Raw genomic sequence first — 288,358 nt, 5'->3', positions numbered from 1 at the left:
GTTACACTAACTTCACCTTTCAGACTCCCTACTGTAAACCCTCCTGCTACGCTGTTACACTAACTTCACCTTTCAGACTCCCCTACTGTAAACCCTCCTGCTACGCTGTTACACTAACTTCACCTTTCAGACTCCCCTACTGTATACCCTCCTGCTACGCTGTTACATTAACTTCACCTTTCAGCCTACCTTACTGTAAACCTTCCTACTATGCTGTTACATTAACTTCACCTTTCAGCCTACCTTTACTGTAAACCCTCCTGCTACGCTGTTACACTAACTTCACCTTTCAGACTCCCCTACTGTAAACCCTCCTGCTACGCTGTTACACTAACTTCACCTTTCAGACTCCCCTACTGTAAACCCTCCTGCTACGCTGTTACACTAACTTCACCTTTCAGACTCCCCTACTGTAAACCCTCCTGCTACGCTGTTACACTAACTTCACCTTTCAGACTCCCCTACTGTAAACCCTCCTACTATGCTGTTACATTAACTTCACCTTTCAGACTCAGGACTCATTATTTGCCTGATTCCATTTAGTTTTTTTCCCCAAATTCTGTTTTCTTATTCCAGGTTTCAATTTTTCCCAATTTTTGTCCAGTTACTGGTGATATAATTCCGCCAGATACTTTAGGTATAGGCTACTTTGTATTCAAAAATGTAATTGAGAAGTTTTTGGGGAAAGTCTTTCCATCGACCATTACATTTGAATCATCACTAAACGCTACACAAAGTGGTAGACAAAGCACACACAGACAGTTTCTGCCGTTGCCTCTAAATTTGAAGGAAAATACAAATCACTATGTATGTTTTCATCCAATTGGTGATAGATTTTCATGCGAATATGCTAAAATCCGCATAAAAACATTATGTGCATGTTCCTACATGAGATTTTTCCTTGTTGCGGGTGTAATGAACACGAGGGAGACAGAGAGCTGGTTTCAAGCGCAGAGCGCAGCAGGTGTTTAATTAAAGGGACCATAGGAGGAGGCAGGTAGCTGGGTCCATACACAGGGGGCCCAAAAATGGCAACAGTACAGTCAGGGAAAATGCTAGTAACGTCGTCCGTGAGATCAGGCAATAGGTAAATAACAGGAAATCCAATAGGCTAAGGTACATGAATGGAATAGGCAAAAGGCGCTGTGGGTGAGGCAGGCAAAAACTATCAAACACAGGCAGCGAGAAGGATGGGGGAAAACCAGCGCTCCAAAAAAGTGTCTCAAAACAAACAATACCTCACAGTGATGAGGTGCAAGGAACTGAAGTAAATAGTGTGGGAGGATGACATACAGGTGTGTGAACAGGTGATTCGAATTCCGGTGATTGGGATCTGGAGAGTGAGCTGGAAAGTGGGCTGCATTCCGAGATCTAAGTGTTTGGGAGTTGGACTCAGATGTTACAACGGGTAAAAGGCTGTGCGTGAAGAAATAGTGCACATAAAAATACATTTTGTCCAGTTAAATTCTGATGTACCAAATAAAAAATACAAGTTAACTGGGTTTCCATCACATTTAACTCTGATGGTTTTCTCACAAAAATAATATATAGTATATAGCGAGTGTGCCCACTCTGATCTTGGCACGTTCGCTCTAGCTAACAGCTCACAGATACAGTGCTGGTATAGCCTACATGATGAGACTATTATAGACAGAACAGCAAGATTATTTTTATTTGTCAAACAGCAGCCAAGCATCGATCATCATGTCACCAGAATCAGACCCTCGATATTTATTGGAAGCTCATCTCCTTGCACTTTCACCACCCTGTGAAGTTCATCATAACTTATTTCATCTGTAGCTTAATAAACCGCATGGTTTCCTGAGGAGTCGTAGTGGGAGGACCACACACCACATCATCATGTGACTCCAAGTTTACTTCAATATGATGGTTATTATATTAATATTTGCCAATAAAAGCTTTCCACTGACATTTCTCACGTAATGAATTGTATCTACGCATAAAGATCCCACCTTGTCTAGCACATTTTGTTTTGTCGACATTTGGAAAGTTTACCGACGAGAGAAGAAGTGATGTATCAACAAGAATGAGCACAATTTCTATATTGACAGGGTGTTATTGGGCAGTTAATCAGTTCTGTTCTCTGAAGACAAAACTTTAAAGAGAAAACTAAAAGAATAAGACGATCTATAGTATATGGTGTGTGTCTGTGTGCTGCTCTGTGGACTGTATGTGTACGTATTAGTGTGTGTCTTGGTCAATCTGTGTCGGTGTGTCTGGGTCCATCTGTGTGTCTGGGTCCATCTGTGTCGGTGTGTCTGGGTCCATCTGTGTCGGTGTGTCTGGGTCCATCTGTGTCGGTGTGTCTAGGTCCATCTGTGTCAGTGTGTCTGGGTCCATCTGTGTGTCTGGGTCCATCTGTGTCGGTGTATCTGGGTCCATCTGTGTTGGTGTGTCTGGGTCCATCTGTGTCGGTGTGTCTGGGTCCATCTGTGTTGGTGTGTCTGGGTCCATCTGTGTCGGTGTGTCTGGGTCCATCTGTGTGTCTGCGTCCATCTGTGTCGGTGTGTCTGGGTCCATCTGTGTCGGTGTGTCTGGGTCCATCAGTGTCGGTGTGTCTGGGTCCATCTGTGTCAGTGTGTCTGGGTCCATCTGTGTGTCTGTGTCTGGGTCCATCTGTGTGTCTGGGTCCATCTATGTTGGTGTGTCTGGGTCCATCTGTGTCGGTGTGTCTGGGTCCATCAGTGTCGGTGTGTCTGGGTCCATCTGTGTGTCTGGGTCCATCTGTGTGTCTGGGTCCATCTATGTTGGTGTGTCTGGGTCCATCTGTGTCAGTGGGTCTGGGTCCATCTGTGTCGGTGTGTCTGGGTCCATCTGTGTGTCTGGGTCCATCTGTGTCGGTGTGTCTGGGTCCATCTGTGTCGGTGTGTCTGGGTCCATCTGTGTGTCTGGGTCCATCTGTGTCAGTGTGTCTGGGTTCATCTTTGTGTCTGGGTCCATCTGTGTCGGTGTATCTGGGTCCATCTGTGTTGGTGTGTCTGGGTCCATCTGTGTCGGTGTGTCTGGGTCCATCTGTGTCGGTGTGTCTGGGTCCATCTGTGTTGGTGTGTCTGGGTCCATCTGTGTCAGTGTGTCTGGGTCCATCTGTGTGTCTGGGTCCATCTGTGTGTCTGGGTCCATCTGTGTCAGTGTGTCTGGGTCCATCTGTGTCGGTGTGTCTGGGTCCATCAGTGTCGGTGTGTCTGGGTCCATCTGTGTCGGTGTGTCTGGGTCCATCTGTGTGTCTGGGTCCATCTGTGTGTCTGGGTCCATCTATGTTGGTGTGTCTGGGTCCATCTGTGTCAGTGTGTCTGGGTCCATCTGTGTCAGTGTGTCTGGGTCCATCTGTGTCGGTGTGTCTGGGTCCATCTGTGTGTCTGGGTCCATCTGTGTGTCTGGGTCCATCTGTGTCGGTGTGTCTGGGTCCATCTGTGTTGGTGTGTCTGGGTCCATCTGTGTCGGTGTGTCTGGGTCCATCAGTGTCGGTGTGTCTGGGCCAATCTGTGTCGGTGTGTCTGGGTCCATCTGTGTCGGTGTGTCTGGGTCCATCTGTGTTGGTGTGTCTGGGTCCATCTGTGTGTCTGGGTCCATCTGTGTGTCTGGGTCCATCTGTGTCAGTGTGTCTGGGTCCATCTGTGTGTCTGGGTCCATCTGTGTCGGTGTATCTGGGTCCATCTGTGTTGGCGTGTCTGGGTCCATCTGTGTCGGTGTGTCTGGGTCCATCTGTGTTGGTGTGTCTGGGTCCATCAGTGTCGGTGTGTCTGGGTCCATCTGTGTGTCTGGGTCCATCTGTGTTGGTGTGTCTGGGTCCATCTGTGTCGGTGTGTCTGGGTCCATCTGTGTCGGTGTGTCTGTGTCCATCTGTGTTGGTGTGTCTGGGTCCATCTGTGTCGGTGTGTCTGGGTCCATCTGTTTCGGTGTGTCTGGGTCCATCTGTGTTGGTGTGTCTGGGTCCATCTGTGTCGGTGTGTCTGGGTCCATCTGTGTGTCTGGGTCCATCTGTGTGTCTGGGTCCATCTGTGTCAGTGTGTCTGGGTCCATCTGTGTGTCTGGGTCCATCTGTGTCGGTGTATCTGGGTCCATCTGTGTTGGTGTGTCTGGGTCCATCTGTGTCGGTGTGTCTGGGTCCATCTGTGTTGGTGTGTCTGGGTCCATCAGTGTCGGTGTGTCTGGGTCCATCTGTGTGTCTGGGTCCATCTGTGTTGGTGTGTCTGGGTCCATCTGTGTCTGGGTGTGTCGGGGTCCATCTGTGTCGGTTTGTCTGGGTCCATCTGTGTTGGTGTGTCTGGGTCCATCTCTGGGTCCATCGGTGTGTCTGGGTCCATCTGTGTGTCTGGGTCCATCTGTGTGTCTGGGTCCATCTGTGTCAGTGTGTCTGGGTCCATCTGTGTCGGTGTGTCTGGGTCCATCAGTGTCAGTGTGTCTGGGTCCATCTGTGTCGGTGTGTCTGGGTCCATCTGTGTGTCTGGGTCCATCTATGTTGGTGTGTCTGGGTCCATCTGTGTCAGTGTGTTTGGGTCCATCTGTGTCGGTGTGTCTGGGTCCATCTGTGTGTCTGGGTCCATCTTTGTGTCTGGGTCCATCTATGTTGGTGTGTCAGGTTCCATCTGTGTCAGTGTGTCTGGGTCCATCTGTGTTGGTGTGTCTGGGTCCATCAGTGTCGTGTGTCTGTCTGTGTCTGTCCATCTGTGTGTCTGGGTCCATCTGTGTGTCTGGGTCCATCTATGTTGGTGTGTCTGGGTCCATCATCTGTGTCGGTGTGTCTGGGTCCATCTGTGTGTCTGGGTCCATCTGTGTGTCTGGGTCCATCTATGTTGGTGTGTCTGGGTCCATCTGTGTCGGTGTGTCTGGGTCCATCTGTGTCGGTGTGTCTGGGTCCATCTGTGTCGGTGTGTCTGGGTCCATCTGTGTCGGTGTGTCTGGGTCCATCTGTGTCGGTGTGTCTGGGTCCATCTGTGTTGGTGTCTGGGTCCATCTGTGTGGTGTGTCTGGGTCCATCTGGGTCCATCTGTGTGTCTGGGTCCATCAGTGGTGTGTCTGGGTCCATCTGTGTGTCTGGGTCCATCTGTGTTGGTGTGTCTGGGTCCATCTGTGACGGTGTGTCGGGGTCCATCTGTGTCGGTTTGTCTGGGTCCATCTGTGTTGGTGTGTCTGGGTCCATCTGTGTCGGTGTGTCTGGGTCCATCTGTGTGTCTGGGTCCATCTGTGTGTGTGTCTGGGTCCATCTGTCTGGGTCCATCTGTGTCCAGTGTGTCTGGGTCCATCTGTGTCTGGGGTGTGTCTGGGTCCATCAGTGTCAGTGTGTCTGGGTCCATCTGTGTCGGTGTGTCTGGGTCCATCTGTGTGTCTGGGTCCATCTATGTTGGTGTGTCTGGGTCCATCTGTGTCAGTGTGTTTGGGTCCATCTGTGTCGGTGTGTCTGGGTCCATCTGTGTGTCTGGGTCCATCTGTGTGTCTGGGTCCATCTATGTTGGTGTGTCAGGGTCCATCTGTGTCAGTGTGTCTGGGTCCATCTGTGTTGGTGTGTCTGGGTCCATCAGTGTCGGTGTGTCTGTGTCCATCTGTGTGTCTGGGTCCATCTGTGTGTCTGGGTCCATCTATGTTGGTGTGTCTGGGTCCATCTGTGTCGGTGTGTCTGGGTCCATCTGTGTGTCTGGGTCCATCTGTGTGTCTGGGTCCATCTATGTTGGTGTGTCTGGGTCCATCAGTGTCTGTCGGTGTGTCTGGGTCCATCTGTGTCGGTGTGTCTGGGTCCATCTGTGTCGGTGTGTCTGGGTCCATCTGTGTCGGTGTGTCTGGGTCCATCTGTGTCGGTGTGTCTGGGCCAATCTGTGTCGGTGTGTGTGAGTGTATCTGTGTCGGTGTGTCTTGGCCAATCTGTGTCGGTGTGTCTGGGCCAATCTGTGTCGGTGTGTGTGAGTGTATCTGTGTCGGTGTGTCTGAGTGTATCTGTGTTGGTGTGTGTATCTGTATCAGTGTGTCTGAGTGTATCTGTGTCAGTGTGTGTGAGTGTATCTGTGTTGGTGTGTGTGAGTGTATCTGTGTCGGTGTGTCTGTGTGTATGTGTCGGTGTGTGAGTGCTTATTACGTTCTATATATTACTTCAGCTTAGAGATGACGATCACGTCGCTGAAGAGGAAGAGTTGTCTCTCTCTCTGGTCTTCATTCCCTCTGTGATCTGAACACAGGCATTCAAGACCAGCTCTGCATTCTCACTGCTGAGACCAAGGACGAAGGGGCATCCAGGACCAGCTCTCCATTCTCACTGCTGAGACCAAGGATGAAGGGGCATCCAAGACCAGCTCTGCATTCTCACTGCTGAGACCAAGGTCGAAGGGGCATCCAAGACCAGCTCTGCATTCTCACTGCTGAGACCAAGGTCGAAGGGGCATCCAAGACCAGCTCTGCATTCTCACTGCTGAGACCAAGGACGAAGGGGCACAGACACAAAGCACTGAGTCTCCTCCTTAGGGTAGAGAGGGCAGAGAGAGTGGGGGGTCAAAACCATGGCGGAACCGTGCGTGCCTGTGTGTGTGATCAGCCTTCCATCCCACTTGTACCCATTCATCAATACACAGATCAGTCTTGGACATAACTGAGGGCCAGTTTTCAACTTTGCCTCATGAATATTTTGCCTCATGAACATTTTGCCTCATGAACACTTTGCCTCATGAACACTTTGCCTCATGAACACTTTGCCTCATGAACATTTTCCCTCATGAACACTTTGCCTCATGAACACTTTGCCTCATGAATATTTTCCCTCATGAACACTTTGCCCCATGAACATTTTGCCTCATGAACATTTTGCCTCGAGCATTTCAAATAATTTTGTTATTCTTTCTTCATAATATTTTCATGAAATGTCATAGTTTGGTTTGTAGGGGTGTTACAGTAAAACCTTCATTTCTGTCACATATACTCCCTCTCCGGCACTCGAGGTCACCAGGCTGCTCATTATTACACACACCTATCACCATCGTTATGCGCACCAGCCACTCATCAGACTCACCTGGGGTCCATCACCTGCCTGATGTCACTCCCTTTGGTTCTTTCCCCAGGCGTTATTGTTTCTGTTCTAGTGTTCATGTCTGTACACTACCTGTGTCTCTTGTTTTGTTTTATGTTCATTTATTTATTAAATAACCTCCCTGGACTTGCTTCCCGACTCCCAGCGAACATGTTACACTTTCAAAGTAGGAGGTTATAGTTTGTGGGGGGTGTTACAGTAAAGCCTTTATTTCAAAGTAGAAGGTCAGTCATTCCAACACTCAGGGCCTACGCTACCCTTGGATCAATGCTAGATAAGCTTTTCAGAACGGTTTTATTATTTGATCTTTTTATTAAAGTACAAAGACAGTATTAATTAATGCTTTATTTAGACAGATTGGGATATAGACGAAAAAGGAAGGCACATTCTCTCTCTCTCTCTCTCTCTCTCTCTCTCTCTCTCTCTCTCTCTCTCTCTCTCTCTCTCTCTCTCTCTCTCTCTCTCACACACACACCCTCACTAACACCCTCAGTTTCCCTCTGACCTTCAGGACTTTTTCTTGCCTCCCACAGTTGTGAATAAGAAAGAGGATGATACATGCAATTTTCATGTTTTTGTTATGTTTGTCATCTTTTTTAGAGACCTAACATATCTTCTAATTTGTTACATGTTTCCCTGTATAAACAAAAACATTCACTGTTCATTGTGTCATTCCCATGCTTTGAGTGTCTATGAAGAGAAACCTTTGGCTGTTTAAGCCCTGACTTGGTTATAGTGACATTCTTATAAACATGAAATAAATAACATTAGGGACATAGAATACAATGTGAAGTCTCATAAGTATGTGGAACTTATGTCATTTGACGATTTCCCTCTTTCAACGTGTGTGTTTTGGACTGCTATTCAAATTGATATCACAGAGGGACTCTCCCATGTTAGCTTATCGTCTCTGACCTACTTGGCCTTACCACTAAACACAGTGCCTACACGACTTAACTACAGTTCATAACATATTTCAACATTATCAGTAGAGTATATGCTTAAAGTAACTGTCCAGTGTTTCCAAATTTCAATGAAATATGACCTATGCATAATTACAATACGAGTGAAATAGTTTTCCTTACCAAATGTTATTTTATAGAAATGTTTTGGGTTTCAAATCAAATCAAATTTATTTATATAGCCCTTCGTACATCAGCTGATATCTCAAAGTGCTGTACAGAAACCCAGTCTAAAACCCCAAACGGCAAGCAATGCAGGTGTAGAAGCACGGTGGCTAAGAAAAACTCCCTAGAAAGGCCAAAACCTAGGAAGAAACCTAGAGAGGAACCAGGCTATGTGGGGTGGCCAGTCCTCTTCTGGCTGTGGAGATTATAACAGAACATGGCCAAGATGTTCAAATGTTCATAAATGACCAGCATGGTCCAATAATAATAAGGCAGAACAGTTGAAACTGGAGCAGCAGCACGGCCAGGTGGACTGGGGACAGCAAGGAGTCATCATGTCAGGTAGTCCTGAGGCATGGTCCTAGGGCTCAGGTCCTCCAGGAGAGAGAAAGAAAGAGAGAAAGAGAGAATTAGAGAGAGCACACTTAAATTCACACAGGACACCACCCACTTTGCCAAAGCACAGCCCCCACACCACTAGAGGGATATCTTCAACCACCAACTTACCATCCTGAGACAAGGCTGAGTATAGCCCACAAACATCTCCGCCATGGCACAACCCAAGGGGGGGGCGCCAGCCCAGACAGGATGATCACATCAGTGACTCAACCCACTCAGGTGACGCACCCCTCCCAGGGACGGTATGAGAGAGCCCAGTAAGCCAGGGACTCAGCCCCTGTAATAGGGTTAGAGGCAGAGAATCCCAGTGGAAAGAGGGGAACCGGCCAGGCAGAGACAGCAAGGGCGGTTCGTTGCTCCAGAGCCTTTCCGTTCACCTTCCCACTCCTGGGCCAGACTACACTCAATCATATGACCCACTGAAGAGATGAGTCTTCAGTAAAGACTTAAAGGTTGAGACCGAGTTTGCGTCTCTGACATGGGTAGGCAGACCGTTCCATAAAAATGGAGCTCTATAGGAGAAAGCCCTGCCTTCAGCTGTTTGCTTAGAAATTCTAGGGACAATTAGGAGGCCTGCGTCTTGTGACCGTAGCGTACATGTAGGTATGTACGGCAGGACCAAATCAGAGAGATAGGTAAGAGCAAGCCCATGTAATGCTTTGTAGGTTAGCAGTAAAACCTTGAAATCAGCCCTTGCTTTGACAGGAAGCCAGTGTAGGGAGGCTAGCACTGGAGTAATATGATAAAAATGTTGGGTTCTAGTCAGGATTCTAGCAGCCGTATTTAGCACTAACTTAAGTTTAATTAGTGCTTTATCCGGGTAGCCGGAAAGTAGAGCATTGCAGTAGTCTAACCTAGAAGTGACAAAAGCATGGATTAATTTTTCTGCATCATTTTTGGACAGAAAGTTTCTGATTTTTGCAATGTTACGTAGATGGAAAAAAGCTGTCCTTGAAATGGTCTTGATAAGTTCTTCAAAAGAGAGATCAGGGTCCAGAGTAACGCCGAGGTCCTTCACAGTTTTATTTGAGACGACTGTACAACCATTAAGATTAATTGTCAGATTCAACAGAAGATCTCTTTGTTTCTTGGGACCTAGAACAAGCATCTCTGTTTTGTCTGAGTTTAAAAATAGAAAGTTGAAATGGTGTGGGCATACCCCAATAACAGAAGGGTATGGGCCTTATTCCGGTCATTGAAAATATTAATGCGAATACACAACTGATTGGCCAGCTCATTCTCAGGAGGATGACATCGTCCTCTGAGGAAATATCAAGCATTTTTGAAAAGTTCTGTTTGTGATACAAGTTTGAGGTGGGCTTTTTGAAGTGCTTTTTCTTCAATTTATTCTTTGGCCAAAAAATATGAGTATAGGATGAACAAACAACATTATTTGGATATTAGTTAACTGAATATTAACTTTTAAAAAGGGTAATTTCAACTGGACAGTTACTTTAAAGATCAAATGACCATTTATAAAATGTTCTACTTCAAAGACACCCACCCGCTGTAGTGAAACTAGAACACTCCGCCCCCTCACTGTAGCTCAGGGTTCGCTTGCTTGTTGTGTGTTGAACTTGTGGGAGTGAGCGGTGTGACGTCTCTGATGGAACTTATATTGTGTGGTTGGAGTGGACTCCCCCACCTCTCTGTCTGTGACTGGGTGGTCTGGGTATCAACTACTGCATGGGCTGATCAAAGTCTGGAATAATGATCAGACCATAGACTTACATAGACAACTCTAGTGCCCAAAAGCCTATTTTAGCACGGGCAGCACCATTAAGGACTTTCATAATTTTAAAGTAGTAAACTGGGTGGGACTTCGTATTGGTTAAGGAATGATCACATAATTCCATCCAGGTCATAAGGAGGGATCAGCCAATTAATTAAATAAATACATTTATGTTTTTTGTCACATACACCGGATACTCGTGAGCAAACATTCCAGAACTGCAGGTGGCAGTAAATCGCCAAACTTGGCTTTATACCTGTTCAAACAACACACTACAGATGACATTGCAACATTTCAGTTTGTTTACCAACTCAGAAGAAGTAGAAGAAGAAAATTGACTACTTCCAAATGGAAATAGCCTTAATTAATGGTGCTGCCTGTACTCTCACAGACTCCATAATGGGACAGATGTAAAGATGGGTTGTCTATCTAAGTCTATGGATCAGCCACATCATTCAACAATATAGAAAATGCCATAATTTAATCCACTGGATGAAACCATATAAATCTTCAAGACACTATTCGTTAAATGATTTATAAAAGGGTTAATACGTATTTTATAAACTGATCATTTTTAGTTTAAAGATGTTCACAAAATCTGTAGTAAATACTTAAAATAGATTGGTTGAATTTGTTCTTGATACAGGATCACCTAAGACATACAGTATCATTCAATATGAGACACCATAGATGAGTTCTCACACAATAGTACTGCAATAATGTGAGCCTGATAAACCTTACAGGCTGCATTTACATAGGTAGCCCAATTCTGATCTTTCCCCCCAATTATTGTAGAAAGCTGATCTGATTGGTCAAAACACCTATAAGTGGAAAAAGATCAGAATTGGACTGCCTGTGTAAATGGAGCCATATTGACTTTTATCAGTAATCCCTTGAACCACATGCTGGGAAGCTAACATTATGTTCAAGGATTTGATATTGAGTGTTGCCGGATGGACAGTCAGTTATTATTGGGGTTATCTATTAGATTATCCCCCTCTGTCCTTTTGATATTTACTGTGGTTGATTAAAACGAATAAAATCAATCACGTAAATATCACGTTTACCATCTTCGCCATTTGTTTGTCTGTTTCCTTGTTTAAATGTCAATCACCCCTCCACTGTCTATGTGTCCTCAGAGTCACACTAATTTTGATGGGCTGATGAGGGAGTTTTGAGTGGGTTCAGAAAATGTTTGCCAGAGCTTGTGGAAAATTCCCCTACATGACATCTGTGTCCATAGTTACCATAGAGAGTGGGCATTGCAGCCCCCTTTACAGCTACTGAGGTGTCATTATGAGTCATAGTAACACCATTCAACATGTGTTCAGAGCAGGGGGGGCAGGGCAGGGCTGATCTCTGTTTATTTTTATGTCACGTACTGTATGTAGGCTGTGAAGTGATGTGAACAGTTGCAAATGAGCAATTATTAGGTAAATGACAGGTCCCTTTGAATTATGCTTAGTTCTTGTTTGCTTGTGAAGAAATCATTTGATGTTATTGAATATAGAATAAGCAATGAGTTTTTTCACACGTCAATGAGGTGATTTAGAAGCATATGTTTATGACATAGTTCTGAAAGTTTGCTTCTGAAGAAAAAGCAATATTGAATAAGCAACGTGTCTTTTCACAGGTGAATGAGGTTGACTTAGTTGCGTATGTTTATGATATAATCCTGAAATTTGAAAGTGATAAAACTGAAACAAAAGGTCAAAGAATTGTACCCCAAAAACAAGTAGTGTAAAGTACTTAAGTAAAAGTACTTTAAATACTTTTTTTTACTTTACTATTTATATTTTTGCCAACTTTTACTTCTACTTCACTACGTTCCTAAAGAAAAATATATACTTTTTACTCCATACATTTTCCCTGACACCCAAAAGTACTTGTTACATTTTGACAGGAAAATGGTCCAATTCACAGACTCACTAAACACAAATGCTTCGTTTGTGCACCTGGCTATCAGTCCATAAAAATAAAACATTTAAAATGGTGCCGCCTGGTTTGCGTAATATAAGGATTTTGAAATTGTTTATACTGTTGCTTTTGATGCTTAAGTACATTTTAGCAATTCCATTTACTTTGATACTTAAGTATATTTAAAACCAAATACTTTTAGACTTTTACTCAAGTAGTATTTTACTGGGTGACTTTCACTTTTACTTGAGTCCTTTTCTAATTTTCTATCTTTACTTTTACTCAAGTATGACAATTGAGTACTTTTTCCACCACTGCCAAAAAAAATATATTTCTCTCCATTGAAACCCCTTTCTATCAAATCGAAATCAAGCGTATTTTATAAAGCCCTTTTTTACATCAGCAGTTGTCACAAAGGGCTTTACAGAAACCCAGCCTAAAACCCCAAAAGAGCAAGCAATGCAGATGCAGACGTCAAGCACAGTGGCTAAGTAAAGCTGTCCAATTTCTATCCATTAAAACCTCACAAAGTGGCAACTGACTGTTAGTGTTGTACCAGTGGAGGCTGCTGAGGGGAGGACGGCTCATAATAAGGACGGCTCGTTTAATGGAAAGTGTCAATGGAATGGTATCAACCACGTGTTTGATGTGTTTGATACCATCCAATTGACTCCATTCCAGCCATTATTATGAGCAGTTCTCCCCTCAGCAGCCTCCACTGGTTGGTACGACAGTGAGAACAGAGTGGAGAGGAGCAGAGCAGACTCACCTGATGGAAGACCATGGCATGCTGCACAGAGCCTTCTCAAAAGCCAGGCACGGGGCAGAACGTCGCCTCTGAGCCAAACTGCCACGGTGCTGAAGAGAAACAGCAGGTTTGAACCTAAGGTTGAACCTAAGTGTATTGTCAAATAAAAGACATAAGCTGACGCACACAGAAAAACGTTTTATAGAGGTGCACACACACACACACACACACACACACACACACACACACACACACACACACACACACACACACACACACACACACTTCCCTACAAGTGAATCAAATAAACCCCTTCATGGTAAAAGGCATAGAAATAGAATAACTAGTAATTATTGGGACATATTTTTCAAAGATACAGTAAACTGCAAACTGAATTGTAGTTTTTCAATTGGATTTTTTAAATTGTATTTCAGAAATTCATTATACAGTGCATTCGGAACGTATTCAGACGTGACGCTTGGCATTCAGGCCAAAGAGTTCAATCATCATCCTGTGGGGATGTTTTTCAGAAAACCTGCTCCAGAGCACTCAGGACCTCAGATATCATTTTTGAACATGGGGTGAGCCATTCTTACTAATTCTGCTAGAAAACCAGTTTGGATTTAAGTACAACTTTTGTATGAAAGTGTGAAGTTCAATTCTTTCATATTAGTAATTTTAGCCCTCCAAATTCATATTCATTATATAAATAGGCCCAATAAGCCCACTGGCTTGCCATTCCAAATAAAGTGGATTTTTTTTGCTCATATAATTATAAAAACAAGTAGTTCGGTGTAGGCAGGGCCATAAGTAATTAGATACAATGGGATATGACTAAAGAATTAATCAGGGGGATTTTTTCACAGATAGGCCGGTAGCCAGATCTTATCTATTTTTGCTAACTTTTTTATTAAAATATACTGTAGTGAGATCGTTTCTTTCTTGGTTATGGATCTGAGTATTTTCCACTTCACTGTCAGACCATTTTATTGGTAAACTACACGGTAATGTAAAAGTAGTATTTTTTTGCAGTCCAATATGTAATATGGTACACTTATCATAGATTGGTTGTAATCTAGAGAGGTTAGATAAATGATCTAGATCTTCTATGAGGCTGTGCAGGGATCCAGATGATGGATTTAAAAGAACACATGAGTCATCAGCGTACAATGACACCTTTGTTTTTAAGCCACGGATTTCTAGTCCCTTCATATTATTGTTGGATCTGATTTTAACAGCTATCATTTCAATGGCCGTAATAAATAGATACGCCGATAGTGGGCAACCTTGTTTTACTCGTCTTGACAGTTTAAAACTTTCTGAGAAGTAGCCATTATTTATTATTTTACACCTTGGGTTTATATACATAACTTTAACCCCTTTTATAAGAGATTCTCAAAAATTAAAATAGTCCAGACATTTATATATAAATTCTAGCTGTACTTTCAAAATCAGCTATGAATACTAGGCCCGGTTTCCCAGATGGTTCAGTGTTATATTTCCATCACTTGTCTTATATTATCTCCAATGAACTGTCCATGGAAAAAACTGATTAGGGTTGAATAACATCTGACAATACATTCGTAATTCTATGCGCTATGCATGTTGCTAGAATTTTTGCATCACAACATTGAAGTGTAAGGGGCCTCCCTTGTTGTTTTTTAAATGCTGCCCTGCTCTGATTGCCGCTCCCCACAAACACACCTCACAGAAATGTGATATGATAATGTTTAAATATTTTTGCTTTACTCATCTCCTATGTATATACTCTATTCTATTCTACTGTATTTAGTCTATGCCACTCCTACATTGCTCAACCTAATATCTATATATTCCTTAATTCCATTATTTTACTTTTAGGTTGTGTGTATTGTGTGTATTGCTGTGAATTATTAGATATTACTGCACTGTTGGAGCTAGAAACACAAGCATTTTGCTACACCCGCAATAACATCTGCTAAACATGTGTATGTGACATATAACATTTGATTTGATTTGCAAAAGGGTCATGGGTCGACAGAGGAGAAAGAAGGGAAAATGCTGGATAGACACTCCCTACGAGAAGTTAAGGAGGTAAACTTCGAAACCCAAGGCAAGAAGAACAAAGCACACGTTTCCCTCTCACCCGCTTACACCTCGCCCTAAAGAGGTGCCCTCTGTTCCAGGAAGGCTACATCAGAGCAGCAGACTAGCTGGCACATGTACCTACTGACAGACACACACTGGCCCACATAGAGTTGTGACCCACCTTCGTCAGAGAACCAAATGACATTTTATTGGTCACATACACATGGTTAGCAGATGTTAATGTTAATGTGTTTGTAGTTCCAACAGTGCAGTAATATCTAACAAGTAATCTAACAATTCCCAACAACTACCTGATATACACAAATCTAACAAGTAATTTAACAATTACCCAACAACTACCTAAATCTGAAGGGGTGAATGAGAATATGTACATATAAGTATATGGATGAGCGATGGCCGAGCGGCATAGGCAAAGTGCAGTAGATGGTATAAAATACAGTATATACATCAAATTTATTTTATTTATATAGCCCTTCGTACATCAGCTGATATCTCAAAGTGCTGTACAGAAACCCAGCCTAAAACCCCAAACAGCAAGCAAATCAAATCAAATTTTATTTGTCACATACACATGGTTAGCAGATGTTAATGCGAGTGTAGCAAAATGCTTGTGCTTCTAGTTCCGACAATGCAGTAATAACCAACAAGTAATCTAACTAACAATTCCAAAACTACTGTCTTATACACAGTGTAAGGGGATAAAGAATATGTACATAAGGATATATGAATGAGTGATGGTACAGAGCAGCATAGGCAAGATACAGTAGATGGTATCAAGTACAGTATATACATATGAGATGAGTATGTAAACAAAGTGGCATAGTTAAAGTGGCTAGTGATACATGTATTACATAAGGATGCAGTCGATGATATAGAGTACAGTATATACGTATGCATATGAGATGAATAATGTAGGGTAAGTAACATTATATAAGGTAGCATTGTTTAAAGTGGCTAGTGATATATTTACATCATTTCCCATCAATTCCCATTATTAAAGTGGCTGGAGTTGAGTCAGTGTCAGTGTCAGTGTGTTGGCAGCAGCCACTCAATGTTAGTGGTGGCTGTTTAACAGTCTGATGGCCTTGAGATAGAAGCTGTTTTTCAGTCTATCGGTCCCAGCTTTGATGCACCTGTACTGACCTCGCCTTCTGGATGATAGCGGGGTGAACCGGCAGTGGCTCGGTTGGTTGATGTCCTTGATGATCTTTATGGCCTTCCTCTAACATCGGGTGGTGTAGGTGTCCTGGAGGGCAGGTAGTTTGCCCCCGGTGATGCGTTGTGCAGACCTCACTACCCTCTGGAGAGCCTTCCGGTTGTGGGGTGAGCAGTTGCCGTACCAGGCGGTGATACAGCCCGCCAGGATGCTCTCGATTGGGCATCTGTAGAAGTTTGTGAGTGCTTTTGGTGACAAGCCGAATTTCTTCGGCTTCAGCCTCCTGAGGTTGAAGAGGCGCTGCTGCGCCTTCCTCACGATGCTGTCTGTGTGAGTGGACCAATTCAGTTTGTCTGTGATGTGTATGCCGAGGAACTTAAAACTTGCTACCCTCTCCACTACTGTTCCATCGATGTGGATAGGGGGGTGTTCCCTCTGCTGTTTCCTGAAGTCCACAATCATCTCCTTAGTTTTGTTGACGTTGAGTGTGAGGTTATTTTCCTGACACCACACTCCGAGGGCCCTCACCTCCTCCCTGTAGGCCGTCTCGTCGTTGTTGGTAATCAAGCCTACCACTGTTGTGTCGTCCGCAAACTTGATGATTGAGTTGGAGGCGTGCGTGGCCACGCAGTCGTGGGTGAACAGGGAGTACAGGAGAGGGCTCAGAACGCACCCTTGTGGGGCCCCAGTGTTGAGGATCAGCGGGGTGGAGATGTTGTTGCCTACCCTCACCACCTGGGGGCGGCCCGTCAGGAAGTCCAGTACCCAGTTGCACAGGGCGGGGTCGAGACCCAGGGTCTCGAGCTTGATGACGAGCTTGGAGGGTACTATGGTGTTGAATGCCGAGCTGTAGTCGATGAACAGCATTCTCACATAGGTATGCAGGTGTAGAAGCACGGTGGCTAGGAAAAACTCCCTAGAAAGGCCAAAACCTAGGAAGAAACCTAGAGAGGAACCAGGCTATGTGGGGTGGCCAGTCCTCTTCTGGCTGTGCCAGGTGGAGATTATAATAGAACATGGCCAAGATGTTCAAATGTTCATAAATTACCAGCATGGTCCAATAACAATAAGGCAGAACAGTTGAAACTGGAGCAGCAGCACAGTCAGGTGGACTGGGGACAGCAAGGAGTCATCATGTCAGGTAGTCCCGGGGCATGGTCCTAGGGCTCAGGTCCTCCGAGAGAGAGAAAGAAAGAGAGAATTAGAGAGAGCATATGTGGGATGGCCACATGGCCACATATACATGTGATATGAGTAATGTAAGATATGTAAACAATATTAAAGTGGCATTATTTAAAGTGGCATTGTTTAAAGTGACTAGTGATCCATTTATTAAAGTGTCCAGTGATTGGGTCTCAATACAGTATATACAGTACTTGTGATATGAGTAATGTAAGATATGTAAACATTATTAAAGTGGTATTATTTAAAGTGGCATTGTTTAAAGTGACTAGTATTCCATTTATTACACTCACACACACGATCAGGCTCTATTAAATCAGATCTGCTTCCCCTCCCCCCATGTTCGTGGAGGTGCCCATGTTTGTGGACAACCATGACTTTTTCATGGTGGAGGAGCAGAACGACAGCGAGAACAACAGCACGTACAGTGCCGACCTGCAGAACGAGGGCTTCAACGACCACCGCCTGGAAGAGGAGCGCCTCTCCGAGGCTGAGAAGAACGAGCGTGTGCAGAGGCAGCTCATGGTAAGAGCAATTAGTTTGCAGCAAGACGTGGGAATTTGCAGGGATTGGTTGGTTGCTTAATGGGTTGAGTATCACTTGATTGATCACTTGATTGATTGTTTAATTCATTGATTCATTAAATCACTCAGTCTTGAATCATATATTACTGGTTGAAAATCAACCTACAGTTGAAGTCGGAAGTTTGCATGCACCTTAGACAAATACATTTAAACTCAGTTTTTCACAATTTCTGACATTTAATCCTAGTAAAAATTCCCTGTCTTATGTCAGTTAGGATCACCACTATATTTTAAGAATGTAAAATGTCAGAATAGAGAGAACTATTTATTTCAGCGTTCAGTTCTTTCATCACGGTCCCAGGCGGTCAGAAGTTTACATACACTCAATTAGTATTTGGTAGCATAGCCTTTAATTGTTAAATTTGGGTCAAACGTTTCATGTAGCCTTCCACAAGCTTCCCACAATAAGTTGGGTGAATTTTGGCCCATTCCTTCTGACAGAGCTGGTGTAACTGAGTCAGGTTTTAGGCCTCCTTGTTCGCCCACGCCTTTTCAGTTCTGCCAACACATTTTCTATAGGATTGAGGTCAGGGCTTTGTGATGGTCACTCCAATACCTTGACTTTGTTGTCCTTAAGCCATTTTGCCACAACTTTGGAAGTATGCTTGGGGTCATTGGTCGGAAATGGGTCTTCCAAATGGACAATCGTTAAAGTGTCCAGTGATTGGGTCTCAATGTAGGCAGCAGCCTCTCTGAGTTAGTGATTGCTGTTTAGCAGTCTGATGGCCTTTAGATAGAAGCTGTTTCTCAATCTCTCAGTCCCAGTTTTGATGCACCTGTTCTGACCTCGCCTTCTGGATAATAGCGGTGTGAACAGGCAGTGGCTCGGGTGGTTGTTGTCCTTGATGATATTTTGGCCTTCCTGTGATTTCCTGTAGATCCTGCCACATACTTCTTGTGTCTGAGCCGTTGAATTGCGCCTCCACTTTGTCCCTGTACCGGCATTTCTCTTGTTTGATTGCCTTGCGGAGGGAATAACTACACTGTTTATATTCAGCCATATCACCAGACCTGTTTCTATGGTTAAATGCGGTGGATCTAGCTTTCAGTTTTTCGTGAATGCCGCCATCCATCCACAGTTTCAGGTTAGGGTAGGTTTTAATAGCCACAGTGGGTACGACATCTCCAATACACTTATTTATAAATGCACTCACCGAGTCGGCGTATAGATCAATGTCGGTCTCTGAGGAAGACTGGAACATATTCCAGTCGGCGTGATCAAAACAATCTTGGAGCATGGCTTCCGATTGGTCAGACCAGCGTGGAATGGATCTCGTCACTGGTACAACATGTTTGAGTTTCTGCCTATATGCCGGGACGAGCAAGATGGAGTTGTGGTCGGATTTGCCAAAGAGAGAGCAGGGGAGGGCTTTTGTATGCATCACAGACGTTAGAGGAGCAGTTGTCGAGGGTATTAGCCCTACGTGTCGTGCAATCAATATGCTGATAAAATGTAGGTAACATTGATCTCAAATGTACTTTGTTCAAATCCCCAGCTTCAATAAATGCAGCCTCCGGTTATATAGTTTCCAGTTTACATAGAGTCCAGTGAAGTTCTTTGTGGGCCGAACCAGGACCCACATTCACAAATGGAAATGATGCTCACTTGAGTGTGGGTTACCGAATACTTCCAAGAAGACCTCTTCATCCAGCTCATTGATGAGTTCTAGGTCACTGCATAGTTCATTACGGCCCTTGGGGTCTGTCCCATCTGCACCTACAGTTGATGTCGGAAGTTTACATACACCTAAGCCACTATGTTTTTCACAATTACTGACATTTAATCCTAGTAAAAATTCCCTGTCTTAGGTCAGTTAGATCACCACTTTATTTTAAGAATGTCAAATGTCAGAATAATAGTAGAGATAATTATTTATTTCAGGTTTATTTCTTTCATCACATTCCCAGTTGGTCAGAAGTGTACATACACTCAATTAGTATTTGGTAGCATTAACTTGGGTCAAACGTTTCGGGTAGCCTTCCACAAGCTTACCACAATAAGTTGGGTGAATTTTGTCCGATTCCTCCTAACAGAGCTGGTGTAACTGAATTAGGTTTGTAGCCCTCCTTGCTCGCACACGCTTTTTCAGTTCTGCCCACAAATTTTATATGTGATTGAGGTCAGGCCATTGTGATGGCCACTCCAATACCTTGACTTTGTTGTCCTTAAGCCATTTTGCCACAACTTTGGAAGTATGCTTGGGGTCATTGTCCATTTGGAAGACCCATTTGCGACCAAGCTTTAACTTCCTGACTTATGTCTTGAAATGTTGCTTCAATATATCCACATAATTTCCCCTCCTCATGATGCCATCTATTTTGTGAAGTGCACCAGTGCCTCCTGCAGCAAAGCACCCCCACAACATGATGCTGCCACCGTGCTTCACAGTTGGGATGGTGTTCTTCGGCTTGCAAGCCTCCCCCTTTTTCCTCCAAACATAACAATGCTCATTATGGCAAACAGTTCTATTTTTGTTTCATCAGACCAGAGGACATTTCTCCAAAATGTACGATCTTCGTCCCCATGTGCTGTTGCAAACCGTATTCTGGCTTTTTTTATGGCGATTTTGGAGCAGTGGCTTCTTCCTTGCTGAGCAGCCTTTCAGGTGATGTCAATATTAGAGGTCGACCGATTATGAGTTTTCAACGCCGATACCGATTATTGTTGGACCCCAAAAAAAGCCGATACCGATTAATCGTCTGATTTTTTTTTATTTTTTTTACTTGTAATAATGACAATTACAACAATACTGAATTAACACTTATATTAACTTAATATAATACATCAATAAAATCAATTTAGCCTCAAGTAGATAATGAAACATGTTCAATTTGGTTTAAATAATGAAAAAACTAAGTTTTGGAGAAGAATATGTGCAATATGTGCTATGAAGAAAGCTAACATTTGAGTTCCTTGCTCAGAACATGAGAACATACGAAAGCTGGTGGTTCCCCTTTAACATGAGTCTTCAATATTCACAGGTAAGAAGTTTTAGGTTGTAGTTATTATAGGACTATTTCCCTCTATACCATTTGTATTTCATTAACCTTTGACCATTGGATGTTCTTATATGCACATTAGTATTGCCAGTGTAACAGTATAGCTTCCGTCCCTCTTCCCTACTCCTCCCTGGGCTCGAACCAGCAACACAATGACAACAGCCACCACATCGAAGCAGCGTTACCCATGCAGAGCAAGGGAAACAACCACAGGCTCAGAGCGAGTGACGTTTGAAACACTATTAGCATGCGCTAACTAGCCAGCCATCTCACTTCGGCCACACCAGCCTCATCTCGGGAGTTGATAGGTTTGAAGTCAAAAACAGTGCAATGCTTGACGCACAACGAAGAGCTGCTGGCAAAACGCACGAAGGTGAATGTTTATGCGCCTGCTTCTGCCTACCACCGCTCAGTCAGATACTTAGATACTTGTATGCTTGTATGCTCAGTCAGATTATATGCAACGCAGGACACCCTAGATAATATCTAGTAATATCATCAACCATGTGTAGTTAATTAGTGATTAAGGTTGATTGTTTTTTATAAGATAAGTTTAATGCTAGCTAGCAACCTACCTTGGCATACTGCATTCGCGTAACAGGCAGTCCCCCTGTGGAGTGCAACGAGAGAGAGGCAGGTCGTTATTGCGTTGGACTAGTTAACTGTAAGGTTGCAAGATGGGATCCCCGAGCTGACAAGGTGAAAATCTGTCTTTCTGCCCCTGAACGAGGCAGTTAACCCACCATTCCTAGGGCGTCATTGAAAATAAGAATGTGTTCTTAACTGACTTGCCTTGTTAAATAAAGACTAAATATTGGTGTGTGAAAAAAATAAACAATAATTGGCAAATCGGGGCCCAAAAATACCGATTTCCGATTGTTATGAAAACTTGAAATCGGCCCTAATTAATCGGCCATTCCGATTAATCGGTCGACCTCTAGTCGATATAGGGCTCGTTTTACTGTGGATATAGATACCTTTCTACCTGCTTCCTCCAATGTCTTCACAAGGTCCTTTGCTGTTGTCCTGGGATTGATTTGCACTTTTTGCACTAAAGTATGTTCATTTCTAGGAGACAGAATGCGTCTCCTTCCTGAGCGGTATGACGGCTGCATTGTCCCATGGTGTTTATACTTGCGTACTATTGTTTGTACAGATGAACGTGTTACCGTCAGGCGTTTGGAAATTGCTCCCAAGGATGGACCAGACTTTTGGAGGTCTACAAAAAAAATTCTGTGGTCTTGGCTAATTTCTTTTGATTTTCCCATGATGTCAAGCAAAGAGGCACTGAATTTTAAGGTAGGCCTTGAAATACATCCACAGGTACACCTCCAATTGACTCAAATGATATAAATTAGCTTATCAGAAGCTTCTAAAGCCATGACATCATTTTATGGACTATTCCAAGCTGTTGAAAGGCACACTCAGCTTAATGTATGTACACTTCTGACCCACTGGAATTCTGATACAATGAATTATAAGTGAAATAATCTGTCTGTACATAATCTGTCTGTCCAACAATTGTTGGAAAAATGACTTGTGTCATGCACAAAGTAGATGTCCTAACCAACTTTCCAAAACTATAGTTTGTTAACAAGAAATTTGTGGAGTAGTTGAAAAACTAGTTTTAATGACTCCAACCTAAGTGTATGTAAACTTACGAATTCAACTGTATATTGACTGGATCAAAGCTCAAAGTCGTGTTGTGATTCTGCCCACTCCTGATTGCTGCTGTTTGTTCAGTGCATCCTGTCTTCACAATATTTCAATTGGGAAGTTAATTAGGAACCAGTGGTTTGTGAATGAAGTTGATTGAAGGTAAAATATGATCTCCTTCCAGCTCTTACATGACCAATGTAAAGTGTTTGTCCGTATTAATTAATCTTAATGGTTGTACAGTCGTCTCAAATAAAACTGTGAAGGACCTCGGCGTTACTCTGGACCCTGATCTCTCTTTTGACTAACATATCAAGACTGTTTCAAGGACAGCTTCCATCTACGTAACATTGCAAAAATCAGAAACTTTCTGTCCAAAAATGATGCAGAAAAATGAATCCATGCTTTTGTTACTTCTAGGTTAGACTACTGCAATGCTCTACTTTCCGGCTACCCGGATAAAGCACTAAATAAACTTCAGCTAGTGCTAAATACGGCTGCTAGAATCCTGACTAGAACTAAAAAATTTGATCATTTTACTCCAGTGCTAGCCTCCCTACACTGGCTTCCTGTTAAGGCAAGGGCTGATTTCAAGGTTTTACTGCTAACCTACAAAGCATTACATGGGCTTGCTCCTACCTATCTCTCTGATTTGGTCCTGCCGTACATACCTACACGTACGCTACGGTCACAAGATGCAGGCCTCCTAATTGTCCCTAGAATTTCTAAGCAAACAGCTGGAGCAGGGCTTTCTCCTATAGAGCTGGATTTTTATGGAATGGTCTGCCTACCCATGTGAGAGATGCAGACTCGGTCTCAACCTTTAAGTCTTTACTGAAGACTCATCTCTTCAGTGTGTCATATGATTGAGTGTAGTCTGGTCCAGGGTGTGAAGGTGAATGGAAAGGCTCTGGAGCAACGAACCGCCCTTGCTGTCTTTGCCTGGCCGGTTTTCCTCTTTCCACTGGGATTCTCTGCCTCTAACGCTATTACAGGGGCTGAGTCACTGGCTTACTGGTGCTCTTTCATGCCGTCCCTAGGAGGGGTGCGTCACTTGAGTAGGTTGAGTCACTGATGTGATCTTCCTGTCTGGGTTGGCGCCCCCCCTTGGGTTGTGCCATGGCGGAGATCTTTGTGGGCTGTACTCGGCCTTGTCTCAGGATGGTAAGTTGGTGGTTGAAGATATGCCTCTAGTGGTGTGGGGGCTGTGCTTTGGCAAAGTGGGTGGGGTTATATCCTTCCTGTTTGGCCCTGATATCATCAGATGGGGCCACAGTGTCTCCTGACCCCTCCTGTGTCAGCCTCCAGTATTTATGCTGCAGTAGTTTGTGTCGGAAGCTAGGGTCAGTTTGTTATATCTGGAGTACTTCTCCTGTCTTATCCGGTGTCCTGTGTGAATTTAAGTATGCTCTCTCTAATTCTCTCTTTCTTTCTCTCTCTTGGAAGACCTGAGCCCTAGGACCACCTGGCATGATGACTCCTTGCTGTCCCCAGTCCACCTGGCCGTGCTGCTGCTCCAGTTTCAACTGTTCTGCCTGCGGCTATGGAATCCTGACCTGTTCACCGGACGTGCTACCTGTCCCAGACCTGCTGTTTTCAAATCTCTAGAGACAGCAGGAGTGATAGAGATACTCTTAATGATCGGCTATGAAAAGCCAACTGACAACTCCTGAGGTGCTGACTTGCTGCACCCTCGACAACTACTCTGATTATTATTATTTGACCATGCTGGTCATTTATGAACATTTGAACATCTTGGCCATGTTCTGTTATAATCTCCACCCGGCACAGCCAGAAGAGGACTGGCCACCCCTCATAGCCTGGTTCCTCTCTAGGTTTCTTCCTAGGTTTTGGTCTTTCTAGGGAGTTTTTCCTATCCACCGTGCTTCTACACCTGCATTGCTTGCTGTTTGGGATTTTAGGCTGGGTTTCTGTACAGCACTTTGAGATATCATCTGATGTACAAAGGGCTATATAAATAAACTTGATTTGATTTGATGAGTGAACTATAGTGTAGGATTCTTTCTGTTTTGTGATAGGAATGTGTCCAAACTCAGTCCAGGGTCATGTTCAGTGGGGAGAAAACGTTTAGAATTTTTTAAAATTAGAACATTGATTTGTTTTTTGTGTCCAAAACCCAGGTTTTTCTTGCCTAAAACATTGTAATGCCTCTGTAACCGGCGTGACATGTCTGGCTAATTAGCGGTGCATGCTAATGGAATTTCAAATCGGTGACGTCACTCGCTTCGCGACCTTGAAGTCGCTCTGCAAGGGCTGCAGCTTTTGTGGAGCAATAAGTAACGATGCTTCGAGGGTGTCTGTTGTCGATGTGTGCAGATGCAAAAGGATGCTGTATTTGCTCACATGATTAAGCACGTATTTAATGTAGCAAAAATTACATTAACTCATTTTTTACCAAATGAGCAGTTACTGCCTTTTTGCTTGGTAGGGCAGTATGGACAAATATTTTTTTTGAAATTAAAATATATTGTATTATTTTTTTACAAGCTATTTATGTATAAATGATCAAAGTTACCATAGATTGCCATAGATTACCTGTTAATTACCAAAATTACTGAAGATTCAGGTAACTTTGGAAAATTACCGGTAGCTTTGCAACCCTACAGCAATCACATGGCAACACCCCTGAAACCATTATGATTTGACCCTTGCCATGGCAATACCCTCAGTCTGCACAACTCAGAAATTGTACCATAAAGGCTTACTATAGTTGGTTAATACTCACAGGACATAGTCTTAAAGCCTCAGCTTCATCATAGCTTCCCCTTCTCATCAGTGCGATCCCAAGATCTTCCAGCGTTCGTGTTTTTGGAGCTTCCATGTCCATGTATCCCTGTCCGTCTCCCTGTATCCCTGTCCGTGTGTCTGTATCTGTGTCCGTGTCTGGTCTGTATGTGGAGCGGAGTGCAGGGGAACAGTGGAGGGACTTGCGGGAGCAGACCACAGGGGCTCTACAGTACACAGTAAGAGTGCAGGGGAACATTGGAGGGACTTGCGGGAGCAGACCACAGGGGCTCTACAGTACACAGTAGGAGTGCAGGAACAGAATGGGGCACCAGGTCCTTCTGACCGGCTTCTTCAGCTGGTGCTGATGAAGGTTTAGAACAACGGAGGCCCTCTGGACAAAATAGGAATTGGGGTTCTGCTTGATCTGGGCCCGCTGGCCCCACTGTCCCCCTCCTCCATCCCTCCATCCCTCCATCTCTCCATCTCTCCATCCCTCCGGCTCCACTCAGACAGGCTTCCTGCAGTAATGAGATCGCCAGGCATCCCACCAAAGCACTCTCCCCCTTTTCGAGTATAACGAGCAGGGCACAGCCATGACAACCAGGCCCAACAATACATCAGAAAAGAGGGGGCTCACACACACACATGAACAAATACATGCATGCACACGCACACCTCAACTCTCTCAGGTCTGGATGTGTTTGGAGTGTGACAGTGATTTAGAAGTATATGAAGAGGTATGAATAAAGTGTCCTCCCACCTGCACCCTCACATCATTCTCAAGCCCTCGCACCAACTATGGGGATATTGTTAGGTTTGTAAAACAAGAGGTAAATATCCTCACCTCTAACCTACATCTCATTATTCTCTGTTCCTGGACTTGTTGCACTCTGATTCCAAGACCTGGGGTATAATAAATTGCATACTCTTGACTTGATTGATTTCAATCTAATATGTCTGACTAGTCATTCATTACCTCAATAGTCAGTTTGAAGAGGATATTGGCTATTGTTTTGAGGAGTCTTGAGGTTGATTCCATGGAGATGGACTTGGGTTGCACAGACAATTTATTTCCAGCTAGGTAACCAAAGTAATTTTCCTTCCAGTGATCAATGGAAATAGGATATAGTGTTGAGAATATCAGAAGGTATTTAAAGGGTCAATCAGCTGTTAAAACGCTGAGGGATGGGGCTGGAGAAATGTAACCAATCTCAAATTTAAAAAGTTATCCTTTATAGATAAAACTATATTAAATATATTAACGTAAGCAAATCATTTATTAAAACACACTGTTTTGCAATAAAGGTATACAATAGCCTCAACAGCACTCTGTAGGGTAGCACCATGGTGTAGCCGCAGGACAGGTAGTTTCCGTTCTCCTCTGGGTACATTGACTTCAACACAGACCCAGGAGGCTCATGGTCCTCACCCCTTCCATAGACTTACATAGTAATTATGACAACTGTCCTCCAACCTATTAGAGCTCTTTCAGCATGAATTGACATGTTGTTCACCCAATCAAAGGATTAGAGAATGAATCTTGATTAATTTGACTCAAAGAGAGAGAAAAACAATAGTTGAATCATTTAGAACAAATTAATTTCTTTAAAAAAGAAGGGGAAGCAAGAGAAAGCGAGAGCTAGCTGTATTTCTTTGTATTTTTTCACTTTCACTTTGACTTTGTTAGTTAGCAAATGCAGCTAACTAGTTTAGCCTACTCAAACAGAGAGGGATGCTATGTTAGCTAGCTGGCTATTCAACACTGGAACTCTTCCAAATCAAGGTAAGCTTTAGGTTTTATTAATTTCGGCAACCAGGGCCCGCCAGTGTAACTGCTAAACTGCCTGCTGATTGTACACTATACTGCACGATTGTAGCGGTTTTACTAACTCGTTAGTTCTACTAGCTACAGTATGTTGACTATGATGATAGCTAATGTGGTGAAAACAATGTAGGCTGTGTGTAGTGGCTTTGGTTTGAAGGTTTGGCTTGTAAAGCTTTTTTCGCCAGGTCACAGACAGCTGATGTGTTGTGCAGTGAAGTCCACAAGCAAAGGAAAAAGGTGAGAGGAGGAGAGAGTGTAGATGCGAGAAGGAATTACGCAACAATCAAAGTAATCATGCTATTTTTATGTGGCTGCTATGAAAGTGAACAATGTGTGAGTGTGATCAGGGGTGTGTTCATTCCACCGATTTAGTTGAAAAACGGTTCTTAAACAGAAGCAAATGGAAAGAAACTGTGATAAACATCCCTGAATTTGTCCAATAGAAATTCTCATTTGCAGCTGTTGGACTAAAGATTACACCCTACATCAGCTAGATGTAGGCAAGAGTGTGTAAGGCGGTATTGAACGTGTCACTGTCTGTCATCTTGATTACTTCCATTTGTCTCTCGACCTGTACACACCTACATTGTAAACTTTCATTCATAGGCTAGGTTGTAGGATTCATAGGCTATCATGTAACCTCATGATGGGTATAGGGAAAATGTGAGTATCATATAGTAGCCTAAACCTATTGATGTTACATTGAGTTGGGCGAATGGAATATGAATGAGAGTCATCCAATATGCTGTAATAGAAATAAGGCCATGGTCATAAAAAAAGCACTAAACAGCGCTGACTGCCACTGGTTTTGAGGCTGTACAGTATTTGTTCACATTTACTTTGTTTACAAACATTGGAGTAAAACAAGCTTATATTTGGGTTCTGTGACGGGGTGTGACAGTTGAACTAAACTCATGAGGCATTTAAGTTATATTGTTCAAGAATCAATGGGTACATAAATGGATGTAGCAACTGCAGATTGCCCCTTTAAATGTGAATGTGGAGTCTACTCACTACACAAACAGGCCACCAATTGTGCAAGTTCTCCTACTTAAAAAGATGAGAGAGGCCTGCAATTTTCATCATAGGTACATTTCAACTATGACAGACAAAATGAGAAAAAAAAATCCAGAAAATCACATTGTAGGATTTTTAATTAATTAATTTGCAAATTATGGTGGAAAACAAGTATTTGGTCAATAACAAAAGTTTATCTCAATACTTTGTTATATACCCTTTGTTAGCAATGACAGAGGTCAAACGTTTTCTGTAAGTCTTCACAAGGTTTTCACACACTGTTGCTGGTATTTTGGCCCATTCCTCCATGCAGATCTCCTCTAGAGCAGTGATGTTTTGGGGCTGTTGCTGGGCAACACGGACTTTCAACTCCCCCCAAATATTTTCTATGGGGTTGAGATCTGGAGACTGGCTAGGCCACTCCAGGACCTTGAAATGTTTCTTACGAAACCACTCCTTCATTGCCCGGGCGGTGTGTTTGGGATCATTGTCATGCTGAATGACCCAGCCACGTTTCATCTTCAATGCCCTTGCTGATGGAAGGAGGTTTTCACTCAAAATCTCACAATACATGGCCCCATTCATTCTTTCCTTTACACGGATCAGTCATCCTGGTCCCTTTGCAGAAAAACAGCCCCAAAGCATGATGTTTCCACCCCCATGCTTCACAGTAGGTATGGTGTTCTTTGGATGCAACTCAGCATCCTTTGTCCTCCAAACACGACGAGTTGAGTTTTTCCAAAAAGTTTTATTTTGCTTTCATCTGACCATATGACATTCTCCCAATCTTCTTCTGGATCATCCAAATGCTCTCTAGCAAACTTCAGACGGGCCTGGACATGTACTGGCTTAAGCAGGGGGACACGTCTGGCACTGCAGGATTTGAGTCCCTGGCGGCATAGTGTGCTACTGATGGTAGGCTTTGTTACTTTGGTCCCAGCTCTCTGCAGGTCATTCACTAGGTCCCCCAGTGTGGTTCTGGGATTTTTGCTCACCGTTCTTGTGATAATTTTGACCCCACGGGGTGAGAACTTGCGTGGAGCCCCAGATCGAGGGAGATTATCAGTGGTCTTGTATGTCTTCCATTTCCTAATAATTGCTCCCACAGTTGATTTCTTCAAACCAAGCTGCTTACCTATTGCAGATTCAGTCTTCTCAGCCTGGTGCAGGTCTACAATTTTGTTTCTGGTGTCCTTTGAAAGCTCTTTGGTCTTGGCCATAGTGGAGTTTGGAGTGTGACTGTTTGAGGTTGTGGACAGGTGTCTTTTATACTGATAACAAGTTCAAACAGGTGCCATTAATACAGGTAACGAGTGGAGGACAGAGGAGCTTCTTAAAGAAGAAGTTACAGGTCTGTGAGAGACAGAAATCTTGCTTGTTTGTAGGTGACCAAATACTTATTTTCCACCATAATTTGCAAATAAATTCATTAAAAATCCTACAAGGTGATTTTCTGGATTTTTTTCCCTCATTTTGTCTGTCATAGTTGAAGTGTACCTATGATGAAAATTACAGGTCTCTCTCATCTTTTTAAGTGGGATAACTTGCACAATTGGTGGCTGACTAAAAACTTTTTTGCCCCACTGTATATATATATATATGTATTTGTATGTTGGGCATGTGACTTGCTTTTCGGACAATGATTTTTTTGTGTAAACAGCGTGAACCTTTTCTGGCCCAGGTCACTCAAATCAACAAGACAAGAATGCCCTGAGAAACTTCCTGTGGTTCAATTCTTCAACCCCCTGAGTCAATACATGTTAGAATCACCTTCGGTAGCTTTTAATGCCTCCTCTGTCCAAAATCAATGTGTTTAAAGCTGAAAAGTAACCCTACAGGTTCACTTCAATCTGTTTTAAGTGGCTACTGAGAAATGGTTTTTGATGCATTACAATTTCACAGTGAATGGGATGAAATGGGTGGGGGGATAATGTGCGTGTGTGTGTGTGTGTGCACACCAGTGTGTGGGACATATCCTCCAGAAAAATATCCATGAGTTGGTCACATATATCTGACTCATGTTAGAGCACGGTGTCGGAGAGAGCACTGCATGTTAGAACACTGCATGTTAGAGCACTGCATGTTAGAACATGGTGTCGGAGAGAGCACTGCATGTTAGAACACTGCATGTTAGAGCACTGCATGTTAGAACACGGTGTCGGAGAGAGCACTGCATGTTAGAACACTGCATGTTAGAGCACTGCATGTTAGAACACGGTGTCGGAGAGAGCACTGCATGTTAGAACACTGCATGTTAGAGCACTGCATGTTAGAACACGGTGTCGGAGAGGGCACTGCATGTTAGAACACTGCATGTTAGAGCACTGCATGTTAGAGCACGGTGTCGGAGAGGGCACTGCATGTTAGAGCACGGTGTCGGAGAGGCACTGCATGTTAGCACTGCATGTTAGAGCACGCATGTTAGAACACTGCATGTTGTCATGGAGAGGGCACTGCATGTTAGAGCACGGTGTCGGAGAGAGCACTGCATGTTAGAGCACGGTGTCGGAGAGAGCACTGCATGTTAGAGCACGGTGTCGGAGAGAGCACTGCATGTTAGAGCACTGCATGTTAGAGCACTGTGTCGGAGAGAGCGCTGCATGTTAGAGCACTGCATGTTAGAGCACTGCATGTTAGAGCACGGTGTCGGAGAGAGCGCTGCATGTTAGAGCACTGCATGTTAGAGCACTGTGTCGGAGAGAGCGCTGCATGTTAGAGCACTGCATGTTAGAGCACTGCATGTTAGAGCACGGTGTCGGAGAGAGCTCTGCATGTTAGAACACAGTGTTGGAGAGAGCATTGATTGAGGACGGTATAATCACAGATAGAGTATGTACTGTATGTCTCTTGCCTGTTCATTAAAATGCATGAGATGAGGCAGTCTCAGAGGGTTAGTAGAAGGGTTATTAAGACTGATTAAATGCAACTATTCTACCCATATCTAATCATTGTTTTAATTTTTTCCAGTGTCCATTAGTGGTCCAGTATCTCTAATGGAATCAGTCCCTCGTTTGGGCTGTATAATAAGAAGGGAAGAGAACATTTATGGTATTTAAACATTGAAGTCATATCAGAATACCTACAGAATACATATTAAGAGAGAAAATTGCCTTAACTAATTGCCTTTAATTATTATTTTTTAACTATGAATATTGTTGTGTTAGGGTGTAATTCAGTGTTTTCTTTTTTAGATATTCACAGCACATTAAATATATATATATATATATTGGTTGCACTGTACTTAAATCTGAAAGGTATAATTCATTATGGCATGTGATAATCATGTATAAGCATTTATAATGTCATAATAAGTAATTTAATGCAGAACACATTCTAACAGAGATAGACTGCAACTTATGGTATGATATCATTTCATTCATTACAAATTATAATAATCAGTGGACTGAGTGACAGATTTCCTAATGTATTCAGAAATATCATACATAGTAGCGGAACAAACCAGAATCCAATACAAATTCTGAAACATAAACATCCAAACAACAAACATCTGACACCTGGTGCTAAATTATGCAATGTATCCAAGGACATGACCGTCCATTATATGTTTTAAACAGGAAGCTGTAGGCTACATGGTAGGTTTACACTCAAATGACAACAACATTAACAGTAGAGTAATACAAACTTAGATTTCTGAGTTCTGATAGGACAATTCTACCAAGCTACTACTAAGCTCATAAAGCATTTAGAAATTATATTATTTAACAATCAATATGTGTATATTATCAATTGAAAATGGCCATTAACAGTAATTAACAGCAAATATTGAATATTGTACTGAAACATACAGCAAATCATGTGTAAAAGCCTATCTTAATACTGTTATGTAAGCCCTTGGACATCTAAGAACGTGTGACACAAACATACCTTACAAAGCTTTTCTATATATATTTAAATGTATGTCAACATCCAAACAAGATGCCTACAGTCAATGCTTTCAAACTAGGCTTTTTTTAACTGAAGTGATTGAAAAAGCAGTCAAGCATCACATTGTAAAAAAACCCTATGATAACTCAATAGATGATACGGATAGAACAAGGCAACACATTTGAAAGCACCGCTCGTCTGGATAATACGGTGAAATGATGGTAAAATCAATCAAATGAAGAGAAGATTGATTTTGACCCATAACCACAATGTGTGAAAATCATCCTTCCAATTGATCCTGTCAGTGCAATCATGTAGATAGGTACAACATGTAGATAGGTACAACATGTAGATAGGTACAACATGTACAATGTCTTCAGACAGTATTCAAAATGTGCCTTTTCCCACATTTTGTTCTGTTACAAAGTGGGATTAATATGGATTTAGTTTTAATTTTCTGTCAACGATCTACACAAAATACTCTGTAATGTTTTCAACCCCCTGAGTCAATACATGTTAGAATCACCTTCGGTAGCAATTACAGCTGCACGTCTTTCTGGATAAGTCTCTAAGAGCTTTGCAAACCTGGATTGTACAATATTTGCCCATTATTATTTAAAAAATGATTCATGCTCTGTCAAGTTGTTGGTTGATCATTGCTAGACACCCAGTTTCAGGTCTTGCCATAGATTAAATCAAGCAGATTTAAGTCAAAACTGTATATTAGACCACTCAATGTCATCTTAGTAAGTAACTCCAGTGTATAATTGGCTTTGCGTTTTAGGTTATTGTCCTGCTAAAAGGTGGATTTGTCTCCCGGTGTCTGTTGAAAGCAGACTGAACCAGGTTTTCCTCTGGGATTTTGCCTGTGCTTAGCTCTATTCCTTTTCTTTTTATCATAAAAACTATTTTAAAGTTACCATTGGCCTCATGGTGAAATCCCTGAGCGGTTTCCTTTCTCTCCGTCAACTGAGTTAGGAAGGACGCCATATCTCTTTGTCTACCAATAGGTGCCCTTCTTCGCAAGGCATTGGAAAACCTCCCTCTTCATTGTCGTCGATTCTGTGCTGGAAATGTACTGCTCAAATGAGGAACCTGACAGATCATTGCATGGAGTACAGAGATTAGGTAGTCGTTCAAAAACCATTAGTCCATGCAACTTATTATCTGACTTGTTTAGCACATTTTTACTTCTGAAATTATTTAGTCTTGCTATAACAAAATAATTATTTCAGCTTTAGATTTTTAAATAATTTGTAAAAAATGACTAAAAACACAATTCCACTTTGACATTATGCAGTATTCTGTGTAGACCAGTGACACAATATCGACATTTTAGCCACTTTAAATTCAGGCTGTAGCAACAAAATGTGGAAAAAGTCAAGGGGTGTGAATACTTTCTGAAGGCACTGTAGATCCATGTACTGTGTGCATCCAAGCACAAGTACAAATCTTATGGAATCTTAATCAGAAGATGAAGGTATTAACAGACAATTCAAATCCACGGGGAACATTAGTGTAAAAAAAAACAAAATACATGAGTTTTTTATGCATAATTTAGCCCAGTCATTTAAAAGCGTCATCATCTATACCAGTGATGTAGCCTAGTGGTAAAAGAAATAGGTGGGTAAGCTTTGATTACCAGTGGCAGTGAAAAATGTTAAGCTCCCTGTACTTTCAAAGCATTTTTCTCAAAAGGTGAGTAAACTGTCCACCCCCAAAAGTGTGTAAACTGCAATTATTTGTGTTTACCCTACACGACTGACTATACAAACAGTGCATGACCTCGTCCCCCAACTCATTTGCTACCCCATATAGACAGAGAAAGCAAGCCAGCTGGTGGACAAGATTAATACATAAACCATTGATTTCATGTTGTTTTCATTACAATTTAGGTATTCTTATAAATCCACTTAGGCCAGAAATGCTATTAAGAATTGGCGAATTTGAGTTTTTACAAGACAAAAATGTTTTTACTCCTTGTTCTCATCTTGTACTCTAGTCCAGTGCTGTCTGTGTGTTACCATAACATTATGCTGAGCACTTCCTATTGGCTGGGAGTCTTTGCTGGCCTCTTCCTAGTTCTGTGGCCTCAGCTCTTTGTCTCTGGTCTCACTGGCCCTCCTATGGTAGCACCCTGTCACTGCTTCTGCGGAAGGATCAACGTACTTCCCGTGTACTTCCTGTACTGCTCTCAGAAGTCTCACGGGGAATCCCAAACCAGCCCCTTCCCCCCTACCAACTCACTGGGAGAGCCCTCCAATGTAATGTGCTGCTGACAAAACTTTGAGGGTGACTTTAAGTGGCAAGGGGATCAAATAAACCCATCAACTTCAGGACACACTCGTGACTTAAATTATGTAATTCATGTTCCACATTTAAATAACAAAACAAGCATGAAATTCAAATCAACAAATTCCCCTTGTCATTTTACAATAACAGTCAAACATTTAATTTGGGAGATATTTAATTTGTTACATGTGTCAAATCTCGAAATCAGACACAAACAAAATGCACATGGCATATATAGTGAACAAACATATAAACGCAACATGTAACTTGCTTGCTCAGTTAAAGTGGCTAATAATCCCTTACACCTTCAATCCTTTTCACTCCCTTAGCTGTCAGACACTTGTGCATATTGTGGAGGCATGTGTGAACGTGCAAATGGAGGGCTGAGGGATGAGGGGAAGGGACTGATTTGTGATTCAGCCTCAGTCTCAGGAGCACCAACCCCGATTCACTTTTCAACTTATAGCAAACCTATTGCAGAGTCCACTCCCCTCTCTTTCTCATCATCCAATCAGTGTTCAGGTGGGGATGGGAAGGACCTATTAGAAAGGTGCCAGTGCTTGACTTGACTTAGGTGCAGGTACTCATTTTGGGTGCCAATACTGTTCATATTTAGGTTCAAGAACTCCACAATACTTTTGAGTTCATATTCTATAAGAGGAACAGGAGCTCAAGCAGTAGAACATTTGAGGTGCCGGTGCTCAGCTCCGGTGAGCTCCTGCCCAAGTCAAGCACGGGACAGGTCTATGGTCCACAGCCGAGGGGGTCACTCTGATCTTGGACACAGCAGGAGATCGCCCCAAAGTGTGCTCCCCGTGTCCTTGCTGCTATTCCTCCCCTAGGACTCCAACTCCAGACATCCCCAGCTCCTGGAGCTGGATCTGGATGGGATGTGGCCCCCCGGGGAGTCCCTCCTGGCCCATGGCAGAGCGGACCCCCACACGGTTCCTGGCTAACCGGGGACAGAAGGAGCGCAACAGGCAGCGCAGCTCCTGACGGAAGGCCTTGTTGAAGTAGAAGTAGATGAAGGGGTTGTAGATGTGGGAGCTCTTGGCGAACAGTGCGGGGAACACGAAGCCCCCAGGCGCCATGTACCGGTTGTCCTTGTGGAAGATGAAGAGGAAGGAGACAACGGCGTAGGGAGCCCAGGCCGTCACAAAGCCAAGGCTGATGCAGAAGAACATCTGAGGGGGACAACAGAGACATTATGTTGTGTCCAATATCTAGACCCAAATTCATACATTATTTGCTAAATTTAACTTTTTACCCCCAAATGGTAGTTACAGTCTTGTCCCATCGTTGCAACTCCCATACAAACTCGGGAGAGGCGAAGGTCGAGAGCCATGCGTCCTACGAAACACGACCCCGCCAAGCAGCACTGCTTCTTGACACACTGCTCACTTAACCCAGAAGCCAGCCGCACCAATGTGTTGGAGGAAACACTGTACAGCTGGCGACCAAAGTCAGTGTGCATGCTCCCGGCCTGCCACAAGGAGTTACTAGAGCGCGATGGGACAAGGACATCCCAGCCGGCCAAACCCTCCCCTAACCCAGACGATGCTGGGCCAATTGTGCGTCGCCTCATGGTTCTCCTGGTCACCCCCGGCTGCGACACAGCCTGGGATCGAACCCAGGTCTGTAGTGACGCCTCTAGCGCTGCGATGCAGTACCTTACACCGCTGCGCCACTTGGGAGGCCTAAATCCAACTATATCTCGTAAACTCTCATACAATAACTGGTATCATTGGGTAGATTCAAATCTACAGTATGTACTAAGGCCAATTCTTTCAACATTAGAGTTGGCTTCTGTATATGGAGCTAATTCAAGCCTACCTAATGACACCACTAGTACTGACTTCTTTACTGACCTTGGGCTGCATTGACACAGCTTGTATAACAGTGTAAATTTGCTGTCCCCTCAAAATAACTCAACACACAGCCATTAATGTCTAAACCGCTGGCAACAAAAGTGAGTACACCCCTAAGTGAAAATGTCCAAATTGGGCCCAATTAGCCATTTTCCCTCCCCGGTGTCATGTGACTCGTTAGTGTTACAAGGTGTGAATGGGGAGCAGGTGTGTTAAATTTGGTGTCATCGCTCTCACACTCCCTCATAATGACTGGTCACTGGAAGTTCAACATGGGACCTCAAGGCAAAGAACTCTCTGAGGATCTGAAAAAAAGAATTGTTGCTCTACATAAAGATGGCCTGGGCTATAAGAAGATTGCCAAGACCCTGAAACTGAGCTGCAGCACGGTGGTCAAGACCATACAGCGGTTTAACTGGACAGGTTCCACTCAGAACAGGCCTCGCCATGGTCGACCATAGAAGTTGAGTGCACGTGCTCAGCGTCATATCCAGAGGTTGTCTTTGGGAAATAGACGTATGAGTGCTGCCAGCATTGCTGCAGAGGTTGAAGGGGGGGATCAGCCTGTCAGTGCTCAGACCATACGCCGTACACTGCATCAAATTGGTCTGCATGGCTGTCGTCCCAGAAGGAAGCCTCTTCTAAAGATGATGCACAAGAAAGCCCGCAAACAGTTTGCTGAAGACAAGCAGACTAAGGACATGGATTACTGGAACCATGTCCTGTGGTCTGATGAGACCAAGATAAACCTATTTGGTTCTGATGGTGTCAAGCGTGTGTGGCGGCAACCAGGTGAGGAGTACAAAGACAAGTGTGTCTTGCCTACAGTCCAGCATGGTGGTGGGAGTGTCATGGTCTGGGGCTGCATGAGTGCTGCCGGCACTGGGGAGCTACAGTTCATTGAGGGAACCATGAATGCCAACATGTACTGTGACATACTGAAGCAGAGCATGATCCCCTCCCTTTGGAGACTGGGCCGCAGGGCAGTATTCCAACATAATAATGACCGCAAACACACCAGCTCCGTGATGCCGTCATGGAGGAGTGGAAGAGGACTCCAGTGGCAACCTGTGAATCTCTGGTGAACTCCATGCCCAAGATGGTTATTAAGTTAGTGCTGGAAAATGATGGTGGCCACACAAAATATTGACACTTTGGGTCCAATTTGGACATTTTCACTTAGGGGTGTACTCACTTTTGTTGCCAGCGGTTTAGACATTAATGGCTGTGTGTTGAGTTATTTTGAGGGGACAGCAAATTTACACTGTTATACAAGCTGTACACTCACTACTTTACATTGTAGCAAAGTGTCATTTCTTCAGTGTTGTCACATGAAAAGATATACTCAAATATTTACAGAAATGTGAGGGGTGTACTCACTTTTGTGATATACTGTAAATACATAACTCTACAATAAAGAATGCAGCCTACACACTTCCTTAAACCCTATAAGTAAAGTAATTTTGTGTGGAAGTCAAACATTTATTTTATGTCAGAAGCAGACACATTGCATATGCTTAGAATGACAAAATCGAGCCCTTTATAACTGTATTTCTATTTTGTGTTGTGTTTTCTTATAACGTGTCCTTTTTTTGTGATACTTTCAACTCATCCCGTGGTATAAGCACATTATTCACTGTTTTATACCACCTCAAATGAATGTCACTTTACTTAAGGTGTATGTGCACACTCTATAAGGAAATATTACATGGTTATGACGCACGTCATTCCATTCAATGTAATAATGTGACACAGAGGATAAATGACATAACACCCTGTTATAACAGCTGGTATGTAGACTCTTACATAGCATGGAATAACATATGACATAAGAGGTCATCCAGACTGTATAATGCCAGAGCATACGACAGGATGAACAGATCTGTTTAACGCTTTTTTGGTTACTACATGTGTTATTTCTAGTTTTAATGTCTTCACTATTATTCTACAATGTAGAAAATAGTACAAATAAAGAAAAACCCTGGAATGAGTAGATGTGTCCAAACTTTTGACTGGTTCTGTATGTGAAAAATGACCAAATATAAATATACTATGTTTACTGTGACAGAAGGTAAAAGTTCTATCTAGTGCTGCAGTAAGCTCTACATCCGCTCTCCCTGAGTGAAAGACGTATGCTCTGTGACAGACAGTCCTCCACTAAGTCAGAGAGGTTCAGGCACATTGCCGTGGTTCCTCTTTCAGCAGGACATAAAACCCTTCTCACCATGGAGAGACGTTTTTCGGTATGGCGCAGGTTGGTCCGGATCCCCCGGGCTGACAAGGCGTAGGTGAAATGATAGACTTGATAGAGGATCTGGATCTGGGACATCACGATGAGCAGGACGGGCACCAGCATGAAACAAGAGAAGGAACAGATGACGTAGAAGGCGTCTTTAAAGGAGGTGTGGTAGCTGTGCCAGGCGATGGTACAGGACAGGCCGTAGGGCTCGGGGACGTACTCACCCCAGCCGAACAAGGGGAAGGAGGACCAGACGGCGGCAATTAGCCACGAGGCACAGCACACCAGCCGGATGTTGGCACCATCCAGCCAGACTGCTGCAAGGAAAGAGACATCCCATCGCCTGGTTATATTCTTAAAGGGAGGGTGACATCTGGGATTGTCATTGTGTTTGGATGATTCAGTGATTAATCAGTGCTTGATGTGGGCCAGAACACACCAGTACTGAGTACCGCACCTCAAATGATCTACTGTTTGAATACCTGTCTTATAGAATATTGGCTTAAAAATATTGCAGTTATGGCACATAAATGTAAAGTCCATGGGCAAATAAGGCCATTTCTCTAAAAGAAATGCAATGTGGTCTCCATTGATCTGACACATAGAAGGTAATTAGAGAACATCAATCGATCTCACAGGCTCCCGACTGGGATGAGAAGACTGACTGATGACTAACCTGTCCCGTGGCATTATTCCCCTCATCTCCTGTCCTAATCCACACCTGATCCCAGTACTCAGGGCTGAGCACCCTACTCGTCTCTTACAATTAACACAGGAGAGCGGAAAGCCCTGCTACTAGTTAATTGGAGAGACAAAGAGAGAGAGGGAGAGAGAAAGATAGAGAGGTGTCTGTGAGAGAGTGAGAGAGAGAGAGAGGTGCGAGAGAGCGAGAGAGAGATAAAATAAAAATAAAAATGTAATCTTTATTTAACTAGGCAAGACAGCTAAAAACAAATTCTTATTACAATGATGGCCTACCACAGCAAAACCCGGACGACGCCGGGCCAATTGTGCGCCACCAGGCCAATTATGTGCCGCCAAATGGGACTTCCAATCACAGCTGGATGTAAACCACGGACTGCAGTGACGCTTCTTGCACTGAGATGCAGTGCCTTAGACTGCTGTACCACTCAGGAGCCACTGGGCATACAGACGGACGGATGGACAGACAGACACGCACACATACACGCACACATGCTTCTACACCTGCATTGCTTGCTGTTTGGGGTTTTAGGCTGGGTTTCTGTACAGCACTTTGAGATATCAGCTGATGTACGAAGGGCTATATAAATAAATTTGATTTGATTTGATTTGACATACACACACAAACACAAAGTGAGAGCGAGACAGGAGACGCTCAAATCCAAATCGATCCTTAGCCCCGTCTCATAGGCCCTTAATTTAGTTTTCCAAGGTATTGTAGTATTACAGCACCTCCACCTTACCCTGTGATAGGCTAGGTGGAATTGTGCCCATATTGTCTTTAATGTCTTTCAGATCATAGCAAGGGACAGAAAAGGGCAGCATGCGTTCTGTTATAGCCACCCTAGGGATGGTGAGTTGTTGTTGCTACAACAAGAGAGAGATCAAGCCTGTATAACTAACTATAAGTGTGTATGCAATACATTATAAATACAGCCTATAAATAGACCACAGAGAAAAAACTTACAGAGCGGTGATTTTCTGTTTACTGATAATATCATCATCATCATCAACAACAGTAGTGGTAGTAGTGGTAGTCTTTGCAGATTTTAAGTTTGTCGTTGTTGATGTCTGTAAGCAGGACGTTGCCCGCTTTGTATGATGATGTCATATTGTCATATATTATAATATGGTTACACTTTACTTGACATCCAGCGCCATAACACTTTATGACACGGTAATAACCATGTCATAATATGGCATAATAGCTGACATAACCTGGTTCAGTCTGCTTTCCACCAGACACTGGGAGATGAATTCACCTTTCAGCAGGACAATAACCTAAAACACAAGGCCAAATCTACACTGGAGTTGCTTACCAAGAAGACAGTGAATGTTCCTGAGTGGCGAGTTACAGTTTGACTTAAATCTACTTGAAAATCTATGGCAAGACCTGAAAATGGTTCTCTAGCAATGATCAACAACCAATTTGACAGAGCTTGAAGAATTGGTCAAATAATAATGGGCAAATGTTTCACAATCCGGGTGTAGAAAGCTCTTAGAGACTTACCCAGAAAGACTCACAGCTGTAATCACTGTCAAAGGTGACTGTAACATTGACTCAGGAGGTTGAATACAAATCAAGATATATTAGTGTTTTATTTTTCATATTTTTTGTTTAACAAATGTTAGATTTTTCTTTCCACTTTGACATTACAGAGTATTTTTTGTAGATCGTTGACAAAAAATGACAAATCCATTTTAATCTCACTTTGTAACAGAACATAATGTGGAAAAAGTGAAGTGGTTTGGATACTGTCTGAAGGTACTGTATATTAGTCCCTGGAGACTTCCTGGAAAGACCCCAATGGACACAAATAGGATTTATATTTTACATTTTATATAACATGTATTTAACGAGGCAAATCAGTTAAGAAAAATTATTATTTACAACAACCGCCTACCCCTGGCCAAACCCTAACCAGAACAACGCTGGGCCAATTATGCGCGCCCTATGGGACTCCCAATCACGGACGGTTGTGATACAGCCTGGAATCGAACCAGGGTCTGTAGTGACACTGAGATGCAGTGCCTTCGGGAGTAGGATGACACACACACACACACACACACACACGTGCACACACACACACACACACATATACACTACACATGCGCACACACACACAACACTTACAGATAACACAACACAGAACAACACAGACACTCTCTATTTGCTTCATGGTCCTGAGTGTGATTTTCATATCAAGATGATATCAGCTAATTCGATTCATGTTGTTGTTCACTTAATGTCACACTGAGTCAGTGGTTGTTTGTGTAGTGTGCAGCAGCTGGGAGCAGTTCTGTAAATTACTTAAGTAAAAATACTTTAAAGTACTACTTAAGTCATTTTTAGGGGTATCTGTACTTTGTTTGTGCATTGTGCAGCAGCTGGGAGCATTTGTGTAAATTACTTAATAGTACTTTGAAGTATTTTTACTTAAGTCATTTTGGGGGTATCTGTACTTTGTGTAGTGTGCAGCAGCTAGGTTGGGTAAGCTTGTAGGGAGTCTAGCATTCACTTAGACTGGTGAAATATTTCTAGAGTTCGCTGGTTCAAAAACCCCGACAGGACAAAGTGAAAATCTGCCGATGTGCCCTTGTGGAAGGAACTTCCCCCCCCCCCAGATAGACTAGGCTCTACTCACCATAGACCAGGCTGCCCCCCTCCAAATAGACTGGCTCTACTCACCATAGACCAAGCTGCCCCCCTCCCTCCAAATAGACTAGGCCCTACTCACCATAGACCAGGCTGCCCCCCAAAACAATAGACTAGGCTCTACTCACCATAGACCAGGCTGCCCCCCCTCCAAATAGACTGGGCTCTACTCACCATAGACCAAGCTGACCCCCCTCCAAATAGACTAGGCCCTACTCACCATAGACCAGGCTGCCGCCCAAAAATAGACTAGGCTCTACTCACCATATACCAGGCTGCCCCCCCCAGATAGACTAGGCTCTACTCACCATAGACCAAGCTGCCCCCCTCCAAATAGACTAGGCCCTACTCACCATAGACCAGGCTGCCCCCAAAATAGACTAGGCTCTACTCACCATAGACCAGGCTGCCCCCTCCAAATAGACTGGGATCTACTCACCATAGACCAAGCTGACCCCCCACCCAGATAGACTAGGCTCTACTCACCATAGACCAGGCTGCCCCCCAAATAGACTAGGCTCTACTCACCATAGACCAGGCTGCCCCCAAATAGACTAGGCTCTACTCACCATAGACCAGGCTGCCCCCCCTCCAAATAGACTAGGCTCTACTCACCATAGACCAGGCTGCCCCCTCCAAATAGACTAGGCTCTACTCACCATAGACCAGGCTGCCCCCCCTCCAAATAGACTAGGCTCTACTCACCATAGACCAGGTTATAGAATGTTTTCAGATAACGGATCACGCTGATGGCGGCGATGGTGAACATGCCGCACAGGCCGAATATGTAGCAGCCCAGACCGTAGTAGACGCACGTGACATGGTGCCCCAGCCAGGCATGATTAAACGATGACAGAATGGAAAGCGGGTAGAAACAGATGCAACATAGGAAATCCACCACGGCCAGGTTGACGCAGAGGAGCTCTGAACCCACCATCTTCTTCCTCCGTCGGTAGGAGATGACCAGCACCAGGCCGTTGCCGAGAACGGACAAAAGCACTAGTTGGAAGAGAGACAAGAAAGGGGAAACAAAGAATCTCTATAGAGATGGGAGAAGAGAGTGATGATTGATATGGTCTGTCGTTGGATTGTTTTTCATGAATGGTTTTTGTATTTTCTTGTGTATTTCCTATTGTGTCATTTGTTGTGTACATTCTGACATTCTGATACATTCTGACATTGTAATTTCTCATGGTAGTCTGAATATATACTGTAAGATCTGGTGCAATAACCACAGGTATCTTCGAAAATAAAGTTTCCTCAAGCAGTGATCAGAATGGATCCTGAATATAACCTGTCTGAAATATTAAACCAACACTTCCATGTATTACACCTGACATTATATAAGACCTACAGTATCATGTTCCTGTAAGACAGATACCAGTCACCGGATGACCGTTCTACTGTTAAGGTGTTTGGCTGGCAATCATAGCTAACCCTCTGTGGTGTGTTCACTCAATATGTAAACATCACAGAGGAGGTGTGAGAAATAATTCTGCTGGACACAGAGGGAATACACCACTAAGGAACCACTGAGCCACCACTGAGCCACGAGTCACCGTGGATAGAGAGTGATGGATTTCCTGAAATAGCAGCTGTTCCAGGCAATAAGGCATTCAGGTGACTCAAAATAATAACCTATGTCTGCAATAACGTGTCCGCAATACTGAAATGAAGTCGGCCCGTACAACAAACACATGAACTACTGAACTCTAAAAGAAGAAAACTTTGATAGTCTTATTGTAGAAACAGAAATCACAAACTGTCAAATATTCCAATAGAGGTACAAATAACACCCCCGACACCAGTGGAGGCTGCTGAGGGGAGGACAGCTCATAATAATGGCTGGAACAGAGCGAATGGAATGGCCTCAAACACATGGAAACCACGCTCCAGCCATTGCCATGAGACCGTCCTCCCCAAATAAGGTGCCACCAACCTCCTGTGGCTGACACAGAGACAAATGAAAGGATGATGAAAAGATGAAGAAAATCAGCCTAGCCTGGTCCCAGATGACTTTGTGCTATCATGTTAAGTCCACTTCTCATTGTCAAGACAAACATGTTTGCAATGACGAGTGACATGGAGTTCGCATGATAGCTCAAACAGACTTGGAGGAAAAAGAAAGACTGGCCCCACTCACATCAAAAATATAATTTTGACTAATTTGGATTTAAAAAACACTATGTAACAAAATAAATAAACATTTGGTCACAAAAAAATGCTATGCCCATTCCTGAGTGTATTTACAAACAAGCATCGTGTCTGTTTAATTTTACAGATGGACACAGAACCTCAGGTGAGAGGAAATACAATACACTTAGTGAACTGTAATATCGATGAGACCACATTTTACTAGGTATAGCCATCTATAACACTAGAGTTGACGCATGTTCTAAAAATACCATGAAATATTGATATTTCTATAAAGTGTCAATTGTAGTGATATAGAGTGCAAAGTATTCAGACCCTTGACTTATCCACATTTTGTTACGTTACAGCCTTATTCTAAAATATATAACATATTATAATTTTTCTCATCAATCTACACACAATATCCCATAATGACAAAGCAAAAACAGGTTTATAAATTTTTGCTAATTTATTCCAAATAGAAAACAGAAATAGCTCATTTACATAAATATTCAGACCCTTTGCTATGATACTCAAAATTGAGCTCAGGTGCATCCTGTTTCCATTGATCATCCTTGAGATGTTTCTACAACTTCATTGGAGTCCACCTGTGGTAAATTCAATTGATTGAACGTGATTTGGAAAGGCACACACCTGTCTATATAAGGTCCCACAGTTGAAAGTGCATGTCAGAGCAAAAACCGAGCCATGGAGTCGAACGAATTGTCCGTATAGCTCCGAGACAGTATTTTATTTGATTTATTTTGCCTTTATTTAACCAGGTAAACCAGTTGAGAACAAGTTCTCATTAACAACTGCGACCTGGCCAAGATAAAGCAAAGCAGTGTAGAAGAGTAGGGAGGTAAGGCAATAAATAGGCCGTAGTGGCAAAATAATGACAATTTCGCAAATAAACACTGGAGTGATAGATGTGCAGAAGATGAATGCGCAAGTAGAGATACTGGGGTGCAAAGGAGAATAAAAAAAATATATATAATAAATAACAATATGGGGATGAGGTAGTTGGATGGGCTATTTACAGATGGGCTATGTACAGGTGCAATGATCTGTAAGCTGCTCTGATAGCTGATGCTTAAAGTTAGTGAGGGAGATATGAGTCTCCAGCTTCAGTGATTTTTGCAATTCGTTCCAGTCATTGGCAGCTGAGAACTGGAAGGAAAGGCGGCCCATGCATGAATTGGCTTTGGGGCTGACCAGTGAAATATACCTGCTGGAGCGCGTGCTACGAGTGGGTGCTGCTAAGGTGACCAGTGAGCTGAGATAAGGCGGGGCTTTACCTAGCAAGGATTTAAAGATGACCTGGAGCCAGTGGGTTTGGCGACGAATATAAAGCGAGGGCCAGCCAACGAGAGCATACAGTTCGCAAGTGGTGGGTAGTATATGGGGCTTTGGTGATGAAACGGATGGCACTGTAATAGAATGCATCCAATTTGTTGAGTAGAGTGCTGGAGGCTATTTTGTAGATGACATCGCCGAAGTCAAGGATCGGTAGGACAGTCAGTTTTACAAGAGTATATTTGGCAGCATGAGTGAAGGATGCTTTGTTGCAAAATAGGAAGCCGATTCTAGATTTAATTTTGGATTGGAGATGCTTAATATGAGTCTGGAAGGAGAGTTTACAGTCTAACCAGACACCGAGGTATTTGTAGTTGTCCGCATAGTAGAGTAGAGCTCCATCATTCTTAAAGGAAGAAGTTTGGAACCACCAAGACTCTTCCCATAGCTGGCCACCCGGCCAAACTGAGCAATCAGGGGAGAAGGGCCTTGGTCAGGGAGGTGACCAAGAACCCGTTGGTCACTCTGACAGAGCTCCAGAGTTCCTCTGTGGAGATGGGAGAACCTTCCAGAAGGAATTTAGCAGATGTTATTGAGGGTGTAGCTAAATGCCTGTGTTCCTAGCTCCAATAGTGCAGTAGTATCTAACAATTCACAATACACACTAATCTAAAAGTGAAATAATTGAATTAAGAAATACATAAATAATCAGGATCGAGGGATGATGAACTGAGCAAAGTACAGAAAGATCTTTGATGAGATCCTGTTCCAGAGCACTCAGGACTTCAGACTGGGGCGAAGGTTTAGCTTCCAACAGGACAACGACCCTAAGCACACAGCCAAGACAACGCGGGATAGGGAGGGTTGTGCAGCAACCCTCCATATCCAACATGACAGAGCTTGAGAGGATCTGCAGAGAAGAATTGGAGAAACTCCCCAAATACAGGTGTGCCAAGTTGTAGCTTCATACCCAAGAAGACTTGAGGCTGTAATCACTGCCAAAGGTGCTTCAACAAAGTACTTAATAAAGGGTCTGAATAAATGTGATATTTCAGTTTTTTTTAAATACATTTGCACACAAAAAAAATCAACCTGTTTTTGTTTTGTCATTGTGGGGTATTGTGTGTAGATTGATAAGAGAAAAAAAAAACAATTTAATAGATTTTAGGGTAAGGCAGTAACGTAACAAAATGTTTAAAAAGTCAATGGGTCTGAATCCTTCCCGAATGCAGTATACTGTATGTAGGTGGCTATACATAGTACTGTGGATTACTTACATACCACAAATAAGCTACATTAGATATTTTAAAATGTGAATAAAGTCTGTGAAACAAACATTTCAAATGTTTTACACATAAATCTGTATGATTTACTGTTGTCCACACAGTCGTTAATATCATGTATTGCGCACGGTTCCTTCTAAAGTCGAATTTGTAGGAAGAGCCTGACCACGAAAATATATTTTTTTATAACATGTGCTATAAATCTCAATCAACTAGGCATCAACATCAGCGTGTCTATATTCTAGGATACATTTTTTCTAGATGATCAGATTTGAAAGTGATAATAACGAAGTCCAACTCACCGATTGACAGGATTGTAAATCCCACACCTATATCAGCACCAGGTGCGAGTTTGGAGGAGAAAATAGAGACAGTCCGGTTCCCACACACATCTGTGCGTTCTGACAAGTTCAGGGAGATCATTTTGGATACAAATTCAGGAAAAGGAAGATCACCTCACTTTTGAATCCGACTCAACATTTAAAAGCCAGCAAAAGCAAATATTCGTGGCATTGGATCACATGTTCGTGTCAGTCATCTCGTGTTTAGCATAAAGTGAAATGTCCTACACTCGCTCCATCAGTTATCATGTGTATTCTCTTCTAGTCGCTATCTCTGAAGAGACCAATAATGATGGGATTATTTGGTCAAACTCAGACAGATGTTTTCTCTGAAGCCTGTGGAGTTGCAGCCTGGTCTCATAAATGTAAAACCGGGACCATCATATTAGTGTGATATACTTAAGGCTGGGTGGATGGGTGGGCGTACAACACGAAAGGTTGCGTGTTTGAATCTCATCAGTGACAACTTTAGCATTTTAGCTAATTAGCATCTTTTCACTTACTTTTAGCTACTTTGTAACTACTTAGCATGTTAGCTATCCCTTACCCTAACCTATACCCTTTTAGCTAAAGCTTCCCCTAACCGTAACCAGTTAGCCACCTAGCTAACGTTAGCCACAACAAATTGCAATTCTTACATATATATTTTGCAAGATATCATACAAATTGTCATTCGTAACATATCATACGGAATGGATGATGGACATCTACAAATTAATACATATCATACTAAATGGAGGTCGTCGGATTTACATACAGAATAATACAAAATGCTCTGCAGGTTGCAGCAGACTGACCATATACCTTGGACTGCTCTATACGGTGCCTTTATTCTCTGTGTTGAATCATACAGCTATAGATACACTGTACCTTCTAGCTAAAGACAGACAGATTTTGGGTGTGTGACTCATTATTTTTATATTATATTTTATATATATATATATATATATATATATATATATATATATATATATATATATATATATAAAATATATTTCACCTTTATTTAACCAGGTAGGCTAGTTGAGAACAAGTTCTCATTGCGACCTGGCCAAGATAAAGCAAAGCATTTCGGCACATACAACAACACAGAGTTACACATGAAATAAACAAACATACAGTCAGTAATACAGTAGAAATGTCTATATACAGTGTGTGGAAATGAGGTAAGATAGGCAATAAATAGGCCATGGTGGCGAAGTAATTACAATATAGCAATTAAACACTGGAATGGTAGACCCATTACTCAGGTGCACAGCATGCACTTTATCCAATTATCTTGATATGAAGACTTGAAAACTTTTCCCGTGTATATAAATAATTGCTGTGTGCTTATCAATCATGTTCAGATTCAGACTCTACTTTATTTCACTTTTTGGCAAGAAATGTAATTGATAAACATCCTACCACAATAAATTAGCTCCTTTACCCCTTTTACACTTTATAATAAGCATTTTTGGGTGTAATAAAGGGTAAATCTGGAGTTGCGACATCAATTTTTGGACAGACAGCCCCTTCAGAAGGTATTCACACATTTAATTGTAATATTTTGTCAACGATCTAAACAAATTCTAATATTTGTAAAATAAAAATAAAAGAGCTTTCATTGTCTGTTTATATGTCCTGACTTGGTGTGCAAGGTGAATACTGTAAGAACGGCCCATGTTCTGAATCCTGTTGCTGTACATTTCAAAAGTGCTGAACAAATAGTTATATTGACTATGTCCGTCCTAGCTCTGCTCATTAATGTCTTAATTGAAATTACGGATCGCCTCATATCCGCTTGTCGTCCCTTTATGCCACAGTTTGTACATCTCAGTTGTCAGTAGAAAACATATTTGTTTAAGCAAGTCAGCCATATCAGCTACAGTTGAAGTCGGAAGTTTACATACACCTTAGCCAAATACATTTAAACTAAGTTTTTCCCAATTCCTGACATTTAATCCTAGTTAAAATTCCCTGTTTTAGGTCAGTTAGGATCACCACTTTATTTTAAGAATGTGAAATGTCAGAATAATAGTAGAGAGAATGTCAAGTTCGTCATAACGAGGAGACCAAGGCGCAGCGTGATATGAATACATTCTTCTTTATTTAAACGAAGAACACTAAACAAACTAACAAAATAACAAAACGAACGTGAAGCTATAACACGAGTGCTGACATGCAACTACACATAGACAATACAAAAACAAAACCAACCACCCGTGTCACACCCTGACCTAACCAAAATAATAAAGAAAACAAAGATAACTAAGGTCAGGGCGTGACAGAGAATGATTTATTTCAGCTTTTATTTCTTTCATCACATTCCCAGCGGGTCAAAAATGTACATACACTTAATTAGTATTTGGTAGCATTGCATTTAAATTGTTTAACTTGGGTCAAACGTTTTGGGTAGCCTTCCACAAGCTTCCCACAATAAATTGGGTGAATTTTGGCCCATTCCTCCTGACAGAGCTTGTGTAACTGAGTCTGGTTGGTAGGCCTCCTTGCTTGCACAAGCTTTTTTCAGTTCTGCCCACACATTTTCTATAGGATTGAGGTCAGGGCCTTGTGATGGCCACTCCAATACCTTGACTTTGTTGTCCTTAAGCCATTTTCCCACAATTTTGGAAGTATGCTTGGGGTCATTGTCCATTTGGAAGACCAAGCTTTAACTTCCTGACTGATGTCTTGAGATGTTGCTTCAATATATCCACATAATTCTTCTCCCTCATGATGCCATTGATTTTGTGAAGTGCATCAGTCCCTCCTGCAGCAAAGCACCCCCACAACATGATGCTTCCACCCCCATACTTCACGGTTGTGAGGATGTTCTTTGGCTTGCAAGCCTCCCCCTTTTTCCTTCAAACATAACAATGGTCATTATGGCAAACAGTTATATTTTAGTTTCATCAGACCAGAGGACATTTCTCCAAAAAGTACGATCTTTGTCCCCATGTGCAGTTGCAAACCGTAGTCTGGCTGTTTTATGGCAGTTTTGGAGCAGTGGCTTCTTCCTTGCTGAGTGGCCTTTCAAGTTATGTCGATATAGGACTCGTTTTACTGTGGATATAGATACTTTTGTGACCTGTTTCCTCCAGCATCTTCACAAGGTCCTTTGCTGTTGTTCTGAGATTGATTTGCACTTTTCGCACCAAAGTAGGTTCATTTCTAGGAGACAGAACACGTCTCCTTCCTGAGCGGTTTGACGGCTGTGTGGTCCTATGGTGTTTTACTTGCGTACTGTTGTTTGTACAGATGAACGCGGTACCTTCAGGCATTTGGAAATTGCTCCCAAGGATGAACCAGACTTGTGGAGGTCTGCAATATTTTTTGTGGAGGTCTTGGCTGATTTCTTTAGATTTTTCCATGATGTCAAGCAAAGAGGCACTGCGTTTGAAGGTAGGCCTTGAAATACATCCACAGGCTATCAGAATCTTCTAAAGGCATGAAATAATTTTCTGGAATTTTCCAAGCTGTTTAAAGGCACAGTCAACTTAGTGTATGTAAACTTCTGACCCACTGGTATTGTGATACAGTGAATTATGAGTGAAATAATATGTCTGTAAACAAATGTTGGAAAAATGACTTGTGTCATGCACAAAGTAGATGTCCTAACCGATGTGCCAAAACTGTAATTTTTGGTTGGAAAAGGACCTAAGTGTATGTAAACTTCCGACTTCAACTGTATGTTTTTTTAAAGTCAGTAAATGAGGTTGAATGAACTGTTTCACTACCAGACAAGGTGCTGCTGATAGCCAGGTGTAGCAGTGGTAAGGATTCACTCCATTTCTGGGAAAGTCTAAGAGCTTTCCACACCTGGATTGTGCAACATTTGCCCACTATTATTTTCAAAATTCTTCAAGCTCTGTCAAATTGGTTGTTGATCATTGCTAGAAAACCCTTTTCAGGTTTTACCATAGATTTTCAGCAGATTTAAGTCAAAACTGAAACTTGGCCACTTACTGTAGGAACATTCACTGTCTTCTTGGTAAGCAACTCCAGTGTATTGTCCTGCTGAAAGGTGAATTTATCACCCAGTGTCAGGTGGATAGCAGGCAGAACCAGGTTTTCCTCTAGGATTTTGAATGTGCGTAGCTCCATTTGTTTTTTTTTATCCTGAAAAACCCTCAAGTCCTTAATGATTAAAAGCACACCCATAACATGATGAAACCACCACTATGCTTGACAATATGGAGAGTGGTACTCAGTAATGTGTTTGCATTTGCTTTGTTTTCAGGAGGAAAAGTTCATTTCTTTACCACATTTTTGGCAGTGTTTACTTTAGTGCCTTGTTGAAAACAGGATGCATGTTTTGGAATATTTTATTCTGTACAGGCTTCCTTCTTTTCACTCTGTCAATAAGGTTAGTATTGTGGAGTAACTACAATGTTGTTGATCCATCCTCAGTTTTTTCCTATCACAGCCATTAAACTCTGTAAGTGTTTAAAAGTCGCCATTGCCCTCAGTGAAATCCTTCCTCTCCGGCAACTGAGTTAGGAAGGACGCTTGTATCTTTGTAGTGACTAGGTTTATTGATACATCATCCAGAGTGTAATTGTGCACTTTACCATGCGCAAAGGGATATTCAATGTCTGTTTTTTTGTTTTGTTTAACCCACCTACCAATGGAAAACCTCCTTGGTCTTTGTGGTTAAATCTGTTTAAAATTCACTGATCGACTGAGGGACCTTACAGATAATTGTATGTGTGGGCTACAAAAATGAGATAGTCATTATAAAATCATGTTAAAACTATTATGAGACTCACTTAGATAATTAATTTGATGATACAGCAGTAGCAATACAAGGATATAACATCTATAGAAAAGACAGGAATGCCATATCCCTGTAATGCTTAGAGAAGATCTTATGTCAAGTGTTATGGAAGTGTTGTGGTTGCAGGTTCACTTGGCACATCTTTATTTTAATTGAACCTTTATTTAACTAGGCAAGTCAGTTAAGAACAAATTCTTATTTACAACGACGGCCTAGGAACAGTGGGTTAACCGCCTTGTTCAGGGGCAGAACGACATATTTTTACATTGTCAGCTCGGGGATTCAATCAAGCAACCTTTCGGTTACTAGTCCAACCCTCTAACCACAAGGCTACCTGTCACCCCGAGATCGAAATACTTTTGCGTTGTTGCTATAGGCCACCAACTGCGAACAGTCAAATGCTTGATAATGTATGTGATGCTAACAGATAGGTCTACTTTTTTGGGGACCTGAATATTGACTGGTTTTCATCAAGCTGTCTGCTCAAGAGGAAGCTTCTTACTGTAACCAGTGCCTGTAATCTGGTTCAGGTTATTCATCAACATACCAGGGTGTTTACAAACACTACAGGAACAAGATCATCCACATGTATCGATCACATTTTGACTAATACTGTAGAACTTTGTTCTAAAGTTGTATCCGTACCCATTGAATGCAGTGATCACAATATAGTGGCTATATCCAGGAAAGATAAAGTTTTTAGGCCCAACAGCCTAAAATAGTGTATGGGCCCCAAATAGTGTATAAGAGATCATACAAAATATTTTGCTGTGACTCTTTTGTGGATGATGTTACAAATATTTGTTGGTCTGACGTGATTACAGTTTTTCTATACTCAAAAATCTAAAACACAAAACAGCTAATTTCCCCAAACATCTTGCAAAATGAAACACAGCAATGCAAATCATGTACTCCCTGCTCAAAATAGAACTCTGCATACTAATGAGACAGACACACACATCAAATGAATTGAACTTAGTGACAACCGAGATCACACTGATGACATATTCAAAACACTACTATCAGAACCTATTTCAGTGTAAAGACTAAGATTTTGTTGTTATATTGTATATTGTTTGTGTGTACTCAAACAAGAAAGGAACACAAATGGAAACATTTTAGTTGTATATTTTAACATGACCCAATACATTTCAGCTTTTCATTTTTTATTTCATTTTGAAAAACATAATTCCACTTAGACATTATGGGGTATTGTGTGTAGGCCAGTGACCAAAAAAAATCTAAATTTAATTAATTTCAATTCAAGCAGTAACAAAAAAATATGGACAAAATGAAGGGGTGTGAATACTTTTTGAAGGCACTGTATGTTATTGAGCTAACGTGCGCTAATGTGATTAGCATGACGTTGTAAGTAACAAGAACATTTCCCAGGACACAGACATGTCTTATTTGGGCAGAAAGCTTAGATTATTGTTAATCTAACTGTACTGTCCAATTTACAGTACCTATTACAGTGAAATAATACCATGCTATTGTTTGAGGAGAGTGCACAGTTATGTACTTAAATGTACCAATAAACCAATTAGGCACATTTCGGCAGACTTGATAGCACATTTTGAACAGTAATGCAATGGTTTATTAGATCAGTCTAAAATGTTGCACATACACTGCTGCCATGTAGTGGCCAAAATCTAAATTGCGCCAAGACTCCTAAGTCATATTATGGCCTTTCTCCTGCATTTCAAAGATGGAACCAAAAAATACATAGAAAACACATGTTTATTCTTTGTATTATTTTTTACCAGATCTAATGTGTTATATTCTCCCACATTAAAGTAACATTTCCACAAACTTCAAAGTATTTCCTTTCAAATGGTACCAAGTATATGCATATCCTTGCTTCAGGTCCTGAGCTACAGGCAGTTAGATTTAGGTGTGTCATTTTAGCTGAAAATGGAGAAAAAAAAAAGTGTTAAATCCTGAAGAGGTTTTGCCTCATGAGCTTAGTTCAAGTGTTGTCTCCCATCAGAACCCAAAATATAAGCTTATTCATCTCCAATGTTTGTAAATAAAACACAGTATAGCCTCAAAACATGGATAAAACTATAATTTTGATGGTCAGTCCTTGCATCCCATAGATCTGTCTATGAATTTGAGAGTAGTTACATTTCTCCAGCCGCAACCTGCTCTTTAATTACTTGTTACTTTTATTTCTTATTCTATTATATATATATATTTTAAAAATTCTTTTAAAAAACTGCATTGTTGGCTAGGGGCTCGTAAGTAAGCATTTCCCTGGAAGGTCTACACCTGTATTCGGCACATGTGACTAATAACATTTGATTTGATATTGATTTGAACCCTCTGCTTTTTACCAAAAAAAAGTGTTGGGAGAGTGCTTTGTTATTGTTTCAACTCTGGATTGCCCCTTTAAATTTTCACTCTAAAAACAAACAAAAAAATGAATTGTTATAGATTACATCCCAAACACTGAGGATACAGTTGCCATCAAGACATCCCAGATTTCAATTTGTAAGGCCATAAGGTATACATTTCATGAAATGCCCCTTTACACTTTTCTAATTTAGCAAAAAATAATGCCCTCAAGCTTCCAGCAAAGAGATACACAACTTCCTCACAGATTATGCCTGAGCTAAAAGGCTAAAATCTCTTGATTGGTGTTGAACTAAGGTTGCTATAGTATTTTAATAAGAGGGTATACTACATTTAAAAACAAATATTTGCTTGCTCGCCTCAACCTTTTCTAAATAAAACTTGAATGCCCCAATACATTTAAAAAGTATTTTCATTTTAAATGTGGCGGTTATGTAGAAGATCAGAGGGGAAAAATCCAAAGTTAATAGATTTTTAAAGGGAACTTTAAGGCAATCAAATGTTAAACCTGTGCTGGGTTTGAATACTTTGAAAAAAAAGAATGGCAAGATTCTATCAGATCCGCACATAGAGAATGATAGAGGCCTCTATTGGACAAAAGGCAATATTAGCATGGGCAGCGCCATTGAGGGCTTCCACCATTTTAATGTGGTCAACTGGGTGAGACTTCCAACTTCATTGGCTGATCCCTCCTGGTGACCCTTTTGGTGTCATGTCCAACCGGGTCATCAGGATGGATCAGCCAATCGTCAAGAAAATTGAGTACTTCAAAATGGCATAGCCTAAATGGTGCTGCCCATGCTGTCACAGAGGCTATAATGCAGTGGTTCCAAATTCCGGTCCTCGAGTACCCCCAACAGCACACATTTTTGTTGTAGCCCCAGACAAACGTGCCTGATTTAACTCATTGAGGGCCTGATGATTAGTTGACAAGTTCAATCAGGTGAGCTGTTCCAGAACTACAATAAAAATGTGTATCGTTGGGGATACTTGAGGCCCGGAGTTGTGAACCACTGCAGTAATGAAACAGATAAAGACTATTCCTCTATCTAGCTCTATGCACTGCCATTGGATGCAACGAAACCACCCGACTTTATAATCTGACAAATCCCGTTCAGCCGTGTTACAAGTTCAATCACTTGAATGTATACTTGTCTATTGTCTACGCATCAATTATAATGAAGCAATAAATCCCCCATCCAAATTAATATGAAAACATGCATTAGCCTACACTTTCGATCGCCGCTTTGAACTTTAACGCTGTAGGGATAATATGGAAATGCTATCTGGAATCCTTGGGACGTCCCTACCGCATTGAAGTTGAAATGTACAATGGTTAGGGTTAGGGTATGGATGTCCCAAGGATCCCGGTCCGGATAGCACGGACCAATAAGGACGGGCAGCCACTCACCTATTGGTCAGTTCATACCGGTTACACCTCCAAAACATCTGCTATGTGGATGTCTGCCAATGAGGGTCAATGCTTGATCTGATAGAAACAAGGCCTATATTTAACTTTTGATAGAGGTTTTCAAATAAGCGTACTACAATTCCCACAGAAGATTAATATTAAATTCTGGCGCCATCTGGTGACAACGTGTCGCTGCTACTCAATACGAAAGAAAGAGCCATAGTCCTGTGGTTTTAGAGTAGAAACATATGGTAGACTTTATTTTTATTTAAAACCTAGATAAGGTCAGTTATTACAAAACAGGTTCCCCACACAGTTGCATGTCACAGAGATTGGAATGGTACACTCTGACAGAAAAGGCATCAGAAAAGACTGGACCTACAATAGAGAACAGACACGTTAAAGCAAACACCCCTGACCCACATACGCACACTTCATCCAGCCACGTTTAAATCTGAAGAAACCAGACTATCGGCAATCTGCCACCATCTGGCTTCAAAAATCCACATCTCTGCCTTTAACAATACTCTGGAAAAAAAATATATGGCTCATTTCATTACCTTTTTCTACATCGGCATTATCTATTAATCAATTCTCTATTCAGACTGGAAAAATATGTTATACTTACTTAAATCTGTGCCCGTTTCATCGTTCGTTTCTCTAAACTAAACTCATTTCAAATACTTACTGTAAATAGGTTGTATGGCTGCAGTTCTTGAATGTGCTATAATAACGGCTATAACATTAAGCTTCATGTATTCAGATACATATACCAAACACCCGAAAACACAAGACCTCATGATAGTGACATTCACTCAGGTCTCCTATGTAGAGACTATTAACACAGTCCTCTCTCCATAGCCCCCCACCCACCCACCCTCCAAAGCTCACCCCCGAACCCCTCTTCCTTACAGTTTGCACCCCTATGTTGGCAGCAGTGATGAAAGCACATACAAAATAGACATCTTAAAATAGCCGTTTAGCTTCGAAGTGCAGCACAATCAGAAAGGTTATTTTCAAGTCATTTTCTCCCCCTCCTATATTTTCATACATTGAATATCACCCCCCCAAAAAAAACTTTTCTCAGTTAAGAAACTAAATGTGAAAGGATAAATTCTTTGATCAGACAAAAAAAGTTTACCAATATACTGTGGTCACACTAACATCCCAAAATAGTCTTAAGTTGAAATATACGTTTCCTGCCAAAGGAGAATTTCTGGCATTTGAAGTAGTTTTACTGTATATAGATTTAACATACTGATGAGGTTTATCTCTTTTTTTTTTTTGTGTGGCTAGTTTCTCAAGCCCCTCCTCCGCATCACCCCCAAGCCCCTCCTCCATCACCCCCAAGCCCCTCCTCCCAGTCACCCCCAAGCCCCTCCCTGACAGTTCTCAGACGGCCTGGAAACCGTTACAGAGTACAAAATGGAGTCCTGTGTCATTTGGCAGTCTTGACGCCCTTGACATTCTCTGCGGTATCCATGGCGACGACAGGGTCTTCATGGTCCGTTGCAATGACAGCGGTGCCCTTCTCCTGGTTTTCTTGGTGATTGTTGTTGTTGCTGTTGTTGTTCTGGAGCCCGTGGCTGTTGTTCTGCACCAGAGCCGCTGCGTCGCTCAACTTCAGCTCATCCAGCTTCTTCCACAGCTCTTCCCTCTCCTGCTCCTTCTTCTTCTCCCTGGAGAGACACAAGCACGTTACGGGTGCACGTTACACACACACGTCACGCACGGACACGCACGTCACGCACGGACACACGGACACACACGTCACGCACGGACAGACACAAGACGCTGTCAGACCCGACTGTCCTTGAAAAACGCTAGCTAACAGAACTTATGTAATCCAGTGTGTTGTACCATGCAGCTTTGTTTCCACGCTTCATAAATTATACCTGACTAGTTATTGTAATAGTTTGTGAACACTTTGTTCGGGCTGCAGAACAAGAATGAATATAAGAGCTGGAGGGAGCTCACTCACCGCTGTCTGTCTGATTTGTAAGAGGCTGTCAGCTCGTCAAATAGTGTGCTGTTCATCTCCATCAGGGTCTTCAGCACGTTGTAGACCAGAGCTACAATCGTCCTGGAAACACACAGGGGACAATAGCATCTGACTTAAATACATCCAGAGGATATTTACCGGCTCTCAGTCAATCCTACAGTAGCAATGTTGAGATTAAATAACTGGAAAAACATTCCTTTGGTATTTCAGTGACATGATGTTGGAGGAAACATGACAATGATATCTGGAGACACGACCATTTAGTCATACGTACATAGTTAGTTAGAGAGGGATAACATAAGACCCCAACCTCTACGCCAAATATAGGTAAGAGAGTTCAGTATTAAGCATGGCATTGCTTGTTAATGCTTTACCCTGAGGGGCAAAGAATTTGTTCTTAACTGACTTGCCATGTTAAATAAAAGGTCAAATAAAAAAATACAAATAAAAAATGAGTTGAGAACCGGAGAGTGGCATACGTACGGGTTCCAGTGTTCTTTGGAGATTCTGTACAGGCTACCAAACATGATAGGCAGAATCTTGTCGATGTTCTCCTCAATCAGGCTCAGGATGTACTCGTTGTTCCAGAAGTAGAGGGCTCTCTCCGCTACCTGTTGGGATCAACAAGAAATGAGCCGGGCTGGCAGTAAATGACAGGAACATGTTACGTATAGGGTAGCCATTTTCACAGCTCCACTACCAGATTGAAAACCCATTTAGAGAAGTGCTGGAAAACTCCTTGAGGAGGTCATTATGAAAAATGAAAGGGAAAAAAGTACATGTAGCAGTAAATGGAGGAGCAGAAATAGCCTTAATGTACTGTATGAGGAACCACCTGAAACAAACTCAGGAAAACGTCCCAGATCAGGGTTAGCTGGAGACGCACTTTTATTGATGCCATTTGCTCCACTAGGAGCTAAAAGTAAGTTGAAGGTCAAGGAAGTCAAGACTGTACCTGGAAGTGGGGGTTGGCCACACATCTGGAGATCTGCTTGAACAGGGGCTCTTGGATCTTCTTGAACTGGGTGGGCTCAATGACATCCAGAATCTCCTCCATTTCCCCCAGGTACATCACCTAGGACAAGTGGGAAACAACAGACACATGAGGAAGTCACATGTTCAAGAGAACCAGGTAAACTGTTCAGAACCACACTTATGGTATACAAGGTACAGCATCTGTTAGCGTGTTCGGTGCCATCTACCAGTCATGACAGACAGACATACCTCCTTCTGGCTACAGGTTTTGGGCCAAAACTTCAACAGCCCCCGAATCACCTGAGGATTGAACAGATGACACTAAGTTCCAAGGAAATACCATTAGTTTTTTTTGTCTTTAGTCAACAAACCTACAGTACTGTACATAGGTCGATAGTGCTGCAGCATTTTACATGCCATTTAGCTAGGTACCATATGAACTATTCATGATTTTGGACTCAAACTTGTTTGTCCCCTACATGAAAGGTGCACGGATTCCTAGCACACAACAACATTCCTACAGCTCCAAGGGAGAGCAGAACCTAGTGTCCCGACGGTAGAACAACGTGACGCATGTTAGTTGGTTAGAGTACCGGCTCTGTGAGGGTGGGGTCCTTCTCCAGGAATTGGACGACACAGTAGGCCAGCTAAAAGGAAACAGAACAGGTAGTGATATTATTACTTACTGTTAACAGAAACGTTCCCAATGTGGTATGTCCTGTACACAATACTATCAGAGCTTTCAAGTTCATTCTACGGCCACTAGATGGCACTGTTATCCAAGGCTTTTTTTCAGAGCGCAGTTCACTTCAGCTCATGAGAGTTATGCTTAACAAGGCATCTAGGTCATCTACTGTTCACAAAGCCTGACCTGACAGAACAAAATGGCTAGCTAGGCTAATTACCATATCATAATATTGTATGAACTTATACCTAGAATTCCTTTTAAAACCCACATTATGCCAGGTACATTTCTCAGATTTAGATAGCTGCTAAAAAGAGAAGAGTTGTTGTCTAGTGAGAGTGAGTATTTCAAATCAACCCCTTTAAAATGGGATATTTATTCATCTGGTATTAGGAATTTGGTAATCTCTCGTAGACAGACCACGTAAACATAAATGGTACCATAGATCTGTCGTGATATCCGCGTGAGATATCCAACAGTGTTAGTTCCGGTGCTTTGGACAAATCATGATTTAGCATATTTTTAATTTTGGAAGTGGAGGGGACATTCGGCACGTAGTTTTCAAAGAGAGGGTGGAGATGCTCATTCCAGTTCCAATCCTAGTTCTACCTCTCCTCTTAACACGTATGGATTCATAACTTAATTGAGCATCAGTTACACATTTGGTTACCTGTGCGTGGAACAGGGCCAGTCCTTTGGCAGTATGCATGGGGATGAGCACCTTCATCAGGAACTGCTTGTGTTCCGCCTTCAATGGCAGTGCAAAGCCATTGATGATGCTGCAGATAGACAAAAACAACACTTCAACACTTCAATCATTGCCTTGAGAAGCAAGCATTAGCAAACACACATGCATGACACACACACACACACAGAGTATGGATGATGCAGCCAACAGAACCCCCCCCCCATATCCAGAATAGCTGAGGACACAGAGAGCAGGGTAGGCGGTCTGAGAAGCAGAGATGACTATTCATAGCTAGAGCCAGAGAGACATTTCACTGCTGGAACAAAAGAACACTTTCTAGAAATAAAACTAAACAGGAAGAGCCACTTGCGTCCTTAAGCTCAAAAAGTGGAAAAGGCAGAGGTCAGTAGTGTGACTGGGTTTCCCAGAATTCTGTGGGGATGGGGAGCTAACAGCAGAACAGCCTGTAGCAACACTAAAGGGACCTACTGATGTAGTGGTGAGTATATTAGCTCAAATGGAGATATTCTGGCATACGAGTGTAAATGGTTGCATGTCCTAGTTCCTTGAGCTCGCTGTGCCACTGCTGCTAGAGTCAAAGGTGCTTGATAACAATATATGTTGATGCATGCTTGAACTCCCACCACACCACCTCCCCAGCGTCCCACCACCCCCCAGCGTCCCACCACACCACCACCCCCCAGCGTCCCACCACACCACCACCTCCCCAGCGTCCCACCACACCACCACCTCCCCAGCGTCCCACCACACCACCACCTCCCCAGCGTCCCACCACACCACCACCTCCCCAGCCCCACCACACCACCACCTCCCCAGCGTCCCACCACACCACCACCTCCCCAGCGTCCCACCACCTCCCCCAGCGTCCCACCACCTCCCCCAGCGTCCCACCACCTCCCCCCAGCGTCCCACCACCTCCCCCAGCATCCCACCACACCACCTCTGGACTCACCTCCCCAGTATCTCCAGGAGTTCGGCCACTCCGTTGAAGTGATCAGTCTCGTAGATGAACCTACCAGAACACAAACACACCATCACAATCAAACTACAAATGACTACACACTGAGTAGCGGAGCATTTGGCTCTGATAGGACACAACGGAGCAGAGAGAGAGGGATAGAGACAGTGCATGAGGATGGCCCCCTCTGCTAACATCGATGTTCAGAGTCGAATCATAGCATGTATAAAACCTGTGAAATGTGTTCAGCCACTGACACCAGTTGTACTGTGGCTCTGACGTAGGCTTGATCATGTCCCATCTACCTACCAGTTGTCCCCAAGCTGCTGCTGCCTGAAATAACCTGGTTAGGAAAGCCTGCCAGGGAAACGATCACAGCAGGACAGTTCCCCTTCTCAGCCAGGGCATAGAGGGAAAGCTGGACAGTTCCCCCTTCTCAGCCAGGGCATAGAGGGAAAGCTGGACAGTTCCCCTTCTCAGCCAGGGCATAGAGGGAAAGCTGGACAGTTCCCCTTCTCAGCCAGGGCATAGAGGGAAAGCTGGACAGTTCCCCTTCTCAGCCAGGGCATAGAGGGAAAGCTGGACAGTTCCCCTTCTCAGCCAGGGCATAGAGGGAAAGCTGGACAGTTCCCCTTCTCAGCCAGGGCATAGAGGGAAAGCTGGACAGTTCCCCTTCTCAGCCAGGGCATAGAGGGAAAGCTGGACAGTTCCCCTTCTCAGCCAGGGCATAGAGGGAAAGCTGGACAGTTCCCCTTCTCAGCCAGGGCATAGAGGGAAAGCTGGACAGTTCCCCTTCTCAGCCAGGGCATAGAGGGAAAGCTGGACAGTTCCACTTCTCAGCCAGGGCATAGAGGGAAAGCTGGACAGTTCCACTTCTCAGCCAGGGCATAGAGGGAAAGCTGGACAGTTCCCCTTCTCAGCCAGGGAATAGACGGAAAGCTGGACAGTTCCCCTTCTCAGCCAGGGAATAGACGGAAAGCTGGACAGTTCCCCTTCTCAGCCAGGGAATAGACAGAAAGCTGGACAGTTCCCCTTCTCAGCCAGGGAATAGACAGAAAGCTGGACAGTTCCCCTTCTCAGCCAGGGAATAGACAGAAAGCTGGACAGTTCCCCTTCTCAGCCAGGGAATAGAGGGAAAGCTGGACAGTTCCCCTTCTCAGCCAGGGAATAGACGGAAAGCTGGACAGTTCCCCTTCTCAGCCAGGGAATAGACAGAAAGCTGGACAGTTCCCCTTCTCAGCCAGGGCATAGACAAAGAAGAGGGGAAGTCAACTGACAGGAGTGGGCTCCCAGGAACACAGGGAAGGTTGCGGTTAATCATGATCTTGTCCAACGAGGAACGCTACTTTTCTATTCCAGTCGAAAACGTTTTGCTACGATAAGCCCTAATGAATACGACCATGGACTTTGTAGGTGCCGAGCTGCGGTGGGGGGGGGGTTGAACTCAGTTTGACGGATACCTGTGTGGTTCTGTGTGTCTTCGAAGGAGGCCCCGCTGTTTGCTCCTGTGAACAAGAGAGGGGCACTTCACTATTCACTCACCGCAAGAAGATGTTGTTGATCTGCTTCCTGATGAAAGCCCGCAACCCCAGGAACTTCCCGTAGATCCGATGCAGGACCGTCTTCAGGAAGTCCCTCTCCCGGGGGTCCTCGCTGTCAAACAGTTCCAGGAGCTGCCAAGGTCAAAGAAGAGGGGGGGGGAGCGAGAAGAGAGAGAGAGAGCAAGAGCGAGAAAGCAAAAAGTTATTTCCTTGCTTCCCAGTGTCATTTCAAAGCATTTCAAACCTAGAATCGAAAGTTTTGTTTCTGACTGGGCTGTGTGTCTCTCTATGGTAACAGTGGTGTTTCAACTCAATTCTATTTTACAGGCGCGGTGCAAAGGCACCTAAAGCAAAGCCATACCCAGGCCCACTTACCAAAATTGTCAATAGAGGAGTTACCTGACAACGTTACGAAAGGAAGGCGGATCCTTTTAAATATGCTATTGGACTATAAAGAGATTTTGCTAATTTATCTACATGTTCCAAATAATGATGATCCACGCTTCATTAGAAATACATATAATAATTTATCGAGCTTACAGGCAATACATGACTCAATTATTATAGTGGGAGATTATAATACGGTTTCAAGTACCTCAATGGACCGTAAAGTAAATCACACTACAAACTATCACCCTCACGCGCTTAAGGAAATTACAAATATTATGGATATATTGGAACTAGTGGACATGACATCTACATGGAGCAGGTTCAATCAAGCTAGTCGTCTTGATTGCCTTGTCATTTTCGCTGGCAACAAATGTTTAAATAGTGCTGATAGAGGACAGAATGAGGTCGGACCATCAAATAATTGGTAAACACATTACTCGAGAATATTGGAAATTTAATTAAAGTCTACCGGATGACAAATTGTTTTAACCAAGACAAAACCATTTACAACAATTTTTTTCCTACATAGGTACAACAGATTATTTCCATATTGTATGTCACATGTGCCTTTAGAGGCCATGCAATTCAATACTAATCTTGAAAACAAAAACTATTTATGTCAAAAGAGTTCATCTTAAAAAATGAACTAGAGAAACAAACAGTACAAATATATAGCAAAAAAGCCCCTTGATGGGAGAGCATAATATACAAGGACATTCTCAAAAGCTGCTAATGAGAACCTTGTACCTAGCCGGTGGGGATTCCGGTGGGGTGCCCCCACCCAGGCAGTGGCAGTGCTGGGAACACTAGCTGCAGTAACCCATGGGGAGGGGGTCACACTCGAACATTCAGAGAGGGGGCATATTATTGTGGCCATGTGGTGGCACAAAATCAAAGGTCTGACTGCACAGAGATGCTTGTGAATATGGTCACTACGGGGGAACATGTGTGGGTGTTTCAGGGGAAAGGGGTATATCTGACCTCCATCACCTAGGATGTGACAATGGTTAACCAAATCTCCCCATTTCTGGCTGTTTTTTAATCAATTTTGCAGGCCTTCTAATTCAGCTGCAACTGTATATGCGTTCGTAAATCAAGACCTTTCTCGAGTTGGGCTCTGGGATGGTGCAACTGTTGAGCATATGGTTGTTTGTGGGAGAAAGGGGTTGAGTGTGTGTGTGTATCCCACAACTGTTGTAAAGATGTGAGGGACAATATAGGATGAATCACAATAATTGTTGGCTAAAATAATAATTGCTTTGCCAAAATGTAACTTTTGTAATGACAATACTGGTAAGAGGTAACAATCCTTTGCATAAACTACCTACATTATTACAAATAAACTCTGCAGAAAAAGAAATGTCCCCTTTTCAGGACTCTGTCTTTCAAAGATATTGGGATTTTTACGAATTATCTTCACAGATATTCATTGTAAATGGTTTAAAACACTGTTTCCCATGCACCTGGGGAACAGTTGTTAAGACACTAACAGCAGACGGTAGGCAATTAAGGTCACAGTTATGAAAATTTAGGACACTAGAGAGACCTTTCTACTGACTCTGAAAAACACCAAAAGATGTCCAGGGTCCCTGCTCATCTGCGTGAACGTGCCTAACACAGAACCCAAACCGCCTGCGCCATAGTGCATAAAGGTATTTTGTCCCCCCCATACCAAATGCGATCACGACACGCAGGTTAAAACATCAAAACAAACTCTGAACCAATGACATTAATTTGGGGACCGGTAGAAAAGCATTAAACATTTATGGCAATTTAACTTGTAATTGCTAGTTCATTTGTCCCATTTAGCTAGCTTGCTGTTACTAGCTAATTTATCCTGTGATATAAACATTGAGTTGTTATTTTACCTGAAATGCACAAGGTCCTCTACTCCGACAATTAATCCACACATAAAACGGTCAACCAAATCGTTCCTAATCATCTCTCCTCCTTCCAGACCTTTTCTTCTCTTGACTTTATATTGCAATTGGCATCTTTCATAAATTAGGTGCTTACCGCCACTGACCTCATTCGTCTTTCAGTCACACACGTGGGTATAACCAATGAGGTGATGGCACGTGGGTACCTGCTTCTAACCAATGAGGAAATGGGAGAGGCAGGACTTGCAACATGATCTGCGTCAGAAATAACTGACTTCTATTTTAGCCCTTGGCATCGCAGACGCTCGTTGGCGCGCGCGAGCAGTGTGGGTGCAATAATTGAATAACATAGATTTCTAAATGCACGCGATGTGAGCAGTGTAGTCAGCCTGCAAGGAGGCATGAGGACTGCAGATGTGGCCAGAGCAATAAATTGCAATGTCGGTACTGTGAGACGCCTAAGACAGAGAGAGAGACAGGGCGGACAGGTGATCGTCCTCGCAGTGGCAGACCACGTGTAACAACACCTGCACAGGATCCGGACATCCCAACACCCCACCTGCGGGACTGGTACAGGATTGCAACAACTGCCCGAGTTACACCAGGAATGCACATTCCCTCCATCAGTGATCAGACTGTCCGCATTAGGCTGAGTTGAGGCTGAGGGCTTGTAGGCCTGTTGTAAGGCAGGTCCTCACCAGACATCACCTGCAACAATGTCACCTATGGGGACAAACCCACCGTCGCTGGATCAGACAGGACTGGCAAAAAGTGCTCTTCACTGACGAGTCGCGGTTTTGTCTCACCAGGGGTGATGGTCTGATTTGCGTTTATCATCGAAGGAATGAGCGTTACATCGAGGCCTGTACTCTGGAGCGGGATCGATTTGGAGGTGGAGGGTCTGTCATGGTCTGGGACGATGTGTCACAGCATCATCAGACTGAGCTTGTTGTCAATGCAAGAAATCTCAACACTGTGCGTTACAGGGAAGACATCCTCCTCCCTCATGCGGTACCCTTCCTGCAGGCTCATCCTGACATGACCCTCCAGCATGACAATGCCACCAGCCATACTGCTCGTTCTGTGCGTGATTTCCTGCAAGACAGGAATGTCAGTGTTCTGCCATTGCCAGCGAGTTTTATCGGTTGATCTGCTTATGCTCTGTGGGTGGCACTGTGCTCTTTTCGAAGGAGGGGTCCTGGTCTCTCGGGGGCCATGGGATCATGGGTGGTCTACCGGTCACTGAGATGACAACCCAACTCGGGATGAGGGGTTTAAGTAGGTGGAATAGTTGGGACCAATTGGAGGTTTACATAGTAGCAATGCAATTATCATGGTACAGCTATATAGACAATCATCATGGTACGTTTACAAACATATATTATGATAAATGGAATTGAAACTTGTCTCATTATGGTAATTAGTGAAATAAGTATAGCCAGTTATAATTGTAATGTCTTAGCAGATAATAAGAAAATACTATCAGTATTTACCTGGCTAAAAGAGAAGGAATATATAATCTGTTGGTTTACAGGAAACTCATTCAACAATTTTAGATGAAGTTTTGTGGAAAAAGGACAGGGGGCGAAATATATTTCTCCCATGGGCAAAGAAACTCAAAAGGGGTGACAATATTAATTAACAGTAATATTAATTAAATTGTGCAAATTGTCCAAACAGATCCTCAAGGTAAATGATTTGAAATGTTATTGGACCATGGCTTCTTAACCTATACGGTCCAAATAATGATGATCCACGCTTCTTTGAAAATATATATAACAATTCATCAACCCTACAAGCAACACAAGTCTATTATTATGGTGGGAGATTATAATACGGTTTTAAATACATCTATGGACCCATAAAGGACATCACACTATCACCCTCAGGTACTTAAGGAAATCATGAATGTCATGGATATATTGGAATTAGTGGATATATGGAGGCTTAAATACCCTGACCTAGTGAGATATACATGGCGGAAGCTTAATCAAGCTAGTCGTCTTGATTACTTTCTTATGTAATTCTCTATGGTGCCAAAAGTTTTACAAATATTACAAAATAAATAAATGTTGATAGGGGACAGAATGCTGTCGGATCATCACATAATTGGCATATACAGTGGGGCAAAAAATTATTTAGTCAGCCACTAATTGTGCAAATTCTCCCACTTAAAAAGATGAGAGGCCTGTAATTTTCATCATAGGTACACTTCAACTACGACAGACAAAATGAGAAAAATAAATCCAGAAAATCACATTGTAGGTAATGAATTTATTCATTTCATTATCAAATTATGATGGAAAATAAGTATTTGGTCAATAACAAAAGTTTCTCAATACTTTGTTATATACCCTTTGTTGGCAATGAGAGAGGTGAAGACTTACAGAAAACATCTGACAAGGTTTTCACACACTGTTGCTACTATTTTGGCCCATTCCTCCATGCAGATCTCCTCTAGAACAGTGATGTTTTGGGGCTGTTGCTGGACAACACAGACTTTCAACTCCCTCCAAAGATTTTCTATGGGGTTGAGATTTGGAGACTGGCTAGGCCACTCCAGGACCATGAAATGCTTCTTATGAAGCCACTCCTTCGTTGCCCGGGCGGTGTGTTTGGGATCATTGTCATGCTGAAAGACCCAGCCACGTTTCATCTTCAATGCCCTTGCTGATGGAAGGAGGTTTTCACTCAAAATATCACGATACATGGCCCCATTCATTCTTTCCTTTACACGGATCAGTCATCCTGGTCCCTTTGCAGAAAAACAGCCCCAAAGCATGATGTTGTCACCCCCATGCTTCACAGTAGGTATAGTGTTCTTTGGATGAAACTCAGCATTCTTTGTCCTCCAAACACAAAAAGTTGAGTTTTTACCAAAAAGTAATACTTTGGTTTCATCTGACCATATGACATTCTCCCAATCTTCTTCTGGATCATCCAAATGCTCTCTAGCAAACTTCAGACGGGCCTGGACATGTACTGGCTTAAGCAGGGGGACACGTCTGGCACTGCAGGATTTGAGTCCCTGGCGGCGTAGTGTGTTACTGATGGTAGGCTTTGTTACTTTGGTCCCAGCTCTCTGCAGGTCATTCACTATGCCCCCCCGTGTGGTTCTGGGATTTTTGCTCACTGTTCTTGTTATCATTTTGACCCCACGGGGTGAGATCTTGCGTGGAGCCCCAGATCGAGGGAGACTATCAGTGGTCTTCTATGTCTTCCATTTCCTAATAATTGCTCCCACAGTTGATTTCTTCAAACCAAGCTGCTTACCTATGGCAGATTCAGTCTTCCCAGCCTGGTGCAGGTCTACAATTTTGTTTCTGGTGTCCTTTGACAGCTCTTTGGTCTTGGCCATAGTGGAGTTTGGAGTGTGACTGTTTGAGGTTGTGGACAGGTGTATTTTATACTGATACCAAGTTCAAACAGGTGCCATTAATACAGGTAACGAGTGGAGGACAGAGGAGCCTCTTAAAGAAGAAGTTGCAGGTCTGTGAGAGCCAGAAATCTTGCTTGTTTGTAGGTGACCAAATACTTATTTGCAAATAAATTCATTAAAAAATCCTACAATGTGATTTTCTGGATTTATTTCTCTTCATTTTGTCTGTCATAGTTGAAGTGTACCTATGATGAAAATTACAGGCCTCATCTTTTTAAGTGGGAGAACTTGCACAATTGGTGGCTGACTAAATACTTTTGTGCCCCACTGTATATGGCGGATTGGAAAAGATGCAGACAATTACATTGATAGAAGCCACAATCAGTAATATTAAAACAACTGTAACGATGCATTTGAGAGACAATAAGAGCTCATTTATTTATATTTTCAATAAACATTAGAGACAATATATTTTACAACAATTTAAGCCAACCCCATCCGTTTCACCCCATAGTTGCCGCACCTGTCGGTTTCGTTGCTAAACAACCAACCAATGTATAGGAACAAATAGCAGCGTAAACATACAGAGGTCCCAGTCATACCTACAGAGGGTGGTATAAAAATTAAATAAACATGATTTAAAGACAGTTTCAACTAAAACTTACTATGTTTTTATCACCAAATGTGACAAATATAGTCAACTATATGCCTGTTACAACAAAGAATGACGTTTTGTCACATACACCAGATAGGTGCAGTGAAATGTGTTGTTTTACAGGGTCAGCCATAGTACAGTGCCACTGGTGATAGTTAGGGTTAAGTGCTTTGCTCAAGGACACAGAGCTTTGACCTTTTTTACCTCGTGTATTCAAACCAGCGACCTTTCGGGTTACTGCCCCAACGCGCTAACCGCTAGGCTACCTGCCACTACCTACTAGTCATCAGAGCCAAGAACAGACATAAATCAAATGATATCTTATTGCAGCTACCAACTGCTTTTATATATCTATATATGATGTAACCCTGTAGGTTCTGGTGCTGTATATACACACTGATCAAAAATATAAAACGCAACATGTAAAGTGCTGGTCCTTTCCTGAGCTGAAATAAAAAATAAAATCACAGAAATTTTCCAATCGCACAAAAAGCTTTTCTCTCAAATGTTGAGCACAAATTTGTTTACGTCCCTGTTAGTGAGCATTTCTCCTTTGGCAAGATAATCCATCCTCCTGACAGGTGCGGCACATCAAGAAGTATGATCATTACACAGGTGCACCTTGTGCTCAGGACAATAAAAGACCATTCTAAAATGTGCAGTTTTGTCACACAACAATGCCACAGATGTCTCAAGTTGAGGGAGTGTGCAATTGGCATGCTGACTGCAGGAATGTCCACAAGAGCGGTTGCCAGATAATTTAATGTTAATTTCTCTACCATAAGCTGCCTCCAATGTTGTTTTAGAAAATTTGGCAGTACATCCAACCGGCCTCACATCCGCAAACCACGTGTATGGCGTCGTGTGGGTGGGGAAATGGCTGTTTAAAGGAAATGAGCGGTTTAGTATCAGTCCTTTGTACTGTAATGTTAGCTACTGTTTAAAGGAGAGGAGCGATTTTGGTATCAGTGATCAGTACTGTAACGTTACTGTTTAAAGGAGAGGAGCGGTGTGGAACATGCCACTGAGCCCAGAGGAATAGCCTAACTAGTGCTGATGTCGGCCAGTTCCTAAAATGTGGGTTTCGTCATTTTATGAGGTTGCCAGGACCACAATGACAGGGTTGCCATTCCAGCAGAGTAGTGCCCCCGTTCCAGACCCGCCCTCCTCCCTCAGTCTGGCACCAAGGCAGCAGACTCCCGTTACAGTCTAGCCCTCCTTCCCCAGCCCGGCACCAAGGCAGCAGACTCCTTCGTTACAGTCCAGTCCTCCTCTAGCCTGGCACCAAGGCAGCAGCCTCCTCCATTACAGTCCAGCCCTCCTCCCCCAGTGTGGCACCGAGGCAGCAAACTCCTCTGTTGCAGACACACAGATGATACTAGGCTGCTTCCCAATACTCTTAATATCCTTTGACCTATTGTATGACCTTATGTCATCACTCCAAATGGAGGAAGCTAATTTACAGCTAACTGCTGTTTTCACCTTTATTCTTGCAATGCTACCTAGCCTGCATCCATCAAGTCCGCTCAAATCAGCGAGGACAAGGAAATAGGCCATAGATAAGGATGTTGCTTGGTAGTGTTGGAACGTGGCCCGGACAAGACTATGATTCAGCCATGCAGGGGGCCCGGGGCCAGGGTCAATATTCAATCACCATCAGTGATCATCAAGACCCGACCAGTGGGATTTCACCCAGAGGCTAATGCATTTTGTCCTGAACTTGACCTCTGCTGTGTCTGTTATGTTACAGTAGCACTGGGGTCTGGGAGCGGGGAGAATTGTTCTGTTCTACAGGGTCATCGAAGAAGAGCCTATGATGTCTCAGAGACAAAGCTCCCAGAGGGACACAGTACTGTACGTTCGTCATCAGTCAGTCGATACGTTTCACTGTATGAATGATGAAAATATCCTGAAAGTAGAGGGCTGTTACACTATTGGTGCTAACAAGCTAAGCCAACACAGTCTAACCACCTAGCTAACAAGACATTATAGATGTAGAACAGCTCTGACCAGGTTTGTGTTCTGTAGGGCTGGGTGGTATTCAAATGGTCATACCTTCATACCGTTCCTGTACCATACCGGGGTATACAATATTACCGGCAGTGTTCCTATACCATACCGGGGTATACGATATTACCGGCAGTGTTCCTGTACCATAAAGGGGTATACGATATTACCGGCAGTGTTCCTGTACCATAAAGGGGTAGACGATATTACCGGCAGTCCACACAAGGGATGTTTTTTGGACGCAGAAACAATTTAGGGAGCAGGAATCTTGATCCAGCAGGGGTTGATTGTCTCTGCTGTAACCAAGAAGTTTGATCTTGCAAGCTAGCAAGTTAGCAAACAAATTGCATAGCTGGAGCCCTGAGCTGGAGATAATCTTAAATCACATTATATACTGAACAAAAACGCAACATGTAAAGTGTTGATCCCATGTCTCATGAGCTGAAATATTTCAAAAAATGTTGTTCACAAATCTGTTTAAATCCCTGTTAGTGAGCATTTTTCCTTTGCCACTTGACAGGTGTGACATATCAAGAAGCTGATTAAAACAGCATGATAATTACACAGATGCACCTTGTGCTGTGGACAATAAAAGGCCACTCTAAAATGTTCAGTTTTGTCACACAACACAATCCCACAGATGTCTCAAGTTGAGGGAGCGTGCAATTGGCATGCTGACTGCAGGAATCTCCACCAGAGCTGTTGCCACTGTGACAGAGCTATTGTTACATCCAACCTCCAACAATTTCCATTTTCTCTGCAAAAGGGTCATTACTGATGAGTCACGGTTGAACTGAAATTACTATTTTTCAGAAGAAGCCAATAGGTTTCTAAAAGCTACACTCAAAGTAGTTATTTTCTCTGCAGGTCTAAGGCTACTTCCTGCTGCAGATAAAAGCAGCAAAACAAAGAGCGACCTTCTGCTAAACCTCAGAGAAAGTACCTCCAGTTTTATCGATAGGGAAGCAGAACAACAGGTCTCTATTTTTACAAAACACAGACACCCACTGAGACCGGGATGGAAGGAGAATGGTGCATAAACAAAATGGCCGATCCTCATCCTGTCTGTTTATGTGCAGCTCTCTGAGAGAAGCTAAAAGAAACAATGCATGTCAATGCCTTTCAGGTGTCAGGTGAGCTTGACACTACGTGACAGAAAAGCAATCGTCGCACCCCGTTGTGCGCTATGTGTACACACTATGCACGTGTGCATGCATTTGAGCTCTAGACAGACAGACTTTTAATACGGGCTTGTTGTAATGCGCGTAGTCTACACTTTAGTTGTGTGCAGTATGTTGATTGAGAAGTCAGAGAGGGAGGAAGGGAGGAAGTGGGTCTGAAGTAGCTACGTAAATAATTGGGGTGTATCCACGGGGAGGTTGTGACCTCCAGCACTTCCTCTCTGCCCCGGCTAAGCCTCAGTCTGTGCTCAAAGGTAAAAACAGCCCCCCTGGAGCGCTCTTCCTTTCGCTGCGTGCCAATGACGTGACGGCGCCATTTAATAATAATCCCACCTGGATGAGAATAGTTCAATCGGAGACGCGGGCTGCATCGGAAATAACACCCTATACCCTATATAGGTGCACTGCCTTCCACCAGAGCCCTATGAGATTCCCTATAGGGAACAGGGTGCCATTTGAGACCGTCACAGCCAGACCCCTCACAGAGAGCTCTGCCTGGACAGGCTAACCGTGCATTAGGAGGGGGAGAACATAGAGAGAACGTACGGAGGTCGAGAGACCTCTGTCACTAAGTATTGTTGTTTTGACAACACAGGGCTTAATGGATTCACAGCATATATCTAATGATTGGGATTAGACTTGTGCAAACAGCCTCTTTCTACAGTCAGTAGCCTAACCTGTATTATATACAGGAAGCAGAGGCAATACTGTTTAACACTACTTAAGGGTACAACATTTTGTGCTTGCGCAGACATACACAGTATACAGAGACAGATAAAGGTTCAAACAGAAAGTAAAATGCGAGGAACAAGGGAACAGAGAGAGTGTCACTAATTTGAATGCATGACTCACAATAGGTTTCAGCAAAGCATCTTTTCAAGTGACTAGAAGCCTTGTTCAACAGCAAAGGGTTTGTTCAGTTTCAGGATATGGGCGGGGCTGGTGAGAATAACTCCTCACTGCCTTCAGCAAGTCAGTCAGTCAACCAGCCAACCAGTCAAAACAGAATGTGTTGAGTGTTTCCCCTGCCATGTTGTCCCACCAGGCCCTCTCCCAGTCCCCCTGCCCTGACAAGCACATAGCTGACAGTGAAGACACGGTCATTCTGATCATACCACAGCAGCAGCCACTAACCACACAATGAGCTCTGCATGATGACTATCTGTGACACATCCAGAGACAAGAAACATAGGCTACATAAGATCTGGACTCAAAGGCTTCCTTGTTAAATATCAAAACACTTTGAAAGAGAGCTTTCTAATCAAATATCATGGTACAATTGTATGTATTCCATTCTTTAGTGGGCATTCAGTAACTGTGAGAAAAACCAGTGCCCGCCGCAATATGTACATCACCTGGAAACATTTAAAATTATGCTTTAATATCTTCAAACTGATTGAATATTTGGGAGAGTACGACACCTAAGGCTTTCATGTGGATGTTTTGAGAGGAGTTTTTTGTCCAGCATCAGCAGAGCGACAGGAAGCCGATCTATGGTGACAACACCTCCGTAACTCTGGTAATGACAGGGCTGTACTTCCTTCCCCTCTGCACGTACTACACAATTTCAAAGACTACTACATTCACAGAGTGCAATTTCCCTAATAAATAACTATGCATGCATAAAATATGTCTTGACAGTTCAACCTGATGAAATGAAATACATTAGGCTATAAATACACTAACGTTCCCATGTGAACTGATTGTACAGTCCCTCTCCCATGTCAAGGTCTGTCTCCAACAGTCATAGAGAAACAGGCGAGAGCACTGAGAATAAAACCACAGAAAAAAAACAGGGCCTGTCCTCTCTGTCCCCCCTTAGCCAGACCCCTTCACCAGCCTCTTTCTGACCACAGTCCCCTTTTCCCTTCCAACAGAGTAAACAATAGGGTGCTATTTAAAGCTTCCCCATGACACCCCTACACCACTCGCATCATGGAAACTCAGCCAGAGCACCTCGGATGCTGCAGCTCAGCCAACATTCCAGGCCATAGCGTTCGTCCCCGTTTATTCCCTCGCTCTAGGGAGAGGAGGACGGCTCGATAAATACGCACGGCACAGCCCCAGCAGGTTACCGCTGAAGAGCTCCAGCAAGGGTGAGACGGGGTCGTATTCATTAGGGCACATTAGGGCACGCAAAACGTTTTTTTTTTTTACAGAAATGTCAGGTTGTCTCTTCCAGTTTCAGTCTGTTTTCTACCTTTTGGTGCCGAATGAATACGACCCAAGGTGGGACGTTAAGATGGTGAAATACCATTGAGACATACTCGGGCAATCTGGGATCAGGGCATATGTGCCTGTGAGAAGCTAGGCTAAATACTGAGACTAACACTGAAGAAATGTACTCTTTGTAAAATGTTATGCTCCAAACTAACTTTCACAGGATGTAATGTTGAAAAAAAACAGGCTTTGATAACTGCCAGGAGAGATAATCAATCAAACATGTTCATTGTTTTCGGTCGGTCATACTCTGACCTTTCTGCTCTGGAGCGCAAAACGGAATTGCACATCAGTGCCGCTTCTGTTCAAAGCCAAATCAAAATGACCACTTTAACAAAACAGATTCATCTACCAAATTATTATTCAAACATGGTTGGTGTTTGATGTATTGTACTGGAGTCTTTTGAAGAGAAGATGTTAAGCAGGCAGTCTGAGGCTTGTAAGGCTGCCAGGTCTGTCTTCTTGACTTCACTTAGTTTGGCCTTGTTTCTGTGTGCACCCTTTTTGTTCCACAGAGAACCGACAGTGACATCAGTAAACAACAGAAAATGAAAGTCTCTACAATATTTGGTAATTAATACAATAGCTTTGAACAACACTGTCAAACCAGAGGTGTATGCAACTGAAAACGTTAAGAACAGAAAACGTTAAGAACAGAAAACAAGACTTTCTTATTGGACAAGTTCAATGTTTTGGCCCGTTTGCCTCCTAGTGAATACACACACCCCTGCTGATGGCAGGGGTGTCACGTGGCCATTTGACTGACAATGGTCTGAAATCTGAGGGGATAAGGGTCATTGACAGGTGACATCAGATTGCGAAGCTTACCTGCAGCACAAACTTCTGATCAATGTAGCGCTTGGCGATGCTGGGCTGAAAGTCTGGGTTCTCCAAGAATCGCAGGAGGAACTCGTAGACAAGCTGAGAAAAGTCAACAAACTAAATCTGAGCCAAATGAAATATACATATAGCGCATAATACCAGGTATAACACGTGTATAAAAAAAAAAAAAAAAAAAAAAAAAAAAAAAAAAAGTAGAGTTAAGATGAGGTCAAGTTGAAGTGACGTGGTTTTACCTGTATGTGTGGCCATGAGGCCTCGAGAGTAGGCTCGTCCTCCTCTGGGTCAAAATCAGGGTTCTCACTCGGCGGAAGAGTCCGGAATATGTTGGTGCAGATCTGTGAACAAGAGGGCATTTCATGAACACACTAAAACTGCAACAAAAAAAATGGACGCAAAAGCACATGGACAAACGGCAAACTTTTACCCACTGGACATAGTCAACTTCGACCTTAGGTTTGGAGAGCTACATGAAATTCAAAGATTAAACAGGTGGTCACAAGACATATTACAAGACAAGAGGTATTACAATACACTGTTTATTATTCATTAGGTTTCCACTCATACAATACATCATGAAAGAATAACCAGAATGATATTTCCTAAGGCATTTCATGTCCAATGCAGTTTGGCCCGCTGTAAACAATCAGACTGAAGTCTAAGAATACTAGGCTACATTAAAAAGTTACACACTGTGGATTTGCTGATGTCCTGAGGGAAAACTTTATAGCCAAAAGCCTAGCTGCTGTCGACTTCCTTAAAAGCCTCATGATAGTCCTAGCCTCCTTATCCCGGACTTATTTAAACAGTTTTCCAGTAATATGACCACATCAGGAGATTCAAAAGTGTCCTATATTTAGTCAGAGAAATTAAGATAAAGGCCTAGGCCTCCCGGGTGGCGCAGTGGTACAGGGCACTGCATTGCAGTGCTAGCTGTGCCAGCAGAGACACTGGGTTCGCGCCCAGGCTCTGTCGCAATCGGCCGCGACCGGGAAGTCCGTGGGGCGACGCACAATTGGCCTAACGTCGTCCGGGTTAGGGAGGGTTTGGCCAGGTGCACGGTGTTTCCTCCGGCACATTGGTGCGGCTGGCTTCCGGGGTGGATGCGCGCTGTGTTAAAGAAGTAGTGCGGCTTGGTTGGGTTGTGTTTCGGACGACGCATGGCTTTCGACCTTCGTCTCTCCCGAGCCCGTACGGGAGTTGTAGTGATGAGACAAGATAGTAACGATTAATAAGTGGATACCACGAAAAGGGGGTAAAAAAACAAACAAAAAACATAAAGGCCTAGCTAGCGCTTCTTAATAATCACAACTTCTGGTGAGAAAGTTCTCATTTGGAGACATTTGTAACTCATAATTCAATCAATGCATTTTAATGCCTGGGATGATGGGTGTTCTAATATGCTGAGTGAGGGATGACAAGTAGGCTGATATCTGCTGTGCGGGTGCTTTATCATGAACACAGCCACAGAACAATCCAAACATACAGGGAGGGTTGAAGGAGAGAAGAGGGAGATGCGGCACTCCTCAAAATCTTGGGACTGAAAGACAAGTTTCTGTTGAAAAACTAGAAACTACGGACAGGCCTAATCGAATGTACTCTAGGATGCATGGAAACAGTTTTATTGTATTGTTCAGTCCGCTCAAAAATGTCCAACATATAAAGAAGGCCTGACTAACACACTGACAGAAAGGTTTAAATTCAGCATTCAAAGTTAGGTACCACAAATAAAAGAGATTACTTAGTGCCTTCAGAAAGTATTCACATTTAAAATGGATTTAATTGACATGTGTCACTTGTCTACACACAATACCCCCATAATGTCAAAGTGTGATTATGTTTTAGAAATGTTTTCAAACTAATTAAAAATGAAAAGCTGAAATGTCTTCAGTCAATAAGTATTCAACCCTTTGTTATGACAAACCTAAATCAGTTCAGAAGTTAAAAAAAAAAGCTTAACAAGTTGAATGGACTCTTGATTTTTTTTGTATTTTATGTAGATTATTAACCCATTTTTTTTTTTTTTGTTACAATTAAATCCATTTGAATATCATTATGAAAGAACAAATTGTGCAAAAAAACAGTTGTGAATAGTTTCTGACGGCACTGTAGGAAGAGTAAAACCATTGTATGATCTAACGACTGTTCGCAGAGGTAACCTAATCCCTACAATCCGGAGTAGTGTGTGTGTGTGTGTGTGTGTGTGTATATATCAAACGCATGTATATGTGTCTGTGTGTTGAGAGAATTTGCGAGGCCTGTGGGCTGTTTACATAGAAATGTAGCACTCGTCACTCATTTCTAACAGTGCATGGAGATGTAGCCTAGCTAAAGCACAATTTAGAATTATATTCCGCACAACAATGAAAAAAACAAAAAATGTGTTACATTCTGAAAACGCAAGTGTATGGACCATGACATAACATTGTACTGTGTATGGACCATGACATAACATTGTACTGTGTATGGACCATGACATAACATTGTACTGTGTATGGACCATGACATAACATTGTACTGTGTATGGACCATGACATAACATTGTACTGTGTATGGACCATGACATAACATTGTACTGTGTATGGACCATGACATAAGTAAGCTTTTAATATTTTAATAGACTCGCTGCAATTATCCAAAACGTCTCATCAACCCTCCAAACCACTGGTATTCTATCTGCCGGTCTGTGGGGAGGGTGCATGTGGCGGGAGTCTCAGTCAGTGGCATTTGGAACGTGTTCCCAGCACACGCTCAGCTCACAGCGTGCTGTGGTCCTACTCGTGTCCAGTGTTTGAGCTGAAAGGGGATTCAGTTGCCAGAACCAAATTCTGACCCAAGAAATGCTCCTGCATAGGCACCGATCACCTAGAGACTAATGACAATTTTAAAAATAGGGGCACCTGAGTCCTGAAATGTTTACTTTGCTCGGGCACGCACCCTTTTTGACAAGGAGAAAATAGAATGCAAAGGAGGGAAATGAGGAAGTAGGCGCACATTTATGTTGACAATGTTTGTTTTGCTGACGTTTTCACACTAGCTTGTTTGCTAAAGTTCGAACCACAGTTTAATTATTTGTTACAATTAAAAATGTAAAATAATGAAATTAAATTAATCCTATTCATAATGAATTAATCAGATGCGTGGCGAGGGTGTCAGTTGGTATTTCATCAACAATGTTGAGTAGGCTACAAGCATATTACGGCTATAATATCGTTCAGACTACAAATGATTGGTGCATGTGATTATAATGACACAGGGTAAAGAAAACAAAGTATTCACATAGCACTGTCTTGAACTGACCCGCATTTTCCTGCATTCTAGAACACTGAGTGGAGCCGTGTATTTATTGTCTGTTTGTTTAATTAGAAGGTGAACTCTATTAAAACATTAAAAAAACATTTTTTTGGAGGGTCTGTGTTTTGAAAATGCAGACTTTTGAAAACTAACGTGACCCCGGGAGAGCAAATCATATTCATGCTGTGCTGCATAAACACAACTGGCAGTAATTTACAGAGGGGGCGTAGGACAACTTCCTTTTACTTGATTATGACTAAGCATGTTTCAATACATCTACCGTGGCGAAGGGTAGAGAATAATATAATCAAAACGGAGGGGGGCAAAGATAAATCCATTAAGGATTCTGCATCAGCCACATCTCCCCATTACAATTCTGTGCTGGAGACTCGGTTTGGAGGCAGGTCATCACCACCACGATCACTGCAGCAGAGGTTTATTTTTAGCCTTGGAGGAATTGGAGAGTGACACACACGACGACGGAGAGGCTGGCAAGAGTGCTACCATTCTGCACAGTGTGTGTGTGTGTGTGTGTGTGTGTGTGTGACAACACCCAATTACCTATTGTCAGTTTGACAAGCCACACAGCTCTAAAGGGGTGACAAAGGAGTAAAACATTCTTCAGCTGACAGTAATGCAACTTTTGAGATGCCGAAGAGCTTGCTGCTACTTACTATACCATTTCCTTAGAGTTTAATTGACTATAAAAATTGGCCTTCCGCAGAGGTGGCTGGATAACACTGAACATACTGAGCACACTGAACCATACATTGAATGAAATATCCTTATTTGGATGGCACTGGCAGCAGCCATTGAACAATGTGCAACGCTAAACACATAAGTGCTGTTATACCATTTCATTTTCATGACAGGCAGAGCCCACTTCTGCGACAGGCTCCGAGAGTGCACGGTACCCACACTACAAAGATGGCGCCATATGTAATTAGCTGGAGCTAACTAACAACTTGGGTCGCTTTGATCTCCTTGGTGTAAAGAACGCTTTAGAGTGTTCCTTTCACTGGCCGAGGTTTCTAAAGCAACGGGGTGCTGTTGGACACCGTCTTGCATCTCACTGCCTTGGTGGAGGAGGTGGGTGGATGTTAGAGAGAGACAGTGTGCGTGTGTGTGTTGGAAACAGATATTTTTATTCAGGAAAATAGACAGAGACCATCAGGAGAAGAAGAGAAAAAGAGACATTGGGAAGAGGGAGGGAGGAGGGGAATGGGGGAGACTAATGATCCAGACTATAGACAGAGTCCCACTGGTGTTCAAATAAGCAGCCAGTCACACATCCCTGCCACTCACACACAGATAGTGTGTTGAACAAAAGCATGGGGGAGTAGATGGAAAATTGTTGGAAGTATGTACTGGAATTACTTTTGAATTGTTTAGCTACTTCGGGAATAACTATGTATGTGCTTCGCCTTTCCTTGACCCAAGTTCATGTCTCATTTAGAATGAAAGCTGCTCAATCTGATGACACTGTAGTGCTGTGCCTAAGAGAGTCGTCTTGAAGACAGGCCTTGAAGTGGTATTCAGGGTGGTATTGAATTTCCTGTCCGTCACTTCAAGGAACCTACTCTACCTCAATAACACCTCTCTGGGTGTTAAGCTGGCCAGATCTCATTAGGTGTGGGGCCGCTCTGCCATGGATACGGGATAAGACGCCAGACAACCCACTACAGCCGGTGACAAAGCCTTTTATCTGCAGCTACGACGCTCCAGTCACCTCTAAGGTGTTCAAGGAGGACCGGACCTTAACCGACAGCCTCAATTAGGGACACCCAACAACAAACTGAGTAAACTAACAGACGGAAAGAAAGAAAAACACACATTGGAAAATAACCTTCCATTGAACAATCAAATTCTGCTTCGGTTTGTAAAGTGGAGAGTGGGGGACACAGGTCCGAGGCTAGTAAAACTAGGACAAATTGTTCAACTCGTTTTCTAAACTATATGGTTCTCCCTTAACTGATGTAATCTGTGTATGATGTGATTTCATGTGTTAGATGAGAGTAGCTAACACCGCTTCATATCACTGCTTTGGGTGCATTCTCTTCACCACCCTGTGTTGAACATACCCAGCTGATCCCAAACAAGCCAGTGAAAGAAATGGGAGTTTTTTTCCCTGGGCTCACTCAGAGGCATATTTCTATAGCCTTGGTATAACGCAACTGATTGGCTGCTGGTGGTGTCACATGGGCCACATTCCAGGGAGGGCTGCCAGGCGGGAAATAAAGTAACAGTGTGATACTCATCCCGCCCTGACGCCAAATACCTCAAGACAACTGCCCGGGCTGATAACAACCACTGCGACACACACACACACACACACACACACACAAATACTAGCATTATTAGCTCTGTTTCCTAGCACTATTAGCTCTGTTCTGTAGCACTATTAGCTCTGTTCTGTAGCACTATTAGCTCTGTTCTGTAGCACTATTAGCTCATTCTTGCTGTGCTGCTGCAGCAGCATTAAGCCATTCTTGCCGTAATGTTATAATGCTGTATAATAATGTATTTACTGTAACATCAGCCCCTTTTCAATTTCCAGAAGAAATACCTGCATATTTTTTTCCCTTCATATATGATTGTGTTAGTCTGAAAATAGGGTGTCATACCATGAATGTACTTTGACTACCCCCTGCATGGACATGACTATTATTATTTCACAGCACACATATCAAACATGCACAGTGGGAGATTGGGAACACAAGGAAAGAAATGCAGGAGAGGGAACTGGAGAGTGTATGGTAGAGAGAGCAAATAAGAGAGAAAGAGAAGCGGGGTGTGTCTCTAGCCAGGGTTGGGGTCGATAACTAAGTGAAATGCACTAATGGCACCAGAAGGCTTTAAGCTCTGTGTGGGGTCATTGAGGGACTGTGTGTGTGACACAGCAACGCCCCACTCAGTGGTATCTGCGGGGGACCAGGCTAAATCTGTACTGTGTGTGTGTGGTGTGTATTTGAGAGAGTGAAATAAAGTAAAGGGTGCTGTACAAAAGTGTAAAAGGGCGCAGGAAAAGGATGGAGAAGGTGTGGATAGAGATGAATCATCCAGTTATAGATGTAGTTTAATGGACCTATTATACCGTAAATGCCAGAGTTCACGGAATTCAATGTAAATCAGAGCTCTGAAAGTATCTCAGCGTAAGCCCTTGGTCCTCCCATCCTCATCGCTGACAAAAGAAGGCGGCAAAGTCATAGGCCTACACAATATGAAGTCAATCAAACATTCTTCACCTTGAACTGAGACAGCTGTGCAGCTGTAAAGATTGTCTTTCATATTACACTTCTCGTGTGTCAAACAGAGTGGGCAACTAGAGGCTAAACCCTTCATCTATCAGCACCCAGGGGTAGATGCTTTTTTCAGCGAGAGCCATGGTTACATTTATGATCTACCCGTTTGTACTCTCCATTGCCTCAATGATCAAAGCGGTCGCTGTGGCGCAGGCATAATGGACTGCACTTCAACACCCACCACTTCATTATCATGGGATGCAGAGAATGGAGAATCCCGAGGACGCCCTTGCCCATCTGTCCACCATGGTTCCTCCTCTCGCTCAGGGCAGCCCTCGGCCTCCAGATAAATAGCACTGATAGATGTGGTGCTGTTGGTGAGATCAACTTTAATGACTAACCCTAACATGCCCAGTTGTGAGGCTACTCTACAGGTAGAGAGCAATCAACACTCAAGACAGGCAAGTCAACAACCTATCCAGCAGTATAATCAAGCAGCGGTCCCTGGATGTGTATGTTTATCGATTTGCTACATCAAGATCTATAGGTCCTCCTAGGAAGGATGCCTACACGATTACCTATGACATACAAGTAACTTGCCGCGATAGCTAAGGATGTGCTGATGATAACCTATCCCCGTGTGTAATCAGCGGTTTCCCTGGCAGCGCCGCAGAGTGAGTCCGTATCCGTGGCACTGTAAACGCTGTGTGAGTGAGTCACTGAGGCTGGCCAGGCTTCTTTGTGTTCAAGAGTGACTACCTATTACAGAAAAAGAAAGAGCTACTCAACCACACTCCACAGTTTAACAGGATGCTTCCTGTTACATACACATTACCTGTGAAAGAGGTGGTTTAAGCACAACTGAACGCTACACTTGGCCAACTCTCACTGATTCCGTCATACGCATGTCATCGAAATAATCAAACTACATGTGAAAGCTCTACCAGGGCGGTTAAAGGAAGTGTAGCACTTACTTCTCAATGCATATAATAGTAACTTAGAATACCAAGAAAACTTTCCCAAATTACAAACTCTTAAATCAATTGTTATAATACAAAGTTGTTCAAAAAGTTGGGTGAGGTTTTTTGCCAAATCAGCTCTAACTTTGGAAAAAATCCCACGATGAATGACAAAAGTTTAAAAAAAAGTGGGATATGAGAATGAAGCGGGTAAATTGGGCATCTACTGAGGGACACATTTTAGAACTTCCATGGCTATCAACAATGGAATTAGGGCTTCAGCAAGAAGTTCCTTCTCAAAGTGGATGCTGTCCCTACCATTACTGTGGCTTCTAAAGCATGTCAAACAGCCAGCAGCACCAGCAGAGACCGAGCATTATCATGGGCTTAAGAGAGCATGGAACTCAATCGGGTAGGTGAAAGAGCTAGGTTGGTATCTCTATGCTAACAGTAGCTAGCTATAACGAATTTAGCGCACATCTTCATCTAAATGACGCTGATAAAACGAACCAAATGTAAACATGTCTACCAGCTGTTGGTAGCTAACTGCTGATGCTGTCATACTATAGATAGGCTTGTACTATGGGAAAGAGTAGTTTTGTCCACGAAGGAGTTCACCGTTACTGTATAGGGCAAGTTTTTAAGGTGTTTGTGGGGGCTACTGCCGAGTGTGAGCTAAACTGAAATGCTTGATATGGCTAGCTATCCTCTTCCTCTGTTTATGAATGAATTTGTGGCTACTTCTTTCTAGCTAGCAAAATAAGTGAGCTTGATTTTGTTTGTGTACTGCCATTTGTCGATAACATGGATACGTTTATCACTGGTATGGGTTGGTAAATATCCTAAACCTAGCCAGCTAGACGACAAGCTAAAACCGGGGAGAGCGTTTTCTCAGTAAGCTGAGAATAAGTAGACATGCTAATGTATAATGTGGCTGCCTGGAGCAATGGTACATGCCAAATGTCAGGTAATGCAGGGCTGATCATCCTAGATAGAAATCCCATAAAATGACATCTGGATAAACAATTACTCTGTCTGACACACCCTTAAAATGTGATATATGCCTCAGGACTACCTGGCCTGATGACTCCTGACTGTCCCCAGTCCACCTGGGCATGCTGCTGCTCCAGTTTCAACTGTTCTGCCTGCGGCTTTGGAACCCTGACCTGTTCACCAGACGTGCTACCTTGTCCCGGACCTGCTGTTAAACGACTCTCTCGCTCTACCACACCTACTGTCTCGACATCTGAATGCTTGGCTATGAAAAGACAACTGACATTTACTCTTGAGGTACTGACCTGTTGCACCCTTGACAACCACTGTGATTATTATTTGACCCTACTGGTCATCTTGAAGAACAATCTAGCCTTAATGGCCATATACTCTTATAATCTCCACCTGGTACAGCCAGAAGAGGACTGGCCACCCATCAGAGCTTGGTTCCTCTCTAGGTTCCTGCCTTTCAAGGGTGTTTTTCTTAGCCACAGTGCTTCTACATCTGCATTGCTTACCGTTTGGGGGTTTTAGGCTGGGTTTCTGTATAGCACTTCGTGACATCTTCTGATGTAAAAAGGGCTTTATAAATACATTTGATTGATATATCAAGATCAATTGCAGTACCGTAGAGCCCTTACTGCTGCTCGATCATCCTATTTTTCTAACTTAATTGAGGAAAATAAGAACAATCCGAAATTCCTTTTTGATACTGTCGCAAAGCTAACTAAAAAGCAGCATTCCCCAAGAGAGGATGACTTTCACTTTAGCAGTGATACATTCATGAACTTCTTTGAGGAAAAGATTATGATTATTAGAAAGCAAATTACGGACTCCTCTTTAAATCTGCGTATTTCTTCAAAGCTCAGTTGTCCTGAGTCTGCACAACTCTCCCAGGATCTAGTATCAAGAGAGACGCTCAAGTGTTTTAGTACTATATCTCTTGACACAATGATGAAAATAATCATGGCCTCTAAACCTTCAAGCTGCATACTGGACCCTATTCCAACTAAACTACTGAAAGAGCTGCTTCCTGTGCTTGGCCCTCCTATGTTGAACATAATAAACGGCTCTCTATCCACCGGATGTGTACCAAACTCACTAAAAATGGCAGTAATAAAGCCTCTCTTGAAAAAGCCAAACCTTGACCCAGAAAATATAAAAAACTATAGGCCTATATCGAATCTTCCATTCCTCTCAAAAATTTTAGAAAAGGCTGTTGCGCAGCAACTTACTGCCTTCCTGAAGACAAACGAATACGAACGTATACGAAATGCTTCAGTCTGGTTTTAGACCCCATCATAGCACTAGACGGCACTTGTGAAGGTGGTAAATGACATTTTAATGGCATCAGACCGAGGCTCTGCATATTTCCTCGTGCTCCTAGACCTTAGTGCTGCTTTTGATACCATCGATCACCACATTCTTTTGGAGAGATTGGAAACCCAAATTGGTCTACACGGACAAGTTCTGGCCTGGTTTAGATCTTATCTGTCGGAAAGATATCAGTTTGTCTCTGTGAATGGTTTGTCCTCTGACAAATCAACTGTAAATTTCGGTGTTCCTCAAGGTTCTGTTTTGGGACCACTATTGTTTTCACTATATATTTTACCTCTTGGGGATGTTATTCGAAAACATAATGTTAACTTTCACTGCTATGCGGATGACACACAGCTGTACATTTCAATGAAACATGGTGAAGCCCCAAAATTGCCCTTGCTAGAAGCATGTGTTTCAGACATAAGGAAGTGGATGGCTGCAAACTTTCTACTTTTAAACTCGGACAAAACAGAGATGCTTGTTCTAGGTCCCAAGAAACAAAGAGATCTTCTGTTGAATCTGACAATTAATCTTAATGGTTGTACAGTCGTCTCAAATAAAACTGTGAAGGACCTCGGCGTTACTCTGGACCCTGATCTCTCTTTTGAAGAACATATCAAGACCATTTCAAGGACAGCTTTTTTCCATCTACGTAACATTGCAAAAATCAGAAACTTTCTGTCCAAAAATGATGCAGAAAAATTAATCCATGCTTTTGTCACTTCTAGGTTAGACTACTGCAATGCTCTACTTTCCGGCTACCCGGATAAAGCACTAAATAAACTTCAGTTAGTACTAAATACGGCTGCTCGAATTCTGACTAGAACCAAAAAATTTGATCATATTACTCCAGTGCTAGCCTCTCTACACTGGCTTCCTGTCAAAGCAAGGGCTGATTTCAAGGTTTTACTGCTAACCTACAAAGCATTACATGGGCTTGCTCCTACCTCTCTCTCTGATTTGGTCCTGCCGTACATACCTACACGTACGCTACGGTCACAAGACGCAGGCCTCCTAATTGTCCCTAGAATTTCTAAGCAAACAGCTGGAGGCAGGGCTTTCTCCTATAGAGCTCCATTTTTATGGAACGGTCTGCCTACCCATGTCAGAGACGCAAACTCGGTCTCAACCTTTAAGTCTTTACTGAAGACTCATCTCTTCAGTGGGTCATATGATTGAGTGTAGTCTGGCCCAGGAGTGGGAAGGTGAACGGAAAGGCTCTGGAGCAACGAACCGCCCTTGCTGTCTCTGCCTGGCCGGTTCCCCTCTTCCCACTGGGATTCTCTGCCTCTAACCCTATTGCAGGGGCTGAGTCACTGGCTTACTGGGGCTCTCTCTTGCCGTCCCTGGAAGGGGTGCGTCACCTGAGTGGGTTGATTCACTGTTGTGGTCATCCTGTCTGGGATGGCGCCCCCCCTTGGGTTGTGCCATGGCGGAGTTCTTTGTGGGCTATACTCAGCCTTGTCTCAGGATGGTAAGTTGGTGGTTGAAGATATCCCTCTAGTGGTGTGGGGGCTGTGCTTTGGCAAAGTGGGTGGGGTTATATCCTTCCTGTTTGGCCCTGTCTGGGGGTGTCCTCGGATGGGGCCACAGTGTCTCCTGACCCCTCCTGTCTCAGCCTCCAGTATTTATGCTGCAGTAGTTAATGTGTCGGGGGGCTAGGGTCAGTTTGTTATATCTGGAGTACCTCTCCTGTCCTATTCGGTGTCCTGTGTGAATCTAAGTGTGCGTTCTCTAATTCTCTCTCTCGGAGGAGGAGGACCTGAGCCCTAGGACCATGCCCCAGGACTACCTGACATGATGACTCCTTGCTGTCCCCAGTCCACCTGGCCGTGCTGCTGCTCCAGTTTCAACTGTTCTGCCTTATTATTATACGACCATGCTGGTCATTTATGAACATTTGAACATCTTGGCCATGTTCTGTTATAATCTCCACCCGGCACAGCCAGAAGAGGACTGGCCACCCCACATAGCCTGGTTCCTCTCTAGGTTTCTTCCTAGGTTTTGGCCTTTCTAGGGAGTTTTTCCTAGCCACCGTGCTTCTACACCTGCATTGCTTGCTGTTTGGGGTTTTAGGCTGGGTTTCTGTACAGCACTTTGAGATATCAGCTGATGTACGAAGGGCTATATAAATAAATTTGATTTGATTTGATCAATTAATAAATGCAATAAATATACTGCGTAAGAGAGGAAAGCAGTGGATGCCAGAGACAGTAGTTCAAGGTGGCATGGAGAAGAGACAGCTAGTTGTTTCCTGAATCCTGATGATCTAGTGCTGAACTGAAGGAGTGCTGGAAACTGACTGGGGGCGTTTGGGTCGTCCTTCCCTGTCTGGTCTGGCACCATGGCTAGCGGTGAGGGTTGAGACAAGGGCAAAAGGATGAGCGAGGTGATTAAGAGGTCTGGGTAATCTTTGGGTCTGACTGGAGCTGAAGGTGTGTGAGGGCTTTGGGAGCACTGCCTCTCTCTCAGGTTGCTCAGAGAATAGCGACTGTGTACAGTGCGCAACAAGGTTATATCCTAGCCCTTTCATTTCACATCTCGAAGAATGACAGCTGTTCCTATTCAAGATCTAAACTAAACAAAAAATGAAAACGCAACATGCAACAATTTCTAAGATTTTACTGAGTTACAGATCGTAAGGGAATCAGTCGATTGAAAAAAAGTAATTAAGCCCTATCCTATGGTTTACACATGACTGGGAATACAGATGTATATGTTGGTCACAGATACCTTAAAAAAAGGATAGGGGCGTGGATCAGAAAACTAGTCAGTATCTGTTGTGACCATTTGCCTCGTGCAGCGCAACACATCATCGCATAGAGATGATCAGGCTGTTGATTGTGGCCTGTGGAATGTTGTCTCACTCCTCAATGGCTGTGTGGTTCAATGGCTGTGTGAAGTTGCTGGATATTGGCGGGAACTGGAACACACTGTCGTACACGTCAATCCAGAGCATCCCAAATATGCTCAATGGGTGACATGTCTGGTGAGTATGCCATGGAAGAAATGGGACATTTTCATCTTTCAGGAATTGTGTGCAGATCCTCGCGACATGGGGCTGTGCATTATCATGCTGAAACATTAGGTGATGGCGGCGGATGAATAGCACGACAATGGGCCTCAGGATCTTGCCACGGTATACACGTTCCTTCAGATTGCTATTGATAAAATAAAATTGTGTTTGTTGTCCGTAGCTTATGCCTGCCCATACCATAACCCTCCGCCACCATGGGGCACTCTGTTCACATCAGCAAACTGCTCGCCCACAGAGTCTGCTATCTGCCTGGTAGTTGAAACTGGGATTAATCTGTGAAGAGCACACTTCTCCAGTGTGCCAGTGGCCATCGAAGGTGAGCATTTTCCACTGAAGTTGGTGACAACAGTCAAACTGCAATCAGGTCAAGACCCCGGTAAGGCTGACGAGCTTCCATAAGACGTACGGCCAAATTCTCTGAAATGACGTTGAAGGCAGGTTATGGTAGAGAAATGAACATTCAATTCTCTGGCAACTGCTCTGGTGGACAATCCTGCAGTCAGCTGGCCAATTGCACACTCCCTCAAAACTTGAGACATTGTGTTGTGTGACAAAACTGCACATTTTAGAGTGGCCTTTAATTGTGCCCAGCACAAGGGGCACCTGTGTATTGATCATTCTGTTTAATCTGCTTCTTGATATGCCACAGTTGTCATGTGGATGGATTATCAGTACGACCAAGAATATGTTTTTCGCGACGCAGATCCTGTGTTCTGCCTTACAACCAGGACAACGGAGTGGATTACATGCAGCGACCCAAAAAAACGACTCAGAAAAAGAGGGAAACGAAGCGGTCTTCTGGTCAGACTCCGGAGACGGGCACACCGTGCACCACTCCCTAGCATGCTTCTCGCCAATGTCCAGTCTCTTGACAACAAGGTTGATGAAATCCGAGCAAGGGTAGCATTCCAGAGGGACATCAGAGACTGTAACGTTCTATGCTTCACGGAAACATGGCTAACTGGAGAGACGCTATCCGAAGCGGTGCAGCCAGCGGGTTTCTCCACGCATCGCGCCGACAGAAACAAACATCTTTCTAGTAAGAAGAGGGGCGGGGGCGTATGCCTCATGGCCAACGTGACATGGTGTGATGAAAGAAACATACAGGAACTCAAATCCTTCTGTTCACCTGATTTAGAATTCCTCACAATCAAATGTAGACCGCATTATCTACCAAGAGAATTCTCTTCGATTATAATCACAGCCGTATATATCCCCCAAGCAGACACATCGATGGCTCTGAACGAACTTTATTTAACTCTCTGCAAACTGGAAACGATTTATCCGGAGGCTGCATTCATTGTAGCTGGGGATTTTAACAAGGCTAATCTGAAAACAAGACTCCCTAAATTTTATCAGCATATCGATTGCGCAACCAGGGGTGGAAAGACCCTGGATCATTGTTACTCTAACTTCCGCGACGCATATAAGGCCCTGCCCCGCCCCCCTTTCGGAAAAGCTGACCACAACTCCATTTTGTTGATCCCTGCCTACAGACAGAAACTAAAACAAGAGGCTCCCACGCTGAGGTCTGTCCAACGCTGGTCCGACCAAGCTGACTCCACACTCCAAGACTGCTTCCATCACGTGGACTGGGAGATGTTTCGTATTGCGTCAGACAACAACATTGAGGAATACGCTGATTCGGTGTGCGAGTTCATTAGAACGTGCGTTGAAGATGTCGTTCCCATAGCAACGATTAAAACATTCCCTAACCAGAAACCGTGGATTGATGGCAGCATTCGTGTGAAACTGAAAGCGCGAACCACTGCTTTGAATCAGGGCAAGGTGTCTGGTAACATGACTGAATACAAACAGTGCAGCTATTCCCTCCGCAAGGCTATCAAACAAGCTAAGCGCCAGTACAGAGACAAAGTAGAATCTCAATTCAACGGCTCAGACACAAGAGGCATGTGGCAGGGTCTCCAGTCAATCACGGACTACAGGAAGAAACCCAGCCCAGTCACGGACCAGGATGTCTTGCTCCCAGGCAGACTAAATAACTTTTTTGCCCGCTTTGAGGACAATACAGTGCCACTGACAAGGCCTGCAACGAAAACATGCGGTCTCTCCTTCACTGCAGCCGAAGTGAGTAAGACATTTAAACGTGTTAACCCTCGCAAGGCTGCAGGCCCAGACGGCATCCCCAGCCGCACCCTCAGAGCATGCGCAGACCAGCTGGCCGGTGTGTTTACGGACATATTCAATCAATCCCTATACCAGTCTGCTGTTCCCACATGCTTCAAGAGGGCCACCATTGTTCCTGTTCCCAAGAAAGCTAGGTAACTGAGCTAAACGACTACCGCCCCGTAGCACTCACATCCGTCATCATGAAGTGCTTTGAGAGACTAGTCAAGGACCATATCACCTCCACCCTACCTGACACCCTAGACCCACTCCAATTTGCTTACCGCCCAAATAGGTCCACAGACGATGCAATCTCAACCACACTGCACACTGCCCTAACCCATCTGGACAAGAGGAATACCTATGTGAGAATGCTGTTCATCGACTACAGCTCGGCATTCAACACCATAGTACCCTCCAAGCTCGTCATCAAGCTCGAGACCCTGGGTCTCGACCCCGCCCTGTGCAACTGGGTACTGGACTTCCTGACGGGCCGCCCCCAGGTGGTGAGGGTAGGCAACAACATCTCCTCCCCGCTGATCCTCAACACTGGGGCCCCACAAGGGTGCGTTCTGAGCCCTCTCCTGTACTCCCTGTTCACCCACGACTGCGTGGACACGCACGCCTCCAACTCAATCATCAAGTTTGCGGACGACACAACAGTGGTAGGCTTGATTACCAACAACGACGAGACGGCCTACAGGGAGGAGGTGAGGGCTGTCGGAGTGTGGTGTCAGGAAAATAACCTCACACTCAATGTCAACAAAACTAAGGAGATGATTGTGGACTTCAGGAAACAGCAGAGGGAACACCCCCCAATACACATCGATGGAACAGTAGTGGAGGGTAGCAAGTTTTAAGTTCCTCGGCATACACATCACAGACAAACTGAATTGGTCCACTCACACAGACAGCATCGTGAGGAAGGCGCAGCAGCGCCTCTTCAACCTCAGGAGGCTGAAGAAATTCGGCTTGTCACCAAAAGCACTCACAAACTTCTACAGATGCACAATCGAGAGCATCCTGGCGGGCGGTATCACCGCCTGGTATGGCAACTGCACCGCCCTCAACCGTAAGGCTCTCCAGAGGGTAGTGAGGTCTGCACAACGCATCATACCGGGGGCAAACTACCTGCCCTCCAGGACACCTACACCACCCGATGCTACAGGAAGGCCATAAAGATCATCAAGGACATCAACCACCCGAGCCACTGCCTGTTCACCCCGCTGTCATCCAGAAGGCGAGGTCAGTACAGGTGCATCAAAGCTGGGACCGAGAGACTGAAAAACAGCTTCTATCTCAAGGCCATCAGACTGTTAAACAGCCACCACTAACATTGAGTGGCTACTGCCAACACACTGTCAATGACACTGACTCAACTCCAGCCACTTTAATAATGGGAATTGATGGGAAATGATGTAAATATATCACTAGCCACTTTAAACAATGCTACCTTATAATGTTACTTACCCTACATTATTCATCTCATATGCATACGTAGATACTGTACTCTATATCATCGACTGCATCCTTATGTAATACATGTATCACTAGCCACTTTAACTATGCCACTTGGTTTACATACTCATCTCATATGTATATACTGTACTCGATATCACCTACTGTATCTTGCCTATGCTGCTCTGTACCATCACTCATTCATATATCCTTATGTACATATTTTTTATCCCCTTATACACAGTGTAAGACAGTAGTTTTTTGGAATTGTTAGTTAGATTACTTGTTCGTTATTACTGCATTGTCGGAACTAGAAGCACAAGCATTTCGCTACACTCGCATTAACATCTGCTAACCATGTGTATGTGACAAATAAAATTTGATTTGATTTATCTTGGTGAAGGAGAAATGCTCACTAATAGTGATGTAAACAAATTTGTGCACAACATTGTATAGAAATAAGCTTTTTGTGAGCATGGAAAGTTGTTTTGATAACCAAGCCATGAGCAAAATCAGTCCTTTTTCTAAATGTATATTTGTTTATTATTTTGTATTTGACCCACTTTTTATCCCCAATTTCAGTCTTGTCTCATCGCTGCAACTCCCCAAGAGAGAAGAAAAGGTGGAGTCATTTGTCCTCCAAAACATGACCTGTCTAACTGCGCTCCTTAGCACCCGCCAGTTTTTTAATTTATTTTTTTATTTCACCTTTATTTAACCAGGTAGGTTAGTTGAGAACAAGTTCTCATTTGCAACTGCGACCTGGCCAAGATAAAGCATAGCAGTGTAAACAGACAACAGAGTTACACATGGAGTAAACAATTAACAAGTCAATAACACAGTAGAAAAAAAAGGGAGTCTATATACATTGTGTGCAAAAGGCATGAGGAGGTAGGCGCAATAATTACAGTTTTGCAGATTAACACTGGAGTGATAAATGATCAGATGGTCATGTACAGGTAGAGATATTGGTGTGCAAAAGAGCAGAAAAGTAAATAAATAAAAACAGTATGGGGATGAGGTAGGTAAAAATGGGTGGGCTATTTACCGATAGACTAAGTACAGCTGCAGCGATCGGTTAGCTGCTCAGATAGCAGATGTTTGAAGTTAGTGAGGGAGATAAGTCTCCAACTTCAGCGATTTTTGCAATTCGTTCCAGTCACAGGCAGCAGAGAACTGGAACGAAAGGCGGCCAAATGAGGTGTTGGCTTTAGGGATGATCAGTGAGATACACCTGCTGGAGCGCGTGCTACGGGTGGGTGTTGCCATCGTGACCAGTGAACTGAGATAAGGCAGAGCTTTACCTAGCATGGACTTGTAGATGACCTGGAGCCAGTGGGTCTGGCGACGAATATGTAGCGAGGGCCAGCCGACTAGAGCATACAGGTCGCAGCGGTGGGTGGTATAAGGTGCTTTAGTGACAAAACGGATGGCACTGTGATAAACTGCATCCAGTTTGCTGAGTAGAGTGTTGGAAGCAATTTTGTAGATGACATCGCCGAAGTCGAGGATCGGTAGGATAGTCAGTTTTACTAGGGTAAGTTTGGCGGCGTGAGTGAAGGAGGCTTTGTTGCGGAATAGAAAGCCGACTCTTGATTTGATTTTCGATTGGAGATGTTTGATATGAGTCTGGAAGGAGAGTTTACAGTCTAGCCAGACACCTAGGTACTTATAGATGTCCACATATTCAGGTCGGAACCATCCAGGGTGGTGATGCTAGTCAGGCGTGCGTGTGCAGGCAGCGAACGGTTGAAAAGCATGCATTTGGTTTTACTGCCGTTTAAGAGCAGTTGGAGGCCACGGAAGGAGTGTTGTATGGCATTGAAGCTCGTTTGGAGGTTAGATAGCACAGTGTCCAAGGACGGGCCGGAAGTATATAGAATGGTGTCGTCTGCGTAGAGGTGGATCAGGGAATCGCCCGCAGCAAGAGCAACATCATTGATATATACAGAGAAAAGAGTCCGAGAATTGAACCCTGTGGCACCCCCATAGAGACTGCCAGAGGACCGGACAGCATGCCCTCCGATTTGACACACTGAACTCTGTCTGCAAAGTAATTGGTGAACCAGGCAATGCAGTCATCAGAAAAACCGAGGTTACTGAGTCTGCCGATAAGAATATGGTGATTGACAGAGTCGAAAGCCTTGGCAAGGTCGATGAAGACGGCTGCACAGTACTGTCTTTTATCGATGGCGGTTATGATATCGTTTAGTACCTTGAGCGTGGCTGAGGTGCACCCGTGACCGGCTCGGAAACCAGATTGCATAGCAGAGAAGGTACGGTGGGATTCGAGATGGTCAGTGACCGGTTTGTTGACTTGGCTTTCGAAGACCTTAGATAGGCAGGGCAGGATGGATATAGGTCTGTAGCAGTTTGGGTCCAGGGTGTCTCCCCCTTTGAAGAGGGGGATGACTGCGGCAGCTTTCCAATCCTTGGGGGATCTCAGACGATATGAAAGAGAGGTTGAACACGCTGGTAATAGGGGTTGCGACAATGGCGGCGGATAGTTTCAGAAATAGAGGGTCCAGATTGTCAAGCCCAGCTGATTTGTACGGGTCCAGGTTTTGCAGCTCTTTCAGAACATCTGCCATCTGGATTTGGGTAAAGGAGAACCTGGAGAGGCTTTGGCGAGTAGCTGCGGCGGGGGCGGAGCTGTTGGCCGAGGTTGGAGTAGCCAGGCGGAAGGCATGGCCAGCCGTTGAGAAATGCTTGTTGAAGTTTTCGATAATCATGGATTTATCGGTGGTGACCGTGTTACCTAGCCTCAGTGCAGTGGGCAGCTGGGAGGAGGTGCTCTTGTTCTCCATGGACTTCACAGTGTCCCAGAACTTTTTGGAGTTGGAGCTACAGGATGCAAATTTCTGCCTGAAGAAGCTGGCCTTAGCTTTCCTGACTGACTGCGTGTATTGGTTCCTGACTTCCCTGAACAGTTGCATATCGCGGGGACTATTCGATGCTATTGCAGTCCGCCACAGGATGTTTTTGTGCTGGTCGGGGGCAGTCAGGTCTGGAGTGACCAAGGGCTATATCTGTTCTTAGTTCTGCATTTTTTGAACAGAGCATGCTTATCTAAAATGGTGAGGAAGTTACTTTTAAAGAATGACCAGGCATCCTCAACTGACAGGATGAGGTCAATGTCCTTCCAGGATACCCGGGTCAGGTCGATTAGAAAGGCCTGCTCACAGAAGTGTTTTAGGGAGCGTTTGACAGTGATGAGGGTGGTCGTTTGACTGCGGCTCCGTAGCGGATACAGGCAATGAGGCAGTGATCGCTGAGATCCTGGTTGAAGACAGCGGAGGTGTATTTGGAGGGCCAGTTGGTCAGGATGACGTCTATGAGGGTGCCCTTGTTTACAGATTTAAGGTTGTACCTGGTGGGTTCCTTGATGATTTGTGTGAGATTGAGGGCATCTAGCTTAGATTGTAGGACTGCCGGGGTGTTAAGCATATCCCAGTTTAGGTCACCTAACAGAACAAACTCTGAAGCTAGATGGGGGGCGATCAATTCACAAATGGTGTCCAGGGCACAGCTGGGAGCTGAGGGGGTCGGTAGCAGGCGGCAACAGTGAGAGACTTATTTCTGGAGAGAGTAATTTTCAAAATTAGTAGTTCGAACTGTTTGGGTATGGACCTGGAAAGTATGACATTACTTTGCAGGCTATCTCTGCAGTAGACTGCAACTCCTCCCCCTTTGGCAGTTCTATCTTGACGGAAAATGTTATAGTTCGGTATGGAAATCTCCGAATTTTTGGTGGCCTTCCTGAGCCAGGATTCAGACACGGCAAGGCCATCAGGGTTAGCAGAGTGTGCTAAAGCAGTGAGTAAAACAAACTTAGGGAGGAGGCTTCTGATGTTGACATGCATGAAAGCAAGGCTTTTTCGATCACAGAAGTCAACAAATGAGGGTGCCTGGGGACATGCAGGGCCTGGGTTTACCTCCACATCACCCGCGGAACAGAGGAGTAGTAGTATGAGGGTGCGGCTAAAGGCTATCAAAACTGGTCGCCTAGAGCGTTGGGGACAAAGAATAAAAGGAGCAGATTTCTGGGCATGGTAGAATATATTCAGGGCATAATGCGCAGACAGGGGTATGGTGGGGTGCGGGTACAGCGGAGGTAAGCCCAGGCACTGGGTGATGATGAGAGAGGTTGTATCTCTGGACATGCTGGTTGTAATGGGTGAGGTCACCGCATGTGTGGGAGGTGGGACAAAGGAGGTATCAGGGGTATGAAGAGTGGAACTAGGGGCTCCATTGTAAACTAAAACAATGATAACTAACCTGAACAACAGTATACAAGGCATATTGACATTTGAGAGACATACAGCAAGGCATACAGTAATCACAGGTGTTGAATTGGGAGAGCTAGCTAAAACAGTAGCTAAAACAGTAGGTGAGACAACAACAGCTAATCAGCTAGCACAACAACAGCAGGTAAAATGGCGTTGACTAGGCAGGGAGGGTCGGATTAACTACACACAGAGCCTGAGTTTAACCCGGAAGCCAGCCGCGGAGGAGGAAACACTGTTCAACTGGCGACTGGGGTCAGCGTGCAGGCACCCGGCCCACCACAGGGAGTCGCTATGGGTGCGTTGAGCCAAGTAAAGCCCCCCCCGGCCAAACCCTCTCATAACCCGGATGACACTGGGCCAATTATGCGCCGTCCTATGGGACTCCCTTCCACGGACGGTTGTGGGAATGAACCCGGGTCTGTAGCAACACCTCACAGCAATGCAGTGCCTTAGACCTCTGCGCCACTCGTGAGGCCCCAGTACTTTTTCTTCTTTGTTCAAACCCTGATTACAATTTAAGTTCATGTTTTAAAATGACCACTTTCGCTCCTTTGTAGAAGCATTCTATCCAGGATAAAGATTCAAATCAAAATGTATTGTTGCATACACATGTTTAGCAGAGGTTATTGCGGGTGTAGTGGAATGCTTGTGTTCCTAGCTCCAACAGTGTAGTAATATCTAACAATACACAACAGGCAAATCTAAAAAGTAAAATAATGGAAATAAGAAATGTAGAAATATTAGGACAAACCATGTCGGAGTCCGGAGTAGAAAATTTCCCAATGTTGCTTGATGAAACTTCTATGTTAGGGACAGGGTGCTTAATTGTTTCACCGTGACAAAACAAAATAGTTTTCTAGTATACCATTTTCACACTATTGTACTAACACAAACTGTTCTGTGCTGGTCTGGATATTTTCTTCACATTGTCCATTTCAGCAACTATGGAGGATGCGTAAATAGGCTAGCACCGTACAGCTATTCTCAGCTCGGTTTTACTCAGTAGCGTGAAAAGGCTGTTAGTGTAAGGTGCCCACTCACCATATTTGAGATCTCCGGATAGGCTGCCTCTACCAGGACGCCCCTGTTGGTGGAGACGTAGTCCACCAGCTCGTTGAGCGTGGCCCGCTTGATCTCCTTGCTCTTCAGGTCGGTGACAGAGTCCATGAAGTCAAACAGCATGCAGCACTGCTGGAGCTTCTGGGTGAACAGCTCCTGCTGCTCTGTGGAGGGTGCATCTGGAACCAGAGATGACATGGAAACAACTTTTAGTCTACATTGTCATTTAGCCTTAAGACTCCTAAATGGGGCGACTGTACAACCATTGCACGGTATCGATGTCAACTAAAGCTTGCCTGGTTTGTAGCCTAAACAATATTACCCACAAACTGCAGGTAACTGTTGCCAAGGCAGCCCAACTGAATGTAACTTAGGAAAAGACCCGTCACGACAAGAAAAGTACAAAACTTAATGAAAATTCATGGGCAGATTGGATGTCAATACTGACTGAAACAGAGCCAAACTATACAGTATACAGAGGCCTCAATTCACATCCTCAGTGCAAGGCCAAAACAGACATTTGCTGAATGACAAGTTTACAGGTACTTGGCTTATGTGTATAGACACAGAACAGAACACTGATACAATGGGTGCAGTTGAGAGTAATCCTAATGGAACATTTTAGTAGGTTTTTAGTAAACACTCCATACAACGCATACTGTACCTCGAATCGTAATAGGCCAAATGCTTACACAGCCTGTGAAAACAGATGTGAGGACTATAATTTACATTAAACACAGGCAAGGATCCAAATACGATTTTAAAAATCATAATTTCAAATCTAATTTTATTTGTCACATGCGCTGAATACAACAGGTGTAGGTAGACATTACAGTGAAATGCTTACTTTACAAGCCCTTAACCTTGGCAGTTGGAGGTAGTCAGTGTTGTTCCAATCAACGGGCATTTGACATAAAACTCAATAGAGCCAGCCCAGTCACTCTAGCTTTTATCATAAAGCCATTTATGGATTAGACGGTGAGTGTAAAAAGGGTTATTAGAACTGTCAAACCTGATCCCTGCCAGGCTACAAACAGCACTTATTGCAGCCACCCAGAAACGACGTGACAGAACAGTATAGTACAGCACAGTGTTGGGCTAGCCTAGCCTAGCAGTAGGGTTATGGCTCTTAACTGATACGGGTATCAGGATGAAGAAGCCTTGAAAAATAATGATAGGCATAGTACCAGAGACACTTTTCAGGAGATGGGAAACTCGTATTAATGCCCATTGTGTACATTGCCCATACGTCGTCAATGAGCCATGCGGAGGATTCCCGGCGATTCTGGGACAAGGACAGCTCTCCTTCAAGGAGTGGAACGAAGTCAATTGTGCACTAGCTCAAAAACCCAACATTAGCATGCATTTAGTGAACAAGAAGTACAAAATTAGAAATATTTTCTGAGGTGAGATAATTAACTTGTTCTCTGTAATATTGTAGAGCTTTGGAATAGTGACACTTAAATTTGTGAAGGGATTGCATGATGATTAGTTTAGCAACTGTGTAACGCAGCATGTGAACGCGATTGGTCGACAGTGTGTTATACATTTAGCATTCATTGCCAAATGGGATTCCTATCTCATTCTTTCCTTAATATCTCTGGTAGTACCATCTCCGACTAACTGACCACCATTCAAAAATCAGGGCTACCTAAAGCTCCAACTCTCTCCTGGACACATACAGTATTTCGACTCAGGGAAGAATGTGTGGTTGTTCTATGCTGTAATACAGTAATGAATAGTGACTAGAGCCCAAGTTAATCTTGTTTTTTGTCCGATACAGATTTCTTTGGGGACAAAACTTGCAGATACCGATATATCTGTGATATACTGTTTTACAGCGGGGAAATTAAAGTGTAATTTTTCCAGTGAATTTTCAGAATTTGCCATTCAAGAGAGAAATTGTTCAATAACTATGCTTCAAATGTTGATTTAATACATTGTGACAATGACATCATGAGAATGTCCGCAAGTGTTCAGATAAGCATGAGATATGTTTTTTCATCCTATTTATTACACATTGGTTGAATTATCATGCCATACCGATATAGCGGTAAAAAGGCCAATATCGGCCTATAATAAAATCGGTGAATCGATATATTGGTCGGACTCTAATAGAGAGTGCCATGTTGACAACATCCTAACTCACTTAGAGGCCTCAGTTAGTGACGGGTTTGCTGAACCACATAATGTGCAGTATGTTTGGTCAGAGAGCACTCAAACGTTGTTGTGGATGATGGGCTCGAGAACAGAGCGAGAGGAAGAGAGGCATTGCTGAACAGGATATGCTTGTCATAATGGAAACTGCCTTTCGTCTGGAAGGTCTTTCCTTTTCCCAACCATTAAGCAACATTTTTTATTTTTTCCCTTTCTTTCAGATGGCCACTAAGCTACTGTATCATTACATTTTCCTTACATGTAGAAATGTTATTGTATCAAAACTGACAAAGTAAAATCCCTTCACTGTGGCAACTGACCACGGGATATTTTATGACCTATAATTCCCTATCACGTGAGCTCAAAGAACACTCAAACTCAAATCAAAAAGTTTATTGGTCGCATACAGTTTTGCAGATGTTATCGCAGGTGCAGTGAAATGCTATCTCTAGTAGATCATGCCCTCCTGAATTACTGGCACCCGAGGTAAATATGAACAAAAAAGATGCCAAGACAACAGGTCTGAGTCGTCTCCTACACATGTTTGATGAGGTGGAAGAAGACCAGGGATTTGAGACCATTCCTCCATACATCAACACTCCAGAACCTTCAGTCCTTGGTCCTCTCACTTTTGGACTCTCCTATTCAGCTCACCGCATAGGTTTTCAAATGGTGTTTCGGTCAGGGGACTGGGACGGCCATTGCGAAACGTCTATGGTCAGCGAACCATTTGTGTAGATTTGGAGGTATGCTTTGGATCGTTGTCCTGCAGGAAGATCCAACAAAGACCCAGTTTTAGCCTACTGGCAGAGGCCGACAGGTTTTGACCTAAAATCTCCTGGTACTTGGGAGTCCATGATGCCATGTATCCTAACAAGGGTCCCAGGGCCTTTGGATGTATAACAGGCTCACAACATCACAGATCCACCACCATACTTCATTCTCAGTGGGAATTAGGATCTTTCCTGCATGACCATGCTTCTTTTTTTTTACACCAAACCCAACTCGTGTTTGTTTAAAAAAAGACATTTTAGTCTCATCAGACCATAGAACCTGGTTCCAATCAAAGTTCCAATGACATTTAGCAAACTCCAGGCGCTCATGTTTGTGGTTTGGTGATAGCAGAAGCTTTCTTCTGGCAACCCTTTCAAATAACTTGGTCATGGCACCTAATTGTAGTTTTGGAGACTTGGTGACCCCAAGATGTAACCTACTTCTGCAATTCTCCTACTGTGATCCTTGGAGATTTTTTTTGCCACTTAAACCATCCTTCTCGCTGTCCGTGGGGGCAAAAATACACTTACGTCCTCTTCCAGGCAGGTTCATTACAGGTCCAGTTTTACATTTCTTAATTACTGCCCTAATAGTGGAGATGGGTATTTTCAGGCGTGTAGCTACCTTTTTAACAGCCATTGCCTGATTTGTGAAGGTCAGCAACCTTTTGTCTCATTTCATTTGTATGTTCTCTATCCTTTCCCATGTTGAAGGATGACAAAGAGAGTTTAGCCTGTGTGTACCACCTCATATTTATACCCCAGTGAAACAGGAAGTCATGGAGTTCCCAAAGACTCAGATGAACTTTAAAATTAACAAATCATAAAATCGGAATATACATCAATTTGATTTTGTTCATAAGAACAAAGGTTAGATTCATATGATATGTTGAGTAAGATCAAGCTGACAAACAATGATTACAGTTTTTCACAGCCTTTTTTGTATTTACCTGGGGTGCCAATAATTCAGGAGGACACTGTAGAAACAAGTGGGTTGGCATTTGACTTTTACCAGCACAGGTTAGGCAACAAAGTCAATAAAGCAATCTCAGGCACTAATGAAGCAAAAAATAATACATCTAGGCCTATAGCTGCTCTCTTATGACAAAAACAGGAGAGTGTTTTAGCTCAAACAAGCAGTGTTTACCTGTTTACTGTTCTATTGTCATTTTAATAAAGGCATTTTTTTTTTTTAAATGCCAGATGTTTCACGAGGCCTGAAAACTAAGAAAGGCACATAACTAGGGTCCTGAGTTTTGTGCAGTCAAGTGACATGCCTGGATTTGGACTTGTATGCAGAAAGTAAGCAGCATAGTTGGTAAATTTCCGCAACAACTAAGAGTGTTGAAGTGTGAGGCTCAACTTCTCCGCTGTTTTGGCTACCACACTGCACAGATATAGTGGGACTGCGTGAGAGCAAAGTTCTTGCATCTCAATATCTGCTCGTGGCAACGTCATTTCACTGAGTCTACCTTTAAAGCTTTTTCGTCAAACTGTCTCCTTTTGTTTTTATGTCAGATGGTCCAGCACCATCCTCAGACAATTGCTTTCATTTTTGATGTAATTCTTATTTCTGGATAAGGCTCAAAACACAGGATAAAATCTTGCTATGTCACATGATTGCACAAAACACAGGTCCTTAGCCATAACATGTACCTGTGTGAAAGGCCTTGCCAACTCCACTATGCCAACGGCTCATTAAACATTAACTATGCTGGCTGCGGTGATGCACAAGATCTACAGGGCAATTTCCTTTAATTTCTGATGCTCACACGGGAGACATGACATCTTTAATCCTCCTGTTCACAGGGGAAAGTCTTGCTTTCTTGACTTTGACACTTCCTGAGCTTTCACTAAAATCACAGAAAAAAACAAAGGCTGGGCTATTTACGTATTTAAGACAGCCTATGTCGCAACGTTCTCCAGATTAACACTATTTTTCTTCCAAATTGAACAAGCATTAGGTCAGGGATCAGTGGTTCCGTTTTATAGTCCCGTACCCCTTCAAACACTCAACCTCCAGCTGTGTACCCCCTTTAGGCACCAGGGTCAGCGCACTCTCAAATGTTGTTTTTTGCCATCATTGTAAACCTGCCACAGGCACACACACTATACAATACATTTATTAAACATAAGAATGGAGTGTGAGTTTGTCACTTCCCACGAGTCGGGTTGTGACAAAGAGCTCTTATAAGACCAGGGCTCAAATATTAATTCAATAATTTTGCTCTATATTCAGCCAACACAACTTTATTTGATCATCGAAAATTGGGAATAACTCGCTTGAAAGGATGCTCATAACTCTGCAATTTTCCATACACAGTCTGTACCTGTATTTAGTGTTCATGCTAGTGAGGGCCGAGAATCCACTCTCACATAGGTACGTGGTTGCAAAGGGCACCAATGTCTTAACAGCGCAATTTGCCAAGGCAAGAAACTCTGCGTGCAGCCCTATCCAGAAATCTGTCAGTGGCTTCTGATTAAATTAAATTCACACAGAACTGCTTGTTGCAATTTCGATGAGGCTCTCTTGTTCAGTGGACTGGAGGCAGGGCATGAAAGGGATAACGAATCCAGTTATTTATCATCCGTTTCAGGGAAAGTTGCGCACCCAACTCACTCAGGTGCTTCGCTATATCACATTTGACATGGTCCGTACGCTTGAGTTCATTTGCACACCAAAAAAAAAAATCATACAATGCTGGAAAGACCTGTGTGTTGTCCTTGTTAATGCAGACAGAACTTCTTAACTTCTTTAGGACTGGGGGGCAGTATTGAGTAGCTTGGATAAAAAGGTGCCCAGAGTAAACTGCCTGCTACTCAGGCCTAAAAGCTAGAATATGCGTATAGTAAGTAGATTTCGATAGAAAACACTGACGTTTCTAAAACTATTTGAATGATGTCTGAGTATAACAGAACTCATGGCATGCAAAAACCTGAGAAAAAAATCCAACCCAGAAGTGGGAAATCTGAGGTTTGTCATTTTTCAAGTCATTGCCTATCGAATATACAGTGTCTATGGGGTCATATTGCACTTCCTAATGCTTCCACTAGATGTCAACTGTCTTTAGAACCTTGTTTGAAGCTTCTACTATGAAGGAGGAGGGAATGAGAGCTGTTTCAACCAGGTGTCTGGCAGAGTGCCATGAGCTCAGTCTCTCGCGCTCCCGTGAGAGTTAGCGGCGTTCCATTGCATTTCTGAAGACAAAGGAACTCTCCGGTTGGAACATTATTGAAGATTTTTGTTAACATCCTAAAGATTGATTCTATACATCGTTTGACATGTTTCTACGAACTGTAACGGAACCTTTTGACTTTGTCTGGACCTAGTGCTCGCGCCTCATGAATTTGGATTACTGGGCTAAACGCACAAACAAAAAGCAGGTATTTGGACATAAATTATGGACTTTATCGATCAAAACAAACATTTATTGTGGAACTGGGATTCCTGGGAGTGCATTCTGATGAAGATCAAAAGGTAAGTGAATATTTATAATGCTATTTCTGACTTCTGTTGACTCCACAACATGGCAGATATCTGTATGGCTTGTTTCTGTGTCTGAGCGCTGTACTCAGATTATTGCATGGTGTGCTTTTTCTGTGAAGTTTAAAAAAAATCTGACACAGCGGTTGCATTATGGAGAAGTGGATCTAAAATTCCATGCATAACACTTGTGTCTTTTAGCAATGTTTATTATGAGTATTTCTGTAAATTGATGTGGCTCTCTGCAAAAATCACCAGATGTTTTGGAACAACTGAACATAACGCGCCAATGTAAACTGAGATTTTTGGATATAAATATGAACTTTATCGAACAAAACATACATGTATTGTGTAACATGAAGTCCTATGAGTGTCATCTGATGAAGATCAAAGGTTAGTGATTAATTTTCTCTCTATTTCTGCTTTTTGTTACTCTCTCTCTTTGGCTGGAAAATGGCTGTGTTTTTCTGCGATGAGGTGCTGACCTAACAATTTGGCCCCAATTTTGTCCCGCACATTGAATATAGTTGCAGAGAGTCCCTGTAATACTAGATTCAGATCATTCAGGCGAAGAAAAAAAACATCACCCAGATAGGCCAGTCGTGTGAGAAACTTGTCGTCATGCAAGCGGTCAGACAAGTGAAAATCATGGTCAATAAAGAAAACTTTAAGCTCGTCTCCCAATTTAAAAAAAAAACGTGTCAATACTTTGCCCCTTGATAATCAGCGCACTTCTGTATGTTGTAAAAGCGTTACATGGTCACTACCTATATCATTGCATAGCGCAGAAAATACGAGAGTTCAGGGGCCTTGCTTTAACAAAGTTAGCCATTTTCACTGTCGTGTCCAAAACGTCTTTCAAACTGTCAGGCATTCCCTTGGCAGCAAGAGCCTCTCGGTGGATGCTGCAGTGTACCCAAGTGGCGTCGGGAGCAACTGCTTGCACCCATGTCACCACTCCACTATGTCTCCCTGTCATGGCTTTCGCGCCATCAGTACAAATACCAACACATCTTGACCACCAAAGTCCATTTGATGTCACAAAGCTGTCCAGTACTTTAAAATATCCTCTCCTGTTGTCCTGGTTTCCAGAAGAGGATGTCTTCCTTGATTGACCCCCCCATAAACGCAACGGACATATACCAGGAGCTGTGCCAGGCCCGCCACATCGGTTTACTCATCCAGCTGTAAAGCATAGAATTCACTGGCTTGTATCCAAAGCAGTAATTGTTTCAAAACGTTTCCTGCCATGTCACTGATGTGTTGTGAAATGCATTGTCTGTACAGTTTTTTTGGGCCTTTTCCCCCAGCATTGTCCCAGCCGTATCCGCGGCAGCAGGAAGAATTAAGTCCTCCACAATAGTATGGGCCTGCCTGTCCTAGCTATTCCGTAGCTCACCATATAAGATGCTTCTAGCCACTTCTTATTAATAATATATATATATATATTGCTTTTATACATGTCTTACTACTCGAAAGTAGTCTTAATTCTCGCTCAAAAAACCTCTGTGGCTTATTTTCCAAATTGGCATGTTTGGTTTCTAAATGTCTGCGCAAGAGTGAAGGTTTCAACGCGTTGTGAGATAGTGTGTTATATATACAAAAGTACTGTGTCTGAGGAAAGGCACTACTCCCAATATAAGTGAACCCCAAATCAATGTAGTTCTCATCATATTTGTGCCTCTGATGGTCCAACGTCCCTGTCTGTTGTTCGGCGTTTTCCCGGGTAAGGGGGCAGTAGCTCTTCGGCTCCATCAGATTCACAACCGTCAGTGTCCATGCTAGCTGGGCTAACAACAAATGTAGAATTACTGATGCTAGCATTGGATGTGCTCGTTGAAGCAGAACAACTTGCGTAGTGCAGGTGTTGTACTGCTGTGCTGGTGGTAGTAGTAGTACTATCAGTAGAGCTGGTATGTGTCTCCATGGATGCGGGCCTTACTTTAAAACCATTTATCAATTTTCAAGCAAACTGAATGAGCAGCAGCTATGTTTGGCTACATACGGACCGTTAGTGGAATTCCCACGAGAGAATAATGGTTAATGTGATTGGATGTTAATTATTTGACTAGGCTACCTGTATCTGAAATCATGTTGTTATTTCGCTGAACACTGGATTGTTTAATTTAATTTTTGGCAGTGAAAACGAGGCTACTAAGGAGAGAGAAAAATAAAAAAATCCTTACCCAAATGTATAGCCCCGTTGGAAAATATAAAAATGGACATAAAAAAATATTTAAAAAGTGAATCCCTTTTCTTGGGGCGTACCCCCGATGGCATTGTGTACTCCAGTTTGGGAATAACTGATCAACTAGATTCAGCCACAGGAAGATTTTTTTGTTGAATGGATGGTCGGGGAGCTGGAACTGAATTACAAATAATTTGCAGACCGTAAATTGACCGGAAGAAGCCCAAACAGAAAGAATGAACAAACGAGTGTTGACACTTACGTTAATCTTTCTGGTTATAACCTTTTTCGGAGAGACAGATCTTCCAAAAAGGTAGTGGAGTGGCAATCTTTACCAAGGAACACCTTCAGTGCTCGGTTGTCTCCACCAAGTCTGTGGATTTGCTGGTTTTAAGCATTACACTTTCAAATAGCTCTTTGACTGTTGCTGGGTGTTATCGTCCACCATCAGCACCAGCTTGTACCCTACCTGCCCAAAACTCTCTCCTGGACCCTTAAACTAAATCTGAATTTGTCCTGCTAGGTGACCTAAACTGGGACATGCTAAACCACCTGACCAAGTCCTAAAACAATAAATCCCTCTCAGATCATTATCAATCCCACAAGGTAGGACTCCAAACATGCAGAAAAGGCTACTCGCCTAATCCTCACAAATAATCCTGATAGGTCATTACAGAAAACTGATGCCTTAGTGATCACCGTTTTACGGAGTGTGTTCGTATGGGCTGCTCAGTTAAATGTCCTGATGTCACAGACGCTTGCTGGAAAACTTTAATGAGCAAGCCTTCCTTCATGACCTGGCCTCTGTAAATTGGTATAGAATCAGCTTGATACCCTCTTGTACCTTAAAAAACATATTTTCAGTGGTATTGTTAACAAACACACCCCCATAAAGAACATTTGAATTTAAAAAACAGGTTCAGCCTCTGGTTCAACTGTGATCTGGCAGAGTTACTCCACCTCAAGTAGTAAGCATTTCACTATAAGGTCTACAGCGGTTACATTCGGTGCATGTGAAAAATAAAAATGTATTTGATTTGATCAAGAACACCATTTGGCGAAAGGCTCACCACACAAATACTCAGGCTGACTGGCTGTCGTTTAGGCAAATGAGAAATACGTGTGCACTCAGGCTATCCGGAAGGCCAAAGTTAGTTACATTCATTTAAGGAGCAGTTCCCTCTCTGTAGGTCTAACCCCAAGAGAAAACGGTTAAAGAACTGGAGAATAAACCCTCCTCCTCACGGCTACTCATGTCCCTTAATGTTGATGATGCGGTTGTTACTGACCATGAGCACATGGCTGAGCTCTTTAAAAATAACCACTTCATTAAGTCAGGATTCCTATTTGACTCAGCAATGCCTTGTTGGGAAATGTTGGATGGGCAACATCTCCCAGCCCTTCTAATGCAACTAACCCCAATGCTCCTCCCTTTCCCCCCCCTGCCCCGCTACACAGTTTCTCCCTGCAGGTGGTCACAGTCTGAGGTGCTTAAGGAGCTCCTTAAATTTGACCCTCAAAAAACATCTGGGTTAGATCCTTTCTTCTTTAAGGTTGCAACCCCTATCATCGCAGAGCCTCTCTCCTCTCTGGGGAGGTTTCCATTACTTGGAAGACAGCCACGGTGCATCCTTTATTTAAAAGGGGGAGATCAAGCTGATCCTAACTGTTATAGGCCTATTTCTAATTTGCCCTGTTTATAAAAAGTGTTGGAAAAACTTGTCAATAATCAACTGACTGAGTTTCTTTATGTCTGTCTATGGTATTCTCTCTGGTATGCAATCTGGTTTCCGAATAGGTAATGGATGTGTCACTGCAACCTTAAAAAGGTCCTAAATTATGTCACCATTGCCCTTGATTCTAAGCAATGTGCTGCTATTTTTTTTGACTTGACTAAAGCTTTTGATACAGTAGACCATTCCATTCTTGTGGGTAGTGTATTGTGTCTCTGAGGGGTCTTTGGCCTGGTTTTCTAACTACCTCTCTCAAAGAGAGCAGTGTATAAAGTCAGAACATCTGCTGTCTCAGTCACTGCCTGTCACCAAGGGAGGACCCCAAGGCTCGATCGTAGGCCCCACGCTAGTCTCAATTTACATCAACAACATATTTCAGGCAGTAGGAAGCTCTCATCCATTTATACGGACAAGCGTTTCGCTACACTCGCAATAACATCTGCTAAACACGTGTATGTGATCAATTCATTTTTATTTGAGATGATAGTCACACTCAGCTGGCCACTCCCCAGATTCTGTGTTTAACGCTCTCCAGCAAGGCTTTCTTAGTGTTCAACAAGCTTTCTCTGCCCTTAACCTTGATCTGAACACCTCAAAAATAAAGTTAGTGTGGTTCGGTAAGAAGAACTCCCCTCTCCCCACCGGTGTGATCACTACCGCTAAGGGTTTAGCGCTTGAGGTAGTCACCTCATACAATTACTTGGGATTATGGCTAGACGGTACACTGTCCTTCTCTCAGCACATATCCAAGCTGCAGGCTAAAGCTAAATCTAGCCTTTGTTTCCTCTATCATAATCGCTCCTCTTTCACCCCAGGTGCCAAAAGAACCCCAATTCAGATGACCATGACCAGATGACCATGCTAGATTACGGAGATATTATTTATAGATTGCCAGGTAAGGGTGCTCTCGAGCGGCTAGATGTTCTTTATCATTCGGCCATCAAATTTGCCACCAATGCTCCTTATAGGAGCACACATCACTGCACTCTATAAACTGGTCATCTCCGTATACCCGATGCAAGATCCAGTTTATAAAACCTTCTAAGGCCTTACTCCCCCTATCTGAGATACCTACTGCAGCCCTTACCCTCCACATACAAAACCCGCTCTGTCAGTCACAATTCTGCTAAAGATCCCCAAAGCACACACATCCCTGGGTCATTCCTTTTTTCAGTTTGCTGCAGTTAGCGACTGGAACGAGCTGCAAATATCCATCCATCTCTACAATCAAAGACTCAATCATGGACACTTACTGACACTTGTGGCTGCTTCGCATGATGTGTTGTTGTCTCCACCTTTTTGCCCTTTGTGGTGTTGTCTGCGCCCAACAATGTTTGTACCATGTTGTGCTGCTGCCATGTTGTTTTAGGTCTCTCTTTATGTAGTGTTGTCTCGTCGTGATGTTTTTTTTTTGTCATATATATATATATATATATATTTTTTTTTTTATCCCGTCCCCGCAGGAGGCCTTTTGCCTCTTCGTAGGTCGTCATTGTAAATAAGAATTTGTTCTTAAAGGACTTGCCTAGTTTAAGGTTAAATAAATAAAATACAAATGTTTGAATAAAACAATTTCAAACCATACTTACATTTGAATATGCTCACACCTCTCTTTTTTGGTGGGAACACACAGGAACAGATTTCTTAAATGAAAATCACTTGGAGCTGATTTCCTGGTGTTTTTACAGTCCTATGTCTAACAAAAAAAAAAAAAAAAAACTTTTTTTTTGCTCATAAAACTTGTGGGGCCAAATGAGACCACCCGCAGCCTGCCAGGTGGGGAACCCTGCATTAGGGTCTAAAAGCAACCTTCTATGAAGCCAGGCGAATTCCAGCATGTGTTATTTCATAATTAGCGTGGCCTTACTGTAAGGGCCTAGATGGATTCCCATGTACGTTACAAAGCTCTGTCTGTACTGTACACAGCAAACTAGGCAAAGCGTTTCACACATCCCCATTAGCTCATCCTGGGGTCCAGCAAATAAAGAAGTGGGATTGGTTCACACAACAGATTTCACAACACACTAAGTGTGTGCCCTCAGTTCCTTACTCTACTACCACATATCTACAACACAAAATCCATGTGTACATGTGTGTATAGTGCGTATGTTATCGTGCGTTTGTATGTATGTGTGTTTGTGTGGCTTCACAGTCCACGTTGTTCCATAAGGTGATTTTTAAAAATATCTTGCATGAGTTACATGACGTGGAATAGAGTTCCATGTAGTCATGGCTCTATGTAGTACTGTGCACCTCCCATAGTCTGTTCTGGACTTGGGGACTGTGAAGAGACCTCTGGTGGCATGTCTTGTGGGGTATGCATGGGTGTCGGAGCTGTGTGCCTGTAGGGCCTGCCTTGTTGATAGTGCTGTTAAGAAGGCAGAGCTTTATTATGGACAGACTTCTATCCATTTTAGCTACTGTCGTATCAATATGTTTTAACCATGACAGTTTATAAATCCAGGGTTACTCCAAGCAGTTTAGACACCGCAACTTGCTCAATTTCCACATTATTCATTACAAGATTTAGCTGAGGTTAAGTGAATGATTTGTCCCAAATACAATGCTTTTAGTTTTTGAAATATTTAGGAATAACTTATTCCTTGCCACCCATTCTGAAACTAACTGCAGCTCTTTGAACACTTAGTCATTTTAGTCATTGTAGTAGCTGATGTGTATAGTGTTGAGTAACGTGTGTGCAGTGTGTATATTTGTGCGTACATGAACACACACAAACTTAATTTACATACTGTACAGACATATAGTCCTAAACAAACTAACATGAAAACTTGAACACATATTCCATAAACTGTTGGAGGGATAGAGCTGGTACAAGCAAGGAGGGGAGGTTTACCATGACACCGTAGAGAGAGCAAGATGGGGGAGTGGGGGCAGTCTTTCATTGAGAGGTGACACATTTCTGAATTATGTCATGACATGGAGGGAATGTACAGGTGGTAGCACCAGAACATTCCACAGGAATTTCCACCGCGGTTTCGAACCTAGTGAAACTGTGCCCGTGGAAGGACTGACAGGGGCGTGACGCATCAGAACTCCAACAGGGTCCGGTCGTTTGGCTGTTGCAGTGGAAAGCATCATTAGCAGACATTTGTTCCAGCTGGAGATTGTTATTTACAGAGTTAATATTTTCTAAATGACTTACTTTTTAACTCTGCATTGTTGGGAAAGGGCTTGTATTTAAACATTTCACAGTATGCTTGTGACAAATAACATTTGATTAAATTTGGATCAAAAGCCTTGGGAGACTAAAGTTAGCAGTAAGCATGCATTTGGCTAACTATATGGACTCCGGAAATGGGGAATCTGGAAATATCGCGCTATGAGAGAAGCTCAGGTAAGGTTAGGCACACCTGGCTTTAGGGCTATTACACACTTCATGCATTTCAGTTTGTCGTGGCTTGCTGAAGGGCTTCAGGTCTTGTGACAAAGCAGAAAGAGCAGTTCTCCAATACCCCATAATGTTGTGCTTGTGAGAGAATTGGGTTCTATACTCTGGGAAGTCCTCTGTCTGAAGCCAAACTGGAGCAGGCAGGCAAAGGCTGAGTGGATTGTACCATAATGCATCAGGCGTCATTGTGTTCTGGGTTAGCGAGTCTTACGTAACAGACATTTTTTCGTCCTCTTTTTTTCCTGCATACCGTGGATCCTTATCCGCTGCTGCTCGCTCAGACACACAGCTTACATTCCTCCTCTGTGAGCAACAGAAAGAGTCTACAGCAGGCTGTAGCGTAGGGCCTGTCTGAGACTGGAATTCTTTGCTTAGGGCAGGGGAGCTCTGGGTTCCAGCCTTTATGGGATGTGTGAGGTAAGTGCTGTTGCCTGGTGGTTTCCATCCTTACCTTGTAAACAACATCTGATTTAGCTCTGTAAGAGTTAGATGAAGGAGTGCATTTCCTGTCTAATGTGCTGGGGTAAGGCACGCAGTTATATTCAAAACCACAGCCCCCCTGAGCACCTCTGGCATTGTGTGATTTAGGTGCACTTAGAGAAAGAGTGGAAAAGTTCACTACTCCTTGTGCATCTCTAGGCGTGTCTTACTTCTAGTCGCACCGTCCTACCTTGACATGGCCAACAGAGAGACTACCAAGTTAAACATTGTTTTTATTCTTCTCTCTCTTTTGACCAGATACATTAGTTACAGTACTCTAGTTATCATCATAACTAGGCTTACTGTGCCATAGCAAATCAATCCTGGTATAGTAGGGGTGTGACAGTCATTGAATTTTGGATTACTAATTGGCCAGCCAAATGATAAAGGTGAAATAAAACAATGACACTAACATACATACATACATACATACATACAACTACTGTGTAGGTGAGTAGAGTTGAGCAGTTGGATATTCTGCTCCAAGCTCATGTAGCATACCTGGTGTCCCACATCCTTTCCAAACGCTCTGCTAAAAACCGCTCCTCGCTCACAAAAAAAAACTACAGCTCTAAATTCCCTCCATTCATTAAAACCACAATTTAACCAACACCCATCTATTTTTGTGACTACCTGGACATACCATTTGGTTTTGAAGTATTGAAACAAAACCATATGATTTGAATGAAAGTATTTGAATAAACATGAAAAGGTGAACACACCATTTCAAATAGGTTACATTTCATATTAAATACAGCATATAAACTCTAAATAGATCATGAGCCAAACAGGGAGACTAAGGAACAAAAATGTATTATTTAGGCTATATTATTTCAAAGCTATAGCATACACAAATATTGTGAAGCACCAGGACACCTACACCACCCGATGTCACAGGAAGGCCATAAAGATCATCAAGGACAACAACCACCCGAGCCACTGCCTGTTCACCCCGCTATCATCCAGAAGGCGAGGTCAGTACAAGTGCATCAAAGCTGGGACCGAGAGACTGAAAAACAGCTTCTATCTCAAAGCCATCAGACTGTTAAACAGCCACCACTAACATTAAGTGGCTGCTGCCAACACACTGACTCAACTCCAGCCACTTTAATAATGGGAATTGATGTAAAATATATCACTAGCCACTTTAAACAATGCTACTTAATATAAATGTTTACATACCCTACATTATTCATCTCATATGTATACGTATATACTGTACTCTATATCATCTACAGCATCTTTATGTAATACATGTATCACTAGCCACTTTAACTATGCCACTTTGTTTACATACTCATATGTATATACTGTACTTGATACCATCTACTGCATCTTGCCTATGCCGCTCTGTACCATCACTCATTCATATATCTTTATGTACATATTCTTTATCCCTTTACACTTGTGTGTATAAGGTAGTAGTTTTGAAATGGTTAGATTACTCGTTGGTTATTACCGCATTGTCGAAACTAGAAGCACAAGCATTTCGCTACACTCGCATTAACATCTGCTAACCATGTGTATGTGACAAATACATTTGATTTGATTTGCAGCCTTCTGTAACACAAAAAGCTGGTAGGGACATAACGCACTTAGCGTTTAAACATTTTGTTGTATTAAATCATTATAGTCTATAAATTGCGCATATAGACTTACTTAGAATTAAATACAAATTAAACCAAAAATGACTTATTAGTGCCTTTGAATTCATTTTTTAGAAACATGAGTTTGGCCAGTCTGTGGTGCAATGCTCCCTGGAGAGCAAGCCATCTGCAGAGAATATCCTCTCCACACTTGCAGAGCCACTGGGGATGCTAAACACCCTTTTGGCCACTCTTGCCAGGCTGGGCAGAGATGTGTTTTGATTTTTCTATAGGTCAAAACAGAAAGCGCCTTGAACGTGATAATATGCCAGACCCATTGGGACAAAAATAAATTATGGCCTATTGTATTGATAATAGAACAATAATGAACGAAAGGTTTAAGAGATCAGATTTTTTGTTTATAAATACTTTGCTACAATGACAGTTATCTACCCACCTCGGTCCTTTCTTTTAGCATGTGCACAGAGTAAAAGTACACCATCATGCTCTCGGAATAAATGTATTTTCAGATTCCATGATGATTCTTTAGTTGTGGACACCACATCACCGCAGTCCTCTTGCATTTTATCCTCATCTTTCTAAGTCACCTTGATTTTGCACCTGTGTTTTATCAGTTTCTTAATGAAAATATTTAGCGAACTCCATGACAGTAGCTAAAGGGGCAATAGCTCCTGAAGTGAGCTCTACTGGAGCAGGCGAGAAGACCAACACTCCAGCCTTTGGAAAATCTCACTCCGTGCTCCAGTCAAATTGGGCACGCTCGGTTCCATACTCTGGTAACATTAAGAATACTTTCCTTGTTTTGAGTTGCACATCCCCTTTTGCCCTCAGAACAGCGTCGTGCTTTCCCCCAACGCAGATAAGCCTAAACCACGCCCCGTTACTCAGAGGGACGTTCTACTACGCTCCCATTGGCTAGCTAGCGTCGTCTCACTCACAGGCGATCAGTGCAGAGACAGTGGCCTTCCAAGGATGGATGGAAAGTGTAATTTAACAATTAGCTGCCTACCGTAATGCAGGCCTATTATTATCATGTTTGGTAACATTTGCCCATGTATTTATTTTCAATGAGTTGTAAAAATGTCTCTGAATTCCCTCAATTGAAGGTCAGCTAAGTTTACCTAGGCTACTTAAAGTTACTAGCTCAGTATTTGAAGTTATATTATCATTAGTAGTCTATTATCAGGTAAAAGCATATGCTTATTATTCATAATTTCTCAAATAGTTATTAGCTAATCATTCAGTCGAATATACTATGCTACAGCCATTGAATCTGTCTTTGAGCGTTAAGGGACATTAATGGCTAGTTCTGTCCACTACATTATGTTATTATATTTTTCAAAATTGAAATACAAGAGCAAATGTTATTAAATCAGTGACTGGAATTTACGCTTGAAGTTTGCCAAGACACCTAAAGACTCTCAGACCATGAGAAACAAGATTCTCTGGTCTGACGAAACCAAGATTGAACTCTTTAGCCTGAATGCCAAGAGTCACGTCTGGAGGAAACCTGGCACCATCCATACGGTGAAGCATGGTGGTGGCAGCATCATGCTGTGGGGATTTTTTTTAGTGGCAGGGACTAGGAGACTAGGGAAAGACAAACAGAGCAAAATAGAGATCATTGATGAAAACCTGCTCCAGAGCGCTCAGGACCTCAGGCTCCTCAGCCAGAGTCTGGACTTGAACCCGATCGAACATCTCTGGAGAGACCTAAAAATAGCTGTGCAGTGACACATCCCATCCAACCTGACAGAGCTTGAGAGGATCTGCAGAGAAGAATGGGAGAAACTCCCCAAAATACAGGTGTGCAAGCTTGTCACGTCAAACCCAAGAAGACTCAAGGCTGTAATCGCTGCCAAAGGTGCTTCAACAAAGTACTGAGTAAAGGGTCTGAATACTTATGTAAATGTTATTTTTTATAAATACGCAAACATTTTTTTTAAAACAAATAACTTTTTGCATTGTCATTATGGGGTATTGTGTGTAGATTGAGGAGGAAAAAAAAACAATTGAATCCATTTTAGAATAAGGCTGTAATGTAAGAAAATGTGGAAAACGTCAAGGGGTCTGCATACTTTGAATGCACTGTATATTTATACTCTGGACTCCAACATTGCTCATCCTAATATTTCTTAATTCCATTATTTTACTTTTTAGATTGTGTGCATTGTTAGATATTACTACACTGTTGGAGCTTGGAACGCATGTATTTCGCCACACCCACAATTACATCTGCTAAACATGTGTAAGCGACCAATACAGTTTGATTTGACAGTAGTGTACATGTTCTCTGTAAGCAATCTAAAAGGAGGAGACCCAGATTGCCTCCAAATAGAAACCTCCCTCCCTGATCGCAATGGAGGAAATCATCTCTAACCTTCTGGGAGCAGCAGAGTTGGCTGAGACTGGAAGATACATCCTGACATGGAGATAAGTCTCCCCATCCGCAGCTATTTTTGACATCTCTCTCTCTCAACAAAAAAAAGATGCTTTGTTGCACACATTCCTAGGAGGGCTTTAGAAGAGAGAAAGGAAATATTTTCACCAGGAGAAACATGATTAAACTAGGCCTATGGCCATAGAGCTGGGGATTAGAATGCTGGTGAAGACGACGGGGCAGAGGTTTGGGGAGATTTAAAGATAAAGCCCTACCATCTTCCTCTTACAGCAAATGGACCACCATGGGTTTTTCTTCAAGAGAAATTGTCTACAAGAACAAAGGATATCCTTAATCGCATGTGGGAAAAAGTGAAATCCTCCTTATAAGGTGGAATGAGATTAGCCATTAGCAATTGTAATGTCACGATGTTGGCAGTTACCCTGCAATACCGGTTTTCTAGCCTATATGCACAACAGATGTACACACATAATAGATGAACAGGTTCACTCCAATTAACTGGTGTTCCCACTGTGACTGATTGGTGAGCACTACATGCAAAAAGCCTTTGTTTTGTAACAGACCTTTTGCATAGCTGATGGCATGGAGAAATCGTATTGGCAAATTGATCTTGCTCTGTCTATTGTATTTGTGTGTCGTTTCATAACCAAACACAGACACAGAATGTACTCAGACCTGTTGACAGAGGAAGACAAAGTGAGGTGTATGTTTGAGAGAAAACATACATAAGGTAGAGGAGGAGAGAATGGAGAGAGAACGACTGCCTGCTTACATACAGTAAAGTATGGGAGAGTCTGTTTGTTTACCTCTGGAGCGAGAGGCACGTTAAAGACTGTTTTCAGTGATCCAGGTCTGGGAGACAGCCAGCACCTGAGGCTGGAGGAGCCCCAGGATTACAGGCCTTAAGCTCTTTAGTATCTCTCAGTAATGGCAACATGACCTGGACTCACTGTGACAAAAGGAGTCAATCCCCATCTACAGCTTCCATTGCAATCTAGCTAATGGCCTGTTTCTCATTTAGGACCCATGGGTCCTACTCATCCTACACATGATAAGTAGGACCCAAAAAGACAGAAAAACATCCTTGCAGTTGAATGACAGCGCACAAACCGGAGGCTTTTTAAGGGAATGGAATGACAAAGGACAAACACATTACCTACATGTAGCCTACAGAGGACTGTTGCTTTAAAATGGTAGACCTATGGCTGTTGCGGTGACTATCGCCACACCATCATGACAGCAATCAAATTCCACGTGACCGTTGAGTCACAGTAATCTCATTTTATGCGCTCTGGACATGCATTGGTAGTACCCAACCTGCTAATGGCCTAGTACTCAGTGCTCTATTGTCTCTCTAACCACTCTGACATCAATGCAAATTAAATAGCAAAATCACAAGCACTTATTAAAACAGTATCATGCTTTTTAAAACTCACCATTAGGCCAGAAAAAAGTACCTTACTGTGATAATCAATTTGAAGAAAAAAGTTCAACAGGAAGTTGAAACGGAGTGGAAAACATTGTCATGGTGGATTTTGTTTCAAAATGGACAGTGCTTTTGGAAAGTATTCAGACCCCTTGGCTTTTACCACATTGTTACTTTACAGCCTTATTGTAAAATGTATCAAAACATTTCCACCCCCCCTCAACAACAGAATGCAACTGAAGTCAAATTCAAGTCTCATAGTCTCAAAGGGTCTGAATACTTGTGTAAATAAAAAGGTTTTTATTTGCAAAAATGTATAAAAACCTGTTTTCACTGTCATTATGGGGTAGTGTATAGACTGCTGAGGATTTTAGATTTTTTTTCAGATACATTTTTAGAATAAAGCTGTAACGTAAGAAAGTTGGGAAAAGTCAAGGGGTCAGAGTACTTTCCGAAGGCACTGTGGAAGGTGCTGATTAATTCAAAGCATTTCAGATGTTGCATGTAGAACACTCATACGCATATTAGAAATTGTGCACATGCATATGTTCCATGAGCCCACCCACGCCCTAAAAAAAAACAACTAAAATGACTGCCTATACAATAGACCTACATAGTCTACCGGATATTATGAACGGCATATATATATATATTTTTACAGATTTAAGATGTCTTGGTACATAATTGGTCTAGCATATACTCCAGAATTAAACACATTCTAGTTATCGCCTTTGAGTGTGGACTGTATTATTATGCATACGGGATGGAATGGTTACCTTATGATACGCTCCAAACGTTCTATCCAAGAGTCTAGGAGAGAACGTAAAGGCCTAGGCGATGCGGTTGGTTCATTGATTGTGCATGGCGGCTTACAGTGTTAGCCTACAATTATCGTCAATTTGCATTTGAATAGCCTAGTAATAGGGAATTTTTAAAATATTTTTTATAATTACTAAGCTGATATTACCTTTAGCTACAGAATATCTCACCACCATGCATTTCCATGTCCTCCTCTTTCCTTAATTTCTTTCTTGAGCACGCAGAGATAGGGGCTATCAACAGTTGAAATATGTTTTGTTGTGAAAACATGTTACTATCAATGTTCCCAAAAAGATTTCACTTGGTTTACCAAAATAAACACTGGGTAGCTGCAGGAAGAGGGTTGGAGAGCCCATGGCATACATAGTTTGGGCAGAATATCACCTATTATCAAATAGGTCCTATATGCTAGATTTAGAGTTGTTTCAAATTATCACATATGCTCAACATTGCCATTTTCAAAGTTCAATTATATTATTCTTACAAAATCATAACGTAATGACAGGAGATAAAAGCATATATTTTAGTCTGCTAAATGACTAGCTTCCAGCCTATGGTATGGTGCATAGCCAGATAACATACAGTAGGCCAACTCGTATGCGCTTCTTCTGAAATAAATTCTCCATATCATGTTTCTTTAGACCTACCTAAAATAATAATGCATTTATTGTGATGATGTATATTAAATCGATTAGAATTCTTTAAAATGTAGCTGTTCTAAAAGGCATGCATCAGCGGCTTGTATGCGGAGGCCTAGAGATGCTAAACATGTTTGTTAATTAACAGTCAATAACCAGCTGACAAATCTTCATGACCACCACAGACTTAGCCTAGGCCTATACGCACAAAATTGTCTAGGCTCACACTTCTTACAGGAGATGCAGCAGGCCTGATGCCCTTTTTATGTTCTCTTCTATTGAGAAACACTGACACTAGAGCACAGCAGCATATCACAGGAGCAACAGCAAACCTGCTCCGCATTACCGTCACCTAGCAACCAGATACTGCACTGGCCTTGCTGAGGGTGCAATGTAAGGCGTCTATTTCTAGTGACTGTCACAAAACTGTAGATGGTTATTTAAGGACCTGCTGAAAGCTTTATGGGCCTCTTTTATAGTGCTATCTGCTTTCGCAGTCTCTATGTGCATGAGGGTGGCTCTGAGTCATTTGGAGTGAAATGCTGGCCTCTCCACAGCAGAACAAAACCTGGGGTACAACAGCAAATAAGAGGATCCACGAACTGACACCGGAGTAAAACATGTTGTGGAAATTGTGGTGTTGTAATATCAGTGCTGACTACAGATCGATTCTTACATGCGGACCAGACTGTGCGTGCGCCATCGCACGCATGTCGATTTTGTCCACCCACACCAGACGCGATCAGGACACGCATGAGGAAATATCAAAATGAACTCGGAATCAACTATATTAATTTGGGGACAGGTGGAAAAGCATTAAACATTTATGGCAATAGCTAGCTAGCTAGCTTACTGTTGCTAGCTAATTTGTGCTGGGATATAAACATTGGGTTGTTATTTTACTTGAAATGCATACACAAGGTCCTCTACTCCGACAATTAATCCACAGATAAAAGGGTAAACTGAGTTTGTTTCTAGTAATCGCTCCTCCTTCAGGCTTCTTCATTTGATTTGATATGGTGGTTGGCCACCAACTTTAAGGTGTATTACCACCAACAACTGGAATGTAGTGTGGACCTCAGTTAATCTTGCAATCACCCATGTGGGTATATGCTCTTAAAAACCAATGAGGAGATGGGAGAGGCGGGACTTTCAGCGTGTCAAGCGTCACAGATAGAACCAAGTTCTATTTTTGCACCTGGCTACGCAGACGCTCGCGAGCAGTGTGGGTGCAATGATTGAATAACATGTATGTATACGGACTCGGGAGAGGCAAAGGTCAAGAGCCATGCGTCCTCCGAAACACAACCCTGCCAAGCCACACTGCTTCTTGACACACTGCTCGCTTAACCCGGAAGCAGGCCACAATGTGTCAGAGGAAACATGTACAACTGGCGACCATGTCAGCGTGCATGCGCCCGGCCCGCCACAGGAGTCACTAGAGCGCAATGGGACAAGGACATCCCGGCCAGCCAAACCCTCCCCTAACCTGGACAACGCTGGGCCAATTGACGATCCCGGGGTGTGTCGCAGCCGGCTGTGACCGGGAGACCCATGAGGCGACACACCCCGGGATCGAACCCGGATCTGTAGTGTCTTAGACCGCTGCGACACTCGGGAGGCCCAAATGCAACATTTCAACACGAGAAGACAGCGTTAGCACCCACAAGTTGACAGGAAAAAAGAACAACTACCAAGCTCAAGAGACATCTCAAAGCGCATCATTCCAGTATATACGCTCAGGTAATAACGGACTGGAAAATGCTAGCTAGTTAGCTTGCTGCAACGTCAGACCACTACTTATGACAGAACTTTGATAACAATATAGCTACAGTATGTCAAGGGGCAAGGCTTCAGACTGCGACCATTTAGTTGTATTTTGCAACCTTTTGACTTTTTTGTGGGAGTTACATTTTCTATTGGTTGCATCAGTGTGAGCTGAATATTCACTACATGGCCACTTCACTAAAACGTGTCAGTTTTTTTGGGGGCGACTAAAACCATGATGTGGTCAAACAGTAAAGTGCATCATCCTTATGATTCCTGTAATGAAAGTGTCTGCCTAGGCCTGTCTCACTAGGGCCTGCTGCTATGATGAGCGAGCCACTTGATGTGCATTTTGGGAGTCAAAAAAGGCTTCCGATTGTATAGCATTTCAAAATCCAAATTGTGGGAAATGCATGGGTTTGAATGCAACTACAGTTGTTCGCAGTTTTTGTTGGTATAATTTGTATGTCTCATCTAATATTGAGCTCAATAGCAACTATTTCACAACCGAGATAGTAGATATGGCTTTAAGAGACAGCGTTTGCAAAATGCCCAATTTTGCATTGGCCATTGCAAGTGCATAGGGATTGTAAAGACATTAAATTTACTGGTAGATGAATGCATATTTAGCATGACCGATCTAGCTAATGTGTTTTGAGTTTACTTCCTCATATGGCGAGTTAGTCACATAATAAATTTGCCTGTAACATTACTGCACATAAAGACGTAGGCAAAGTCATCTCTATTGAACAAAATTCAGCTGTATTTTAAACAGTAAAATATAACAATACACTATTGTCAACCCACAATTAATGACAATCACTGGATTAGGTTGCACGTCAAAATATCTAGAATCATGCATTCCTGCTTGGACATGTCAGATGAAACAATGCATTTCTTGAATAGCCTACCATCTTAATATAATATTCCAGTCTAAAGAAAGCACTGTGAATTACTTTATAAAAGGCAGATACAATTATTTCCTATTGCGTGATGCCACAGAAGAAAATTGGTCCGTCAAGCCCCCATCTGGTGATGTTATGCAACATTACCTCAACACATGAGCCCCACAATGGTGTGTTCTGTCCCCTCCTGTACTAAATGTACAGTGCCTTCAGAAAGTATTCACACTTCTTGACTTTTTCCACTTTTTGTTGTGTTACAAAGTGGGATTTAAATTTCTGTCAATGATCTACAAAATACTCTTTAATGTCGAAGTGGAAGACAAATTCTAACATATGTAAAAAAAAAAAAAAATGTATGAAAAGTAAAATACTAATATATCTTGATTATATAAGTATTCAACCCCCTGAATCAATGTTATAATCCCCTTTCTGGGTACATTTCCACATCTGGATTGTGCAACATTTACCCATTATTCTTTTCAAAATTCTTCAAGCTCTGTCAAATTGGTTGTTGAACATTGCTAGACAACCATTTTTAGGTCTTGCCATAGTTTTGACTTAAATCTGCTTGAAAATCTAACTCAGCCACTCAGGAACATTCATCGTCTTCTTAGTAAGGAACTCCAGTGTAGATTTGGCCTTGTGTTTTCAGGTTATTGTCCTGCTGAAATGTGAATGAATATCCCAGTGTCTGGTGAAAAGCAAACAACCAGGTTTTCCTCTAGGATTTTCCATTTATTTTTATTCTGAAAAACCAGTTCTTAATATGTTTTATATATTATTTTACCTTTATTTAACTAGGCAAGTCAGATAAGAACTAATTTTTCTTTTCAATGACGGCCTAGGAAAAGTGGGTTAACTGCCTTGTTCAGGGGCAGAGCGTCAGCTAGGGGATTTGATATTGCAACCTTTCAGTTACTAGTCCAACGCTCTAACCTTGAAAATTTGGAAAGTGGTACTGTAATGTATTGGATTTGTCCCAAACATAACACATTGAATGTAGGTCAAAAAGTGAATTGTTTTGCCATGCTTTTTTGCAGTATTAGTTTAGTGCTTTGTTTCAAACAGGATGCACGTTTTAGAATAGTTTTTATTCTGTACAGGCTTCATTTTTTCCCGCTGTCAATTAGCTTAGTATTGTGAGGTAACTACAATGTTGTTGATCCATCCTCAGTTTTCACCTATCACAGCTATTAAACTCTAAATGTTTTCAAGTCGCCATTGGCCTCATTGAAATCCCTGAGCGGTTTCCTTCCTCTCCAGCAACTGAGTTAGGAAGGACCCCTGTATTTTATTTAACTTGGCAAGTCAGTTAAGAACAAATTCTTATTTACAATGACGGCATACCCCAGCCAAACCCTAACCCGGGTGACGCTGGGACAATTGGGAGTCCCATAGGGCAGCGCACAATCACGGCCGGCTTTGATACAGCCTGGATTCGAACCAGGGTCTGTAGTGACGCCTCTAGCACTCAGATGCAGTGCCTTAGACTGCTGCGGCACTTTATTGATACACCATCCAAAGTGTAATTAATACATTCACAATTATCAAAGGGATATTCAATGTCTGCTTTGTTGTTTTACCCATCAACTAATAGGTGCCCTTCTTTACGAAGCATTGGAAAACCTCCCTAGTCTATGTGGTTGAATTTGTGTTTGAAATTCACTGCTCATATGAGGGACCTTACAGATAAATGTATGTGGCGGGTACAGAGATGATGTACTCATTAAAAAAATCATGTTAAACACTATTATTGCACACAGAGTGAGTCTAACTTATGTGACTTGTTAAGCAAATTGACTCAACTTATTGAGGCTTGCCATAACAAAAAAGGGTTGAATACTTAGAGTCAAGACATTACTGCTTTTCATTTTTTAAATAAACAATTTCCAAAAACAATTTGTAATTAGTGCTGCAGGATGCAAATTTCTGTTTGAAAAAGTTAGCCTTTGCTTTCCTAACTGACTGTGTATATTGGTTCCTGACTTCCCTGAACTGTTTCATATCGCGGGGACGATTCGATGCTAGCGCAGTACGCCACAGGATCTTTTTGTGCTGGTCAAGGGCAGTCAAGTCTGGAGTGAATCAAAAGGTATATCGGTTCTTAGATTTTTTTATTTATTAAAAGGGGCATGCTTATTTAAGATGGTGAGGAAAGCACTTTTAAAGAACAACCAGGCTTCCTCTACTGACGGGATGAGGTCAATATCCTTGACCTTGTGAAACAGGTACAAAATAATCTATATCCACAGTAAAGCAAGTCCTATATCGACATAACCTGAAAGGCCACTCTGCAAGGAAGAAGCCACTGCTCTAAAACCTGACATAAAACCAGACTACAGTTTGCAACTGCACATGGGGACAAAGATCATACTTTTTGGAGAAATGCACTTCAAAATAGATGGCATCATGAGGCAGGAAAATTATGTGGATATAGTGAAAATACATCAAGACATCAGTCAGGAAGTTAAAGCTTGGTCGCAAATGGGTCCAAGCATACTTCCAAAGTTGTGGAAAAATGGCTTAAGGAAAACAAAGTCAAGGTATTGGAGTGGCCATCACAAAGCCCTGACCTCAATCCTATTGAAAATGTGTGTGCAGAACTGAAAAGTGTGTGCGAGCAAGGAGGCCTACAAACCTGACTCAGTTACACCAGCTCTGTTAGGAGGAATGGGCCAAAATCACCAAACTTATTGTGGGAAGCTTGTGGAAGACTACCCGAAACGTTTGACCCAAGTTAAACAATTTAAAGGCAATGCTACCAAATACAAAAATTGTGTGGAATGTGATGAAATAATTAAAAGCCTAAATAAATAATTCTCTATTATTCTGACATTTCACATTTTTAAAATAAAGTGGTGATCCTAACTGACCTACGATGGAATTTTTACTACGTCAGGAATTGTGAAAAACGGAGTTTAAATGTATTTGGCTAAGATGTATGTAAACTTCCGACTGTACGTCCATGATAGGTTCAAATTTGGTTCAGTCCAGTCCGTCTGTGGACGTTAACATCAAGGCCAGGGTGGACTGACCATATTTCAAAGTCGATGGACATGCAGTGTCCGTTGGTGCTCAGTGGGTGATTTCATGGTAGGTTTCAGTCAGAGCTGGAAGGTGACATCAGCTCTTGATATATAAAAAATACTTTGGGGGTATTATTACCATAATCCTCTTTGATTTAGAAGATACTGTTAGGCCTACACCAGCACTGTTATCAGGCTGTATTAGCGAGCTACGTTTGCTAACTAGCATTAGCAGCTAACACAATTTAGCTGAATTTCTATTAAAAAAAGACCAACTCAAATAGTGTAGTTCTAGAACGCTTGTGGATTTATATTAAGATCAAAGTGGAAACATCGTTGTCATCAACATTTTTGCATGTGCTGCATTGACCAGGCAAACTGAATGCGTCTCGTGGTCAAGCAACAACAAAATGTGCTCCTTGAGGAACAGGGGGCGTGGCTAGGTCTGTGTGGAAAGCAGCATGGAGAGAGCGGTGTGGAATGACTCAAGTTGTGGTGTAAACTATAAAAATGGACATTATACATGGCATATTTTTTAAAACTTGCAATCGGAGAAAAGTATGGGAGTTTTATCGGTCAAGACAAGAGCAAAGATATCTCATCTGAGTGAAGAAGCGAAACTGCAGCACAAAATGTCATTTACACTCATGATTTGGCTCGAACTGTGACCGATAAGAGAAATGACAATAAGCATTTTAGATCTGCCTTTACAAAACATAGAAGCAAGATAACTTTTCTGCATTGTATCGTTCCTATTCTCTGTGGAAAACACAGAATCCTGCGTTATTGCAACCGCTGACGTGCACACGAGAAAACATGGGAACACTCAAGAGTAGAGGTCGATCGATTGTGATTTTAACGCCGATACCGATTATTGGAGGACCAAAAAAAAGCCGATAACGATTAAAATCGAACATTTAAAAAATATGACATTTACAACCATACTAAATGAACACTTATTTTAACTTAATATAATACAAATAAAAATCAATTTAGTCTAAAATAAATATGAAACATGTTCAATTTGGTTTAAATAATGCAAAAACAGTGCTGGAGAAGAAAGTGAAAGTGCAATGTGTGCCATGTAAAAAGGCTAACTTTTAAGTTCCTTGCTCAGAACATATGAAAGCTGGTGGTTCCTTTTAACATGAGTCTTCAATATTCCCAGGTAAGAAGTTTTCGGTTGTAGTTATTATAGGACTATTTCCCTCTATACCATTTGTATTTCATATACCTTTGAGTATTGGATGTTCTTATTAGGCACTATAGTACGGCCAGCCTAATCTCGGGAGTGGATAGGCTTGAAGTCATAAAACAGCACTGTGAAGCAAGCATTGCAAAGAGCTGCTGGCAAACACAGTAAAGTGCTGTTTGAATGAATGCTTAAAGGCCTGCTGCTGCCTAACACCTCTCAGTCAGACTGCTCTATCAAATCAGACTTAATTATAATACACACAGAAAATAGGAGCCGTAGGTCATTAATATGGTCAAATCCGGAAATGATAATTTAGAAAACAAAACGTTTATTCTTTCAGTGAAATACGGAACCATTCTGTATTTTATCGAACGGGTGGCATCCATAACTCGAAATATTGCTGTTACATTGCACAACCTTCAATGTTATGTCATAATTATGTACAATTCTGGCAAATGAATTACGGTCTTTGTTAGGAAGAAATGGTCTTCACAGTTTGCAACGAGCCAGGCGGCCCAAACTGCTGCATATACCCTGAGTCTTGCACAGAACGCAAGATAAGTGACAATTTCCCAAGTTAATATTGCCTGCTAACATTAATTTATTTTAACTAAATATGCAGGTTTAAAAAAATATATATTTGTGTATTGATTTTAAGAAAGGCATTGATGTTTATGGTTAGGTACATTGGTGCAACGACAGTGTTTTTTCCACAAATGCGCTTGTAAAATCATCACCTGTTTGGCAAAGTAGGCTGTGAGTCGATGATATATTAACAGGCACCACATCGATTATATGCAACGGAGGACAAGCAAGATAAACTAGTAATATCATCAACCATGTGTAGTTAACTAGTGATTATGTTAAGATTAAACATATCTTATAAAAAACAGTCAATGTTAGCTAGCAACTAATCTTGGCTCCTTGCTGCACTTGCATAACAGGTGGTCAGCCTGCCACACAGTCTCCTCGTGGAGTGCAATGTAATCGGACATAGTCGGCATCCAAAAATGCAGATTACCGATTGTTATGACTTGAAAATCGGCCCCAATTAAAAATCGGTCGACCTCTACTTAAGAGTACAGAAATGAGAGCAGCTTGCCTTTTGCACTGTATCTACTGAACATCATTTGATAGCAGAACAGTTAAGAAACCAAATAACTAAACTACTAATATTGATATATGCACAAAGTCTAGGGATCTTATGCTTAGCTAACTGGTCTGCAACACGTTTTAAGACGTGCATCTGTGTAAGAAATCAGCGTATGAGGACCGTGTTGTGTGTACATGTACCCAGGAGACTGCAAACTCACAGAGCTCAGGACCAGCTCCATCTTGACCTCTAGGTCAGCCGGTCCCGTCAGATTATTCATATGTTCAAGGCGACAAAATAAACAACTACAAAAGGCATGCCCAACTAAAGAGGTTAACTAACACAAAGAAACTTGGGCTGAGAGGAATGTGGCCTCCTCTCTCTCCAGGACTGATGATCATCCTAATTGTCCACACCTGAGTAATTAAGTCTTCCTGGCTGAGCATATTACCTAACCCGGTTGATGCTGCCCCCTGGGGATGGAGTGTGGACTTGGTAGTGGTAGTGTATAATCACACTCCTAAGACCTTACCTATCTAACCTATTTCATAACATCCACCCAATTATGATTGTGATTATGCCAATGCTGTGACACAGTCCTATGATTATTATCAGACAGAGAGAGAAACAGTTATGAGACAGAAACACACATTGAGAGGCTGACGGTCATAGAATATAAATATGGCTATTATCATCATCATCATCATTATTGCATGACTTCAGGTCAAGTTGGAGACTACTCATCACATGAGATGCTATTCCAATCTTGTTGGTTGACAGGCAAAAACAACCAACAACAAAAAACACCTGCAGCCATGGGAGAAACCTGAATATCCTGTTATGGGTGAACCCAAGATTCAATTGAGACTGACAGCTAAGGTGTCAGGACAATTTCAGCAAGCACAACAAACGATCACATGACTTAGTTAAAAAAAAAAATTGGAACATGGGAAAACAACCAGTGGCTGATGGATGTCCATGATGCTACAAGGCAAACTGGCTTGATGTGAAAATTGGAATTGAAAAAGAAGGCCTCGGGGGACAGTGTTATGACAAAGGTGCCAATGCAAGGGGATGTCTCTTGTAGTTTGCTTGAGCGAGACTTCACTCAGGTAAATGAAAATGCCACGTTGCTAACCTAGCACCAAGGGGTAGTTTGCAGGTAAAAAAAAAAAAACAGACCTCGGTATCACACTTGAGCACACCATTTATTACCGTAGAAAAGGTCCAAAAAAATTTGACTAATTTTCAGCGCCAACAGTTTCCACAGTTCAAGAAACTCCTTTTACATTTGGCCTAAATTTTAACAAAAACCCGAGACATAATCTGTGGTGTAAAGTACTTCAGTAAAAATACTAGATATTTTGTTTGTTGGTATCTGTACTTTCCTTTTAAAATTTTGCCAACTTTTACTTCACTAAATTCCCAAAGAAAATAATGTACTTTTTACACCATATACAGTGGGGCAAAAAAGTATTTAGTCAGCCACCAATTGTGCAAGTTCTCCCACTTAAAAAGATGAGGCCTGTAATTTTCATCATAGGTACACTTCAACTATGACAGACAAAATGAGAAAAAAAAATCCAGAAAAATCACATTGTAGGATTTTTTATGAATTTGTTTGCAAATTATGGTGGAAAATAAGTATTTGGTCACCAACAAAACAAGCAAGATTTCTGGCTCTCACAGACCTGTAACTTCTTCTTTAAGAGGCTCCTCTGTCCTCCACTCATTACCTGTATTAATGGCACCTGTTTGAACTTGGTATCAGTATAAAAGACACCTGTCCACAACCTCAAACAGTCACACTCCAAACTCCACTATGGCCAAGACCAAAGAGCTGTCAAAGGACACCAGAAACAAAATTGTAGACCTGCACCAGGCTGGGAAGACTGAATCTGCAATAGGTAAGCAGCTTGGTTTGAAGAAATCAACTGTGGGAGCAATTATTAGGAAATGGAAGACATACAAGACCACTGATAATCTCCCTCGATCTGGGGCTCCACGCAAGATCTCACCCCGTGGGGTCAAAATGATCACAAGAACAGTGAGCAAAAATCCCAGAAGCACACGGGGGGACCTAGTGAATGACCTGCAGAGAGCTGGGACCAAAGTAACAAAGCCTACCATCAGTAACACACTACACCGCCAGGGACTCAAATCCTGCAGTGCCAGACGTGTCCCCCTGCTTAAGCCAGTACATGTCCAGGCCCGTCTGAAGTTTGCTAGAGAGCATTTGGATGATCCAGAAGATTGGGAGAATGTCATATGGTCAGATGAAACCAAAATATAACTATTTGGTAAAAACTCAACTTGTCGTGTTTGGAGGACAAAGAATGCCGAGTTGCATCCAAAGAACACCATACCTACTGTGAAGCATGGGGGTGGAAACATCATGCTTTGGGGCTGTTTTTATGCAAAGGGACCAGGACGACTGATCCGTGTAAAGGAAAGAATGAATGGGGCCATGTATCGTGAGATTTTGAGTGAAAACCTCCTTCCATCAGCAAGGGCATTGAAGATGAAACGTGGCTGGGTCTTTCAGCATGACAATGATCCCAAACACACCGCCCGGGCAACGAAGGAGTGGCTTCGTAAGAAGCATTTCAAGGTCCTGGAGTGGCCTAGCCAGTCTCCAGATCTCAACCCCATAGAAAAACTTTGGAGGGAGTTGAAAGTCCGTGTTGCCCAGCAACAGCCCCAAAACATCACTGCTCTAGAGGAGATCAGCATGGAGGAATGGGCCAAAATACCAGCAACAGTGTGTCTTGTGTAAGTCTTGTGAAGACTTACAGAAAACGTTTGACCTCTGTCATTGCCAACAAAGGGTATATAACAAAGTATTGAGATAAACTTTTGTTATTTTCCACCATAATTTGCAAATAAATTCATTAAAAATCCTACAATGTGATTTTCTCGATTTTTTTCCTTCTCATTTTGTCTGTCATAGTGGAAGTGTACCTATGATGAAAATTACAGGCCTCTCATCTTTTTAAGTGGGAGAACTTGCACAATTGGTGGCTGACTAAATACTTTTTTGCCCCACTGTATTTCCCCTGACACCCGAAAGTACTCGTTACATTGACAGGAAAATGGTCCAATTCACACACTTACCAAAGAACATCCTTGGTCATCTCTACTGCCTCTGATCTGGCGGACTCACTAAACACAAATGTTTGTAAATTATGTCTGAATGTTGGAGTGTGCCCCGGCTAGCCGTAAAAAACAAATAAATAAATATGTATATATATACACACCGTCTGGTTTGCTTAATATAAGGAATTTGAAATGGTTTATACTTTTACTTTTGATACTTAGGTATATTTAAAACCAAATACTTTTAGACTTTAACTCAAGTAGTATTTCACTGGGTGACTCACTTTTACTTGAGTCATTTTCTATTAAAAAAGGTATCTTTACTTTTACTCAAGTATGACAACTGAGTACTTTCCCCACCGCTGGACACAAGACACTGCTTCACTAGCGCTGGCTCCTGATAAGGCCTGTGCTTTATGATCATATTCCCAATCACACAAGGCACACATTCTATATTACAGAATGTAGGTTACACTGCTACGCCACATCAAGCTGAAAGAAACGCAAAAGAGAACAGGGTTTACACTTTAGGCCTGCTTGCAGACAATAGTGCAGCGACACTTGCCCTAACGATTTGCTCAGTCAACTGGCAGGTTATCAGAAACGTGTACTGTAAATTAAGCTATAAATTGTAGATTAGTGCCAACGGGACCTGTTGCCAGTTTCCATTCTAGATAGTCATGGTGCAGCTTTCACAGGACCTCGTTACTCCTCCCTATTGGCTTACATATTGATAGGTCAAGTCCTGAACTTTATTTAGTTATTCAGCCCTTTACGGAATATTCCCACCCTCTCACACTGTAAAAATAGACAGCAACCTCTGAGTGGAGGGGTCAGACGACCTTATGCTATGGAGAATAAATTAATTATGGGTATGACAGCACAGGGGGATTAGATCAAAAGAAACCGACATGTGGTTCTCATGTCACTGTCAAGCTTTGAAAAGAAGTGGCCTAGATCTGACTGGCCCAGTGCAAAATGGCAACGACATAGGGGTCCATTGCAAACAGAAAGTGCATGAACATGTGAAGCGAGTCATAAAATGAGGGAGTGACAGACAGCCTACAGCCTACTGTAGCCTAGTCTGTGGGCATTAATGCATGTCAATTGATACCGCACAATCCACTGCAGTTGCTAAACCGGTTGGGGGAAGACTGGTCAGTCAGGTCTGCTTCTCACACCAGTCGCAAAGGCTTCTTTAGGGTTCACTCCGAATGATGCCGGCTGAGCATGTGACAAAAACAGAAAAGAGCAGTCAAAGAGACGATTAAAGAGTGTGTTGCAACAAAAACAGGAGGCCTAGTGGGCCTGGTACCGACTACTCTTTGACAATGAACGTGTGTTAAACACAGCAAGAACAATTAGCAAAAAATCCCAAGGGATCGATAGGTTTATAACAAGGAAATAACACTATACTAGAATATTTGAATATGATTAAATGACAGTGTAGCTGATCACGTAATAGGCCTAATGAGACTGTGGGGTAAAAAAGGCTCAGCTGCAGGTGTGATCAGGCAATATTGAATCTACTCTGGAAATCTAAGTTTTAATGAAGACTGCTCCCTTCAGACACTCAATGTAATTGCTAAGCATGACTTATTCCGCACTAGAATGTACTGGAGAGTGAGTCAGTGCACACAAAGTGTCCACATACAACCAATGCACTCTCGGCAAGTTCCCCACAGTCTGATTTCTTATAACAAACACTCAACACACCATAAATAAAAACCCTGGCGACCATAAGGGCCTGGGCACTCAGCTAAGAGTAGACGGTCGCCAACGCACAAAGCCCGGGCTTTTACACGGTCCTGTGAAGTTCAAAATAAGTTTTTTTATTTTTATATATAGAATATACATACATATACACACACACACACACACACACACACACACACACACACACACACACACACACCTGGTAGGCATTGCAATCATTCTCATGAGGTTAATTTTAGCCTCAACAACTGTACCGAAAGTGTTAATCCCCACCTGTCGTCCAGGAATCCGCAGCGCAGGTGTCTATGCTGATATTTCTTACGCTTCGATCACACCGACAGCATCATTGCATTTTGATACACCATAATTATATTCATTTCCAATGAAACGCTGCGTTTGTCTTGCAGCATTACGTTGCAAAGGCATTTGCAGTGCATTCGGTGTGGTGCATAAATTGGATTTATCAAACATATGCATCAAACTATATGTGTAGATGGCTTGACAGAAATGGCAGCAGAAGGTACATGTTGAACTTTTGTTGTATACAAATCCAAATGATGCTGCATGCAATGACGCTGTCGGTGTGATCAAAGCGTTACAAGGAGCATGTGCTCCTAAAATAAATTTAGGCACACAACGAAAGTATTTGAGTTAGTGTTTTTATGACAAGAAATTACAAAGTTCTTGAACATGAGAACAATGATCAGCTGCCCTTTTAAGGGGTGGGCCGTTACCGTGGTAACGAGGCACTCCTGTCTGTCAGAGAAATTAGATTAACCGATATTTCTTCCCTAGCAGTTGAGCAAGGTCAAACTAACATTGAAAAACAACCAAGATTGTGAACAAAACGACGTAAATGGCCAAGAAACACAAGGAAAAAGTCACCCTTTAGTAGAGTATTGGGTAAATTCGACCAACATCTATGCTCAAAACATATCTTTCAGCACTTCACAGTGCGCTCAGCTCCGTTGCGGTGAGAGAAGGATACCACGCGCAACAGTGCCCGTGCTGAAAGATTCAATTTATTTTGAGTTCGTAGTTCTTTATGAGATTAGCTAACAGCTATGGGACAAAACGTCAGAAATACTTTGAAAATAGCTATGGCACCATTTTCTTTGGTATAAATCAACTCGCACGTGCTCATACTTGACTTTTACAGATCGTCCACATCTATTTTTAGGCGCATATGCCAGTAAAATGGTCGCACTGTAGAGCTCTGTACTGGGTTTCGAGAAAGACGTCTGTCAGCCAGACAAACCGAGGGGGCTGTGCTTACATGTCTGACCTCATGAAGAGGTATAACACTACACTGCATACTAAATCTTGTCCCACACATCTAAATCACCTAAGAAAAAATAAAAGACATATGTTTCACATTGTTCAGTCTGGCCTATATGTTGTAATAACATAATGTTACATTTTATTGTTGTTTTTACATCATGTTACATTTAGTACTGGTATAAGCTTTCTATTTGTAATGCTCTGGTATTACATAATCATCAACCAGGGGATTTGATCTTGTAACCCTGTAGTTACACACTGTTGCAGCCAAGACCCAAGGCTGCTTTTTGCTTTCCCACCCATAGAGGAAGTGCACTCTTGCAGAGTGCACTTCCTAATCTGCACACGTAAATGCCAGCTATAGCACTCAGGCTGTGATGGGCTAACAATAGGCTAAACTTGATGTAAGTGATCTCCAAAGTGTCTGGTTGTGGTTGACAGGGAGCATGTCCTCGTTTGTCTTCTTTTGAAAAACATGAACAAATGGCAAACAACTAGACTACACTCATATTTACCACTTGACAAGCATCCATTGCAAATGAGTCAGTTTGCATATGAATAAAAAGAGACCAACTCATCCATTGAGCCAAATCAAAACAGCTCGCCGAAACCTCTTGATATGTAAACAAAGTTTTGGTTTTTTCCCTAGCACTACACAGCTGATTCAAATAACCAACTCATCATCAAGCTTTCATTTTCTGAATAAACTGTATAGTGCTAGGGGGGAAAAACATGCACACAGGAGAGGTCCCAGGACAGAGTTTGGGAAACCCTGTTTTAGCACACACAGTGGAAACAAGTGAGTCATATGACAAAGCCTATCAATCTATTAGTCAGGAGTTATCAATGGCAACTTTGTGTATTTAACAAAGCAGGACACAGACTTAGCCATCGACCTAACTTATCAGTGTTTTAATTGCTCCAGAATGGCAAGGGTTTGATCAGAATCCAGCTTTAGAACGCCGCTGAAGTCTGACTTTAAATGAAGCCGGCTATCTTCAAGAAAATCAACAAAAAAAATTGGTCTAGCATGCTTTGAGAAATACATTGCGGGGCTTCTGGCTGCCATGGCAACAATGCAGGTCTCCCAGTGAGTCGTCATTTCAGTGTCTTATCACACAACATGGGGCTATAAACACTCCAGAATCTCTACTGCAGGATGAAAGATCAGAATATCTACAGCTGCAGTACTTCCCCAGCCTGCTATACTGTGATTCATACATTATAGCTGGCCAAACATTGTGTAGTAAAGCCATTTAGCTTCTGTACAACAGGTTCCACAGCCCCTCTCTCATTCCTGCACACAGGTACTTACCCAAACTGACCAATTACTTTATATTGGGAAGGGGCGCAAACATAGCATGAATCAAATAAAATGTTATATTAGTCACATGTCCCGAATACAGGTATTACAGTGAAATGCTTCTTACGAGCCCCTAACCAACAGTGCAGTTTAAGAAAAATACAGATAAGAATAAGAGATAAAAGTAACAAGTACTGCAAGAGCAGCAGTAAAAAAAATGTTTTATATATGGTACAGAGTCAATGTGCAGGGGCACCGGTTGGTTGAGGGAGTATGTACATTTTGGTCAAGTTAATTAAAATGACTATGCATAGATGACAACAGTGTGGCAGTGGTGTGGAGAGGGGAAGGGCAATGCGAGTAGTCCGGGTAGTTATTTAACTAGATGTTCTGGAGTCTTATGGCTTGGGGGTAGATCTTAGACCTAGATTTGGTGCTCCGGTACCACTTGCCATGCAGTAGCAGAGAACAGTCTATGACTAAGGTTGCTGGAGTCCTTGACCATTTTTAGGACTTTCCTCTGACACCGCATGGTATAGAGGTCCTGTATGGCAGGAAGCTTGGCCCCAGTGATGTACTGGGCCGTTCGCACTACCCTCTGTAGTGCCTTGCGGTCGAAGGCCAAGCAGTTGCCATATCAAGCAGTGGTGTAACCAGTCAGGATGTTCTCGATGGTGCAGCTGTAGAACCTTTTGAGGATCTGAGGACCCATGCCAAATATTTTCAGTCTCCTGAGGGGGAATAGGTTTTGTCGTGCCCGCTTCGCGACTGTCATGGTGTACTTGGGCAATGTTAGTTTGTTGATGTGGATACCAAGGAACTTGAAGCTGAAAAAACTCACATTTAGGCTATTGTCATGATGCATAGATTGTGGGTTAAACTGTAATAATGCCATTAAGTTATGATGGGTAGCCTATTAGAATGCATCAAGAAATATGAGCAATGCCAAGCTGTTTATTTTTTGGGAAATATGCCCATGTTGTGTGGGCTTATTGAGGACTATACCAGAGGAACACACTTTTTCACAACATTAATCAAATTGTTAATTATTTGTGTAAAATGACTTTTACACAAAGAGGTGATGTGAGGATGGAGGCATTAAATATGAAACCAAAGCTGTTGTTCCCCTATCAGTGTTGTGCAGACACAGCTAAGCCAATTATATCAAACCGGAGGTACTCAACCACATCGCTCCCTGTCAGGGATATGGATTTAACAGAAATCAAAACAGTTCAGGCCTTCACCTATCCATCTTAATACCCAGGGAACACTTAAACGTGAATGACATAGCAAATCGACCTGTAGCTGATTGGGAACAACAGGGGGAACCAGAGTGAGTCCTCTGGGGAGTAGGCAGGAAGCATTCCTGGGAACCACTGACGAAACCAGTCATGAATCAAATGAGTGAGGCGTAAACCTCTGTGTGGGGCCCACACCTGAGCAGAGTAAAACAACCATACACGGCGCTAACCACAAATAAGTTCTCCCAAATTAATTTGCCATAACAATCAGTGCTCAAATCAACACATCAGAGCCTAGACACAATACACAAGAGGTGAGCAACTAGTCCACTGTGCAACCCATTTCACTCAAGACAACATTAGGCTACCTCTCCGATTACTCTCACTGGCATACAGATGGGGATCAGAAGAACAGAGAGATTAGGTTAGCCAAAACAAGAGCGGTAGGATGAGGTCTCTGCTCCAGATAAATAGGGAAGGAGAGAGGGAGAGCGAGAGAGCTGGTGGGGTGAATCAGAATCCTGTCTGACGACACACGAGCATCCCTGTCATGGCGATCATAACCTCACCAAGAAGTCCAGTTAGCTCCCCTCATCACCCCCAACCACTGTGCCTAATTACTGTCATGTCACTCAAATAGACATGCATTCTTGCAGAGCTATTCATTCTGCAGGTCATTCTGTCAGAAATGCTGAAAACACGTCACACATTTCTTTGTACTTGCACTGCCCCAATGCCCAAACCCCACCTCTTTGTCCTTATGCAACATGGTGCACATCTGATTATCTCCCACTTTGTTCTTCCTGTACTCCCTCAGAGTTCATGTCGGGAGTTTGAGTCTCAAAAAGGTTCTCAATGCATACAAGCAGTAACACGTCACTGGCCTGGAATACTGCCCCCGACAAAACACTCCACCCACATACCAACCCCCTCCCCTACACAATCCTCCATTCAAGGGGTGCGAGTCACTCCAGCATTATCACCCAGAGCTGAACCAGTCGGCGACATCATTAATAAAATGCCACCCATTCAGACAAGAGTAGCCTAGGAGGTTATGGTCGACTACAACTATCTCGCAGAATCGAAAGGGCCATGAAACCACATACTAGCTAGTTAACCATGTTAGTACTAGCTACTAAACACTAATAAAATAGACTAATTGAGAACTTTACTGATCAACTTTATTTCTATCGGCATTAGTAGTCCATTTACATTCAAACAGAGGAGAAAGATAATCTGTTATCATGTGCTCCATACCCACTCCCCTCCCTCTCTGAGTTTAAAGATCAGGAGAGGAAGCCTGCTGCTGCAGGTGGGAAACCACCCCACCGAGGGAAGCCCGAAGCCCCCTAGGCACCAGTCCTTCTGGTCCTGCTGGTGTGGGGCCGCTTGTGACACACGGGGCGGCAGGGTAGCCTAGTGGTTAGAGCATTGGACAAGTAACCGGAAGGTTGCAAGTTCAAACCCCCGAGCTGACAAGGTACATACATATCTGTCGTTCTGCCCCTGAACAGGCAGTTAACCCACTGTTCCTAGGCAGTCATTGAAAATAAGAATTTGTTCCTAACTGACTTGCCTAGTTAAATAAAAAGGTCAAATAAAATCTGTAATATCATTCAATGACTTTATTCAGAGTAGTTTATAATGGCACATTAAGTTTCTAACCAAACAAAAGGTGAAAAGTCACAAATAAACAAGTCAAACATTCCCTCAATCCATAAGCAGCATTAGCCTAGTCAATGCCATGTAGGCCCAAGGTTCAGTGTCTGCACTTTTCCCCCTCGTCATTTCAACATGTTGGCAGGCTAACTTGTCTGAACTTGACTGCAGAAGTCAGTAAGAGGTTTTGCTTTAGCAAATTAAGTTTCAGCAGTCTTCCCTCATACCATGCAGTAGACGTGAGGATATTGTGCCTCTTGAGTTTCCAATATGGACTCTTAAGGTGAAAGGAGATACATTCTTTCATATTCCTGAATACATTGACATTTCTCTCCCAGAAAGGCTTCAGCGACACATAATTCTCTATTGGGTCGCAATAAATTACTCTGCATAAACATTAAAGATCAAATTGTCATGGTAACACAGATGCCTTGTAGCTGCATTTGGGGAGTGGAGGGATCAACTTCCTTTAATGAACTGTACAAATGGCCTGGTTTGGATTATCTAGTCAATTCTCCCATCAGGAATAATTCATGATGGTTGAATGAACAATTACTACCCAGGCTAGATCCTGATACTTGGGTGGCTACCCTGCTTTTTAAAAACGCACACACCACAATCACCTCATTTAGGCTACAGTGTGAGGCCTTCAGTCCCATCTTCACTGCCCCATCCAGGGCCCCAGATATAGCGGACTGTCTCGCTCTCTCACACACACACTAGGAGTTCATCAGATAATAACCAAGCTCTTGATCATGCAATGTGTGGATTGACTAAGAGAAGTTCAACACTGGCGCTCAATTCACACGCGTCATTGAGATACAGTATGTGTGGCCAGGAATGAATTTGGCATAATTGCTGAATGAAGAATAAAAAGAGGTATGCACTTAAGTGCCAAGCGGTTTTGGATTCTGAACTGCTCTCTCAATCCCAATAATACTGCTGAGCATGAAGCAATGTAATCCCTATCTATAGGTTTCACTGTGTCTGACAACGGTTTGGATTGAGGAATTTGACCTTGGAAATGTTCATTTTGAGGCAACTGTTATAGAATCCATCTTAAAATGTCCTATAAAACAAAAATTGCAGGGCATATGGCAGGGCATAGCAACAGAATCAGATTTAACAGTAACAATGCACTGGCAGCATACAATTCCCATTCCCTCCAGTGAAACTAACTTGCAATGTTGCACTATATGAGGTAAGGTGAACATTCAATGTCACTGTTCTATGTCAAGTCTCCATATTGAAGAACCTCTGAGTAAAACAAAGGCTACCTGTAACTTAGCAATCTGCCACTACATTCAAGGCCCAGGATAGAAGCTACACTGAACATAAATAAACACAACATATTTTTGTTCATATAAGGAAATCAGTCAATTGAAATAAATTCATTTGGCCTTAATCTTGGATTTAAGAGGACTGGGAATACAGATATGGATCTGTTGGTCAGACATCTTAAAAAAGCTAGGGGTGTGGATCAGAAAACCGGCCAGTATTGACAGCTCCTTCACAGAGTTGCCTGTGGAATGTTGTCTCAGTCTGCTTCAATAGCTGTGCGAAGTTGATGGATATTTGCGGGAACTGGAACACCCTGTTGTACATGTCGATCCAGAGCAACCCAAACATGCTCAATGCGTGACATGTCTGGTGAGTATGCAGGCCATGGAAGAACTGGGACATTTTCAACTTCCAGGAGTGGTGTACAGATCCTTGCGACATGGGGCCATGCATTATCATGCTGAAACATGAGGTGATGGCGGCAGATGAATGACAAACAATGGGCCTCAGGAACTTGTCACGGAATCTGTGCATTAAAATTGCCATCAATAAAATGCCATAGCTTATGCTGGCCCATACCATAACCCCACCGCCACCATGGGGCACTCTGTTCACAAAGTTGACATGAGCAAACCACTCGCTGACATGACGCCATACACGTTGTCTGCTATCGGCCCAGTACAGTTGAAACTGGGATTAATCTGTGAAGAGCACATTTCTACAGTGTGCCAGTGGCCATCGAAGGTGAGCCCACTGAAGTTGGTAACGAATTCGAACTGCAGTCAAGTCAAGACCCTGGTGAGGACGACGAGCACGCAGATGAGCTTCCCTGAGACGGTTTCTGACAGTTGTGCAAACCTAGTTTCATCAGCTGTCCGGGTGGCTAGTCTCAGACAATCCCGCAGGTGAAGAAGCCGGATGTGGAGGTCCTGGGCTGGCTTGGTTACACTTGGTTTGTGGTTGTGAGGCTGGTTGGATGTACTGCCAAATTCTAAGACAACACTGATGCCGGCTTATGGTAGAGAATTGAACAGCTCTGGTGGACATTACTGCAGTCAGCATGCCAATTGCACACTCCCTCAAAACTTGAGACATCTATGGCATTGTTGTGTGACAACAATAGAGCGGCCTTTTATTGTCCCCAGTTCAAGGTGATCATGCCGTTTAATCATCTTCTTGAGATGCCACACCTGTCAGGTGGATGGATTATCTTGGCAAAGGAGAGGCTCACTAAAAGTGATGTAAACAAATTTGTGCACAACTTTTTAGAGAAATACGCTTTTTGTACATATGGAACATTTTTGGGATATTTTTATTTCAGGTCATGAAACATGGAACCAACACTTTACACGTTGGTTTTACATGTTGCTTTTATATTTTTGTTCAGTATAGATCAGATAGGCTACATTACAGTTCTACTGGCTGCCAAGGTGTACAAAATCTCACTCTCCAGCTAGGATGAAATTCTCAGAAAGCAACATTTCATTCATATGCAGGCTTCTCCTTACCAAAACAAACAATATAAAGTTAATGTAGTAGGCCGATGTTTAGAGGGCTCTGTCATTCATATGCAGGCTTCTCCTTACCAAAACAAACAATATAAAGTTAATGTAGTAGGCCGATGTTTAGAGGGCTCTGTAGTTTTCATGGATTCAAAACATAAATTAATGCATGTGTCTGGCCTTGGCCCATATGTCTTGTACAGGATAATAACCAACAACTATCCAGATGCGTCGTGACTAGTAGGACTGTACAAAATATATAGCTGTCAAAACAACAACGGTGCTATTTCTGAGTGGAGAAATTGACAGGCAGTGACGGGGATTTCACTCCAGCTAAAACGTAGGCAGTGCATAATATGCACAAAAGTATCAGCAATTAGATCAATCTCTCATTCTCTCGATGTAGCCTACTTTGCCAGGATTGCACTTCAGTCCTCCCTGTGAGCATACATCACAGCTGGTGGCCAAAGAACAGAGGCTGAAAATGCAACTGTCATTAGCTACCCAAAGCTTCCGCGTTTCATTGACCAACTCATTTTTATCTCTGTACAGACCGTCTGACTGTACAGATTGGTAGAAAATAGTTAATGTCCGACTACGTTGATCACGTTTGCTAGAGTAAACGGGAAGTGTCAACACCGCCACCCTTTCACTTGAGACTATTTCAGGCAGCATTTTTTATTTTCTTACCTTTGAGCTGCGGCAATGGTGAAAGCTCGGTAAAAGTTTGAGTTCGGAACTGGGACGACCCTTGAGATTTCTTCTGTTTCTGGGCCTTCCTCATTGATTTTCGCGTGAACCCGTCCACTTTCTCAGACGCAGAGATAGCCGACATTTTGAAGCATCAACTGTATCGTAAAAGTATTTTTGGACATGTGCACCAACGATAGATTTAGGGTTTCCCACAAGTGGTCTATGTCTCCCAGTTCAGAAGCATCAAAATCTTCTGTAACTTGAAATGGCGTCGGCAGCAAACTTTGAAAAACACCTTCTGCTTGTTTGATCCACTGAAGCTTGCTAGTTAATCAGTTTCCATGTAAAGCCCGCATTTTCGTCCGGCTTGTTGAGTCCAGCGAGCTGTTTAGAAAACTAGCTAGCGTTAGCTAACGCTACGCGTATCAACAAGCCAGCCAACTCATGACAGATTTGAGAAAACGTATCTAGGTAAACGTTAGCTAATAGACTGACAGCAGAAACACTGCTTAACTAAATTGCTGGGTATATTTAAAAATGGTAATTTCTGCAATATAGCAACCTGTTGCTATAATTGTCATTTGTATAGCTAACCGGCTAACGTTAGCTACTTCAGAGGGAACACCTATGCTAACTAGCATAAGACTAGCTGTCAGTGCTAGCTTTTTAAATGACAGACAAAAAATGCTAATGCTAGCCAGCTGGCTGCTTGGCTAACGTTAGCTAGCTGCTTCGTTAAAACGTACCGTTACCTAGATAATATGAACATTTACAATTTAAAGCGAACTGTCATGATGAAAGTCATACTATTTTCCACGAGAAAAATAAATATTGTATTCCGTGTCTTCTAGCAGCAATTGGCTTTGTCAAAATGAAAAACAGTCTGGACGAATGAAGTCTGGCAACCTCGAACTACTCAGCAACGTTCGTATATCGGAAGAACCACGGCGCCAATGGAGTCATGTTCAGTACTTTCCCGTGTCCATTTAGTCGGAAATATCGAGTTGCACTGAACACACCGATAATCACTTTTTACTTGTGCTCGGACGTCAATAATAACTTTTTCGATTTAATAGATTACACAATTCCATGTAAAAAGCCGCCACACTGCAAACTCAGTGCAACCATTAACAGCTTTATGAGTACATCGTTGTCGGGTTGCATTTTGTGACAAAGTTTACGTCTTTGACAGACAACTGCAGTGTCCAACCAAAATGGTGAAACAGGCATGCTCATGCCTTTTTTTAAACCAATTGAAGACTGGGCTCTAAACCATGTGACAATATGCACAGAAAACAAATAATAGTAAATTGGCAACTGGAAACGTTTATAAATAGGCAGGATACTGTGTCCATATAAACAAAAAATGTCCTTATTGTCATTTCAGGCGAGTGCTTCTTTTGAGGCCAGGCAATTACATCACTTACTATATTTATCCATCAGAGGATACATTAACATCCAATTAATGTCACCTATATTTGCAGCAGAGATCCAACAGTGTGGTGTGAGGTTAAAAAGATTGTTTGACCCCACAATCATGTGATCCTCTGAATGTAAGCCCCCAGCACTAGTAGCATGCTAACCTTTGCACATGTGATCACATGCAGAGAGAAGAAAATGTTCTCATGATGGAGGCACTAGCTCAGACACCAGACATCCATGTTTCAGACAGACACAAAAGAATGTTGCAGGTTGATAGGACTACAATCTATCATGCATTCTTAGTCTCCTTTCAGTAAAAATGTGTCTATGTGAAGACAGGATTAACACAGTGCAAACACATGTCAAGTTACAACAACAGAAGTGGAAAGTATACTGGAAAAACAGGTTGGAGACCAGTGTCAGAAACCTTTGAACAGCATTGCATGGGCTGTGAACTGTTATAATGTAGTACTAACAACACTACTAACTCACCCAAAGTTAATGTACTTTTTTTAAATGTACTTTTATAAGTATTGTCATGTCTAGGGACTTGCTTGCTGCATTATCATCTAAATATTTTGTAGGGAAATCTGACAGACTTTACTAATGGTAATTTTAGTCTCATGGCCTTTGTGAATACTCATGACTTATAGTGTGATATGGTAGTGACACAGCTAATTATTCAGAATGGGGAACCAAGACTGGAATTCAAACTTGTGCAGACATGAATGGTGTAGGGTGAAATTGCCCCGAGACACATTTAATGGTTAAGGTTAGGATTGGTGGAGGGGAAGCGGATCATTGTATACAAAAGTTAATGTACAAAATAAAAACGTGAGAACAGGAATCTCTTGTAAGTTTGTCTTCTATGTTGAGTGGACAACTCATTGTAAGGATTCTCAAATGGGTGCAATATTGGGTATATTAAGGTTAAGAATCAACCCTCATATCTTTAAAAAGATTTCTCTATGTTGAACAGTGATCCAAATTAAAATACAAATATAGGAAATATATATTTTTTTACCAATATAAATATTGTCTCTGAATCAGCACGGAGAAAACCATTTCATTCCAAGCTGATCACTCCCAAGTCCTTCGCTGGAACTAGGAAGATATTTTCTTCATGGATTTCAGTGAGCGCATTGCCCAGGAGGGAGAGGACATTGCCTGGGAGAAGGAGGGAACAGCAGAAAGGTAAATGATAACAGGTTCCTGGTTATGCAGTAAGAGACATCAATGTTTTTTCTACATTTTGAACACCATGTGTTATCACATTATGAAAAACACGTCCAAGAGATGGCGCAAATCCTGTTAAGAACATCAATAGACTTCATACATTTCTGGTCAACTTGTAATTTTAGGATCTTGTGTATACTGGTGAGGTTGGTATCCTGCCATCTTGCCTCTTGGGGGTACTGGTGCTTCTGGGAGTGCTGCTGGGTTTTCCCACACCTTTCCTCAGCTTCTGGCTCATTGCTGACAACCAGTCTGCCCCTTTTGGAGAGCTCTTCTCCTTGTCAGCCTGTGTGGCTGGGACAGGCCTCTGGTCTTCCACCTGGAGGTCTGCTTTTCCCCAGGCCTCGCTCCTCTCTGTGGCCGCATGAGGTGGCTCCTGGCTAGGGCAGCACACTCCTGCTAGTCCCCGGCTCCTCTTGGCTGCGGGGTAGAGCCCTGTGATGCAGTCACACTCCCCTGAACCTTCACAGCCCCCTGCCGCCCCACTGTCACCATTCTCCAGCCGGCGCTTGGCCGTCCTCTCCGAGGAAAGGGTAGGGATGGGACAGGGGCTAAGCACCTTGCGGAGAGGAGGGGTGATCTGTTCCCCGGGAGTCCAGGCAAACCAGTTGCTGATGGAGGGCGTTTTCTGACGTATGAGGGTGGCCCTGGAGCCCTGGGCCTGAAGGGGGGAGGCGGCGGTGGTGCTTGAGGCGAGAGGCAGGTCTGCTCCTCTGGGGGCACAGGCAGCAGGCTGGGGGGAGGCCAGGGCCCCCAGATGCCTTGGCCAGGGACTCTTGGCTGGGGTGCACTCCGCCTGGTTCAAAGGCACTGAGAGAGAAACAGAGTTTTAGTTTCAATCAAGAGCTCAGCTTGTTCAAGAATCATTGGAGATAGTCATATTTGTTATGCTTGGAAATATACAGGCTATACAGACCAGTAAAAGCATTTGAGGATGTAACCATCCTCCATATCCATAATGGATATGGAATTTTAGATACTGCCATTTTAGTAATGATGAACCATGTACTATCCAATTCTTTAATTGACTGGAATGTAAAACATTTAATGGACCCCCTCTCTACTGATAGATAGCAGCAGTAGTGGTACTCACTTGGACTGGGCATGGTGGTGGCAGGTTTAGGACAAGCCCAGCCCACCAGATTGGCCTCTCCAACAGAAGACTTTGCTCCATCTGTACCCCGGTCCAGACGCCAGATCCGTATGGTGTTGTCATCAGAGCAGGAAGCAATCTGCCAAGACAGAACATGAGATTACACAGGGCCCCAACCTGCACTTCTCCTAGCCTGGTTAAACCAGACTGAATGCTGCACTCATCATTGTTTCAATGGTGAACACAGCTTTTAGTCTGGTCTACCCAGGTTACCAACCTGTACCTGCACCTCCAGACCACTTCAACTACCACAATTCTGTTTTATGGCAAAATAATAATATTTAGAATGAGCAGATCAAACAAAACATTTTCTTCAGGGACACAGAACAGATATAAAGGCAGCTTAAAGGGTATCTTTCCTGGCTGCTGTAGGATGAGTGTTCTCAAACTAATCTGAAACATTGACAAAATCTTAGATCTCACCTTTGTGAAATCTGTGGGGCACCATGCTATGGAGGTCACTTGCTGGCTGTGGCCCTGAAGCATCATGGGAGGGTGTTTTGGGTCGGAGATCTGAAATCGGAATATAAGTTGGTAAGACACTAATAAATGCATGGATAGAATAGTCAAAGCATGTTGATTTGTCAGCCATCGTCTATCAGTCTGCCTTTCAAAGGTTTTCACTGGATTGGTCTAATCAAAATGGCAGCTCACCTTCCAGATGTACGCATGATGGTCACTTGAGCCACTAGCCAGGAACTGGTTGTCGGGGCTAACAGTGGACTTCACGTAAAACGAGGAGTTGAGGTGACCACCGAAGACTGCCACTGCAATAGAAAGACATGAACATCAGGAATAACCTGCACAGAACTAGACATTGAAACCACCAGAACAACATTTCAGTTGTTCAGAGTACACAGTGCGAATACACAAAGTGGTCAACAAATAGGATCCTGAAGAGGCTCTCCATATATTACTTCTTGATTGGTCAAGAGACTGGTCACATGGTAGGCCAAAGCCCCCTGGGCCACATTCTTGGCTAATTCCTAAGGAATAGTGGTTGCAAACAATACCAGGGCCGTATTTGGTATTTATTAGGATTCCTTATTAGCTGTTGCAAAAGCAGCAGCTGGGGTCTGCACAAAACATGAAATAATACAGAACATTAATAGACAAGAACATCAAGGACAGAACTAAATATCAATACATACACACAAACAATCAGTTCATTAAGCACCAAAGGGGAATTGAGTAAAACAGGGAGGGACTACCTGGACTTGTCCAATAAGAACAGCTAATTTTCTCTTTCCATTGCAACCTGAATTGTTTTCTGTTGCATGTCCCAATGAACACAACCCAGACTTTGATGACTCATTAACAACACAGAGTTATTTCTCATCTTTCAGTCAGACAGTCTCTTGTACACGGAGGTACCCACTCAGCCATTCAACAACCTCTGGGCTATTGTAAAGGTCGATTTATTATGATACGTGTCAGGCACATGAATGACAGTAGCCAAATTCATTATGTGGCTGTACAACAGTGGTCATGCTGTACAACAGGGGTCATGCTGTACAACAGGGGTCATGCTGTACAACAGTGGTCATGCTGTACAACAGGGGTCTCCAACAGGTCGATGGTCAGCAAACAATTCTGAAAGTACATGCAATTTTCAGGTGTTCCATCACAAACTGTCATAAATAAATCTCACAAATATCAGACACCATTAGCTCCCAGCTAATATCTAATCAACGCAACATTGACATTATCCCACACTTACTTTGTCAATATTGGTTTAAAAAGCCAAACACAATAATTAATTTCCAGTAGTATTGTCCCCGTCTGTCTATGTGGTGCGCTCGTTTGTCTTGCACTCCATGCGTAGCCAGCCAGTGGATGTGACAACCATCTTGTGGGTTGACAGAAATACTATCCCCAAAATCTTCTCAATTAAAATGTTAACTGAAAAGTAGGCTTACCTGGCAGAGGTATATCATTATCTATTCTTTTCTAACTTTGCCATGAAATGAGCAGTACAGAACCATCGCTAGACCAGCACATTAGACAGCACATTTGCTAAATGTGCAATTAAAACAGCCACATCCGGAATAAAAGGGGAATTACACACACCATTTTGAAAAGGTTGGCAACCCCATGCTGTACAACTAGCTATTTAAGAAAATTAATCTTCCCAAAGTATGGCCTTTTTGCCAAACTGACAGACAGCTTCCCATACATCAAATAGCCTCAACTGAACAGAAGTAGTGTGCAGTCCCATCTGGTGGTAAAAAGTGGTACTGGCAGATTGAAACAATGGCGTGCTGGAGCTGAATGTGAATGGGTGGTAACTAACTTGCTATAAAACAAAGTCATGGGCTGAATGCAGACATGCTTCTGATGGATGTAGCCATAGAAACAGAATGACATAGAATGAGCTTTTTATGGAGCATTTGTTTACCTGGAGTGGTTTTCAGCCCGCTGACATTGAACATGTAGATGTTGTTGTCAGTGCAGTTGGAGAACAGGTTGGAGCCAGTGGAGTCCAACACCAGCCCTGAGTAACCTGTCACACAAACAACATAGGCTAGGTTCTACACTGGGAAACCCCCAAAATTGTCTCAACCTAGGCCCTATTTGAATACTTGTAAAATGTTTCCTTCATTCCTTGAAGTAATCACTGATCTGATACTGTTGGCTAGGTGAAAGTAGGAGTTCCAGACACCAAAGAGCTTTTACCAATCCAGTGAGATCTGACAAATTATTAGCCTAATTCAACATAGGGAAGATGCAATTTTGAAGAATTCAAATTGGGCCATAGCCATGTTTGGGAAAACCCACCTAGCTTCCGTGTGCTAGTCCCTGGGTACGGGTACGCCTGGAGTGGGATGGGGTCATGGTGGTACGCTGTGTAGTTTTTCCGGAGGTCCCACATCTTGATTATCCTGTTTAGGAGGATAAATACGTCACAATTCATGTCAGAATCATTCTGCATGATGCAGGCGTCACATACATCCTTACGACAGTCAAAAAAAGCAAGGAAACAGGGTGGTACCATCTGAATTTGTCTAATACGAAATGCTTACTTTAGTTTCCCGTTGTAAAACATTATGTTACGGTGTGTCTCAATGAATATGGTCCTGTGTTATTAGATTATTCTTACCCATCAACAGCACCTGAGGAGATGAGTGTGTGTTCATCCTGGAACAGAACCACCGTGACACTCTGCTGGGAGTCCTACAAGAGAGATGGAGACAATCAGTTATCCCAGTCCCCTATTCAACATTAAAAACAAAGCTGACACCGAGTCAGTTAAGGGTATTAGGGTATTACCACTCACCACAGAGGGGTCCATGCCGCGTGTGCCGGGGCGTTTCTTCTTTGTCTTAGAGGGTGTGTTTCTGTCCATCTTATTGTGAGCTCCACTGATCTGCTTTACCTGCCTGTAGAAGCCATCTGAGGGAAAAACAAACTCCATTACTCACCGAATAATCTCTTTTGGACAGACTACATAACATAACTGGTATAGTAGCGTCTGCCAACAAACTGTAGGAAGCGATGACTAACAAGGTACTTTGATTTTTTGATTATTTTTTTTGTAACTGATCATTTGGACAGGTGTACGCCTCTTTTCAAATTTCGTAAAGGGGACATTTGGCCAACTTGCAGAGAGAGGGGAGTGGAGCTACCGGCCTGCTATCGCTCCACGTTATAGTATATTTTCTAACACGTGTCCCAGCGGAACTTAATCAAGCATCTGATGCAATAACCCAAGATTTTAGTTCGGGGTTTCAAGATTACTCACTGAAAAACTCAAACATTGTTTACACTAAAGAATATCGGAATCACTTTTATATCTGGCCTTACCTTTTTTGCTGCACCTTGTGTCCCAGACCATAATATTCCCATCTCGGCCCCCAGTACAGAACACAGCTGTGGGAGAAGAGAGAAGCCAGAGTGGACGGTTACCATGGTTACTCATGAAGAAGTGTCCGGACACAAAAAACTAAGTGTGTATTTGGCCTAAAAAGCATGGGGTCTCCTGGGGTAAAACAGAAACTCTGCAGCAGTCGTTTAAGAAGAGCTTTGTTTTCAGTAGCTGAGCTGTGAAGCTGGTCAGTGATGATGCCTACGACTAATCAAATAACAAATATTTGTGGCATGGCTGTACACATGTACAGTCTGAAAGACCATACACTCGATGGAGCAAGCAGTGTCTCTGCATTCAGGAAGAATGTCTACAATGTATCATGCGCTGCCACTCTGGGGCAATAAAGTTATATTGAATTGATTAGAAATGTACCTTTCTCCTGCTGTGTGAATGCAACAGACTTGAGGCTGCACTGGTGCCCCTTGAAGCTACCAAGGAGCTCCCCTGATGTCACATCCCACAGCTTGGCCATCTGATCACCTGACGCGGTCACCTGATGGTGAAAATACAAACATTATTTTATCATGTATCCTGCAAAATGTCTATTAAAAAAAATACTAGTCTGATCACTGTCTAAAACAACCAGGAAAAACTTCTACTCACCAAGCTAGCCTCCCCTGGCACCCAAGCAAGGTCACAGATAGCATTATCATGTGCCAACCATTCTGTGGAATAGAATACATTAAGTTTGTACCTCAACTGGCCTCTGATGATATTTCATGGTCCAACAACAAAACAAGCTAGACTGGTGATTCAGACAGCTGCGACAACTATTGGCTAGTCACACAACTAGTGATGTGCCTCACAACCTTCCTAGGAGGTCTGCATCATAAGGGAGCATCATGATCATACAATCTGTTGTCTGAGCCGAATAAACAAGGTACTAGAGTTACTCTGTTGGTGGTGTGATTCTGTCACTCAGGCATAACATACCTTTCAGCAGTGGACTCTGTCGGTTCTCTGTGTTGTACAGCCTCAGGACTCCCTCCTCACTGGCCACTGCAAGGACGCCCTGCAGCCCCGGGGCTGAAATCGACAGGAAAATAAGCAGTAAAAATAAATAAATAAAATAAATAAATAACGAAATCAGGACAGTGATTAATGGTTGTCGCCCCTCAAAGACTGAGTACAATATTTATTGTATTACCTGTAGCGAAGGCGACCCCCGAATTCCCGTATGTGATGTGTTCATCATGACGGGTACACTGGTAGCAGTCCAGCAGAGAGGACAAATTGTATTTTGGGTTGAGGTCTGTTGGGAAATAAACAAATAGCCACTCAGGAACATGCAGTGTAATACTGTATGGAAAGCCACCCTAAACCCCGTCCGGCCTGAGTAGGTCCTTGGCTTATGCACGTTAGTCATTAGTTATAGAGCTAGCTACCAGTACTTCCCACAACAACAATTAACAAGACACATCTATTAAATGAAAATATGCCATCGAGTATAAATAAGATAGTAACATGATCAGGATATTATTGTTTGTTTTAAATTGAACGAGTCAACAATCTACTGAGTAGATTGATCTAGCTATAGTCGACACACAATGGCCAGCCTAGTAGCCAACAACGCTGAAGTGGACGGCTAGCTTACTTAGGCTAACTAAAGTTATAGCTAGTTAACGTTAATAAGAGTCAAACCAGACGGAATACTGTCTGGATCACTATAAGTTGACATTGTTACCATTGCACCTCCGTCTACGGACTCCTCTGTCGACAATGGAGCGAAAAAGCATTTCTGAAGCTAGACGATTTTTCTAATATTTCGATTTTTTTAGATGGATTTCTGTGCGGTGGTCATCAGTTCGTGGCTCCCCATTCGCGCGACCTGAAGAAACATACACATATATATATATATATATATATTTTGTTGTTGTTAAGTAACATAAATATAACACGAATCCCCCGCGAAACCTACATCACACTCGCTGATTGGTTGGAAAGCTGACACTTCCTGTATTACGTCACTTTCTACCTTTGTGCGGAATGAAACATGCTAAATTGATACGGTTGAAGAGAATATAAAGTTATTTCACGTGAAATCTAAAATATAAGCAATGTCGCTTTTAACTGCACGTCCATTCTTGTCAGAGGCTGTTTATGGGGAACAATAATTTGATACAAATTCAGCTTTCATGGAGTTGGACAAAGGTGTGTACAGTTAACCAGTCATCAAGCAACTAGCTTACTAAACTAGCTACTACAATTAAAATGACAAGCTAGCTTGTTTGCTATTCGTCACAGTGATAAACAAACTAAAACTAGCTAGCTACATTCAGACACTCCCAGTCCGGGGAGGGGTGCTTAAGTGTGGATGCCCCAGTTCCGCTGGTGGGCAAGGTTATAGAGATGGCTGAGACTTGGTGATGGGTGATGCCCAGTAAGAGGGGTGTTGACCGGGTAGGGAGAGTAGGTCTGTAGTTCCAGGGAGTATACGCTCTCAGGCCCAGGGATAGAGCAGTCGGTCTGGAAGTAGAGGCCTGGAGTCAGAGGTCACCAGGTCAATGGGGCCTGCCTGGAGTACAGGAAGGCCCCAGGGAGAAGGCCCAAGTGAATAGGTGTGTGAGTGACACTGTCCTTCAGGGGAGCAGAGCAGGCAATTAATGTAAAATCTTGTGAGATGAAAATGGACAAACAAAAGGGTGTGCAACATAGAAGTGGACGTTCTGAACCTTGTTTGGGGTCAGTAGGTCACATGACCAAGGAGCTATTGAAATGAGAAAGTTTGAAAAATGTATGTAAAATTGCACGAGATTAAAATGGACAAACAAAAGGGTGTGCAATATATAAGGCTTGTCAGGGGATATTCTGACAATAGTTTGAGGGTTGTAGGTAGGTCACACAAGCTATTGAAATTCGAAACATTAAAAATGAATGTTAAAACGTGTGAGATTAAAATGGACAAACAAAAGGTTGTGCTACATATAAGGCTACTCAGTGGATTTTCTGAAAGTAGTTTGAGGGTTGTAGGTCATAAGACTAAGGAGCTATTGAAATTTGAATCTTTTAAAAATTCTCATAAAATCTCATGATATGCAAATGGACAAACAAAAGGGTGTGCAATGTGTTGGCCCACAGAGTGTACACTATGAACCATGTTTGAGGTGTATGGGTCACATGAACAAGACGCTATTGAATTTCAGAAATTTAAATAAATAATTTAAAATGGTGTGAGATGTAAAACCGACAAAATAAGTGTGTGCAATGTGTGTGTCTATGCCATCGGGTTAGCTACAACCAGTTTTCAACGTTTTAGGAGTAATGCTTAAAGAGCTATTGACATTTGAAAAATTACATTTGTCACTATGTTGACGGTCCGTAACTGCTGTTGGTGGACGTATGGAAAACTACAGACAAATATCCGTTGACTATCCAACCTGAATTTGACTTTACCTCGGCCCACAGCAACGACCCTGTGACCAGAGCAATCATGCTCAGGTATCATGGCATGCTGCTCTCTTTGTCTTTCCATTAGAGCTTGATTATTATGATGGTGGTTTAGTCCACATTCCACACAGTAGCTGTGTTTCAGATTTGCAAGATGGTCATCATTAGTCTCACAATTCAGACAATTGATTCTGAAATATTGCATTCAGTGCCTTCGGAAAGTATTCAGACCTCTTGACTGGGTGGGTATAATTTGTGGAATGTTCCAACAGAAATCTGTTCCAAAAACGTTGTAAATAACAAGGTTGCCAACAAACAATGCATACAAAGTAGCATGATCAATTCAATAGCTGCCGAATAGGCATCAACTCACCACGTAGCTAATTTGTAATGTTTGTCCATAGGCTACCAGAGTGAGGACAGACATTTTTAGAATAAACGTGGTCAGTAAAAAACTTAATTAAATAGCCTACTCCCTACCCAATATATTCTTCTGCCGCTATACAACTTTGTATGCGTTGTTTGTTGGCAACCTTGTTATTTACAAAGTTTTTGAAACAGCCCTGTTGAAACGTTCCATTGGACAAGTTCAGATAGTACCTCCTGGTTTCTGAGCGTTTTCTTCCATTTCGTGCCAACTGAACATGACCCCTTGTGATCTCCCGTTGGCCATTGCTATGTTTCACTACGCTCTTGTTCCTCCACAGCTCTGGTTTCAGGTCCCCGGTGGACCTGAAACTGACGCTAAACCCTATTCTGCAGCACATGCACCACATTGCCAGCCTGGCCTCTAGCAGCCTGGCCTCTAGCAGCCTGGCCTCCAGCAGCCTGGCCTCCAGCAGCCGGGAGCTGCTTCAGCAGCTGGTCACTTCCTACCCCTACACACCCATGGTCATTGTCACCCTGCACACCTTCACCCAGCTGGCCGCCTCCTCGCTCATCGACATCACCAAATGGGTAGCTGTAGCAACGGAGGGAAACTAAGGGGCGTGGCTGACGTGTAAACAGATATAACATTTTCAAATTGGTTAAAATTAGGTTTAGGGTTTGGTGAAGATTAGCGTTGAGGTCAGGCTCCGTTTCAGATTTTGGCTAGTCGGCCTGTCAATGAGATACTAGTAAGAAAAGTCCTCAGTCTCTCCCCTTGACAATAATGGATATTAGAAACTCATTGGTACGCAACACAGACAGTTTTTGGCAGCTGGATGCTATTTGGCATGACACCTATCACCGCAGCAGACAGAGTACATCTAATTCGAAACAGACCAACAGATGTCCAAGTACAGAATTTGAGTGACAACTGACCTGTTTATTATATGCACTTGAAGTCCCAAGACAGCATAGCTTAGCAAAAGTGGAGAACATGCTGTGGCACCCACCCAGGCTAGAAAATCTAAACTCCTTTCCTTAGATTAAGTTTCTGTGAGATCAGTAGGAGGCTTTGAATAATGTTTAATGTATAGTCTGTTCTCTCTGTCTATCTGAAGTTACAGCTGTTTCTCCAGTACATGAAGGAGGACCCTAGGAATGCAGTCAAGAGACTGGCCATCCAGGACTTGAAGCTCCTGGCTAAAAAGGCCACCTATCTCTGGAACAGAGAAAACACTCAGGTGGGGTCTTGTGTCCCACACATACCTGCAAATTCCCTTCTCCATAATCCAACAGCGAGTGGTGAATTATCTTTCATTGGTTATTATGAGGATAATCCATGTTTTCATAATACTGTGTTAATGTATTTTCCTTGAAATGCATTACCTTGCTTACATACTGTAGCTATTCTGAAACTGACTTTCATGTAAATCATGAAAAAGAAAATATTTACTACATATTCAACAACGTATTCAAAAAGCTTCACAGAGTAGGAGTTATTACCTAACAAAACTGATCCTTTACCAGCACACCTACTCGAAGACTCTTTGTGATTACCAGCCCTGCTGTTTTGGGGCTTTGTGACATTCAGTCAATTACTTAAATTGGGTTCAAAACTTTCCAAAACATTCCTTCTTTCTGTTCCTCAGGTGATGCTTTCACCCCTCCTCGGCTCATTGACCTTGTTAAGCTAGCGCAGGAATGCTGTTACCACAGCAACCTGGCCTTCTCTGCCCATGGAGTCACTGTGCCCGCCAACATCGTCATTTCCTATCCAGAGAAAGGTGTGTGTATAGGGTAGTAGGAGGAGATGTCCTCTCACTCATCTTTAATTAGCTACCTGACCATCACAGGTCTTCACACTTCACAGCCATCCAAAATAGGTTCTACATAAGAAAAACTTCCATTAGTGGACTAATTCATGTTAAAATGGGTTTGGTGCACTCCAAGGTCTTCACAGACCTTCACAGATACCAGTACAGTATTAGGGCTTGTCCGTAATAAAGTAACACTCGTCCATTTAATTAACTGCAGTGTTTTGTTCTTTGCCAAGAAAATGTTTTTTTTGTAATGGTTGTTTCTGCCTGGCCTGTGTTATTTAGGGATGAAAGTGGTATCTATATTAACGGTATTGTCTTGATATCCCTCCCCAGACATGATGCATCTGGAGCAGGACACCGTGATGGGGGTGGAGTCTCTGCTGGTGCTCTGCAGTCAGGGCGACCGCCCCAGAACTCAGGCCACGCTCAAGGTGGATAGCACCCTGGTCCAAGTGTCTATACAGTACTTGTACAGTGAGGGGAAAAGATGCTTGGCCTCCTTGGTAGTCGTGTAAAGTGCCATGTAAACTGTAGTTGATTAGCTATTAGTTTATCAATAGTTTACAATAAAATCTATAATAAACAGTTATAACACATTTGTTGTAATTGTGTACTTTTTACTCTCTCCCTCTCTCACTCCCCAGATGGCTCTCACCTCATTGGTCCAGCTGCTGAAGAGTCGCCCCCACCTCAGCCAATCGACTGTGGCGTTCCTGCTGTGCCAGCTGCACTCGGCCTGCGACCCCTCAAACGTGCTGATATGCCACGCCCGGGCGGCCATCGCCACCCAGCTGCCCGTGCTGGGATAGGGCATGCTGGGGGATCTGGTGGACTTCTACCGGGTGGCCATTCACTCTTTCACCGACAAGCTGCAGGTGCTCCTGCTGAGAGATACACAAAGCACTAATACTAACTGTTATTGCCCTAAGGGGACAAGTAAAAGTGTAGTATTGAAATTGAATTAGAAAAAAATGCTAATTGGGCAACTTCTGCACGTTTTGTTGTCTGAGTGAGGGAAATGTTGTAAATTAAGACGACTTGATATATTTTAATAGATGAGAATTTGAGGATTATAATATATACTGCTTTGATGTCATACAAGCAAGCCAAACACCCGTGAGTCCAAATATGCACTTCACATTTCCATATTATAAAACTCATGTAATATACAGTGTCAACATTTATGATCACTATGTTGATGGAGGGTTACAAGATGACATACTGTCATACCCTGGGTTGTTTTCAATAGAATGAGCCTATATTTGATGTACAGTTACAAGATGACATACTGTTATACCCTGGTTTGTTCTGAATAGAATGAGCCTATATTTGATGTACAGTTACAAGATGACATACTGTCATACTCTGGGTTGTTCTCAATAGAATGAGCCTATATGTGATGTACAGTTACAAGATGACATACTGTCATACCCTGGGTTGTTCTCAATAGAATGAGCCTATGTTTGTCTACTGTGAAGAAAATTAGTGGCGGCACACACACATGAACGTACTTATGACTCCTTTCTATGCGCACCGAAATTCCGGTCTGTTTCCCTGAATTGCATTTTTAAAGCCTAACTCTGTAAATTGTATTTTAGAAATTAGCTAGTTATGTTGGCAATATAAAAAGCTTTCAAATAATGCCTACCTGACCTAGATTGCGATTTTATAATGGACCGTTTTTGGATTCGTAAACAACGACAGTAATTGTGTGATGGCAGGGATGCAGGGTTGTGTTCCAAACAACTACAAGTGCGCTTGCTCTCTTTCCTCAACGACACAGCTAGGAGAGCTCAAAAAAGCACCTTATAGTTGAAGACTCTTCTTTGAGTCATAAAAGTGTATTGAAATTGAAAAATTTAATTTTAGGCAAATTCCCACGAGTGTAAAGGGTTAATAGGAAGCTAAGGAGTGAGCACTGATTTGTTCTCATATGTCATAATGGTCTCTGATAAATTCTGTGTGTGAAGTCTATTCAAGTTGTTTCCAAAGCTGTTCTCCAATCATCACCTACTAGATACTGACATCTGGCATGTGTCACCTTTCCCTGGCGACTGTGGTGTTTGTGGCTAGCCAGTCGTCCCTGTCGGCGGAGGTGAAGACGGTGATCAAGCAGCAGCTGGAGAACATGGCCATCGGTTGGCAGACCTCGCGCATGGTGAGTTTCTAGTCTGTGGGAAGTCAAGACTCATTAAATCTGGACATTTACAGGAATGTTAATTATTGTCCCTGTCAAATTAACCTAATATAGTGATGTTAAGGAGGCTCTTGTAGTCCTCTGTCGGTGAAGTAAGTAAAGTAAAGAGGAAAGACTAGACCTATACTGTATTTATAGATAAGATCTTTGTTGCCCTCATTTAGGGTGGAATCCTAAATGTGCATGCTTAACTTGACACTTGCATAAATTATGCATTGATGTCATTGGCAGACTTCCGTGAAAACTCAAGTTACAATGCGCAGATCTCAAGTTAGTATTCAAGCCTTAGTCACTGATGCTGATGCCTTAGATATCAGTGTAGCAGTATTTCCACCCTACTGTCCTGATGTGTCTGTTCTGACCTGTCTGGCCCTCTCTGTTCTCTGTAGGGTTGCCATGAGTTCTCCAGCAAGCTGTACCAGAGCCTGCAGACGCATGTGTCCTCGGAGCATTTCTACTTCTGGCTCAACGGTCTGAAGGAGTTCTCCCAGGCCGTGCTGTGTCTTAGCGGCCTGGAGGACAGAGACTACAGTGTAGCTATGGCGGCCATCGCCGAGGCCCTGCGCTCTTACCAGAAGGGCATCACCTCCCTGACGGTCAGTGACTAGCCACCTGCTTATAGTCAGTTTGCAGTCATTTGATGTGACGCGGTCATATCTCTGCTTAATGTTGCACTGTCTTTCCAGAGGTACTTCTTCCAGAACCTCCAGTCAACCAGTATTTTAAGGGAACTAACTAAAGCAATGGAAATACTTTTGGGTATACACTACTGTAGCTCAGTTCTTGCTTTAGGGGCCGTTTGATGCATTGGTATTTGGTACACTGTAAAATGTATATCATATATGGAATTACCTTTTAGAAGTGGTATTTTGCATCTAAATTATTTATTGAAATTGATCCAGACTTATTGTAAATTTTTTGCTTTTCCAGCTTTCTCTCTCCCCATCTCCTCGGACCCCAACCGAGCCAATCCCGGTGCAGAACAACCAACAGCTGCCTCTGAAGGTGGAGGGCGTGGTGCAGCATGGCTCTACCCCTGGATTGTTCGGCAAGATTCAGTCTGTCTGCCTCAACGTCAGCTCCGCTCTCCAGACCAAGACTGGTGGGCTGGAATACTAGGTGACTCTGCAGCTATCCCACCCCCTGCCCTAGTAATGATTATTGCAATGGTTATATACAGTATACCGTAATGGGCTGATGTTATAAGGTGTTGAAGCTGTACTCCTATACTGTTACAATGTCTCTAGCTACTATGGTTTTAGAACTTTTATCTTAATTTAAAGAAAAAATAGAAAAACTCCCAATGGTTCAGCTTCATTAATACAACAATGCCAACGTATGTAACCACCAGCATATTTAATTTCCTGTTAGATTCCACTGGTCAGCAAGACCAATGAAATTGAGCAGCGGGTGGAGCCCCACAACGACTACTTCAGCACCCAGTTCCTGCTCATCTTTTCTATCCTGGGCAGCCACACGGTCAACGTGGAGGCCTCAGTGGTGGACGAGATCTGCATGGAGTGGAAGACGGCCCAAAATCACTGTGTCGGTCAAGTCCCTGGAGGACCTTTACTCCCAGCAGCTCTGCCACCACCACCAACAGCAGCAGGCACAGCAGGCTAGGCCCAAGCCGGCCCCCCCAGAGGAGTAGTGTACATGCCCGCTTCCAGTGATACCCTCATAAAACCCCTCTAACCCATTGCCTTGTCCCGAAGGTCTTGGTTTGTTTCCTTCCCTTTCCTTCTCTGAAATGACTGGACTGAAGAAATAGAGGCAACGGTTTGGTGAACATTCACCTACTCATGGTTGCTTTCACTTATCCATTTATTTTAGGTTAGTGTTCACAGAATGGAGGAAGGGAGACAAAGCTATGGAACGTTATAGTTGAGCCCCCCCAGGAGGTTGCTTGTCTGGCAGAATTTCAGGTGACTGTTTACTAATATTCTATACATTTTCCAATTGTTAAAGACCACATTTTACTGAAGCTCCGCAATGTGAGTCTTTGTGCGAGTGTAGTTTAATTCTTGTCACGTGGGGGAAGTAGGACAGATGCCCATTATATTATACGGATTGGCTGCGGATCCGAGTTGTCTGGAAACCTTTTCCCAACAGCTAGAGCCAAAGCTTCTGCGCATGTGCGGGACTCTCTACATAACGCACAGTCTCTGCTCTGCTCGTTCGGCTGCCCAGAGAACAGGCTAATCAGGCGTATTTGTGGTGAATGGTGCTTATTTAATGAAGTTAGATCGAAGCTAAATCAATGTCTGCAAGATCACAATATTAATATTCTACATCACTTAATATATCTTTGTGCCTTTATTAGCTTTCAATAAAGGACTTGTAAAGTGGAAATATAAATGTTCAGCAAAGCTACTTACTCCATCTGTAGTTTAGTGAAGAGAATGCAGCATTTAGTCATTAAATTAAATTCTCCATGGGCAGGGCCGCCTCAGCATAAGGTGCCCTTGACTGCCAGTGAAAGTATTCTAAACCATTTCCACCTTCCATCCCTTTACTCGGCGCTGTTCTTCACAAGACCAGCAGGGGGCGGTCAGTGACTATTGCAGAATAATGGTCGATGGTGACAAAACAAAATCATTGAACGGTAATAATGATATTTGGAACAAGTATGGATGGACGACAGTCTCTTGATCAATTTGACTTGTATGCAGCCCCTTCTGTTATTGTTACATGTCCTTCAGAAATGTATGTTTTTTTCAGTTAGGTACAGTTCATTTTATTCCACAATAGCTTCAGTGATGGACTGATGTAGGCACTGATGCTATTTATTTGTAAAAAAAAAAATACTGTTCATCATCTCTGGCTCAAAATCATTTGGTGGTCGGTGGGGACAGTCGGCACTTGCTCAAATCCAAGTTTTTGGTCAGCGTCGTCGCCATAGGGAAGATCTCAGTTGCATACTCCTCACGTCCTCTCTCCCCTCGTCTCCTTCTCAAAACCCATTGGAGGAGAAAGTCAGAGGGCAGGGAGATAATCCCATAACACAGATTCTCGCAGCAGTATGTAGGAGGGAGAGTCCTAGATATGAGAAGTATGCAGGAGGGCATGAGACGAAGGAATATGAAGTTTCGGTGGAGAAAGTTGTGGGAGTGCCCATGGGGCTGGAGATCAGAGGTGTCCGGTGAGAGAAAGGCAGGTTGAGGTTGTTGTCAGAGTAACAGAAAGTGTTGTATGCTGAAGCAATGAAGAGGGAGGTAGATGGTTACAGGGTGAGGGATCCTGAGATGATTCCTGTGAGTAGGCAGAGAGTGATGGGAAGAAAATGTGCTTCAGTAAGGTAGGTTTCTTGGCATTCATAGCTATGGTTGTCAATTGCACGGCAGAAATGGTTTGAAAGTCACAGAAAATAGATGTTATGGTGGCAGCGACAAATACTTGGGATTGCGAGGTTTTACTGCAGTACAGTTGCAGAGGGTGTTGATTGGTAGTGTTCTGTCCTCCCAGACCTTAGGTCTGGAGAAGGATTAGAGGAGATAAATTGTGGAATGGGGTGTTTCTTTGTTATATAAATATTGTTTAATTTTAAAGGGCTAATAGTTGCCAATGGAATTTTTCCCTTTCTCAAATTGTATTGTACCTTAACACAAATAAATGTATATAGGCCGTGAATGGCCTCACACTCCAATACAGTAGGTGGCAGGGGGATGCAGTTTAAATTGGATGCGATCCGCCAACATAATTCCCGAAGAAGAAGAACGACAGAGATTCTCCTCTGGTGGCCGCTGCAGTGCATAAATAGCTAGATATAATCGAACGGATTTTACAAGCTAGAGGAGCAGACGGCAGAATCTATTCAACATCACCCGATGTACGAACTGAAACGCGGCCGCCTTTGCATTAAAACAATAAAGGCGTGTTATATGGCTCTTTCATCAAGGGATTGTTGCATTTGGATTAAAAGAGACGCAAGGGATGTAGCTGGAGCTGATGCATGGCTATCCTGCTTGCGATCTACTAACGTTAGTTAGCTAACTGATGTTGCATCGATGGAATTATTCGAGTGCCATTGATTGAGAACAACCCAGCAACGCTAAAGAAGACGTTACAGTACATGGATAGCGGCGAGCTATCCGTGGCCGGAGTCTGAACGGCACATAGACAGGATGATGTATTACTCAACGTTGAAGGATCTAACATGTTAACTAAATACATGTGACTTGGTATTCATCCATTTTAAGCCAGCTATCTCTAACGTTAGCTGGCTGGTTTTATCGTCCGGCATTTGGACGGCGTGATAGTAAGATTGGGTGAGTATGATGATAAGAACATGGATGTTTAGCTAACTAGCTGACAAACCTCTGACCGTGATTTGATTTACTAGCTAATGTTAACTAGTAAGACATGATTGGCACGGAATTTGTACAAAATGTACTTAAAACCAATTGAAATGACATATCATGTTGTGAGTCACGGCGGCGTTGGCTTATTAGTTAGCTAGCCAGGTAACATTAGCCGAAACACGGTTATCCATGCAGCGTTGTAAAAACCGTTTTACCTATAACTTGTTTAGTTACATAAACTACTGGTCTAACGTTACTAGCTGGCTAACTAGTTTTTGTGGATACGTTTGCTGCTTGCTTCAGTCAGAGCACCTGGGCAAAAATTAGCTAACGAACTGGTTGACTTTCTTTCCTGGGTAAAGATTCCAACACAAAGTTAGCTATCGTTAATGTAATTACTAATTACTTTATTGTTATTATTATTTATAATAGTATTTATATCTCAATAGCTAACTAGCTAGTTACGGAAACAACTGGACGCAGAAAACGGTGTTGTAGGTTCATTCATTCAATGCAAAGAACACTTTTGGCTGGTCTCCCAAGATTTGGACTAGTGATGTGATTTGAACCCGGCGGTATCCGCCCTGTGTCCTGCTCAATGATATTAACTATGTAACGTAGAATCATGTGTAGCTATAAAACCGATTGCTGGTACATGAATTCAGAGGATAGTGCGTACGGCCCAATACATCACTGGGGCCAAGCTTCCTGCCATACAGGACCTCTATACCAGGCGGTGTCAGAGGAAGGCCCTAAAAATTGTCATTCTCCAGCCACCCTAGTCATAGACTGTCCTCTCTGCTACCACACGGCAAGCAGTACCGGAGTGCCGAGTCTAGTTCCAAGAGGCTTCTAAACAGCTTCAAGCCATAAGACTACTGAACATCTAATCAAATAACTACCCGGACTATTTGCATTGACCCCCCCCTCCCCCTATACAGCCTCGCTGATGTATTTTTATTGTTTATCTTTAATCATTTATATATATATAAATAAATAAATCTTTTTTTTTTTTAAATCAGTTTATTTTATTGAATACTTATTTATTTTTCTTTACTGCATTGTTGTTTCAGGGCGTGTAAGTAAGCATTTCACTGTAAGGCCTACACCTGTTTAAAATGTGATTATGAGCCTAGCCTCTAGAAAGACTGCTTCCCTTTTCAGGTGTCTAAATGTTACTTGTACCTAGCTTGTGTGCTCTCCAATTAAGAACGACCAAACAATATTTGTAGCCAACTACATTTATTAGCTAGCTTACAGTGTGATAGTCTTAGCTAGCCATGTTTACTTGTCAATGTCAAGTTTTTACACACATTAGAAATGCACCAGTCTGAAATGTATTTACTAGCTAGCTTACTGGTTTTCTCCCTCTTTCTACAGGAGTGTGTATCAGTATGGCACAACTTCTAGAAGGCGCCCGCAAACTGGGCTGGGTACTCTTCAACGCCTTCCTTCGTTTCATCTTTGTGTTCATCAATAACTGTGTAGCAATCCCTTCGTATTGCCTCTACTGCATTCTTCTTCAACCTCTGAGAATAATGGACAGTCGCTATTTCTGGCACATTGAAGGAATAATGTTCAAATGGATGTTGGCAATGGTGTCACTGTGGGGCTGGGTTGCAGGCTATACAGGTAAGTTGCCACACAACATGCTTTTCCTTGGCTCAGAGTTGTTTGAAACTGGGGATAGCTATGAATGCAAGGGGTATGGTGGACACGCACTATTGGTAATTAGCCTACATGGTTCAGACTGGTGTGGTGGGATCATTGTAATCAAGTTATTGAAGGCAACAACCTTTTTCAATGATTACCTGATCCCCTTTCAGGATGGTTGTATCTCAAGTGCAAGACTAATATCTACTGTCGGTAGGAACTAGGAAGTTCATGTTGAACAGGTCATCCCCCTTGTATTTGTCATGTACACCTATTTGTAAATGTTTAACCTACAGTGACTTCAGAAAGTATTCATACCCTTTGACTTATTCCACTGAATTCAAAATGGATTCAATATATTTTTATATCAGCCATTTACACACACTACCCAAGAATGACAGTGAAAACATGTTTTTTTAAAAAACATTTTTGCCAATGTCCTGAAAAGTAAATAGATATCTCATTTAAACAAAGCAAAAAAAGAAACGTCCTCACTGTTAATTGTTTATTTTCAGCAAACTTAACATGTGTAAATATTTGTATGAACATAAGATTCAACAACCGAGACATAAACTGAACAAGTTCCACAGACATGTGACTAACAGAAATGAAATAATGTGTCCCTGAACAAAGGGAGGGTCAAAATCAAAAGTAACATTCCGTATCTGGTGTGGCCACCAGCTGCATTAAATAATGCAGTGCATCTCCTCCTCATGGACTGCACCAGATTTGCCCGTTCTTGCTGTGAGATGTTACCCCACTCTTCCACCAAGGCCCCTGCAAGTTCCCGGACATTTCTGGGGGGAATGGCCCTAGCCCCCACCCTCCGATCCAACAGGTCCCAGACGTGCTCAATGGGATTGAGATCCGGGCTCTTCGCTGGCCATGGCAGAACACTGACATCCCTGTCTTGCAGGAAATCACGAGCAGTATGGCTGGTGGTGTTGTCATGCAGGAGGGTCATGTCAGGATGAGCCTGCAGGAAGGAGCCTGCAGGAAGGGTACTACATGAGGGAGGGGGATGTCTTCCCTGTAACGCACAGCATTGAGATTGCCTGCAATGACGACAAGCTCAGTCCAATGATGTTGTGACACATTGCCCCAGACCATGACGGACCCTCCACCTCCAAATCGATCCCGCTCCAGGGTACAGGCCTTGGTGTAACGCTCATTCCTTCGATGATAAACGCGAATCAGACCATCACCCCTGGTGAGACAAAATCACAACCTGTCAGTAACGAGCACTTTTTGCCAGTCCTGTCTGATCCATCGACTGTGGGTTTGTGCCCATAGGCGACGTTGCGGGTGATGTCTGGTGAGGACCTGCCTTACAACAGGCCTACAAGCCCTCAGTCCAGCCTCTCTCGGACAGTCTGAGCACTAATGATGGATTGTGCGTTCCTGTTGTAACTTGGGAAGTTGTTGCCATCCTGTCCCGCATGCAGGTGTAATGTTCAGATGTACCGATCCTGTGCAGGTGTTTACACGTGGTCTGCCACTGCGAGGACGATCAGCTGTCCGTCCTGTAGCGCTGTCTTAAGCGTCTCACAGAACGGACACTGCAATTTATTGCCCTGGTCACATCTGCAGTCATCATGCCTCCTTGCAGCATGCCTAAGGCACGTTCACACAGATTAGCAGGGACCCTGGGCATCTTTCTTTTGGTGTTTTTCAGAGTCAGTAGAAAGGCCTCTTTTTAGTGTCCTAATTTTTCATAACTGTGACCTTAATTGCCTAAGCTGTAAGCTGTTAGTGTCTTAACGAACGTTCCACAGGTGCGTGTTCATTCATTGTTTTTTTTATATTTATATATATAATATATAATATATATATTTATATATTATTTATTTATTAACCTTTTATTTTACTAGGCAAGCCAGTTAAGAACAAATTCTTATTTTCAATGATGGCCTAGGAACAGTGGGTTAACTGCCTTGTTCAGGGGCAGAACGACAGATTTGTACCTTGTCAGCTCGGGGATTCGAACTTGCAACCTTCCGGTTACTAGTCCAACGCTCTAACCACTAGGCTACCCTGCCGGTTCATTGAACAAGCATGGGACACCGTGTTTAACCTCACTGTGTTTCGTAGAAACATGTCAAATTATGTTTATAATCAATCCTCAGGTTGTTTTTATCCTAAATTATCGATATTTCAACCGGACAATAACGTAGTCAATATAAAAGGTAAACAAAGGCGCGCTCTCGGTTGTGCGCATGAATAATCTCTGGGACACTGTAGGGTTCACTCATTCAGAGTGGTCTTACTCCCTCATTTTTCAGAATATTTTTCAGAATACAAGCCTGAAACAATTTCTAAAGTCTGACATCTAGTGGAAGCCATAGGAAGTGCAATTTGATTCCTAAGTCAATGAATACTGTAATGGCATTCACTAGAAAACTACAAACATAAAAAAATCCCACTTCCTGGATGGATTTTTTCTCAGGTTTTCGCCTGCCAAATCAGTTCTGTTATACTCAGGCATTATTTCAACAGTTTTGGAAACTTTAGTGTTTCCTATCCAAATCTACCAATTATATGCATATCCTAGCTTCTGGGCCTGAGTAGCAGGCAGTTTACTTTGGGCATGCTTTTCACCCGGAGGTGAAAATAGTGCCCCCTACCCTAGTGAAGTTAAACCCTTTACAATGCAGATCTGTGAAGTTATTTGGATTTTTACGAGTTATCTTTGAAAGACAGGGTCCTGAAAAAGGGACGTTTATTTTACTGCCGAGTTTACATAAGTATTCACACCCCTGAGTCAATTTTGTAGAAGCACTTCTTGCTGCGATAACAGCTTTGAGTCATCTTGGGTATGTCTGTATCAGCTTTGCACATCTGGATTTTCTCCCATTCCTCCGTGTGGGGATTTTCTCCCATTCCTCCTTGTGGAGATTTTCTCAAGCTCTGTTAAGTTAAAAGGGGAGTGGCAGTGAACCGCAGTCTTCAAATGTTTCTACTGATTTTCAATGGGATTCTAGTCTGGGCTTTGGCTGGGCCACTCAAGGACTTTAACATTCTCGTTCTAAACCCATATCAGTGTTGCTTAGGCTGTATGCTTGGGGTCATTGTCCTGTTGGAACGTAAATCTTCGTTCCAGTCTGAGGTTTGCACTCTGAATCAGGTTCTCATTAAGGATTTGCCCTTATTTGGCTCCATTAATTGTTCTCTCTATCATTACCTGTCTTCCAGTCCCTACAGCTGAAAAGCATCCCCATAGTATGATGCTGCCACCATAACGAGCTGTGCCTGTGTTTCTTCATACATAATGCTTTTGCATTCAGGCAAAAATAGTACATTTTCTCACACCACATAATATTTTCCCTTATGCTCTGTCTTTCACGTGCCTTTTTGTAAACTCCAAGTGTGCTGTCATGTGCCTTTTATCTCAGGAGGGGCTTCCATCTGGCCACTCTCCCATGAAGACCAAATTGGTGTAGTGCTGTGGAGACCTTTTTCCCATCTCAGCCAAGGAACGCTGTAGTTCTGTCAGAGTGGTCATTGGGTGCTTGGTCACCTCCCTGACCAAGGTCCTTCTTGACCGGTTGCTCAGTCTGTTCCATATTTTTTTCAATTTCCCAATGATGGAGACTACTGTACTCTTGAACTTTAAACACTAGAAATAGTTTTATGTCCTTCCCCCAGCTATATGCCTCTTCACAATTCTATCTCAGATCTACGGACAGAACCTTTGTATAGTTTCTGCTCTGACATGCACCGTCAACTGTGGGACCTTTTTATATAGACAGGTGTTTTTCTGAACAATTGAATTGGCCACAGGTGGACTTGAATCAGGTTGTAGTGACATCTTAAGGATGATCAAAGGAAATTGGATGCCTCTGAGCTAAAGTTGGAGTGTCATAGCAAAGGCATGTGAATACTTATGTAGTAGAGATTTCTATATTTAGGTTTCAATAAAATTGCAAACATTTCTAAGCATGTTTTCACTTTGTCATTATGGGATAGTGTGTGTATGTGTGTGGAAGAAGAGGCAATTTAATCCATTGTGTTTGGTCTGTAATGCAACAAAATGTGGAATAAGTCAAGGGGTATGCATACTTTTATGAAGGCAATTATTATACACAATTTTTGTTGCAGACTACACTGCTGCTTCCTGTCTTTATCACATGCTCAAATAGTATGGAAGTCTGTATAGTACAGCGTGTGTAATAACTTTGCTATATAGTGCATTCAGAAAGTATTCAGTCTACTTTTTCCAGTACTTTTTTTAACGTTACAGCCTTGTATAAAAAAAATTGATTACATTTTTGTTTTCCTCATCAATCTATGCACAAAACCCCATAATAACAATGGTCACTCTGGCAGAGCTCCAGAGTTCCTCTGTGGAGATGGGAGAACCTTCCAGAAGGGTTGCTCCATCTCTGGATGCACTCCACCAATCAGGCCTTTTATGGTAGAGTGGCCAGACGGAAGCCACTCCTCAGTAGAAGGCACATGACCGCCCACTTGGAGTTTGCCAGAAGGCACCTAAAGGACTTTGACCATGAGAATCAAGATTCTCTGGTCTGATGAAACCAAGATTGAACTATTTGGCCTGAATGCCAAGCATAACGTCTGGCAGAAACCTGGCACCATCCCTACGGTCAAGAGTGGTGGCAGCATCATGCTGTGGGGGATGTTTTTGAGTCAGAATTGAGGGTAAGATGAACGGAGGGAAGTACAGAGATCCTTGACGAAAACCTGCTCCAGAGAGCTCAGGACCTCAGACTGGGGCCAATATTCTCCTTCCAACAGGACAACTACTCTCAGCATACAGCAAAGACAACGCAGGGTTGGCTTCAGGAAATGTCTCAATGTCCTTGAGTGGCTCAACCAGAGCCTGAATTTGAACCCGATCAAACATCTTTGGAGAGACCTGAAAATAGGTGTGCAGCGCGCTCTCCATCCAACCTGACAGAGCTTTAGAGGATCTGTAGATAAGAATGGGAGAAACTCTCCAAATACAGGTGTGCCAAGCTTGTAGCGTCATACCCATGAAGACTCGAGGCTGTAATCGCTGCCAAAGGTGCTTCAACGAACTAAAGGGTCTGAATACTTATGTGATGTTTCAGTTTTTTTCAAACATTTCCAAACCTGTTTTTGCATCATTATTTTTGTGTGTAGATTGATGAACAAAACAATCTAATACATTTTAGAATAAGGCTGTAACGTAACAATGTGGGGGGGGGGGAGGAATCAATGGGGCTGAATACTTTCTGATGGCACTGTAGGTGTGTTTTTCCCCTCGGCACTCTTTACTAGAGGTCGACCGATTAATCGGAATGGCCGATTTAATTAGGGCCCATTTCAAGTTTTCATAACAATCGGTAATTTTGGACGCCGATTAAAAAAATATGTATAATTTGTATTTTTTTTACACCTTTTTATTTAATCTTTATTTAACTAGGCAAGTCAGTTAACACATTCTTATTTTCAATGATGGCCTAGGAACGGTGGGCTAGGTCACAAATCAGAAAAGCAATCAAATTAATCGTTTACCTTTGATCTTCGGATGTTTTCACTCACGAGACTCCCAGTTACACAACAAATGTTCCTTTTGTTCCATAAAGAATTTTTTTTACCCAAAATACCTCCGTTTGTTTGTTGCGTTATTTTCAGAAATCCACAGGAAAGAGCGGTCACAACAACGCAGACATATAATCCAAATAATATCCATAAAGTCCACAAACATGTCAAATGTTTTTTAATATCAATCCTCATGTTTTTAAAATATATATTCGATAATATATCAACCTAGTGTGTAGGTTTTTCAATAACAGCGGGAGAAACAATGGCTGCTTTACTCAGTTGCGCAAAACTCACTCTGAGCCCCCACCTATCCACTTACGCTCATTTTTCAAAATAAAAGCCGGAAACTGTCAAGACTGACACCTTAGGGAAGCCATAGAAAAAGGAATCTGGTTGATTTCCCTTTTAAATGGAGGATAGGCATGCATAGGAACAAATAGGTTTCAAAATAAGAGGCACTTCCTGATTGGATTTTCCTCAGGCTTTCGCCAGAAATATCAGTTCTGTTATACTCAGACAATATTTTTACAGTTTTGGAAACTTTAGTGTTTTCTATTCTAAACTGACAATTATATGCATATTCTAGTTCCTGGGGCTGAGAAATAGGCCATTTCAAATGGGTACGTTTCTTTAGCCAAAAACAAAAATACTGCCCCCTACACACAAAGGTTAACTGCCTCGTTCAGGGGCAGAACGACAGATTTTTTTACCTTGTCAGCTCAGGGATTCAATCTTGCAACCTTGCGGTTAACTAGTCCAACGCTCTAACCACCTGCCTCACGAGGAGCCCGCCTGTTACGCGAATGCAGTAAGAAGCCACGGTAAGTTGCTAGCTAGCATTAAACTTAATCAATCATAATCACTAGTTAGAACTACACATGGTTGATGATATTACTAGTTTATGTAGCGTGTCCTGCGTTGCATATAATCGATGCAGTGCGCTTTCGCGAAAAAGTACTGTTGCTACAACGTGTACCTAACCATAAACCCCAATGCCTTTTTTTAAATCAATACAAAGAAGTATATATTTTTAAACCTGCATATTTAACGAAAATGAAATCCAGGTTAGCAGGCAATATTAACCAGGCAAAATTGTCACTTCTCTTGTGTTCATTGTACGCAGAGTCGGTATATTCAACAATTTGGGCCGCCTGGCTCATTGCAAACTAATTTTCCAGAATTTTACGGAATTGACATTGAAGGTTGTGCATTGTAACAGGAATATTTAGACTTATGGATGCCACCCGTTAGATAAAATACGGAACGGTTCCTTATTTCACTGAAAGAATAAACGTCTTGTTTTCGAAATGATAGTTTCCGGATTCGACCATATTAATGACCTAAGGCTCGCATTTCTGTGTGTTATTATATTATAATTAAGTCTATGATTTGATAGAGCAGTCTGACTGAGCGATGGTAGGCACCCGCAGGCTCATAAGCATTCATTCAAACAGCACTTTTGGGTATTTTGCCAGCAGCTCTGCTGTTTGACTTCAAGCCTATCAACCCCCGAGATTAGGCTGGTGTAACCGATGTGAAATGGCTAGCTAGTTAGCGGGGTGCGCTCTAATAGCGTTTCAAACGTCACTCACTCATTCATATATCCTTATGTACATATTCTTTATCCCCTTACACTGTGTATAAGACAGTAGTTTTTTTGGAATTGTTAGTTAGATTACTTGTTCGTTATTACTGCATTGTCGGAACTAGAAGCACAAGCATTTCGCTACACTCGCATTAACATCTGCTAACCATGTGTATGTGAGAAATAAAATTTGATTTGACTTGGAGTGGTTGTTCCCCTTGCTCTGCATGGGTAACGCTGCTTCGAGGGTGGCTGTTGTCGTTCCTGGTTCGAGCCCAGGTAGGGGCGAGGAGAGGTACGGAAGCTATACTGTTACACTGGCAATACTAAAGTGCCTATAAGAACATCCAATAGTCAAAGGTTAATGAAATACAAATGGTATAGAGAGAAATATTCCTATAATAACTACAACTTAAAACTTCTTACCTGGGAATATTGAAGACATGTTAAAAGGAACCACCAGCTTTCATATGTTCTCATGTTCTGAGCAAGGAACTTAAACGTTAGCTTTTTTACATGGCACATATTGAACTTTTACTTTCTTCTCCAACACTTTTGTTTTTGCATTATTTAAAACAAATTGAACATGTTTTATTTATTTGAGGCTAAATTGATTTTATTGATGTATTATATTAAGTTAAAATAAGTGTTCATTCAGTATTGCTGTAATTGTCATTTACAAATAGTTTTTTTAAATCGGCCGATTTTAATCGGTATCGGCTTTTTTTGTCCTCCAATAATCGTATCGTGTTGAAATCATAATCGTTCGACCTCTACTCTTTACTCGTTCCCTCCTTTCAATTGGGTGTCTGGGAGCCACGTTGCTCTCTGAGAGCAAAATCTTTACAAAGAAATGAACATGGCCTGCTGATAAATAATACATAGGCGTCTGCTTCTAGAACACCTGGGCTTGTTTTTGCAACTTGTGTAATGGGACCTTGATGAGCATATTGCAGATGAGGTTACCCCTGTACCAAGGCAGGTAAGCTAAGAGCTTGCTGAACAGCTGGGATAGTACCTTGTCCTTGTTGGAGTCTGTGACTGGACTGCCTATGCACAACGGGGGTTTTCCTGACTTCTTCATGCCCCATCCTCCACATATGACAAATGTTTACACAAGGTCAGTAGTTACTTACAGGTCTGTTACTTTAAGGAACAGGTAAATGACTGCTAAAGCTGCCGTGAGTCGTAGGCTCTTGCGTGACTCATTGCTGCAGCCACTCAAGTCCTTGTCAACATAATTACTGTCACTTATCTACGCCTGGTTAAAGGAGAATTTTGGGAAAGTACTGTGTTTGGGAGAAAAGTGAGGGCGGTAGCAATTTTATATATAATTTTTAAATTATACGTTGTGGTGCAGTGTGTCTAAGATCTGGACCTGTATATTTTTACTACTCTCCCAACCACAAATTTTCAATAGCCTACAGTGCCTTCAAAGTTTTTCACACCCCTTGACTTTTTAAAAATTGTCTTACAGGCTGAAATTTAAAATGGATTAAATTGAGTTTGTCACTAATGTCAGTGGAATTTATTTTTACTAATTTAAAAATAACCAATGAAATGTCTTGAGTTAACTTGGAACTCCCTCTCCCGGATCCGGGAGAATTGTCACCAACTGACACTAATTAGCATAACGCAAAGGACAAAAAATATTACTAGAAAATATTCATGAAATCACAAGTGAAATATAGTGAAACACAGCTTAGCCTTTTGTTAATCACCCTGTCATCTCAGATTTTGAAATGATGCTTTACAGCCAAAGCAAGACAAGCATTTGTGTAAGTTTATCGATAGCCTAGCTTAGCATGATTCCTAGCTAGCAGCAGGCAACTTGGTCACAAATCAGAAAAGCAATCAAATTAAATCGTTTATCTTTGAGCTTTGGATGTTTTCACTCACGAGACTCCCAGCTAGACAGCAAATGTTGAATTTTGTCCCATAAAGGTTAATTATTATAGCCGAAATACCTCCATTTGTACTTCACATTTGATTGAGAAATCCACCGGAAACTGCAGTCACGACAACGCCGAAAAATATTCCAAATTAGATCTATAATATCGACAAACATGGCAAACGTTTTTTATAATCAATCCTCAAGGTGTTTTTCCCCACATACAACTTTATCTGTAAGGTCCCTCAATCGAGCAGTGAATTTCAAACACAGGTTCAACCACAAAGACCAGGGAGTTCTTCCAATGCCTTGCAAAGAAGGGCACCTAGGGGTAAAAATAAAAAGCAGACATTGAATATCCCTTTGGACATGGTGAAGTAATTAATTATACTTTGGATGGTGTCTCAATACATCCAGTCACTACAAAGATACAGTATTACTCACTAAAGTAATACTGCAAAAAACGTAAGTAATTTAACTTTTTGTCCAGAATATGAAGTGTTATGTTTGTGGCAAATCGATACAACTCATTACTGAGGACCACTCTCCATATTTTCAAGTATAGTGGTGGCTGCATCATGTTATGGGTGTGCTTGTAATCGTTAAAGCACCGGGGAGTTTTAAAGGATAAAAATTAAACCGATTTGAGCTAAGCACAGGCAAAATCCCAGACACTGTGAGATGAATTCACCTTAAAGCAGGATATTAACATAAAACAAAATGCCAAATCTACACTGGAGTTGCTTACCAAGAAATCGGGGAATGTTCCTGAGTAGCCGAGCTACAGTTTGGACTTAAATCTACTTGAATCCATGGCCAGACCTGAAAATGGTTGTCTAGCGATGATCAACAATCAATTTGACAGAGCTTGAAGAATTAAAAAAATTATAATAGGCAAATGTTCCACAATAACGTTGTCATTATGGGGTATTGTGTGTAGCTGGGTGGGGGGGAGAACTATTTAATAAATTTTAAATTCTGGTTGTGAAATAAGTCTGTATAAATACTTCCTGACGGCACTGTATATATCACACGGGTGGTATTCCCATCAGCCATCCAACCTGTCATCCTCCTCCCTCTTCTCTCCATTATGGTCGGCATTCTTAGACTGTTGAGAAAGTTTCAATGCTGACACTGAAAACCACAATACTGAGTTTGTATTTCAGCCCAACAGCACTGCCACTGAGGGCTGCGGAAATGTGGCAGGTTGCCTAGCAGTTATAGCGTTGAGCCAGTAACCAAAATGTTGACTGTTAGAATATCCAAACCGACAATGTAAAATATATATATAATAATCTGTGTCCTTGAGCAAGTCATTTAACCCTAATTGCTCCAGGCTAGCGACTGATCATGGCTGACCCTGGTCAGGGTCCCACCGTCCGAGGGTGTTTCGGTGGGGGACTTGGGATATGCAAAACAAAATAAAAAGTGATCACACTTGTACGTGTGAAACAGGATAAATATAAACACCCACCAAATTGTTACGTTTTTACACCCTTATTCTAAAATTGAATCAATTGTTTGTTTTCCTCATCAATCTACACCCAATACCCCATAATGACAAAGCAAAAACAATTCTTTAGATTTTTTGGTGCTAATTTATTTTAAAAATGATCACACTTAAACAAGTATTCAGACCCTTCACTCAGTACTTTGTTGAAGCACCGTTGGCTGCGATGACTACAGCTTCGAGTCTTATTGGGTATGGCGCTACAAGCTTGGCACACCTGTTTTTGTTGCATTTCTCCCATTTTCTTCTCTGCAAATCCTCTGAAGCTCTGTCAGGTTGGATGGGGAGCAATGCTGCACAGCTATTTTCTGGTCTCTCCAGATATGTTTGATCGGGTTCAAGTCTGGGCTCTGGCTGGGCTGCTCAAGGACATTTAGAGACTTCTCCCGAAGCCACTCCTGCATTGTCTTTGCTGTGTGCTTTGGGTCGTTGTCCTGTTGGATGTTGAACCTTCGCCCCAGTCTGAGGTCCTGAGTGCTCTGGAGCAGGTTTTCATCAAGGACCTCTCTGTACTTTTCTCTGTTCATCTTTCTCTTGATCCTTACTAGCCTCCCAGTCCCTACCGCTGAAGAACATCCCCACAGCATGATGCTGCCACCACCATGCTTCACAGTAGAGATGGTGCCAGGTTTCCTCCAGACGTGACGCTTGGCCTTCAGGCCAAAGAGTTCAATCTTGGTTTCATCAGAACAGGGAATCTAGTTTCCTATGGTCAGAGTCCTTTAGGTGCCTTTTGGCAAACTCCAAGTGGGCTGTCGTGTTCTTTTTTTACTGAGGAGTGGCATCCGTCTGGCCACTCTACCATAAAGGCCTGATTGGTGGAGTGCTGCAGAGATGGTTGTAGTTCTGGAAGGTTCATCTACACAGAGGAACTCTGGAGCTCTGTTAGTGACCATTAGGTTCTTGGTTTTCCTCCCTGACCAAGGCCCTTCTCCCCCGATTGCTCAGTTTGGCCGGGCAGCCAGTTCTAGGAAGAGCCTTGGTGGTTCCAAACTTCTTCCATTTAATATTGATAGAGGCCACTGTGTTCTCGGACTTCAATTCTGATACATCTCAAGGATGATCGTAGAAAGAGGATGCACCTGAGCTCAATTTCTAGTCTCATAGCAAAGGTTCTGAATACTTATGTACGTTACAGTACCAGTCAATTGTTCAGACACCTACTCATTCCAGGCTTTTTATATTTTCACTATTTTCTACATTGTAGAATAGTAGTGAAGACATCAAAACTATGAAATAACACATGGAGTCATGTAGTAACCAAAAAAATATAATTATATTTGAGATTGTTCAAAGTAGCCACCCTTTGTCTTGATTACACCTTTGCGCACACTTGGCATTCTCTCAACCAGCTTCATGAGGTAGCCACCTGGAATGCATTTCAATTAACAGGTGTGCCTTGTTAAGTACATTTGTGGATTTTCTTTCCTTAATGCATTTGCGCCAATCGGTTGTGTTGCGACAAAGGGGTGGCATACAGAAGATAGCTTATTTGATCTGTTACTGCCATAGTAAGGACTTGGTCTTTCACATAATAGGGCTAAGAGAAATGACAGACCATTACTTTAAGACATGAAGGTCAGTCAATCCGGAAAATGTTAAGCACTTTGAAAGTGCAGTCGCAAAAACCATCAAGCTCTATGATGAAACTGGCTCTCATGAGGACCGCCACAGGAAAGGAAGACCCAGAGTTACCTCTGCTGCAGAGGATAAGTTCATTAGAGTTAACTGCACCTCAGATTGTATCCCAAATAAAGAGTTCAAGTAACAGACACATCTCAACATCAACTGTTCAGGGGAGACTGTGTGAATCAGTCCTTCGTGGTCAAATTGCTGCAAAGAAACCACTACTAAACGACACTAATAAAAACAACGGACTTGCTTGGGCCAAGAAACACGAGCAATGGACATTAGACTGGTGGAAATCTGTCGTTTGGTCCGACGAGTCCAAATTTGTGATTTTTGGTTCCAACCACTTTGTCTTTGTGAGACGCAGAGTAGGTGAACAGATGATCTCTGCATGTGTGGTTCCCACCGTGAAGCATGGAGGAGGTGTGACGTGTGAGCGGTGCTTTGCTGGTGACACTGTTATTTATTTAGTTTTCAAGGCACACATAACCAGCATTGCTACCACAGCATTCTGCAGCGATATGCCATCCCACCTGGTTTGCACTTAGTCCCACTCAATGATGGGAAATGATGTAAATATATCACTAGCCACTTTAAACAATGCTACCTTATATAATGTTACTTACCCTACATTATTCATCTCATATGCATACGTAGATACTGTACTCTATATCATCGACTGCATCCTTATGTAATACATGTATCACTAGCCACTTTAACTATGCCACTTGGTTTACATACTCATCTCATATGTATATACTGTACTCGATATCATCTACTGTATCTTGCCTATGCTGCTCTGTACCATCACTCATTCATATATCCTTATGTACATATTCTTTATCCCCTTACACTGTGTATAAGACAGTTTTTTGGAATTGTTAGTTAGATTACTTGTTCGTTATTACTGCATTGTCGGAACTGGAAGCACAAGCATTTCGCTACACTCGCATTAACATCTGCTAACCATGTGTATGTGACAAATAAATTTGATTTGATTTGTTTTTCAATAGGATAGTGACCAAAAACACACCTCCAGGCTGTGTAAGGGCTATTTGACCAATAAGGAGACTGATGGAGTGCTGCATCAGATGGCCTGGCCTCCACAATCACCTGACCTCAACCCAATTGATATTGTTTGTGCTAAGTTGGACCGCAGATTGCTGGAAAAGCAGCCAACAAGTGCTCAGCATATGTGGGAACTCCAAGATTGTTGGAACATTTTTCAATGAGCTTGTTGAGGGAATGCCAAGAGTGTGCAAAGTGTTTTTTTTTTGGTACTTAAACTTAATATGAAAGAGTGCACTGTGCATTGTCATCAAGCAGTGATTTTTATCTGTGGAAACCCTAGTGGGAAAATGTGCATATTTTCTTTATGCGGGTTATAGAATATTCTAATGGTAAATCTGCCAATTGGCTGGAAACCTAGCTTCAGAAACCATTTGAAAAGCAGGAAATCTTTCAGATTGTCATCTTTTAAAGCCCAACCGTTAGATTAATTATGCCACATACAATGTCATTGTAATTAATCATTTTATGTAGGTCTTTGCTTAAATGTTGGACTTAATTATGAGGCTAAGTCCATCTGCATTCTCAGTGAAAGCTGATATTCCATTTTCTCCAATAAAAGTCTAAATGGGTTGGTTTCAAGCATTGGATCTGCAAGAGTTTGGAGCAGATTGGGAGTTTCATTTTGGGAGTAAAGACTTCCTGACTCACTGTGGAGGAGGGTTTGTTTTTATCTTCATGGGAGTCTCGGCGTTCCTAGGAAACCAAATAAACTCCAAAACCACAGTTTATGCTCTTCTCCTCCCTCACTCAATCAGCTAACCCTGTTAAAAACAAACTCCATTAATGGGAGAGATGAGGCAAGAGGAGGGTTTATTTGCTCAGCACTGACTGGGCGGAGATCCAGTAGCTATGTATGATAGCTCTAGGGCAGGTTTTCCCTGTCAAAGATGAGATCACTTCTTTTCTGAAAAGAGGTTTCAACTTGCTATTTTCATTAATGGACAGGCTAGCATGCTGTTCAAACAGTTGGAGATGGACAGAAGGGTGTGTTTATAACAATTCAACTGTTCTCCTTGTTAGCTAGCAAATACAGTGCAATGAATTTCAATTTTAAAAAATCTACACAATGCCACAGCATTTTTGCAAATGTATTTAAGATAAACACCTTATTTACATAAGTATTCAGACCCTAGGCTATTTGACTCAATTGAGCTCAGGTGCATCCTGTTTCCATTTATCATCCTTGATGTTTCTACAGCTTGATTGGAGTCCACCTGTGTTAAATTCAATTGATTGGTCATGATTTGGAAAGGCACACACCTGTCTATAAGGTCCCATAGTTGAGTGCGCATATCGGGGCCTCCCGGGTGGCGCAGTGGTTAAGGGCGCTGTACTGCAGCGCCAGCTGTGCCATCAGTCTCTGGGTTCGCGCCCAGGCTCTGTCGTAACCGGCCGCTACCGGGAGGTCCATATGCAGCATTGAAGATCCCCCAAGAACACAGTGGCCTCCATTCTAAAATGGAAGAAATTTGGACCCACCGAGAGCTGGCCAAACTGAGCAATCGGGGGAGAAGAGCCTTGGTCAGGGGGGTGACCAAGAACCTGGTGGTGACTCTGACAGAGCTGTAGAGTTCCTGGAGATGGGAGAACCTTCCAGAAGCACCACCATCTCTGGAGCACTCCACCAATCAGGCCTTTATGGCAGAGTGGCCAGACAGAAGCCACCCCTCAGTAAAAGGCACATGACAGCCTGCTTGGAGTTTGCCAAAAGGCACATAAAGGCTCTGACCATGAGAAACAAGATCCTCTGGTCTGATGTGACCAAGATTGAACTATTTGGCCTGAATGCCAAACAGTTGCAGCATCATGCTGTGGGGATGTTTTTCAGTGGCAGGGACTGAGAGACTAGTCAGGATAGAGGGAAAGATGAACAGAGTACAGAGGTCCTTGAAGTCCTGAGCACTCTGGAGCAGGTTATCTGACTGTGGCGAAGGTTCACCTTCCAACAGGACAGTGACTTGAACCTATCAAACATCTCCAGAGACCTGAAAATAGCTGTGTATGGGGAGCGTCACTGCAATCTGACAGTTTGAGAGGATCTGCAGAAAAGAATGGGATGAACTCCCCAAATACAGGTGTGCCAAGATTGTAGCGTCATAACCAAGAAGACTTGGGGCTGTATTCGCTGCCAAAGATGCTTCAACAAAGTACTGAGTAAATTGTCTGAATAGTTATGTAAATATGACATGTTTTTTTATAATACATATGTAGATTGATGAGGGGGGGAATGTTTTAACCCATTTTAGAATAAGGCTGTAACGTAACAATGTTGATAGAGTCAAGGTGACTAAATACTTTCTGAATGCACTGTAGATCCAAGTTGGCTAAACTTGAAATACAGTGCAGTGAAAATATTTGTCCCGCTCTAATTTTCTCTACTTTTACATATTTTTGATTCTTAATGTTCAGTTCTTTAACCAAAACCTAATATCAGATCAAGTGTACCTGAGTAAACAAAACAATTATACTGAATTAAAATATAAACGCAACATTTCTAACATTTTACTGCCTTACAGTTCGTATAAGGAAATCGGTCAATGTTAAATATATAAATTAGGCCCTAATCTATGGATTTCCCATGACTGGCAATACAGATATGCATCTGTTGCTTATCATAGTTAAGGTCGTGGATCAGAAAACCAGTCCGTATCTGTTGTGACCACCATTTCCCTCATGCAACAGAACGTCATCTCCTTTGCATAGAGCTGATCAGGCTGTTGATTGAGGCCTGTGGAGTGTTCCAACTCTTAAATGGCTATGCGAAGTTGCTGAATATTGGCTGGACCTGGAACACTCTGTTGTGCACTTTGATCCAGAGAATCCCAAACATACTCAATGGGTAACATGTCTGAGTATGCAGGACACTGACGAACAGATTTTTTAAAAATCTTCCAGAAATTGTGGACAGATCCATGCGACATGCATTATGTTGAAACATGAGTTGCTTGCGGCAGTGGCCCTCAGGATCTCGTCACGGTGTCTCTGCATCCAAACTGCCATAGATAAAATCCAATTGTGTTTGTTGTCCATAGCTTATGCCTGCCCATACCATAACCCCACCACCATGGGGCACTCTGTTCACAACGTTGACATCAGCAAACCGCTCGACCACACGATGCCATTCACGTGGTTGTGAAACCGGTGGACATACTGCCAAATTCTCTAAAATGATGGAGGCGGCTGATGGTAGAGAAACTAACATTAGATTCTCTGGCAACCGCTCTGGTTGACGTTCCTGCATTTTGCATGCCAATTGCACGCTCCCTCAACTTGAGACATTTGTGGCATGGTGTTCGTGGCCTTTTGTTGTCCCCAGCACAATGTGCACCTGTGTAATGATCATGCTGTTTAATCAGATTCTTTATCTGTCACAGTTGTTAGGTGGATGGATTATCTTGGCGAAGGAGAAATGCTCTATATTAGGATCTTCCTCGGGTCCACACAACATGAAACACATAATACAGAACATTAATAGACAACCGCTCAGGGACAGAACTACATCAATTTAAAAATGTTACACGTAGCCTACATATCAATACATACACACAAACTATGTAGGTCAAATAGGGGAGATGTGTTGTCGTGAGTTTTGTTTTATTAAACCAGGTTTGCTGTTCATTTGAGCAATATGAAATGGGAGTTCCATGCAATAAGGGCTCTATATAATACTGTACGGTTTCTTGAATTTGTTGTTTTGGAAGTGTGAAAAGACCCCTGGTGGCATGTCTGGTGCGGTAAGTGTGTGTCAGAGCTTTGCTTAAGTTGACTGCAAACCATTTGGAATTTTCTACACTTCTAAAAATAAGTGATGCAGTCGGTCTCTATTCATAGCCGAGAGAATTGCATGCATCGTATTTATATTAGCCCTTTGATTATTAAAAAAAAAGAGCAAGACGTGCCGATCTTTCCTGGTCCAGCTGCAACTTAACTAGGTCTGTCCTTGCAGCACTCGACCACACAACTGGGCAATAATCAATATTAGACTAAACTAGAGCATGCCGTACTTGCTTTTTGGAGTGTGCATCTCTTTATTACGGACAGACCTCTCCCCCTCTTTACAACCATTGAATTTATATGTTTTGACCATGACAGTTTATAATCTAAGGTAACACCAAGTAGTTTAGTCTCACCTTGTTTAACAGCCACAACATTCATTACCAGTTTTAGATGATCTGGACCTGTTTATTACTGGCCACCCATTCCAAAACAGACTGCATTCTTTAAGGGGTTCAGTGACTTAATTAGCTCTGTTGCTGATGCATATATGGTTGAATCATCACCATACATTGGGACACATGCTTTGTTTAATGTCAATAGCAAAAATAGAAAAGAGAATAGGGCCGAGAGAGCTGCTCTGCAGTACGCCACATTTAACATGTTTGACAAGAAGCTTCTATTCAAGAAACCCCTTTGAGTTCTATTGGATAGCTCTGAAGCCACAATATGGCAGAAGTTGAAAAGCCTTAACACGTTTTCGCACTGAAATTTAACAGTACAGCTCCCACAATCTTATTATTCTAAATTTACTTTAACCAATCATCATCATTTGTGTCACTGCAGTACATGTTAAGTGTCATTCTCTATAAGCATGCTAAAAGTCTAAGTTTTTATGTATAAATAGTATTGTATTTGGTCTAACACAATTTTTTCCAACAGTTTGCTAACCCTAACCCAAGCTGATGGGCCTGCTGTTAGAACCAGTAAAGGCCACTTTACCACTCTTTGGTAGCGGAATGACTTTGCCTTCCCTCCAGGCCTGAAGACAACTTTTCTCTAGGCTCAGATTATATGACAGATGCTAGTCGCTATTAAAAGTAATCTTGTTTAAAATTACATGTATTTTTTTACCTTAAAAAAAAGCAGGGTGGAAATACGACCTGTCATATGACTTCCTCTGCACCCTGTCACCCCACTAAGCACTCCCTGTCACACCACCCCACTAAGCACTCCCTATCACCCCACCCCACTAAGCACTCCCTGTCAGGTGCTCTAGTACAGTGGTTCCCAAACTGTGGCGTGCTCCCTTTTGGGGGGCTGGCTGGCTGACTCCAGCTTTCAACTTATTCTTGAAAGTTGTGATAGTAGAATGCACAGTTCTTGTGCCCATAGAAATACACATGGCGCGGGATCTTCCCCATTGCTGGAAGGATGGCCTGAGTGAGAAAGTTAGGGAACCCCTACCCCAGTAGGCCGAGGCGGGTACCCCAGGAGGCCGGCAGGAGGGGATTATGTTGCCACTGACAGCGCAGCCAATGACTGGCTGGTCCAGTGGAAAAAATATTAGTATTATCAGAACGGTGGCAGTGATCTTAGTTTTCTTTTTTTCCCTTTTTTTTCTTTTTTATTCCGCTAGCATAGAATGCTGGAAGATCGTATACTATGTGCCTTGAGACTGACTCATGATCAGAAATGTTGACTTTGGTCACATTGGTTGTTCCGTAGTATCGTGGAAGTTTCCCCATTGAACGTAGTGTGGCCATGCAGCTTTTTATTTTTGTATATTAATTTGACAAATCTGACCTGTTGTCAGCCATTATTTTTGTCGCAATAGATGAATTGTAATGTTGTGAACAAGCAAGCTCTAGTAGCCTGTATTAGGCTGAAATTAAAACCCATTTGTTTAGAAACATGGATTTTACATGAACTCTGCATGGGCATTCCTGGGCTGGTGACAATTGGCCGTATTTAATCTGTAGCAGGACGTGGTGATCCTGACCTGATTTTGGTCTCTAGTCCTATTTATTCAACCCAGGAATTGGTTGCATTGTCCTGTCCTGTAACTATGAACATTGACCCGCTCTACTTTGCACAAATTGCGTCTGATAGCCCCCATGTTAATTCATACAAATGTGTGGAAATCAACATGGCACGGGATGTTCCCCAATGCTAGAAGGGGGGGCCTGGGTGAGAAAGTTTGGGAGCCCCTGCCGTAGTAGACCGAGACAGGTGCCCAGGTAAGGGCCCGGTGATATGGCCTAAAACTCATCTGGATTTTTTTTTCAAACTGATCGGTGATTTACTTATATATATTATATATAATAGTGTTGGTTCTCTCTCTGTGTGTGTGCACACACAGAGAGAACCAGTCAGAAGTTGACACACCTACTCATTCAAGGGGTTTTCCTTATTTGTTACTATTTTCTGCATTGTAGAATAATAGTGAAGACATAAACTATGAAATGACACATGCAATCATTTAGTAACCAAAGTGAAGAATCTCAAATATAAAATATATTTTGATTTGTTTAAAAGTAGCCAACCTTTGTCTTGATTACAGCTTTGCACATTCTCTCAACCAGCTTCATGAGGTCGTCACCTGGAATGCATTTCAATTGACAGGTGTGCCTTCTTAAAAGTACATTTGTGGAATTTCTTTCCTTAATGTGTTTGAGCCAATCAGTTGTGTTGTGACAATAAAGGGGTGGCATACAGAAGATGGCCCTAGGGGCAGCAGGGTAGCCTAGTGGTTAGTGTTGGACTAGTAACCGAAAGGTTGCAAGTTCGAATCCCCGAGCTGGCAAGGTACAAATCTGTCGTTCTGCCCCTGAACAGGCAGTTAGCCCACTGTTCCTAGGCCGTCATGGAAAATAAGAATTTGTTCTTAACTTGCCTAGTAAAATAAAGGTAAAAAATTTGCTAAAAGACCCAAGTCCTTACTATGGCAAGAACAGATCAAATAAGCAAAGAGAAACAACAGTCCATTTAAGACCTGGTCAGTCAATATGAAATTTTGAAAGTTTATTCAAGTGCAGTTGCAAAAATTAAGCGCTATGATGAAACTGTCTCTCATGAGGACCGCCACAGGAAAGGAAGACCCAGAGTTACCGCCGCTGCAGAGGATAAGTTAATTAGAATTACTCTACATAATATTTCCGCCCAAATAAATGCTTCACGGAGTTCAAGCAACAGACACATCTCAACATCAACTCTTCAGAGGAGACTGTTTGTTTGAATCAGGCCTTCGTGGTCAAATTGCTGCGAAGAAACCACTACTAAAGGACACCAACAAGAAGAGACCTGCTTGGGCCTAGAAACACAAGCAATGGACATTAGACCGGTGGAAATCTGTCATTTTAGTCTGAGTTGAAATTTGTGATTTTTGCTTCCAACCGCCGTGTCTTTGTGAGACGCAAAGTTGGTGAACAGATCTCCTCTTGTGGTTCCCACCGTGAAACATGGAGGAGGTGGTGTGATGGTGTGGCTGTGCTTTGCTGGTGACACTCAGTGATTTATTTAGAATTCAAGGCACACATAACCAGCATGGTCTCACAGTATTCTGCTGCGATACGCCATCCCATCTGGCTTGCACTTAGTGGGACTATCATTTTGTTTTTAAACAGGACAATGACCCATCACACCTCCAGGCTGTGTAAGGGCTATTTGACCAAGAAGGAGAGTGATGGAGTGCTGCATCACATGACCTGGCCTCCACAATCACCCGACATCAACTGAATTGAGATGGTTTGGGTTGAGTTTTACTAGGCAAGTCAGTTAAGAATAAATTCTTATTTACAATGACGGCCTACACCGGCCAAATCCAGACGGCGCTGGGCCAATTTTGCACTCACCTATGGGACTCCCAATCACGTCCGGTTGTGATACAGCCTGGATTCATACCAGGGTGTCTGTAGTGATGCCTCTAGCACTGAGATGCAGTGCCTTAGACCGCTGCATCTACTTAGAAGCATTTCTCATGAAGCTGGTTGAGAGAATGTCAAGAGTGTGCAAAGCTGTCATCAAGGCAAAGGGTGGCTACTTTGAAAAATCTCATAACATATTTTGATTTAAAATTTTGGTAACTACATGATTCCATATGTTATTTCAAAGTGTTGATGTCTTCACTATTATTATGTAGGAAAACCCATGAATGAGTAGGTGTGTCCAAACTTTTGACTGTGTTTGTGTATATGTATATCATTTTAATGCTTTCTCTTAATAAACTTTGTTGTACAATTTAAGGTCAAATCCACTGCATTTAAAACAGTCAGCCATTATTTAATGTATTCAGAGCTTGTGTAATCATACAGAGGCTGAATATATTCCTTCCACAACCATACGACTGACTCACTTGTAATTTAATTATTATATCAAAATAGTTGTACCTGCTTTTATTTATTTATTTATTTATTTTTTGCTATAGTTTTGCTATAATCACTGATCAGGTCTGTTTTTATAAAAATTTACTTTTTTTTTTTACAAATGTGACCAGAACCATGCATAAATGCACATTTACTAATAATGTAGCAGGTATTCTAGAAAATGAACACCGGTCTCAAGCACAAGGCCACGTGCTAGTAGTACCCAGTCTCCAACCATTTTGTTCAGATGAGTTGCCAATTCCTTATGTAATTGTCTTTTTTTTTTACCTTTATTTTACTAGGCAAGTCAGTTAAGAACAAATTCTTATTTTCCATGACGGCCTAGGAACAGTGGGTTAACTGCCTGTTCAGGGGCAGAACGACAGATTTGTACCTTGTCAGCTCGGGGATTTGAACTTGCAACCTTCCGGTTACTAGTCCAACGCTCTAACCACTAGGCTACCCTGCCGCCTCTTATGCTTATTGCACATTTATAACAGGCTAGCTAGTATAACAATCTTTTATTTGACTAAAATGCTGCTAGCGATACAACGTGTGAGACAAACTATTTAAGTACATAGATGACATGTATTTTTTTTCCCTCTGCCTGTTTCCAGACAGATGCATGATAATGAGCCTTTCTAAATCAAAACAAATTTCACACATTATTTAGTATATGTAAAGACGAGATTAAATCGAGAATAGTCTGATGGGTGGCCTATTAGCCTATCACTTGTGAATTATACATTATCACTTGTGAATGACATGTGGAAGACCGCATACGGTCTGGTCAGCAAGTTGATTTTGTTCACCCACACCAGATACGATCAGAACACGCAGGTTAAAATATAAAAAACTCTGAACTAATTATATTAATTTGGGGACAGGTCAAAAAGCATAAAATGTTTATGGCAATTTAGCTAGCTAATTTGTCTTGGCATATAGACATTGGGTTGTGCACAAGGTTGCCCCTGTAGGCTGAGACAGGTGGGATTATGTTTCCACTAACAGCGCAGCCAATGACTGGCTGGTCCAGTGGAAAAGATTTCAAGATAACATTTGCTCTAAAGACTTAAAATGATCTTAGCTGAGGGCGTATGATCAGATTTCAGCCTCACAGAACGGTGGCATGCAGTGATTTATTGCTTCTTTTTTTTATATATCTTTTTTTTATCCCACTAGAATGGAATGCTGGAAGATCATATACTATGTGCCTTGAGACTGACTCATGATTAGAAATGTTGACCTGTTATTTGGTCACGTTGTTGTTCCGTAGTATTGTGAAAGTCTTCCCGTTCAACGTAATTTGGCCATGCTGCTTTTTATTTCTGTATATTCATTTGACAAATCTGTTATACAATATTTTATCCCAATAGATGAATTGTAATGTTGTGAACAAGCAAGCTCGAGTAGCCTGTATTAGGTTGAAATTGAAACCATTAGAAATGTGGATTTTACATTAATTGCCTTGGTATTCCTGGGCTGGTGACAATTGGCCGTATTTAATCTGTAGCAGGTTGTGGTGATCCTGACCTGATTTTGATCTCTAGTCCTATTTATTCATCCCAAGAATTGGCTGCATTGTCCTGTCCTGTAACTTTGAACATTGACCCGCTCTACTTTGCACAAATGATGTCTGATAGCCCCCATGTTAATTCATACAAACAATTGAAAAATGATCACCTTAGGGGTAAAGGCATCAAGCCATTACATTAATTTATTTTTAATGCGTGAGCGAAAGAGCATTTGTATTGAAGTCAAAGCAGTCATTTGATTTTCCAATATTTTCCGTCATGGGCTATTTCTATTTTTAAGTGATACTGACTGCATACTTCTAAATACCCTGACACAGGAAGGGAGTCACAGGAAATGGTATAATGATGCCTCTTCTGCCTTTTGTAGCCTCGCTGAGAGAAGATGAGCATGCGTACATGTTAATATACTGGAGAGGAGGGTTGAGTGTCTTGCAAAATCACCACTCTCCCTGAGCGAGCTAGAGGAAAGGGGGTGTGACGGGGACAGTGACCCCCCCGTTAACGGAATAAAAATATTCCTTTTACTCAACTATCATGCTGCCGGGCTGTTTCTCAGACAATTTCCCTAATGAATGATCCATGACAGCCATGTTGTAGATCTGTCTCTCAAATATCACCTATTCCTCTTACTCCACACAATGGAGGACATCAGCACTTTATTTTTATTTAACTAGGCAAGTCAGTTAAGAACTAATTCTTGCTTTTCCCTCCTATACTCATTGCCATTTTTTTTGTTTGCAAGATAAGTAGACTAGATAAACCTGACTGCTATTGAGCTGATATCGGGCTGATTTTGATATTGACAAAAGATGTTGAAGATGTCACACAGGATGGGTAATTAACACCCGCCAAATGCCGGTAGATTTTTGGCATTGGACAAAATGTCTATCTCACCAGCGACATTGGCGGGTGGTCACAGAGCATTTGTGATTGTTATATTTTTAAAAATATATATGTTTTATCCAAAACACATTTAGAAGTTGGGTCTGTTTAACCCGAAACGCTACTAAAGTGTGACTTAGTCCCTGTGTTTCTTGGCCAGTTACTTTGTTTTGTTCACACACTGTTTTTAAATATTAGTTTAAGTTTTCTGCAATTGTCTGCTGCTATTGAAGAGACATGGAGATTGTCGTATCTGACAGACATGTAGTGCCCCGTTAGCTGGTAACAGCCCACACCTTAAAGGGGTAGCAGAATTTTTTTTTCTTCTACTAATGACTCAAATATTTGGGGCTACATTTTGGGGCTACATTTGTGCTTGATTTAGTGTGGAACAATCCAAAAGTTTCATTAACTTTGAGTTATTTCTGATCATTCACACATTCATTGTGCTCCTAAAGTTCAACTTATGTACTCCCAGTAAAAACTTTCAGCATAGCGCCCTGAACTTTATTTATAACTAGCTTAAGCTGCTATCAATCAGCATTTTGTGGTAGGGCAGACGCTTTGCTGATTCTTGATGGTCATTTGTAGAACTGTTCATCTGCTTTACATCTATTGTATCTAAATTACATTAAGATACATTGTTTAAAATACCCCGGTCATGTAATTTGTATTGAATTGAGTTATATACCACATTATGGAGATAGCCGGCGCCGACAGAGATGGCCGCCTCGCTTCGCGTTCCTAGGAAACTATGCAGTGTTTTGTTTTTTTACATGTTATTTCTTACATTAGCACCCCAGGTCATCTTAGGTTTCATTACATACAGTCGAGAAGAACTACTGAATATAAGATCAGCGTCAACTCACCATCAGTACGACCAAGAATATGTTTTTCGCGACGCGGATCCTGTGTTCTGCCTTTCAAACAGGACAACGGAATGGTTCCCATGCAGCGACCCAAAAAAAACGACTCCGAAAAAGAGGGAAACGAGGCGGTCTTCTGGTCAGACTCCGGAGACGGGCACATCGTGCACCACTCCCTAGAATTCTTCTCGCCAATGTCCAGTCTCTTGACAACAAGGTTGATGAAATCCGAGCAAGGGTAGCATTCCAGAGGGACATCAGAGACTGTAACGTTCTTTGCTTCACGGAAACATGGCTCACTGGAGAGACGCTATCGGAGGCGGTGCAGCCAGCGGGTTTCTCCACGCATCGCGCCGACAGAAACAAACATCTTTCTCATAAGAAGAGGGGCGGGGGCGTATGCCTTATGGCTAACGAGACATGGTGTGATGAAAGAAACATACAGGAACTCAAATCCTTCTGTTCACCTGATTTTTAGAATTCCTCACGATCAAATGTAGACCGCATTATCTACCAAGAGAATTCTCTTCGATTATAATCACAGCCGTATATATCCCCCCCAAGCAGACACATCGATGGCTCTGAACAAACTTTATTTGACTCTTTGCAAACTGGAATCCATTTATCCGGAGGCTGCATTCATTGTAGCTGGGGATTTTAACAAGGCTAATCTGAAAACAAGACTCCCTAAATTTTATCAGCATATCGATTGCGCAACCAGGGGTGGAAAAACCTTGGATCATTGTTACTCTAACTTCCGCGACGCATATAAGGCGCTGCCCCGCCCTCCTTTCGGAAAAGCTGACCACGACTCCATTTTGTTGATCCCTGCCTACAGACAGAAACTAAAACAAGAGGCTCCCACGCTGAGGTCTGTCCAACGCTGGTCCGACCAAGCTGACTCCACACTCCAAGACTGCTTCCATCACGTGGACTGGGAGATGTTTTGTATTGCGTCAGATAACAATATTGACGAATACGCTGATTCGGTGTGAGAGTTCATTAGAACGTGCGTTGAAGATCTTGTTCCCATAGCAACGATTTTAAAACATTCCCTAACCAGAAACCGTGGATTGATGGCAGCATTTGCGTGAAACTGAAAGCGCGAACCACTGCTTTTAATCAGGGCAAGGTGACTGGTAACATGACCGAATACAAACAGTGCAGCTATTCCCTCCGCAAGGCTATCAAACAAGCTAAGCGTCAGTACAGAGTAGTACTACTTAGTAGTACAAAGTAGAATCTCAATTCAACGGCTCAGACACGAGGCATGTGGCAGGGTCTACAGTCAATCACGGACTACAAGAAGAAATCCAGCCCAGTCACGGACCAGGATGTCTTGCTCCCAGGCAGACTAAATAACTTTTTTGCCCGCTTTGAGGACAATGCAGTGCCACTGACACGGCCTGCAACGAAAACATGCGGACTCTCCTTCACTGCAGCCGAGGTGAGTAAGACATTTAAATGTGTTAACCCTCGCAAGGCTGCAGGCCCAGACGGCATCCCCAGCCGCACCCTCAGAGCATGCGCAGACCAGCTGGCCGGTGTGTTTACGGACATAATCAATCCCTATACCAGTCTGCTGTTCCCACATGCTTCAAGAGGGCCACCATTGTTCCTGTTCCCAAGAAAGCTAAGGTAACTGAGCTAAACGACTACCGCCCCGTAGCACTCACTTCCGTCATCATGAAGTGCTTTGAGAGACTAGTCAAGGACCATATCACCTCCACCCTACCTGACACCCTAGACCCACTCCAATTTGCTTACCGCCCAAATAGATCCACAGACGATGCAATCTCAACCACACTACACACTGCCCTAACCCATCTGGACAAGAGGAATACCTATGTGAGAATGCTGTTCATCGACTACAGCTCGGCATTCAACACCATAGTACCCTCCAAGCTCGAGACCCTGGGTCTCGACCCCGCCCTGTGCAACTGGGTACTGGACTTCCTGACGGGCCGCCCCCAGGTGGTGAGGGTAGGCAACAACATCTCCACCCCGCTGATCCTCAACACTGGGGCCCCACAAGGGTGCGTTCTGAGCCCTCTCCTGTACTCCCTGTTCACCCACGACTGCGTGGCCACGCACGCCTCCAACTCAATCATCAAGTTTGCGGACGACACAACAGTGGTAGGCTTGATTACCAACAACGACGAGACGGCCTACAGGGAGGAGGTGAGGGCCCTCGGAGTGTGGTGTCAGGAAAATAACCTCACACTCAACGTCAACAAAACTAAGGAGATGATTGTGGACTTCAGGAAACAGCAGAGGGAACACCCCCTATCCACATCGATGGAACAGTAGTGGAGAGGGTAGCAAGTTTTAAGTTCCTCTGCATACACATCACAGACAAACTGAATTGGTCCACTCACACAGACCGCATCGTGAAGAAGGCGCAGCAGCGCCTCTTCAACCTCAGGAGGCTGAAGAAATTCGGCTTGTCACCAAAAGCACTCACAAACTTCTACAGATGCACAATCGAGAGCATCCTGGCGGGCTGTATCACCGCCTGGTACGGCAACTGCTCCGCCCACAACCGTAAGGCTCTCCAGAGGGTAGTGAGGTCTGCACAACTCATCACCGGGGGCAAACTACCTGCCCTCCAGGACACCTACACCACCCGATGTTACAGGAAGGCCATAAAGATCATTAAGGACATCAACCACCCGAGCCACTGCCTGTTCACCCCGCTATCATCCAGAAGGCGAGGTCAGTACAGGTGCATCAAAGCTGGGGCAGAGAGACTGAAAAACAGCTTCTATCTCAAGGCCATCAGACTGTTAAACAGCCACCACTAACATTGAGTGGCTGCTGCTAACACACTGACACTGACTCAATTCCAGCCACTTTAATAATGGGAATTGATGGGAAATGATGTAAATATATCACTAGCCACTTTAAACAATGCTACCTTATATAATGTTACTTACCCTACATTATTCATCTCATATGCATACGTATATACTGTACTCTATATCGTCGACTGCATCCTTATGTAATACATTTATCACTAGCCACTTTAACTATGCCACTTTGTTTACGTACTCATCTCATATGTATATACTGTACTCGATACCATCTACTGTATCTTGCCTATGCTGCTCTGTACCATCACTCATTCATATATCCTTATGTACATATTCTTTATCCCCTTACACTGTGTATAAGACAGTAGTTTTGGAATTGTTAGTTAGATTACTTGTTGGTTATTACTGCATTGTCGGAACTAGAAGCACAAGCATTTCGCTACACTCGCATTAACATCTGCTAACCATGTGTATGTGACAAATAAAATTTGATTTGATACTTATTCTTACTCGTGATATATTTCTTGTTTTAGAAACATTACAAAGCATGCTCATCTGTTATTTGTAATTTCTAGGGTAATAATATTTAAGTGGCTGGTATATTATTATTTTTGTCTACCTGTAACAGTGGCTGTTGGACCAAGAAGTTAATTTCCCACCGTGATGTCACATGCTCAGTTATATGTACAATGGAACAGTTGTATGTGTATTTGAATATGAAAATGACAAACGGAAAGGCAAGCAGTAGCCTGACATGTAAATGAGCCTAACTACCAGCACAGAAGCCACAGTGACACTTTTACACTTACGTTTTTTCATTTGATAACTGAGATGTGTTGCTCCCTAAATTTTACCTTCTGTTTCTTTTTGTGGAGATAGGCCTAAAGTCATGTGAGAGACACTGTCTTAGCTCCATCATTTGGAGAACTTGGCAATGTCATTGGGCACTGTTCGACATTGTGAATCACTACCACTTGAGAGCCCGAAGTCTCTGGTGAATAACAATGGCTTCTAATCGGGCCTTTCTCTTTCCATCAGGCTCCTTTTCTGATGCATACTTGCCCCACTTCAGTGAATGGGTCCTGACCTTGCTGTGTTATGGGCACTCAAAGGGCTAATTCCCCCCAACAAAACCCTCTTGATTGAGACAATCAACGAGGAGTGAAACATCTCCACAGAAGCCGTGTTGAACGAGGCCTTTGTCTCGGCCGAGCACTTTGTATCATTGAAATTCACCAGGCTTGACAAAGTAGCAAGCCGAACATGTTTTCTTTGAATGGGCGTCCAAGCACTCCCACACTTTCAACTTGTCAATGTGTCAGATCATTCCCATTTCTCAGTCAGTCAGTTCATTTAAGATTACTGTAATTGTTTTTGCAATCCAAGTCAACATGGTATCTGAATGGGATGAGGCATGGACGAAGCATGTTCGCCTGAATTTGGCATGAATTGTGATCGATGGGCTAGCTTAGTTTTCTGTGTAACGACTACCAAGCAGCCCATATGCTGAGTAGAATTTGATGGTGGTGACAGAGTTGCTTCTATTTTGCTTGTCATTATTCCTACCATGAAACCAGCCTGCGACCAGGTCCTGTACACTTTGTTGAGTGTGCTGCCAAATGGACTCACAACTCTCATCCTTTCTTTCTTTTTGGTGATACTGTTATGGTTAGCCTAGGCTGTACATAATGCTATTTAAACAGTAGTAGGGTTGGATTTCATATGTCTGTGTATCTTATACCCGTTAGCTGTTGTCTTCATGTTAATATTGCAATTGGAAATCTGCCAAGAATCTATTGATTTGACACTTGATAAACCCCATTTCCTACAATTCGTCTCAGGAGTGAGCGATCACTTGTGCCCTTTTTCAACAGGGTAACTCAAGCATGTAATCGTAGGACTGTGCTAACTTGACCGTTAATAATGTTTTCAGTGGGTATTCATCATTATGATGAGAGAATGGAACACTCGATGAAAGGTTTCCTCAGGGCTGCTGCATATAGATCAGATATCATATCGCCTAGCAACGGCCTAAAGAGATCTTACCGTTGGCCAAACATTTTCTGTCTTGTCATCGTGAAGACTAAAAGGGACGATCTCAATGACTCTTACAGACTTCATGTTTATTATGCCATCAGTGTTTTATACTGTTTGATGGCAATGACTCCATGAAGGCAAATTTCCACATTGTGTGGGCAATCAAAAGTGTATATTTATGTTTTCTATTCACATTTGCTCTAAAATGCTAACCCAGCTACCAGTGAGTGGTTTATTATAATTTAAAATGTTTTTTTGGTCTTGCATGCCATATTCTGTTCTAGTCCACTTCTTGGGACTCATTTGGCCAGTAATCCCTTGAAAATGTAACTCTGCACGCTCCACCAACCTAGCCTTCCCACAGAACAGTACATTCTAGCTAGGCACCCCTGGGCTCGCTAGCATTAGCATTACACAGGCCCTCAGTCAGCAAGAGCCTCCCAGAACCATGGGGATTCACTCACAATCTTTCATTGATTTGTCCAACTCTGTGGCTTTAGTTCTTTAGCGATACCCTAAAAGTCTCCCCCAAGTCTCCAGAGGGGTCGCTCTACTGTTATTAATACTCACCCTTGTCCAATTGAGTTAAATAACAAATGAAGCTTGTTTGTTTATTATGTGGAAGGCCTATTGTTGTCACCCACCATGTTAGACTCCATTAAGCACGCTATCTCTTGAATAGTGTGCCAATGTAAATCAGCCTGGGTAGAATGGAGTCCAAGAAAGTTCTACTTTAATGAGCATCAACGCTAAAGACTGGCCCATGTCCATTTTGAAACCAAAGTGGTGTGGTGTTTTTAGGCATTGACTTAATGGTGAAACATTCTTTCCAAGATTGGTATAGAATTTGCTAAATGTCAAGAGTACCTCTTTAGTGTTCAGTTGCTTTCCAATGTCGTGTTATGGTTGTGTTCTTTCAGCGCAACATAGGGCTTATCACTCTCTGACACTGGGCCTTTCACAAGGAAAATCTATTTTTGGATAATGTGATGACACATAGTCTAATTTGAACTGGTCTTCTCAAGCTGGGAAAAGACAACTCTGATCCATTTTGTACTAAAATGTAGGCCTGGGCCTCCCGGGTGGCGCAGTGGTCTAGGGCACTGCATCGCAGAGCTAGGTGTGCCACCAGAGACTCTGGGTTCGCGCCCAGGCTCTGGCACAGCCGGCCGCGACCGAGAGGTCCGTGGGACGACGCACAATTGGCCTAGCGTCGTCTGGGTTCGGGGGGGCTTGGCCAGTAGGGATATCCTTGTCTTATCGTGCACCAGCGACTCCTGTGGCGGGCTGGGCGCAGTGCACGCTAACCAAGGTCGCCAGGTGCACAGTGTTTCCTCCAACACATTGGTGTGGCTGGCTTCCGGGTTGGATGCGCGCTGTGTTAAGAAGCAGTGCGGCTTGGTTGGGTTGTGTTTCGGAGGACACATGGCTTTCGACCTTTGTCTCTCCCGAGCCTGTACGGGAGTTGTAGCGATGAGAGTAATTACTAACAATTGGATACCACGAAATTGGGAAGAAAAAGGGGGGTAAAATAAAAAATGTAGGTCTACAAGTTGTGATTTGCTGTTAGATCTTTGATGGGATGTAGGCCTAGCTATGAATCCTGTGAAGTGCAGTCACTGTGATGTGTCCACTAACTTCATTTGTGTTGCGTCTTCTCCAGTGATGGAATGGGGCGACGATGTAAGGCCCCTTTCTGAAGAGGAAGCCATGGTCATCGTCAACCACCAAGCCACAGGGGACGTGTGCACCCTCATGATGTGCCTGCAGGACAAGGGCACGGTAATGGACACCTCCATAGTTGGCATTGAAATGTAGCCTCCTAGACCAGGGTATCCCAAACTTCAGTCCTCGTGCCCTCCCCCCCAACCACCACGGGGTGCTTTTGCCCAAGCACTACACAGCTGATTCAAATAATGAAAGCTTGATGATGAGTTGGTTATTTAAGTAAGCTGTGTAGTGCTAGGGCAAAATCTAAACGGGGCCCCAGGACTGAGTTTGGGGAAACCCTGTCCTAGACTACGAATAACTTCAAGTGAATTCAGGGATGAAACTAACAGATCTAGAAGTGACAGTTAAACTTGTCCTTAAATGTAAGAGGTAGGACTATTTTTCTATAGAAAATGTCTTGAATTGACTGGTACTGAATTGAACTCTTTCGACCCACTTAGGGACACTTGACTTGGATGTCTGGAATGTGGTTGGATGATTGTGTGTCTGGGGACCAACTTTCCCTTTAAAAAAATATATTTTAAAATCCTGCACTGAAAAATTTCAGGTCTACTGAGCGCAAAACTGGACATTGAAAATTCGGTGCAACTTCCAGCGCTTGTTTACTGTGAAAACTGAGGCTGTACCCACTTGTAATTTTCCATTTTAACAGTGGCCATAGAGGGCTACTGTGGCTATTTGATCATAATGTAGGCCTACCAAAATGGCCTACCATCAAAAACAATGGAGAAAATAAATCCCTTAACATTTTAACATGGAAATAGCTGTTGTATCATTCAGCCTACAGTAGCAGCCTGTGTGTGGTGTTCAATGTAGGCGTACATTCCAGGAGACTTTCGGTAGAAACATGTAGGGCTTGACATTAACCTGTTTAATCACTTGTCCTTCAGACTAAGGTGACTGAAAATGTTGATGCAAGAAACCACTTTACAAAATAAATGCATTATTATTCCCATAATATTATTACAGAGAATTAGACAAATGATGCTACCCTCTGCCTATTGACTACTTTGCATATTCAAGCTTGTCTCAGAATACAACACTGCCCCTTTAAGACAAAAAAAGCTCTTTGCCTGACTCGCTTTTCAAAGATGCCTAGGAATGTACAAGTTTTGTGCTCTTATAGGAAGCAATGACTCTCCTATTGCTGACTACAAATAATCTAAGTGGGCTAGTAACTCACTAACTAGCAAAACATATGAACAAAATGTGCATTCGTGGATACATGCAGCTCTCGCTTTGATCTCAAAACAAGCTCATCTACTCACGCTGTAATTCCAGTCCAGTTGAAAGTAAATGGCACAGATCAATGTATGGCAATGGTCTATTTGCATGTAGGCCTACTCCTGAGTAGTGCGTGTCAATGCAATAGAGTCCTACTCCGATGTGTTCTGCCTGCAGCAAATCTCTTGCATAGTTCGTTGCATTGAAAGTGGCTAATATTGTGTTGATTCAATCACAAGTGCCACAGAAAAGGGAAATGTTGATTGTGTTAACAGGGCAAACTCTAAAACAGTGAGGTAGGCTATATGATCACACTGGTAATAGATCATTTGTGTTACTTGAGGCACAGCTGAGTGAGCATACATTTGAAATAATTAGCTTTTTATTTTTATATTACTGGACTGATGGTGCCTGGCATCTGATGGTCAGTCTCAGCAGAAGGAGAGAGCAGCAGACTGAGGGTCTGCCTTTCATCCTCCCTCTGCTCTCCCTTTCCTCCACTGACAATGACCAAAAAGGGACACCTTCTTCCAGCTGATTGGGAAACTTGTGTCGTACTGACAGTATCAACTTTGCTGTAGCAATCTTTTATGCCTGCTACGTTACTGCAGACCAGTGGTAAGCCTTATAGTGCACTTGATTTGCTCTCTGGACCTGCCGGGAAGGCAGAGTTTGGACCTTCAGACAGATGAAATGGTTCAAACTGGCAACAGTTCACCTACCTGGCACTGAGGGCAGCTGAATTGGGTGCACCTACTGCCAACCGCCTGAGCTGAAATAAAAATATTTAAAAAACAAAAAGGAACACAAGTCTATCGTTGGGTTTTTACAGAAATGTTTGGAGATTGACCGGGTTGGTCATCACTGCTCTATAAAGTTAAGTGAAGTTCAATCTCGTGCTTCTCTCTGTGGGCTGATCACGGGGGAGCTGCACAGCGCACTCAGGGCTATGGTCTGGGTGTGATATCCTGCTTAATATACTGCTCAAGGTGGGCTGATTGTGTGTGGGTTGGAATATTCACTGAAGCAGTTCTATTCTCCAAGGGAGATAGCTATTCTGCTCCACAATATTATTGCATAATATTACTTATCAGTATCAGATGAATTATATTAATAATTAGCCATTGTAGCAGCAGGACTAACTGACTATCCAGTATCCACAGTGACACACCCTACCTGGAATGTGTTTGGCAAAGATAAGATGTCATTTGTGACTTGCGTATTTAACCAAATTGACATATTTAACCAAAGTTCTACTGTGTGAAAGTAAATAATTAAGGTAAAAGGACAGAAGCGATAATGACCAAAGACCTGAGCCTGGAGTTCAAATCCAGTGGTATTTCTTTGTTTGTCTTAGAAATGTCAAATTTGCTAATTGAAGTTGTTTAACCCATTTACACTCATGGGAATTGACCTAACTGGATAGGGCGAAATTGAAATGTTTCTTACAAAAGAAGTATAAAAAACATATGCATAACCATGGCAGCAATTGAAAGGGGCCATGTATTAGACCAAAGGTATGTACCCAACAGTTTACCTGATACAAGACTGAATCCAAGCATTACACTGTTGATTTAATGTGCATTTTACATTTACTGTACGTTTTGCTGCATTTGTTAAAGATAAAATATTAAAATACCCTGGACACATTCAGTAACATAAAACTATTCCTGGAAAATGTGGGGTAGGTGCAACATAAGACAAAAAAATGACAAGAGTTTGAGTGAGAGGACTAACTGGTGTCTCCAAGTGGCCACACCTCTCCAAAGTGTGCATAGTTCCTAAGCAATTTCAATGCAATTTTATGGCTCAATTTAGGGCTGGGCCTGTGCGATATTTAATTAATTAAATAAATTATTTTTTGGCGTGTGATCTTCAGAATGCCTGTATTGCACAAATCCATTTTATTAAATTTTTTTTACATTTTATTAGCATTTTATGTCCGCTTGCTCTCGTTGTGTTTTTGGTGTCGGATTCTTCTGCGATGTGTTCAATGACTGTAGACTGTGTGCATCTTAATATTTACACACACCAAGCCCCTCCCACTGCTACTCATAGCAGTAAGGAAGAGACTATTTCTTCACGCCTCTATTTGCATTTCAGTTTTGATCCAACAGAATTGTTCATATGGACACAAACGCATTGAGACATTATTTTACTGTAATAGAGAAGTTAACTTTTCTAACAATACATTTTTATCTCTCAACTCCTCACATTGAGAGCAGAACAGACACTACTAAAATTCGCATTGATTCTGGAAAATGTATGCTCAGTTTGTCACGGTACCGCTAGCAGCATGTTAGCCAAAAATACTATTATACTAGCTGTATTTTTATAAATGTGCAATAAGAATAAAACACAATTTTATATATGGAATTGGCAACTCATTCTGAGAAATAAGGTAGGTCACTTGATTTCAACACGTGGACAGGCTAGCATGCTGTTCAAACAGTTGGAGATGGACAGAAGGGTGTGTTCATAACAATTCAACTGTTCTACCTTGTTAGCTAGCAAATAGATCGCACTTGGCAAAACATAAAATACAAATATTAGCTGGCTACTCACTAGCATGTGGGCTTAAGATATTGTTTATGAGACCTTTTAGTTTTCTATAATGCCTTCTACAAGAAATTAGTTTGATTCAATGTGCATTATGCATCATTCTGTTAACTCACTTCACTCAAGCTTTGTTTACAAACTGTACGATTGCTCAAGCGGAATGTGGCAGAACTATACTGGTAACTAACCCCTTTTCACCTGTGTTACTGTTAGCTAGCAGGCTACCAACTAGCACGGCAGAAAAGGCACACTGTTGTGACTGGATGCCATAGTGTTTAATTTAATGTTATACTATTATCTGAAGAATGAACACACATCCGACAGCAGTGGCTACACTTTCATTTTGGATAACAGGCTGCACCAAAAAGTATGATCATGTCACGTGTGTGAAGTGAATATGTCGAGCGAAGTTTCTCAGTTGGGGAGAACATTTGATGGGTCTTGCCAGGATGCTAATCCTGAAGACAGCTGTTTTGCCATCATTGAAATGGATCTTGCAAGCGCTGACCATAATGTAAGTATCAGAGTTTTAGTCTGATGCTGTGGCTGTAACTGTGGCTGTTTTGACTTGTGAATGGTATATTTTTCTGTAACACACAAATGTTTTTTCTTCAACATTTCAACATTTCTTCAAGCCCTCTGAGAATTGCCAGCACACAGCTGACATGAAGGAATGTTGGCTGCAAAAGGAGCTGCGGTGTGTATGGTATTTGTAATTTACCTCTGAAAATCATATTCTGACATTCCATTATTTGTTTTTGTCTTACAGTTGATGTAGATTGGGGCTAATAATTTTCATCACCTTTTTGCCTTTGTCTTTCCACTATCATCAAGCTGTAATGATAGACATTTTAGAAAATTCAACATCTACTGACTGCACAGCTTCCCAGGCAACCACCACAGCAGGAATGCTGTGATACATAATCAGCTTTCACAAGGAAAAGAAGGGATATGCTGTGAAGAGACTCAACATATTGTACGGGATAGTTATTCATTTCAAGTCTATTGAACATTTCAGGCGCACACACACATTCTAAATGCAGACATTGAAAACTTTTACAAAAAAAGGGCAGGACCAAATATTTCAAATTGAGTACTTCAAAAACACATTGTGGAATGAGTAGATCTCTGCGTCACAAGTTGATAGCATCGTAACCTACAACAGTAAATAAAATAAAATTCACTACCCATTTAACAAACATTTCTGTTTTCAAAAACATTACAGGCTACGTAGACAGGCTCCTGGATGTCCTCTTCAATGAGGTCACCCTTGATCCAGCTCTGTATGTGGGGGAGCTGTGTGAGCTATCCATCCCAGGACCCCTGTATACCCAATGTGAGAGGCCTGACTAGGAGGCCATATCTGGATTTGTCTCGCGCTACAATCTTGAGTGTGACTGAAGCCTGCTTGATTGAAGCGTGGTATATGGGTCCCCCTCTCCTGCTCTCCTCCCCATCAATCTCTGTAGTTGGTTGCATTTCCTAAACCCTAAGTAATTAATTTTACATGATATGTCACATTTTTGTTTAAAAAAATAAATAAAAATCAAGCATTCGGATTGGAGATGAGTGTTAAATTGTGCAAATCAATGGGGTCCTGCACACTGTAGGGCGGCCGGGTGCCTATATTAGGCTTATGGCTTTAATCATTTATGTCAAATGTCTCGCCATTGTTTCTCACCTTTTATTTCTCATGGGTGTTCATGTTGATACATTTCTTGGCTATATTGGCCTATTTTAAATGATCAACCCATCTGCGGTGAATGGTTGCAGAGCTAGAGCGGTGTTTGTCAGACAGACCATGAGACATCCCGTAAATCGGTCTTCTCACAAACGTCTGTCGCATCAGAACCGACAAACCCCTCCTTTAATAACCCCTCTATGAAAAGATGAGACTCTCACGAACACAGAATAAATGTGAAAACATTTCTAACAACCTAAGTTAAAAACATACCCTATTTACATAACTATTCAGACCCTTTGCTATGAGACTCTGCATTGAGCTCAAGTGCATCCTGTTTCGATTGCTCGTCCTTCATGTTTCTACAACTTGATTGCAGTCCACCTGTGGTAAATTTTAATTGATTGGACATGATTTAAAAAGGCACAAATATGAGGTCCCTGTCTATATAAGGTCCCACACTTGACAGTGCATGTCAGAGCAAAAACCAAGCCATGAGGTCGAAGGAATTGTCCGTAGAGCTCCGAGACAGGATTGTGTCGAGGAACAGATCTGGGAAAGGGAACCAACAAATGTCTGCAGCATTGACAGTCACCAAGAACACAGTGGATTACCAAGACTCTTCCTAGAGCTGGTCGCCTGGTCAAACTGAGCAATCGGAGGAGAAAGGTCAGGGACGTGACCAAGAACCCAATGGTCACTCTCTGGCAAAGTTCCTGTGGAGATTGGAGAACCTTGCAGAATGACAGCCATTTCTGGAGCACTTCACCAATCAGGCCTTTATGGTAGAGTGGCCAGACGGAAGCAACTCCTCACTACAAGGCACATGACAGCCCACTTGGAGTTTGCCTAAAGGCACCTTAAGGACTCTCAGACCATGAGAAACAAGATTCTCTGGTCTGATGAAACCAAGATTGAAATATTTTTCCTGAATCCCAAGTGTCACATCTGGAATAAATCTGGCACCATCCCTACAGTGAAGCATGGTTGCTGATGTTTTTCAGCAGCAGGGACTGGGAGACTAGTCAGGATAGAGGGAAAGATGAATGGAGCAAGGTACAGAGATCCTTGATGAAAACCTGCTCCAGTGCACTCAGGACCTCAGACTGGGTTGAAGGTTCACCGTCCAACAGAACAACAACCCTAAGCACACAGTCAAGACAATGCAGGAGTGGCTTCGGGAATAATCTCAGTCCTTCAGTGGCCCAGCCAGAGCCCGGACTTGAACCCGATCGATCGAGCATCTCTGGAGAAACCTGAAAATAGCAGTGCAGCAACGCTCCACATCCAACCTGACAGAGCTTGAGAGGATCTGCAGAGAAGAATTTGAGAAACCCCACAATACAGGTGTGCCATGCTTGTAGAGTCATACCCAAGAAGCCTCGAGGCTCTAATCACTGCCAAAGGTGCTTCAACAAAGTACTGAGTAAAGGGTCTGAATGCTTATGTAAGTGTTATATTACTTTTTTTGAAAAAATGCATATAACCTGTTTTTGCTTTGTTATTATGGGGTATTGTGTGTAGATTGATGAGGGGAGAAAAAACTATTTCATAATTTTTAGAATAAGGCTGTAATGTAACTGTGGATAAAGTCAAGGGGTCTGAATACTTTCTGAATGCACTGTATATGGAGATAGTTTAGTCCCTAAAATAAAGGGTTAAATACTTGATCTTTCTTATCTCTCAGATTTAGGACAGACACAGTACGAACCTTTTGATATTTTTTTTGTTTGATCTGTTTATCCATGTTTGAAGCAAACGTTTCCATGGACTATTAGCTGTAAGCTCAAATTATGTGTTTCACCCCAAAAAAATGTTAATACCTTAAGGGGCCCTACAATATCTAAATATTCCATGATATGACCACAATTCCATATGTTCGCTTAGTAGGAACCCCCGCCATTAAATTGATTTCAAAATACTGACGACGGATCGGCTCAGAGATATTACAACATATGGCTGCTAATATTGAGGCGGCTTATTCTAACGCTTACCCTATAAAAATGTATTATCCCTGATTTGGCACATCATTAGGCTACACATCATGAAATACATTGAGACAAATTACAGACTAGCCTACACGTATCAAAATAGAGCTCATTTGATTGAACATTAAATATATTTCAATATGATTGAAATAGGCCTATAGCTTGCTGTTTTATTTTAATGCAGTCATTTTGTTTTTTTTATTTTAAGCATCTTTTTATACTTGTTTTTATCAATTACAAATACATTGGCAACTTTTGTATTTGTAGTCCACTGTTCTGACATCGCAGTCACAGCGAGCTGGATTAACCATGTGATTCTATGTTATGGCAGAGATCTATGTATTAAGTGATGAGGGAGGTCAAAAAAGCATCTAACGACGCACTTCGCAGTTCTACAAGTGGTCTGAAGCAGACGTTAGATTACGAGCGTTTTCAAAAGCAACGTTAAATGTGTAAAATGTGCAGAAATCACTCAGCCATTTCCTGGTTGCTAAAATCCTACTAGTTTGCATTGTGTAGAGATACAATGAATCATCAATAACCCAAAATATAGTATTTTAAGCTGTTTGAAGATGGTGTACAAAACTAAGGGTAAAAGATGCAAAAACAGAGCTTAAGCACATGAAGCATAGAAATATCGCACATAGAACAGATCTACCGCTTCTTGCTTTTGACGCATAACAGATCTATAACTCACATTTCTATGTAATTTTGGTCAGGTCTCCCAAAAAGTTACATATTGCAACTTTAATAACGATGGTTTTGGGAAACAGCTCCGAGATTTAACAAAGCTCCTACCAAGGTTCTAACGAGGAACTTACACTTAACCTCTTGAAACTAGGGTGCACTATTTTTATTTTTGGAAAAATAACGTTCCCAAAGTAAACCGCCTATTTCTCAGGACCAGATGCTAGAATATGCATATAATTGACAGCTTAGGATAGAAAACACTCTAAAGTTTCCAAAACTGTCAAAATATTGTCTGTGAGTATAACAGAACTGATATTGCAAGCGAAACCCTGAGGAAAATCCAATCAGGAAGTGCCACTTATTTTTAAACAGTTGTGTTCCTATGCACCCCCATTGGCCATTGAAAGGGATATCAACGAGATTCATTTTTCTACATATTCCCTAGGGTGTCTACAGCATTTTGATGTAGTTTTGTGCCTTTATGTTGAAGAATAAGCGTAAACGACTACATTGCGTAAGTGGCAGGCTGAGGGCTCTCGGAGTGATTCTTGCATAAAAGACAGAGGTAGTCATTTTTCCTCTCGCTCCTACTGAAAAGCCAATTGTCCCGGTTGATATATTATCGAATAGATATTTGAAAAACACCTTGAGGATTGATTATAAAAAAAATGTTTGCCATGTTTCTGTCGACATTATGGATGTAATTTGGATTTTTTTTCGCCGTTGTTGTGACCTCTATTTCCGGTGGATTTCTCAACATAACGTGACGAACAAACGGAGGTATTTTGGATATAAAATATTCATTATGGAACAAAAGGAACATTTGCTGTCTAACTGGGAGTCTCGTGAGTGAAAACATCCGAAGATCATCAAAGGTAAACAATTAATTTGATTTATTTTCTGATTTTCGTGACCAAGCTTCCTGCTGCTAGCTGGACATAATGCTATGCTAGGCTATCGATAAACTTACACAAACGCTTGTCTTGCTTTGGCTGTAAAGCACAATTTCTAAATCTGAGATGACAGGGTGATTAACAAAAGGCTAAGCTGTGTTTCACTATTTCACTTGTGATTTCATGAATATGAATATTTTCTGACCGTTGCGCTATGCTAATTCGTGTAGTTGATGATAATTCTCCCGGATCCGGGATGGGTAGTTCCAACCAATTAAGATGCTTTTGGGAAACCGGACCCAGGTCATCAACGACATGTTGCCCATTGCTTACCTTGTCACCTGGAAACGACCACAAAGGTGTTTCAAAGAGCTGTTAGTCAAGGCGAGTTCATCAATATACGCTCTCCGCCTGTTCTTTTATGCTTCCTGGTACTTAGATTCTGAGAAATTCTGAGCATTTTAATTACATAAAAATATTACGAATGATGGTTTGGTCATTCAAAGGCAATTTTTACTTGGGAAATAGGATGACTGTGTGGGACCTTTTAAGATGAATTGTCAACATCTAAATGTGATTTCTGTCATTCTGAGCACCATGGGTGGACGCCCTAATAAGGTTACGCAGCCAATGTATATGGGTCTGCTAAATTTCTCAACAAAATGTAGTCAAATATCTGGCACTACATTTTCCTAATGGAAACCGTGCACACACACACACACACGCACACACACACACACACACACACACACACACACACACACACACTGGGTCATCCGCACATTCACTCACACACACACATCTACATGTTGACTGCAACAGCTCTACTCGAAGTGCTGCTGGCTGATACTGTACTCTGGCTAGCCAGCAAGTATCTGATTCTCAGCCTCCCTCCAGTTTAACCTGAAATGATTGGCACGTCTTGTGATGGGATGCGAGAACCCAGTCCCTCAGCCAGTGGCTCTGTCCCAAACTCACTGACAGCGTCCCAAATAGCACCTTGTTCCCTATATAGTGCACTACTTCTGACCAGAGCCCTATGGGATTCCCTATGGGCCCAGGTCAAAAGTAGTGCGCTATAAAGGGAACCTTTATCTCAGACTGGCCAATACAAATAAAATATTAAGATGGGCAAAGGAACACAGACACAGAAACTCTGCCGAGAAGGCCAGCATCCTGGAGTCGCCTCTTCATTGGATGACGTTGAGACTGGTGTTTTGCGGGTACTATTTAATGAAGCTGCCAGTTGAGGACTTGTGAGGCGTCTGTTTCTCAGACTAGACACTCGTATGTACTTGTCTTCTTGCTCAGTTGTGCACTGGGGCCTCCCACTCTTTCTATTCTGGGGCCTCTCACTCATTTCTCAGAACAAGAATAGACTGACGAGTTTCAGAAGAAAGGTCTTTGTTTCTGGCCTTTTTGAGCCTGTAAACGAACCCACAAATGCTGATGCTCCAGATACTCAACTAGTCTAAAGAAGGCCAGTTTTATTGCTTTTTTTAATCAGCACCACAGTTTTCAGCTATGCTAACATTATTGCAAAAGGGTTTTCTAATGATAAATTAGCCTTTTAAAATGATTAACTTTGATTAGCTAACACAAGGTGCCATTGGAACGTGATGGTTGCTGATAATGGGCCTCTGTATGCCTATGTAGATATTCCATAAAAAATCTGTTTCCAGCTACAATTGTCGTTTACAACATTAACAATGTCTACACTGTGTTTCCAATCAATTTGTTATTTGAATGGACCATTTAAAAAATAAATAAAAAAAGATGTACATTTCCATTGATCATCCTTGATATTCCTACAACTTGATTAGAGTCCACCTGTGGTAAATTCAATTGATTGGACATGATTTGGAAAGGCGCACACCTGTCTATATAAGGTCCCATAGTTGACAGTGCATATGAGGTCGAAGGAATTCTCTGTAGAGCTCCGAGATTGTGTCGAGGCACAGACCTGGGGAAGGGTACCAAAAATATTTTGCAGCATTGAAGGTCCCCAAGAACACAGTGGGCTCCATCATTCTTAAATGGAAGAAGTTGGAATCACCAAGACTCTAGGAAGAGCTGACCGCCCTGCTAAACTGCGCAATCGGTGAAGGGCCTGGGTCAGGGAGGTGACCAAGAAACCGATGGTCACTTTGACAGAGCTTCTGTCGAGATAGGAGAACCTTTCAGAAGGACAACCATCTTTGCAGCACTCCACCAATCAGTCCTTTATGGTAGACTGGCCAGACGGAAGCCACTCCTCAGTAAAAGCACTTGATATCTCGCTTGGAGTTTGCCAAAAGGCACCTAAAGGAATCTGACTATGAGAAGCAAGGTTCTCTGATCTGATTGAACTCTTTGGCCTGAATGCCAAGCGTCTCACCTAGAGGTAACCAGGCACCGCTCATCACCTGGCCAATACCATTCCTATGGTGACGCGTGGTGGCAGCGGCATGCTGTGGGGATGTTTTTCAGCGGAAGGGACTGGGAGACTAGTCGGCATCGAGGGATAGATGAGTGGAGCAAAATACAGAGAGCTCCTTGATGAAAACCTGCTCCAGAGCGCAATAGGTCAACGACCCTAAGCACACAGCCAAGACAACGCAGGAGTAGCTTCGGGAATAATCTCAGTCCTTCAGTGGCCCAGCCAGAGCCCGGACTTGAACCCGATCGATCGAGCATCTCTGGAGAAACCTGAAAATAGCAGTGCAGCAACGCTCCCCATCCAACCTGACAGCGCTTGAGGGGATCTGCAGAGAAGAATGCAAGAAACTCCACAAAATACACGTGCCAAGCTTGTAGCGTTATACCCAAGAAGACACTAGGCTGTAATCGCTGGCAAAGGAGCTTCAACAAAGTACTGAGTAAAGGGTCTGAATGCTTATGTAAATGTGATTTTTGTGTTTAATACATTTATAAACATTTCTATAAACTTGTTTTTGCTTTGTCATTATGGGGTACTGTGTGTAGATTTGAGGTGGGGGGGGAAAGGGTATTGAATCCATTTTAGAATGAGGCTGTAATGTAACAATGTGGAAAAGGTGAAGGGGTCTGAATACTTCCGAATGCATTGTACATATCTTCCTCAATTATCTCATACCCCTGCACATCGACTCGGTACTGGTACCCCATGTATATAGCCAAGTTATCGTTACTCATTGTAAATGTATTATTACGTGTTTTACTTTACTTTTCTATTATTTCGCTATTTTCTTTCTCTCTGCATTGTTGGGAAAGACCCGTAAGTTAGCATTTCACTGTTAGTCTATACCTGTTGTTTACCAAGCATGCAATGAATAACATTTTATTTTACAAAGTTGTTTCACCCCAGGTTGAACCTCCCATCCTGGTGATCCAGTTGGTTTGTTCTTTTTGCCAATAACTCTGTGTTCATTCATTGCCAAGCCCAACATGACACTAATGCCCATACTTACTGTGCAGTATAGGACCTAGGCTAATAAACTAGCCCACATCTAATAAACTACATTTCTATCAGTACAACTTAAAGATCAATGCAATAGAGCTGCCTGAAAATGCCTGTGGTTTCTGCAGCCAGGCCAGGCAGACGTCATACTGTGTAACGTCACAGGGCTGCCTTACTGATACACCCCATCTGTGGTGGGTAGAGCCAGGGGGGACTGAGGAGGGGGCTGGTGCTCCTGTCCTGTCCTCTCTCCAGGATAGTACAGTTCTTTGTTGAGGACGACTGCCAACCTTACACGCAGCCCACTGCCATCATATGGATGAGCACTTGGTTTGAGGATTGAAGAGGGGGTGAATTGTGGCAGTGAATTGGGTTTTTCTGGAGGAGGTGGAGAGCGGGGCCTGTTTTAAGTTGTGGTGCACCAACATGACATGATCCACCTCATCACGTGCTTCCTCAGCCCAGTTATCCTCTTAGTGCTGAAAGAATTTAGTGACCAAAATGGCAGAATGGGCCAAAGCTGATCAGCAGGGTGCTAGGGTTACGTAGACTGTCTTCATACCTATGACTATATAGATTGGGTTTTTGTGTGTGTGCGCACAGACGCATCTCTGGCTACGTAGACTGTGTGTGTTTGTGTGTGTGTCCAGACCTATGGCTATAGAGTGTGTGTGTGACCACAGTCTGTTCCATTCTGTCCTTTAGGTGGTGAGGAAGATGATGTGGTTGATGGACCATGTGTTCAAGTACACTAACTTCGGCCTGGTGTCTCTAATCCATGGGGACTTCTTCATCAGACAGGTGAGACAGACAGACTCTCAGAGACCTCTATCCATCTGGCTGGCTTTTGCTCAGCTAACTGCTCTTGTGATCAGATATCGTTTTATGTGGTCTGGCTGATCTAGCGGAAGGTTAATGCCGTAGCGTCCGGCACACACATCTACAGTGTCTGCATAGGTTTGAATCTGGCCTTCTGCCCTCTGGCAACCTCTATCCATCTTTCCACACTGTCATCATCTCTATCTATTTAACAAAAAAAAAGGAGAAAATGCCTAAAAATGTGTTTTATATTTTCACCAATGTTTGTATTTGTCCTTTTACCTACCACACACACTTTACCTACTTTATGACCTACCACACACACTTGACCTACTTTATGACCTACCACACACACACTTTATTACCTACCACACACACTTTACCTACTTTATTATCTACCACACACACACACTTTATTAGCTACCACATACTTGACCTACTTACACACACACACACACACACTTTATGACCTACAACACACACATACACTTTATGACCTACCACACACACTTTATTACCTACCAGACACACACACTCATTACCCATGCACTCCAACTGAGCAGTATATCAGCGCAGAAGGAAGGAAACTGCTTCAGCCTCCTCTTCTAACAGGGAACAGCCAGGCAGGAAGCGGCTACAGCCTCCACCTCCTAACAGGGAACAGCCAGACAGGCCCAGTGGACAGTAGAGCAGTGTTATGGTACTGTACAGTAGCCTAGCCCCCTGTCCTGGAGTGACCCAGCCTGCAGCGTGGGAGCAGCTGGAAGACCAGGGAGCAGTGTTCTGCCTGGGGGACGAACCGACAGACGGAGAGAGAAGACAGAGAGGCAAACAGACTGATGGACGGGGACAGACGGACAGTGGCGATTGGGGGGGGGTGGATAGTTACATATATCGCAATATTATTTTGGATGATGTATCGATACTTTGACTCCTAAGTATTGAGTTGTATAAATAATCATAAAGTAAATGCGCTAAAACTCTGATATTTTCAACCTTTAGCTTCTCTATATTCTTTTTAAATAAAGCCAGCATGTTTTCAGCACTTATTTCCATGACTGACCAAAACTAATTATATCATGTTATCTCTTGTCTCTCTGCAGCAGACATAGTGAGCAATATGTTTGGAACATTAAATCGCAGTATTGAATCTCAATACATGTAGAAATGTGAGAATCGCTATATACGGCACCTAAGTATTGTGATCGTATCATGAGGTCCCTGGCACTTCCCAATCTTAACAGACTGGGAGAACAGACAGACCGACGGGCAGATGTGGACACAGACTGAGACAGACGGACAGGAGGACTGGTGCTGTAAAGAGGGAGAGAGCACTGATTCCGTTACAGTGCCAGTTGCATACTGGCCCAGCAGCTCCAATCTCCTCTGGCCTTCCTGTCACGTGGCTCGCATTCTTCCCTCCAAATACCTCACACACTGAACATCTGCACTGTTGGCACCACGCTCTTTACTTAGACTGGACTGACCGGACTGGCATGCATCGCACGCACACAAGCATTAAAATGACAAATTGCACAACATACATAACACAACAGTAGACAGTGTGATGCAGAGCCATATATTTACATCTTATGAAAATATATGGATCTGGTATGATGTATTACTACATACTATGCTCTTTACTTGGACTGCGCCACATGGCACTCACACTAGCATGAATGCTGACACACACAAATCACCTAACACACATAACATGGCAGCCAAAGTTCTAGAATGATGTTACTGCATATTGTACCAAGTATCGGGAGCTCTACTTGGACTCACTTACATTCTCGCATACAAATATGAAGGCAAATGCCTACACATGCAAACTAGAAAAGGTAATTGTCCTGAAGGAAAAATTGTGTGCTTGCTTCAGCTGTCCAAAAGTATTTTTAAGGTTGTGTATGAAGTTTTGGGGTTTAGATTATTACGGGTTGAGAAATTGAGTCGAACATGAAGGCACATGCCGACACTACAAATGCCATAGCGGTCATAACTTGACCAACATGTATCACTCTATTGTATAACATACCACATGTACTAATCACACAAATACAGAAACCCAATACTGACACATGAATCCAGCCTCAGTGTGTTGATGCCTGTTAAACTGCCTCTGAACCTGGCCTAACTGGCAATCAATCCAAAAACCCTGCTAGTGTTATCTCTACTGCTAATGGAACCACAGCTCATATGAACCTTGCTGTCCATTTATTTCAATGTAGCTTGGCTGAGTGTTACACTGATAGTGTAGTGTACCCTCTAAACTGGGTTGTGACTAGTTCGTTAGGCACCAAACAGAATAAAAGATTTGAAACACCCAGGGACTACCTGGACTTGTCCAATAAGATTTTAGTTTTATGCTGTAATACGTCTTGAAATGTTTTCCCTCTGTGTACAGTCATGGCCAAAAGTTTTGAATTATATACATTTTCACAAAGTTTGCTGCCTCAGTTTGTATGATGGCAATTTGCATATACTCCAGAATGTTATGAGTGATCAGATTAATTGCAATTAATTGCAATGTCCCTCTTTGCCATGCAAATGAACTGAATCCCCAAAATCCATTTCCACTGCATTTCAGTCCTGCCACAAAAGGACCAGCTGACATGTCAGTGATTCTTTTGTTAACACAGGTGTGAGTGTTGAGGACAAGGCTGGAGATCACTCTGTCAAATCAAATCAAATGTATTTATAAAGCCCTTCTTACATCAGCTGATGTCACAGAGTGCTGTAACAGAAACCCAGCCTAAAACCCCAAACCACAATCAATGCAGGCGTAGAAGCCCAGTGGGTAGAAAAAACTCCCTAGAAAGGCCAGAAGCTAGGAAGAAACGTAGAGAGGAGCCAGGCTATGAGGGGTGGCCAGTCCTCTTCTGGCTGGGCCGGGTGGAGATTATAATGGAACATGGCCAAGATGTTCAAATGTTCATAAATGACCAGCAGGGTCAAATAATAATAATCACAGTGGTGATAACTAAGTGATAACTAAGTGGCTGGGAGAACAAAACATCGATATTTTGGGTCCATGGCCAGGAAACTCCTCAGACCTTAATCCCATTGAGAACTTGTGGTCAATCCTCAAGAGGTGGATGGACAAACAAATTCTGACAAACTCCAAGCATTGATTAAGCAAGAATGGGCTGCCATCAGTCAGGATCTGGCCCAGAAGTTAATTGACAGCATGCCAGGGCGGATTGCAGAGGTCTTGAAAATGAAGGGTCAACACTGCAAATATTGACTCTGCATCAACTTAATGTAATTGTCAATAAAAGCCTTTGACACTTATGAAATGCTTGTAATTATACTTTAGTATTCCATAGTAACATCTGACCAAAATATCTAGACACTGAAGCAGCAAACTTTGTGGAAATTAATATTTGTGTCACTCTCAAAACCTTTGGCCACGACTGTACACTACCACAGTAATAAAGAATAAAACAAATTAAAGCGGAAGCTTTTTGCAAAATCATTTAGTGTGCGGACCCTTTACATTTTCTGCATATTTAAACTTTGTCCCTCGTGCAGACAGCCCTGATAGCGCCCTCATGACACCCCTGTTCTGTGTTTGTTTACCCCGCAGGGTAAAGCGTACCGGGACAAGCAGCTGATCTACCTAAAGGACCACCTGGACCGGTACTACCGCAGCCGCGACAGGAAGTGGATCGTGCTCTTCCCGGAGGGCGGCTTCCTGCGCAAGCGACGGGAAACCAGCCAGGCGTTTGCCAAGAAGAACTCACTACCGCCCCTGACGCACGTGACGCTGCCGCGACTAGGCGCCACCCAGGTGATCCTGAAGACCCTAGGACCGCAGCAGGAGAACGGCAGCCTGGGGAAGGAGGCTAGCACGATGCACCCCAGCCAGTCAGGTTGGTAACCAACACACACACACACACACACACACACACACACAAAGGGCAGGGAGGGGGAGCTAATGGATCACACACACCATGTACATACATAAACTCTTTTACTATTGTCACTTCTCTCACACACAAACACACATTGAGACACATGTTAACACAGTCAAGAAAGAAGCTCCCTACACACACACACGCGCTCTTCCGTTTCACCTTACCCTGCATCCAAATTCCTAGTCACCTGAGGTCTGAGAGGACTCTGACACCCCCCCTCTAATCCTGTCAGACCATCGAGGACGGGTACAGACAGAACCATCTGTTCACCTATTATAGTCATCTAGGATCAGGTCAGCCACCAGGGCTCACCAAGCAAAGGTCTCCTGTGTTTAAAGCAGGGTTTGTGTCAATTGAAATTACTAAGCGATTATAATTTTAATATAAACAGCTTCTCATTTTCAGTTTATTGAAAAGTCATTGAACATTGGTGCCCTTTTTTTCAATGATTTGAATTGCAAGTTCAGTTGACCTCCTGAATTAATTGACTTCCATTCAAATCGACCCTACCCTGGTTTAAAGGGTATTTTACCTGATTCCAGATAGTCACCGATTCCTGGAAAATATGTTGTCAAGACGCATCACCATCCGTTGAGACACACGTTAACACAGTCAAGAAAGAAGCTGCCTACACACACACACACTCTTCTTCTTGCTCTTTGACTCTCCCGGTCAGTTATCAACCATGCCTGTGCTTCCCAGAGTATAACACGCCCTAGTTCTATACTTTTCAAATGGGGGGGTGAGAAGGAGATTGTGGGTATTGAAGTAGTAATCAGACATGCGATTTTGGCATGAGACTCAACAATTTATCTTAAGCTTTTGATTCCATCCAAAAAAGTGGATTAATAAAAACGTGTTTTGAGTAGGCCTAGTTTTCAAGTAAAATAACTCTCTCAAAATACCTCCCTGGGGCAAATCTTGTCACACTGTCAGTAAACTACACATCCAACTCTCAAAACTAATTTATTTTACTGGTAGCCTCTTTGATAAATATTGACAGTTATTCTTTCAAACTACCATACTGTTCCTGTAAATATTGTCACTCTTCCTATTCATAGAATGTGTGGTGCAGATCTTGATCAAATGGGAGTTTTGTATTGAGCTTGCTGCCTGTTGACGGAATACTCGCATCAAATCATCACTTCTCTGTTGTAGTGCCCTCTGAGAATACTGTTTTAAATGGGAGGGCGTGGGCTGGATGGATGGGGGTGGCGAAACACAGACAGTGTCACACATGAAGGAGCCAGAAATTGCAACTGAGGTTCCTTGGACCCCCAGCGACAGTTATCGGTAGAGTAATTTCTCTTTCTGGGGACCAGGCCTAAATACACTGATTATGTGGGAGGATGTCTCCGCAATTAAGAAAATGCTCTGAAAATGACATGTTTATTTTACCCCCCCTCACCCAGGCTGCATACACCCATACACACAGGCGTGAGCACAAACACACATACACAGACAGGCGCACACAAACACGAGGCTTGGGCTGTATCCAGATTGTCATACCTTCATACCGACCTTGTGCCATACTGGGATATTCGGTAATACCGGCAGTGAACACAAGGGGCTGTTTTTAAACGCCACTGATACTCTGTAATCCGAAGGTTAGCGATGCTAACAAGTACATGTAAAATCCCATAGAGAACTCTAACTAAATGGAAGAAGCTAACCACTTAGCTAGATGGCTAACTAGCTACTAAATTAGCAAATCGAATGCACAACTGCAGAGCATTTAGCACATTTTAGACAGTTAACTTAATAGTTAGATGATATCTAGCTGAGAAACATTTTGTTGTGAATTCCATACTGTAATTAGATCACCTGGTGTATTCTGCACAATAGTGAGTGACTCACAAGGCTCTGGTTTCTCGTCTTTGTGTGCTTGTAAACAAACACCACGTGTTCTCTCTTCACTAAACACATATAAGAACACACACATACATTTAATAGTGCCAGACATGCACACAAACATAAAGTGGGCATTGCTGTTCTGATTTCAGTTGTCCTTGATGTCCTTTGTTTTATATTTGTTTTTTTTGCATTGTTTGCTGTTTTCTTGTCTTTTCCTTTTTTCTCTTGGTTGTTGGTGCATTGGGGGGTTCTTGGGGGTGGGGAATGGAATTAATTGTATTTATTTTTCTGGGGTAGGGGGACTGTGGGAGGGGTCTCGAATGGTTGAGGGACAGCTGTGGGGGCATCTTGGAGGGTTCAGGATTCACAAGATTGTGATCATGAAAAAGGAAACTATGACATATATTTCATATCACTATCATGCACACGCACCCTCACACATAAGGATGGCTCTGTTGCGGAGACTGATACATGTTTGATAGTGGTAGTAGACACCCTCACACATAAGGATGGCTCTGTTGCGGAGACTGATACATGTTTGATAGTGGTAGTAGACACCCTCACACATAAGGATGGCTCTGTTGCGGAGACTGATACATGTTTGATAGTGGTAGTAGACACCCTCACACATAAGGATGGCTCTGTTGCGGAGACTGATACATGTTTGATAGTGGTAGTAGACACCCTCACACATAAGGATGGCTCTGTTGCGGAGACTGATACATGTTTGATAGTGGTAGTAGACACCCTCACACATAAGGATGGCTCTGTTGCGGAGACTGATACATGTTTGATAGTGGTAGTAGACACCCTCACACATAAGGATGGCTCTGTTGCGGAGACTGATACATGTTTGATAGTGGTAGTAGACACCCTCACACATAAGGATGGCTCTGTTGCAGAAAGACTGGTACATGTTTGATAGTGGTAGTAGACACCCTCACACATAAGGATGGCTCTGTTGCAGAAAGACTGATACATGTTTGATAATGTCTTGATGCTGTATTGTTTGTCCTTCATGTTCTAATACTTTTATGTTACCCCTTCCTTGTGTTTTTTGTAATAAATAATTATAAAAAAGCAACAAAAAAACACCACGTGACTGGGGAGTGCCATAACCTTCATGATAGGTGAAATGAAGATAGCAATGTTCTTTATTGCACAAGTTGACTGCAGGTATTTAAGTACAGTAGCTACAAATATTAAAATACTTAAAAGGAAATAGTGTTAATGGTATTGATAAACCATCCCGTGGCTTTTTCCAAATACCCCGGTATACCACCCAAGCCTAACAAACACCACCACTGAAGCGCACGCACACACACACCACACACACACAAACAAGAATCCCCCGTCACACAAACAGGCATACGCACGCACATTGGAATTCCCTGGCTTAAGATCAAAACCCAAAATGCATTTCTAGTAATTGTAAAGTAGTTTTGGGGCCAGCAGTATTGAGTGCACGTGGCTAAGGAGTCTAGCCACCATGGGGGTTGCTAATGCAGCTAACACCAGTGGCCTGCAATAAGAGACTCAGCACTTACAGTTGAGCTATCAAATACATCCAGGTCTATTGCATGGAAGTACATGCTTCTTAGGTAAAACAAAAATTCCAATAAAGAATCACGTCATTTAATAGTTGGAAAAAGTGATGATTTTTATTTATTTACCTGCAAGTCAGTTAAGAACAAATTCTTATTTTCAATGCCGGCCTAGGAACAGTGGGTTAACTGCCTGTTCAGGGGCAGAACGACAGAGTTGTACCTTGTCAGCTCGGGGGTTTGAACTTGCGATCTTCCGGTTACTAGTCCAACGCTCTAACCACTAGGCTACCCTGCCGCCCCAATGATGATGATGGAGGATACTAAGGGCTTGATGATTAAAGCCTGATTTATACCCTATACAGTATATGCAACCAAGAACTACAATTAGCTACACAACGTGGCCATTCTGCATCGTTGCATTGTGCAGCCCCGCAACAACAGAGTAGATTGTGCTGATTTGTTAGTGCACCATAGTTTTAAAACTCTGCATAGTGCTAAAACAATGGCGTCGTTTCTGAATTCCGTCATCTTTATGTACCTTTGCCATTATAAACTTGACGCAAATACGCAGGATCGCCATTTTGTGTTGCGTCCGTACAATGTAAATTAGGAGGGGGTGTAGAATGTCCATCGGGTGCAGTAGGGGGTGGGGGAATGAGGTTAAAGAACAGAAATACAAATAATAATGTATACATATTTACAAAGGTATCAATGATAAATGTCCATTGGGGGTGGGGGCAGGATAAATGTCCATGGGGAACGCTCCCAGTTGGAGGTCTGTGCATGGCCCTGGTGCTGAATATGAACTTATACATAAACTTACTCATAAAAACAGCAGCTCTTTGTTGTATTCATTGAGACTCTCTCTCATAGTTTTAACACTGAGGGTACAAAACATTAGGAACACCTGCTCTTTCCATGACCGACTGATCAGGAGAGAGCTGTAATTCCTTATTGATGTCACTTGTTAAATCCACTTCAATTGGTGTAGATGAAGGGGAGGAGGGAGGTAAAATAATGATTGTAAACCTTGAGACAACTGAGTGTGAATGGGCAAGACAAAGATTTAAGTGCCTTTTGACCGGGTATGGTAGTAGGTGCCAGGCACACCGGTTTTATTTTGGCAAGAACTGCAACTCTCTGGGTTTTTTATGCTCAACATTTTCCTGTGCGTATCAAGAATGGTCCACCACCCAAAGGACATCAACATGGGCCAGCATCCCTGCGCAACGCGTTCGACCTCTTGCAGAGGCCATGACCTGTTCAGAGTGCAAAACGGTGGTGCAACTCAATATTAGGAAAGTGTTCCTAATATTTTGTATACTGTCAGTGGAGGCTCCTCAGAGGAGGAAGTTGAGGACCATTCTCCTTAGTGAATTTCATAAAAATCTAAATGGTGAAACATTAAAGTTATCCTTTTTAGATAAAACTATACTAAATACAGTGCTTTCGGTAAGTATGCGGATCCCTTGACTTTTTCCACATTTTGTTCGGTCTTATTCATTTTGTCTAATTTTTAAAATTGATTAAATTAATTTTTTCTTCATCAATCTACACACAGTGACAAAGCAAAAACAGGTTTTTAGACATTTTTCCTAATTTATAAAAAATTATATTCAGACCCTTTACTCAGTACTTTATTGAAGCATCTTTGGCAGCGATTACAGCCTCAAGTCTTGAGTATGACGCTACAAGCTTGGCACACCTGTTTTGGGGGAGTTTCTCCCATTCTTCTCTGCAGATCCTCTCAAGCTCTGTCAGGTTGGATGGGGAGCTTCTCTGCACAGCTATTTTCAGGTCTCTCCAGAGATGTTCGATCGGGTTCAAGTTCGGGGTCTGGCTGGGCCACTCAACGGCATTGAGACTTGTCCCGAAGCCACTCCTGCATTGTCTTGGCTGTGTGCTTAGGGTCGTTGTCCTGTTGGAAGGTGAATCTCAGGGCCCCGATCTGAGGCCCTGAGCACTCTGGAGCAGGTTATCAAGGATCTCTCTGTACTTTGCTCCGTTCATCTTTGCCTCGATCCTGACTAGCTTCCTAGTCCCTTAGTGGAGTGCTGCAGAGATGGTTGTCCTTCTGGATGGTTCACCCATCTCCACAGAGGAACTCTAGAGCTCTGTCAGAGCTCTGTTCTTGGTCACCTCCCTTCTCTACCGATTGCTCAGTTTGTCCGGGCAGCCAGCTCTAGGAAGAGTATTGGTGGTTCCAAACTTCTTCCATTTAAGAATGATGGAGGCCACTGTGTTCTTGGGGACCTTCAAATCAAATTTTATTGGTCACATACACACGGTTAGCAGATGTTATTGCGGGTGTAGCAAAATGCTTATGCTTCTAGATCCGACGGTCAAGCAGTATCTACCAGGTAATATCTAACAATTCCACAACAAAACCTAATACACACAATCTAGTAAAGGAATGGGATAAGTATAGCATATATGGATGAGCAGTGACAGAGCGGCTAAGATGCAATAGATAGTAAAAAATAGATAGTGAAGAATACAGTATATACATATGGGGTGAGATATGTAAACATTATTAAAGTGAATAGTGTTCCATTTATTAAAGTGGCCATTGATATCAAGTCTGTATGTAGGCAGAAGCCTCTCTGTGCTAGTGGTGGCTGTTTAACAGTCACAATAGAAGCTCTTTTTCAGTCTCTCGTCCCCAGCTTTGATGCACCTGTACTGACCTCACCTTCTGGATGGAAGTGGGGTGAACAGGCAGTGGCTCCGGTGGTTATTGTCCTTGATTATCTGTTTTTCCTTCCTGTGACATCGGGTGCTGTAGGTGTCCTGGAGGGCAGATAGTTTGCCCCCGGTGATGTGTTGTGCAGACTACACCACCCTCTGGAGAGCCCTGCAGTTGTGGGAGGTGTAGTTGCCATACCAGGCGGTGATACAGCCTGACAGGATACTCTCATTTGTGTATCTGTAAAAGTTAGTGAGGGTTTTTGGTGACAAGCCACATTTTGTTCAGCCTCCTGAGGTTGAAGAGGTGCTGTTGTGTCTTCACCACACTGTGTCCATGGACCATTTCATTTTGTCAGTGATATGTACACTGAGGAACTTAACTTTCCACCTTCTCTCCACTGCTGTCCCGTCTATGTGGATAAGGGGGTGCTCTCTGCTGTTTCCTCAGTCCACAATCATCTCTTTTGTTTTGCTGACATTGAGTGAGAGGTTATTTTCCTGACACCACACTCCGAGGGCCCTCACCAGCTCCCTGTAGGCCATCTCGTCATTGTTGGTAATCAAGCCGTAGTGTCGTCTGCAAACGTGATGAATGAGTTGGAGGCGTGCATGGCCACACAATCGTGGGTGAACAGGGAGTACAGGATGGGCTGAGGACGCACCCTTCTGGGTCCCCAGTGTTGAGGATCAGCAGAGTGGAGATGTTTCCTCCCTTCACCATCTGGGGGTCGACCCGTCAGGAAGTCCAGGACCCAGTTGCACAGGGTGGGTTCGAGACCCAGGGCTTAATGATGAGTTTGGAGGGTACTCTGGTGTTGAATGCTGAGCTGTAGTCAATGAGCAGCATTCTTACATAGGTATTCCAGATGGGATAGGGCAGTGTGATGGAGATTGCATCGTCTGTGGACCTATTAGGGCGGTAAGCAAATTGAAGTGGGTCTAAGGTGTAAGGTAGAGGTCAAATGATCCTTGACTAGTCTCTCACTTCATGATGACAGAAGTGAGTTCTACAGGGCGATCGTCATTTAGTTCAATTACCTTAGCTTTCTTGGGAACAGGAACAATGGTGGCCATCTTGAAGCATGTTGGGGCAGCAGACTGGGATAGGGATTGATTGAATATGTCCGTAAACACAACAGCCAGCTGGTCTGCACATGCTCTGAGGACGCGGCTAAGGATGGCATCTGGGCCGGCAGCCTTGCGATGGTTAACACGTTTTAAATGGTGCAATCACGTCGGCCATGGAGAAGGAGAGCCCACAGTCATTTGTAGTGGGCCGCGACAGTGTCACTGTATTGTCCTCAAAGCGTGCAAAGAAGTTGTTTCATTTGTCTGGAAGCAAGACGTCATTGTCTGCGACGGGGCTGTTTTTTTGATTTTGTAATCTGTTATTGTCTGTAGACCCAGCCACATTCGTCTCTTGTTTGAGCTGTTGAATTGTGACTCCACTTTCTCTATACTGACACTTTGCTTGTTTGATTGCCTTATGGAGGGAATAACTACACTGTTTGTATTCGGCCATGTTTCCAGTTGCCTTGCCATGATTATATGCGGTGGTACGTGCTTTCAGTTTTGCGTGAATGCTGCCATCAATCCACGGTTTCTGTTTAGGGAAGGTTTTAATAGTCCGTGGGTACAACATCTCCTATACACTTCCTTATAAACTCGCTCACCGAGTCAGGGTATACGTCAATGTTATTGTCGGAGGCTACCCGGAACATAGATCAGTCCAAGTGATCGAAGCAATCTTGAAGCGTGGAGTCCGATTTGGTCAGACCAGCGTTAGATAGACCTAACCACGGGCACTTCCTGTTTGTTTCTCCCTGTAGCAGGGGAGCTACAAGATGGAGTCATGGTCTGTTTTGCCAAAAGGAGGGCGGGGGAGGGCCTTGCATGCATCGCGGAAGTTAGAGTAGTAATGGTCGAGCATGTTACTCGCTCGTGTAGTGCAAACGATATGCTGATAGAATTTAGGTAGCCTTTTTGTCAAATTAGCTTTGTTAAAATTCCCATCCACAATAAATGCAGCCTCAGGATATATGGTTTCCAGCTTGCATAAAGTCCAGTGAAGTTCCTTAATGGCTGTCTTGGTATCCGCTTGAAGGGGGATATACACGACTGTGACGATAACCGAGGAGAGTTCCCTTTGTAGATAATACGGTCGGCATTTGATTGTGAGGAATTCTAGGTCAAGTGAACAAAAGGACTTGTTCTTGTATGTTGCAATTACACCATGAGTCGTTTATCATGAAACATACACCCCCGCCCTCCTCCTTACCGGAGAGATGTTTATCCCTGTTGGCGCGAAGATCCCGTTGGCTGTTCGGAGTCCGACAGTATGTCCCCAGCTAGCCATGTTTCCGTGAGACAGAGTATGTTACAATCCCGGATATCTCTTTGGAAAGCAACTATTGCCTTGATTTCGTTGGCTTTGTTAACTAGGGACTGGACATTAGTGAGTAATATTCTCGGAAGCGGTGGGTGGTGTGCACGCATCCGAAGCCTCACTAGAAGACCGCTCTCCTCCGGCGGCATTGTTTTGGGTCGGCCTCTAGAATCAGTTCAAATGCCCTGGGAAAGGTGCAGACAAAGGATCCGCTTTGGGAAAGTCGTATTCATGGTCGTTGTTCTGGTAAGTTGACATCTCACTGATATCCAATAGTTCTTCCCTGCTGTATATTATAACACTTAAGGTCTTCTGGGCTTACAATATAAGAAATTATATATTTTTAAACTAAATACTGCACAGTTTCCTAAGGACTAGAAGAGAAGCTGCCATCTCTATCGGCGCCATCTCTTCAATGCTGCAGAAACGTTTTGGTACCCTTCCCCAGCTCTATGCCTCGACACAAACCTGTCTCGGAGCTCTACGGACAATTCCTTCGACCTCATGGCTTGGTTTTTGCTCTTACATGCACAACAACCTTATATAGACAGGTGTGAGCCTTTCCAAATCATGTACAATCAATTTATTTTACCGCAGGTGGACTCAAATCAAGTTGTAAAAACATCTCAAGGATGATCAATGGAAACAGGATGCACCTTGAGCTCAATTTCGAGTTTCATAGCAAAGGAATACTTATGTAAATAAGGTTAACATTTTATCTTAAAACATGTTTTTGATGTGTCATTATGGGATACTGTGTGTGTTCCTGAGGAAATTGTTTTATTTAATCCATTTTAGAATAAGGCTGTAACGTAACAAAATGTGGAAAAAGTCAAGGGGCCTGAATACTTTCCAAAGCACTGTATATTCACATCACCAAATTATTGATTAATACACACTGTTTTGCAGTAAAGGTCTACAGTAGCTTCAGCAGCAACTCTTGAGGGTAAGCACTGTGGTGTAGCCGGAGGATAGCTAGCTTCTGTCTTGCTCTGGGTACATTGACTTCAATACAAAACCTAGGATGATCATAGTTTTCACCTCCTTTAATAGACTTACACACTAATTATGACAACTTCCAGAGGACATCCTCCAACCTGGGGCGGCAGGTAGCCTAGTGGTTAGAGCATTGGACTTATAACCGAAAGATCGAATCACCGAGCTGACAAGGTAAAAATCTGTCGTTCTGCCCCTGAACAAGGCAGTTAACCCACTGTTCCTAGGCCGTCATTGTACTGATAAAGGTAAAATAAAGGTAAACTAAAAAAAAAAAAAAACCTATCAGAGCTTTTTCAGCTTGACATGTTGTCCACACAATCAAAGGATCAGAGAATGAATCTAGTGCTGAAAGCATAAACTACAGCTAGCTAGCACTGCAGTGCATAAAATGTGGTGAGTAGTTTACACAAAAGGACAACAAATTAATTTCTTCCAAAAGGGAGAAGCGAGAGAGCTAGCTATATTTGGTTGTATTTTTAGTTTTTACTTTCACTTAGCCAGCAAATGCAGCTAGCTAGTTTAGCCTACTCAAACACCTGGCTCAACCAGAGAGGAATGCTATGTTAGCTAGCTGGCTATGGCTTTTCCAACACTGGAACTCTTCCAAGTCAAGGTATGCTTTTGGTTTTATTCATGTTTTGCACTGTGTTTGCTTGCACGCTTATAGTGCATGTGAGTGTTTATATTCACATTAGTGTAAAACAGTCTTTGGGCTCTTGAACTGCACTATATACACCACGTGTTATTATTACGTAGTGTGTGAGAGTTTGTAATAGTTTGTGTAGTATGTGTTTGTATATGCGTGTGAGTTTGTATTAGCGTCTGTATCCCTGGCTGATGAAAGGCACAGCGTTAACGCGCTCGCTCTCTCACCCTCCCTGATGGTGCCGAGAGCCTCACTCTGCTGACTCACACAGGCAGATATTGGGCCACTCGGAGGAAATGGGATTTGATGTTAATGTATCGCCCACACAGATCTCTGCTTCTTCCTTCTCCACCACCGCTGTGTATCAGCCACACAGCTCGCTGCCTTCTCCTCCTTCTCCACCACCGCTGTGTATCAGCCACACAGCTTGCTGCCTTCTCCACCACCTCGGCTGTGTATCAGCCACACAGCTCGCTGCCTTCTCCTCCTTCTCCACCACCGCTGTGTATCAGCCACACAGCTCGCTGCCTTCTCCACCACCTCGGCTGTGTATCAGCCACACAGCTCGCTGCCTTCTCCACCACCACTGTGTATCAGCCACACAGCTGTCTTCTCCTCCACCACTGTGTATCAGCCACACAGCTCTGTCTTCTCCTCCACCGCTGTGTATCAGCCACACAGCTCTGTCTTCTCCACCACCTCTGCTGTGTATCGGCCACACAGCTCGCTCCTCCTCTACCACCGCTGTGTATCGGCCCCTCTATGTCACCCGGGGTAAATAAAGACAGTCGCACAACAACAGAATATGTAAACCCAGAGCCAATGACTGCCGAGTTTCTCACTGGTGGCTTGGCCTGTTCAGCCTGTTCAGCCTATTCAAGCCACTCAACCGAAGCATGGTTGCCAATCTGATAACTGCTGTTAAACGGGCTGATGTGGAAATGCAGGGGAAACGTTGTAGTCTTAATGGCCGCTTGTACAAGGTACAGGGATGACAACGCATTTGGCAGTTAGTTGATTACTCGCTTGGTGCTTTGCCTTTTGGTTTTTGATAAGCTGTGTAGGGGATTTTCCCGTGCTCGGTGACTTATCACAGGTGTCCATTAACCCAGGAACCTCCTGATTGGTTAAGAGCATGGCCTGACTAGCCTCATTGTCAGGGAGACCTTTGTCCCTGTGTGCATCCCACTTCCTCTATTCGTGTACTACTCCCTATGGGCTCTGGTCTAATGTAGTGCAATCTATAGGGAATAGGTTGCCATTTGAGATGGACACCCTGTGTATGCTCCCTCTAACTGTTTACAGCATCCAGGCTACTGCAATGTGGTATCAAATGAATGTCTATGCTGTCATTACAGTATTGTTTGTCACTGCGTTACAGGGAGGTAGTGATAGCTTGGCACCACGCCTGTTTCGGATCTGGCGGCAAGCTCGGCTGCTCGGCTTTCACTGTGCCGAGAACCAGATCCCTGTTACCCTCATGGAGATTGGAACACTGTTGGCCTGATACAAAATGTTCAACATTGCCCAGGCAGGAATAGATGTTCTGTTGAACAGCATCAGAACTCTGCTTTCATTCTGTCTGTGTTCATCTTAGCAAAGTTTTGAGACAGCAGAGTTGTCCAAGTGCAGTTAAGTGATTTAGTCTGACAATTTCTGCAGGTCTTTCAATCTTTTTCTCCTTCCTCCATCTGATCTTTAAATTTGTAAAACACACACCCGCCCATGTACACACATTTGAACGGTAGTGTGTGTGTATATATATATATATATACGCATTCTCCAACACACGCACACGCACGCATTCTCCAACACACGCACACGCACGCATTCTCCAACACACGCACACGCACGCATTCTCCAACACACGCACGCACGCATTCTCCAACACACACGCACGCACGCATTCTCCAACACACACGCACGCACGCATTCTCCAACACACACGCACGCACGCATTCTCCAACACGCACGCACGCATTCTCCAACACACACGCACGCACGCATTCTCCAACACACGCACGCAGTCTCCGACAGTCACACGCGCGCACGCAGTCTCCGACAGTCACACGCGCGCACGCAGTCTCCGACAGTCACACGCGCGCACGCAGTCTCCGACAGTCACACGCGCGCACGCAGTCTCCGACAGTCACACGCGCGCACGCAGTCTCCGACAGTCACACACAAAGGCCAAACAGGCTACATCTGTATTTGTAGGCCATTGCAGCCTTATGTCACAGATCAGAGGCTCGGCTTGAGCGATGAGGTTTATCCTCAGATAATCACCTGGACCATGTCACTGCCCACCTCGCCTGCTAGCTCTGTCCGCCCTGTGATGCCATGGCTCTGTGTCTGAAAAGCTTACTTAATCCTCAAATCCTTGTCTCCTCGCTTCCTCAATTTCTCTAAGCTTATTGGAGGAGTAGATCTGAGGGAGGGACTATGGATCCTCCCCTCCAATGAGCTTTGATGAGGAACTAAGGAAACAAGGACGGAGGATCAAGGATGTGACGGCTAGTAAGGTTTTAAAACACGGCCTGTGTCTGGGCCAGACGTTCCTCTCCTTATGATTTCAACCCCCCTCAGCCTCTCTCGTCCCCTCTGTCACAGCCTAAGGATGCACAGCCCACTCTGACAGACATACACACAGACACACCCCTTAGTCACTTACTCTCTCTCCCTCCAATCTGTCATCCCTCTTTCTCTCTCTTCCCTTCTGCCCCTGTCTCCTCATCTCCCACCTCTCTCCCCTGTCCATATCATCCTCACTGTCTGCCTGTGATGCTCATTCATGTCCTAACTCTCTCTATCTCCGTCTGTGCAGGTAGTAAACCCAAAGGCCTACAGTGGGTGGTGGATGTGACCATAGCGTACCCCAAAGCCAGGCCCATGGACATCCAGACGTGGATCTTTGGCTACAGACCCCCCACGGTCACACATGTACACTACAGGTAATGACTGACCCCAACTATACTGACACCTCTTTATCTCTGTACCTCTCTCACCCTCTTAGTCTCTATCCAAGGCTGGCCTGCGTTGTGTTGGCTTTAGGGCTCGGCCAGGTTGTTGGCTTTAGGACTCGGCCAGGTTGTTGGCTTTAGGGCTCGGCCAGGTTGTTGGCTTTAGAGCTCGGCCAGGTTGTTGGCTTTAGGGCTCGGCCAGGTTGTTGGCTTTAGGACTCGGCCAGGTTGTTGGGCTTTAGGACTCGGCCAGGTTGTTGGGCTTTAGGCTCGGCCAGGTTGTTGGGCTTTAGGGCTCGGCCAGGTTGTTGGGCTTTAGGGCTCGGCCAGGTTGTTGGGCTTTAGGGCTCGGCCAGGTTGTTGGGCTTTAGGGCTCGGCCAGGCTGTTGGGCTTTAGGGCTCGGCAGCCAGGTTGTTGGGCTTTAGGGCTCGGCCAGGTTGTTGGGCTTTAGGGCTCGGCCAGGTTGTTGGCTTTAGGGCTCGGCCAGGTTGAGATCCATATCTTGGTCTGGCCCTCTTCATGATAGAAAATATAATAAGAACATGTTAAGGCTCTTGTTCAGATCTTGTAATTATGGACTCATTCTGGGGAAGATTGGCGATGGGAAGTATAGCGGTTGTTTTTCAGGCTCCTGACCAACTCTGCTATTTTGGGGTTTTGTGCGCTGATCTTCTGTTCTTTTGTACATAATGTTACCTCAATCGTTTCCTATGACCGTAAACAGATTCAGAACAGCGATCACTAACCTTGATTTGGATTAATATTTCTACTTAAATAAAACGGCGGCACAGGACATACTGCTCACCCCTGACCAGGCCCTAATCCCCCTACACTAGGATAATAAAGAGACGGCGATATAGAGGCCAATGTGCTGGTGCCCTGATGAAACTACGGCGGAGAGTAAATGATCCACCTCCACCATCTGTTTAATTAGCGAATTTACAATCACTTGAGAACAAACTGGACGAGCTCTGTTCGAGACTATTCTATCAATGAGACCTGAAGAACTGTAATATCCTATGTTTCTCTGAAACTTTAAGCCTATCAACTCCCAAGATTAGGCTGGCAATACTATAGTGCCTATAAGAACATCCAATTGTCAAAGGTATATGAAATACAAATGGTATAGAGAGAAATAATCCTACAATAACTACAACCTAAAACTTCTTACCTGGGAATATTGAAGACTCATGTTAAAAGGAACCACCAGCTTTCATATGTTCTCATGTTCTGGGCAAAGAACTTAAACGTTAGCTTTTTTACATGGCACATATTGCACTTTTACTTTCTTCTCCAACACTTTTGTTTTTGCATTATTTAAACCAAATTGAACATGATTCATTATTTATTTGAGAATAAATAGATTTTATTGATGTATTATATTAAGTTAAAATAAAAGTGTTCATTCAGTATTGTTGTAATCGTCATTATTACAAATATATATATATATATATATAAAAGTTGGCTTATTAAATCGGTATCAGCTTTTTTTGGTCCTCCAATAATCAGTATCGGTATCAGAGTTGAAAAATCATAATTGGTGGATCTCTAGGGCATACATATCCCAACCAAAGGCCATGGATTACAGGCAACATCTGCACTGAGCTAAAGGCTAAAGCTGCCGCTTTCAAGTAGCGGGACTCTAACCCGGACGCTTGTAAGAAATCACGCTACGCCCTCCAACGAACCATCAAACAGGCAATGCGTCAATACAGGACTAAGATCGTACTACACCGTACTACACCGGCTCCGACGCTCATTGGATGTGGCAGGGCTTGCAAACTATTACAGACTACAAAGGGAAGCACAGCCGCGAGCTGCCCAGTGGCACAAGCCTATCAGACAAGCTAAATGCTTTCTATGCTCGCTTTGAGGCAAGCAATACTGAACCATGCGTGAGAGCACCAGCTATTCCGGATGACTGTGATCACGCTCTCCGTAGCCGATGTAAGACATTTAAACAGGTTAATATATTCACTAGGCAGCAGGGCCAGACAGATTACCAGGACCCCTATTCAAAGTATGCACTGATCAGCTGGCTAGTGTTTACACTGACATTTTCAATCTCTCCCTGACCCAGTCTGTAATACCAACATTTTTCAAGCAGACCACCATTGTCCCTGTGCCCAAGAACGCCAAGGTAGCCTGTCTAAATGACTATCTCCCCATAGCACTCACATCTGTACCCATTAAATACTTTGAAAGTCATAACTCACATTATAACCATCATTACAGACATCCTGGACCCACTCCAACAAATCCACAGATGACGCATTTTCTATTGCACTCCACACTGCCCTTTCCCACCTGGACAAAAGAAAAACCTATGTGATGTGAGAATGCTGTTAATTTGACTACAGCTCAGCGTTCAACAACATATTGCCCTCCAAGCTCATCACTATGCTAACGACCCTGGGACTGAACACTTTCCTTTGCAACTGGATCCTGGACTTTCTGATGTGACACCTCCATGTGGAAAGGGTCGGCAACAACACATATGCACGGTGACCCTCAACACTGGGGCCCCTCAGGGTTATGTGCTTAGTCCCCTCCTGTACTCTCTGTTCACCCACGGCTACGTGGTTGCACACATCTCCAACACCATCAAGTTTGGCGACAACACAACGGTGGTAGGCCTGGTCACTGATGACGATGTGACGGCCTATATGGAGGAGGTCAGAGACCTGGCAGTGTGGCTTGTTGGAGCTTATTGTTGACTACAGGAAACGGAGGGCCGAGCACTCCCCCTTTCACGTCGACGGGGCTGTAGTGGAGCAGGTCGAGAGCTTCAAGTTCCTCTGTGTCTACATCACTAAGGATCTGTCATGGTCAAAACAGTCGACAATGCCTCTTTTTCCACAGAAGGCTGAAAATATTTGGTGTGGGCCCTCAGATCCTCAAAGTTCTACTGCAGCACCATTGAGAGCTGGCTGCATCACTGCTTCGTATGGCAACTGCTTAGCATCCGACCGCAAGGCACTACAGAGGGTAGTGCGTACGGCCCAGTACATCACTGGGGCCGAGCTCCTTGCCATCCAGGACCTTTATACCAGGCGGTGTCAGAAGAAGGCCCTAAAAATTGTCATAGACTCCAGCCACCCTAGTCATAGATTGTTCTCTGTACTACTGCACTCTGGAACCAACAGGACCATGAAAAGTTTCTACTCCCAAGCTATGACTGCTAAATAGTTAACAAAATAGCTACCCAGACTAACTAAACTAAGTCAAACTAAACTTTTTCAGGACCCCGTCTTTCAAAGATAATTCGTAAAAATCCAAATAACTTCACAGATCTCCATTGTTAACGGGTTTAAACACTGTTTCCCATGCCTGTTCAATGAACCATAAACAATTGATGAACATGCACCTGTGGAACGGTCGTTAAGACACTAGCAGCTTACAGACGGTAGGCAATGAAGGTCACAGTTATGAAACCTTAGGACACTAAAGAGGCCTTTCTACTGACTCTGAAAAACACCAAAAGAAAGACGCCCAGGGGCCCTGCTCATCTGCGTGAACGTGCCTTAGGCATGCTGCAAGGAGGCATGAGGACTGCAGATGTGGCCAGGGCAATAAATTGCAATGTCCGTACTCTGAGACGACTAAAACAGCACCTGTACTGTACTCTGGAGCGGGATCGATTTGGATGTAGAGGATCTGTCATGGTCTGGGGGGGTTTGTCACAGCATCATCGAACTGAGCTTGTTGTCATTGCAGGCAATCTCAACACTGTGCGTTACAGGAACGACATCTCACAGCAAGAACTGGCAAATATGGTGCAGTCCATGAGGAGAAGATGTCACATGTCTGTGGAACTTGTTCAGTTTGTCTCAGTTGTTGAATCTTGTTACGTTCATTCAAATATTTACACATGTTAAGTTTGCTGAAAATAAACGCAGTTGACAGTGAGAGGACGTTTCTTTTTTTGCTGAGTTTATTTAACTATCTGCAATGACCATTTTTGCACTAACTTTTTTGACTTACGCTGCTGCTACTGTTTACTGTGTCACTTTATTCAAAGTTTTATATGTACATATCTACCTCAATGACCTTGTACCCCTGCACTTTTACTCTGTACTGGTATCCCTTGTTTATAGCCAAGTTATTGTTACTCATTATGTATCTATTACTACTTTTATTATTATGAGTTTTACTTTTCTATTATTTCTCTTGTCTTTCTCTCTGCATTGTTGGGAATGACCCGTAAGTACGCTTTTCACTGTTAGTCCACACCTGTTGTTTACAAAGTATGGGACAAATAACATTTGATTTGATTAATTAGACAGAGGCTGGTTGCTGCAGCTTTCCCCCACACACACTCTCTGCCTCTGCTGTGTACAGTAAGATTTGTATGTCCTCAGCAGTTTCTATTAGGGATGTGACAAAAATATATATTTTTTCTTAATGTTTTATACTACCATTAAAGTGTGCACAATGCAGAATATGGTCCTATTACATATGATGGTCCTCATTCGCGAGCATTGTCTCCTGCAACTTGTCTTGTGCATTACGGTACAGCGTTGTCCAATCAAATCCAATTGTTGCGTGAGGAATGAGGATGATGATGACCTGTTAGTTTTGTGTTAACTGCACTGTGATGTGGATTTTGTTTTGTTACGTGAATATCCCAAATTCGTTTTAACATGTGTTAAACAATGTTCACACTCGTAGTTTCTATTCTTATCAATCAGCCATTCTGATTAAAGACGACTCCACAAGACTCTAAAGGCCTTTAAAAAGGATCCATCCAGTTATTTTTGTTACTTTCCCAAAATAGGTAAAACATACATTTTGAGGAAAATATGGAAAACCACTCCCCCTGCATGCTTGCTGAAACAAATGGACCACCCCCTACCCCATTTATGCCATTCATGAGGATACCTGCACCACCTACTTAAATGTGCTGTTGTCCAGTAAATCACCTGATAAATTAGGTGACAAGGTGCCTGGAGTGCCACTAATGGATCACTGCTAATTAGCAAAGTAGGGACGTTGTGACTCCATAGTAACCCCTATTCATGTGACATACTGTCCAGACGGAAGTATGGAGCCGCCCTAGCTGCAGTACGGAGGGGCAGCCCTAGCTGCAGTACGGAGGGGCAGCCCTAGCTGCGTTACGAAGGGGCAGCCCTAGCTGCGTTACGAAGGGGCAGCCCTAGCTGCGTTACGGAGGGGCAGCCCTAGCTGCGTTACGGAGGGGCAGCCCTAGCTGCGTTACGGAGGGGCAGCCCTAGCTGCGTTACGAAGGGGCAGCCCTAGCTGCGGGACGGAGGGGCAGCCCTAGCTGCGTGACGGAGGGGCAGCCCTAGCTGCGGGACGGAGGGGCAGCCCTAGCTGCGGGACGGAGGGGCAGCCCGAGCTGCGGGGACGGAGGGGCAGCCCGAGCTGCGGGACGGAGGGGCAGCCCGAGCTGCGGGACGGAGGGGCAGCCCTAGCTGCGGGACGGAGGGGCAGCCCTAGCTGCGGGACGGAGGGGCAGCCCTAGCTGCGGGACGGAGGGGCAGCCCTAGCTGCGGGACGGAGGGGCAGCCCTAGCTGCGGGACGGAGGGGCAGCCCGAGCTGCGGGACGGAGGGGCAGCCCGAGCTGCGGGACGGAGGGGCAGCCCGAGCTGCGGTACGGAGGAGCCGCCCTAACTTCTGTGCAGACAGAGAGGACTTTGAACCTACTTTACAGCCATTACACTGATAGTGCTGTACGCAACATAAAGCAGCTACTTAAAAGGTAGCGAAATAGCCTCAGTCAGAAGCCTACAGTTGGTGTGGCACTGTTAGGAATTCCCCCACTCCCATCGACAGGGCTCTGGTCAAAAGAAGTGCACTATATCGGAAATAGGGGGCCATTTGGGAACCACAACCCATTAAAGTGGCGCTAGCCTCATGTCAACCTGGAATTAAAGGGATAGCGCTGAAAAGGAGACTTCAAGATATGACACTAGGACTGCATAGATCACTCCCTGGTTAAGGCATTCAGGTAGGGTGAGGCCTAAAGCCAAGGCTGTTAAAAAAGCTGTTTCTGTCACTCTGTTGCCGCTCTACAGCTATTCATTAAAGGAGATCGCACACACACACACTCTCTCGCTCTCTCTCTCTCACACACACTCACTCCCAGCCAAGTTCAGTCCATTCCTCTGACAGCGTTCATCTCCTCAGGTTCCCTTAGCTCCTTTTCCCTTGATATTACTGCACTGATTAGAGTACAAACAAACGTGTTTGTGTGTGAGCGTGTGTTTGTGTTTGAGGGTGCATACACACACACACATTAATAAGGCAGGAGTGCACACTTGGCATGCACTTCGCTTTAGTTCTCTCCGATCTAGGCTCAGCTGTGTAGGTGACCCCAGCCTCCTCACACCGACGGCTTCTCATAAGGTGGATGGCTTACCATATACATTTCGTATGACTTTCACTTTGATTAGTCTTCTTTTCCGACGGCATCACAATGATCTCTATGATTTATATCAAGGGTTGACTTTGTACAGCCCTGTCATTCTAGAGGCATTCTCTTTCGCTCTCCTGCCCACTCCACCGTCCACTGCATCCAAGATTGTGTTTGTTCAAAAACACAGTCAGTTTGGTCCGAATTAACATGACCCAGTGCTCCAGCCAGTCCGGTACGGACCTCCCTCTGGTCTCTGAGGGCTATGATGCTGACATCCGGGTGATCTGTGTGAACTATGGCCACTCCAGCCCTCCACCAGCCCCCACTCTGGCTCCCAGAGGCCCCTTTCTCTGCTACTGCTGGGCCAGGCTCAGATTAAGGCTAAAGACTCATTAGGCCCAGTAATGAGAGAGGCAGGAGACAAGACGCTCTTTCCTAACCCACCTAGGGGACTTTCTGCTGGGCCGTGACTACAATCAACTTAATTCATAACCTCCACGGTTGCCTGGTCACCAGCTAGCTGGGCACCTCTTGTCCTTACATGTGCTTACACACACACACACACAAGCACTTGAAAGGAAGTTTGCAGCCATATCAATTTTGGGGATTTTGGTGGGGAAGTTGAATCGTTCCTGTTCTCTGCACTTTTTTAAAGTGCCTTTTTGTATTGAAAACCCTCTGTTATCTCTTCCTCTCTCTTGCCCTTCTTTTCAGCTCTATTCCTCTCTCCAGATCTCCTTTACAGCTCTATTCCTCTCTCCGGCTCTCCTTTACAGCTCTATTCCTCTCTCCGGCTCTCCTTTACAGCTCTATTCCTCTCTCCGGCTCTCCTTTACAGCTCTATTCCTCTCTCCGGCTCTCCTTTACAGCTCTATTCCTCTCTCCGGCTCTCCTTTACAGCTCTATTCCTCTCTCCGGCTCTCCTTTACAACTCTATTCCTCTCTCCGGCTCTCCTTTTACAACTCTCCTCTTCCAGCTCTCCTTTACAGCTCTATTCCTCTCTCCGGCTCTCCTTTACAGCTCTATTCCTCTCTCCGGCTCTCCTTTACAGCTCTATTCCTCTCTCCGGCTCTCCTTTACAGCTCTATTCCTCTCTCCGGCTCTCCTTTACAGCTCTATTCCTCTCTCCGGCTCTCCTTTACAGCTCTATTCCTCTCTCCACCTGTCTGTATAATGATGTGTGATGTGATGTGTATAATGAGGGCTGTGGGGATTATTAGTCTATTGGGAGTATGAATATGAAAAGTGACATTTTAGGGACTGGTTTCCTTGGAGGACTAGCATCGCCATGGCGACACTAGTAAAAAGTCGCAGGTGAAGCTGGCTGAACACTCCTGAGTAATTCCAGTGTATGGTTTCTATCAGGACTGTGTTCATTAGGCACAAACGGAAGAAAACAGACCAAAACGAGCAGGTACTACCTTTACTTGTCCAATAAGAAACGTTTGTTTTCCATTGTAAAATGTTTTGCTACGTTAGGCCCTAATGGACATGACCCAGTCGCATCAGACACCAAACCCCTATTGGAAGCAATCAATATGTTTACATGCACACTAATGATTAGATATTAAACTGATTATGGCAGTACCCAGAGTATTACATTATTCATGTAAACGCCTTACTCTGCTTGTCTTAGTCGGAATAAGGTCCAAATCAAAGTAAGCAATTACTCAATTGCTTACTTAAAAAGCCGGGTTTTCTGAGCAATCTTTTTAATTATTAGGACATGTAAACAGCTTAATGGGATTTCCAGCGGTGAATTTGATCTGCAGATTTACCAGCACCGGTAGCCTCTATCTTACGAGTTCAGAAAAACTCAAAGTAAGCATCTCGTGATTTTTTTTCACATGCCAACTTTATATGTCCAAATAAAAAATAATATGGTCACTGTGATAATGTTTTATTTTCTGCATTTATCAAAAGTCCCATCAGGTAGCCTGATTTCAGATGTCCAGGATTATTAGAGGAAAAAGTTGTCCTTGCAAAGCATGTCAAGGTTTCAAACAAACTATTATATTAATTGGACTATCCACAATAATCCTATTGTGTGCATGTAACCAATGTATCGCTCCACAGTTAGCAGTCAAATGTTTATGTGCAGGGTATGCCTGCAGGCTACCCCGGTATGCCTGCAGGCTACCCCGGTTGACTCTGTATGAAGTCTATACAGCCTCTATGGTAAAGGTGTTGTTGGAGAGCTAACTGAGTCTTTCTGGCCTGGGGCTGGTCTAGCAGCTACAATCACAGGCTGCAGTGCATATGCCATACGTGTTGGCATGGGATCTAATCCTCTGTCTACTTCTATCTTTCCTTCTCTCTTTCGTATCCGCCTATCCCAATAAACAAAAAAATATGGAATGGCGATTAGGATTCCACTCCATTAAAAAGGAACCCACAGTGATAAATAGTGTTGTTTCTCTCTCAGGTCAGGCTGTCTGGAACTATTCTGAACAAAAATATAAACGCAACATGTAAAGTGTTGGTCCCATGATTGTTGAGCTGAAATAGGAGTTCCCTGAACTGTACCAAATGCACAAAAAGCTTATTTCTCAAAAGAACATTGCACACTTTTGTTGACATCCCTGTTAGGGAGCATTTCTCCTTTGCCAAGATAATCCATCCACCTGACAGGTGTGGCATATCAAGAAGCTGATTAAACTGCATGGCCCAGCGTTGTCCGGGTTTGGCCGTGGTAGGCTGTCATTGTAAATAAGAATTTGTTCTTAACTGACTTGCCTAGTTAAATAAAGGTTGTTGGTTTTTTTTACATTTTAAAACAACAAAAAAATCATTACACAGGTGCACCTTTGCTGGGGACAATAAAAGGCCACTCCAAAATATGCAGTTTTGTCACACAACACAGTGCCGTAGATGTCTCTAGTTTTGAGGGAGTGTGTAATTGGCAAGCTGAATGCAGGAATGTCCACCAGAACTGTTGCCAGAGAATTGAATGTTTAATTTCTCTACCATGAGAATTTGTCAGTACATCCAACCAGCCTCACAACCGCAGACCACGTGTAACCACGCCAGCCCAGGACCTCCACATCCGGCTTCTGAGACCAGCCACCCGGACAACTGATGAAACTGAGGAGTATTTATGTTTGTTGTAAAGCCCTTTTGTGGGGGAAAACATTCTGATTGGCTGGACCTGGCTCCCCGGTCATGTGAAATCCCTATATTATGGCCTAATGAATTGTTTTAAATTGACTGATTTGAATGTTTTTTCCCAACTTAACAGGGCCCTGGTTTTGGCTGTGAGACGGGGGGGTGCACTAATGACCTAGACCAGAGCTACATTGATCCTTTCAAGCCTCCCTGTTACTGATTCACAATGTAATAATCCTATTCCGTACAGTCGATGTTACAAAAACTACACATACACCAGTTAGGTGCAGTGAAATGTGTTGTTTTACAGGGTCAGCTATAGTAGTACAGCGCCACTGGAGATAGTTAGGGTTAAGTGCCTTGCTCAAGGACACATCGACAGATTTTTCAACTTGTCGTCTCAGGTATTCGAACCAGTGACCTTTCAGTTACTGACCCAATGCTCTCACCGCTAGGCTACCTGCTGCTGTACTATTGTGGTAGATGGGCTGTGTAGCTGTGTATTCAAGGATTCATGTCGTGGGAGAGTCTGACTTTTGTATCTGAAAGCATGATGTCCAGGGAAGTCGGGGCCTCCCGGGTGGCGCAGTGGCTGTGTCACCAGAGACTCTGGGTTCACGCCCAGGCTCTGTCATAACCGGCCGCGACCGGGAGGTCCGCGTCGCCCGGGTTAGGGAGGGTTTGGCCGGTAGGGATATCCTTGTCTCATCGCGCACCAGCGACTCCTGTGGCGGGGCGGGCGCAGTGCAGGTGCATGGTGTTTCCTCCGACACATTGGTGCGGCTTGGATGCGCGCTGTGTTAAGAAGCAGTGCGGCTTGGTTGGGTTGTGTTTCATGTTCATGTGTTTCATGGCTTTCGACCTTCGTCTCTCTCGAGCCCGTACGGGAGTTGTAGCGATGAGACAAGATAGTAGCTACTAACAATTGGATACCACGAAATTGGGGAGAAAAAGGAGTAAAATTCCACAACAAAAAAAACTAATAAAAAAAAAAAAGAGACTAGACTTGGATCTGAAAGGATCAACAAGCCTAGAGCTGGGTGGAGCTACTACCATATTGTTTCGATCTATCCAATCCTCTCAGAAGTGCCGTGGTGTGATACAGGCCATTTCTGTACAGGCCCTGTGACAACGGAGCTGACTAATGAAAAAAAAACGGCACGGCACTGTACAACAGCCAGCAGTTTTTAGCCCTGATAAAGTGACTGAGTTTGTGGTTTCTCTCGTATGGGCAGGTGAGGTTTAGCCTGGTCGCAGATACGTTTGTGCTGACTTGCCAAGTTTGCAAGACCACACAAACAAGATCTGGGACCAGCTAGGTGAGGCAGCCCTGCAGCATTTCTCTGTTTGCTGGGACTGCTGTTTGTCTGTGTCTCTGTAGAGTCAGGGGCAAGGCAGGGCAGGAATGGATTCCCTGTCACCGTGATTAGCCTGTCTGTTAATGAAGTCTCCTGAAAGAGCTGAGGCTTGTACTGCTTACACACACACGAACGCTCACACACACTCTGATAAACTCATTAACAAACTTGGGTTGCAGCTCATTCTTACATCTCTCTACACACACACACACTGTGATAGACTCTTCTCTGGGATAGACTCAGCTCAGGGAGTGAGGAGACCGATCAATGCAGCCAGCCTTCGTTGAGAGAGAACTTAAATAATACTGTTCTCTCTGTCTGTCTGTGTCTGTCTATGTCTGTCAGAATGGAAAGGGTAACCACATACATTGCCAACACAAACATATAGGAACATATTAAATCAATTTAATTAAATGTAATAATTCTCTCCCCTTGATCCTCTCCCAGGGTGTACCCCATAAAGGAGGTTCCGGTAGAGACCAAGCCCCTGACAGATTGGCTGTACCAGAGGTTTGTGGAGAAGGAGGATCTACTGGCTCACTTCTACGAAACAGGTCGGTATTCACTGCTTTCTTTCTCCCTCTTTTTCTCCCTCCTCTCTTTCTCCCTTTCTTTCTGAGCTCTCTCTTTCTGGCCTCTCTCCCTCTATTTCAGAGAAGTGACTCCACATTGAGGCGTGATCACAATGTCGCTGACTGTATTCCTTCCCGTGTCCCCCCCCAACAGGAGCCTTCCCTCCACCGAAAGGCCAGAAGGAGGCCGTCTCCCGGGCGATGACCCTTGACCCCGTGCGGCTCTGTCTCATCCAATCCCTGGCCTTTGCCTCGGGCTACCTGTGGTACAGCGTCCTCCAGTACTTCTACTGCTGTTTGTTCTGAGTGTGCTGAAGAGGATGGAGTTTAAAAGTGGACCAGACCCTAATGGCACTGCTTCTGGATCAGTCGATGGCTCGCCCGCCCCGGCGCCATCTCTCCTCCCTATGATGGATGAATGTACATTTAGCAAAAACCGGGAGAAACTGAGAAAAAAAATGACCATGTTGGAGGCTATTTTCCCCCCTGGATACATGAATACCTACACACACAGACAGACGGACAGACATACACACACACAATTGACTGAAGCCCATACTTCTGAACATGAATCATTTACACAAACTTACTACTTGGATATAAACGCCCCAATCTAGTTGGTCTCTCCAATGGAGCCTCATTCTCAAATCAAGAATGGGGCTCAGGACTGAAACTGGGGGTGTTTTCAAGTGGACTCTCTTCCTGGTCTTTAGGTGTAGTTTTACAGTGTGCGAGTATGCATTGTGTCTGCCATTGTACCCACCCCCACCCTCGGGTGAACCAACCCCCAGTTGGACCTCGCTTCAGGCCTGCTGATTCTGCGGTTGACCCACCCTACAGAGAGGGGGGGCTGTGGTATGTACCATCAGAGACTACCATGCCAACCCCTCTCCTCTAGCCTTCATTGCACTAAAAGGATCCCTACTACCCCCCTCTTCTACTCCAGGAAATATTCCTGAATGGTAGCTGTTAATGTTTGTTTATTTTAAATTGCCCCTCCCCTTAACAACGGCCATTGCATTTGTTGTGGTCGTCGTCGCTCTTTATCTATGTTGAAGTCATGGAGACTTTACTCTGTCTGTCTTCGACAGTATTCTGAACTGACTGACTGCAGGGGAATCTTCTTGTTTACACTAGCAGCCCTCCGTCTGGGCCTAAGGGGACGCTGGCGACGATGTCAGGCTCTGGTTAGGACTGTTTCCACAACATGTGGTTGGGGGTACCTGGTTCTGGAACCAAGGGGGGGAAGGAGGACACAGCGGAGGAGGAACAGTGCCCATAAGCTGATGACAGAACACTGATGGCACATTGGGACAGCACTCTGATCCGATCCACCCTGAAAACAAACTCCCCTCACACCCTCTCCACCCCCTGTCCTCACTCGTACACACACAGAGCAGAGTGGATCTCTGTCCACATAGGAACGTCTCAGCGAGCCAAACTGAAAAAAGAGGACGAAGCTGAACTTACCCCCATTGGACTCCATACTGTAGTTTTACAAATATCTAAGTAATGGGGTGGGGAATGACATAATAAAGATATTATTTTTATAGATGTGGCTACCCTAATGCTCTGCATTCTAAATTTGAGATTTTGGCTTACACACTCATAGGTGTCGTTACTGTAAATTTACAGCATACCCCCCCTATATATATATATAATTGATGTCGCTCTGCTCCACAATAACGGAGTTTCGACAGCAAATCACTATTAGTGGTCAGATTTTATTTCAATTTTAAATGACTTGAACTGTTGTACTTACGTCATGGGTATGTTTATTCTTGTACATAACGAAGCTGAGGAAGAAATTCAATGTTGTGAGGGACTGCAACCGATGTTATCTCTCTCTTGGTCTGTACTATTTCTGATTTGTTTTTAATTTTGAAATATCATAAATGTTTAAAGAACAAGAAAAAAATGAGGAAGAGAAAGCTAACGGCTTTTGAGACAAGTCACTTCCCTGTTCCTTGACCTTTGGTTTGACCTCTGACCTGGATGTTATTCATTTGCGCTTCATGAATCCAGAGGGCTCGGCCAGGCTCTCATCTCCTGCACTGTCACACTGCTCATTGATACACATATGGCCCTGTTGGAATACTTCTGAAATGCATCCTTTCCTTTCTATCTTTCTTGACATAATCACAGCTCTGAAGTGGTTGGATTGGTGGAAGTAATGGGACAGGGTATAGGCCCCTCCCCCTAGGCACTGGATGATTCCCACTTGGAGATGTTAAAAGGACTTGATTGATGTGTGCAGTATATGGCAAATCTCCCACCTAGCCTATTAAAGATATTGCCAATTTACTGATCTCTTCCAGTCCTTTTAGATCTTAGGGGGGGTACCAAGAAGCTGTCTATTGGTAGGGTATTATGTTTTGATTTGAAACTAGACCATCCAGGAAGAAATCACTCTTCACATTGGAGGGGAATTCAGACACGGCCCAGCAATTATGCACCAATTCTCTCCCAAAAGTTGTTTTAATAATACCATGGGGTTTTTTTAATCAAAAAATCTATACACACCTAAGAGGTATTATGCTTTAGATGAACAGCTACAATCATGATGTCTAAGGAATGCAAACGGAATGCATTTTAGTCATGACTTACCTCTTAAACTGTGGATAATACTGTCCAGTAACAGGCTGTGTATGAAAGGCAGAAGGCTGGCTGGTTCGGGAGATCAGGAGTCAATTTGAGGATTGGGACGTACATTTTTAGCGGTCATCTTTGTGCCGGTCCCATGAGATTGCTTTTCAATGTGAGAGAGTGACACAAAATGAAGCTTCATCTTTTTTTTTTCTTTTTTTTTAACTGTCTCCAAAGAAAGGCAGGGGAAAATCATATTTTCTAGATATGGTTTTATTAAAGAAAAACAATGACAACGTTAAGAATTTTAAGAAACGACAGTAGAAACTCTGTAATTTTCCATTTTGTACTCCTCCCTTTCTTCCTAGCTACACAGCCATTTTACAACACAAAGAACTTGTGCTGGAATAAAAGTGATGGTCATAAAGATCCTGATAGCTTGTCTGTTTTTTCCTCTGCCTCATATTCTCTCTACCTCATATTCTCTCTGCCTCATTCTCTTTGCCTCATACTCAGTATTTGATGTTGGTTTTTGAAGTGTCTGACGCACCCCTTTTCAGATGGCACACTAACTTCTGTTGGAGTTTTATGTAAATAAATTGAAAAATATATTTATATACATTTTATTAGGAGCCATTATCTCACTAATATATTGAGAATGTGTAGAGAGGGTGAATTACAGTATGTCACTCTCATAGAATGTGTGATATACTTGTGAGCTATTGAGACCTGATTGAACTTAGACTGCGGTGCATGAGGCATTTTTAATGAAGGCCTACTCCTTAATTTGAAGAAGAAAAAAAACAATTGCAGCTCAGCCATGTCTCAAGGTGAGGAAAGAACTAAAAAATAACAACAGGAGAGCGTAACATTTGTGAATCAAACTCTTTCACAATGTATTTGTATTTTTTTCTATATCTTGGAGTGGTATGAGTAAGCAAACCCCTGTCTCCCACACTGAAACCCAGCACAATAAATAGTGATTTATGGTGCTCTGATTGCATCTGTCAGGTTTATTGTCAGGCTTATTTCCTCATTTTCTATTGATATAGGCACTGATAGTGATGCCGTTGCCGCAGGGCGGTCTCCAGGTAACTAAAGCCTGTCCTTGCTTTTGGTCTCTGCTCTTTGTTTAACTGTGGCATCTGTCATTTGGCCACAGGGACCCAACGGTTTACATTACAGATCCTCTTTCAGCTCTGAAACGGGTCGTCCTTAGGAAGAAAACCCTTCAAACCGAGGAGGCACAACTTAATTCGTTCATAGATTTTCATTTCCCATTCCAAAACGTTTTTGCTATGCTGTGCCATTCTGAACACAGCCCATATTAGAGGAAGTGAGTGAATGCCACCACCTTTCTTCCTGGTGTGTTTTCACATTATAGAACATTGCAGATAGTGTCAGCTTTATTAATTACAATTTTATGTCCAATTTTGCATGACAGAATATCGTGCCTGTTCTACAAAATGCATCTCTATCTGAAAATGTCACATTTCGCACCCTTCTGAACAGACACTTGCTCTATCTACACAGAGTATCTGTCACTGCAGACTTTTCTTTATCCTTCTAGGCTTATCATTTGGCACAGGACTGAATTACTAAGATTGTTGCATTTATTTGTTGCCAGGTAGGCATAAACCACTATGGGGCGAGGTCATGAATGAGAGGCCTTGTGGTCACTTGTTAAACTAAGCCGCCTGACTGGCAGATGTAGTAAAATGTTACATCATGTATAGGATGATAAGCGAGGAACTAGAGCAAGGGCGGCCTGGCTTGTCATCGCCATAGCAGCTGGAGTGATGGGGGAAGGGAGGAGGAGGGGGGCCGGGTCTCTGCGAGAGCCACATGGCTGCAGGCAGCCAATGGGTAGCCAGGGCCTAGGCACTGGGAAGTGAGCTGGAAAATGGGATTAAAGATGCACAGGAGAGACTAAGGACCCTGCTGACCTGCAAAACGACTAATCTGGGATTCACACCAGAGCGTCATCTCCATACCAAACGACTGAGGGAGGACCAAAGTCAGACCAGGGATCTCCTTTCTTCACAAAGTGTCAGAGCTGTGCATTTTCATGGCCAGCGTAAGCCAGAGACTACAGAATTAATATTAATAATCTACATTTACAACAACCCCATACATATTCTTCTCTGAAGGCCTAGTAATTTTCTGTTTTACACATGTGAAAGGTGTAGGATGAAGTTCCCGCTAGACCAGGGATGGGCAACTGGCAGCCGGCCACCCTTGTGTATATGTATATATATGATGTGGGTACGCAGAACCATGAGCCACTGTGGTCCCTCGTGATGAATAATGTTTTGTTTTTTTGTGGGATGCTGATCTAGGTTCAGTTTTGCATTTCCCCCACTGATGGTTAGGATTAGGGGAGAGGAAGCTTATCCTAGATCTGTCCCTTGAGGGAAACTTCACCCCGGAGCCAACGTGAACACATCAGTGTAGAAACAAACACGTACCGGGATGTTCTTGACTGCACACAGACTCCACCATGCCCAGCCGCAGGTAAGCTAGGCTATAGCATCGCTCCCAGAATGCCTGCAGTGACAGTTACACTAAATGCATCACAAGCATAGCTCCACAGGGTACCATGTCTTCATGCTCGGCTGCTCTGGTCTGGTTGATAAATGTTGTGGTTCGTGGCTGCTCCCCTTGAGTCAGCAAACACTAAAACTTGGCAAAGTGGCGGGGGGGGGGCAGGGTGATCTGCGGGGGAGACCAGGGTGATCTGCGGGGGAAGGCCAGGGTGATCTGTGCAGGGGGAGGCCAGGGTGATCTGCGGGGGGGAGGCCAGGGTGATCTGCGGGGGAAGGCCAGGATGATCTGCAGGGGGAGGCCAGGGTGATCTGCAGGGGGAGGCCAGGGTGATCTGCGGGGGAAGGCCAGGGTGACCTACGATGGAGGACAGTCTGAGGGGACGCAGGCAGATGAATGTCACAGTACAGCAACATGGCTGCAGCCACCAGCTCCTCCACCTTCCATGCCCAGTGACACCAAAGACCCACCAACTCCTCGGATAGGGGCATGTCCGGTACACACACACACACGCAGATACATAAACACACATACGCAGTACACAAGCATATACACAGTGACACACACGGTATATAAAAAGACCAAAGGATATAGACATGAAAACTGACTGACACCCCTGTTGTGATCGTGTGCCATTCAAACGTGTTCCACTGTCTCTCCCTCCTAGCTCTTGGCCCTCAGAGAGATGGGTAACACCTAGCGTGGCCCCCCAAGGGGCCCTAGTCGCCCCCGGCAGTCTTTGTTGTTTTGGTTGTCAGCCTCACATTAAGCACCCCAACTTTCCTGACTTGCTTACAGAAAGAGGGACGCTGGTACCATAACAGCCCCTCTGTAGGAAATGACCTTTGTGGTGACAGACAGACTCTTTTACATCGCACCGTGAGCCCTGCCATGTCCTCCTGACGTGTGTGTGTGTACGACACAGTGTGACGGCAGGAGAGAGAGACGAGTGACACGGGGGTAATTCAAAGATGCCTGTCACCACGGTATGCCCCTAGAGGGACTCTGCAGGTGGCCTTGTTAATTACATGACACCGCTGCTGAGGATTGATACTGTGTTTTGCTGGATCTTGATTCCCGATAGCCTCCCCTGTGTGCATGAGAGGGCACCATGGAAACAGCCCTAGTGGCAATGACCTTTTTGGGGCAATTAATAAGTGCACAGGTATAATTGGAATTAGATATTGTTGTCGCAAACTAGCCTGTCTACATGGGCCCCTGTCTTTCACAGAGTGCATCACAACAGGGAAGATGCTTGGTGATATGATGACAACGACGAGATCATTTCACACTAACAAGTTCAGGGTCATGCTCAATAGGCACTAAACAGAAGAAAGTGGACTGAAACGGAAGGAATACCTGCACGTGTCCAATGAGAAATGCTCATTTTTTGTTTTCTGTTGTAAAATGTTTTGCGATGGTGTTGCATGAATGAATATGACCCAGGTAAAGGGCTATTGATATCCCCGGATGGAGCGTGAGGTCTCTGTTTCGAGTTTCAACGTACCTCACAGTAATCAATACGCTCTGCAGATTTCATGGGTGCCTATCATCTAGCCTAGCTGGCCCACTCAACCTTAGAACAAACGCCAAACAACCGCCCTGTCAATGGAGGCAGTAAATCAATGAGTAGTGTTGTGTTGTAGGGTATCACTTTCTCTGTGATGAGGGTAGATCAGTTGATCACAAAATGTGGCACTTACTATGTGAGGTCAACTGCTAACAATGTCTAACACAGTGATTTATGATGCAGACTGATAATCATATTCATCATTGCTCTGGGACTGTGGGACAGACAGAGAACTCAGCCTGGCTGCCACATCTTCTCACAATGACAAGCTAAGCAGCAGAAAATGATTAAAGTCAATGAGGCATATGTAAAAAAAAACTAAAAAAACACCCAAGAGTGCTCAGGGCTGTCTGTATCTTGATATCCACTAGAATCTGAGCGGAATTGTAGAGTTCACGAAAATAATGTTTTTTTATTTACACTGGATATTCTATTCTCTTTTATTATATTTTGTTTTATTATATTCTAACTGGCATAGATGGACCTAATGTACTTTGATAAGTTATCAGATAGATGTGTGGAAGAACTAGACAATCACTCGAAGCTATTCTATTCTAACTTGCATGGACAGTGGCCACCTTCAGTTTTCAGTTTCATGGGGCAGGATAAAAGTAGAGTTAGCTTTTTCTGCCACCTTGTGGTGAGATACACACGTAGTGGCAGGTAGCCTCGCGTTTAAGTGCGTTGGGCCAGTAACTGAAAGGTCGCAAACTGAAAGGTCACTGATTCGAATCCACGAGCCGACTAGGCGAAAAAATCTGCCGATGTGCCCTTGAGCAAGACACTTACCCCGTAATTTCTCCTGTAAATCGCTCTGGGTAAGCGCGTCTCCTACATGACATGTGGGGTTCTGTGTACTTATTACATTACTACATTTTAATTTGGACAAATGCGGTGTGCAAATCTATTTCCCACGCAATCGTACTGTCTTTGATAGAACGTTTCCGTCACTGAGGTATCATCAGAACGGTTCCCGTCGGCAAAATAATTATTCCCCTTTAAACAACCGCGCCAAATCTCGCGGGTTTCAGATGCCTAGCAACCAGCAGCTTGTGTCTTCATTACAGCCAATCAGAGTATTCTATATGTAGTAGACGGACCAATCACATTGAAGAATTCAGGCACCAATTTGAAACCACCGCAAGGAATCCCTGCTTCCTTTTCGTCGCTTGTGTTATCAACATAAAACACGTTGTTTTGACGAGTAGTTAGCAAGCAATTTTATCAATACGTTATCGGAGAGATATAGTCAGCATTTACGTTTGCTAACGATATTTAAAAAAAGAAAACGTCCAGAATAGTCGTTATTGCTTTCGATAGATAGCTGCGTTAGCTACTTTGCATTGCAATCTGCATTTAGCTAACTAGTTATATACTAGTAACGTTAACGTTCGCTACGACAAAATGCCATCTCGTGTTGAAGATTATGAGGTGTTGTATACCATAGGGTCAGGGTCTTACGGAAAATGTCAGAAAATACGGAGGAAATCTGATGCCAAGGTAAGTGTTTCCGCCGTTTAGTAAGGCGTTGTTCGACCAACGTTAGCTAACTATGTTTGCGTTGCATACTCTCATTGCACCTGTCAAGGTAACCAGAGCCAGTGCGTAACGTTTGCCTCTGGGGGATGCTCTTGAGACGAGACAAAAGGTGTCCCCTAAGTGGACAGACATATTTTATTTTAGAAATGACCTCATTGGACATTAAGCGGGGAACAACACCAGGACTCCCCACATCAGCAATACTAAAGCATTTGCCATGTTTGCCTACAACTGTGAGGAACTGTGTGGTTTTATGATATGGCTCGTGTTTATATAGCTAACTGTACATATGAACCACACTGCTAACATTTAGCTAAACCAGGATTTGACGTAAAACAAACAGGTAGCTAGCAAGTACCCTACACTATGTATGTTTATCTTTAAAATGTTTTCCAACATCAACAAGCTTTGGCCAATCAATACATGTTTAGTTCTGTTGTCTGGGTTTCGTCATAGATTCTAGTTTGGAAGGAGTTGGACTACGGCACAATGGCTGAGAGCGAGAAGCAGATGCTGGTGTCCGAAGTCAATCTCCTGCGTGAACTGAAGCATCCAAACATTGTGAGATATTATGACCGTATCATTGACCGGACCAACACCACACTGTACATCGTTATGGAGCACTGTGAAGGCGGTGACCTCTCCAGCCTCATCACCAGATGCATCAAAGAAAGGTGTGTGTGTTTTGTGCTGACCTTGGTTCCCTTGTCCATCATGTGTCATGTATACACCTCTCTGATGGCCATCCCACTCTGACACTAGGTGGTGAACTGCGACAGTGCAACACCCTTTGTGAGTTTTGAATTTTTTATTTTATTTAACTAGGCAAGTTGGTTAAGAACAAATTCTTATTTACAATGACGGCCTATGAACAGTGGGTTAATTGCCTTGTTCAGGGGCAGAACGACAGATTCTTACCATGTCAGCTCGGAATTCGACCTAGCAACCTTTCAGTTACTGGCCCAACGCTCTAACCACTAGGCTACCTGCCACCCTGTAGGATGGTTATGGTTGAGTGGCCAGACAGAAGTCACTCTTCAGTAAAAGGCACATGACAGCCTGCTTGGAGTTTGCCAAAAGGCACCCAATGGACTCTCAGACAATGAGAAACAAGATTCTCTGGTCTGATGAAACCAAGATTAAACCCTTTGGCCTGGATGCCAAGTGTCATGTCTGGAGAGAACCTGGCACCATCCCTATGGTAGTGGCAGCATCATGATGTGGGGATGTTTTTCAGCGGCAGGGGATGGGAGGCTAGTCAGGATTGAGGGAAAGATGAACGGAGCGAAGTACAGAGATCCTTGATAACTTGCTCCAGAGCCTTGAACTGGTTCAAGGTTCACCTTCAACAGAACAACAACCATAAGCACACAGCCAAGACAATGCAAGAATGGCTTCGGGACAAGTCTCCTTACTGTCGTTGAGTGGCCCGGACTTGAACCCCGACAAAGAGCAGGGCAGCAACGCTCTCCATCCAACCTAACAGTGCTTGAAAGGATCTGCAGAGAAGAATGGGAGAAACTCCCCAAATTTCAGCGTGCCAAGCTTGTAGCATCATACCCAAGAAGACTCGTGGCTGTAATCGCTGCCAAAGGTACTTCAACAAAGACTGAGTAAAGGGTCGGAATACTTATGTAAATGTGTTCTTTCATTTATTTATACATTTGCAAAAATGTCAACCTGTTTGCGTTGTCATTATGGGGTATTGTGTAGATTGATGAGGGGGGATAAAAACAATTTAGTTTTAAAATAAGGCTGTAACATAACAATGTGGAAGTCGAGGTCTGAATTCTTTCCGAATGCACTGTATACACACACACATTCATGCTACATACACATCACAACTGCTGCTACCAGACACTTATTATATTGCCCAGTTTATACCCCCCCATACACGTGTGTATTTTGGACTATAAATTGCGTGTTCCTGTATTATACTTGTGCTAAAATGTTTATTCTATTGAGCCATTTACTTTATGTTTGCATTTTTATTATTTATTGTTGCATTGTTGAGAAGAAACCTGCAAGAAAGCATTTCGTTAGACATCGTCCATGTGTATCCCTTACATGTGACTAATGAAACTTGTATGTTGTGTTCCTGGTGTCCAGGCGTTACTTGGAGGAGGAATTCATCATGCGAGTCATGGCACAGCTCACTCTTGCCCTGAAGGACTGCCATCGCCGGAGCAATGGTGGGGCCACAGTGCTGCACAGAGATCTTAAGCCCGCCAATATCTTCCTGGATGTTAAGCAGAATGTCAAGCTTGGCGACTTTGGTCTCGCACGTATCCTGAACCATGACACCAGTTTCGCAAAGACTTTTGTCGGGACCCCATACTACATGTCTCCTGTGAGTCCGTAGCAAAGGCAATCATATAATTGTGAATCCTATACTCCAAGTCGCTATTCATGTCATGAACAAGTAGCCCTGTGAACAACGGCCACCGTGGGGGATAACTGCAGTTCGCCATCTGCGACCTTTCAACAGCCTAGATTTACTGTGGTCTTTGGGAGATGGGTTCTCAATCTCTTCCAATGTTTTGATTATTGCTTGAATATTCGGTGAGATTACATTTGATTGTGATCTTAGAATACCTATTTTTGATGCAGTAGTTCACTAGAACAGTGCTTCCCAACCCGGGTTACTAGGACGCCTTGGGGGCACTTGGCCTATTCACAAGGGGTTGAAGAGAAGATTCATGAGATCAGAGGCCTACTGATAAAATTCACATGAGGGGGTACTCCAGGGTTACTCCGGGCAGAGAGAAATTTATTTGATGGTATAGTATCTGAGAAAGGTTGGGAACCACTGAGCTAGAATACTAAAGGTCAATGATATAGGTTGTGGCAAAGTTAGCCAAAGGGAATTTTAACTGATTTGAAGTGTTTAAGTATTATGCAGTTGATTGTCTACAATGACACATTATATTACGCAGGACATTCATACGAGCCTTACAATCCAATTTAGAATCCAAAAGTAGTGTGAAATGCACTCCTAAGCAAAGTGTATATAGAGGCCTTTTTTGCTGGCGGTCTGTACTCCCTTGTGTTTTCCCCCACGGCGGGGAAATTGTCAATACCGACTCGAACTATGATTATGGTTTAAAAGTATCTTCTTTTTTTTTTCATTGTGATTTTAGAGAAATACTCAGCTTCTCTAATCAGTTTTTCAATGTGTGGACACTTTTTCATATTTTACAGGAACAAATAAATCGCATGTCCTACAATGAGAAATCAGATATCTGGTCCTTGGGGTGCTTGTTGTACGAACTCTGTGCCTTATCGTGAGTAACCTTGCCTGTCATCTCTATTCTTACTCAATATCCCCCAGTCAATGCATTAGATGAGATTAAAGTCTTGACGCATGCATTTCTTCCATGTAGGCCTCCTTTCACAGCTTATAACCAAAAAGAGCTGGCAGAGAAGATCCGAGAGGGAAAGTTTAGGAGAATCCCCTACCGGTATTCAGAGGAGCTGAATACACTCCTGTCCAGAATGCTCCATTTAAAGGTTTGGAACATGTTTCACAGCACTGATCTCCATATGAAATTCAGGGCATCTTGTGAGCAACTCCTCACTGCTGCACTTCTGTTGAGATGATTGTTTGTCTGAATCACCAAGCATGTAATTTTGCTCGATATACAATTTCAACGTCAAGAGATTTGAATCCCTCACTCCCTTGTACTCAAACTGCCAGTTTGCTTTGTCGATTTGACTGTTGTGCCTTGTTGCCAGGACTACCTGAGGCCCTCCGTTGAGTCCATTCTCCAGAGCAGCCTGTTGGCGGACCTGGTCGCCGATGAACTTAGGCGGGCACAGGCAAGACACCGGAGGAGGTCGGCTGATCCAGAGAAACCAAAGCCTGCAGAGTCTTCAACCACCCCTACTATTGCGGCGCTGAGGCTGAAGGAGCAGGTGCTGCGGCACAGGGAGAAGGCCCTGAAGGAGCGAGAGGAGAGGCTGGAGCGTGAGTGTCATTTGCCCTTATCAGGGTCGGGCTCAATTCTGGTTTTAGCTCAGCCAATTCAGGAAGTGAATGTCCATTTCAATTAATGTCCTGAATTGACAATGTATTCAACCCCTAACCCTGGACCCTATAATGTCCTAGTCACAGTGAGAACCTGTGGTGTTGGAACGTGCATGTTTTTTGGGGTCAGTCTTGTTGAAATGATTGGTTGTAAAGGAGGTCAATGTGTCACTGGCTATGCTACCGAGTATACACAGACTGACTTGTTTGTAACCTGAGGTATGTTTAATTTAAATCTGGTGAATGTGTTCCTCCTACAGAGCGGGAGCAGGAGCTTTGTGTTCGCGAGAGACTATCAAATGAGAAGCTTGCCAGGTAAAACGGTGCTCTCTTGGATCACTTAATTTACCTGAAATGCAGCAAACTGCTGTTTGTCAGACTAAATCCTAAGGCTTTAATCCTCCTCCAAGCTGTGCTAATGCTACTTTTGCTTCCTGCTTTGGTGTTATAATCTCATCGCTTGCTATAAAACTGCAAGCGGGTATAATCCATTTTGACTCCCAACAATGTTTGCTTTTGGTTTTAGAGCGGAGAGTTTGTTGAAGAGCTACAACTTGGTGAAACAGCAGAAGGCCCTACCACTGCTCTATTCCAATGAAATGGGTATGGGAGTCAAGCGAAGGCCTCTGGACCACCTGAACATTGAGAAGAACTGAGCATTGCATTGTGTTCACTTCTGTAATTGGGGAAATTTGAGCATTTTAGTGTATTTATTCATTTTAACCTTGTGAATGTGTATATATATTTTTTAGTGCAATAAAACCTGCAACAAACATAGGGTGGGAACCAGGAGGTAAATGAGGGATACTTGTTTTGCTTTGTAATTGAAGTTCAATATAATATACAGTAGCCATGGGGTAACCATGTTTTTAAATTAAATACAAGGGGGAAGCATATTTGATTGTCAAGTTGTGAATTTTAACATTTCTGGGTAGTCTGAAAAATCCCAGAGGACCCTCCTTTGTAGAATGCTTTATCTGAGCTGTTTTTTGTAGAGTTCAATAAAATTGTATAACTCTTTGCCGTCTTGGCCCCTTAGATGAGGGAGAGGAGAACGTTTCACCTGGAAAGAAGGTCCATTTTGCCGGAGAAAGCAAAGAGAACCAGAGGCCAGATCAGAAGCAGAGTGTGAAGAGCCAGGAGCTGGGGCTGAAGAAGAGGCTACAGGCAGCCAACATGCGGGCCCAGGCCCTGGGGGAGGTGGAGAGGCTCTATCAGCTCAAGAGCTGGCAGATCCTAGGCATCCGCTAGCCCACAGTCTGCTGCTTAGGGCCTGACTATCAGTGTCATGTGGATGGATGAATATATGGTTGTCAGAGGTGTGACCCAGAAGTATCAGGTCTCTGCTTTAGTTTTCCTGACTAACATTAGTTTCAGAGCTATTGAAACCTAGTGGTCCATTGGGAAATTATGTAGCTTTTAATTTATTTGTATCATGGTGATTGGTTTATACTATGGTGAAATGACCAAAATATTGTGTGCCAGATATATTTTTTTGTGGTGTTTTGTGTTTTTTTCAACCTTGACATTTAAAATATGTTATTGATGCACAGAATTGCACTCAAGTTCTGATTTGTGAATAAGTGATTTATAACTACTATGTACATACTGTATGGTGGCATTAAAATATATTTTAAGGGCAATGTTAGTACATTATCTGAAGATGTATAAATAGGTGTACACTCCTGCATACACTTCTGTTCTGGAAATATGTCAATGTTTTGCAAATATGATATTGGGATGGGTTGGCAAAGAACAGGCACTGTTGACCTTCAACAAATGTCTGTTGCAGACAGGTCCACTTTCTGAATAACTGTCAACTGATTGACCTTTGTCCTTAATACTTTATTCTACCTTTGCCCTTGAATGGTCTCCTATTCATTTCAAAGGGGCATCATGTACTTTATTTTGGTTGCATGATGAAGTTCAGTTCTTGGTAAATGTGTTTCTAAACTTCATTTACATGTTTTTGTTTTCTAAACATAAGCAGTTTGCATAGAAGTTTGGCCATGAAAATGATGTGGGAACATAAGTAGAGTATCCTCTTGTGAACATTAAAGGCAGACTTAATCAGTGATTACTGTTGCAGAATGTAGACCTACATTATCTCTTCTAAATGAAAGGTTTCTGTTGCATGTGTTGAGCTCCATTCACACCAAGTAAAGAGTTTATCTGGTGATTGACTAGCTTCACTTGAAACAATGTAAAGGGAAACACTTGCAGCCTGTTGATGTACTGTACATTTAAAGGTTTGTAGTTATTAGTATCTCCCACATGATGTAGATGTCCTTTTCTCTTCAAAGCACCTCCAACAAAGCGAATCATGTGAATGTGATGGCCCAGCCTTAGATGCATTCAAAGTTCAGTTTATTTAAGTAGGACATTTTAACCCTCGAAGATGTTTGAACAGAGGGTGAAAAAAATACACCATTTTTATTTATAATGATAGTCTAGTAGGCCAAGTCTTTTCAGTTTGTAATAGTGCTTGACATGCAGTCTAACCTAATGTATTTTGGATTTATACTTTTTTGTTACCACACAGAAATAAGACAAGGGGTCCGTGTGAAGATGCTACACACTATCCTAAAAATATGAGTCAGAATTTTGGATGAGTTCGCGGCGCATTCCAAACGATGACGTTGAAACGTTTGCATTACGTAACGGGCTCCGCCCACGTGAAACGGTTGTAAAAATTGACCAACCAAATTGTACTTTATCTCTAACAACCAATAGCAAAATACCAGGGCTTTCCTCTAGTTATGTGTGGAAAGTGGAAACTTAAGCAGCTCGGGTGCAAAGTTCCATGCTGCGTTCACATAATGTCGGAAATTCAGAATCTCCGATTTAAAATTAACATAAGTTATTTGCCAGGAGCTTCTTATTGTTTGATTCTGATACTTCCCAAGTGGTTAAACTCGGTATAATTTTTCTACAACGAGCAAGCAAGTCGAACATTTCTGAGTTTCCGACAAGATAGGAACGTGGCATTACTTTCTGTTGAACTGTCAACTGATTGACCTTTGTCCTTGCTTTATTGTTCCTTTACCCTTGAATTGTCTCCTGTTTTTCATCTCAAATTGGCATCATGTACATTATTTTGGTTGCATGAAGTTCAACTCTTGGTATGTATGTTTCTAAACTTAATTTACATTTTTACATAATAAGTTTGCATTTAAATTTGGTCATGTAAATTATGTGGGAACATAACATGTAGTGAATGGCCTCTTGTAAACATTTAATGCCGATGTAATCAGAGTGATTACTGTCGCAGAATGTATATCTACATTATCTATTTTTCTACATGGAAGGTTTCTGTTGCATGCATTGATCTCCATGCACACCTCGTAAAGAGTTTATCTGGTGATTGACTGGCTTGTTTCACTTCAAACAATGGAATGGGAAACTAAATGTACAGCCCGGTGATGTACGTAGGCTATTGTGTATCTAAAGGGTTGTAGTTATCAGTATCTCCCACATGAGGTCGTCGTTTATCCTTATATTTTCTCTTCATGTTGGAAAGGTTGAAAGATGTTTCGATAGTGGCTTTGGAGAAATCTGCAGGTAAAGCGCTTCCACCAACGTGAATCCTGTGAATGTGAGGGCCCAGTCCTAGATGCATTCAAAGTTGTTTATTCTATTGAAGTATTGCCAGGACATTTAACCTCTCAAAAGTGTTTTAACAGATTGCGAAATAATACGTCGATTTTTATTTAAACCTATAGTCTAGTAGGACTAGTCATCTTTTCAGTTGGGTGTTTGAAACGTAGTCTAACCTAATGTATTTCGGATGGATAACATTTTGTTAACCACAGAAATAAGACAAGGGGCCGTGTGCCGATGCTACACACCATCCTAAAAAATGATGAGTCAGAATGTTGGAGGAGTCCGCAACGTCTAAATGTTTGCATTACTCAACGTGGCTACATAGCAACGACGGGCTCCGTCCACGTGAAATGGTTGTATAAATTGACCAACCAAATTCTACTTTATCCCTAACAACCAATAGCAAAAGACCAGGGCGTGCCCCTCCGACGCCTTATTCCGTGTGGAAACTTTACCGGCTCGGGTGCAAAGTTTCAGCCGTCTGCAAATCGGAGTCTACGGTCAACGTTTCTGGAATATGCCCTTGTCTTTGAATGTTCCCAATTGTCTGCTTTTGAGGAACCAACATCGGTCTTAGCTGTATCTGGAATTGGAGTCGGTGGTAATCGTACGACAATGACGAATTGTTAGCGACCGTATAAATATTTACAAGACGTGGTGGAATCGCATCATATGCCTATCGATTGGCTCGCATGTTGTAGCTAACGTTACAGCTAGTATACCGTAACATCGTACGTGCATATCGTAAGCTAGCTAGCTAGCTATAGCTATCTCAGTTAGCGTTAACAAGTGATCAGCGGAGAGAAATGGCTTGTGAACCTAATCGTGTGCGGCTAATATGCATGCTTTCATTGACTTTTGGCTTTTTTATCGTGGAGGTTGTCGTCAGTCGGATCACTGCATCTTTAGCAATGCTTTCGGACTCCTTTCATATGCTATCGGATGTCATAGCGCTGCTTGTGGCTCTGGTGGCCGTGCGCTTCGCTCAGAAAACACAGTCGACAAATAAAAACACATTCGGATGGATCCGGGCTGAGGTGATGGGGGCTCTGGTCAACGCAGTGTTCCTCACAGCTCTCTGTTTTACCATAATATTGGAGGCCGTCGAGCGATTCACCAACCCACATGAAATCGAGAAACCCCATGTAGTTATCGGTGTGGGGGCCGCAGGGCTCCTGGTCAACCTCCTCGGGCTGTGCTTGTTCCACGGACACGCAGGTGGTGGACACGGGCACTCCCACGGAGGAGGAGGCCATTCTCATGGAAATAAGAAAAACAAGCGGGGTAAACTATGCAAGTCAGAAAGACCGAATGGATCATCAGGAGAGGAGACCAACAACCTGGTAGGAAGCCACAACAGCCCCCCTAATGGCGTCAACACCGAGAGACGTAGACATGGTGAGTTATGTTAATCATTTGTCAATTACAGTAGCTAGCTATGCTGTAACCACTGTACTTGGCTAGCTATGTGGTTTTATCGATTTAAAATAAGATATTTTATTGGGGAGTGGGGGCAGACGGAGCACACACTCACACAATCTCACACAGACAGGGAATTTATTAAAATAACTGAAACTTCTGGGATTTTGCTGACTAAATAACGTAGATGTAGCAATCATTAGTCCATCTAACCTATCTCTGTGGTGTTCTTGTTAAGGATGGAATTGCCCGAGACTCAATTAAATATATGCAAAACAAAAACCATTATTTTTTTATTTTTTTAGTATTTTTTTGAGAACCACGGATAATCGGTGGGGTCGATATGAACCTTTTGTAGTCTGTTCGTACTTCTCGATCATTGCAAAAATGCTGCTATGCAAGCTGCCAATCACTGCCTGAGCCAGGAGTACTGCACAATGACGAGGAATGTCCAGCAGAGAAAATCAGCAGCGTGCTAGCTCGTTCTCCAACAGATAGGTGAAGTATTGAGAGATATGGATGAGTTGACAGTGTCCTAAATCGAACTCCTGTTGCAAATATTAGTTTAGTTAATTTACCAATAATAGGGCTCATGTGGAGTTGTTTAGAGATGCGTCCTGGAGTCTAAAATTAAATCCAGATCATGGAAATTGACAAAAAATAATAGTTTCATAATCATCCCTGATCCCAAAACATGACATTACGTGGACCTATTTTCATTTAATATATGTCCTTTTATATTCTCAAACTAAAGGCAGTGCCTATATGATGTCCTTCCATACAGGTGTGGCATGCTGGAGTGATGCTTCTATGCAAATATTGTTGATCAGTAAGCTAATATAAGTCCCAAATGGAAGTTTGAATATGCATTCAACTGTATTGTAAGTAGGCGTATGCCATCTTAATTTACCCAGTTAGTCAAGAGATTTACCATTAAAATAAAATGTATCTTATCTAGTAGAATCGTAGAAACATTGTCAAATGTATTGTTTGATTTTAGAATGAGATATTCTGTCATCAAAATGTAATGATATTGCAAATTCAGATTCAACTTTGTTTGCAGAAAGAATGGGGTGTCAGCTATGACATAACACCTTAGGTAAAAAAAATAAGTGGATTTACATCCGGTAACAGAATTGCAGTAACGGAATATTATCATGGGTCCCTGAACTGTACTACACAGAAATGCATAATTGTTTATATGAATGTCATTGTCATCATGGTGACGTATCATAAATGGGTACACAAATGTATAAACATGCAATATCCTCCGTTTTTATATTTAGGTATTATTCTACACACGGGCTATTATTTTATAGAGCTCCGTCATCAAACAAGATCCAATTTGGTTGGACCGGACCAAATCTGAGCCAACCATAGACACCTATGTTTCACAAGAGTTGACATTAAAGCTCCGCACATAACAGTAGAGTATAGTACAGTAAATTATTGTGTACTCTACTGAACTTTACTCTACTTTTCTTTACTGTACTACACTCTTTGATGTATTGAATGTACTGTACCAATCATGGATGGCCATGTTTGGACCAAATGAAGGTCAGTCCAGACGTCTATGGGCGTTGAAATTAAGGCCAGGGCGGACTGCCCAAATTTCATCTGAACATAAGCCTAACAGTATGCCAGAGGAAAGGAGAACAGTACAGTCGACCCAATTGTGGTTTGTGACTACTTTGATTTCCCATTGTAGCCAATACAATTTCAGGAAGTCTGTTACTGATTTGGTAACACATTAGTTTTAATCACTTCATAATTGAACTAATTGATAGGTCTACCTTGTTACTTCTGTGAAATGTCATTATCCTCCCTCTATGAGTGAGAGAAATTAGAAAATATCTTGAAGATATGCAGGTTTTTGGCAATGGAATTTCAAGGCACAAGGTCAGGTTTCTTAAACTTACAAAAGGCTGAAAATTGTCCTAAACTAAATGTGTTTATTAGTTGGTAGGGGTGTTTACTTCAACATTTGTTTTTGTTGTGTTTCTAATACCCTTTTTATCAAAGCCTATTCATACTTTTTAGGATGGAAAATGATTGTCAAAAAAAATGTGCGTGTATATACAGTACCAGTAAAAAGTTTGGACACCTACTTTTTCAAGGGTTTTTCTTTATTTTAACTATTTTCTACATTGCAGTATAATAGTGAAGACAAACTATGCAATAACACATGGAATCATGTAGTAACCAGGAGTGTTAAACAAGTCAAAACATATATTTTAGATTCTTCAAAGTAGCCATGCTTTGCCTTGATGACAACTTTGCACACTCTTGGCATTCTCTCAACCAGCATCATGAGGAATGGTTTTCCAACAGTCTTGAAGGAGTTCCCACATATGCTGAGCACTTGTTGGCTGCTTTTCCTTCACTCTGCGGTCCAACGCATCCCAAACCATCTCAATTGGGTTGAGGTTGGGTGATTGTGGAGGCCAGGCCATTTGATGCAGCACTCTATCACTGTCCTTTTTAGTCAAATAGCCCGCCCTTACACAGCCTGGAGGTGTGTTTTGGGTCATTGTCCTGTTGAAAAACAAATGATAGTCCCACTAAGCTCAAACCAGATGGTGTATCACTGCAGAATGCTGTGGTAGCCATGCTGGTTGAGTGTGCCTTGAATTCTAAATAAATCAGTGTCACCATCACACCACCTACATGCTTCACGGTGGGAGCCACCCATGTGGAGCTCATCTGTTCACCTACTCTGCGTCTAACAAAGACAGAGGTTGAAACCAAGAATCTACAATTTGGACTCATCAGACAAAAGACCGATTTCCACTGGTCTAATGTCCATTGCTCGTGTTTCTTGGCCCAAGCAAGTCTCTTATTATTGGTGTCCTTTAGTAGTGGTTTCTTTTCAGCAATTCGGCCATGAAGGCCTGATTTTCAAGCAGTCTCCTCTGAACAGTTAATGTTGATGTGTCTGTTACTTGGAACTCTGTGAAGCATTTATTTGGGCTGCAATCTTAGGTGCAGTTAACGCTAATGAAAATATCCTCTGCAGCAGAGCTAACTTTGGGTCTTCCTTTCCTGTGGCGGTCCTCATGAGAGCCAGTTTCATCATAGCGCTTGATTTTTGCAACTGCACTTGGTTAAACTTTAAAAGTTCTTGAAATGTTCCGGACTGACCTTCCTGTCTTAAAGTAATGATGGACTGTTTCTCTTTGCTTATTTGCGCTGTTCTTGCCATAATATGGACTTGGTCTTTTACCAAATAGGGCTGTCTTCTGTATAACACCCCTACCTTGTCACAACACAACTGATTGGCTCAAATGCATTAAGAAGATACAAGTTCATATGTGGAATTTCTTTCCAAAGTACACCTGTTAATTGAAATGCATTCCAGGTGACTACCTCATGAAGCTGGTTGAGAGAATGCCAAGAGTGTGCAACACTGTCATCAAGGCAAAGGGTGGCTACTTAGATTTGTTTTAACACTTTTTTTTTTTCTTACTACATGATTCCATATGTGTTATTTCATAGTTTTGATGTTTTCACTATTATTCTACAATGCAAAGAATACTAAAAATAAAGAAAAACCCTTGAATGAGTAAGAGTGTCCAAACTTTTGACTGGTACTGTACATATGTGTGTCGTAATTTCTCAAAAATAAACTCTTAGCTTTCATTTGACACCCAATTTGACATGCTTATATGGACTTCACATGTTGGTCCTCATGGGTCCTTTTTACATGGAAATGACCTTAAAACCTGTTGATATTTCTGCCTTTGAGGAGGGACATTCAACACAACTGCCCTGTTGATCAAGATACCAGTCTCACATGGTCTTGGCTGTGTTTCTTCTGTAGTATTGTAGATGGATCAATATCCACTACAATCTCAAAGGTGTAACTGCGCTGATGTGTGTCTCCTGGCTTGGGCATCATCAGTATCATCTGTTGCCCTGTAAGCTGTAGGAGCCTTTTTACCAGACCAGTCAAAGCTGTATTGGCAGCGTCATGATGAAATCCAGCCAGTCGCTTTAAGTTTTGAACAGGAACCGGGACAGGGCTGTTATCTTCATAAACTTCAGCGACTGGTATCAGCAGTGACTTGATACAGAACAACATGGTCCATGGCTGTGTCCATTCTGCACACCCATTTTGAAGTACCTTTAGCAGAGTTAATGAGAGCGCAAGACAGACCTTGTAACCCATTCATTATTTTCATCACTTTAGGAAACCATGTTTTATGTCGTTATCAGGCAATAACTGGATAATTATGACCTCTGAGGTTCTGCCTCTGAGCTTGTCAGTGAAAGACCTAATGGTTCCTTAACCTGTGCCCCCTTCACCCTCACTGTAACATAAGTTTGTTTTGAGTTGATCTTTGTTATCGGAAGAATCTAGCCCCCACTCAGCCTGCAGATGTCTTGCATCAGGGCTGTCTAACTCATTCCACGGAGGGCCGAGTGTCTGCAGCTTTTTGTTTTTTTCCTTTCAAGTAAGACCTATACAACCAGCTGAGGGGAGTTCCTTTCTAATTAGTGACCTTAATTCATCAATCAAGTACAAGAGATGGAAACACTCGCAGACACTTGGCCCTCCGTGGAATGAGTATGACGTGTTTTACATGGTGGCGGACAAGTCATGACATGTTACAAAACCAAACTGGTGGGAGTTCCACCATCCTGATTTGGTTACTCCAATTGCATTGGGTAAGTTTCATGAATATTTGAACTGTTACACATTCAAATCGTGACCTTTTTATGAAGACACGTAATCTCTATTGTCACTACTGGTGCTGCTACACCCATAACAGGAAGTTGGCTCCACAAAACCCATGTGTTTATAAGCCATTTTTCTTTCTGTTTATAATTGTGTTAAATCACTGTCACATGCCTTCAGGGATTCATGTCCCCTATTGTTTTATCATATAAACAGGATATCATGATTTAGACTTGGTGATCCTCCAGTTTCAGGTAAAACACTGTTTGACCATCTTCTTGCTGATACTAAGGTTTGGGAACTGAGTGCTGCCCTATGCCTTGCTTCCTGTTGGTACAGAAAAGGGTAGAATCAGGAGACTGTCATTTGCCCCCTACCCTAGGCCTGTCAGGCTCTGCCAGTTTCAATAAATTGAGCCCATCTCTCTTCTCCGTGCACTGGTCGCTGCCACCCAGCCATACATCATCGAAGGCATTGACCGACACCCGGACTATAAGCCCGATGATTTTCCCCTACGTCGCTGTGTGCCAAGCCAGAGGCTATTAGTCTAGCACTAGTTCTGGTACCATTGGCCATTATGTAACTGTATGAGCTTTAGCGTAGTGCTAGGCCGTCTCACTTGTCTGCAGACAATTTGAAGCTCCTCGAGGTGTTAAGCAGGGGAGTCTGTTGGGATTGGTTAATTTACTGGCTTCCACCACCACACTGGTTGTAGTTCATGTCTAGAACTGGTTGGTTAATTTACTGGCTTCCACCACCACACTGGTTGTAGTTCATGTCTAGAACTGGTTGGTTAATTTACTGGCTTCCACCACCACACTGGTTGTAGTTCATGTCTAGAACTGGTTGGTTAATTTACTGGCTTCCACCAATACACTGGTTGTAGTTCATGTCTAGAACTGGAGGCCTGCCTCGGGTGATGTATTATGGCCTATTTTCTTTCCCACGTCAAAGTAAATGGGTTTCCTGTCTAACACGACTTAGCTTCCTATGATGGTGTTTATCACCTGGGGCAGCCGTAACTTACGGTACCTCAACCATGTCCTCCAAAAACCCAGACGCAGTCATCAATCATTATGCTCTGTTTGGGTCAGTAGTTGGACCAGTCAGCTGATAAATTGCAGCTGGACACGTGAGTCATTCACGATTTATGTATTAATCATTCCTCGTCTTTGAAAAAAAACAACCTCAATTTTCTTTTCTCCATCCCTTGGAAGAGTCCCCACCATTTTCTCTGACATTCCTCCTTCTGTCCTCGAATGTGGGCTCTGTAAAAATGCATCCTTTCTACCTATCGGAATTGCCTGTCATTGGGGATAGGTGAAAGCAGAGTGACCACTATCTAATCACTTATAGGTTGATGCTTATTTCAAGGTAGCTAAGAAAGAAGGAAGGAAGGATGAATTTGTGACAGGGCTGTGCTTTTGCCTCCCTTGTACTTCTTTAACCCCTCGTCTCTGTCTTCTTCCTTCAGAGATTGTTTGTAACGACAGTGAGATGCAGATGAACGGCAGCGCTCCCTACGAGGAGCTGGACTACAGCCACGACGAGGCCTCGCTCAACATGCGCGGCGTCTTCCTACACGTGCTGGGCGACGCCCTGGGCTCTGTCATCGTGGTGGTCAACGCCCTCATCTTCACCTTCGTATGGCGGCCGTGCCCGCCCGGCGAGACCTGCTTCAACCCATGCATCGACAGCCACTCCACCGACGGCAACAGTTCTAGCTTTCAACGGACCGTGGTGGGACCGTGCTGGGTGCTGTACCTGGACCCCACGCTGTGCATCATCATGGTGGGTATCCTGCTCTACACCACCTACCCACTGCTCAAGGAGTCTGCACTGATCCTCCTGCAGACGGTGCCCAAGCAGATCGACATGCATCGCCTCAACGAGCGGCTGCTCTTGCTGGACGGCGTGCTGGCCATCCACGAACTGCACATCTGGCAACTGGCGGGCTCACGCATCATCGCCACGGCGCACATAAAGTGTCACGACCCCACATCCTACATGGACGTGGCCAAGCGCATCAAGGACTTCTTCCATGACGAGGGCATCCACGCCACCACCATCCAGCCTGAGTTTGTTACCATCAACTCCGAGTCAAGTGCCTCCCTCTGCGAGCTCTCCTGCCGGACACAGTGCGCACCTAAGCTGTGTTGTGGCGCTGCTGATAAGCTGGGCGTGGCTGGTGCTGGTCCGGTAGGCTCGGAGAAGATCCTGAGTGGTGAGGGGAATGCGCTGGCGGCCTCGGCCATAGATGTAATCAACGAGACCCCACAGGGAGCAGCAGTCCTGGAGCAGGCGGCCACTGCAGTTGTCCAGGTGGTTCCTCAGCCGGAGCCCGAGGTCGTCATCACCCGAGAGGTGGAGTCTTCTCTGTGAGAGAGACCAGACCAGACAGTCAGAGGAGTTTTTCTTTTCTTTTCAAGTGCGGGCTAAACTTGCCGACGGGTTGTCGTTTGTACAGCGCTCTCGGTTTCTGGAGACGGGTTGAAAAATGGCTCCGCCGCGGTCTGGTTTGATGACACCCTCTGTTCTGAGCCCTTAACCCTCCCACTGCCTACCCCACCTCCACAACCTACCCCTAGCCACCTTTACCTCCTGACCCCCCTCACCCCTGACCCACTCTCTGAGTGTCACAGAGAGCAGCACATTGATGATACTTGTGACTTCACCTCTCACCCAGGCTGGGGTTCAGCCTGGTCTGGCCTGCTGCATGTGTGGCCTACCCCTCATTAGCACCATGTTGTGATGTGTGTGTGTGTGGTCCTGTCCCTCCATGGTGTCTCTGTGCCAAAGCTTCTCAATGCAGGGCAGAAGGGACAAGGGGAGACTCCAACAAGGACAAAGAGCAAATACTACATATGCAAGGCAACGCACACCTGTCTACTCCGCAGGTTTTTAAAATCGATCTCTGAACCTTTCATTTTATGTATTATTACATTTCTGTTGGATAGGCTTTGAACGTCTCTATTTTATTAGCCTTGGGCGCCCAATGGAAAATGATTATATTACAACAAAAATATTTATGTATTTAAGTTTAGTAATGATCTATTTCTCTCTGTCAATGCTTTCATAATATTTAGTTTGGATGATGGATTACATTTTTTGTAATTGTTCTGCCACTTGAATATTTGACCAACCATCTATGCTGTAGACTTTTTTTTGTTGAAATCGTGCATTTTACTTTTAATTAAGACTTTTCTGGCCTTGACTCTGTTTTAATGGCTGTTGTGAGTTGAATGCAGATGCTGTGTTTAAAAAATTAAACTCACACCTCGCCTTTTATTTCAAACTGATTTTAAATGGCACTGAGTACAGTTGGAATAAGTACTGTAGGTTAGCCTAGCTTGTATTGGCAAACTTCGACAAACATCAAATCGGCCTTGCAAGCCTGTGCGTCTATCACTGAAATAAATGTGTACTACAAAATGTCAACAACTATATTGTTTTAAATCTATGCTGGAGGACATTCAGATGGGTTGTTGAAATTCATACTAATATTCCTCATGAATATGTTGAGGAAGGGACCTAGTCAAAATCCATGCTGAAGGTTTTTAGTTTCTAGTCCTTCTGCTGTGACGTTGCATGACCAAACTGAAGTGTTCTTTGAATCACAGAGCTTCAAAACAAGCTAACAGTGCTGCAAGACAGTAGCCTACTTCCTCGTTTTCTCAGATAGCAAGAATAACTTTTATCAAAATGTCACTTGGGCCTAAGCTTCTCCTTTCTTTGTAGTGAATGAGTTTGTTAGGCTTCATGTGCCGATTTGACAGTAATCTTAGTGGCCTTTTTTAATAGAAGGAAATCTGATCATTCCTCATCCAGTATCATTTATTATCAACATCACAAAGATATCGTTTTATATGATGATTCAAGGATGCATTTCAGATATCCACTCAAAGTGAATGTGTATGCAGTATAGAAGCATTGTATTGGGAAATGCATTTTGACACGTTCCTTTGTTTTGAAAATGTCTGGTTACTATTATTCGGTGTCTGAGACTCGATCTCTCTGTGCAAATTGAGTTGTCGTTTTTTGGATTTTAGATATGTGTTTTTGATATATTACAGTACCTGTCAATGTGTCATTGTGAAAATTAAACATGCTTGTTTGGTACAGTTAAGTTGTTTTGTGTCTGTCTATTTACATACTGTTTCTTTGGACATTAGGTCTACACTTAAGTCACACACTCAGTTAATATCTGCAATGATACTGATCCATCAGACTGGTCTAGAAGTAAGACCATTAAAGCCACTTGAAGGCCTTAGAAAATACATGTAACCATACTGCTTCTTAGCCATTTCAAATGCAGTCTTCCACAATAAATCTACATTGAAAGTGAATCTACAGTACGTTTGAAAGGGAATCTATAGTGGGAACAAATGTAATTCGTGACTGAGAATTAGCGTCCATCTCCAGGCAGGGCAGTATGCCATATTAGCCCCTGGCCTAGCTCTGTAGCCCAGTGAACAGCCCTGAGGCAGGTGGCCTTATGTAAGTAGCCCTGGGGAGCATTCCACAAAGCCAAACTGCTCTAGTAGTCTATACAGCATTCCAGTGTCCTGCTGCCTCTCTGCCTACATTTACCTGGCCTTTACCAGGCCAGACTGAACACTGCACTCACTGTTTCACTTTATTTACATTTGAGTCCCAGGCTGCTACCCATAGTGATTGGGAAATGTGACCAAATGGTTCAGGGAGGTGGGGGTCGGCCTCTATTGTCTGGGTTTAAAGTTTTTTTTTTTCCTCTGTAACACCATTTAGAATGGGATTTTGTATGTATTGAAATAGTCTCTAGAAAGAATAAAGCTGATCAGGTGGCAATTTGACAGAAGCCATTGTCAGAACATTAACTTGAATTGGGATGCATGTTCTATAGACAGAATTATAGCAATAGAATGTTCCCTCTGGCCATCAACCATAGCTGAAAGCTTAACATTTTAGTATATATTTTTTTCCTTTTAACTATGCAAGTCAGTTAAGAACAAATTCTTCTTTACAAGGATGGCCAAACCCAGACGATGCTGGGCCAATGGTGCGCTATGGGACTCCCAATCACGACCGGCTGTGATACAGCCTGGAATCGAACAAGGGCCTGTAGTGACGTCTCTAGCACTGAGATGTGCCTTAGACTGCTGCACCACTCGGGAACCCTAGTGCTGATGACTTGCTGGTTTAATCTGTCCAGACACCTTTCTGAGGATGTTTCCCTGATCTGATTTTTAATAGATATAGTTTTCTGTTGACTACCTATTAGTTTAGCTTTTGTTGCGTACATTGATGATGTAGCCTGCGCTAACAAATGTGCTGGCTAGGAGGAATCATTTTAGCTTCAGCTAGACCTTTATAACCTGTGAGCTTTGGTCCACCTGCTCTAGCCTTTTTTAGAGAGCATTCAATTCAGCCCTGTGTCCCCCCCTCAACCATCCCCAAACCCCCTTTTCAAACAACCCTCACCCCACCCACCAATCACACAACCTGGCTGGACTCCAGTGAACAAGGCCAGTGAGACAGATGGTCTGGTCCTCCACGGACATAATGACCAGTCCTACCATGCTTCCCCCATAGACCGCTGGTTGGAGCAACCCAGTGCTGCAGTGAGGCCCTGTGAGGCATAAACCAGTGGTCAGTCAGTGAGGCTCTGTGAGGCAGAACCCAGTGGTCAGTCAGTGAGGCAGAACCAAGTGGTCAGTCAGTGAAGCCCTTGTGAGGCAGAACCCAGTTGTCAGTCAGTGAGGCAGAACCAAGTGGCCAGTCAGTGCAGCTGTGAGGCCCTGAGTCTCCACTGTTGTTCCAGAGAGCTAGCTGCCATTGCTGTCCCCTAACCCCTAACCCTCCCCCACAGAGTACAGATGACCTATGCAGTTTGGTTCAAAGGGCTTGGCACACTGCAACTTTAAGGGCAAGAGATAGTTAAATAGTTACATAATACACTGCTGACAGGCCAGTTTCACGTCTGCTTTCTCCACAGAAAAACAAAATAATAAGGGTACCGAAACTACCAAGTTGAGGTCATTGAAAGTTGGTTCTGAATCAGAAGTTTTTTCAAGACATCAGATCACACAGACAACCCTGAATGTGGCCCTACCAGCACGAACACCCATCATTTCCTATAAATAAATTAAGTAACCAAAATCGAACTATTAGTAATGAATTACTCTTTACATTTGTAATAATAATGTCCACGCTGTAAGACACTGCTGCATCCGGGTGAATCAGGATTTGGGAGAAATTATTGTCTGCAGCCAGTCTGACTTGGAGTGATGATTCAGCCAGTTTGAAGGGGAATGAGGAAGAACCATTGAGAATGTCAGTGATATTGCCAAGCTAGTAAGAATACTCTGTAATGGGAATGATCTAGGCAAGGGGGATATAGACTGAGAGATAGGCATAGTGGGGAACTAACCACTCAACTACATATTTTTATTGAACTAGTCAGTTAAGAACAAATTCTTATTTACAATGACAGCCTAGCCCAGACACCCCTGGGCCAATTGTGTGCTGCCCTATGGGACTCCCAATCATGGCCATTTGTGATACAGCCTGGAATTGAACCAGGGTCTGTATTGATGCCTCTAGCACTGAGATACAGTGCCTTAGACCATTGCACCACTCAGGAGCCCTATAGGAGGGTCAACACCAAAGGATTAGAAAGAGAAAATAACTGCCAAAATGGATTATAACATAATGCCCCACCCCTCCCCCCACAACACAGCCCCTTCCTCGAAGTCGAATCACATGAGAACTGTGTATAGGATCTGTCCCAAATGGCACTCTATTCCCTATGTAGTGCACTACTTTTGAACAGGGCCCCTAGTTGAGCACTATATATGGAATAGGGTGCCATTTGGGACACAGTCCTACTGAGAAAAGACCTGTCCCATCCCTGGGAGATTAGGGAATGTTGTAATGTTACATGTAAAATGATGATGATGCTCACCCAGGAACGAAGTGGCCAACAGTGGTGAACACATGGTAGCCAACAGTGACACAATACCAAGTTGACACTCTTAGCTCAAAACTCTCTCTGCTGAAATACATTTTTTCTGTCACTCATGTTTGATGTTTTGTCTCACTTTTTGAGATAAAATGTTTTGGGTAGTTACAATAAAATAGAATAAACTCCAACAGTGGAGATCTTAGATTCTCCACAAAACATGTAATGTTCTCTATGCACCTAGAAATACGATATGTGTGCAAACCATACTTTTTTGTGACAGACCCACACAGTTCATTCAATGCAAATAATTGTATTTTACTCAAGGCAGGTCTCTTTTACTGCTTCACAGAACAGACACCATTTTGAAGGAAGGGAGTGAAAGAAGGAAGGAGAGAAGAAACGAGGGGGAGAAAAGTAAAGGAAGGAATGGGTTAATGTTCCCCCAGGGCTGAGTACACTGTATGCCTCATGCCTCACTCAGCATTTTCTCAGACTTTGATCATAGTTGAGTTGAGTGGGTTCAACCTGCAATAATGAACACCTCACTGATAAACCAACTGCCAACGACATCAACATGACCCAGGTGTAATACTCGCCCTCTTTATTGTGTAATCAATAGATAAAGCATTTAGCACAACACCTTAAACTAACATCTCATGGCTCTAGATCAATTGGCCCATGTGAAAGACATGCACGGTTATCAACTACTTATACACATGTTAATGTTGTTGTTATAAGAACTGTGTGTGTACTGTTATATCTTCAGTTGACTTGAGTTTTGGCCCTTCAACTAGCATGATCAAAAGTAGAGCCAACATCTGTTGGCAGTGTTGGGGAAGCTACTCTGAAAACATAGTTTACCAAACTACCAATTACTTCACACTGGAAGAACTTAAGCCACACTAAAGCTATCCAAAAGAAAAATATAGTTTACTTCACTAAAGTTATTATGAAAAAGTAGTTCACTACATCCAAACTACTTTGAAAAATGATCCTATGTAAATCTGAAATGTCATAGACACAAATTGCAACATATCACTCTGGAGTATCTGATGATGGCGCTGGGGGGATTCTTGCCGTCTTATTGGCTCTTAATAACCAACCATGCTATTTTGTTAGTTTTTTCGCGTTGTTCGTAACTTGTTTTGTACATAATGTTTGCTGCTACCGTCTCTTATGACCGAAAATATATTTTGGACATCAGAACTGCAATTACTCACCTCAGATTAGAGAAAGAGTTTTTCTTCAATGAGTCGGACGGGAGGGATATAATACAGACACCCGACCAGATCCCCAGCATTCGCTGGAGAAGGAAACAGAGATTTTGCTGAAAAAGATCAGGGTGCCTTATGAGGATCAGGCGACAAGTGGCTAATCTGCCTTTGCCTTCCGTCATGCTAGCTGACGTTCAATCACTGGAAAATAAATGGGATGAACTGAAAGCATATTTAAAATACCAACGGGACATTAAAAACTGTAATATCTTATGTTTCACCGAGTCGTGGCTGAACAATGACAGTAAGAACATACAGCTGACGGGTTATACACTCTATAGAACAGCAACCTCTGGTAAGAAACGGGACGGGGGGCTATGCTTAAATGTAAACAACAGCCGGTGCACAATATCTAAGGAGGTCTCAAGGGTTTGCTCGCCTGAGGTAGAGTATCTCATGATAAGCTATAGACAACACTATTTACCTAGTGAGTTTTCAGTCTACATACCACCACAGACCGATGCTGGTACTAAAATTGCACTCAATGAGCTGTATACCACCATAAGCAAATAGGAAAATGCTCATCCAGAGGCGGTGCTCATAGTGGCCAGGGACTTTAATGCAGGGAAACTTAAAATCAGTTTTACCTCATTTCTATCAGCATGTTAAATGTGCAACCAGAGGGAAAACAAATTCTAGACCACCTTTACTCCACACAGAGACAGGTTCAAAGCTCTCCCTCACCCTCCATTTGGCAACTCTGACCATAAATTCTATCCTCCTGATTCCTGCTTACAAGCAAAAATGAAAGCAGGAAGCACCAGTGACTCGGTCTATAAAAAAGTGGTCAGATGAAGCAGATGCTAAACCACAGGATTGTTTTGCTAGCACTGACTGGAACATGTTCTGGGATTCTTCTGATGTCATTGAAGAGTACACCACCTCAGTCACTGGCTTTATCAATAAGTGCCTCGAGGACGTCGTCCCCACAGTGACTGTACGTACATACCCCAACCAGAAGCCATGGATTACAGGCAACATCCGCACTGAGCTAAAAGGTAGAGCTGCTGCTTTCAAGGAGTGGGACTCTAACCCGGAAGCTTATAAGAAATCTCGCTATGCCCTCCAAAGCATAAATACAGGACTAAGATCGAATAGTACTACACCGGCTCTGACGCTCATTGGATGTGGCAGAGCTTGCAAACTATTACAGACTGCAAAGGGAAGCACAGCTGAGAGCTGCCCAGTGACACGAGCCTATCAGACGAGCTAAATAACGTCTATGCTCGCTTCGAGGCAAGTAACACTGAACCTCTCTGAACCTCAACCTCTCCCTGTCTGAGTCTGTAATACCAACATGTATCAAGCAGACCACCATAGTCCCTGTGCCCAAGAACACTATGGTAACCTGCCTAAATGACTGCCGACCTGTAGCACTCATGTCTGTAGCCATGAAATGCTTTGAAAGGCTGGTCATGGCTCACATCAACACCATCATCCCAGAAACCCTAGACCCACACCAATTTGCATACCGCACCAACAGATGCAATCACTATTGCACTCCACACTGCCCTTTCACACCTGGACAAAAGGAACACCTATGTGAGAATGCTATTCATTGACTACAGCTCAGCGTTCAACACCATAGTGCCCTCAAAGCTCATCACTAAGCTAAGGACCTTGGGACTAAACACCTCCCTCTGCAACTGATTCCTGGACTTCCTGACATGCCGCCCTCAGGTGGTCAGGGTAGGTGACAACACATCCACCATGCTGATCCTTAACACGGGGGCCCCTCAGGGGTGCATGCTCAGTCCCCTCCTGTACTCCCTGTTCACTCATGACTGCACGGCCAGGCACGACTCCAACACCATCATTAAGTTTGCTGATGATACAACAGTGGTAGGCCTGATCACCGGCAACGATGAGACAACCTCTCCCTCAACATGATCAAGACAAAGGAGATAATTGTGGACTACAGGAAAAGGAGGACCGAGCACACCCCCATCCTCATTGTAGTGGAGCAGGTTGAGAGCTTCAAGTTCATTGGTGTCCACATCACCAACAAACTAACATGGTCCAAGCACACCAAGACAGTCTTGAAGAGGGCATGACAAAACCTATTTGACATGGGTCCTCAGATCCTCAAAAGGTTTTACAGCTGCAACCTTGAGAGTATCTTGATGGGTTGCATCACTGCCTGGTATGGCAACTGCTCGGCCTCTGACAGCAAGGCACTACAGAGGGTAGTGCTTATGGCCCAGTACATCACCGGGGCCAAGCTTCCTGCCATCCAGGATCTCTATACCAGGCGGTGTCAGAGGAAAGCCCTAATAATTGTCAAAGACTCCAGCCACCCTAGTCATAGACTGTTCTCTCTACTACCACACGGCAAGCGGTACCGGAGCGCCAAATCTAGGTCGAAGAGGCTTCTAAACAGCTTCTACCCCCAAGTCATAAGACTCCTGAAAAGATCATCAAATGGCTACCCAGTCTACTTGCATTGCCCTCCCCCACCCTCTTCTACTCTACTGCTACTCTCTGTTATTATCTATGCATAGTTACTTTAATAACTCTACCTACATGTACATATTACCTCAATTACCTCGACACCGGTGCCTCCGCACATTGACTCTGTACTGGTATCCCCTGTATATAGCCCCGCTATTGTTATTTACTGCTGCTCTTTAATTATTTGTTTTTCTTATCTCTTACTTTTTTTGTATTTTCTAAAACTGCATTGTTGGTTAAGGGTTTGTAAGTATGCGTGTCTCTATGAGGTCTACACCTGTTGTATTTGGCGCATGTGACAAATACAATTTAGCTTATTAAACCCAAAAACAATGTTTCAGTGAGGATTGGGCAGGTCAGATGTCAGAAAAGAAAACCAAATATTCCCTACTTCACCCATATTTGGTTTTCATTTAGCAAAAAAGTAGTGTGTAGTTCCAGCAGTTAGCTACAACACATGTCAAAAAGTAATGTGCTGAAAAACCACCAATATTTGAATTTAGTTCAACTACCACCAAGCTACAGCAAAATGTAATTAAATTACAAGTTGAACTACATGTAGTTTATTACTCCTCAACACAGCCTGTTGTTAAACCTAACACTTTCAGTAAGATGCAAAAGTTCACAAATGATCAAATCTGAAGGATTGTTGACATGTACAGTATGTAACAATGAAAAACAAAGGAAATGTTTAGCTGGGGACGTTCCAGTATCTGGATGAGCATGCTCCTATCAGACGACCTTGTTCCGGTCATCATAAAGACCTCAGGATTATGAGGAGCTATATCATTAACAATAAAGATGCATTGATTGACAGCGATTGCAAAACAAATGACAGGATGTGCAGAGGAATGTTTGGGAAAGACTGATAAATTCAGTTCATTGAATTCTATTTGGTAACCTTGACGATTTACATTTTCACAGTCTGGCTAATCTTTCAAGATAAACGGAAGTATTGGGTTACTTATTGTACAGGAGATTGGTTACTTATTGTACTGTGCTCCATTGTGTAAAGGCCTTTAGTAAAACTGGGTGCAATGTACAGAGCATTATGGGTACTGTAGTACATCATGCTACTCCGCTTAGCAGTGCACTGAGCCTCACACATGTAATTGAGTAACCTACTGTACAATCTACATAGCCAAAAGTACAACATAGAATATTACAAGACTGAAAAATACACCATGCTGAAAAACACACCATTCCACAGCAACCTACCGCGTGGTGTATTCTACTCAGATGGCAGACACCGCTTGGCTGGCGTATTACGGACCACATTCCATACTCCTCAACCCCCCCCATGACGTCACTGGGCGCTCCGATAGATCCACTAAGCCCAAGATGAATAGAGCAGCAGGCTGGATGGAGGGCGCAGGCAGAGGTGCCACATTCTCTATCTCACTGCTCCCAATCGAGAGGCAGCCTGGATTCAGGCCTACAGGACAATAGGACAAACCAAGGATGTACAAAACCAGGGAAGCTAAACTTAAACGGACTGATCATCTTTTGACTGAACATCATATGTGTAAGTTTGTGTTGATTTCTGTGTGAAATGTTCACCTCGTTTTCCCTGAGGCCTATAATTGGACAACATGTTATTTCATTGGGCCGTTGTTGTTTTTCTTTTTAATGGTGCAAAGATTAAAAGGATAAGGGCCCAAGAACTGATAAAACCTTTGACCAAAGCAATAATGTCGGAGTGAAGCGATGAGACAAGCATCTTCCCTTTTACAATCATATTACTACAGTAGATACATTCTAACATACACTTGAAAAATTATTTATCGTATCAATCAATTAATCAACAAAATACTATTTGTATTGCGCTGTTAAAAAAGTATATTTATCATAGGGAGTGTAATTTATAATCTCCTTCTCGCTCTCCCTCTCCTCCCTTGTTCAAAGAGCCTTGGGGGGACATTCAGTGGCTCTTTTTTCTGAGGAAAGCAATGTCAAAGCCATTCTAGAACACACACGTGCAAGCACACACACTCCTTGTCACGAGGATGTGCAGGAGAGAAACAGGAGATACAGAATAAACAACACATTATCAAACAACCTCTTGCTCAATTTTTCACAATTTACCAGGAGCTCTCTCAACACAACACAGATCTAAACTGAGTGGACAGGGCTCTGGTCAAAGGTATAGCACTATATAGGGAATAGGGTGCCATTTGGGGGGGATGCATCCCCTCTCTCACTAACTTATTTTCTCTCCTTCACTTCCTGTTCCTGTGTGTGTTCTTCCTGTTCCTGCCTGCAGCCAGGGTGGGTCTTTCTGCAGTAGTCCACTCCTCCTCAGAAAACAGAAAGGTGATTAATAATATCTCTCTCTCTTTCCTATGTACTGCCCCCTCTATCTAACACAGTGTTTCCCAAACCTCTCCTCCAGCACCCCTAGCCATTTAACATTTGTATTTATTTATTACTGAACTAGCACATCTGATGAAACTAAAGAGGAACTTGGGCATTAGTTGAATCAGGTGTGCTAATTCAGGAATAGTTGAAATACGTGGAAGAGCTTGGGGTCCCAGAGGAGAGGTTGGAGAACCATTGGTCTAACACGGCTTTCTCTAATGCTGTGACTGGTCAGGCAACGACTGTTACAGTGGTCCTCTTTAACACGGCTTTCTCTAATGCTGTAACTGGTCAGGTAACGACTGTTACAGTGGTCCTCTTTAACACGGCTTTCTCTAATGCTGTGACTGGTCAGGTAACGACTGTTACAGTGGTCCTCTTTAACACGGCTTTCTCTAACAAGATGCTGTCGGGGGAGGAGGAGGGGTTAGAGGACCACCCCACCGTGGCCTTTACATGTGAGAGACAGCAGAATACTGGAACAAACCCAAACTAACGGAAACTAGAAATACACAAACCAGGTTTGTATTCATTAAGGAATGCACAGAAAATGTGTTATTTTGCAGTTCTTGACACACTCCGGTGCACCTGGCACCTACTACCAAACCCTGTTCAAAAACACTTCTATCTTTTGTCTTGCCCATTCACCCTCTGAATGGCACACATACACAATCCATGTCTTAGTTGTCTCAAGGCTTAAAAGTCCTTCTTTAACCTGTCTCATCCCCTTCATCTACACTGATTGATGTGGATTTAACAGGTGACATCAATAAGGGATCATTGCTTTCACCTGGATTCACCTGGTCAGTCTAAGGAGTTGTAAAACGTGTACTGTTATTGGGCCACAAAGGACACACACACACACACACACACACACACACACACACACACACACACACACACACACACAGACGTAATAGTTTGTAATTGATTGTGATGACTGTTCACTTTAACATTCAGCATCACACAAATCAACCCCATGTCAGACCTGTGTAGTTTGTGTATGTCGTAATGGAATTAACTTTCAGACTATGAATTCATGCCTCTAAAGCCATAGGCTGTAGTGTGACTAATCTTGGTAATGCTTTTCTGATATTTTCCACTGCTAAATCTTGATATATAGCCCAATAAGCCTGTACAACCCAATAGCTGAGACCAAAGCTCCCCAGGTTAAATGTGCTTTTGGCCATTCTGGTGGCTTAACTCCTTCAGCTAATCCATGGCCTATTCATACTTATTTCTCAAATAAAATATAGCTTATCATTTCATCCATGGACAGGAGGTTGTAGGTTATAAAAGGTTGGGTGAAAGTAACTCAAAAAGCCCCAAAGGGCAGTTTACCAAGTCAGAGAGTAAACAACTGGAGGTTCTACAGTGTGCCAGGCCTAGAGTGGTAAAATAAGCACATGCCAGTGGCCAGGCCATGCCAAGCCAGTTACTAGGCCAAAAGCCGATGGCTCCTCTAGAATCCTGGGACCACATTCATTAACTGTGAACAACAATAATTTGTGTGTATTTGAGCAATTTCAGCATTAACCAAAATTGTAATTTCTTGAACAGGTAAACTGACAGCTTCCATCAAGGTGACCAAACCTTTGACACATCTTTTGTTTTGTGTAGCTTATGATAAATCTTGTGTTTTGTGTGTGTGACAAAGTGGAAATTCCATCCCGACTGGATAGTGAACTCACACTACCCTCCACACTGTTGCACAACTACATACTCAATAATAATAGTACAAATATTTTTTTTTAGGGGGGGGTGCTTATATTTGTCCTTTTACACACTGGTACAAGTGTCAGTGTGTCACGGAAATGTGTTTCTTCATATCCCAACTCCCCCTGAGACACTCACAGGGAGTGAGGTCATGGCCAGGGTCACAATTGTCCAGCGCCCCTGGAGCAATTGGGGTTAAGTGCCTTGTTCAACATCGCTCCCCAGGCCTATCAATAACAAAGACCCAGAAAAACCAAGGGGTCCATAAAGTTGTTCAATTGTGTTTCTTTCGAGCGAAACTGGACGAGACGCTGACTTGAGCTGTGGTCAGTGTATTGCTGTGAATATTAGAAAAATATAACTTTTTAACATTTTTTCTCAGTCTCAAAATGCCTCTCTTGGTTGCACTTCCCTTTGCAACACACTAACACAATAAAGGCGGGTTTAATAAAGAGAAAAAATACCTTAAAAAATCTATAAATGTATAATTATTTTGCAATTTATATCTACAGGCTACACGGAGGTTTTTCTTTCATTATTTTAGGCATTAGTGCATAAGCCTAAACTTTAGGGCTTAACTGTTTGCGTGCCAAATAGCCTACACAGCCAATCGCCAAATAATGATTTTGAAACTGTTAACGTCAATCCATGGAGGCAAAAAGGACATTATCGAAGTTTAATTCAAGAAGACAAAAGCTGCAAAAGGAGAGTTGAAAATAAGGGAGGGCCAGAAAAGTCATGTTTGGAAAAGATTTGGTGAAGTGGTAAAAGACGACGTTGTGTGTGATGATTGTTTGGCGCCATGAAAATTCAACAGTCACAAGACGGGACTTCAAATAGGCCTATGGCATGTCAAGAGAACTGTAGACTACTGTCAAGATGTGTTAAACGGAAACTGAAATCTGGACACTGACTGTAGATCTATAACCTCTCACATAGCCTTAATAATAACTCCTGCAGAATTAAGCAATTCTTGCAGTAAAACGATACAACAAATCTAGGCCAAATTTAGGCTTGAGAACAAGAGTGGAGAAATATGATTTCTTTCTTTCTGCATCTTGAGAGAATGCAATGCTCAGTTTGATACCATCTAGAGTAAAGGATTCATTATATCGATCTATTACATTATTCTGTTGAGAAAGGGTTTATTTAGGCTTCTACGGCAACATACAGGATTACATGTAAGGGATTACAAAAAATGGTAACTGTAATCCGTTACATGTAAGGGATTACAAAGGGATTACAAAGGGATGTAAGGGATTACAAAAATGGTAACTGTAATCCGTTACGTTACCAGCAAAAATATTGTAATCAGATTACAGATACTTTAAACGACGGCCTACCCCGGCCAAACCCTAACAACGCTGGGCCAATTGTGCGCTGCCCTATGGGACTCCCAATCACGGCCGGTTGTGATACAGCCTGACATCGAACCAGGGTCTGTAGTGAAGCCTCTAACACTGAGATGGAGTGCCTTAGACCGCTGCGCCACTCGGGAGGATTCATTTTAAATTCAGAAAGGATGTTTGCGAAGAAATATCTTTGACACTTCTCTATTTTCTCAATGACATTCAAATCAACATTGAAAAAAGGTGCAAGTTTAAGATTGTTCCACCTGAGTGAGTCTGACCACAAGTCAGAGACCACTATGATGTCAGAGACCACTATGATGACACACCAAATGTGTTTGATGGATCGTGGGAAAAGAGCAGGTATAGAGTTTTGTAGGCTACAGTCTAAGCCATGTCTTCCAATGGTGCGACTACTGTCGGCATCCAAATATTATCCAATTTGAATAAACCCTTGGCGGTAAGGATGACAGCAGTGGTGTAGTCTACGGTGATACGGATATCACTTATTATTGATATCTACATATCATTTAGCTATTTGCGCCTTACGGATTGTGGATGTTGTGGATGGCTGTCTAAATCTAAATGTGTATTTGAGCCCAATGATGTTTAACTTCAAAACGTTTAAACTGCCTATCAATCATTGTTTTTGAAACCAGTGGACAGCCAATGAAAAATGTGCTCTTAAAACAGCTGCACAGTGTGGATCCCAGCCTATGGAATAACAGCTGCGCAGTGTGGATCCCAGCCTATGGAATAACAGCTGCACAGTGCGGATCCCAGCTTATGGAATAACAGCTGCACAGTGCGGATCCCAGCCTATGGAATAACAGCTGCACAGTGTGGATCCCAGCCTATGGAATAACAGCTGCACAGTGCGGATCCCAGCCTATGGAATAACAGCTGCACAGTGCGGATCCCAGCCTATGGAATAACAGCTGCACAGTGCGGATCCCAGCCTATGGAATAACAGCTGCACAGTGCGGATCCCAGCTTATGGAATAACAGCTGCACAGTGCGGATCCCAGCCTATGGAATAACAGCTGCACAGTGCGGATCCCAGCCTATGGAATAACAGCTGCACAGTGCGGATCCCAGCCTATGGAATAACAGCTGCACAGTGCGGATCCCAGCCTATGGAATAACAGCTGCACAGTGTGGATCCCAGCCTATGGAATAACAGCTGCACAGTGCGGATCCCAGCCTATGGAATAACAGCTGCACAGTGCGGATCCCAGCCTATGGAATAACAGCTGCACAGTGCGGATCCCAGCCTATGGAATAACAGCTGCACAGTGTGGATCCCAGCCTATGGAATAACAGCTGCACAGTGCGGATCCCAGCCTATGGAATAACAGCTGCACAGTGCGGATCCCAGCCTATGGAATAACAGCTGCACAGTGCGGATCCCAGCCTATGGAATAACAGCTGCACAGTGCGGATCCCAGCCTATGGAATAACAGCTGCACAGTGCGGATCCCAGCCTATGGAATAACAGCTGCACAGTGCGGATCCCAGCCTATGGAATAACAGCTGCACAGTGTGGATCCCAGCCTATGGAATAACAGCTGCACAGTGCGGATCCCAGCCTATGGAATAACAGCTGCACAGTGCGGATCCCAGCCTATGGAATAACAGCTGCACAGTGCGGATCCCAGCCTATGGAATAACAGCTGCACAGTGTGGATCCCAGCCTATGGAATAACAGCTGCACAGTGCGGATCCCAGCTTATGGAATAACAGCTGCACAGTACGGATCCCAATATATCATATTGGACCCCAAGAAAAGATATCACATTGGGCCCCACCACCACAGGCCACTCAAACCCTGCGCAATTGCTGTATCTACACACTTCCAGAACCCAATCGACCATTCAAAGCTTTAGATAACTCTTTCTTTGCAGGCTTGCAACTCTCTTGTAGTCCAATATTTACTGTACGATGTTTACTGACAGTGAGCTGTGAAAATGTAACACTGTGCAGACATGCATGCAAAATTCTGCATACAGTGGAATTCACTATTTGATACAAGACTGATACCCTCTATAAGTAATGTGCTAAAGGCCATCTTCTACAATCTAAATGTAATTTTAAATGGAAAATTCTTGAATTGAAAATTCTCTTAACATTCATGAATACCTTAAAATAAATATAAATTAAATATATATATATATTAACCTTCAATTAAAATAAATTAACATTATCATCTATAGAATGATATAACAAACCAAATAATAAAATCAGCAGCAGATTTTTTAACTTAGTATACATACCAACTAGAAAATAAGCAGCTGGAAAAGTGGAAATGGAAAATGGAAAACAAAATGGAAATGAAAAGGCCTGATGGTGGCGCTAGAGGAAAGGTCACGTGGTCATCAAATCAATAGGTTTCTTCCACTTAGGATCTTGATTGTGCACATCAAATGTTATGGCAATCCAGCCATTACTTTGAGATATATCTTGTTCTTAGTCTGTTCTCAGTCTTGTTCTCAGCTTGTGGGCATCATGTGTGTAGTGATCCAATATCCATAGCCATGCCATTTAACAGTTGTCACTGTATCAGGTATCAAGGTAAGACCCAGATGCAGACCGTGTCAAAGTAACAATGTTTATTACAGCATCAGAGGCAAAGGTACAGGATGGCAGGCTCAGGGTCAGGTCAGGCAGAGGTCGGTAATCTAGAGATGGGGCAAAGGTACAGGACGGCAGGCAGGCTCAGGGTCAGGGGCAGACATGGTGGTCAGGCGGGTGGGGACAGGGTCAGGACAGGCAAGGTTAAAAAAACAAGAGGACGAGAAAAGAGAGACTGGGGAAAAGCAGAGGCTGACACAAAAAAAGGCTGGTTGGCTTGACAAATAAGATGAACTGGCAACAGACAAACAGAGAACACGGGCCTAAATACTCAAGGTATAATGGGGAAGATTGGCGACACCTGGAGGGGGGTAGAGACAATAACAAAGACAGGTGAAACAGATCAGTGTGTGACACACAGGCGCTTGCTCAGCCTGGTGCAGAGCCTTCTTGCTCGCAAAGTCACTGATCAAGTCTTTGAAGTCCAGCTTTCTATCAAACTGACTTTCAGTGGACAGAATGCCAAGACTACAAAGCCTGTCCTGGGACATAGTGGACCTCAAATAGTTTCTATCAGTTTTAGCTTACTGAAAGCTATCTCGCCACCAGCTACATTCACAGGCAGTGTGCAAAATGTACGTAAAGCAATGCACACTTCTCCATAAATGCTTTGCAGCTGCATCTTACAAATTGCATTCAGGAGACCAAGAGGGGACAAGTTAGTGGGGAAAGTGGAAGCATATGATACTTCAACTTCACTTCATGATCAGTGTTTGGCACACAGAAGAGACTTAATCCTCACTAATCTGCCCAACTTTCAGAACAGCAGAAAATGATTCTACAATTTTTGCAGTGGTGTGGAGCCTAGTGTCCAAGTCACTTATGATGTTGTCCAAAGCAGTAAAAACACTGTGTTCTGAAACACCGTTGCTGTACTGTCCTGAGCTGTCTCCTCTTGAGTCTCATCATGGATTCTCTTCCTTTTCCTCTGGCTGCTGTGTTCCTTGCTAAATTGAGGTGCAACATCCATTTGCGCAGCAATCAGTGTTGCCTCAGACAGGAGAGACTCTCATCCATCTCTATGAGCCTGCATCTCTTCCTTTAAGGCTCTGATATTGGCTGCCTCTGTGCCAAGTGAGATTTTTCTTGACTAGAGAATCACATTCCTGTCCTCAATGCATTGCAGTACTTTCAGTCAGACAATGAGAAGGACAATAGCGTTGAATGACATGAAGTAGTTTTTCCGACCACTAGCTTCTGTTCTGGCCTCGCTGGTGAGACTGCATGTTCCTGGGTTTGCTATCAAGGGCCTTGATGACAAAGGTAGGTGTTTTACTACAGGTTTTAACAGCATCGATCCCTGCACTCCAGCAGGCATCAGAGAGGCGATACAAAGAGCAACCTGTTTTCTCTTTATAGATGGCCCATCGCTCTGGGCTGGCACTAACAGGTGTGTAAAGGCGATTGATGTAGCCAAAAAATGTTGATACTTCTGGGCTTGACTCTGCAGCCTGACCACCTACAACATTTAAGGTATGGGAGGCACAAGGTGAGAATGTAGTCAGATGATTTTTCTTTCATATTTGGGCTTGGACTCCCTTGACTTTCCCTGGCATGTTTGCCCTGTTGTCATATCCCTGCCCTCTGCAATCTCCGATGTCTATCCCTTGGTCATGAAGCACGTTTTCAATCATCTCTGCTATCTCACTTCCTGTCTTTTTGTGAAAGTTCTTGAATTCAAGAAATCGTTCAGTGATCTCCCAGTCATCTGTTTCTTTGTTATAACTCACATTTCTTATGAGCACAACATTCTGCTCAGTATGGGAAATGTCTGGCACAGCATCACAGATTACAGAATAATAAATAGCATCCTCCCTTTCCTTTAGAATTATTTTCAAAACTCCTCACATAATTCAATGAACTCATTTTGAATGTCAGAGCTCAGATAATGTGTCAGCCTGTCCCTGATTTTTTATAAGTGTTCATTCAGCAGTGGATCGTTGTCACGTTCTGACCTTTATTTCCTGTGTTTTGTATTTAGTTAGTATGGTCAGGGCGTGAGTTGGGTGGGCAGTCTATGTTTGATTTTCTATGATTTGGGGTTTTCTATGTTTCGGCCTAGTATGGTTCTCAATCAGAGGCAGGTGTCATTAGTTGTCTCTGATTGAGAATCATACTTAGGTAGCCTGGGTGTCACTGTGTGTTGGTGGGTGATTGTTCCTGTCTTTGTGTTTTGCACCAGATAGGGCTGTTTAGGGTTTCACACGTTTCTTGTTTTGTTGTATCAGTTGTTCATGTATAAGTTTACATATTAAAAGAACCATGGACACTTACCACGCCGCATATTGGTCCTCTGATCCTTTTCGCCTCTCCTCTTCGGAAGAAGAGGAGGAAATCCTTGACAATCGTAACGAGACAAGAGCTCTAGTGTGCCTAGGAAATTACCATTGTGGATGTCATTTAGGTCTTCGGTTTTAACCCCTGAAAGGTAAATTCCTTGATGCCAAGTGCAGTGTTTCATCTAGGATTCTCTGCAAGAGCGCTATTTTTCTCAGTTTCTGTTTGTATCTGCTTCTGCAACTGACAGTCAATGCCACTAACTGCCATTACAGATTGTTGCAAATTATTCCACTTCAAGTAGCAGTCTCTGTGTGCCTTATTCCTCTCATGGCTTGGGAATTTATCATATACGACGCCACTTCACATCGGACATTTTATATCCATGTTGACTGTTCAGTACACTAAGGGAAGGTGTTTTTTGTCCATGGGAGAAAAGCACACATGGGATGCAATATAGTGCATTAGTACTTTTGCTATGAATTACCCAGTCTCTCTTCACCTTCTCTCTTCCATTGGCTGCCTTAGTATACTGCAAGTATTCTGGGAATGGGTTTCCGTCTGAATCCTGTGGCATTTCTAGTTCTTCATCTCTTGTGGCCAATTTTCTAACAATAGTCTCCCTGTCCATATCAGTTATTTTTGCTGGCCACAAACCCGGATCATCTGAGAGAAAATGATCTTCCTCTGAATCTCTCCCACATAACTCGCCATCTACAGCTTGTTTTTCAACATCCTCACTTTCGGTCTCTTTCTGTGCACCTTCTCTCATTTGCTCCATCCTCATCTGCATTGGTACTGCCGGCACTGTCTTTCACCTCTTCCTCCACTTCCAGACTCCTCCCTAACAAAACTGTATCACTTGAAGAGGGTCCTGGCTCTGTAGAGTGTACATGACGCATATGATAATATATCCTATAATATAATACCATTTGTAATAACATAACCAAAATTTCAGTTACTACCATTTTGTTGACTTAAATTCACTGCATGCAACACAGAAAAAATGTAACAGCACTGAATCCTGTAGAATATTGACCCAAATGACCTGCAGTTGTGTATCACCACCACTATATGTCAGTAAACGACCATATTTCAGTCTGCATCAAAGCCATAGAGACATACCTTGGCCATATGACTTGAAGGTATTATTTTAACATTGGCTGTCACTTATACAGACTGTCACTCAATGCTTCAAACTGTCCAGCATCCAATACAGACTATAGGCTGTTTTTGTTTCATATAAAGATCATGTGGAAACATTATTACAGTTTTTGAATTCTTATCATTGAAAAGGCTTGAATCAGTTTTATTTTTTCATAATAAAAATAAATTCCCACGGACCCCCTGCAATTATGCCAACGGACATGTCATTCAACACAATGTCATTGTGTTGTCATTCAACATGTCATTCAACACTGCTCAGTTGGGAGTGGAGCTGGTTCAGGGGTATGGGGATGGGGGACAGGGATGCTGAGCCTGAAGCTGCATCTGTTGAGCCTGGCACAAGGCAGAGGCAGGGACAACTGATTTAGTATGAATAGCTTGCTAAAAGTTTGCATTGATTAAATGTTGGCTAAAAGAGGTTTCCAGATGTGCTGTCCAAGCTCTTTTGCAGAAGCACAAAGAAACGGGCAATGTTGAGGACTGTGGTCGCCAAGGAAACTCACTGCAGCAGATGAAAGACACATCAAGTTTACTTCCCTTCGCAATCGGAAGATGTACAGCAGTGCCATCAGCTCAGAATTGTCAGAAAACAGTGGTAGCCTGGTACACCCATCTCCTGTCTGGAGAAGTCTGGTCGGAAGTGGCCATCATGGAAGACTTGCGGCCAAAAAGCCATACCTCCGACGTGAAAACAAGGCCAAGTGACTCAACTATGCATAAAAACACAGGAATTGGCATGCAGAAACATGGCAGCAGGTGCTCTGGACTGATGAGTCAAAATGTTTCATATTTGGCTGTAGCAGAAAGCAGTTTGTTCGTCGAAGGGCTGGAGAGCGGTACACAAATGAGTGTCTGCAGGCAACAGTGAAGCATGGTGGAAGTTCAACAGTGAAGCATGGTGGAGGTTCAACAGTGAAGCATGGTGGAGGTTCCCTGCAAGTTTGGGGCTGCAATTTTACAAATGGAGTTGGGATTTGGTCAGAATTAATGGTCTCCTCAATGCTGAGAAGTACAGGCAGATACTTATCCATCATGCAATACCATCAGGGAGGCATCTGATTGGCCCCAAATGTATTCTGCAGCATGACAACAACCCCAAACATACAGAGAAAGTCATTAAGAACTATCTTCAGCGTAAAGAAGAACAAGGAGTCCTGGAAGTGATGGTATGGCCCCCACAGTGCCCTGATCTCAAATCAAATCAAATTTATTTATATAGCCCTTCGTACATCAGCTGATATCTCAAAGTGCTGTACAGAAACCCAGCCTAAAATCCCAAACAGCAAGCAATGCAGGTGTAGAAGCACGGTGGCTAGGAAAAACTCTCTAGAAAGGCCAAAACCTAGGAAGAAACCTAGAGAGGAACCAGGCTATGTGGGGTGGCCAGTCCTCTTCTGGCTGTGCCGGGTGGAGATTATAACAGAACATGGCCAAGATGTTCAAATGTTCATAAATGATCAGCATGTTCGAATAATAAGAAGGCAGAACAGTTGAAACTGGAGCAGCAGCACGGCCAGGTGGACTGGGGACAGCAAGGAGTCATCATGTCAGGTAATCCTGGGGCTCAGGTCCTAGGGCTCAGGTCCTCCGAGAGAGAGAAGGAGAGAATTTAGAGAACGCACACTTAGATTCACACAGGACACCGAATAGGACAGGAGAAGTACTCCAGATATAACAAACTGACCCTAGCCCCCCGACACATAAACTACTGCAGCATAAATACTGGAGGCTGAGACAGGAGGGGTCAGGAGACACTGTGGACCCATCCGAGGACACCCCGGACAGGGCCAAACAGGAAGGATATAACCCCACCCACTTTGCCAAAGCACAGCCCCCACACCACTAGAGGGATATCTTCAACCACAACTTACCATCCTGAGACAGGGCCGAGTATAGCCCACAAAGATCTCCGCCATGGCACAACCCAGGGGGGCGCCAACCCAGACAGGATGACCACATCAGTGAATCAACCCACTCAGGTGACGCACCCCTTCCAGGGACGGCATGAGAGAGCCCCAGTAAGCCAGTGACTCAGCCCCTGTAATAGGGTTAGAGGCAGAGAATCCCAGTGGAAAGAGGGGAACCGGCCAGGCAGAGACAGCAAGGGCGGTTCGTTGCTCCAGAGCCTTTCCGTTCACCTTCCCACTCCTGGGCCAGACTACACTCAATCATATGACCCACTGAAGAGATGAGTCTTCAGTAAAAACTTAAAGGTTGAGACCGAGTTTGCGTCTCTGACATGGGTAGGCAGACCGTTCCATAAAAATGGAGCTCTATAGGAGAAAGCCCTGCCTCCAGCTGTTTGCTTAGAAATTCTGATCTCAACATCATTGAGTCTGTCTGGGATTACATGAAGAGAGAGAAGCACCTGAGGCTGCCTAAATCCATAGAAGATCTGTGGTTAGTTCTCCAAGGTGTTTGGGTCAGCCTACCTGCCGAGTTTCTTCAAAAACTATGTGCAAGTGCACCTAAAAAAATGTATGCTATTTTGAAGGCAAAGGGTGGTCACAACAAATATTGATTTGATGTCGATTTTTCTGCAGTTCACTCACTTTGCATTTTGTTAATTGATAAATATAATCTATTAACATGTCTATTTTTGAAAGAATTCTTACTTTACAGCATTTCTTCACACATCTAAAACCTTTGCACAGTACTGTATACAGTACCAGTCAAAAGTACTCATACAAATAAAGAAAAACCATTGAAAGAGTAGGTGTGTCCAAACTTTTGACTGGTACTGTATATAAATATCTACGTTCATAAATGAGGTCCCCTGATCCTACCGACCCCAGGGGCAACCTCAGCAGAGGGACAGGATTCTGCTTGAGGTCAAATCAAAAGAAATTGGTCACATACACATGGTTAGCAGATGTTAATGTGAGTGTAGCGAAATGCTTGTGCTTCTAGTTCCAACAGTGCAGTAATATCTAACAAGTAATCTAATAATTCCCCAACAACTACCTAACACACACAAATCTAAAAGGGTGAATGAGAATATGTACATATAAGTATTTGGATGAGCAAAGATCATTGACACAGCACATCTTAAATTACATCTGCTCTGATGGATTTCACAAGATCTTGTATTTTGTCTATGTGATTAGACTAACACTCAAATTATATTGTGGTCATGAATAGAATAATTGTTTCGGGATTGTGCTTTTTTGGGATGTACACTACATGGACAAAAGTATGTGGACACCTGCTCGTCAAACGTCTCATTCTAAAATCATGGGCATTAATAAGGAGTTGGTCCCGCCCTTTGCTGCTACAACAGCCTCCACTCTTCTGGGAAGGCTTCCCACTAGCTGTTGGAACATTGTTGCAGGGACTTGCCTCCATTCAGCTACAAGAGCATTAGCGAGGTTGGGCACTGACTCACAGTCGGCATTCCAATTCATCCCAAAGGTGTTCGATAGAGTTGAGGTCAGCGATCTGTGCAGGCCAGGCTCCATATTAGGAATGTCCCCAACACAGTGCTCACCAGCCACTAAGGAGCCTATCAGTCTATTATACACTCATAATAAGCCAACAAGTGTTAGCTGTTGGCATACCAAAAGCAGTAGTACAGCTGTAAATTTATGTACGAGTTCAATGTAGTCCACTGTTTTTGAATTGGAGAGGTCACAAAATAACACCCTGAGGTATTCCTCATTAAAGAAAACCCAAAACCAAGGTGCTTCGATAGAATATTGGCAGCCACAAACCCACAGCCCTCCTGGTGCCACATCCCTCTCTTGCATAATGGCTGAGCCCTCGCTATCACAGCAACAGTCTGAGGGGGGCCATCACCCCTAGCGCAAACACCAGGCTCTGAAGCAGCAAGCCAGCTTGTGTGAAAGGCCAGAAAAAAGACCGTCAGTAGTCAATTACACTGCCCACCACCTTGCTATTTTGACACCTTGCTGAATCCACTTATCCAAGAGAGAGGGGCCACAAATGCACAACACTGCCATAGTTGGTTAACTGATGGAAGGCTCACTTTCCGTGAAATCAATGGATTGAAAAATGTTGTTTGACTATCCAATAATTCATCGGAACACAGCCCAGAACACAGCCATCAGAACACAGCCATCAGTACACAGCCCAGAACACAGCCATCAGAACACAGCCATCAGAACACAGCCACCAGAACACAGCTATCAGAACACAGCCATCAGGACTCATTTGTTTATGATTCTTTTCCTTTGTTTATCTTACCAATAGCAAATCATTCCCATCGTAGCTCATTCAAGTGACCCAGTAAACCACTTGAGCAATGTTTGTATTATGAACATTTCTCAATTTCACATATTTTTATCCATGACCTTGCAGCCAACCCTGTGGTCACTGGTCACAAGACTGAATTATATTCTTCTTTCATTTGGACCCACTGATGAGTCACCTGCTGTGTGTTGCCACAATGGGCATACCTCCTCTGGCGTGCAGGGGTGGACTTAGTGATTTGGAGGCCCCAGGCAGAGGCCAGTCTGTTTTGAACATGATTTTGAATGACTACCTCATCTCTGTACACCACACATACAATTATCTGTAAGGTCCCTCAGTCAAGCAGTGCATTTCAAACACAGATTCAACTACAAAAACCAGGGCGGGTTTCCAATGCCTCGCAAAGAAGGAAATCTACTGGTAGATGGGTAAAAAAAATCAGACATTTAATATCGCGTTTAACAATACACCCAGTAACTACAAATATACAGGCGTCCTTCTTAACTCAGTTGCCGGAGAGGAAGGAAACCGTTCAGGGATTTCACCAAGAGGCCAATGGTGACTTTAAAACAGTTACAGAGTTTAATGTGATAGGAGAAAATTGAGGATGGATAAACAACATTGTAGTTACTCCGCAATGCTAACCTAAATGACAGAATAAAAATCCAAAACATACATCCTGTTTGCAACAAGGCCCTAAAGTAAAACTGCAAAAACAATTGGCAAAGAAATTAAATTTATGTCCTGAATACAAAGCGTTATGTTTGGGGCAAATCCAACACAACATATTACTGAGTACAACTCTTTATATTTTCAAGCATGGTGTTGGCTGCATCATGTTATGGGTATGCTCTTGGTATGCTTGTCATTGGCTAAACACAGGAAAAATCCTAGAGGAAAACCTGGTTCAGGCTGCTTTCCAACAGACACTGGGAGACAAATTAAACTTTTAGCAAGACAATAACCTAAAACACAAGGCCAAATATACCCTGGAGTTGCTTACCAAGACGACATTGAATGTTCCTGAGTGTCCTAGTTACAGTTTTGACTTAAATCAGCTTGAAAATCTATGGCAAGCCTTGAAAATTGCTGTCTAGCAATGATCAACAATGTGCAATTATTGTACACTGTAATACCACCGACAGCTCTTCAGCATGGCTTATATCTGGCGTGCAGACCATGATGACAGTAAAGTATTTTGCCTTCTTAATCTTCTCAACAATTGCCTCTATTGTTTTTTGTGGAACCAGATTTATCAGTTCCTTTTGGATACTCTTGCCAAGATAATGGTCACTTATTTTGTGATTTTCAAACTTTCTCAAATGTTCAGCAATTGTACAAATGTTTGGTCGCTACATCTGGAGAAATTACGGACCATGTAAAAAACTGTTGGACACTAAATCCGTATAGAAGGACCATGTAAAAACGGTTGGCTGGTATGCCCTCACCCGTCTGAGCGGTCGGCTGTGAATTCCCTCACCCGCTATATACTTCTAACTGATTGGTTTGGTTCTGACCACTTTAGTGCTGTCCGGTTATAAGATGATGTTGAGGCCCATCACTGTACTTTTGATAGTCACCATCACACACGTACACGCAGACACAGCAGTTTCCATTTGAAGATGTTAATGTGATTTTGGTAATCCGAATGACTTGGACTCTTATTGTTGTGGTTCTATAAGACAAAGATATACACTTTTTTGGGGGCATCTAAAGCTTATTTCCTGAATTTTTACACAATCCAATATGCAGTCTCCATTTAAAATAAAAAAGTAAACAAAAATGGCCATCGTCATCAAGCTAGGTTGGAGATCATTTTTAAATATGTTTAAGTGATTAATAAGACTGAACTAGATCAAAGGTCATTCAATAATAAATATTGTGTTGCACCTTTACCCAATAACCTAACAAATGAACAAATGAACTCTTGAACAAAGTCAAAGACTTTTCATTGTCTTTATTAAGACATCCGCTATATCATATTTCAGCCAGACCGACCAGCCAAACCGGCCAGCCAGACCGAGCCGTCTGCACTCCCGACCCCCACAAGTCTAGTCAATATCTCAACTCTCTCCCAACACAATTTCCTTCCCAGTTCACGCCCAAGGGAAAGGTTTAAATATATATATATACATTAACACACAGAAACAGCAAATCCTCCATATAATTAATCTCATAGGACTAACAGTATTTTAGAGCTATTTTTACTTGCACACAGCTGGGTCGCCCCGTCCTCTCCCTAGGGGTCCACCACCCTGCAAGCGCCCCTACCCAACACTCCAACACTCTTAGTGAAATGTTAATTACTGGTTTTGTGTGTGTTAGGCAAAGGCCAGAGTGACAACCCACAGGAGGCCAGACCCCCAGGGCCAGGACTGACCAGCCCAACAGCCTAAATAGGTATCTCCCCTGACGTGGGCATGTTTTCAATACAGACCCCTTATGAAAGTTGCTCAGTATACACTTAATCTTATAATGCATCTAATATAGTGATACATAACTTGACATTGTGGGAGGATAATCAACCTTCCAATTAATGGCCATGCATTTCTTAGCCACTAAAAATGTTTGGTTACACAGTTTCTTCAGATAACTGTCTCCAGTATCAACAGTTCCAAGTAAACAAAAACAGGGAGAAGTGAGAATCTGTAGACCTGCTGAGATAAAATAACATACTCTTTGACAGATTTCACACCATAACATATGCAAATATGTCCCTTTTTGTGTTTTACACCTCAAGCAGAGGAATGACATTTATGACTACATGTAATTCAGTTTCACTGGCATATAGTACGTCCTATGGATGGCCTTCAACTGCAGTAATTTATTTTTGAGATGATATGAACCTGACTGGACATTCAAACACATCTGTATCCTTTCATCATCATCAATAGCTTCTACCAGGTCTTCCTCACATTTTTATTTGTCATGTTTTGTGTCATTGGGAAAAGCCTCTATCAACCCTTGGTACAGTTTGGAAATCAACTTTGGTGGTTTGACAGACTGCCTTAAAATAGTATCTGGCTTGTACAGTGTTTGCTGCACAGAGAGAAGAAAGTGTTGTATTTGCAATATTTCACCTCACCTCCATCACAGACTGTTCTTCCCTGGCTGCCTGTCCCTGCTGAGACCCCTCTCACCATCTGATCCTCCTAAAATGAGGCATGACAAAGAATTACATTGGTGTACATTTATTCATGATATTATTTAAGAATAGAATCAACGGTTCAAAAATTGAAATTACCATTATTCCCAGATCCCAGACTGTAGCTTTACATTTAAACTGCTGTCTTGTAGCTACTGTAGGTCTACCCATCAATTCAAGATGGAATGTATCATTCACTGATATTGTTGATAGAGGCATACTGCAAAATTCACTTGAGCTCTGTAGACTGGTCTTACCTGGCTGCCTGGCCCTGCTGGGACCTCTGTCACCATTTGATCCTACTAGGACATGATGAGCATAGTGTTGTGTAATTACTGCACTAGAGGGCTGCATTCCCACTGGATGCCTGCGGGACCCATGGGAATGGGCATTTTTCATGCTACGGGCGGGAGTGGGCGGTCGGACAGACAATCTTGGGATTAAAATAGTTTTGTTGTCCCGCAGATTATTTGGAAATGGTCCTCTTTCTGCTTTGTATGCGTTAGTTTACCTATCGAATTAAAAGCTAAATATATATTTTTTTGCATTACATGCTGCCTAGACTGCATGCACGTGTGCGTCTGCGTGCGCCATCACTCGCATTTAGATTTTGTCCTCCCACACCAGATGCGATCAGGACACAGGTTGAAATATCAAAACAAACCCTGAACCAACTATATCAATTTGGGGACAGGTCGAAAACTATTAAACATTTATGGAAATAGCTAGCTAGCCACAGTGGCCTCAAGCTGAGTTTTTATTTTATTTATATTTGTGCTGGGATATAAACATTGGGTAGTTATTTTGTCCCGTTGAATAAATATTGTGGATCTTAATAAATCCTCTTTGGGCTAGGGGGTAGTATTTTGACGTCTTGTTGAAAATCTTGCCCAAAGTAAACTGCCTGTTACTCAGGCCCAGAAGCTAGGATATGCATAAAATTGGTATATTTCGATAGAAAACACTCTAAAGTTTCTAAAACTGTTAAAATAATGTCTGTGAGTAATAATAGAACTGATATGGCAGGCGAAAACCCGTGGAAAAACCATCCAGAAAAAAAAAGTTCAGTCTACCACTGTTTCCAATGGCTGTCATGTTTAATATGGAGGGAAAACCTCCCATATTGCAGTTCCTAGGGCTTCCACTAGATGTCAGCAGTCTTTAGAAAAAGTTTCAGGCTTGTTTTTGTAAAAATGAGCTAGAATTTGTAGTTTTTCTAAGTGGCTCCCATTTGGGCTGTAGTGTTTTCATGCACGTGGATGAGAGCTCGTTCTTTGTTGTTTATCTCCGGTAAAGACAATAACGATTCTCCGTCTTAAATGTTATCGTTTATTTACGTATTAGGGTACCTGAGGTTTGATTATAAACGTTGTTTGGCTTGTTTGGAGAAGTTTATTGGTAACGTTTGGGATTAATTTTGTATGCATTTTGAATGAGGGAAACGGGTAGATTATTGAATGAAGTGCGCCAGTTAAACTGAGTTTTTGGGGATATAAAGAAGGACTATCGAACAAAAGGATCATTTGCATGTAGCTAGGACCTTTTGGAGTGCCAACAGAAGAAGATCTTCAAATGTAAGGCATTTATTTTATCGCTATTTCTGACTTTCGTGGCGCACCTGCCTGGTTGAAAAATGTTTTTAATGCTTTTGTATGCGGGGCACTGTCCTCAGATAATCGCATGGTGTGCTTTCGCCGTAAAGCCTTTTTGAAATCTGACACAGCAGCTGGATCAACAAGAAGTTCATATTTTTCTGATGAATGACACTTGTATTTTCATGAATGTTAATATTATTATTTCTGTAATTTGAGTTTCGCGCTCTGCAATTTCCCCGGATGTTGTCGAGGTGGGTCGCTAGCACCACGCCTAGCCATAACAGGACTATCGGACCACCATTTTATTACCTTTGCAATCGCAACAAAGAATCTGCTCAGACGCCAACCAAGGATCATCAAAAGCCGTGCTATAAATTCTCGGACAACCAAAAGATTCCTAGACACCCTTCCAGGCTCCCTCCACCTACCCAAATAAGTCAGAGTACAAAAATCGGTTAACCACTTAACTGAGGAACTCAATTTAACCTTGTGTAATACCCTCGATGCAGTCACACCACTAAAAACAAAAAACATTTGTCATAAGAAACTAGCTCCAAATGTACCTTTGTGTTGGCCTTTTTTGTCAACAATGTGGCCTCATTAGCCTGGGCACAGTGGCCACAGTGGCCTCAAGCTGAGATTTTATTTTATTTATATATTTAAAAAAAAATGAATGCCCAGTTCATGAGGCCCCTTGATGATGTGGTGCCTGAGATAGTTTCCTCTTCTGCCTAATGGTAAGTCCGCCACTGCTGGTGTGAGAAGCTGTGGGCTGCTTCGGTTTTATCAGATGATGCTGGGATGAAAGAGACAGGAAAAAGGGCTGAGTGCAAAGAGACCGGATGTACTGACGCATCTCTGATGCCTTTGTGTGTGTGTGTGTGTGTGTGTGTGTGTGTGTGTGTGTGTGTGTGTGTGTGTGTGTGTGTGTGTGTGTGTGTGTGTGTGTGTGTGTGTGTGTGTGTGTGGTACAGACTGAATGAGAATAATGAGGTAAATTGAAGTGACTAATACAGCTCTGTACAGTACATTCAGTAGGTGGGGAAGAAGCCTTAACAGTAGAACATTCGTAAATCAGAAAATGTGATAGATTAATCATTTACATTACACATCAATATCAATATACATGATTTACATATTGACATATATACAAGAGTAGGTATAGTGCTACTGACACAACAACAACAACAACTGGTGTTATTGTAAATCTTGCCATCACACTAGGAACTGTGGATGGATGTCACAGTGGAGTATCTATCCAATAATTAGCCATAAACATTAGTCCCATTATCTTTAAAGGGATACTTCCGGATTTTGGCAACGAGACTTTTCATCTACTGTGTATCCAGTATAAAGGAAGTTAACAGGTAGTTTTGCGAGCCAATGCTAACTAGCGTTGGAGCAATGATTGGAAGTCTATGGGTATCTACTGTATAGACTACCTTTAACTTCCTTCATACTGGACACAGAGATAGCCACGAGTTCATCTGACTCTGGGGAAGTAGATAAAGGGCCTCATTGCTAAA

At 43.0% G+C, this 288,358-nt stretch overlaps 7 protein-coding genes and 1 long non-coding RNA gene across 10 annotated transcripts; 5 read left to right on the top strand and 3 right to left on the bottom strand.

Annotated features, from left to right (window-relative positions):
* Positions 1–35,072: 35,072 nt before the first annotated feature.
* Positions 35,073–47,195, bottom strand: opn8c (opsin 8, group member c). The gene is made up of 4 exons (XM_024422649.1): positions 46,866–47,195; positions 42,557–42,850; positions 38,479–38,810; positions 35,073–35,570 (listed from the first exon to the last, which is right to left on the bottom strand). Exons 1-4 carry the CDS (start codon positions 46,984–46,986, stop codon positions 35,214–35,216), a joined length of 1,104 nt encoding a protein of 367 aa, XP_024278417.1. The 5' UTR covers positions 46,987–47,195; the 3' UTR covers positions 35,073–35,213.
* An 8,465-nt stretch (positions 47,196–55,660) lies between these two features.
* Positions 55,661–140,647, bottom strand: ppp2r5a (protein phosphatase 2, regulatory subunit B', alpha isoform). Its single transcript, XM_024419714.2, has 13 exons — positions 139,500–140,647; positions 96,612–96,808; positions 75,088–75,189; positions 74,840–74,932; positions 62,301–62,431; positions 60,753–60,812; positions 59,762–59,870; positions 59,000–59,053; positions 58,656–58,706; positions 58,387–58,506; positions 57,915–58,042; positions 57,411–57,512; positions 55,661–57,108 (listed from the first exon to the last, which is right to left on the bottom strand). The coding sequence occupies exons 1-13, from the start codon at positions 139,642–139,644 to the stop codon at positions 56,868–56,870; spliced, it is 1,533 nt and encodes a 510-aa protein (XP_024275482.1). The 5' UTR covers positions 139,645–140,647; the 3' UTR covers positions 55,661–56,867.
* Positions 140,648–141,652: 1,005 nt separating this feature from the next.
* Positions 141,653–149,105, bottom strand: dtl (denticleless E3 ubiquitin protein ligase homolog (Drosophila)). 3 transcript variants are annotated; one of them, XM_024419712.2, is made up of 15 exons: positions 148,866–149,105; positions 148,329–148,433; positions 148,115–148,207; positions 147,785–147,846; positions 147,554–147,674; positions 147,118–147,183; positions 146,591–146,706; positions 146,414–146,487; positions 146,092–146,195; positions 145,712–145,816; positions 143,968–144,080; positions 143,737–143,826; positions 143,254–143,392; positions 142,261–142,970; positions 141,653–142,091 (listed from the first exon to the last, which is right to left on the bottom strand). In XM_024419712.2, the coding sequence occupies exons 1-14, from the start codon at positions 148,915–148,917 to the stop codon at positions 142,282–142,284; spliced, it is 1,929 nt and encodes a 642-aa protein (XP_024275480.1). In that variant the 5' UTR covers positions 148,918–149,105; the 3' UTR covers positions 141,653–142,091; positions 142,261–142,281. The 3 variants fall into 3 exon arrangements, with proteins under 3 accessions (XP_024275480.1, XP_024275479.1, XP_024275481.1); XM_024419711.2 differs by having other exon boundaries at positions 142,300–142,970; XM_024419713.2 differs by having other exon boundaries at positions 142,328–142,970.
* A 1,506-nt stretch (positions 149,106–150,611) lies between these two features.
* ints7 (integrator complex subunit 7) lies at positions 150,612–157,318 on the top strand. The gene is given in 12 exon segments (XM_042322691.1): positions 150,612–150,619; positions 151,276–151,525; positions 152,056–152,278; positions 152,587–152,721; positions 153,091–153,188; positions 153,402–153,640; positions 154,798–154,915; positions 155,344–155,550; positions 155,596–155,694; positions 155,885–156,073; positions 156,326–156,483; positions 156,485–157,318. Coding segments are annotated over 12 exon segments (1,845 nt in total). The 3' UTR covers positions 156,606–157,318.
* Positions 157,319–158,695: 1,377 nt separating this feature from the next.
* Positions 158,696–236,772, top strand: lpgat1 (lysophosphatidylglycerol acyltransferase 1). Its single transcript, XM_024419710.2, has 8 exons — positions 158,696–159,222; positions 160,636–160,887; positions 191,998–192,116; positions 205,224–205,319; positions 208,924–209,209; positions 222,199–222,325; positions 233,627–233,733; positions 233,906–236,772. The coding sequence occupies exons 2-8, from the start codon at positions 160,650–160,652 to the stop codon at positions 234,055–234,057; spliced, it is 1,125 nt and encodes a 374-aa protein (XP_024275478.1). The 5' UTR covers positions 158,696–159,222; positions 160,636–160,649; the 3' UTR covers positions 234,058–236,772.
* On the top strand, positions 196,552–197,403 carry LOC112249953. Its single transcript, XR_002953456.1, has 2 exons — positions 196,552–196,824; positions 197,074–197,403. It is a non-coding gene; the product is annotated as an uncharacterized LOC112249953 (long non-coding RNA).
* A 4,787-nt stretch (positions 236,773–241,559) lies between the features above and the next one.
* On the top strand, positions 241,560–248,094 carry nek2 (NIMA-related kinase 2). Its single transcript, XM_024419709.2, has 9 exons — positions 241,560–241,951; positions 242,447–242,664; positions 244,100–244,340; positions 245,192–245,274; positions 245,374–245,500; positions 245,726–245,957; positions 246,278–246,332; positions 246,544–246,620; positions 247,057–248,094. The coding sequence occupies exons 1-9, from the start codon at positions 241,856–241,858 to the stop codon at positions 247,266–247,268; spliced, it is 1,341 nt and encodes a 446-aa protein (XP_024275477.1). The 5' UTR covers positions 241,560–241,855; the 3' UTR covers positions 247,269–248,094.
* Positions 248,095–248,827: 733 nt separating this feature from the next.
* Positions 248,828–259,843, top strand: slc30a1a (solute carrier family 30 member 1a). Its single transcript, XM_024419708.2, has 2 exons — positions 248,828–251,018; positions 257,192–259,843. Exons 1-2 carry the CDS (start codon positions 250,427–250,429, stop codon positions 258,097–258,099), a joined length of 1,500 nt encoding a protein of 499 aa, XP_024275476.1. The 5' UTR covers positions 248,828–250,426; the 3' UTR covers positions 258,100–259,843.
* The last annotated feature ends 28,515 nt before the right edge of the window (positions 259,844–288,358 follow it).

This window comes from Oncorhynchus tshawytscha, linkage group LG05, assembly GCF_018296145.1.
Source record: "Oncorhynchus tshawytscha isolate Ot180627B linkage group LG05, Otsh_v2.0, whole genome shotgun sequence".
NCBI classification, from domain to species: Eukaryota; Metazoa; Chordata; class Actinopteri; order Salmoniformes; family Salmonidae; genus Oncorhynchus; species Oncorhynchus tshawytscha.
The sequence above is the reverse complement of the archived record's forward strand: the minus strand, read 5'-3'. Positions and strand labels throughout refer to the sequence as shown.

Excerpts from the sequence above, each read along its gene's own strand:
- lpgat1 (XM_024419710.2), top strand. The coding sequence starts at position 160,650 with ATGGCACAACTTCTAGAAGGCGCCCGCAAACTGGGCTGGGTACTCTTC. Across the intron at positions 160,888-191,997 it reads CTGGGTTGCAGGCTATACAG|TGATGGAATGGGGCGACGAT; the intron begins GTAAGTTGCCAC and ends CGTCTTCTCCAG. Across the intron at positions 209,210-222,198 it reads GATGCACCCCAGCCAGTCAG|GTAGTAAACCCAAAGGCCTA; the intron begins GTTGGTAACCAA and ends CCGTCTGTGCAG.
- nek2 (XM_024419709.2), top strand. The coding sequence starts at position 241,856 with ATGCCATCTCGTGTTGAAGATTATGAGGTGTTGTATACCATAGGGTCA. Across the intron at positions 241,952-242,446 it reads GGAGGAAATCTGATGCCAAG|ATTCTAGTTTGGAAGGAGTT; the intron begins GTAAGTGTTTCC and ends GTTTCGTCATAG. Across the intron at positions 245,275-245,373 it reads TACGAACTCTGTGCCTTATC|GCCTCCTTTCACAGCTTATA; the intron begins GTGAGTAACCTT and ends TCTTCCATGTAG.
- opn8c (XM_024422649.1), bottom strand. The coding sequence starts at position 46,986 with ATGATCTCCCTGAACTTGTCAGAACGCACAGATGTGTGTGGGAACCGG. Across the intron at positions 42,851-46,865 it reads ATTTACAATCCTGTCAATCG|TGCTTTTGTCCGTTCTCGGC; the intron begins GTGAGTTGGACT and ends TCTTCCAACTAG. Across the intron at positions 35,571-38,478 it reads CCGAAAAACGTCTCTCCATG|ATGTTCTTCTGCATCAGCCT; the intron begins GTGAGAAGGGTT and ends TGTCCCCCTCAG.
- ppp2r5a (XM_024419714.2), bottom strand. The coding sequence starts at position 139,644 with ATGTCGGCTATCTCTGCGTCTGAGAAAGTGGACGGGTTCACGCGAAAA. Across the intron at positions 96,809-139,499 it reads ACCATTGCCGCAGCTCAAAG|ATGCACCCTCCACAGAGCAG; the intron begins GTAAGAAAATAA and ends CTCTGGTTCCAG. Across the intron at positions 57,513-57,914 it reads TCCAAAGAACACTGGAACCC|GACGATTGTAGCTCTGGTCT; the intron begins GTACGTATGCCA and ends GTGTGTTTCCAG.
- dtl (XM_024419711.2), bottom strand. The coding sequence starts at position 148,917 with ATGCTTTTTCGCTCCATTGTCGACAGAGGAGTCCGTAGACGGAGGTGC. Across the intron at positions 147,675-147,784 it reads TGCCAGGGGAGGCTAGCTTG|GTGACCGCGTCAGGTGATCA; the intron begins GTGAGTAGAAGT and ends TTTCACCATCAG. Across the intron at positions 145,817-146,091 it reads GACTAGCACACGGAAGCTAG|GTTACTCAGGGCTGGTGTTG; the intron begins GTGGGTTTTCCC and ends TTTGTGTGACAG.
- slc30a1a (XM_024419708.2), top strand. The coding sequence starts at position 250,427 with ATGGCTTGTGAACCTAATCGTGTGCGGCTAATATGCATGCTTTCATTG. Across the intron at positions 251,019-257,191 it reads CACCGAGAGACGTAGACATG|AGATTGTTTGTAACGACAGT; the intron begins GTGAGTTATGTT and ends TTCTTCCTTCAG.